The 274305-nt window shown below is 40.5% G+C and overlaps 6 protein-coding genes across 7 annotated transcripts; 4 read left to right on the plus strand and 2 right to left on the minus strand.

The window, feature by feature from the left end:
* The first annotated feature begins 21479 nt into the window (after positions 1-21479).
* LOC128742134 (protein naked cuticle homolog) lies at positions 21480-142955 on the plus strand. Of its 2 annotated transcripts, XM_053838369.1 has the most exons (7): positions 21480-23074; positions 120970-121322; positions 138653-138757; positions 138819-139241; positions 139308-139705; positions 139777-140094; positions 140157-142955. In XM_053838369.1, the coding sequence occupies exons 1-7, from the start codon at positions 23011-23013 to the stop codon at positions 140962-140964; spliced, it is 2469 nt and encodes an 822-aa protein (XP_053694344.1). In that variant the 5' UTR covers positions 21480-23010; the 3' UTR covers positions 140965-142955. The 2 variants fall into 2 exon arrangements, with proteins under 2 accessions (XP_053694344.1, XP_053694343.1); XM_053838368.1 differs by having other exon boundaries at positions 138819-139705.
* A 4909-nt stretch (positions 142956-147864) lies between these two features.
* On the plus strand, positions 147865-149044 carry LOC128743643 (uncharacterized). The gene is made up of 2 exons (XM_053840261.1): positions 147865-148125; positions 148191-149044. The coding sequence occupies exons 1-2, from the start codon at positions 147966-147968 to the stop codon at positions 148892-148894; spliced, it is 864 nt and encodes a 287-aa protein (XP_053696236.1). The 5' UTR covers positions 147865-147965; the 3' UTR covers positions 148895-149044.
* A 2980-nt stretch (positions 149045-152024) lies between these two features.
* On the plus strand, positions 152025-153181 carry LOC128743702 (uncharacterized). The gene is made up of 2 exons (XM_053840329.1): positions 152025-152287; positions 152347-153181. Exons 1-2 carry the CDS (start codon positions 152092-152094, stop codon positions 153057-153059), a joined length of 909 nt encoding a protein of 302 aa, XP_053696304.1. The 5' UTR covers positions 152025-152091; the 3' UTR covers positions 153060-153181.
* An 81-nt stretch (positions 153182-153262) lies between these two features.
* On the minus strand, positions 153263-154780 carry LOC128743054 (acyl-coenzyme A diphosphatase NUDT19-like). Its single transcript, XM_053839568.1, has 4 exons — positions 154573-154780; positions 154260-154471; positions 153856-154204; positions 153263-153801 (listed from the first exon to the last, which is right to left on the minus strand). Exons 1-4 carry the CDS (start codon positions 154669-154671, stop codon positions 153376-153378), a joined length of 1086 nt encoding a protein of 361 aa, XP_053695543.1. The 5' UTR covers positions 154672-154780; the 3' UTR covers positions 153263-153375.
* A 6356-nt stretch (positions 154781-161136) lies between these two features.
* Positions 161137-245703, plus strand: LOC128741136 (uncharacterized). Its single transcript, XM_053836731.1, has 8 exons — positions 161137-161699; positions 185813-185864; positions 235962-236020; positions 242478-242634; positions 242709-242889; positions 242960-243116; positions 243178-243329; positions 243388-245703. Exons 1-8 carry the CDS (start codon positions 161573-161575, stop codon positions 243394-243396), a joined length of 894 nt encoding a protein of 297 aa, XP_053692706.1. The 5' UTR covers positions 161137-161572; the 3' UTR covers positions 243397-245703.
* Positions 245704-263268: 17565 nt separating this feature from the next.
* Positions 263269-273677, minus strand: LOC128741661 (centrosome-associated protein 350-like). The gene is made up of 6 exons (XM_053837617.1): positions 273261-273677; positions 272846-273198; positions 270162-272771; positions 269871-270100; positions 269487-269807; positions 263269-266038 (listed from the first exon to the last, which is right to left on the minus strand). Exons 1-6 carry the CDS (start codon positions 273364-273366, stop codon positions 263539-263541), a joined length of 6120 nt encoding a protein of 2039 aa, XP_053693592.1. The 5' UTR covers positions 273367-273677; the 3' UTR covers positions 263269-263538.
* Between the last annotated feature and the right edge of the window lie 628 nt (positions 273678-274305).

Consider the following 274305-nt stretch of genomic DNA (forward strand, 5'->3'; position numbering starts at 1 on the left):
CGAACTCCTCTACCACTTCTAGTTCGTCGCCGTCAACGGTTACCGTCCGTGGGAGACGAGCGTTTGTTTCCTTTGAGCCTCTTCCTTTCATGTATTTGGTCTTCGACGCATTTATTTTTAGCCCAATTTTCTTAGACTCCGCTTTCAGTCTGGCGTAGATTGCCTCCGCCGTCGCAAAGTTCCTGGCAATGGTATCGAAGTCATCTGCAAAGCCTAGAAGTTGGCAACCCTTGGTATAAATCGTGCGATCATGCCTCTCGTTTCGATGCCCGCTCGTCGGATCACCCCCTCAAGAGCGATGTTGAACAGCATGCAGGATAAACCGTCACCTTGTCTCGTCTCGAAGGGACTCAAGACTATCCCAGTGATGCGTATGAAACACATCTCTCGATCCAATGTAGCTCTGATCAGTCGCGTCAGTTTGTCCAGAAAACGATGTTCGTGCATTATCTGCCAAAGCTTGTCTCGATCGGCTGTATCGTATGCTGCTTTGAAGTCAATAAAGATGTGATGCGTGGGTACGTTGCACTCCCAACATTGCTACAAGATCTGTCGGATAGTAAAAATTTGGTCCGTAGTTGCGCGAGTCCCCAGAAACCCGCCTGATAATACCCAGAATCCCACCTACGAAACCTTGTGCTATCGATGACAACTGGCGCAACAGGATCTGGGAGAGTACCTTGTAGGCGGCGTTTACCAGCGTAATACCACCGATCACCGTTTTTGTAGATGGGACAAACCACTCATTCCATCCATTCCTCCGGTAGCTTTTTCTCCTCCCAAATCCTCGAAATAACCCAGTGTAAAGCCGTTGCTAGCGTTTTTACGCCATGTTTATAAAGCTCTGCCAGTAGGCGGTCCTTCCCAGTGGCTTTATTGGTCTTCAGCAGCCCGATTTCTCAAAGCTCGGACTTCTTGGAGATCAGGTGCTAGGACATTACTATCTTCCGTGGGCGCTCCTAGGTTAATTTCCGTTCCGCCTCCTTCGGCGACTTCGCCATTGAGGTGTTCATCGAAGAACTGCTTCCATCTGTCGACCACCTCGCGCACGTTTTTGATTAGATTCCCTCCCTCGTCCCTGCACATGTCAGGTTTCGGTGTGTAGCCCTTCCGAGTTTGGTTCACCTTCTCATAAAACTTGCGCGTGTCATTAGCTCGGAATAGTTGTTCTAATTCTTCACGATCTCTGTCCTCATTTTGGCGCTTTTTCGTCCTTAGGATCGTGGTTAACTGGTTCCTAGCTCGTCCGTATTTGGCCAGGTTCTCTCTAGTGTCAATACTTAGATAATTTTTCCAAGCAGTTTTTCCCCTCCACCGCTTGTTGGCATTCCCCATCAAACCAATTATTTTGTGTACTCCGATGTTCAATATCTATTTCAGCGGTAGCGGCCTCTCCGATGGCCGAGCGTACCGTCTTCGAGGTTTGAGGCACCTAACTCCTCGGAAGAAGGTAGTGCCTCATTCAGTATTCGCGCGGAGTTCTCGGCAGCTTGCGGGTTATCTAGCTGCCTGGTGTTCAGCCGAGGAGGGCGGCTTTGACGTGTCCGGTATACGGTGGACAGCTTTGAGCGCACATGTACTGCTACTAGGTAATGGACAGAATCAATATCCGCATCCCGTCGGGAGCGTACGTTCGTGATGTTAGAGAAAAACCGGCCTTGTTGTAGAACCACATTTTTGAAATGACTTCGAGGACTAGCAGATGGCAGCTCTAATCCTAGTAACTTGGAGGTGTATACAGGACTTGGTGTTAGGCGTATAACCGGTTTAACCCTCTAGTGCCCAACCCCGCCAATTGGCGGGTTAGGAGTATTTCAGGAGGTGAATTGAGACCCTTCCCTCTTTAGGAGGGGAATAATGACCCCTCTCCCTTTTAAGAGGGGGGGGGGGGGCTTCCATACAAATGAAATACAAATTTCCTCATAGCTCGAAAACTAATTAAACAAATGGAACCATATTTGGCATGTAGGTGTTTTTGGAGGCGTGACTTTTTTCTATGATGAATTAGGACCCCTCTCCCTGTTTAGGGGGCTCCCATACAAATGAAATACAAATTTCCTCATAACTCGAGAACTAATCAAGCAAATGGAACCAAAATTGGCATGTGGGGGGGCTTTGAAGGCAGGATTTTTTTAATGATGGTTTGAGACCCCTCACCCCTGTGATAGCGGGATAAGGACTCTCATACAAATAAAACAGAAATTTTTGCGTAACTCAAAAACTAATCGAATTCGAGAAATTTTAGACTCTTTCATAAAACATTAATCAATAACAAGACCACCAAAAACTATCAATAGTAACATTAGATAATTCAGCGCGAGACGGCCACAGGTCGCGAGTGTTGCCGGCGACCTACCGTCGGAAGCGCCGGCCACTGCGGGGGGCAGCCCCTCATAGAGATCACCTCTATCTAGGTTTATTTATCTTCCTAGATCTACTGACCTCTATTACTTTCCTTCAGTTGGGTCACCCCTGCGAAATGGTACTTTCTACGAAAAGATTTTCCGTGAAATGGTACATCCCGCGTAAGGTTTTTCGCGAAATGGTATTCTGCGAAACTCTATATTCCGTGTTATGGCCAACCGAGAATTGGTGTTTCGCAAAATGGTATTCGGCGAAATGGTTTGTAATGATGGCGAATATTTAAATGCTATCCGCTTTATTTTATCAGGCTAAGTAATGGGGGGAGTTGTTTTCTACTTTACTGTGAGGAAAATTTGTATATTGAAACACCCATGAACTACCAAGAAACTTGCAAAACTCGAAATTGTGACCAGGTTTCATTCTCGGTTTGTTTGCTCAGTAGATGCTGATTTGACTGCAGCGCCTCAACTAAACAGAATTCGAAAAAGTAGTGTATACGGCAGTTGTAGAGCTAATTATTTTCTACATTATTGTTGAAGAAAGTATAGTTTTATCTTTTGTATTTACGGCGCTATGCGATTGCTACCCCGTTGGTAGCCAACTGAGCGCTCTTTTTGTTACCAACGGGGTAGCAGCCCCATAGCACCGTAAATACAAAAGATAGAACTATACTTTCTTCAACAATAATGTAGATAATAATTAACTCTACAATTGCTTTTTACACTACACTTTTGAATTCGGTTTCGTTGAGGCGCTGCAGTTAAATGAGCATCTGCTGAGCAAAAAAATGAAAATGAAGCCTGATTGTGACAAAGATCATCCGAGATTCACGATGTATGTACAACACAGTTTAATTTGTGGCAATACGAAGTTTGTCGGGTCAGCTAGTTGCCTATAAAAACACCCACTTGCTAAATTTGGTACCATTTGCTTGATTAGTTCTGGAGTTATGAGGAAATTTGTATTTCATTTGTATGGGAGCCCCCCCTTCTAAAAAGGTAAGGGGTCCTAATTCACCATAGAAAAAATTCTTGTCTCCAAAAACACCCACATGTCAAATTTTGTTCCATTTGCTTGATTAGTTCTCAAGTTATGCAGAAATTTGTGTTTCATTTGTATGGGAGCCTCCCCCCCTCTTAGTGGGGCGAGGGGTCTCTAACCATCATAAGAACCTTCCCTGTCCCCAAAAACCCCAATATGCAAATTTTCACGCCTATCGGTTCAGTAGTTTTCGATTCTACGAGGAACATACGGACAGACAGACAGACAGAAATCCATTTTTATAGATATAGAAGATATTTACTCATACCTTCTCACATGTGCATAGTATTTTTCGATATAAATTAACAAATTATGGTTGTTTATGAGTACCATTACCATTATGTAATATTTATAATAAAAAGTCGGCGTTGGTATTGATCAGCATGCAGGGACCTGATAAGGATGAACAATGAGGAATAGCATGCTGTCCCAAGTATGGTTTTTCCAGCCATCATTTTACAATTTTCATCGGTCCTGGTCAATAACAGAGTAGCAGCGCACGGGCGGTTTCCTATGCTTATGCTTCTGCTTATTAACCCTCTAGTGCCCAAATTTTTGATTTGCTTGAAAAAATTTTAAAATGCTCTTTTCGTGGCCAGAATAATGGAAAAAATATTCTTTAATTACTAAGTTCAGGAATAGTTTGATTATTTATAAAAATTCGCCAATTGGCGGGGTTGGGCACCTGGGCGCAAAAAAGTTGCAAAATCAAATTTTTCCATTTAATTCGGGACATCGATTTCAGAACATCTATAACAGTGCTAGTATTTATGGAACTAGTTTTAATGAGCTTCAACTGAAATTTTTGACCATATGGCCGATTCCAGGTCCCGGACAAGTTCCTTCGAAATCCGTTCCGTGCTTGAATCAGAAAAGAAACCCTCCCTGGGCCTGGAACCGGTCATACGGCTTCTGTGAGACATGAGATGATCACCAATCGCTATTTTGTCGAGTGCTGATGTTTTTTGATATGCGACACGACATAATTTACTGATGCTGAAATGTCCCTTTATGGGAGCCGGTTCCGGATTTATAATATCCCCCCGAATTCGGATGGCGCGCACCATGTCTCATAACTGCGGCTAAGTAAATGATATATCCACAGTCGATGATATGCTTACAAAAATCAACAGATTTTAAACAAGTTTTAAATATTTGGCAACTTTATCTAAAAATGCCATGTCACGGTCGCCCAAGGAACTCCGGAATAACTCCGGGACCATATTACATATAGCTATTATCTATAGATATTATGAAAATAGAAAATATTTCCGGAAAAATTCCCAAATTTGGTAAAAAAATATTGAAAGATAAAAAAGTTACGGCCATTTTAGTGAATTTTGCAGTGCTAAAAATGAAGTAGATCCTAGAGGGGTTAATCGAAGCGTCTTGAGGAGGAAAACTAGACTTGACTTCCAGCTTGAATGCGTCATTGAATCTCTTTACCCGTAATATTGTCGGCGGTGACCAGAGATCCCAAATATATGAACTCATCAACCACTTCCAGTTCATCGTTGTCTATAGTGCCCGTGGGAAGCAAATCCTTCCAAACAGACACAGAAACAGTTGTATTTTCAAATTTGGCAATGAATTCAGCAGCATCACCACGATCTTGCCTATTGATGTCCTTATCAGTAAACAGTTTGCTTTTGGGGATTCTATTACTCCGAATAGTTCCCAGTCGTATATTCCTCTCGTTCCTCTCGAGTGGAGATATAAAATCAATGGTAATGCCGTATAATAATAATCGAAAAATATGATTTTTAAAATCCGGCAAAATTTTAGAAAGGCGAACAACAATATTAGTAGCTGCTCCCAAGTCAGGATTGCCTACACCATAACATGCTTTGTAACTGTAACCTTTGAAAAACCTTTAGAGTCTGATAGAACATGAAACCTAAATCCTCATATATATGACTTGTTTGATAAATTGGGTTTTTCATTTTTGTAGTACACATTTGTTCACTATATTCTTTTATCGACTGGTAATTCATTCAATTTGTTCATTAACACAAACTTATTAAGCGGTATAGATTAAAATTTGCGGTTTTAAAATGGTCTATGATAGATCCCATTTTGAATAATATTGTCTTGCTTATCAAGATTTTGTCGTTAAGCAGTAAAATTCGCCGGATTTCAATGAATCTGTTTTTTGGTTATAGGGTTATGGTTTTTAAATACCATAAAATGCAAAAATGTTTTGTGATATAGCTATAAAGCGTTATATTGCAGCTCGTCAAAAAGGCGCACTGAAAATTAGGTGATAAGTGTTGGGATATTGGAATATAGGAAACGTGGGCGTTCTCGTGAAACGATAAAGGCGTGCGGTCTATAATAGTCGATAGAACGGAATGAATAAAGGTTGTATTTAATTATCTTTATAGAACAAAATATGAGTGGCAGTGTTGCCGATTTAATTGATTACAAAGTAGTTGTTATCGAACCCAGGTGTTCAACCGGTTCAACACTCCTCCTCAACGTTGATGGAATTAATGCCAATCGCCTTTCGCAACATCTGCAGCTTCACAGCAGAAAGCGGTTTTGTCAACAGGTCTGCTTCCATAAACTCGGTTGAACAGTATTGCAATTGTATGATGCCATCACGTACCATCTGCTTCACAAAACTGTATTTCGTGTCAATGTGCTTTGACCTTTTCTGTGCACGATCCTGCTGCGTCAGAACGATGCAACTCTGGTTGTCTTCCATCACCAGGGTTGGCAGCTTTAATTGCTCGCCGATATCGGCCAACAATTTGCGAATCCATTGAAGTTCTTGAAGACTTTCCGCGAGAGCGATGTATTCAGCTTCAGTACTCGATAAAGCAACACATTTCTGCTTTCGGCAACCCCATCCGATTACAGCTCCACCAAATTTGAATAGGTATCCAGAACTAGACTTTCGATCACATACGTCACCGGCCCAGTCGGCGTCCACCCAGCATACCAGTTCCCGATCGTCGTATCCAAGTTGCAGCTCCATATCTATTGTGCCTTTCAAATAGCGAAGCATGCGTTTCGCCTCATTCCAATCGGCTTGTGTTGGATCTTTCACTCGTCGACCTAGTATAGATGTAGCAATCGAGATGTCCGGCCGGCTGTTCACAGCAACGTATAATAGAGCACCGATAAGACTTTGATAGTGCTTCACAGTTTCCAGTCTCGTGCTCTCCTCCTCCTTACGTTGAAGAAAGCCGGGATCCATAGGAATTTTTGAAGTTTTCGCTGATAGCATTCCGAATCTTTCCAAAATTCGATTTAAATATGCTTTCTGATTTACACGGTATCGCCCATCTACCAAACGGACTTGAATTCCAAGAAACAGTTTTAAGTCGCCTAAGATGGTTATTTTAAACTTTGCACTCAAACCCTGAGCAATTTTCGCAAACTCCTCCTCGGTGTTGCAAATAACGATAACATCATCTACGTACAACAACAGAAATATGTAATGATTTCCAGTTGCTTTTATATATAAGCAGGGGTCAGCTTCTGACTGACGGAATCCTAACGATTTGAGAACTTCGTCGATTCGTTTATTCCAGACTCGTGCAGCCTGCTTGAGTCCGTATAAACTACGCCGCAAACGACAAACAAGCTTTCGGTCACCCTGTTCGTAGCCAGGAGGTTGGTGCATGAATATCTCCTCCTGTAATAGGCCATATAAATAGGCGGTTTTAATATCGATGTGTTTGGCTAGCATCTTCCTACGACTAGCGATTGTCAACATTATTCTAAACGTCGTCTGCCGTACAACGGGAGCAAAAACTTGATCATAGTCTGTCCCGTATTTTTGGCAAAATCCTTGCGCTACCAGCCGCGCTTTGTACCGGACTATATTTCCATTCTCATCCTCTTTGCATTTAAAAATCCACTTGCACCCTATTATTTTTCGATTTGATGGTGGTGCCACTAGCTGCCATGTTTTATTTTCTTCATGAGATTTCATCTCCTCGTCCATCGCAGATTTCCATTCCGCGCATCGCGAACTCAACATTGCTTGACGAAACGAACGAGGTTCTACTGCATCATGTTTCACGGAATTCACTTCCGCGTGATAACGTGTAGGTGGAACACCAGCCGTTGTTCTCTCAGATCGACGAACGGGCTCATCCATCGGCGTATGCTTCAATTCTTCTGCATCGTCATTAATCCGAATTTCAGCGTCGTTTTCATTCCAGCCGTAAAACTCTTCATCCGAATCCAAATCATCAGAATGTTTCGTATCAGAATTCGGTAGTTCATCCAACATCATCTCATTCTCGACAGGTGCGACAGTGCATTGCATATCCTCTTTCTTCTCCGGAATCTCCTCCTCAAGCTCCAAAAATCGAACATCTCTGCTGATCGTGATTTCGCCGCTTTTTGTATTTAACAACCGGTAGGCTTTGTGCTCGGGCGAGTAGCCGACAAATATCATTTTCACGGCCCTTGCATCTAGTTTCTTACGTTTTACCGATGGGATTAGCACATAAGCTTTGCAACCAAATGAACGAAAGTGTTTGAGGTCAGGCTTACGACCGAACCAGAGTTCGAAAGGAGTTTTTGATATCAACGATGTCGGCAATCGATTTTGAATATAACAGGCTGTGTTAACAGCCTCGGCCCAAAACCGTTTGTGCATTCCCGAATCCGACAACATGCACCGGGCCATTTCACTAAGCGTTCGGTTTTTCCTCTCAGATATCCCGTTTTGCTGGGGTGAATATGCTGCAGTATACTCTGCACGTATACCTTCTTCTTGGTAGAATTGTCGCAAGGCCTTGCCGGAGTATTCCCCTCCTTGGTCCGAACGTATAGCACGCGGTTTGCGTCCAAACTGATTCTGGACTAAGCGAACATATTCTCGGATTTTCATTTCCACCTCGGATTTCTCCTTCAAGAAAAACACATATGCATATCTGCTATGGTCGTCTATCATCGTCATATAATAACGGCATCCACCCGGTGTGATTTCCATAGGTCCACACACGTCGCTATGCACAATGTCGAGCACCTCTCGGGATGTTTTTTCGGCTACTTGCGGGAAAGGAGAACGAACCATTTTGCACTCGATACACCATTCGCACGTACATTCAATGCCGCAATTTTCTACATTTATTCCTGTAGCCAAACCGTTGCGTTTTATAACGTTCATCACGTTTGGATCGCGGTGTCCGAGCCGTCGGTGCCAAGTATGCTGGCAGTTTTTAGTATGCTGTCGCTGGTTCGTTTTTGCCACACGATCGACTATCGTTCGCAACCAATACATGTCGCCTTTCCGATCTCCGATTGCCACTGTTGTGTTGCCGTACATTAGCTTGCAACCAGCCTCGTCGAAAAACGCATGTACACCTTTCGATGCAAGTCTGCTGACTGATATCATATTACCTTCCAACGTGGGGACGTACAAAACCCCAGTTAGTGTTACATTCACTGGTTCGCCACTACTATCTTCGCAAACGATTAAGCAGTCGCCTACGCCTTCTACACGGTTCTCGCTACCGTCAGCGACAATGACATTCGATCGCCGACCGGTCTGCAATTCTGTGAACGCACTCCTGTCTCTGCACATATGCGAAGTTGCACCGGAGTCGATCAACCAGGAACACGAACCTATTTTATTCTTCGTCTCGCAACGTATCATGAACGTGAACGACTTTTTGTCGTCTTCGCGCACTTTTCTCACTTTCTGGTTTTTCTTCATTTTCCCTTTACTCAGCTCACCACTATTGTTGGCATTTAGTGCCAGAAACTCTCTGCAGTGTCTCTTTTTATGCCCCATTTTACCGCAGAAAAAGCACGATACTGCTGGTTTTACCTCGTTACCAGCTTTTAATACGCGCTCTTCCAGATGATTTCCGCCATACAACTTTTCGCTTTCTTCGATGAGTTTTGTCCGAACAAGATGCATCGTTAGTTCTTTATCGGAACGACTTTCCAAAGCAGTCGTGAGGCTGTCGAAACGAGTCGGAAGCGCACGCAATATCATCGCCACCTGCATATACTCCGAAAGCTTTTCACCAGCATTTTCCAATCGCGCGTACAGCTCCTCAATTCCAAAGAGAAAATCCTCCATATTATCGCCTTCCTTGTATTCGGCATTGCAGATTTCCTTCAGTAGGAAACTTTTCCCGTTAGCGTCGCTTGATGATGATGCAACTTCAATGCATCCCACATGGCTTTTGCAGAAGTCTTCGCCATGATGAGGTTATGTTGGTTATCTTCCACCAACAATGCAATAGTCGCCATCGCTTTGGAGTCCGCTTCTTTCCACTCGTTGGTAATCGGTGTTGGCGGCACTCCCGGGTCAACGTAGCTCCACGTACCCTCTCTCCGCAACAACATCTGAACCTTGAACGACCAGGCACGATAATTCCTGCTGTTCAGTCGAATCACACCAACTTTAGCAAAGTCCATTTTTACGCGTGAACGAAGCTATGCCGCATAAAAAGGAATAACTTCGCGAATTCGAATCCGTTTTCAGACCGCACTTTTCACTTTGGCCCAAAAGCTGTGCACATAACCTGTTGGGATATTGGAATATAGGAAACGTGGGCGTTCTCGTGAAACGATAAAGGCGTGCGGTCTACAATAGTCGATAGAACGGAATGAATAAAGGTTGTATTTAATTATCTTTATAGAACAAAATATGAGTGGCAGTGTTGCCGATTTAATTGATTACAAAGTAGTTGTTATCGAACCCAGGTGTTCAACCGGTTCAACAATAAGTCCTGTAAATTCCCCTTCCATATTAATGCCACTGCATGCTTGTGTATTTTTCAAGGCATATAAAAGAAGCTAACAAGGCCTATAACAATAATTTGTAGCTTAAACTCGAAAAAAATCAATAAATACAACGAAAACAACACGTTGTCAAATTACCAAAAAAAAGTTGACGTTAATGCCCAACCCCGCCAATTGGCGGGGTCAGTTCCTTGATAAAAATCGGCCAGTTTCTAAACTTTTTATTGCAAATTTCCATTTTTACCATGAAGTACAACTTATCAGCTACTCACCAATAATTTTTTTGTTCATTTATTCCAAGAAATAAGCAATTTACAACAATTTGAATTTCACTCTGCAGAGCAAAATAATTTTTTTCTCAGTTTTCTGGCATTTTACAAGTTTCGCACGAAATATCTGTTTCAAATTAACGTAATAAAACAAACAAACCACTCGAATAGTTAGATTAGACTATAATGAGAAGGTATGGGTGGATCTCAACATAAAACGAATAAGCATAGTAGATTTACAACGATTTTGCTAAAGCCCGCCAATTGGCAGGGTTGGGAACTAGAGGGTTAATATTTACTCATACCTTCTTATTAAAGTGTAATATGTATATAAGTAAATTGATAGGTTAAGTTGTTTTCTGCTTGAAACTTTGATCAAATGGCAATAGGACGGGTGATTCGCAGGGTCTATGAGGTGAGTATGGAGGATGATGTAAAACTTCCATTAATAATACAATAAAGTTAAATTGATAATAAACTTGAGAATTCTCTTAAGTCATATACGATAGTTAACTCTAAATAAAATGAGAAGAGAATCAATTTTCGAAGTTTTGCTAAAGTACGCTTGAATGATAATTTAGGTACGTTATTTGATTGACGGCAAACGGTAAGCAGCGCAAATAATAATGTATTTTTGGACACAAAGTTAAAAAGCTGCACAGCATATTAGCATGCTGGAAACTATGAATTAATCGTGTGTGAATAGAATAGCTGAAATAGTTTAAGTGCATACCTTCACTGAGGTAGAAAATAGTGCGAAAGATAATAAATTATTTTTTCACAGTCATTGATTTCATATTATGAAATAAATCCATTCTTTCGCTATCGCCAACACCAGTAGTACGCTATCGAATCACTACTGTAACGGTCCTTGTACATTCATTGGCGGCACATTCTACAAGTAAGCAGTACGCTTGACCTACGCCGCCTCTTTTAATTTTCCAGTCGATGAATTTTGCTCATTCTTTCATTAAATTAAACAGTGTCCAGGCTATTATTTAATTCATCACATTAGTTGCGTTGGCTGGCGAGCAAAAACCTCCCAACCACGCGTCAATCGCCTACCAACCGGCCTGCCTGCCAGCCAGCCAGCACGGCTCGAATGGAGCCCTTCTTTTCGAAGCGGTTCCGCCTCTGACTGCTGACTGCACGCGGGCGTTCTTTTCGTCGTTGTCGGAGAGCAGCAGCAGCAGCGGCCGCGGTGCCTTTAAGCGTCAAGCGATTGCATTCCTTTGAACTTTGCCGACCGACCGGGCTGCTGCTATCCGGTTCAGGATCGGCGGGTTTCGTTTATCTGAAAATGATAGGCAGTTGTAGGTACCGGGAGATGTTGCCGGCGCTTGATTGCGATGAGTATGAGCAGCATGTATGTATAATTCCTGTTTTACCCGTTGATTGTAGTGCACGTAGATCGCGTCCTGTTCTGAACAATGGACCCACCAGTGCGAAACTTGGCATGTTACTTTGGCCAGTGGCGATTGATTGCGATGTACCCAATGGCCTTTAACCATAGGCACAGTACAACAAATTTCGAACAACATGTAAGATTCGCGGAATTGTTATTGGAAAACTTTACACATTTCTGTACTTTGGGGTCTGTTTGTGTTTTTAATTTTTCTAGGATTAAGATTAATGAACCAAATAATGTTGTCGAACGGTCTGAAAAATGGACCGTATCTTTGGGAAAGATGATCCTTTATTTTAGTTTTATTATTATTTAATTATTTTAACTTTAGTGTATGGTTGAAACTAATTAAGCCTACAAATCAGAGGTGAAATACGTAAAAAAGGTCCGTCAAAAAAAGGTTAAAGAGTAGAAGGAAAAGATTTTAAGACACGATAAAAATAAAGATAAAAAAATAGAAAAATGGAAAAATAGCAAAAAGCGAGTAATAAAAAAGTTTGGCGATGTAAATTGGAAAAGTGTAAAGATGAGTTTAGGTTTCATGCAGATAGTGTATAAATTGATGATCCTTTGGCTATGTCCTCCTCACATCTGCCGGAAACGGCTGGCATACAAAAGGAAATATTCAATAATAATCGCTCGTCTCTTGGACAAGATTGAGCAGTAATGTCGGATAATTTCTATCTTTTTGCAGCACATACGTGTGGTAGCGAGCTCAGCCTATTGGTTGAGCTTTTGTAAAGGAAATACCGCCCGCCCGCCATCATCGTGAACGAATCGCCGTCTCTGGTGCTTTGCGGGCAGTACAGTCAACCGGCTAGGTGGCAAATGCTGACGACGGCGGCGGCTATTCTGCACCAATTGGCGGCAAACATCAAAGCGGTTCATGTAAGTATAGCCGTCAAAGAAGCAAGTAACAACAACAACAATAACAGTAGAAAAAAACGACGCGCTTAACTCTTAAATAAAAGAAAAAAACCGGTATTTATCTCCGGCACGTCGGGCGTGGATAATTTTTGAACGATCTCTGCCGCGGGCAGTTTTCGGGCTCTAATTTAACTGAGCTGTTTTTACTTCGCGCGGCGAACTCTCTCGTCGGTCCGGTCGGCAGAGGAGATTTGATTAAAAGCGCTTAGAATAATTTGGATAAATCGTACGATCTGAGTATTTTCAGTGGCGGCACTGCTTTTAGTGTTATTAGAAGAGCTTTGACCCTATAATCGCTCTCCGAGTGCGGTGCAGTAGAATTATTATTGAATTACGACTCAGTATATGGACATCCGAAAGGATCGGCTTCTGTGAGTCTCGAATTTTTATAGCGTGGTGTGGTATTCTTGACTGTGCCCCAAAATAATTCCTAATAATAATGATTGAAAATCGATATCTGAACAATAGAAGCGGAATCCTTCGAAAGAAATACACAAAAATGAATATTTTCACGCAAATTGCTGTACACAGATTATTTAGTTGATTGCATAAACTCAACACCGCAATTTTGTATAATTTTTTGCATGCATGTTGTTATTCGGAAAATGCAGCTCGTCAGTATGTTATCATACTTTACCGACTAAAGATTAGCAATGGACAGGTGTTAGACGAGCATGTAGTTATGCATATATTATTCGTTTGTTATTTTGCTGTTGCGTTTTTTCGTACTTTTCTCCATGGCGAATTTTCAGAAACGGTCGTTAGCCTTCTTCCAGAAGAGCAGAGTGGCAATTACTTTTTTTCCCTGTGATGTTAGGCATCTCCAGTAGTAACGACGACGACGGTGGAGCAAATTAGGGCTTTTTGATCACATACCCAGTCGTCCGCCAGCGTTGACGGTTTGGGAACAAAGTTTTGATGTTTTACTACCGATTTTTGCTTTGGCCGGAGCGAGCGGGTCATGGGAAAGGAGGTTGGTGGAAAGCAGAGCGGAGAAGTTTGATGTTTGTTCTACGTAGAGACATGATTAAAAATGATACGTTTCATGAATAGGATAGCAAAATTAAAACTTATGTTTTGTTGTTCTCGTATGAAACTCCTGTCATCTTATCACTTGAATTAATTTTTGAGTGGCGTATCGAACTAACTAGCTCTTTTTGAGTCATTACGGTAAAAAGCTGAAGTATTTTACTGCAAAAAATTAAAACTTTTATTGAGTTATGTCAAATAAATTATCCTGATAAAAATCAAACAGCAATTTATCAGAACAAAATATGATTCAAGCACCAGATCTGTAATGACATTTGTCGAGCCAGTATAGCCCAGCAAACCACAAATCGTACCACGGTATATCCTGCCAGGAGTAGGAAATCAGAGTGGTTATTGGGAAATTCAGCACATACCGATACCGACTTACGGATGAAAACTTTGACTAATCGACTTGCCCACTTTAAAAACCATGACCATACGAAGTGCCTACTTCGTAGGATAGTCTCTTATATCGGTGGAGATCATCGTAACAGACCGTATCGTTATTCGATCACGTTTTGATTGATGGAAGCAGGACAGGTGCTAGCCAGTTGGTCGCTCCACGCAAATTCTCAAAATAGCGCCTCCAGAATAAACGAAAAACATCCGGCGTTGCTGTATGCAGACATTTTACTACCTACACACTCGAAAACGCATAGTCTCGCAGCGTCTTTCTGCATAACCACTCAGGAGGCAAACAACTCGTGGGCAGCCAGCTGCCCGTGAGAGCTAGCGGCACACTGGGATACAGATTTTGCATTACTTTTTGTTTTCTTCTTCATCTTACGCCCTCGATTCTACACGCGGGTGGGAGTGCGATTCCTCGCGAGTGATCGGTATCAGTTGCTCAGGCTGCAATGACGTGCGAGAGCGACAACCGTGGCTGTTAGCTAAATACACACTCGCAAAAGTCGTTGCAGTGCATGAATAAACAAGAGCGGAAGTCCGAAAGGAACTCTTTATTAGAACGAGTACGCGTGTGTGATAAAATTAGCCCACACAAGTGTGGGCTTCGCAACACTGGTCACAGTCAACCGGCATTTTTTTGGAAAAATTGTCGGTTTCTTGAAACCTATTATTAGAATGATAAACCTTCAAAAACGAAAAAGTTCAGTTCATATTTCCTATTACTTCAGAAACTTCGTCCTCATACCTTGCTACTTCATCGAAGATGAATCTGTTGATTGCGGATTCTGAAGAGATTCAAAAATCTCTCCCAAATAATTTCTAAATAATTTCATATCATCAATGCCACTTTCGTTCTTTTAAGAACATTGTTTCCCGAGCTAGCTATCACCGCTATCCTTTCCGTGTACAGTACTGTGTACTGTGCACCGTGTACAGTACTGCGCCGAAGCAGTCTGCCGTGTCCGTTGCGCTGACCCTGTTCAGTTAGCAGCAAGCCAGTAAGCGGTTAGGAGGTATCGCACACCCACCCACCTCTATATGTTGGCAAAGGCGTCAACAGAAGGCAACCCGCCTAGTTAGCTTCCGAGTTCCTGGCCTAACAAGCCAGTCGTCGTATGCTCAAATCTCGGCTGGGAGGTGCTGCTATAGAGTCAGTAGGATCGTTGCAATAGCACCGTAATTATCACGTACTCTAATAATCGGCTGCGAAGTCCGTCGATAAAGAAGGGTCAAGGCACAAAACCTTCCTTTACGTATGACAAAGGATTGCACAGTGACAAAGGATCCAGTGAGTTAGAAACTCTTTTCAGGAAGTGCATGATTAACTCATATAACAAAATAACAATTGGAATTATGCATAACTAACAGATACGTTATTGTAGCCAACTGGTGCTTTCATAGGGTCTTGTGTGTCGACAGCTGACCGATGAACTTGGGCTACTGGGCTAGAGGGCGTAGTGGTCTACACGTTGCTGCCGATAAAAGACATTTCAGGGCAGGAAAATCCGAAATATCCACGTGTACTTGCCTGGAGATGCAGACTCAGAGAGCCGTGATGCGACTCCGACTACGGAACCGGAATGAGATTGATGGCTTGGGTTCGATGACCTTGGGCTAATGTACTTACGACACCGATCACAAGACAGGGATGATCATCGATGTTGATGACAGGATACAGTACGGCTACAGTGGTTCATTTTGAGGGTCACGGTGGGATCAGAGCTAACAGGGGTCTTGTTGTGTGCGTCTCGGTTGAAATCCGGTAGCTAACTTTGGATTACTGGACTCTAGCGGATTCGTAACCATGTCTCTGCGGGTCAGGGGCAGAACTATCTGGCATATTGATGCCGGCGTTTTTACAGGTAACCTTTACAGTAGACTGAGGGTACGGTAGAAGAAAGTAATAAAACGAAAACTTTCATGTCTGGTAATGCCTCCAAAGCGAGACAAGACGTGAAGGGGAAAGAGCGGAAAATTAGGCAAAAGAGGGCCATTGAAGGAACGCTTATTAAGTTTGTATAACGTTCCTCTTTACTCGAGCTGGAGTTCCGCGAATCGAGCCAAGCTATAATGGCAGCCAATTGTAAACGGATTCGGACCCAACTCTTATCCCAGGTCTTGTGGATTGCAGATTTACAACAGACTCACAGCAGATCTAGCGGATTGGACTCCGATTCTCCGGTGTTGTCAACTTTCGGTACCGTTGTTCGTCATGGATACAATATGCAACTATTTAAGCTACCCTAAGTCGTTACCAAGTAGCCGCAATACTATCGCTTGAGCCAGACCTATCCGAAGGTCCTTTTAAGGACTGTCTAAATAGTATTGAAACAGCGATCAGCAGCTCAGTGGAAAGCGCTATTGAGTTTATTGAAAGCAATTGACATAATGGCTCATCCGAAGAGGAATGTCGGACGACAAGAAAAGCGGAGCGCGTGTATGTTACTGAAGCAGGTCACTTGTTAAAACGCAACAAAGAAACGAAGACAGTGAAACCGATTCTAGCATAAGGACGAGAGGAAAGCACCAGCTGTTTGGTTGTCGAAAGTATAAGAAAATAAACGTTACTTGTAAAGGTTTTGCGCCGCGAGCCGAAACACATTGGAATAAAGATGGAGGAATCTTGTACGTGAGGTTTGCAGCAGCACTGGAACCAACACCTGCATGGCACACAGGCGAAATAACAAAGACAACAGGAGGAACGATTCCATCAGTACAACAGATAAATACGACGCTGATTACAAACGAGTGAAAGACGAGGAGAGCACGGATGCTGATTATCAACAGTGATGTATCAGAACAGAGGGAGATAGAGAGAAATAGAGAGCTGGCGCTAGAGAGATGGAGAAAGAGAGATGGGGTTACAGAGGTAGAGACAGAAAGATCGCGATCGAGAAATGGAAAAAGAGAAATGGAGATAGAGAACTGGGGATAGAAAACTAGAGATAGAGAATTGAAGGTAGAGAACTGGAAGATAGAGAACTGTAGATAGAGTAGAGAACTGGAGATAGAGAACTGTTGAACGTAGAAAACGTTAGCACTTATTGTAAAGATAGACGCGAATCCATCATCATCGACGGCCCATCGTTAATGCCGAACATGAACTGGAGGGTATGTGAGTGTTATACCCATAGAGGTCATCAAGCGATCAGGTATAGATAGCGTCGGCCAGCGGAATCTTACTTACTTAATCAGCTCCAGGCCGTAGTTTCCTCTGCTCTACGAAGAAATCGACTCCATTCCGCTCGGTCCATGGCCTCAATTCGCCAGCCACGTAGTCCGCGTAGGGTCCGCAGGTCGCCTTCCATCCCGTTCCAGTCGGATCGTTATTGAGAACTTTTTTAACCGGGCTGTCGTCCGACATCCTCACGACGTGCCCAGCCCATCGCAGGCGACCGATTTTGCGGTATGAGCGATGGGTGGTTCCCTAAGCAACTGATTCAATTCATGATTCGTTCGTCTCCTCTACGTTCCGTCTATCATCTGCACTTCGCCTTAGATGGTGCGGAACACCTTCCGTTCGAAAACTTTAAGGGCACGTTGGTCCTCCACGAGCATACCCAACAAACAGTTTTCTTGAATTGTAGCTTGTTCGACCATTGTACAGCTAATTACTGGGTAACATGCGCTTAATACGCTGTTATTCAACGAAAATGTTTGTTGGGTAGTCCATGCCTCATGTCCGTAAAGAACCACCGGTCTTCAGCGTCTTGTAGATTGGTAACTTCTTGCGGTGACGAGTTTTGTTCGATCGCAGCGTCCTACGGAGTCCTACGGAGTCCAAAATAGGCACGATTTTCTGCCATAACGCGTCTTTGTATTTCTCTGCTTGTGTCGTTGTCTGCGGTAACCAGTGAGCCCAGAAACACGAACTCTTCTACTACCTCGATTTCATCACCGTCTAAATGAATTCGGGGAGGGAGGTCAGTATTCATTTCTCTAGAACCTCTTCCTTACATATATTTTGTTTTCGATACATTAATGACAAGTTCAATCCGTTTGGCTTCAGCTTTCAGTGCGACGTACATTATCCTCTCAAAGGTTCGTGTAATGATGTGAACGTCGTCAGCAAAATCAAGAAGCTGGACGGACTTTGTGAATATCGTGCCACTCGTGTCTATCCCCGCTCTTCTTATCCCACCCTCCAAAGCGATGTTGAACAACAAACATGAAGGCCCATCACCATGTCGTAACCCTCTTCGAGATTCAAAGGGACTCGAGACTGCCCCTGATACTCGAACAACACACATTACTCGATCCATCGTCGCCTTCACCAATCGCGTTAGTTTATCCGGAAATCCGTAGTAGTGCATAATCTGCTATAGCAGATCTCGATCGATCGTGTCGTACGCCGATTTGAAGTCGATGAATAAATTATGCGTGGGCACGTTGTATTCGCGACATTTCTGCAACACTTGCCGAAGCGCGACCCAGTGCAGCGCTCTAGCCAGTGGGTCACCACCGTATTTCAGCAGCTCGCCGGGTAGCTGATCAGCCCCAGCCGCTTTATTGTTCTTCAGCCGACCAATCCCTTCTGCTACCTCCCTGGTCAGGGGCTGATATTCTGTCGTCTTCTGCACGTGCTCCATGATCTATTGCCATATCGTCACCTTCATGTTCAGCTACATCGCTGTTAAGGTGCTCGTCATAATAGTGCTTCCACCTCTCGATCACCTCACGTTCGTTCGTGAGAAAATTCCCGTCTGAGTCCCGACACATATCGGCCTGCGGCACATAGCCTTTGCGCGAACAGTTTAACTTCTCGTAGAACTTCCGTTTATCGTTAGCACAGTACAGTTCTTCAATCACCTCGCGATCTCGTTCTTCCTGTTGGCGCTATTTCCTCCGGAAGACCGAGTTTTGCCTGTTCCGTGCTTGTTTATAACGCTCCATATTCGCCCTCGTACGGTATTGCAGCATTTTCGCACGTGTTGCATTCTTCTCCTGCACTAATTGCTCGCATTCGCCGTCGAACCAATCGTTTTTTCGGTTTGGATTCATTGTACCTAGTGCCGCTAGAACAGTACTACCGATGGCGGTCTTAATGCCTTTCCAACCATCGTCAAGATCTGCTGCGCCTGCAATTCCGTTGGTAACGCTGCTTCCAGCCGCCGCGCGTATTCCTGGGCCATTCCGGTGTCTCGTAGCTGCTCGCCAGCGGAATCTGGAGTTGATGCACGTCTTGGCAAGGGCATGCGATGTACGATTTAGAAGAAGGTAGAATGCTGACGGTTAGTGGCAGTAGTTAGACGACGGAAGATCAAGAAGGCGTCTGGTCCAGATGGAAACCCTAATGTGGCTCTGAAGACAGCGACACAAGTGTACCCGGATATGTTTCGGACAGTGCTGCAGAAATACTTCACGGAGGTCTGGAAGATCCAGCAGTTAGTGCTATTGCCTAAACCAGGAAAATCTGAGGAGGATTCAGCATCATATATACCTGCTGGTTACATGCGGAGAACTCCTGGATAGGTTATCTAATTCTAATCTGAATCTAAAAGGTTGACGACGTACACGGAAGATAAACAGGGTCTGTCAAACTTGCAGTTCGGCTTCCGGAGAGTGAATTCCACTGCAGATGCCATTTGGATAGTAGACCAGCAAGCCGAAAAGTCGTGTAAACATTGGAGATCGTTTTTGAGCCGTTCGACTTAAAAAACGCCTTTCAGTGTCAGCTAGGAGTAGGAGGCCATCGCCGAATCGTTTCACAGAATGCTAATACAGGTCCTTGGATATCTGTGAGCAGTTCTGAGGAGTTACTTCCAAAACAGGGTGCTTCTTTGTGAGTCCACTGAGGAGCGGAAGACGACAAACATCCCGGCGGGAGTTCCGCAAGGCTCCATTTTCGGCCCAACGCTTTGGAACGGGATGTACAACGGCTTACTGACTTTTAAACTGCCCAGGGGTGTGCTTATCGTTAGCTTTGCCGATGATAGACGGACACTGGAGGACTGGAGGAAACCGAGGTGATAAGAATAATACGAAGCAGGGTGCGCAGCTGCAGTTGGTCAGTAATTGTAAAACCGTACAGACAGACAGACGTTTTCTTGTCTAATCGTTGATTACCAACGGAACGAAGTTTGAATTTTAGCAACTCCAATTGCATTGGTTTGGTGCTAAAATAATGTATACACTCAAGTCTTTCTTCACACGGGGGCGGGGATACGCGACGCGTAAAATAAACCCGTTAAAAAAAACGCGTTAATTCGAAAAATGTTGTAAAAATATCCGCGTTAATTCAAAAATCGTCATAAAATAAACCGTGTTAATGCAAAAATCGACGTAAAAAACTACGTTAATTCAAAATCATCGAAAAAACCGCTCGGATTTAAAAATCCCTGAAAAAACCGCGTTAGTTCAAAAATCGTTATTCAAAAATCGTCATAAAAATCCACATTAATGCAAAAATCGTAAAAAATAAACCGTGTAAAAAGAGAAATTCAACAAACTTCCGTCCATTGATAATCAATGATTAGATGAGAAAACGTAACAATATTTGCTTTGAAAAAGGCCAAAACTGAGGGCCGAAACGTCAGGCAACATAAACGGTAACAGCCGTTTATGATAGATAACCAACTGTACAACCGAAAATTCCAAATTTATGTTTACCATTAGCTCCAATATTAGTTGAAGAATAAATTCCTTTCAAATTTTGACAATGCCTAATGCTGAAAGTGGTCTGACCATATCATCGCCCTAATTTATTTCTGTCAAGATTGAAGCAAAATATCGCATCAATATCAGAGAGTGCTGTAAAATCACAACAAACCTTTCGAACAGTGCCATCGTTTCGCTTTCCAATCCGTTCCAGAGCGCTTCCGAGCAGCGTTTTCCTCCCACCAGCTCTCGGTCGGCAGAAGCACAAAACAAACATGGAAACTCTGCGTGCGTGCCGTCTATAGAGCGCTTCAGTTTCCACCCTCTCCCATTCATAGCAATAAGCGCGCTCACACAACCACTCTCCACACGACGACGTACCGTACCGTACAGCAACAGCAACAAAAATAACAACACCACCGACCGAGCGTGGTAGACACGACGAGCGCAGCATGACCGCCCGATTCACGTGTCTGCGTTCGGCGGAGGGATGCTATGTTGACTCATTCATACACGGTACGGCAGCATAAGGTTGCGAGCACCACCAGCAGCAGCAGCAGCAGCAGCATAGAATGTTGTTTGTCGTCGTGAAAACTCGGCGCCCATTGCGCCCGAAGTAGTGATGGTGTTGCAGATCTCGACTCGTTCCCGCAGCTCCAAAGCGGGATAGAAACGTTCGTGTCGTCGCTCGCCATCAGTACCAATTCAACTACCCACTTGTTCGGACTGTGCTTACTGTTTAGTGTGCGCGTGTACATTTTCTGTATATTCTGATTTGGACTGTGAGATGTTATTTAATTCCTTACTCAACCCAAGGATACCATCGACGAAATTGAACGAATTATAACATCCAGTTATTTCCCGAGTGGGCAGAGTGAAAACAAAACAATCTGCCCCGTTTAAACATTATTGGATCGAAGGCGGAACATCTTCAAGTGATTGAGAAATACTGATCGATTGATAGTGAAGTGTTTGGGGCGAGTTTTTGTGATGTTCTGCGTTTGATGGGTGGTAGCTCGAGATAGACACGGAAGGAACAGAAGAACAGAAACGGTATCTTGTTAAATTTGATGGACTGAACAATAAAGCACCGCCAATTGAACGCGCCTCCATTGGTGTTATGCTTGCACTATTTTGTGTGGAAATTGACAGCTACGTGAACCCGAGGTCTGCACACACCGAGACCATTTTTGTGGTGCTGCAAGGGAGTATGCGAACGTGTGTGTTTACAAAAACCTCTCCTCAAGTTCGTGTGTAACGTGGAACGAAAGAAACGACGAAGACGACTGTTATTGGCATTGTGTACGTTGTGGACTGTCGGAAAACGGAGACGACACAGTGCTGAGGAGGTGTCGTGGAGGCAACACAAACAAAAAGTTGTAAAAATTTCTCTGAATTAATAACAGACGCACGGGACCGAGAGGACAGTGTGGAAAGGAGCTTGGAACGCAAAGGGAAGAATAATATTTGTCGGTGTGGCTTTTTTGTCGGTGCCTGCCTGTACGGATAAGGGGTCAAAATATTTCACTTCTTTCCTGAGCGCGAAGATCTTTTCGAATTGCCTGTCTACAGATGGTGAGGAAGATCGGAACGAAAAATTCTTCATAGACAGCTATCCACCCGCGTGCGCTCGTTCCGCAGGTATCGCGCCCCTGGTCCACACCGTTGTTGGTAACGATAGCGGTCGGCCGAAACACGCGGAGAATCATAGTAAATAGTTTGGAGAATTCAAAACATACGTCGAAATTTTCGGTGTGTTGTTGAATTTTATACGGGTTTCCTACATTCTACGCATCGAAGGTAGCACGCTAAGGAGTGAAACGAAATAAATAATCTTTCAAATAAGTTACCTGCCTACAGAGAAACGAAAAAAAAACGGGAAAATAGGCGAAAGCGGAGAAGAAATAGTTGCGTCGGCCTGCGTGCGTAGCTCGAGGCGAAAAATGGTGTGTTTTGATGAAATCAAAGTGTCAGTGAAAAATGGTGGAAATGTGGGAAAAATCGAGTGAATCGGAGTGAATTGGAAGAAATCACACTTCGGGTACGGAAAATATGCAGCCAACACTAATGATCATGATCACCCGTTAGAGGTGACGTTATAGAGCAGAGTTTCGGGTTGTTCGGGGTGAGAAACGATTTGTGCGTGTCGGAAGATTGCGAGTAGAAACGGGTGAAAAGAAAAAGAAGCAAAAAAATTCCATTGGCTGATAAGTCGTCGGCCCAACGCAACATCGCCAACAAGAGACGATCATGGCCGGGAACATCGTCAAATGGTGGAAACATAAGATTCTCGGTGGATATAAGCAGTTTACAGGTAGGTTGGCTTGATTTATTGTCCAACGGCGGGTGGGGATATGATTCGTATAAGAAAAGTTTTAATATCTAGGTAGTTAGCAAGCTGCCGCAGCCTGGGCAATCAATTTTAACAATTAAGGTGATTCTTTTTATGGTTAGTGGTTACAACATTGAGATGTTAGTTGAAGTGTAATTAACTACAGTAATGTTCCGATTTTGTCAGCTCCCGATTTTTTCTACCCCCGATTTTACCAGCTTTTAATCCCGATTTTGTCAGCCTATAAATTTTGTTTAACTTTTGCGCTTTTAAACATAATTTATAAAAGTTTTCAGCCCACTTGAAACTATTTTCATTCTCTGGGGAGAGTTTTTGAATAAAATGATGCCTTCTTGCGAGTAATTCGGAGTCAAAATTAGAGTATTTTTATAGTAAAAGTTCTATAGTTCCTAAACAAGCAAAGATAGAGGTATACTATATTCAGCAATGTCGTGTATTTTTACTATTAGTACAACTTTGTAAAACAAGAAAAAGTCATACAACAACTATAAAACAGCTAAAATAGAAAAACTGATTTTAACGATTTTTCATTCATGAGAAATAGGATTTTTCTATCTTAGGTGAAGAGATAGAAGGTTACTGTCTTAAGCAAAATTTCTTGTAATAATATACTGTAAAACTTTGCAGAACATATCAATGTGTTATATGAGACTGAAGTAAAATAAATTTTTTATTTCATTTTTAGGGGGATTAATCAAAGTTTGAATTCCGCTGGACGATAGAACTTTTAATTTTAAGAAAGTCTTCCAAAGGTTCCATCAACCTAAAACCACGTTTTCCCGATCAAATCTAATGCGCACCAGAAAAGGTTCTGGACCAGTGTGCTGTGCCCGGTACATTGAGCTTTCGGTTAACCAATTGAGGGTTAAAATTTAATTTTTAGTAGAAGTCTTCGATATTGCAAGGTCTTAAGTCTTGAATTTTGAAAAAAAATTCGAAAAAAAACTTTATGATTTTGTCAGTTTCTCCATTTCGTCAGCCCAAAATTCAACATGGGGCTGACAAAATCGGAACATGACGGTATTCGCAAAGCTAATTGTAAAAATACATATAGGCTGTATTATATTAAAAATCAAAAACATATTATACATGTTATTATCGGCGGCAAAAGGGTGGAGCTTTTTATTCAATATGAATAAAACAATGCTAATATATAATTTCTTATGTTGACGAGCTTATCTGAAACTATTCTTCATCAAAGGTCACCGGAAGCAATTCAAATTCTTCGAAAAAGTAGTTAATGCTATCCTGTGTTTTATTTTCACTAATAAATTCATCTGTATTTTCCATCTGACCAATTATTTCATGTCAAATTAAATTCTATAAATTAGGCCATTACAAATATTTTATAAAGTTTTTGTCCTTCCGGTGTTTGGCAACTGAAGCGGGGGAGCAACGATTTTTTAAATGGCAAAAACTACAAAGTATACAGCCCTAAGGGTTGTACGAAAGGGTATAGATAAATGTGAATATCATCCATCACTCAGCCTTGGTGGCCTTCAGCATCGAGTAATAATTGAAGATAAAAATTGTATTTTCTTTCAGCCGAAAATATCTCCCGATATTGTATCGGCAACAGCAAAAATTGTTTTAGAGAATTTTACAGTGTTATAGCTTAGCGGTTTGAAGGGAACGCCACAAAAGTAGCATATAGTTAGCGTTACGGTACGTTAGGTACGATAAACTAAACATTTTTACAAAAAACTTAATTTGCAATTATAAATACGAATTGCAGATTACGAAAAATTTGATTCAACCTTCATTTAATTTGTTGGTGGCCCTTAAAAGGGCCATTGGTTACAAATAACATCAAAGCCAAAGCAAGTTCAGCGCAAATACCGGATGTCTTTCCCTTTTGGCATGCATGGCAACCAGAGGGGTGGTGTGGGTGTCAAACTACATACATTGACTATGCCCCATCCATTGGTTTTGGTACTTTTCGTTCTGGTACCTATTTACAGATTGATTCATCTTAAAAGAACTGAAACTAATCAGAAATCATTTAAACGCAGCCTATTATCTATAATAATTTAACTATTACTAGCTGTTATTTTCGATATGAAGGCTACTTCAGAGTTGTCGCCATCTATGGATATTTTTTCCGCCAAATTTTGACAATTTCACACCCCTGATGGCAACAGACACGTAGGTTATCGGCATTGATTCATTTTATCCTGCACCGAAAAGCTTTTACTTGCAGCCAGTAGACAAAAAGAATTTGCAATGGCCTAAGTAAGTAATTGCAATTTCCAGTTCGATTTCAAGTCTAGTTTCATGTTCAATTTAATGTCCCAGTCGAAGTCCAATTTCAAATCTAATTTAATGTTCCAATCGAAATCTAATTTCAAGTCTAATTTAATTCCGCTTTCACTTACAATTTTAAGTGCATTTTCAAACCCAATTGAACTCCGATTTAACCCTCAATTGATCAACTGGGTAAACTTGTACCCTTGCCGAGTTTTTCGAGTTCCAGTTTCGGACTGTTCCTTTTGAAATATCGTCAGAAGGCCCCAGATTCTTGTTATTTATATAATTTTACGTAAATTGAAACGTTCATAAAAAAAAATTATTTTTATAACCGGGTGTTCTGGCTGCTCGAATTTTGTCGGATTTCCGGTCAGTCAATCTAGGGTTAATGTCCCATTTTAGGTCCAATTCGAAGCTCAATTGAGTTCCAATTTCTGAGCTAATTTCATTTTCGCTTCCAAGCCTAATTTCAAAGTAAATTTTAAGTTCAACTTGAAGTACAGTGTCACGTCAAATTCAATGTCCCATTTTAAGTGCAATTTCAAATGAAATTGAATTTCATTTGAAATTGTACTTTCAAATTTGAATTTCATTTTCAATTTCAAGTTAATTTACTGTTCCTTTTTAGGGTTATTTACAGGTTTAATTTAATTCTGATTTCACCTTCCGAACTCATATTCAATTTAAGTCTAATTTCAAGTTCAATGTAAGTTCAATTGCGTCTTAGTAGAATACTTAGTAGAATACGAAACCTGGAAATTAAATAAAAAGAAAACTTATCCAATTTAAAGATTAGTTCAATTTCCTGGCGAATTTCAAGTAAATTTTCAAATTCAATTTTAAGTAAGACCGCTTTTGGCCAAGTGAGGCAACTTCTTCGCTCTTTGGGACCGTGCAATAATTACGTAAGGCCTTTTTCCTCATTTTTGAACCCCCCCTCCCCCCTATATAAGATTTTGTAAGATTTTGGCCAATCCCCCCTCCCCCCCGTACAAATTCTTAGTAAGATTTTTTGAAACATCAAAATTCAAGTTTTATTTAAAAAGATAGACATTGAAAGAATATTGAAACAGTCAACAAAGTTCAAACAAGTTCATAAAAACCAAAGTTCAAACAAATTCATAAAAAAACAAATAATATCAATTATCTATTGTAAATCCCTTGATGGCCCCGGCACGAACAGAACGTATTTCAGCATTGAGTTTGTCTATAAATGTTGGTGTATGCTCAGAAACTCACTAGCGTTCACTTAATTCGCATTGATCCAATCTAAATCGTCTGAAAACGTGTCCTCGTCAAGTAGTATACAAAGAACTTCTTTGCCTGTTCTAGATGACACGCGTCATGGTCTTATGTTGGAATTGGCACTGCGTTGCGTCTAATGTACAGATCTGTAATGACCGCAGTTTCCTTTGAAGCAAAATACTGACCCCACTCTGGCCACAAGATATTTGGGCAGGCAAGATATTTGAGAACAGAAGAACAATATATCCTAAGATTTCTCGTAATATCATAAGGGATTGCGGCTGCCTTGCGGGATTGAGATAGGAAATTGCAACGAAATATGTTGGAATGATCCCGGGCAATCTGTAGAAACGAATTTGGTGAATTTCACATCGTTCTGCATTAATAGTATGAGCGCCAAAGCGCAAGTGGATACAGTTTATACTGATTTGAAGGCCGCTTTTGATACCGTTAATCATACTATTATTTTAAGCAAGTTGGAGAAACTTGGGTGTACCACAAGTTTATGCAGATGGTTGGAAACTTACCTTACGGATAGGCAACTCTTCGTACAACTTGGCAACTGCCGGCCTGCCGCGTTTACAAATGGTGTGCCACAGGGTAGCAATTTGGGACCATTGCTATTCTGTATCTACATAAATGATGCAGCGTTACTACTCAATGAAGATGGAAGGCTTTTCTTCGCTGATGATCTGAAAATCTTTCTTGAAGTCAGAAGAATCGAGGACTGCAGAATGTTGCAGAAGCTTCTGGAGTTGTTAAGTGACTGGTGCGGAAGGAATCAATTGTTACTGAGTGTGGAGAAATGTTGCGTCATCAGTTTCCATCGCACTAGAAGCGCAATAGAGTTCGATTACGAAATTTCCGGATCAAAATTGAATAGGGTAGAACAGGCGAAGGACCTTGGAGTATTACTTGACGAGAAACTCACCATGAAGTCCCACATTTCTGCCATCGTTGACAAGTCCAATCGTAGTCTTGGGTTCATATTTAAGATTACTGGTGAATTCAATGACCCGATCTGCTTCAAAGCTCTCTATTGCTCTATTGTACGGTCAACGCTGGAACTTGCGAGCATCGTTTGGAACCCGCACGAGTTTGTCTGGTCCGCCAGACTGGAAAACATACAGCGAAAATTTGTTCGACATGCACTTCGTCACCTTCCATGGAGGGATCAGCAAAACTTAACACCGTACGAAGACCGCTGTCGTCTGTTGGGTTTAAGCACGCTAAGTCGACGTAGAAAGGTTTCGCAAAGGTTGTTCGGCTGCAAGCTTTTAACTGGCGAATATGATGCACCGGACATCCTATCGCAAATCGGACTCTACGCACCTTCAAGAGTCTTACGACCCAAAATGATTCTACAGGAAGACTTCTATTCAACGCAATATGCTGCCAACTCTCCCATCGCTTCCATGATCAGAAAATTCAACTGCTTTGCTGACCTTTTTATTTTTGACGAACCATCACGCATTTACCGCTAACGAATTCGTACACTTGACAATGTAAATACTAACAATTAAGTAACTTTTAAGAATTCATTTAGACCCAAATTGTCCTATGAATTATACGAATAAATTATAAATTATAAATAATAGCATAAACCGATGACATCAGAGACTCTGGAACAAGTAGGCCAACTGCTGTTTCCTTGAGTGGACAAGGCTAAAATACTCAGCAGGTTGCTATGCATTTCCTTGCAGCATGAAAGATTTCGACACTTCACAACTTACCTCATCAATTTAAAAAATTTTGTAACAAATAACATAAGTTGCTATTAAAAATATGACTATTTCATAATTTTTTCGTGTGTCAAAATCTTACGTAAGAAATGGTTAAGCCCCCCTCCCCCCCAAATAAGATTTTGTAAGATTTCGCGGAACCCCCCCTCCCCCCATAATGCCTTACGTAATTAGTGCACGGCCCCTTTGTAGTCTAACTTTTTGGTGCCTTTTGGAATTAGTAAGGCTTGACCTTGAGCTCATTTTTCAATATGCGTCGGATGCTGCGGTAGGATATTTTCAGTTCTTTAGCCATTTGATTGACACTTCGTCGTGGGTTTCTCCCAAATTGCTTCTTCACTCTTCGAACCAGGTGATGTTGCAGCCTTTTAATGACCACATCCATTCGCGGTATTAGAACGAGTTATCTATACCAATAAAAATGGATTTCTGTCTGTCTGTCTGTCTGGATGTCTTTCTGACTGTCCGTTTGTTCCTTATAGAATTGAAAACTACTGAACCGATCGGTGTAAAAATTTGCATGTATGGATTTTAGGGGTCAGGGAAGGTTCTTATGATGGTTGGAGACCCCTCTCCCCACTAAGAGAGGGGGCTCCCATACAAATCTATACCTATAAAAATGGATTTCTGTCTGTCTGCGCGTATGTTCCTCATAGAATCGAAAACTACTGAACCGATCGGCGTGAACATTTACATATAGGGGCTTTTGGGGCCGGGGAAGGTTCTTATGATGGTTAGAGACCTCTCCCGCACTAAGAAAAGGGGCTGCCATACAAATGAAACGCAAATTACTGTCTGTCTGTCCGTATATTCCTTTTAGAATCGAAAACTACTGAACCGATCGGCGTGAAAATTTGCATATGCACACAATTTTTTTTTCTATGATGCATTGAGACCCATCCCCTCTTTAGGAGGGGAATTATGACCCCTCCCTCTATTAGCGGGGACGCGCGTTTTGATATCCGCTCGCTTCGTAACACCTATGTTGAACAGCAAGCATGAGAGACCATCACCACGGACGAAGTCCTCTGTGTGATTCGAATGAACTTGACAATCCACCCAAAATCCGAAGACAGCACCGTGTACCATCCATCATAGATTGAATCAATTTCATGAGTCTCCTGGGGAAGCTGTTTTCATCCATGATTTTCCATAGCTCTTTCCGGTCGGTGCTAGCATACGCGGCTTTAAATTCAACGAATAAATGTGCAAACTCTGTATTCACGGCCTTTTCGGAGGCTATCAGTGCTATAGTGTGGGTGTTTTCACTCTATTTCCTTCGTGTTTTTACTGTGGTGTACCATGTCAATGTTGTTCCAGCAATCAGGAAGTAGAATATGTTATAATTTGCCCATGGACAAGAGGCTTAATTACGCTCCTCGGGCCAGTACTGCTCTTATAACTTGCCCTGACAGGAGGCTTCATTGTCGGCATCGTGGAAGTACAAACAAAGAATGTAGGGGGTCCGAGAATGTACCCATGATAATGTCACTTGCCAAATGTGCGGCAAAGACTCGGTAGCAGGGATGCCACATATAATTCTGTATTTTTGGTTGGAAAAATCTGACAATCTGTACGGTGAGGAAAAATATCTGTACAAAAATCTGTCCAATGCAAAACAATGAGAGTGAAAGAGATAGAGAGTTATTTTGCTGACTATTTCCGTCTCTTTTACACTCATGTAAAAGCTCGAAAATCTGTTTAATCTGTGTAATTTGGCGAAAATCTATATTCTATGCATACAGATTCTGTACAGGCGATTTCTTTCAAATATCTGTTAAACACAGAATAATCTGTGTATGTGGCAACCCTGCTCGGTAGCCTTGTGGCTACAGAGCTCATCAACAACCAAATACTTCCCAGTATACGAGCAATTTGAAGAGTAAACAAACATTGCAGTGTAATTTCTATAAGCAAACGTAAGGAACAGCCATGGTAAACCCAATTTCTGGGCATTTTTCAAAATTAGCATACAAGCGTCTCAGAATTTCATGAAATTTTGCTTCCTTATTTTCCTAGAAAATTTTAGGGAAATTGCCGAGTTTTTCAGATATCGCTTGTTTTAATTTCTTTAACCAAGCATCGTAGAACAATTTTATATAAAGATGCAAGCAAATTTTCTCAGCTTTCCAAGGTAATCAGTTGGAAAAAGTTTTTCATAAAATTTTCCACGATGAGCTTTCATAAGACTACCGCTGCTGATAGATAAATGACACTATTAACGTTAGGTGTACAAGACAAAAATTTGATCATCTTCAATGTTCAACAAATAGTCTTGCGAAATAGTTCAAACACCTATCGTCCTCAGGGCTAAATAGAAAAGGGATCGCAAATAGACTGTAGTACATGCATTGTGCCCACGTCGACTGCCTGTATATGATTGCTGCAGCTGAAGAGAAACCGGCAGTTTGTACTCTTCAAAAGCATGTTTGGCAAAAATAAATGTTTGTGTTATTAATTGGCATACAGCAAAACTCCGGTCGATTAGATTATATACTCCGGACTTCCGAGTTACATTATGAGGATTTTAACATTAAGTTTTTTAGAAAAAGCTCCGCACGTGCCTCAGCCTGGGCACACCAATGGACTAGAAATTGAATTACTGGATTGGAAATTTTGCGTGATTAGAATTTTTATTTGAATTTGATTTCAAACTTGATCTTGGGCTTAAAGTTTTGCTATAAGATCGCAAATATAAATTCACACATTATGCATGATGTTTGTATTCTAGCAGAAAGCGGATTGCAAGACATTGAATCATTGTTCATTGTTGTTGACCGGTGTAGGAAGAAAGAATCGGCCAAAGCCCTGCTCATCCTTATTTGAGTATTACTTTTGAGTATTAAATCTCACTAACAATTGTCCGTCAAACGTCGGGGCGATACAAGCGAGGCTTATGGCTTGAATTGGCGTGAAATCAGGCTGATAGTTTTTACTGGGATTATAACTTGGTTCGTGATTGTTATACAACTTTCTCATTTTCTACAAAGTAGTACAAATAATAAAAACATGATGTGTTTATTACGAGGGATTAGTTAGGTACCATTCTATTAGCGCATTATGGAGAATTGCTTCATGACATCTGTAAAATCTCTCAACTCAAGGATCAGATCAGAGTGCATTCAAAAACTCGTAGGTATCATAATCTGCGACCATTGAAATCAAGTAAGATAATTAAGCCCTGTTCCACCCATTCCATTCATTACAACCCCAACTCGAAAATAGTCGACCTTCTAGGAAAATTTTTGGTTTCGCAATCAATCAATCAAGCTCTGAAAGGTTCGGTTCGAATTTAAATCCACCGGCGAAAACTTCACGACAGAAGAAATACCGAAAACTGAAGCCCGAAAAGCTTTGCTGTTTTGTTTTTTTTTTACAAAATGCTCAGCACTGGTTTTCTGTCCAGCTTTCGACCAACCGAAAAAAAAGTAATCAACTACGACGGACTCTGACATGCTAATTTCGAACAGTTAGGCCCGGCTGCCTAAGGCCGGCCAGCTTTTGTTCGCCCTTTTCCTTTCGCAGTATTTTGGCAATAGTTTACGGCGAAGTTGAATGGCCAAACGATACAACAAAAGAACTGATAACAATAGCTGGACAATAGCAGCAGCTGAATGGAGATTATTAGCTAGAGCAGAATAACCGGTTTTTCCAAAAAAAAAAAAAAGAATTGCACTGCTCGAGTTTGACACAATCGAAAAACTCTATCGTACATTTCCAGTGGACTTGTAAGGATGCAATTTTTTCTTCTATTTTTCGTTATTAGCCTTACAGTCTATGAGCAGCGGGTTTCCCGATGAAGAAAAGAATCGAATGGTTTTATTAGGTTAGGAGTGTACAAGAACAGGTCACATTGACGTTATGTTGTGAATGAATGCGATTCATCAAATTGACAGTCAGGTTTGTTCACTACCTTCAAACTACAGAAAACATTCATTTTGATACTTTCTCGCCTGCCTTTGATAATATTCACATGATCGTATGAATTTTAATTCTAATTTTTTGTAAAAAAAAACACCGACAGTGCTATTAGCTCCCTTTGTACAATACTCTACTGAATTCCGACCAAACTTGTAACACATTAACACCATTCATTGAGAATTGTATATTTGCAATCGTCAACAAACTCATCACGAAGGGATGAGCTAAATTCGCAACACAATAATAATAACAAAGCGCTGAACCCTTCTAACCTTGAGCCAATTCCATCCGTGAAGCTTCTATTTTAGCTAAGGCATCGCTGATCAACAATTTTCCATGTACAACAACATGAGAAGAAACACTTGAACGTGCATCCAGCATCCAGCAACCAACATCACTTGCTCTCGCTCGCACAGCACACCAGCACTCGCAGTTGTGCGCTGCGGCGACCTGGCGGCGCGCGGCGGTGCATTCGTCGAGAACGGAACCACAAAGTAGAAATCATAAAGCAGAAGCGCGATGATGGCGGCTGCAGCGGCCGCGGCGGCGGCGGCGGCGTCCGTCGGCAATAAGAAACGAAACTTGGTCTCTGTCGAGATTTTCTTTTCCTCATTTTAACGGCAATCGAGCACACTTTTGTCTTGAAAGCGGGTGAAAACTGCCGCGATAGTTCGAGCCGTCTCGTCGTTGCGCTACACCATAGGGTTGGCTTGCTTGCCGTGCGCAAGACTTTTCAACGAGAACGTGGCACTGACTGGCACTGGCACTGGGTAGGAACACTACAGAGCGTTTGCCTCTTGCCAGGAAGATTGCTTCTAACGATTGCATACCGACTGCGGCCGTGGCCGACCGGTGGATGTAAGGTCGAGTACACATTTCGGTGCATTAAGCTGATGATGGTGACGGGGTTCTAGAGCAAGGAACGTCACCAGCGTTGTTTCCATTACCCCTTGAACAAAAAAGCTCATTGGTTGGTTCTTTCATTATTTTCTTAAGTTACTTAAATTAAAGTCAACTAGACAATTGGAAGTAAACCAAATTATAAATTTTATTTCAACCAGTCACTGACCTGTTTTAGGGAAGGAGTGAAAAGCGTGGAAAGGTGAGGAGGGGGATGGGTATTGGTAGTTACGCTTAACAAGTAGTCGTTTTGACTCCTACTTTTTGTCCAATGCTGGAAGGTGCATGGGTCGAACCAAGCTATAATCTGAGATTATAAAACGAAGACGCGAAAAACCTTACGCGGGATGTACCATTTCCGTCTCGCCCTGAATCATCTAATGTTACTACTGATAGTTTCTGATGGTCTTGTTATTGACTAATGTTTTATGAAAGAGTCTAAAATTTCTCGAGTTCAATTAGTTTTTGAGTTACGCAAAAATGTCTGTTTTATTTGTATGAGAGTCCTTAAGGGGAAACCGAAAGTGGCTCAAAAATGGCTGGATAAATGGCTACCATTCGAAGCATGTATTGTTTTGCGCCTTAAAAATGCATTTGTATTGGCAGAGCACGCTTTCGCCACGTAATCAGTGCTTCCAGTGCTGTTATAATTTCCTAAAACTTGTAGTTCAATTTATCGATCTGCTATGTGTCAATAAACGCTCAGCAAAACATAATTGCTCATGAAAATAAATTTTACTGATCATATCGATCGTTACGAGTTCATAAAAGCGACCAATGTATAATATGGAATTAGTTAATAGATATTTGGTTGCGCACATATTTCGTTGAACTAGCGATTTCCGAAAAAGCAGCAACACAGTATCAAACTTTCGTCACATCAATGAGCTTTTAAAGAGCTTTCAACTTTCGCCGCATCAATGAGCTTAGAGTGAAGTAAACAAACAAAACGCAAAAGCAGGAATCAAAAACGCAATCCGATGCAAGCGGATTAATTAAACATCCTAGTGATCCTACGCATTATTCAGTTGCTGCTGTTAATTTTGATTGAATCGGAAGGTCTTGATAAAGAAAACAAACCCTTTTTCGGGGTGTTTGTAGTCAGTGCGGTTGGCTGCGGATCAGCTGTTTATGTTTGCAAGCTCCGCTATTTGACATATATTACCAATACTAATGTAATATTCAAATAAACGTTTAGGTTTTTAACGAACACATGAGATGTACAGTACAGTGTTTGTCGCACTAACACAATAACGTTAGCCACTTTCGGTTCCGCCTTAACCCCCTACCACAGGGGTGAGGGGTCTCAAGCCATCATAAAAAAATCCTGCCTCCAAAACCCCCACATGTCAAATTTGGTTCCATTTGCTTGATTAGTTCTCCAGTAATGCAGAAATTTGTGTTTCATTTGTATGGGAGCCTATAAGGATAAGGAACATCCCGACAGACAGACAGACAGACAGACAGACAGACAGACAGACAGACAGACAGACAGACAGACAGACAGACAGACAGACAGACAGACAGACAGACAGACAGACAGACAGACAGACAGACAGACAGACAGACAGACAGACAGACAGACAGACAGACAGACAGACAGACAGACAGACAGACAGACAGACAGACAGACAGACAGACAGACAGACAGACAGACAGACAGACAGACAGACAGACAGACAGACAGACAGACAGACAGAAATCCATTTTTATAGATATAGAAGATGACCGCATTTCTAGGTCAAGAATAAAAACATGAGATTAGTGTATTCTGGGAGAAGTTCATAGGTATTTTTCTTCAAGTATTTTTCAAAATTGCCATTTTTGTATGAATATAGGTATATAAATAAAATGAAATAAAATAAAGATTGTTCAATACATTTCGGATCAAAGTAGGGTTTTTTCTAATTCCCGTCGTAATAAGTAAAGCCATTCTAATTTTCATCATTTGTTGGATGCATTTAATGAATACTCCAAAAGTTCTTGTGCTGATTTGACTAAAACACACTTACCTTCCGATCCGTGAACTTTGAAATCACTGAAAAGCGACTATTAAAGCATATTATTGAAATTACGTAACTGACTTTATTTCTAAAATTCGTCGTACCGTTTTAAAATCCGTCCATCAAAATTTTTCATCGTCCGAACTAAAAATCACAACAATGTTTACGAAGCTAACGCGCTTGTATTTGTGTAGGACGGAATGGAAAATGTTATTCTGCAAAATTTATGCAGGTCGGGCAAGTTTTCCTGGCTGTAGAATAACGACAATGCCTTGCGTGAGTTATTTTCATTTATGAATGACGGAAATTAAAACGATTAGTCGACATTTTCTTCTTCGTCGCTCGAAAAAATGTAGGAAATTTGGCTGGTAGGACTTCTTTAATGATAAAAAGCATTTAAATAGATCTCAGCTCACTTTGATTGATCGCGTATGATAGACATCTAACTAAAATATTAGGGAATAACTAGTTTTGCATTGTGTGTCATAAAATAGTGATGTTTTTAATAATTTGTGTTGGATAGGACGGGAATAGGCAATTACGACGATGTGGCAACATACCCAACACTTAATAGAGAACTTCTTAAGTACCGTTTTCCAGACAGTTTGAAAATTAGTTCGTTCAAATTTCTTTACAAATGTTAGTGTTCATGCTCCATCTACAGCAATTTATTTTTAAACTAGTAAGTTTGAAGCAATTTCCATTTATTTTTACTGTAATTTTCTGCGATCTTACAGATACGCGTTTTTCGGTTACGATTTGTACTACATGTTGCTGTATATTTGCTTTGTAAATTTGCACCCAAAATTCAATTCTAATTCTTCTTAACGGTAATCAACTTCTAATAAAGCGTTGTGAACATTATAAGAGGGTTAGCAGTAAAGTAGCTGTGTATTTTACCAAAGGAGCTTTTAATTAGCATATAAAGTGACTTAAATGCTTATTGGAATGCATTTAAGTTGCATTGGTAACGCTTATTTATCACCTGGAAAGTTATGGATTATTTTTTACCCTGTCGACTGTCAGATCTGTAATTTTTACTATACTTTTCTGGCCTTTTCAGTCTGTTGCGGAAATTAGAAATGTTTTTCACAATTCGCTCCAATGTTTCGACTAAAATAAATATTGAAAAAATTGAAGAAACTAGTTCTAATTTCCGTAACAGACTGAAAAGGTCAGAAAAAGTATAGTAAAAGTTATGGATTGCATTCTAACTTTTTCATTGTTTTGCAAAATTGTCAAAATTTTCTGCATAAACCGTTTTCTTGTAACGGGTAAGGTTTGATGATAGTTTTAAGAGTAAATAGAAAGGGCAACATGAGTAATTGTAATATAAAAGATGCTTGATTTTTTGCTAGGACAGCCGAACAAGTTTACACAAATGGGCAGCTACAGACATGAAAAATACTCCAAGCCTTCATATCGCCAATATATGATTTATAAATTTTAAAAGAGTTTACATGCTGAATTAACAAACTAGAAGGAATTTCTTCAATGGAAAAATGTTTCTTGAGTATTTTTTACATGCCCAGTTGTCTATTCTATTGCTTGACACAATCATATGTTCTTTGATTACGGTAGCAAATATTTTAAATCTATTTATTTTACAAAATGGTTCTCATATCTTTGGTTAAATTGGATACACATCACACATGAACGTGCAGCTATAACATGAAAAGCTGTTTGAGAAAAACCTAAAAAATTAACGGATGGTCTGACTATTTCATCGATTTTGCTTGTCTATCGATCTGTTTTACCATCGGTGCATCAGTATGTCTCGTCCATCAGTCTGGCTTGTCCATCGATCTGTCTTATACATCGGCGTATCTCGTCCACCGATCTGTCTTCTTCATCGGTTTACTTTGCCCCTCATTCAGTCTCATCCATCAGTCCGATCTGTCCATCCATCTGTCGTGTCCACCAGTCTGTTTGGTGCGTCGTTTTGTCTACTTCGTCGTTCTGTCCCTGTGTTCCCTTGTCCACCAGTCTGTCTTTTCCAATGATCTGTCTAGTTCATCGATCTCTCTTGTCCATTGGCCGTAAATAATCTTTAAGTTTCTCGAAAGCTTTTAAAAGATCGCACTAGATAGCGCTTTCTTCCGAAGGAGCAACACGATTATTTATTCCCAGATATCGGGTCGGGGTATGCTGCAGTTTCAATAATACTGATAAACAGGATAGAGATCTGTTCGATAATCCGTGTAAGAAGCATCCTTGCTCACCACTCACCAGTCTGTCCTATCCGTCGATCCGTCTTGGTAATCGATCTTTGTTGTCCATCGATCTGTTTTGCCATCGATACATCTTGTCCATCAGTAAGTCTTGTTCATCGATCTGTCTTATACATCGGCATCGGCATTGTCCTTCGGCTTGTTTTGCCCCTCAGTCAATCATGTCAATTGATCTCTTTTGTCCATCAGGGTGTTTTGTCCATCAGTCTGCTTCGTCGATCTGTCTTGTACGTCGGCATGACTTGTCCATCGATGTGTTTTGCCCATGAGTGTGTGTTGTCCATCGGTAAGTCTTCTCAACTGGATTGCCTTCTCAAAGAATTTTTTGATCCTAATCGTTTTTGTTGATTTTTTATGTGTTTGTGTTCTATTTTTTTGACGGACGAGGGACTACGTCTTACTTAAATAGGGTGGCATGCTGCGAAAAGAAAAATGATCGTGACACGAAAAAGTGATAGATTTTGAACGACAATAACTCAGTCAGTTCTGTACGGATTCTGCTGGTTTGCATACCAATCGATTCACAAAACGTGTGCCTATTCTGTGGTTTTTACAAAAAGATGAACTTTTACAGCTAACTCTGAAAGTTTTATATAAAGTTGAACAATGTGAAAGTGAAATCCATCGTATTTATAACCTTTTGGTCTAAATATTGCCATTTTATTTATTATTGGATATTTAAGATCTCCATTCCTCAGCTTTTCCTTTTAACCTTCAAGACAACCTGAAATGCAACACAAAACACTATCAGTTTCGTTGCTACGTGTTGCAAAAACAGTAACAGTTTCGCGTCATTGATAAAGTAAAACATTGCATGTTCGCGGCGTTTTTTAAGTATTTGTATACGGATGAGCATGCAACGGTTTTCATAGAGTATGGAACGGGAAACAAGGAGAAATCGTCCAACATAGCTGTGGCCATCCTAAGCTTCTACTTAGCACCTTCTCGCGTTGGATTGGCACGCACAGTTTGATTTGAGTTTGCTCTTTTGACTGATCATAATTGGCTGATTTTTGTAGGTTACAAAACTAATTTTATGAGTGACTCATGCGGAACTTTTAAGCTTGGCTCAGGCGGTACAGGTAAAGAGCAAAATCGAATCAAACTGTACGTGCCATCCTTGCCACGCGGCAAAACCTGGAAATACTCCCATTTGTAAGTGAGTAGTCAAACTAGGAGGTGCGGGATCGTGTGGTTTTCGGTTCCTGATCTTACAAATGTAGTTTTAGACAAACCATTGAGCCACATGACTTAATTTTCAATATTATCTGCATATTATTGGAACTAAAGTTTTTTGTGGTTGGCGTTTCTAATCTATTTTCAGAGAGCGAAATAAGGTGCTAGCCTATTGCATCCTGCCTCCTGGTATAAATGCCATTAGTTCATACCTAAGGGCCCATCTCTCGGCCAAAGTCAAGGCAGAAGGCTAAATGATCAAGCCAAAGTGAATTAATTCGTAATTTTTGGTTATTTTCACACATTCTGTACTTTAGAAATTCCAAACCTATAGAAGAGGTGAAAGCAGGTTTGCCCTTGTTCCACCTTATGTTTGTTTATAGAAATTACAATGGAAGGATTATTTGTTCTACTAATTGTTGTCCTTATACTGGGAAGTATTTGAAGTTTTCTAGCAGTTAAATCATTGTACCGTTCAAGAGAAAAGTTATCAATACTTAGCTTATGCAAAACGTTTTCTAACTGTCTAAAAGCAGACCAAAGTAAAGATGTTCATTTCTTAAATAAAAATACACAACGTACTGAAATTGCTACTAGACCTATGGGATATAGTCTATATCTAACTACAATCAGGAGCAAATCCTGTACCTAATTCAAGAAAACACAAGATGTTTTGAGAACAACGAAACGTGATTTTTTGCAGATTCCAACCGAATTATGAATAAATTTTCCAACACATGCGGCTGTCAAATATGAAAAGCTATTCGGAAAAAGTGCAAACCGAAAAAGCACACCACCGCACACAAACACACACGTAAATACAGACAACGAAAGCACACGCAGAAAGCGGCAAGATTGGCAGTACGTACATATATGTGCCCCCAGTTGTTAGCTATCTTCGGCAGCCGTAGCAACCACAGCATCAGCAGCAGCAGCAGCAGCAGCACATGCGAGTGAGGATGAATGATCATGCTGGATGATAATGATGATGATTATAGAGGCAGGGGTTATAACACCTTTTGTGAAATGTTTCGGTTTCTTTCGGTCTGCGTGGCCACGGTTAGCCGCAGCCGCAGCCGCTGCCGCTCATTTCCATAGTGCAGAATTGTACGTGTCTTTATGGCTGGGTACGACCGACACGGGACGGTTAGCCGTTGGAACCGATTCGAGACGGCTTTTGTGTGTCCGAAAACCGACCTGCTAAGTTCCAACGCAGCGCGAGATTGGAGCGGAAAAGCAAACCACATTTCATATGCCCGCCTGAGGTACGCCGCCGCCGATTACAAACGCCGCTCCGGAATGACGTTGTAACATTCGTATATCCTACCGTGCGGCAGCGTCGTGATGGGGTCCTAAACTTCTCCAGTGCACCAGCCGTCGGTCTTGATGTTCGGCCAGCACTATAATTATAGCTTCTTGCATTTAATTTTCTCGAGTTCTGTGAACCAATTAGTTTAATTTACAATGTTACAATGAAGTTGTTACTTTTTGTTTTGTAACGTTTACTCCGGAAATATGTCATATGATCTGCATCTGCATGGCTGGATCTGCACAAATCTTTCTTCACTCACAAATCAATCATTCTTGATAATAATTTCCATTTCCATCGGAAATTTGACCTTCGTCTCTATTCTTAATCGAAGTTTATTTTTAGTTTCTGTAAGCGTTAAAATTTTTCATTTTCCAAAATCTTTACAACGAAACAACCGTTTCAAAGTTTCAAAATCCGACCCGATCAATTTCATTTCTTCTTCGTTCGTGTGTCTAACAAGACATTAGTCTTGCCAACCATTTTCCTCTCTGGTCGATATCTCGCGTGCTAACCCTCGCAGGGACGACGGAGAAGGTAAACTGGAAGGGAAAAGCTGATTGTTGCCTCTACCGTTCGTACAACATCAAACAAAAATCGCTTCTGATTCACCTATCTGTGTGAAAAGGGTTTTCTGTTTAATTTTTTTTTCTAATTTATGTCTCTTGAGTCAAGAAGAAAAAACTCTTGAGAAAAGAGTCTTGACAGTTTAAAAAATATTCAAGGTGCTGAACATATATATTGGCTCGACAATTTTACGATCACTAAATCTGCATTTCATAGATCATTCATAAGAATACATGTTTTTTCAACGATTCTGAAGCTTTTCTTCCCGCGGGGAAACTACAAGGCGAACATCAGCCAGCGCATCGCAAAGGCGAAGCAGTATAACAACCGGCGGGTGAAGAAAAAAAAACCCCGACGACCAAGAGGAAGATGATCATTCTCGCTTCTTTTGCTTCATCGTCGTCGTCGTCGTCGTCGTCCTCTTCGCCGGTCGGGGTCTTAATATGTTGAGCCGACAAAAGCAGTTCGGCCCATCAAGACAACTATGACTACGGCTACAACCGGCACCGCAAAGCACGAGCAGCAGCAGCAGCAGAACCTTTTCCCGTTTGCCGTACGTATTGAAGAAGTTGATTTCCGAGCCGAATGGGAGGAGATTGACCTGCTAAGATCTATACAGCGAAGGGATAATAGATTGCCGTGCAGTGTGTAGTAATATATACGGAAAATCCATACAGATTTACTCGCAGGAGATAAAAGTACCAAAGCATAGTTTTGTACTTTAACTAGTTCAAAAATGCAGAACTAACTGATTGTACCATATTATTATCACTAGACCTTCACAGCACAGAATACTTTCGATTCGATGCTCGAGACAAAACTGCAGTACACATTCTATTGATTTTCGTATTCCGCCACTACTCTTTGAATGTACATTCGTTGTTTTTGTTTTGTTCCGAAAGGAACCCTGTTTGGCTTTACAGATTTTGTTCTGTGTCCGTCCGGTTCGGTGGTACCGAGACAAGGCTGCCAATGCCAGGCTTATTAATGTTTTTCGCTTCTCTTTCCTCTGCCTTTGACGGATCATTAGAGAACAGAAACGAGATCATCGGGAGAAGGACTCCGCCGCCGCCAGATGGAGGAGATCTTCCTTCTCAACTTCAGCGAATGTTAGCGCAATGAAGGTCGTAACAGCGAATGGTGAATGGAAAGCAGGAATAAAACGGGATATCTAGGCAGTTTTTTCTTTCTTTTTTTATCATTTATACTGGTGTACCTAGGCTGGGGCACACTAGGGTATGTGCCCCACCTTCTGTTTAAAGTTTTGTCTCGTACACAATGATTTGCGAAGGATGCCCTATGTTTCATTGAAACACAGTTCTATGTTCATAGGTTTTTAAACCAAAATATGTTTCTGGTGACTCGCTTTTCTTCAAAGTTTACGAACTGAACGTTTATGCACGGGTATAGTTTATGAATCTTTAAACGAAAATAGTTTTGAAAAACATTCGACGTCATCAATTTTTCCGAAAAAAAACTCCAATGGAAGTTGTCCAATATTCTCGAACATCGGTTATTTCAAAGATTCATAACTCCTGAACATCATCGTAAATAGTTTTATTGAAATGCATTATTGGTTTCTCAGTAAACCAGAAAAAAATATTATTCAAAAATCGAGAGAATGGTTCTAGGATGCTGAAAAGAAATACTTAAACTATTATTAAAAGCAGTATCTGTCGAAATAATGAATAAACAGTGGATTTAAAAATGAAAGATTCATCTTTAACAAACTATTTTTTCTGTAAGATAGTTATGAAAGGAACATAAAACAAAACAACATAATAATGATACAAAAATTATACAAAATAATGCAATAACACTAAGTGAATTGACACTAAAAATATACAAAAATGACATACAAGTAATAAACAATACATTCAAACAAGAATGGAATATAAACGGTAGAACAATGATATAAAAATGGCCACATAAAGATGTAAAAATTACAGAAAAATAATTCAAAATTTATATAAAAACTAGCTGACCCGACAAACTTCGTATTGTCATAAGTTAAACTGTGTTGTACATAAATCGTGAATCTTGGATGACCTTTGTCATAATCTCGAGTTTTGCAAGTTTCTAGGAAGTTTATGGGTGTTTTAATATACAAATTTTACAAATATACAATATACAAAACAACTCCCCCCATTGCTTAGCCTAATAAAATAAAGCGGATAGCATTTAAATATTCGCCATCATTACAAACCATTTCGCCGAATACCATTTTGTGGAACACCAATTCTCGGTTGACCATAACGCGGAATATAGAGTTTCGCAGAATAACATTTCGCGAAAACCCTTACGCGGGATGTACCATTTCACGGAAAATCTTTTCGTAGAAAGTACAATTTCGCAGGGGTGACCCAACTGAAGGAAAGTAAGGGGTCTCAAACCATCATAAAAAAATTCCTGCCTCCAAAACTCCCCATATGCCAAATATGGTTCCATTTGCTTGATTAGTTCTCCAGTTATGAGGATATTTGTATTTCATTTGTATAGGAGCCTCCCCCACTATTGAAGAGGGAGGGGATATAATTCCCTTCCTAAAGAGGGGAAGGGTCTCAATTCACCATAGAAAAAAATGCCTATAAAAACACCCACGTGCTAAATTCGGTTCCATTTGCTTGATTAGTTCTGGAGCTACTAAGAAATTTGTATTTCATTTGTATGGGACCCCCCTCCTAAAAAGGTAAGGGACCCTAATTCATCATAGAAAAAATTCATGCCTCCAAAAACATCCACATGCCAAATATGGTTACATTTGATTAATTAGTTCTCGAGTTATGAGGAAATTTGTATTTCATTTGTATAGGAGCCCCCCCCCCAAAGTGGGGAGGGGTCCTAATTCACCATAGGAAAAATTCGTGCCTCCAAAAACCTTCACCTGCCAAATTTGGTTCCATTTGCTTGATTAGTTCTCGAGTTATGCAGAAATTTGTGTTTCATTTGTATGGGAGCCCCCCTCTTAGTGGGTGTAGGGATCTCTAACCATCATAATAACCTTCCCTGGCCCCAAAACCCCCTATATGCAAATTTTCAGACCAATCGGTTCAGTAGTTTTCGATTCTATAAGTAACATACGGGCAGACAGGCAGAAATCCATTTTTCTAGGTATAGATTTGTATGGGAGCCCCCCTTCTTAGTGGGGTGAGGGATCTCTAACCTTCATAAGAACTTTCCCTGGCACCAAAATCCCCTTCATGCAAATTTTCACTCTGTTCGGTTCAGTAGTTTTCGATTCTATAAGGAACATACGGACAGACAGACAGACAGAAATCCATTTTTATAGGTATAGACAAGACAAGATGACAAGAAAAGATACAAAAATAACTTAATAAAAAATCAGAGAGAATATGGGTCTCAAACCACGATAAAAAATTCTGCCTCCAAAATCCCCACATGCCAAATTTGGTTCCATTTACTTGATTAGTTCTCGAGTTATGCAGAAATTTGAACTTCATTTGTATGGGAGCTCCCCCGTTCAGAAGGGGAAGAGGTGTTAAACCACCATAGAAAAGGATTCTGCTTCCAGAAACTCCCACATGCCAAATTTGGTTTCATTTGCTTGATTAGTTCTCGGGTTATGAGAAAATTTGTGTTTTATTTATAGAGGAGGGAGGGGTCTTCATTCACCATAGAAAAAAATCCTGCTTCAAAAAACCCCACATACCTAATTTGGTTCCATTTGCTTGATTAGTCCTCGAGTTATGCAGAAATTTGTGTTTTATTTGTATGGGAGCCCCTGCTTTTAGAGGGGGAGGGGTCTCTAACCATCATAAGAATCTTTCTCTGCCTCAAACCCCTGTATACAAATTTTCACACCGATCGGTTCAGTAGTTTCCGTGTCTGTAAGGTACATACAGGCAGACAGACAAACTGAAATTTAAATTTAATTTCAAGTAAAATTTTAAGTTTTATTACTAGTCCCATTTCATGTCCCAAGTTCAAGTTTTGTTGCAACTTAAATCCAGTTCTTAGTTCAGTTTTAAGTTTCGAATTCAATTTAAAGACAAATTTCTAATTCAATTTGAAGTAAAGCAAGTCCTAATTCAGGTTCAATAACATGTCGAATTTAAGTCCAATTCCACACACTTAAAAAAAGCACCGAAGTTGGCAAGATTTTGCCGAGATTTGGACAGCCGAGCGTTCGGTAATATTTTTTTTGATACCAAGCGTTAATAAAGATCCATTAACGTCGATATGAACCACCTAAATTTTCATCGAACGCTCGGCTGTCAAAAACTCGGCAAATTTTGCCGAGTTTTTTAAGTGTGCAAGTCTAATTTCAAGCTCAGTTTTAATTGGGTCCGATTTTAAGTTCTATTTAATTCCAATTTGAAGTCTGATTTGAATCAAATACATAAAACTTTTAGTTTCAACTCCAAATTCGAAGGTTGGTGCCCCACTTTTGATTTGGGTCTGGGCACGCTAGGGTAAAACTCAATGTTTCGAATTATGTGAGTGGTTTTGAACTACACTTTCTTAAAAAAAAGATATTTACATACCTTAAATGAAACAGACTCTAGATAAAATGATGGAAATCGACGCAATAATGACAGAAAAATGTCAAAAAATAACCTTAACTAACATGACTTATGATACAAATGTTATACAAAAATAACGCAAAAATATACACAAAAGTGATGCAAATATTGATACAAAAATTTAGAAAAATGATACACAAATGGTACAAAAATGTCATACAAATACATAACAGTGACATAAAAATACCCTTAAAATGAACAAGTGATAGACAAAAATTGCACAAAAAAGTAACAATAAATGGCATAAAAACTACACAAAAATGAAACAAGCTAGGAAAATAAATATGAAATTCAAAAAGTAACTAAAATTGATATAAAATGACATCAAATATTAAAAACAGCACAAAATGACGTAAAAGTGATACAACAAAGACTTAGATATAACACAAAAACAACACGGATGACAAACAGCAAAAGGTTTCATTAGATGATTGTATAACTGGTATAAAAATTATTGCAAATTGGTTCATAGATAATATAAAATGATCACACAAGTACCAGTATATGGTGAAAACACACAAAAATTATACCGAAAGGATACCAAAATGCCATGACACAAAATTAATACAAAAAAAGCCTTGGGCTTAAAGGTCCATCTAAGACTTGACCATTCTTTATCGGTAGACTGCACAGCCGGCTGTTAGAGTACAGAACAGTTACGGGGCTACTGACTCTATCTAGCTCTAGCTCTAGCAGCACCGTTCAGCCGAGATTCGAACATACGACGACTGGCTTGTTAGACCAGCATCGTACCTCGAAGCCAACTGATGCAGGGTTGCCACATGCGCAGATTATTCTGTGTTTTACAGATATTTGAGAGAAATCGCCTGTACAGAATCTGTTTGCATAGAATACAGATTTTCGCCAATTACACAGATTAAACAGATTTTTGAGCTTTTACAATGAGAGTGAAAGAGACAGAAATAGTCAGCAAAAGAACTCTCCGTCTCTTTCACTCTCATTGTTATGCATTGGACAGATTTTTACACAGATATTTTTCCTCGCTGTACAAATAGCCAGATTTTTCCAACAAAAAACATAGGATTATATGTGGCATCCCTGGATGGCACGGGCAAAATTAATGCAAGTATAACACAAAAATGATGTAAACTTGTGTTTTAACATTTTATACCTTAACTTGGTAATGCAATCGCTGATAACACACAGACGGTGAAACTATGCTATACTGATTGTACCTATTGGCTTTTGCATTACCCAGATAACTAAAGCATTAATATAAACAGTAAATCAACCATTTATTGGTATTTCTGGCATTTTTCACGGAACGTTGCACGTAAATACATTAGCTGTAGTAAATTAGCATCCAAATTACTATTCAATTCTTCTTGTCAGTAATCAACTGAAAATCAGCATTGTCAGCACTGTAAGAAGGTTAGTCGTAAAGTAGCCGTATATTTTAGCCAAATAATTTTTAAGTAGCATTTAAGGTTATTCAAATTGGTTTGCATTTAATTAGCATTGGTAGTGATTATTGGTTACGGGGGTATCCCCTATACCAGTGATTTGACCAGTTAGTGTATTTTTTTTGCAATTTGAATTTGATCTTATCTTAAGGGCATCTTCTATTATGCAAGTTTGGTTCAAATTGTTCGACCAAATAAAAAAACTCGAATTAATCCACCTAGCGGCGTGACCTAGCCTTTCTACTGCCACTATTTAATTTCTCAGGAACATCTATAATTAACTTGACTATATTTTTAAATATGCGTTCCGTATTCCTCAAAATCCTTATTTGCCAGTAAAATTCACAACGTATTGCGTAGAATAATTATATTTCTTTCCTTGGGTGCGTAAATACTTGTAAGCGTCATTTATGTTACTTGATGAACACCTTATTTAGTTATATAATATTTACGTGATTTGTCGAGAAATAATGTAAACACAAAAGATAATTTTTGCAGACTTGAATGAATATATATAGAAAATTAGAAATTAACCTTCTAACGGGTCTACGGACGGCCTTAACTTTCGGGCTTCAGAGCCATATACGAAACTTGAATTTTTTTGAATTGACAATATGAAACATGTGTTCATAGCAAATTTTTTGATATTTTGATATTAACACCATGCGTTCAAAAGTTAGCATCTTTGAAAAACAAGTGTTCAGAAAAATTATTATTATACTTCGCTTTTGAAGAAAAAGGATATCGACAACAAAATGATTAATCTCAAAATTTTACTATAAGTTTGCTTGGCCTCAATTTTGCAATATATCTGAATTTGAAAAAATAACTAAATAGAGCATTAGATATAAAAAAGAGAAATTGAACTTTTTCTTAGCTGGCGCTCTTTCACATAATTATTTTTGCATGAAAATCAAAACTTAAGCTTCTTTTGAATGCACCTTCATGAAAAGATAGTCATTAGCATGACCGCATCGTTTTTATAATGTTAGATGGTTAGGAAAACAAAATGAGGTCGAAAAATAGTGCAAAAGCTGCTCCATTAACATGCTTGAGAATGGGAAATATGATCGATATGATTTCCAGTGCTTGTCATTTTTGATTTATTTATTAAAACATGATACATGACATAAGACATCTGTCCTTTAAAATGTCACTAACGAAAATAAATCTTACAAAGTTACTACCGTGCAACGTTTACTTCCTATTTTTCATATAACATTTCTAAGCTCTAGTATCTATTGGTTGAAAAGAGCATCTATTGATGCGCAGAATTTGTTTGGAATTTGTACAAATTTATTTGGAAAAATCAACTCACTAGTATTTTTGATTCTATACACCACTATACCTACATGCTTAAATAAACTGCTTTTCTTCGCTTTTTGCTTTTCTTGTACAATTGTGAGTAACAGCAAGTGAAGAAAATGACAATTGAAATCTGAAATCAAAGAGAAGAAAAAACTTTTCGATTGAATATAATATTTATTTACAACAGATACGTAGTTCACCTACGACGTGCAGGCTTCATCAGTGTCTTATTTCAAAGCGTATACGTATCTGTCGCGAATAAATATTAAATAGTGGAATTTAGTCGGTAAAAGTTTTTTCTTTTCTTTAATTTTAGAGTTCGTATTCCACTAAGAGGCTTCAAAAACTTCAGACAATTGACATGATTCTCACTTTTCTTGAATTTCATTGCAAATTTTAAAATTGCAAATTGTCATCACATACATACACACATACATACACATACATACATACATACATACATACATACATACATACATGCATACATACATACATACATACATACATACATACATACATACATACATACATACATACATACATACATACATACATACATACATACATACATACATACATACATACATACATACATACATACATACATACATACATACATACATACATACATACATACATACATACATACATACATACACACATACATCACACATATCTCATACATTGAATACAATCAACATTTGATTGATATGTTTTGATTTCACACGTTTTAACGGTTTAATATACGGTGCTTAAGTGTTAAAGTTTGAATAACTTTTGAATGAAGCATCCGATTTTAAATAACTCGGTTTCATTTGATAGATCTCAGCAGTAATTTTCAAATAATCATAAAATGTGTGATGTTTTTCATTAAATTAATGCTTATATGTTACATAAACATGTTTTAAATACTATTTTTTCACATTTCTTTATGTAACTTTCAAACTACAAGTCCAATCGTCATGGAATTTGGAAGTTAAGGGTTTGCAAGGCTCCTCTTTCATATGCAATCAATTTTGTTCAATTCGGTTAAGAGACTTATAAGATAATGAAGTCCCATATTTTTCGTATTTTTATACATAACTTTTGAACTAAAAGTCCGATCAGTATGAAATTCAATAGCGACCAATGGGACACCTAGACCTTTCATTTGACACTAAGAACAATAAAATCGATCCAGCCATCTCCGAGAAAAGTGAGTGAGATTGAAAAGCGTTACATACACACACACACACACACACACACACACACACACACATACATACACACACACAGAAAATGCTCAGTTTTCGAAACTGAGTCGAATGGTATATAACATTCGGCCCGCAGGACCTTCTTTCCATTTCCGGTTTTCCAAGTGATTTCTATACCTTTATACTATATACTTATATAGTAGAAAGGCAAAACGTTGGCGGCTCGAAATCATATTCCATAGCGGAGCGAAGTGGCAATGTTTTTATATCTCGTATAATTTTTGATATCAATTTCTGTCTCAATATGGACCAACGAGACAGATTGTTTTAAATTTTGCAGGTGCGGTGGAGTGCCGTTTGACAACTGAAAACAATAACAAAAGACGCGTTTATAAATTCCGTTTCTCTCAAGTTAAAGTATAATATGCTACACTTACGATCCAATTATGTCCACTTAAGCTTTCAGAATCGCCTTAATTCTTTCCGGAAAAGCATCGCAAGCGGCACGTCCTTCATGTTCATGGATTTCGCTGTGAATTTTTGGCAAAGCTGTCTCACATATTTCACTATTCATTGCGGTTTGGGTTTCTTTAATTATTCCTCCATTATGCCCAAAATAGAAACATCCATTAATTTCACATCCAACTATAGAAAATATTGATACTTTAAACAGCCACAACTAACTCTTAGCTATTTTGGAGATTTATTCGAATAACAGTAGTGAGATCATTACCAAAAAATCCATGCGTGAACCCCGAATGGAATCCCGGCGAATATTACTTTAATTTACGAACGGTACACGGCAGTTTTCTTCGTCGTTTTCCCGAGAGGTTATTACCCTAACCAGACGAGGCTAAATCGCAGTCATTCCCCGGCGCGCCGTGTAAGCCGCCGTGTATCTGAGAAGTGGCCGGCCTTCGCCTTGTATGGCTGTGTTGATTGGACGTCACGCACTTTTTCTCTGTCTGTCGCTCTCTCTCTCGATCATGTTGCTGGTTGACGTGAACTTTTCGACCAGTTGATCGGTTGCTTGCTTGCTTGTTTTGGTTGGTTGGTTGCTTGGTATTTAATAATACCCACTACAAGCGGGAAAGGTCGCCGCAGATTCGGTTGAGCGTTTCCTTCACACTTCAAATTGAGGCTGATAGGTTTGGCCTCTACAGAGAAAAATGCGACAGCCATAGCTAATCCGGACAGAATTAAACCCAGTGTGTCGAATTTTGGACGGTGTGGTTGCGAGGCGCATCGAATCTTGCTAGCGAGATGTGATGCTGTGGTTGGTACTAGCTAGAATTGGGGCGTGGAAAAAGAGTGAAATTTAAAACGAAATTGTCTGCGCAAATGAGATATCCCATTAGCCGAGCCTTAGGGAATACCAAATTGCGTAAAATCGATGCTGCATGCGCTTGAAATTGGAGATTGTTGAATAACTCGAACGCAACGGTATCAATTTAACGTTCTGGGGTCTGCAACAATTGGAATCTTTTATTCGTTGCGCTGCTGCTTCCGAAGCTCATCAGTTAATTATCCTAGCTAATCATTCATCTCGAACGGAGGACCTGGCAAACCAACTGGCGAACGCACGCCGAAGAAAATCACCGTCCCAATGGGCCAAAGCCACATGATTCCGTTTTCATTCACGGCTTCGAAGCAGGACGGCATTCGGTGGGGAGTAAAAGCTGTTGCCGTAAGCTTCTGAATGACGAATCCGGCACTGTTGTAAAATTGGGCAGCTTCACGTGAGGCGTGCATCAAAAAGAACTGAAAACCTTTCGTGGTGGAGAGAATGCGGGCAGATTATACACGGTGCCAACAACAACAACAACAACAACACTAACAACAACAACAGCAACAAAACAACAATATCAGTAATAAGAACCTCGTCCGTCGGTCCGAAGAAGAGAATTAATGATTCTACGAAACCATTTATATGACCGCGCACGGCACCGACCGGGGTCTCATCCGGTAAAGGTTTTTATTTTATTTTATCTTGCAGACCGGCCGCGTGCACAACAACACATGTGCGCTCGTGGTACCGCGCAGAGGGCCCTTGGCGGCGGATCTTTGAAAGGCGAAACATCGAATAAGACGGATGTCTGATGATTTGACAGTTATGGAGGGATGCTGCCTACCCCCTTCGAAGTCGTCATTCCCGTATCGTTGTCAATCACGGAAAGTGGAGGAGGTAGGAGGCTACGGTTGTGTGGCGACGAAGGCGGCAGCAGCTGAATAGCAGTGCAATCATCATCGGATCGGAAGGACGGACGAACGGACGGATGGACGGACGACTGTGTTGACGAACATGTGCGGATCTGCCGTGCCGTGCCCGCCGCTACGCTCGCTAGCTGGCTGGCTGGTCTCATCAGACACCGGGACAGGACAATGAGACCGGTGGGAGTTTAGAATACCATCAGCAGATGCGCCTATGGAACGACGACAACGGGCGGTAAAATACAACACAGAGAGATGCTCATCAAATGCATTTGCCTTGCAGTGAACTTGGTCGGAACGGAAGAGATGCGATACTGACAGAAGACATCAACGATTTATGTGGACGGTTTCTGTGATTCATTCTGGGCAAACCGTGCCGCCCAACCAACCCGTGCCCGCGCTAAAGCTTGGTGTGTGCCTGGTGAGGCGCGCGCGGTGCGTTGCCAATGTTGATTGGCAGCGGCGGAACGGCGGGTTGCGATGCGGACACGTTATATTGCATTATTGTCGGATCCTTTCCGAGGCGATGCGATGGTGTTCGGGTGGGTTGCTTGGTAGGACGGCTGAAATTGCATTTTTTTCTGCGCTGGAAAGTCACGTACAGCAAGTGCAAGAGGTTTCATTCTTGCATTTTGGCGTTTGGTTCCGTTTTTTTTGTCGAAAATCACATTTTGTATTGTTTCGTATTTTTAGAACTTGATTGTTTTTTTTTATTCTAGTAGGTTGTTGAAATCATTGGAGTACTTTTAGGGACTATTGGCCATTATGATGAAAAAGAAGGAAGTTTGTTGAAATTTCAATACAGAGAAGACGTCATGAAACTACGATCAAATTACATTTATGTTACCAATTAATGGATTTATTCACTTGAGTAAAATTCTTTGAGATTAAGGGCCCTATCCTTACGGTCATCTCACCCAAATTTTTCAAGTAAGTAAATAATTCACAAACTTCCTGAATGCCGTTCGCATGGGTTTCTCGCTAACATCATCCATTTTTGCTAGCTTTCTTATAGCGAATTTGTTTATTCAATCTGGGTTGGAACTTGATGAATTTTATCTGCCAGATAGGAACAAATGAACACAAAAAATTCATCCAATTCCAACTCGGATTGTATAAACAAATGGCTTAGAATCTGCAAAGTACCTTCTTGGCTTAGTCCTGTCAAATGACCCCTTCACGGTCGTTTAAGAATTTTTAGCACAGTTCAGATGAGTAGTTGAGAAACATTTCCAAATGAAAAATCAACAGGAATAAAGCAATATTTTCTACAGAAGTTTTTTGTTGAAATTGTGATAGAAACGCACAAAATTGGGATGTTTTTCTAGGTGACAAGAACTTGAAGAGTGCGGTAATTAAAGAATCACACCGGCATAAACATCACGAAAAATGAGTTGCGCCTACTTTTTTTGAATTTCAATACGAGGAATCATCTTAGATCAACACTGGTCGTAATAAAAGGAATGCTTGCATTAAATAAAAATTTCAAAAGGCAACCTTACATCCCGACAATGCGTGCAGAGAGAGAGATAGAGAGACACAATATACGAAGCGTGGGCCCCCAACTTGATGGCACCGCACGGCAGGAGGATCATTTTTAATTAATAAAATTGCTACGATCGGTCGATCTTTCGGCCGTTTGACTGGTTATTGTTAGCTCGGGATGTCGGTGGATTGTGTGCCTTTATGATTCTGACTGCGAACCGACCGACGGACGGTTCCCACCCCACCGACCGCCACCGCCCCCCACTGGCCTGCGAAAGACGATCCTGTGCGATGATCACATCCCGTACCGGCAAGTATGTACGTACATACATAACACAGACATCATCTGTCGACGTGAGCGGCACGTAAGATTACGATCGACCGTTTTAATTACGGCCTTCTCAAAAGTGTGTTTGTCCGCAACCGGGGGAAAAATGCTTTTCAATTTAACCGGAGCGCGCGGTTCGGTGCGATCGTGATCTTGTCTCGGCAAGAAACTTACGGGACTATCTCACGATCTTTGTGTGGCTATACAGAACCGCTGCGCTGTGCTGTTTGCCTTACTGGCCTAACGACTAGACGGACGCGGCTTAATTTGGTCTCTTGGAAATATCTCTAGCAGCGGCGCGTTTCGCAAAGCTCCCTAAGAACTCCCCCTTGTTTTACGCGTAGTTGCGTATATCCCCATCAGCGCAGGACGGATTCTCGACGCAGAAGCAAAACAAACCCGACGTTCCGATGCTGGCTGGTGAAACAAAACGGCTGAAACCTACTTGAATAGCTTGCTCTCATAATATTATTCTACCATTATTTTATTTGTCGAAACTCAATTTGGAACCGATGCCGTCTTCATAAAAATAACCTCAAAACGTGAACACTTGAGAAGCACATATGCCTCGGATAGGGAGAGAAGTACATTGATCTCGGAAAAATGCGCAGTAATGGTTCTCAGTGCGCGGTTTTTGTTTTTCGGGCAGCTCCAGGGGAGGAAGCGTGCAATGTGGTACATACTACGGAACGGACCCGTTCTCGAAAGTCTCGAAAGTGCGGGAAAGCGAAAATCTTTTGATGTTCTTTTCTTCGCTCTGATCGGTGCGGCGGCGCGGCGGCGCGGTGCGGCACTCACGTTCACGTGCGAGCGAAGCGATCCTGCAGAGTGGTGAGTCTGCTCAACGTATCAACGTAGGTACGTGTCGGCAATTGTTTTGGGGCCGAAAGGAGAGGGTATTTCATTGTGAATTTCAACAGTTTCATGAAGACAAAAACGCGCTCAACCAGCAGCTCCGGTACACAGGTGGTTTGCGTCACGTCTTTAGTAGTAGGATTGTTTATTTTACCTGAAGTTCTACTTATTTACTCGCTCGCTTGTTGGTGGGATGTTATGAACTAGACGATTTGTAACCGATGATGGTGGTAGTACATTTCGCATGGTATCGCTGTATTGTTTTCCGTTGAAAATAAATGTTCTCATTTATCAGTTAGAATTGAATATGAATGGACGCTATGTAGAAGACCTTTATACGGACTTTAGGGTGCTTTTTAAATTGCAAATACAGTAATTTTCCGATTTTGTCTATCCCCGAATTATCAGCTTTTTATCCCGATTTTGTCAGCCTATAAATTTTGCTTAACTTTTGTGCTTTTGAACATGGTTTATAATACTTTTCTGCCTGCTTGAAACTATTCTGATTCTCTTGGGAGAGTATTTGAATAAAATGATGCCTTGTTGCGAGTTATTCGGGGTCAAAATTAGGGTATTTTTATAGTAAAAGTTCTACAGTTTCTAAACAAGCAAAGATAGAGGTTTATTATATTCAGCAATGTTGTGTATTTTCACTATTTGTACAACTTTGTAAAACAGGAAAAAGTCATATAACAACTACAAAAACAGCTAGAATAGAAAAACTGATTTTAACGATTTTTCATTTATGAGAAATAGGATTTTTATATCTTTGCTGAAGAGATAGAAGGTTACTGTCTTCAGCAAAATTTCTTGTAATAATATGCTGTAAAACTTTAGGGCCACCTAAAGCACTTTTAGGGGGATTAATCAAAATTTGAATTCCGCTAAACGATAGAATTTTTAATTTTAAGAAACTCTTCCAAAGGTTCCATAAACCTAAAACCAAGTTTTCCCGCGCAAAGCTAATGACACATTCCAGCGTTACGGGTCACATTAGCACCCATTTTTATCGTGTGAATAGTCACCTGTTTCACCAATTTTTTGGCAAATACCTTGTAAAATAGTTGTTTAAAGAGTACTTTATCTTCCATTAGAGCACCAGGGATTTACTATATACTGTATACATGCTTTAACAATAGGACAAAATATTTTTACATTGCATAGAGACTCACTGCTTTATGAAAAATTTTACTCTTGGTATTACATGAGAAATTGGGGGTTGCTTGCTTCAAAACGCCGTATCTTCAAACTTCCTCCAGAACATCAAACTTCTGCTAAGCGATGAAGTACAGTACCCCGGAAGCTGTCGAAAGTCCGCCTTGACGTAAGTCTCATCATCCATGATGAGAGACCCAGCAAACATTTTCGTACGTATATCAAAGTAACAAATATGATATATGTACCGATATATATCTAGATAAATCGCATTCGATGCATGAGACCAGCATATGCGTACTGTTTTGGAGGCGATATACGTACTGCAAATTATATGAAAACAATTCACATTCATAAGTATTTGTATACGATGAAATCCGACTCAACATGATTAGTTCCACAATGCTTTACTATTCCGTGACGAAAATCGTATGTGAATCAGTTACAATCATTTTGTACGAATAAATGTAAACTAGGGTGCGCTTTATTAAGCTTGATGTACGATTTAGAGTTTGTTTAGCGATATTTAAGATGATTTTCTCACATTATTATACGATTTGTGGTTTGCTGGGGAGTTGATGATTTTCCAGGTTTGCGCAAAATAAATTCGCGACGTTGCTTTTCGGGTGAAACCATTTTATCCAATTTTCGAAAAACTGACCGCGATAAAAAAGACAGTGTAAACAATACACTCTAAACTACTTCTACCCAAATCTTCGAGAGAAAATACCCAATGGGTAATTTTCAACAGCGTTTCTTCCGTGGTAAAATTTAAGGGGGGACCCTATTCTGGAAGACCAAAAAACAATAGATTTTCGTAAAAAAATTTCAGGTGCTAGAAGTATAGTTAAGTGTTGGGGTATTTTGGTTATTGGGTAAGGTATATCTGAAGATATATTTTATATTTTTTGGAAGCCAGAATAGTAATTATTATGCCGGTGGCAGGTGGGCGCGTGAATGCCCTCTAAAAAATAGTTCCTTGCTGGCGGTACGTACCAGGAACCAACGGAGTATCGTAGAACAGATTTCAATGGTGATTCTGAAGCTTTGGGTCATTACCTAAATTGTTACGTAGCGGTTTTTGAAAATTCGAAACCAAAAGAAAAGTGTTTTTTCATCAAAAATCGCCAGTTAAAAGCTCATAAAAAATTAAAAAACTTAGATATCAAAAAACGGCTACGTAACAATTTAGGTAATTCATTTTTACATGCAGAAAAACATTTTCAGCCAAATCGGTCCACTAGATTCTGAGATACACGTACCGCCAGCTAAAGAAACATAGTTTCAGGGAAAACGCGTTCAAAGTTTCGTACAGCAATTGATTTCCCTTGGGGTGACTCCACAATATTTGCCGTAAGTTTTAACGAGATCAGATTTCAAAAAATCCTTTTGACATGACTTTTCTGAAGGTATTAGCGTCTCGAAAATGCAAAAAAATGAAATTCGATTTTTCCGACTTTCCAGAGTAGGGTCTCCCCTTAATGTGGGTCACACTTTATGCACTTCGTATTATAGGTGTTAATGGTAAGTACGAATATCGCTGCTTACAATTTAAAAGGCTTAAAGGTCTATTCCACTGCTCTGCTCAAGAAGAATGTAAGATTTCGTAGTGGTAGTCACGTTTCTTTCCACGTTTGCCTTTCGTATTGAAACTTTTAAGGCAATGTTGAATAGCCGGTTAGGGAGGACTTCTCCTTGCTTCAGTCCATCCAACATACTGGTTACGAAAACGCCTGAGGTCTCTTGCGTTACTCTGCGGTATGATTTTGACCCATCCAGCCTCACACGAATCGGCTTTGCTAGTTTCGTATGGAAATTATGTTCTAACTCTATCTGCTCATTTCGCTTGACTGAATCTTACGCCGGCTTAAAATCTACAAACAGTTGATGAGTCTGCAAGTTGTACTCCCGGAACATGTCTGGTAACTGACGAACGGTATATATCTGGGGCCCTATACTCACAGTCACCTCATCCTATTTTTTTGGGTGACATCACAATTTGCGATTCTGTGTGTCACCTAGGTGACTTCGCTCACCTGGATGTGTGTACAAAGCAAATGGGGCCTGCAAGGTGAGAGGAGGGTGACTGTGAGAATAGGGTGCGCGGAGAGAAGTGAGGTGAGGTGAGATAACTGTGAGAATAGGGCCCCTGATTCGTCGTGAAGCGAACTTGGTACTCGCCAATGAAGGACTTCACTAACGGTTTCAGTCTCCAGAATTGGATTTAAGGAGCACCCAATAAGCAGAATTGACTAATATTATGCCTCGATAGCTTTTAGACTCGAGTTGATGTCTTTTTGGCAAATGAGATCATCCAAGTATTCCTCCAGCATTTCCTCCCAGATCGTAACAATGAGCCGGTGGATTGCTTCATACAGCCGCTCGTTTCGCATTTTTTAGACGGTGGTTTTTTTCTGGAGCTCTAGTCTTCTCTCGCTGTTCTGGCGTGTAGCCGCAATTATCATGCGACTCCAGGCCTGGTTTTTCTCATCTGTCCCTCTCTTGTATTCGGCTGTTACCCTACTAATACTGTTGTTAGAAAGTAGTTATGGCATTCGATATATGACTAATTCTGTCCATAGATAAGTTTTTCGAAGAATCGAAGATGATCATGAGAACCTAGAGCTTCTGTGTTTTAGTCTGCCGACAACGTTCGGTAAGCAAATCTGGATTGCACCGATTCCATCCTGTTTGGTACACCAATTCGTCGGATGTTGTGCACAACCACATGGCGAGCACCTTCTTCGCAGCCATTGGTGCCACTGATAAATTCTTCCCATACACTTTGTAACCACCCTGTTAACTACCAACTACTACGAAAAGTTTAACCACCAGAACTACGTCAACGATACGTAATTCCTCGCATTCGCGTGCAGTGCGCAAACGTCAGAAAACGCTGTCAAAGATGTAGGTATGACTACACGATCCCACAATCTCCAATTATGGCTGATCTCCCGGCGGAACGGTTAGCAGTTTACACACGGCCTTTCACGGGAGAATGATCGTCATTTGTTTCACGGTACGGACGATTCATTTAGAATTGATCATTTCGTTAAGCACCAACTCGTGCATCATTGCACTATGAAACTTCATCAGTCGGCGCGGTACTCCAACGAACGATCCGAAGCGACCGGGAAATCAAGTTTATTGGCGCTAGCCGAGAATTCAAGACGTTTCACGACGCAGTCAACTACGACCAGATTAGCAGCAGTTTTGTAACCGTTGGAGCTTTAACCCGTCTCTGGCTCCTCATATGGGCGGTAGCTGGGAGCGGATGATTCGAAACATGAAGAAAAATTCAATGGCAAATTGTCCCTTGAGAACCGCTTGGTTGGTTTCGAGGTAGCTGGTCTAACAGACCAGTCGTCGCATGTTCGAATCTCGGGCCTCGGCTATGCGGTGCTGCTAGATAGAGTCAGTAGGATTGTTACACTAGCCCCGTAACTGCTCTATACTCTAATAGCCGGCTGTGAAGTCTCTCGATAAGGACCAAATCTTAAGGGAGACGTTTAAAGCCAAGGTTTTTTTGTCCCTTGAGAAAACCATCGGTAGAGGTACTGAGGAGCATGGTCACGGAAGTGGATGCTTCGCTTAATTCCCGACCGTTCACACATGTACTCCTCGATAATGATTCATCACCAACACTGACACCAGATGACTTCCTAGTGAGGTCGTTCGAAGCTTCGAAACCCTTCACTTCGTAGGATGACAGCGGTGTCCTTCTGAAGCAAAACTAGCGTACATCCCAAACGTTGGCCAACCAGTTCTGGAAGCACTGGTTATCCGACTATCTTCCCGATATCACGAAACGGACGAAATGCTTTATCGATACGAAGCCAATTGCGTTACACGATGTGGTGGTCAACGTAGACTCCAACCTGCCCAGGAACTGTTGGCCGAAAGGTAAGGTCATCGCAACTCGTCTAAGCAAGGACGGTCGAGTCCGATCTGCGACAGTTAGGACTGCAAGTGCAAGTGGCGTCTACGATCGCCCCGTAGCAAAACTGGTGGTTCTGGACGTTCGACGCGGAGAAGAGCAAGACGAACAGGCGTTTACCCGGAGGGGTGTTGGTCATCCCTAGTTGGCCTTGCGTCTTCAATCTCCAATAATTCCCTCGGTTAATCGAACAACATCAACGCCATCGAGATCGATGTCATGCGCAGCTGACCACGGTAAAGTCTATGGGCTTCAGACCGTTATCAATGGTCGACAGATAAAGCCAATGTCTTCCAATGACAATACGGAGGAATTCCTCCCTCCCGATTTACGCATTTGCATCTTTGATGACGATTTTCACATCGTATTTTGGGTACGCTCCACAGGTCCTCTCGAGACTGTCGTAGAACTTATCTTTAGCATCATCGGATGTAGCATTATTATTGATTAGGCTGTATTTTTTTGTATGCCAGAGGTATTTGGTTAAAAAGCCACTGCTACAGTCTTAATGATCGTCTTTTGTGGCAGATAGGCTGTAGTTGAAGAATTTGCTGTTAATTGTCAACACACTTGGGGCCGTATACTCAACACTACGAAAACGACTCTATGTTCTGCCTTTCTACCGCCACTGTAGTAGTAATTGAATTGTAGTGGTAATAGAAAGTAGTGCGTCTAATAGGGTCTTCTCCACGGAACTTCCTTTTTGCGGATTTTTGCCACCGGACTTGCTGAATAGCAGCGAGCACCGGTTCACGGAGAGTTCGGACCTTGCAGGTGCCAATATTTTGTTTTGATTGTTGATATACAACTTTGTCAACAAATAAATGGAGGTGCATGGTGTTTTGTTTTCAACTGTAAAAAACAAATATTTCTGATAAAGAAATAGATATTTCTGGTTTCTCCTTCTTTAAATTCTATTTAGAGTGTCACAGTTTTGTTTGATCATGATGTGTTTCTAGAGGTCCTTTATCATCATTAAAAATAGATTAAAAAAATTTTTTTTTGTCAATTAAAATTACTCATTATTTAAGAGCTTAAAATGACTTAAGTTACTTCTAGATAAGAGGTCACAAACTATAATGTAACTATAACGTATTTTATTAGCACAAAATGACGAACATTTTTTAACTAATTAATATACGATAATATGAATTTTACTATCTCCACTTCTCTGGAATCATGTTTTTCTTGTGTAATAAAAACTTGCCAAAAGGGCCCTCAACTGCTCAACTTAAACTTTAAACAGGCATTAAAATTTTTAATACCCGGCTATGAGTAGTGTGAATACACCACTATACTATATCCCATTGTACCGGCAGGATCTTACTACTGCCGTACGTACCATACAGCGGCAAAGCAAACATCTTGTGCGCTCGCTATTCACTGTCTAAACGCCGTTCTCATGCGTTTACGAGCTGCTTTTGTGCCAACTCACGCAAGAGTTCATCACCTTGGAGCGCAAAAACAATCGCTGAATGACTCTCCACTTTTCCAACTAAATTCAAACTGTCAGCCCTCTTGAGTAGATACTTAAGGGAACCCCATCAGCCTCCGGTAGCATGGCCGGGAATACTGTCGTCGAGTACTGTCTCCTGCTGGCCCTGCTGGTTGCAGCAGAACAGTAGGTATAGTTACTTGTTCTGGCAAGCAGCTCGTAGACTGCCACATGAATAAGATATGAAAAACTTGCCAGTCCCTGTAGTGCGAAATCTCGCCGCACCGACCGATATACAATCTGCAGACAGGATACTCATCATCCCGGCAACAGGCCTCGACGTGCGCTTATACCTAGTACCTAAGCAGCAGTAAGTGGAAAGTGCTTGGGTGGTTTTCCTTTTGATCTTGCGCCACGGCTCTCCTTCGGGAGTCGTTGTTGTTGTTGCTCGCGGGCACGATGAAAGCAGTTTTCTTTACGGTCGAGAAAGGATTTTACGGGATGTGATTTTGAATGCATTCTCCGCGTTTGGTCCTGTTGGGTGGCAGCACCTCGCGCCTTACTGTGGCTTTGTGCGGGAAAATTGTGCGCTGCGGTTGTCGGTAGGGAGCCGCCTGCCGCGAGGTGCAAATTTAATGGGATTGCATTTAGATTTACGTTTTGGATACGGGATTTTACGTCGTAGTATGGACTTGGTGATTTTCGTCGTTTCGTCAAAGCGTAACAGTGTAGAAAATATAATTTTGTTGGTGAATCATTCTGTAAATACCTCTCGAAGTCATATGTAAATATTGACTATTCATGTTCAATTGGTTCAAACATTGTTGCTGTTTACCAACTGCTATGTAAGCTAACAGTAAGCTCTCGAACAAAGACCGCCTTGTAACATTGTAGTTGTTGGTGTTGTCCAGGTATTTCGAACAATTGTGCACACAATGCTTTGCAATGACAGGTGATACAAACTCACTATATAAATTGATCGTGCTATCGGTCAAAGGTTCACGATGGTCACTCCTTTGAACACGGTATTAAATAGAACAACACCTTCAATTGTGATATGCTTCAAAACCTCCTCATTAAGAGTATCGAGTTGGAGCATTACGACGACGGTTCATTGACACAACGTATAAAGGTGTGAACAGAAAATGCAAGAAGGTATTTTACATCGACAATTAGATTAAATTAAGAACGGAGAGCAAAAAGTCGTATCGCAATCAGCTGCGATAGGGTTTTGTTGTGGGCACTTACAATTACCTACCACCTTCGAAGCCACTGCTGCAGTTGATGCAGTGGCAGACGGCATGCAACCGGAGGTAATTCTCAGTCGCGTCTCTGTCATATCCATTAGCGCCACTCGAACCAGCAAGGGGTCCAGAGATGGAATGTTTGCTATCACAAATCGTTACAAACATTACAAGTCCCGAATCCGAATGAAATGATCTATATATCACTCTTGTACCGGAGGCAATTGGACGGAATGAGCGACCTTTATCTCTTCACTGTCGACCGCCGTTTGCACGTCAAACGGTGCGCGACGGCCTAATTAAGCATAATTTACCGCATACTGATATATATTATCTACTACTATCGCACCGGAGCGATCCCGTGATTGCGCGTGGCCACCGTCACCGTCTGTGCCCTGCTTCGCCCGACTTCCAAGTGGCGGGTAATTATAGGCTAAAACCCATGACCCTCTCCCTCGCCTCGGTGCTGGTGCCTGGTGGGCAGACATTCGCGCAGTCAATGTATCGCATCGCAGTGTCTAGCGAATACCTTTTGCGGCGGCACTCTTTTTTCCAGCTTTTGTTGTTTCAAGTTTGCACGCCACCGGTGCGATGCGATGTGCTGTGATTTGGTGCGGATCACCGCTCTTAATTACAAGGTAACACTCGGGATATTTTTCCGCAGAACACAGCACGATGGCGCCCTATAGAAGGGGTTCCGAGTACGATCGATTGCCGGGTCGCACTATCGCGCACCATACATCTTGATGTTACACTGAACTTGATTTTGAAGAAAAATATAGTAACCAAAACTTTTTTTCTCTTTTCAGGTAAAAATCAACTATTTCTAATGATGCATTTTTTATGAATCAGTATATTTTTAACATGTCTTATTTCTGTAAGTAATATTCATCCATCAAAAATATTCAATTTTACTGTTATATTCAGGATGTCTTGACTTGCATAATTTTTTAATAGTACACTCAAGTCTTTTTTACACGGGGGACACGTGCCGCAGACTTCAGGAAGTGGTCCATTTTACCCAAAAATCATGTTAAAAACTAATTAAACAGTATAAAAACTTATTTGCCGCCCGTGAAACGAACTCAAACAGCTTCCAAATTTTGTCAAATCATCAAAAGAATCAAATTCCATCCATTCTGTACTGTGCGAAATGCAAGAATAGTCCATTTTGCCCAATTGACCCCTCTATATATAGATAACCTAATTAAAGCGATTAAAACTAATTCAAAGGCAAAAACAGTCTTCAAAAAAATGTGTAGTTTATCATACTGAACAACTTTGGAGAACAGTTGAAAGCAATAAATTTATTGGATGCGGAGTTATTGAGCAAAATTGATTTGTATGTGTACTTTTTAAATAAATCACTATATCTCGCAACTAGCAAAAGATAGATAGTTACTATATTCAGCAAAGTTACTCATTTTAGTGTGCTCTATAATTTTTCTGAAGAAAAATTTTTTTTGGCCGTATTCAAAAAAAAAACAAAAGTTTGTATCACCCTGATAGATGAATATAAGATCACCTTGATAGTTTCAAAAGATGCGCTGTATTTTATTGATAAACTTCTCTAAAGACACTATCGTTGAAAAATTAGGCCATTGCAAATCATTTTCAAAGTTTTTGTCACCCCCCCCCCCCCTTGAAAATTGGCTTGAAAAATCGGGGGGCAAAAAATAATTTGTAGGATATGAGTTACTTTTTTTTATAAAATCAATTGTCTGTGAGCTCTACAGCCTGAAAAACTCGAATAATGAGTGTACGAGTTGATTTAACGCTTTTAGCACGAAATAGAAATGGAAGTTCATACAGTGGAATTTCCGAAACTCGACCAAAAAAAATTTCTTTCGTTTTTGTCTTTTTATTCGTAGATTTTTGCATGAAAAATAACAACGTATTTATTAAAAGCAAGAATAGATTTGGTTTTCACGTTTAAACTTTAAGTAAAATTGCCAAAAATCCATTTTTTTTTGCTCGATTAAAAAATTCTCTTCGTTTCGTTTTTTTTTCGCACACACCCCCCCCCCCCCCCCCCCCCTTCAGTGGCCCAACATCGGAGAGACAAAATTCCCCTGTCTTTGAATTACTTTTAAACGTTTTATTTAGGTTTTACTATGTATTTAGGGGTGAATTGGGCAAAATGGACTCTTCTTGTTGTCTTGAGATTTGTTTCTCTTGATGTTTTGACAACCTTTGAAAGCTTTTTGAGCACATTTCACTGGCGGCAAATAAGTTTTTATACTGTTTAATTAGCTTTTATCATGATTTTTGGGGATAATAGAGCAAAATGGACCACTTCCTGAAGTCTGCGCAGGATGAAACCATCACCAATCGATTTCCTGCGTTTTTTTGCATAGGAATAGGTATCTTGTAAGATTCTAAACCAGCGGCTTCTAATTCTTGGGATTTTACGAGCTCGTTTTTGCCCATTATGCAATGTTACATTGACACTGTAGCAGTTACATAGTGCTGACAAGTGTAATGTAATACAGGTTTTGTTTTGGGAATATAGGTGACAAGTGTAATGTAATACAGGTTTTGTTTTGGGAATATAGGTAAAAACTACTCAAATTTAATTTCGGTGTGAATGAATATTCCTGGGTTCATTTACAACTATTTCTCGTGTCTTAGAAATGTCAACATTGCTGTTCGATAATTTGTCTGTACGGCCCTAAAAGTCCTTAATTTTAATCGCAAAAATTGCCTTTCACGGCCCAGAAATAAATGTAAAAATGCAATGTGAGTAATTTTTCATAGTTCTGTCAATATTTAAGAAAAATTTGCAACTGTTCAGAATTAGGCACTGTTTTGAATATGGTGCTTGCACGGTAAACGGATATCGATAAAAATTACAGGTTGTACCTTTGGAAATAATCTTGAAAACCTTCTTTAGTGTGGGACTTCCTAGTTTTATAAGGGTTTTATGGCTGTTTTTTTCGCAGTTTTGTAAAATTACAAGTTTTATGATCGGTTTTAAGGAGCAAATGCTGGAAACCTCTTCAACTGCATCTTAAAGTAAGTTGCATCTGTTATTTGGGATGCCAGTTTGTTCGTTAAAACGAGAGCACGTGTTTGAGAAATTTATACTACATGAGTGCGGGCTTGCAACACTGGCCACCAAGACAACGCTTTTTACACAAAGACTAGGTTTTTACTTTTTGTATGACTTTCTAGTCCGAAATAATCAGAAAACTGTACTGATTTCCATAGCAAATTGAAAACATAGACAAAAATCTAAGGTAAACTAATCTCACGCAAACGCTTCGCATATAGATAATGATTAATTTACAGTCGTTGGGAGTATCTTTGCTAATAAAGGAGTGAGACTCCGGACCCTCGGGGTTGAACTAATGCCATTTAGACCAGAAGCCAGGCTGCAATTGGCCAAAGATTTAGCCCTTATTTCGCTCTTTGAAAATAAATTAGTCTACCAAAACTATCAGTTTAAATGACATAACACTTGGAAATAAAGTCGTGTGGTTCAATGGTTGCCTAAAACTACGGTTGAAAGGTTAGAAACTGAAAACCACACGATCCCGCACCTCCTAGCTTGGCTACTCAATCGTACAAATTGAAGTACTTCCAGGTATGGTCACGTGGAGGCACTAGGTAGGAGCTTGAGGCAAATTGAAAACATAAACAAAAAGTTAAAACAAAAGACTAAAAAGCTACCAGTCGATTTATATATTTTTTGCGTAATGGCGGACTAGGATGTAAATTTTCTATTAAACCGCATAAAAGCGTCTGTTTTGCACTCCTAGTGTTTATGGAAAATTGTTTTGAAATGTCTGGAACTCGTTTTGTTATGTTATTACGATATCCGATGGCCAAAATGCAGTTTTTAAAATTTTCTGTATCAACAGCTAAAAATTGATATTTTCTAGTAAAATTTACCTTAATAACTTTGATTACTTTGATTATGAAAGGGAAAATATGATCGTTTGAAATCAAGTCAATAATTTGCATAGTTTCCGAGTAACCGACAAAAATAAATTGCGTAAAAAAACCCGAGTAAAAAATGACTAATATTTTTTTCCATAACGAGTCCACAGTATTTACAATAAACGAAGGAAACGAAAGAAGCTAAAAAATAAAATATAGATATGGCTTTTTTTATAGTTATTGCTAAGTACATTGGTTAGTAGGTGTGAAATATAGGGATTTGCAACATAAATTGATATTTTCATAGGCTTATTCGGAAGTTACTAATATTGTAAGGGTCATCGGTTGGGTGTTTAGCGTTACCAGTTCAAAATAATTCATAGAAGAAAACAACTCAAGGATGGTTAATTTACCCCACTTGACCTTCTTTATCGACAGACTTCGCAGTCGTTTGTTGGGATACAGGACAATTACGGTGCTAATGCAACGATTCTACTGACTCTATAGCAGCACCGCCCAGCGGAGATTCGAACATACGACGACCGGCCTGTCTGGCCAGTATCGTATCCCGAAGCTAATTGGGTGGGTATTTTAGTGCCGTAATTTTTAATTTGACGTTTAGGGTGCCCCTTTTTAAGCTACGGTGAATTCGAAAATTATTATTTTGGCCTCAAGACTTTTTTAAATTCATAGCTTTGGAATCAATTTTAATCAAATTAAGGGCATATTAATAAGCTTTTCAGCTTAGTTCTCATGACCTTTCGGTGGAATTTCTGGTTCTTTTTTATCCAGTAAGTGATAGCAGTGGAACTTTCACAGTCAGGGATGATTCGATCACTTTTACTCAATTTTGATTCATTTGACAGTTCCGTCATAGCCGTCGTGTACCGTCACTGGACAAATCTTTTAGGATGAATGCCTCTAAAAGTGACACTTCCACCCTTCTTGACATTGTTTGCTTCTTATGATCGGCGGTTTCTTGACATGACATTGCTTTGGTCAGATTTTTCATCCAACCTCGACTCGTCTTAGACTTGTACAAAAAAAAGTTGTTTTCGTACAAAAAGAAGATAACATTCCAGCGCTTCATTTCCAGAAAATTTGAAGAGAATCTGACTTAAGGAGACCTGTTGTGTCTTGTGTGTTCAACTTTTGTTTTTTATACACTAAAACTCTGGATTACCCAGGAGAACCAGCTTTGGTTCAGAGCTCAAACTTCTTTAATTCGACACACCTCAGACCTCAAAACTCCTTAACACTTTATACTACTAGTTTCTTAGTAGTATGGAGTAATGTCGTTCCTTTTAGTCAACTGATCAGGCGGTTTGATGAAAAAGCACTCTCCATGTGGATCCATAATATTGCCTAGAAAAAAAAAAATAAAATTATTCTAGAACTTGCATGGCCATCCCACGTTTGCATATTCTAAAGCGTCGTGTGATTCAGTGAAACCAAACATGCTAATGCTTAAAAATAGTGTAGGTCAAGCAATGGGTCCATTCATAAGCGATGTCATTAACACTTAAAGCTGTAGAAAGACTTGTTGAACCCCTGTGCGAGAATCGTTTGAAGTAACGTACAACTTTATTTTCTTAATTGAAAATTTTTATGACAATCCGACAACGATTTGCCCTGTGCGAGTTGCATAAACTGCAACTCTTGTTCGAAGCTCTCGCTTTACTGGAAATTGTGTGTGGCACAGGCAAACTATAAACTGTGCGCAACAAACTAATATGCAAATATAGTCTGCAATTATCTTGAGCGCTAAGAACCGCTTGGATGTAGGTTTTAGTTCCCGCAAAATGTCTTACACAATTTTGTCAAAGCTTTAGACCGCTTCGACGTTCATCTTGTTCTACCTCTTCTTTGGCTCTTAAAGGCGATCAACCTGGATTAAAAAAAATCAATAAATAAATGTTAATGATCTTCATAAAATTGTAAAGATCTTCACTTCTTTGAGCCGAGATCAACGACCTTGGCGGGGAGGGAGCAACAGGTAGTCGCAACGGTGAAATTCGCTACAATGTTGAAACTGCAGCAGGCAGATCCGCACTGTAGCCAGCCAGCCGAGACCGAGATGGTAAAAGTGGCTGACGGTCATTGCACAGCCATTCGTCCGACAACGGCGACGACGGTGTTAATGAAAAAGAAAGCGCCTCGCAACGTGTAAAAGGATACGATGCAAGCAGAAAGCCGCCCCATCATCGGACCGTCGCGACACGGTCGTCTCGGGTCTCGGCAAACGGAACCACAGAACTACAAAAACGGAATAAATGGCGCACAGGACTGACGCCGCGCGACCTTCGTGGCTTGGTCGGCTCGTAAGTCGTCGAACCTGTCCATGCCGATTTTCATATGTGCGTTTATACACATATAATCAGCAATAAATACATTAATGACGATTATTGTCGCCATTGTTAATGGAAGCACAACCACGTTGCAAAGTACGCTGGCGACAGCATGAAGCATCAGCCAAATGCCACTCCCGGTGCCGCCACTACTCGATGCCGGCCATCGATCGGCGGACACTTTGATGCCGATCGGAGCACATCTGTATGCGGAGAAGAAGAATCTTAATTGATTACCGCTAATTAAAACCGCTCGCTTTGCGGATGAAAAGCGATGCGCACAACAGTGTCGGACCCCGGCCGACTCGGTCGGGGCCGTAAAAGTCAGAAGTCAGAAAACAGAAACGAGAGGAATACCATCATCTTCACTCTTTCAGCGAATTTAATTTTTTTCCTGGAAAATAACAGGTTGAATTCATCGCGGCCAAGTCTTCAGTACACGGAAGATGATGGTCCCCTTGCTTGCTGCTGCCATTGATGCTCGACCGACCCCAGGACGGTCGGCCGGGCCTGCTGGCTGGTAGGCGAGCGTAAAAAGTCATAAAAATAATTTTTACCATTAGGCTTTACTACTACTTTTTATCTGTCTCTACGGCGGAGCCTTTCGGCTTACCTTCTTTTCTTTGAATTAAAGTCGTCCTATAAGCGCGCAGATACCAACCGCACCGCCGCAGCAGCAGGCCGCCTGTGCCTGGCCTGTACTGCCTGGCCGTCCGGTACAATGATTTTTGTGATCCCCAGCAACGCCGACCGTCGACGGGAGCGTCTTTGCACTAGTGCAGTGTTTTAGGTTGGCAATAAAAACATTAACAAATTCGAAGGTTTTTGTGTGATAAAAAGTAAAACGTTTAGTGTTGGCAGTAAAATCATTGCGCAATTGCTAAATAGTCCTTTTTTGTTTTATTAAAAAATTAACAGCAATATATTTTCGAGAAAACCTGGTTGATCGTTTCTTCAAAAGGACGGTAAGCCAAAAGAGTCGGTCGCCTTATCTCAATGTCGAAAAGCAACGAGCTTATTGGACGACTGGGGCGCACCGACCACGGACCATAAGGGGGAGGGGGGTCAGGTGGGGAGAGATAATTCTAAACGAATTCTGAAAGCTATAAAGCTGGCCTATACGGAGTGCTTTGCTTGCGGTGCCGGTCTCTGTTCCTGCGTGCCTTCCAGCTGCGGATGCCGGAATGCCGTTTACGGTGTGGTGTTGGGGCGAGCGGCGGCGGCGGCGGCGACGGCGGCGCAAAGGTGTGGAAGGATTAAAGTGCATTGTAGAAGCCAGTTTTGGTCCATACCATACAACCTTCGAAGTAAAGCTGATGTTGTTGGTTAATGGTGCGGTATCGGCTTCAAAAGAAACCACAGCAAAACGATACTCATGTCGAAGCGCGCGGTGTGGTGCTTCTCGCCGCATCCCGCCCAAGTCGGTCGGCCATAAAACTGGATGCTCGAAGCTCTAATTCTAGAATACAAAGTACCGCAATCACACTGCAGAGGTCGCCTATCGTAACAGTTCCACCAACCTCAATCGCAGCGGGGGTCTCCTTTATAGAAAAGCAGCCAGGAGACCGAAACTTTAAAAGGAGAGTTTAGTCCCATAAATTAGATTAAAAGTGAGCAATAAATTTTCTACCTCCCTCTTAACTATCTATCGTGCAAGTCTGGTTGGGCCTAAAACACGAAAAAATCATTTCATGTGGTTCTTCTCCCATGAGATCTAGTTCAAAATCAGTGTGCGTTGCGTTGTCACTGCCGTCGGAACTACGCCACTAGAGAGACCCCGACAGATAGCCAGATAGAGAAGAAAAACTTCTTCAGACCACTTATCATGTATGCATAAAATGTAATCCTACTTTACATAAATACATATTTAGTTGCCTTCAACAATCCAAATATACGCGGTTCATGCTGCGGAATGGAAGGCCACCATCCGGCTAAAAGAAGGAACACATCCAGCCGGAGACAAACATATGATTTGAATATTGTTCAACTGTTGTGTTGAGGGAACTCGAACAAAACTGAAAGGCTTCGAGCTGCGTGGAAAAGCAATTGCGCTGTTATGAGGACGCGGTGCGGTGTAGGTTCGTTTTTTTCTTCTCTGAAGCCGAGCACAAAATGAGATTGGAATAAACTGAATATTTTCCATTTGTGCGCGGATGAGTCAGTTGGCTTTGCTGGATGGGAATGTGAGTAGGTATTTACTCTTTTTTGTTTTACTGCACAGGGGAGGAATCGATTTAGGTTGCAATTTTTACTAACTCCAATATGGCAATTGGAAAATCCTTTTAAAATATTCGATTCATCCTGGGATGATTTGAACGAAACGGATGCGTTTCGTCACACTTCATGCTTCCCATGTATGTTGGCTTGTTCGTAAATTCAGATCACCCTCTAATACCGAACATTCCATCAGCAAACCAAACCGATTCACATTTTCCTAGTATTTTTCTTTTACAGACCTTCTAATCCCTTTTCGGTTTGCTTTTTGAGCTCAACTTCGTGGCGATCAATAGAAGAGCAGCAGCGCTGCTATGGCCAATGGTTGAGACCTCCCACAAACTCATTTTCCTTTCGGTTTCCTTTCTTCCCGAGAATTGATTATGCTAACAAAAGGCTAGCATCCGTCTGTGTTACTGTGTGAGTGTGACTGTGTGGGTGAGTGAATGCGTAACTGAAGTCGGTTCGCTCAACTTCATTGGTTTCCAAAAAGTGCGAAGAGTACGTCATAAAGCAGCTGAGCCGTTCCTTTCTCACACGTAGAACCGCTCTCGGATCCAGATTGCAAACACTGGCACTGTCGTCCGGTCCGGTACTTGGAGTACGGTACGAACGGTCTTCATTATTCGTCGGTCCCTTACCGGGGGAATTGCCCGCTGGCTGGTAGGTAGCTAGTTAGCGTCAAAGATTTATACACCCACCATGCTAGTTCCCTGCAGCAGGTCGAAGCAAACACCGAGTCCGCAGTGTGTAGGTGAAAGGCACAGGTCACGTACTATCTCTCTATGAGGGAAAGCGTACATATCCTTTCGATGGTAGCAGCAGCAACGACGCAGCACAGTGAAAATATGCCACCGGCTTCTATTGCTCCGGGAACACAATAAATTTCCGTCCAATTTGGGGTCCAATTTGGACGTGATTTTCTGCGAAGTGGCACTACTTTGGGGCAGCCACTGCTAACAACAGGGAATTTCAATTAGTTTTCTTCTAGGGGGCAGTGCACCGGTTTTAGCAAACAGGAAGAGATTGCGCTCCAGGGGAGGCTTATTATTACTGCCGGATAGAGGGGCTCCATAATTGGCTGCACTGCTGGCAACACCTACTTTCAGTACGTTCCCGCTGATTGATTCACTTCAAACGTATGTTTATTGAATCGCGCTCATAGAAGGGATGAAAGCGTCTATAATTTAATTATTTCCCCATGAGGGGATAAATGATGGAGGAAAATTAAAGGGTGTGACCTGCAGCCTGTGTGACTGATAATAGATAATCGACTTCATGTTGATTACCTCTTGGGGGCAGCATATGTAGGGCGCACAATTACTCAGCGACAGCGCTTTCCGGTTGCAAGTTCAATAATTGCACTTATCCATGAGCGCCTCGGGCGCGTTGTGCTAAGAAATAAATTATTCTGTCCGCATAGGTTTGCATCATTAAGTTCAACACGAGTGTAATTACATCATGCCGACTTGTATTTCCCTGTCTTCAACAATTTTCGACGTGCCTAAATATTTTAGTTAAATTTGTAGTGAAGCACTTAAATTTTATTGAGATTTTGATTTTCACCCATAACCCATGAAGGAAAACGATGCTATCGTAAATTTCCTTTGAAGTTTTCTGACAAAATAGAAGACCTCAAATTATTTAAATATTGTTTTCGTTCATATACCAATTTCCTATGTTCGTTTCATGGAATTCTGGGAGCATTGACTTACATAGCTGTCCTAAACGAGCGTACTATGCGCTCCCAAGAGCCGCCCAAACGAGGTGTTGAGGGCAGATTAAAAAACCAGATTTTTGCTATTTCTAAAAGTTACAGCGATATCCTATATTTTATTTGCCAAAAGATTACTCACACCGTTTTCTTGATAGAAGGTTTACGGGGTGCATAATCAAACCACAAAGTATCTGATGGCCATTACACGCACGTCTGACTGGACAGATGGTCATGAGGCAGGTGACCAGCGCAACCCAATTTTTTATTAAGCTGCATCCTTCTTTGGCCGGTATTGGTCACACAGCTCCAGTGTGCATCTCTGTCACACGAACGACTGGTAGCGCTAAAGAGGCAGACCACACGCTGACTGCTTCATTATCTGACGAGTCAGCGTACGTATTCTGGGCATAAAAACCATTGACGCATTTCATTACAAACTACTTCTTCATCTTCGTGTAGAAACCTCATACAGAAGAAGGATCGCTAAATTCATCCTTGATAGAAAAATTGGAAATTCGTTATCATACGGTACAGACGATGTGGCGCAGATTTTTCCATTTTTCCCTCATCCAGGAATCCATAGAGACGATGATCAATGTTACCCTGTTTTACGGTACCTACATGGCGACCGTGGCGGGGCTAATAAGCGCAAGTGAAATTTTACGCAAAACCTGTTCTGTTTCGGGATGAAACACTGCGTTCAGATAGAGCTGAGAGAGAACAAAGACAAACACAGAGAAAATGTAGATAAAATCTGTGATTATCCTGGACAAAATAATGACTTAACACATTTTGAATGGTGGGGTGGGGTTCGATAACAACAAACAAAGCATATTTTCAGGACACAGTAAAAGCTCATTTGAAACCCAAAATATTAGCATCTACTTCTTCTTCTTTTTCAACCTCTTTTACTTATCATATCTTACTTAAATCTTACTCAAATCTTATTCAAATTCTACTTTAAAGACAGCAATGCGATGGGTTTAAACGTCCTTAAGAGCTTGACTCTACAGTTTCGCAGCTGGTTATTATAGTGCATAAAAATTACGGGGCTAGTGCAAAGATCCTATTGATTTTATAGCGACAACGCCCAGTCGAGATTCGAACATACGACGACTAGTTTGTTAGAGCAGCATCGTACCCTGTAACTAATTAGGAGGGCTTCAAATCATACTTGAATTCTGCTCAAATCTAACGCAAATATTACTCAAATCTTTCTTAAATCAAATTGAAATCTTACTTAAATTCAATTCAAATCGTATTCAACTCTAACTCTGCTTTTACTGTAATTTCAATCAATTAATATTAGAATCTTACTCAAAATCTTACTCAAATCGAGCTAAAATCTTATTCAAACCTCATTAAAATAATACTCATATCATATTCAAATCTTACTCAATTCTTCCTCAAGTCTAACTCAAGTTTTACTCAAACTTAAATCTTACTTAATTCTCCTTAGTTAAATCTTATTCAAAATTTACTCAAATCTTACTTGAATCCTACTCAAATTTCAAATCTTACAAATCCCTATGAACGGAAGACAATGCTTTGTCCACCCGTAAAATGGTTGTATTTAACTAAAACTTGGTTAAAACTACTCAAAATGCCCTTAAAGTGTACAAACTCAGATTTTGAGTAGTTTTTCAACCAAAAAATTAGTAGCAGGAACTTAAAAGTGCGTTATTTGTCACAGAGAATAGTTCAATTATCGGTAGCAAGTAGCCAAAATTGGTTAAATTTTTTACTCAAAATTTGAGATTGTACACTTTAAGGGTATTTTGAGTAGTAAGTGAGAATAAACAAAGTGATTTTGTTGCACGATAGCAAAATTGGTCACGGAAATGATTACGTCATTTGATTGGATAGTCCTTTCACATGAGGCTTACTCGCCAGAGTTGACTCCTCCCGACAAATGGATGGGAGACGCAGCATGTGCGCAGCGCTTTAATTCTCACGAAAATGCGGAAAAATGGCTTGATGAATGGTTTGCTTCTAAAGAGGAACAGTTCTTTCGGTATGGTATCCACAAATTGCCAAAAAATGGGAAAATGAATAACTTTCGATGGAAAAAACTACCCTTTTCGGGTATTGTGCTTTAATAAAGTTTGAGTCATACGTATTACCCAGAATTTACGACATAAAATTTTAGAAAGAAGATCTCACGAGGAGGGCACACGAGTTTTTACGATTAAAAACGCACAATAAAGAATTGAATACAATTTCAGATTACTTTCAGAAGGTCCAGCGATGACACTGAAGACTGTAGAAAAATATGAAAAATAAAAAAGCGACACAAAAATATTTTAGCCGACCAACTCATAAAGTAATTAGGAGAACTAGAGACAAAGTATAATTAAGGCCAAATAAATCGAGATAATTTCTAATCATAAGAACGAAATATTTCAATGAAATTATAAAAACAACAATCTCGTTAATATTCTAATAAAGCAAGTAATCTGATTTATTACCCATATCTAAACTCACGGCAACAGATCCCGTTTGCTTTTGCGCTGTTTAAGCTAAAGTTACATTCGCTGCGACGGGATTGCACAGTGGTCCAAAAGGGCGAAAATCGGAACTATTTTCCTAGTGTCTTTTTCTTTCATTTTATCATTTATGGTCTTCAGCACTTTTGTTCGTATAAATATCCCCCTTAATCTAAAACTGTCAAAAGTTAGGCATTGCTTACCATAATGAAAGTAAAAAAATAAAAAAACTTTTTGTGTTAGAAAATATAGACATAGTTTCTTCGGCAAAGTTGTAAATAACGTAAAAACAAGCAACTTTGCTGAAGAAATAAAATTTCTATCTTCATCCAGTGCTCAACTATAGGGCATATTTTTTAAAATTTCTTGAAAAAATAATTTCTCATTCTTAGCTTTTGTTAGTTGCATTTTACAAGAACAGATTGTTCTAGGCAATCATCGAAACACTCTAAATACACGTTTTTGCAGAAGACCGCAAGTCTCTGAAATTTTACTTTCTAAGTTATCGCAAATTCAAGCTTTAAATTTTCATAGCTTCACGAGCCCATGGGGTAAAATGGGGTAAGTGAATTTATGAAATCAGTGCTTCATCTTAAAGCTTAAGTCGAGTACTATAAAGTTATATGGGTTCCGCTTGTCCCCAACAAACCAAATGAGAGCACGGCAAGCATACGTTCTATGTGTTTCGCGTTCAATACAGGTTCGATACACGTCCATTTTTTTGTGTTAATAGATATACGCATGGTTTTTTCGGCAAAGTTATAAAAAATATAAAAGCAAACAACTTTGTTAAAGAAATGACATTTCTATCTCTATCGAGTGCAGAGCTATAGAGCATTTTCTTTGGAAATTCTTTAAATATAAGTTTTTCATACTTAGCGTATGTTGGTTGCATTTTATAAGAGTATATGGTTTTAGACGAAAAAAGTTCCGCTTTTCGCCCTTTTGGACTACTGTGGAAGGGGGGAAGAAATCCGGTTTCAATACTATGAATGAAATCATGAAATCATGAAGTCTGAATTGCTGTCAAATCATAACTGAACTGCCATGTCAGGCAGCACAAAATCATGAAAAATAGTTCATGATTTTGAGTTGTGCTGTACTGCAAAAAGCTGGTGATATCATGATTATTATTCATGGTGTCTTTTATAAATCATAAGCTAGAAACCTGAAATCATGAGTCATTTTGCTCATTTGGAGGTTAAAGTTCTATCCGTGTAGAATCCATTAAATAATTCAATCGCATTAGCAAACCGTACAAAATATGCCTGACACTCAACACTAATATTTGAGCAAATAATAAAATGTCTCGCAAATTTTACATTATGAATCAATGCGAAAACTTTCGCACATTTTGCCAACGTAGCCGAAAAGTGTTAATATGCGTTAAGTTTGAGCAACAGAAGAAAATATCAGAACAAACGGGTTCATTACTTTTAACTTTATTTGCAGTCAAGCATGTTTGACAGTCCGTGCAAACATTTGGCAATTAATAAAAGCCGGTCTTTCTTTGTCATCATCGTGCATGCACTCGTAATTCATTGTTTACCAATCGCAGTGCAATTTCGAAAAAAGCTCGCTCAATTGACACACAACGGAGCATAAAAATTGGTCGGTTCAACCTTTTCGGTTCGAAATAAAGGAAAAGCGATTAGCTAAAACTTGCAAATAACGGAAACCATTACTTTAGCAGTTTGATTTGGGTTCCTAAAATAGTACTGGCTACTGGGAAAAAAATTCACGCAAAAATTATTGCCTACGCTACCTGCATAATTTTGAACTAAATTTGCCTGCTCACTATCCTATTCCGGCAGATTATCGGAGCTTGCAAGCTGAGTGTGAGAAAAGAAAACTTTTACGGTTTATCTTTGCCGAACCTTCATAAATTGGAAGAATAAACGAAAAATCATTGTTTCTGCAACATGTTGACTCTAGCAAACATGCGTGCGAAAGCGAAACCCATCCGGCATCGGTCTCTGATTGGAAATGTGTGGCCGTCGTCGTCGTCATCGTCGTCGTACGTAGGTAGAGGAGTGCCCGGATAAACCCATTAGACGAGGATGGTGCTATGCTATGCTAGCCGACTGCAAGCAGCAAACAGCCGTTAGACTGTAACCGTGTGCTGTCGGAGCAATATGGGCACGCCGACAGCAGAAAGCAAAACTCATCAAAATGTGTCCCAAGCCGACAAACCAAAGCCAAAGCCAAAGGAGCCGAGAGTGGGAAGATTTAGACTTATTCTTCTTCGGCTTTTGATGGGGAAACCATTCGTTGGTTCGATGCTTTGTGCCGAACGAACGAATTTAGTGTGGTGTGACCTAGTTCCGTTGTTGGAACATATTATGGATGGAAGACGCATTATGGAAGATCTTGGTAAATACTGTCATCATCATTCCAGGGTGGAGAGCTCTTTCAGCGGATTACGATTGCGTTTATATTGCAAGCTGCGTTATACATCCTTGTAAAAAGTTTTATTTTTTCCAATTTATTAATTAAATATTAATTTATTTAACTTAACAAATTGCATTAAAAGGCCGCTATCTATCATCATCTGGTTGGAAAAGAACCGAAAACAACAACATTAACAGTAAATGACCAATATTGGTGCCTTGAAGCATGCCTTATTTGATAACGAATAAAGACGAATTTAGATCGATGTGAAATTCCACAAACCGTAGGGCCATTCATCTCGTGAAAAGAAGTCATTTTCATTGAGTATTGAAACTGGTTATTCAACCTGAATCAATTTAATTACTTCATTGAAATTTGAATTGAATGCTCCATTCAAACTAACAAAGCCATATCTTTTATATCCTTCTTCATGCAATCACTCGCAGTTGATTACTGGATTACGCTAATTAAAAGCAAGGTACGGATTTGTGTGTTCCGCTGATTAAATCTGGATTTTGTTTCACTCCTTATAACATTAGAACATCATGTGAAACATGAAACCCGACAAAAGGCAAACCACAGATTATCTTCATTAAAAAACACTAAACCGCCACATTATAATTGAATTAACATTTTGCTCATCCCTTTTCCTACTCGACGACGGACGCCGACAGCCAGCGACGCTGGCAATGGTTGATTTGCCCTTGGAAAAAAAATCAACTCTGCCTGCAGTTCTCATTTTCCTGTTCCACGCTTGGTATGGTTCGATTTTCAACAGCTTCAAATTTTAAGCTCTTCCAAAATTTCGTTCATTCGTTCCGGGGAAAAAGATCTGCTCTTGTCGTATTATTTCTAGTTCTCCTACTCCTGGCAATCCGATGTTTTGAGCAACTCCAGCCCGCTCACACTCATGGACTGGTTTGAGTCCGTTCGAATGACTTGCTGCTCTTTCTCATTCTGTATACAAAAGTAGGTCCGTCTATTGTGAATGAACGATATGACGGCAGAATTGAATGGTAGGGTGAAGATATTTTTTTTTACCCCGGAGAATTCCAACCACTTCGGTCACGGGACACGGTCTCAATTTCAGCTTAATCACTTTTCAAGATTTTCAAGAACAACCGAACAATATTTGGTTCAACCAGATCAACCGTTCCGCGGCAATCAACCCGTCCTTCGTTGCTGTGTTGCGTACAAAGTACTTAGTTGCGACGGGTGGCGATATGATATACATCCAGAAGACCGTAGCATACTTTACAAACTTGTACCTACATGCTTGTATAGACAGCATTGTTGGTGTAATTGGAAAAGGAAAATGAACGTCGGGAACTTAACATCAAATCTAATCATTTAATTCAAAAAGCTACTCGGTACTCCAATTGGCACGCTATTTAAAAAAATCGTTATGAAATGTTGTAAATTGTAAAGTACCTGCATTGGCGTAGCCAGGAAATTTTCCTATAGGGGACCTAGGGGGTGCACTGCGAAAAATTCATTATGATCCTGTTACACCGGCTGTCACCGATAACACAGAGTTTTAAGGGAACTATCAGACAGGCTTCACGGGGGCCCGCGCAATTACGGACCAGATGTTCCAGACCATCCGAAAGATCTTGCAGAAATACTTACCCTCGCATCACATCTTTATTGATTTCAAAGCAGCATACGATACAGTCGATCGGGACCGGCTATGGCAGATACTGTGCGAACATCGGCTTATCTGGCATGCTATTCAATATCGCTCTTGAGGGGGTGATCCGAGGAAAGCGGATTGGGCTAAATCTAAAAGCGTGGAAGACAAAATACATGAAAAAAGAGTCTCAAAGGAAACAAACACGTGCCTCCAACAGACTGTAATTATTGACGGCAACGAACTAGTAGTGGCATATGAATTCGTGTATTTAGGATCGGTGGTAACCGCGGACAATAACGCACGATCTTCTTCCTACGGCGCATTTAAGCGGGAAATCGGGCCTACTTTGCCCGTCGCAAAACGCTATTATCCAGAAGCATACGTCATCGTACAAAGAACAGTAGTTCTTTATGGACTTGAAACCGTGAGACTGTTCTCGGAGGAGCCCTTGGCGTATTCGAGCGGAAGGTACTGCAGATGATATTTGGCGGAGTATAAATTGAAAGCGGAGTGGCGGAGACGTATGAATCACGAGCTACAAGCACTGTATGGAGAGATTCCCATCGTCCTCTGGCGAAAATCAGTAGGCTAGAGTGGGCCAAACAGGTCGAAAGGATGCCAGACGACAGGCCAGGCTGGGAAATTCCCGACGAGTGGCCTCAGATAGAGTTGCATGGAGACGACTGTTTGAAACAGGATGAACCAGGGTGGCTACTAGGCTTCTGACGATGACGACAACTCCCAAGTAACAAATCTAAAGCCACTTGTTTTTACTTGAATTTTATAAAGGTTTCATTGCGGTATTAATCAAATGGTAATGTTACCTCTGGTTTTATTGTGGTATTGCGCAATACCAAGAGGATACGAGTCCAAACACACTTATAGCTAGGTAAAAAACCATAATAAAACTATTAATAAAGCAAATTTTTTTGTGGTTGCTTATATTACCACTTTAAAACTGGTTGGCTGCCACGTCTCTCATAAACTTATGGCGTAGTGACACAAAATGGCGCACCAATCAAAATTGATGTTATTGCGGTTGCTTGTCAAACCGCATAAACTCAGTTAGTTTTATAGAGCTATCAAAATGGTAACGATTCTATAACATTAGCCCGAATACCACTAGCCCGAAAACCACTAGTCCGAAAGTTACTAGTCCGAATGTAACACATGCCCGCATGTAACACTAGCCCGAAGGTAACACTAGCCCGAATGTAATACAAGCCCGAATGTAACACAAGCCCGAATGCAACACGAGCCCGAATGTAACACAAGCCCGAATGCAGCACTACCCCAATTTAATACCAGCACGAATGTAACACAAGCTCTAATGTAACATTAGGAGCTCCGTAACCGCAAGGTTGCAGAATCTATTTTGATGAGCGAAACTTAATCAAAACCATTCTACTTAAGGTTGGGATTATTCTCAGGTCACTCATGATCAATCCTTCGTGCAGAATTTTATACTATCCTAATTATGCTTCCTATAGAGGTCATATGCTGGTAGGTGGAGCTATGGAGAGCGCACCAACCAAGGATCATAACCTGATAAAGCCTCGCCAGAGTTATACAATTGCATATTGCTACAATCGTAATCATTCTTAATAAATAATACGAATAAGTATAGCAAAAATCTAAATAGAAACGATTCTTTTGGATGAATCAAATATTCGAAGCCTGCCCAGGGCTTCCTAATCGAGTTCGATTAGTTTTTGAGTTACGCAAAAATTTCTGTTTCATTTGTATTAGAGTCCTTATCCCCCTACCACAGGGGTGAAGGGTCTCAAACCATCATAAAAAAATCCTGCCTCCAAAACCGCCTACATGCTAATTTTTTCCATTTGCTTGTGTAGTGCTCTAGTTATGAAAATATTTGTATTTCTTTTTTATAGGAGCCCCCATCCACTATTAAAGGGGAGAGAGAGCCCCCCTCCTAAAGTAAGGAGGGGTCCTAATTCACCATAGAAAAAATTCTTGCCTCCGAAAACCTACACACGCCAAATTTGATTCCATTTGCTTGATTAGTTCTCGAGTTGTGAGGAAATTTCTATTTCGTTTGTATGGAAGCCACCCCCCCCCCCCCCCCCTTAAAGGGGAGATGAATCATAATTCCCCTTCTAAAGAGGGGAGGGGTTTCAATTCAACATAGAAAAAATTCTTGTTTTCAAAAACACCCACATGCCAAATTTTGTTCCATTTGCTAGATTAGTTCTCGAGTTGTGCAGAAATTTGTGTTTCATTTGTATGGGAGCCCTTCCCCTCTTAGTGAGTGAGGGGTCTCTAACCATCATAACAACCTTCCCTGGCCCCAAAAACCTCTACATGCAAATTTTCACGCCGATTGGTTCAGTAGTTTTCGATTCTATAAGGAACATCCCGACAGACAGAAATCCATTTTTATAGGTATAGATGTCTGATTTCGTGAATGTTACTATTAGACACGTAATTATCAACTTTGATCGGCTGGCTTTTGCAGCCTGTTGTATAAAAACAGAAAGTTAAGTTGCCCAGGTTTTGCTTTCGAATCAGTGTTGCGAAGCCCAAACTCGTGTGGTCTAATTTCCTCACACACGCGTACTCATTCTTTCGGACCCTCGCTCTTATTTATTCATGCACTGCAACGAGTTTTTGCGAGTGTGTGTTTAGTTAACAGTTACAGTCGTCGCTCTTGTTCGTCGTTGAAGCCCTAGCTGTTGCAACCGATGATGCTGATGCTGGCCCCGCCCATGAGTAGAATCGAGAGCGAAGATGACAAAAAAAAAAGAAAAAGCAATGCAAAATTTGTATCTCAGTGCCCCACTAGATTCACGGGCAGCTGATTGCTTATGAGTTTTTTTTGACTCGCGAATAAGCAATGCAGGAAGACAATGTGAGGGTGTGCATGCGCGAGTGTGTGCGTAGCAGAATGTCTGCACACAGCAACGGCGGCTATTTCTTTTACGAATGCGTGAGCGATGTAAGCGTTGAATACTATGCTTCTCATATTCTCGCGCGTGTGAGTGGGCATCGTTGACTTCTCGCTCGATTCGTAACATTGCTTTCGGTTTTATTGAATCCCAAGAATACTCAAAAATAAGATACACAACAATAGTAATTTAACTAGTGTTACTAATTGTTCTGTAAACTTTATTTGAAAACTAGCCCCGCTCTAACCTAACCTATAAATACTGAAACAAAAGACCATCGCTTATTCAGTTTGAAAGTAGCATATGCATATTTTTCTGAGAAAGGCTCAACTTTAATGATCAATTTTAGAATAAAGGAAATTCAAATCTGTCTAAATATTTTCCAGAGTAATTTTTTTCGAACTGCGAATTTTTTGGGTTTCGATTTTGTATTTACCCATTTAAAAAATTTGGCGTGATTGCAATGGTTAATGTTATGTTATTCACATTTCACAACGTATGAGAACGTTATATTCACGCTGAAATCACATGCCAAATGTTCATGGAAAATCTATTTTCGAACGCTTATGCTGATGGAATGTATTAGAACAAAATGGTACAGTAGAAAGCGGTAGTAATGGAATGGATTATAACATAATTTAAAATGGTTTCAATTTCGCGGTCATAGGGCGCCATTATGGCATTGTAAGGAAACAATCGGCTTGCATTCCTGCAGCAAGCGATGTCGAAGATCAACTATAATACTAACGTTGGTCGCCAAGCTTCAAACGTTTCTTTCTTCGTTCGTCCTATCCTAACTCGAGCTACAAGCAGGTCGTATATGGTCTTCACTGTGGTTTGCGGATAGACGTCGGTTGGTTTCATTCACTTGTCGAGAGACATGTCTTACATAATAATCACGTACCTACCCCCGTAGCATTGGCAATGCTTACACACGAAAGCATTGCGATCACAATAGAGACTTCTCCTCATCGTCAGCATTGCCGAGAGAGTCCTTCCGTACGGTGTTTTCATTGTATGCGACAACTGCAAACCACTCGACTTTACCACCCTGCACATTGTGTGAGCACCATGAACGGAGCGAGCCGGCCCGAGGGAATCACTGAAAGGAACCAACTTAAGGCTTGAATGGCTCTGGCTGGAGACCCAAGCAAACCGACGACGACGATCGGCTCACTCTTTGTCCGCACTTGCTTTCACCGCGCTGCTGTAAGTCATATGGAAGGAGCAGCAGCACCATCCATCCAGCGACAGCGGCTGCGGCAGAAATTGTATGTACGAACGACCTCCACATGATTAGTATTCATGACAATGCGGTAAGCACCCAGGAATTAGTATGTGCCTGTTATCTTCCAAAACAAGGAAATATATGCAAAACGCACTCCGGTTTCGTAATTCGCTGCGGACATTGTAATATGCTGCAACATTGCCGGTGGGATGCCCGATTGTCTGCCAGCTCTAGGACACCTAGCTAGGGTGGGCCAATCGCTAAATTTTTGACGTAGGACAGAATGGACTTCAAAAATTTAAATAAAATTACGCTATGAGTTACAAGGACTATTTAATAAGGTTAGAACTGCAACCATGTATAACTTTTCATTTCATTCCGCATAAGGACGTACTTCGAAATGTTCTAGATTCAACCAAGTGCAACATGGAGCATGTATACAGAGTGACACATTGACACCAATAGGATAGAACTGGAACTTTTTATTATAATGTATAAGTCCCCTTTCATTTCTTTTTAACACTTCATCACATTACGGTGTCCTCAAGTTGAGTTGTTTTACCTGGATTTGTCAAACGTAAATCTGAATGAAGCACGTTCTGCTTTAACAGGCGTTGAAATCAACTATTATTTACAGAAAAACAAAACAATGTTAAATGTGTGAAAATGCCAATCCCATTCAGTGTGGCGTAGTTGTTCAGGACACCCTACATTGAGCTAATGACAGCGGGCAAAGTACCGCGGGAGCTTTTGTGCCTACCAACGTATACCAACGAGCCGAGTGGAATGTAATTACTGGAATACCTACGAACGTTGGAGGCCTATTCAGTCCGCACGAACCACTTTATGTGCCTTTGCGGAAAATACTCAGATCCAATTTCCTCCAGTGTTTTTTGCTTTCCTTTCTTTCGTTAGATTTGTCCTACATATAGCACATTTCCACATTTCCGCATCCCATTACAGGGAGTTTTCCTTTTCCGCCGTTTCAATAGCCAAGTTTTTCTCGCCTGCTTAGGCTACTGCTGCTGCTGCTGCTGCTGCTACCATGACTACGAGAGTATGTCACTCCGACCGAGTGACAGTTATTGAATGAGGGTACCGAAAACTTTGCCAAAATGGATCACACGTGACCGTTGAGCACATCACGTACATGCAAAATTCTTCGTTCGTTCGCACTCTGGCTTTCGAAATATCCCAACACCATTGGATGTAGATCTGAGCTTGTGCAAAGTAGCGCCGCATCGAAAAAATAAAAACAATATTAGCCCGTCACTGTCAAGCCGAGCATTAGTAACCGTTTTTTTTTCTTATTTTTCTCTTCCTTACAGGTAAGACGACACCCCTTCAAAAATAAGCCGCTTAAAGTTCAGTGAGTCGTTAGAAGATTGAATTACAGCAAGAACTGAGGTATTCGACCAATAGTCTGAGGAATGCTGCTTGGATCTTGGAATTAGTTCATATGTTTAACATATAAATTGGATATGTTTAAAGCGTCACCAGAAAATTTGAGTATATCTAGATTTTTCTACTTTTACTATCGATATCGACTATTTGATTGGTTTTCTACTTCCCCCGAGTTGTATCTCATTCAATCGGAATCAATTTCAAGTCCGTAAAGGAAAGTAAACACACTTATTGTGTACAATCGACTGGCCGCTTGGGCTGGTGTGTGAATGACTGATAGATGAAACTTTCATTTCTATCCAATCTGCAGTTGTTGTTATATTATTACGGAGTGGCGGCTGCTGTTGTGGCTGACAGACTGAACGGAATCTCCACTACAACTCCAGCGGCCACAACACTGCGTTACGAATCACGCTGAAAGTGATCGCATGGAAAATGATTTTCCCCGACGACGACCGACGCAGCGAACAACTGATTGGCTTTCTCGGGGCGGCCCACTTGACGGCTGCTGGTGGCAAATTATTTTCTGTCTTTTACTTGTTCCCATTTTATCGTGTTCCATTCAGCATATCTCCTCCGCGGAATCATCGGACAGTGTTTAATATAGCCGAACCATTCACAAAATGTGTAATTGACTTCTTTTTTGTTTGTGCCCGCTAGTTTAACAACCTTCGCCGCGTTAACAGTCTGTCCGCGCCATCAACGCAATCAAACGTAACTGTCAAGTGTGCTGGGTGCTATTAGAGTTTATATCGGTACAATCTTTATCGACAGCCGTAAAAATCAGCGAAACCTGCAATGGGTCGAACCGTGCGAACCTACGAAACATAGGGTGGAATGCTTTTTTTTATTTTATTGCAACGTCTAATGTGACGACGGTACATCTTATGGTTTTTGGGTTAATTGGTTGAGCCTTTCCCGTTACCTGTGTTTGTCTCACATCAATGCCAGAGGCGTACGCGATCGGCAACATTATTTTGTTTCAAACAAACAAAATCGTACAATTGTCTATGCAGTGCAGTCAAGACCGTCCACTATTGTATTCATTTAAAAATATGATTTTTTCAATTCCTTTTCGCACTATAATTGACCTATTTTGACATTTTTAAGTAAAATTTGGTTCGATTTGATGCGGTTTTTCTACGTGAATTATAGAGTTGACGTGGTTATTTCACTCTAACTCTATCTATACTTCTACATATTCACCCTATATTCACTGCCGTATCAAGAATTCTTCTCCATTGTACTCGGTCCTAGCCTACTCGTCGTCAATTCGCTGCGCGTCTCGACACACGCAAGTCGGTTTCAACCTGGCCGTGTCATCTAGCACGTTGGGCCCTTCTATTCCTGGTGCCGGTGGGGTTCTTAAAGAGAACGGATTTCACTGCACAGTCGTCCGGCATACTTGCGATGTGGCCGGCCCACCGTAGTCTTCCAGCTGGTATTTTCTCATGTGTATTAAGGTTAAAAATGAGAATTGCGTAGCGATATGTATCCTACAAAATCGTATTCGATACGCAAACTCAGCTTATACGTGCCATTGTGGCGGCAGGTATATAACTTTGTGCTGAAAATCGTATGTTTGTCAGCTACTATCATTTTAAATGATGGTATGTCAACTTGTGCGCTCCTTATTAGGCTTTATTTACGATTCCGAATTTTTTAAGAGACATTTACGATAATTTTCGTACACTGATATACGAGTTAGTGCTGGCTGGGTCCTAACTTTCAGCAGGTGTGGGATAGGAATCTCTCCAAGTAGTGCATGTAGCTCGTGATTCATATGCCTCCGCCATTCTCCGCTTTCCGTTTGTACTCCGCCAAAAATAGTCCGCACTATCTTTCGTTCAAGTACGGGAAGTGCATGTAGGGGAAGGGCGGTAAAGACGGACACTGCGGGAAAGACGGACACTTGTCATATTTCATAAACAATAATTTTTTGAAGCAAATCAATGATGGGAAATGTTTCTATAGATTGAATTAACACTTTTGAAATGAACTGCCGATTTTTAGCAGCGTAGCTGACAAATTTATAAGCAAAACAAAGAAAAAATGCGTATATACGCTAACCGATGTAATTTTGTGCGTGAAGAAAATAGCTGGTAAATCGTTAAAAAACAACATATTCACGCTAAACCGACGACATTCCGTTAGTTTGATCTTTCACTGAATATCCATTGGGAACCTAGTGAATTTTTGAATATTCAGTAAAAAGTTATTGAAGTTTGAAAAAATGGTATCCAAGTCGGGAAAGACGGACACCCAACGGTAGGGAAAGACGGACGCACAGATTTTGAACAAAATGGGTCCACAACAACGCCCAACAACGATTTAACATTGCAAATACTTCCATATTATATATGTAAAAGTAACCAGAAGTCATATAACAGTTGGAATGAGCCAACTTTTAGAAACGATTAATTCGTCACCAATTAAAATATTGAAGGGAATCATTCTATTTTCTCGCTCAAAGGGGGGATCGGGAAGGGGGTTTCCCAAACCAATTCTTTCCTAAATACATTATGAAATATGTTAATTTTTCTTAATACTGATAATTCAACGACGCGTGATACCTTTTTGCGAGTGTCCGTCTTTCCCATATCAAGTGTCCGTCTTTCCCGCCCATGCGCAGAAACTCTGATTTATACATGATGTTTATAATATTAAAAAATGCATAAATTTTGGAAGAAATTTTCCAGCACACGTTGTAACTTTATTAGACAGAGACTTAAAGGTTCAGTTTATACGAAAATTGGGATCAATACAGTTATATTTGAGTAGATATTGAGTCTTTACCTTAAGGTGTCCGTCTTTACCGCCCTTCCCCTATATCTTCCGCAAGCAAAGTTGCTGTCTCAAGTCCGTAGAGGACTATCGGTTTGTACACGTAACAAAAATGAGATATATTTTTCCATTAAATAAAACGTAAATTGTTATTAAAATTATATTTTTACATCAATCCAAATGTAATAATTAAACCTATAAGTGAAACAACACGTTATTTTATATGATTTGCGATGTTTTATTTGTATGCTTGCCAAAAGACGTAGATTTACAAGAGTTTTGCGAAGTATGTGAGGTCTTTTATGTGAATTTTAAAATGTATGCGGTTTTTATGCTAATTCTGGAATTTACGCGGATTTTCTACGCAAATGTTGGAATTTTTGGAATTTATATGGTTTTACACGAGATTTTCAGAGTTTACGCGATTGTACTCTGCGCACTCTTTTTTTACGCGTAGTGTTTGAGGAATTTACGCAGTTTTTTACGCAAATTTTGGAGTTTACGCGGTGTTTATACGCGTATTTTGAAATTTACGTGGTTTTCTTACGCGAATTCTAGAACTTACGCGATTTTGTTCTGCGAATTTCGAAATTTACGCGGTTTTTACACGAATTGCCGAATTAAAGTGGTTTTTTACTCGAATTTCGGAATTTATGTGATTTTCTTTCGCAAATTTTGGAATTTATGCGATGTTTTAAGCGAACTTCGAAGTTTACGTGGTTTTTCTACGCGAATTTTTGTAAATGAGTCACAAGTCATAGCCAGGACTTGCAACTATTACTTGTGGCCACTGACAGATATGGTCTAATCTATACCTATAAAGAAGGATTTCTGTCTGTCTGTCTGTCTGTCTGTCTGTCTGTCTGTCTGTCTGTCTGTCTGTCTGTCCTGTGTTCCTTATAGAATCAAAAACTACTGAACCAATCGGCGTGAAAATTTGCATGTAGACGTTTTTGGGGCCAGGAAAGGTTTTAGTGATGGTTAGAGACCCCTCCCCCCACTAAGAGGGGGGGCTCCCATACAAATGAAACACAAATTTCTGCATAACTCGAGAACTAATCAAGCAAAGAGAACCAAATTTGGCATGTGGGTGTTTTCGGTGACAAGAATTTATTCTAGGGTAATTTGAGTCCCCTCCCCTCTTTATAAGGGGAATTATAACTCCTCTCCCCTTTAAGAGGGGGGGTTTCCATACAAATTTCCTCATAACTCGAGAACTAATCAAGCAAATGGAACCAAATTTGGCATGTGAAAGTTTTCGAGGGCAAGAAAATTTTCTATGTTGAATTAGGACCCCTCCTCACTTTAAGAGGGGGGGCTCCTGTACAAATGAAATACCAATTTCCTCATAACTCGAGAACTAATCAAGCAAATGGAACCAAATTTGGCATGTGTGTGTTTTTGGAGACAAAATTTTTTTCTATGATGAATTGGGACCCCTCCCCACTTTAAGTGGGGGGGGGGCTCCTATACAAACGAAATACAAATTTCCTTATAACTCGAGAGCTAATCCAGCAAATGGAACCAAATTTGGCATGTAGGTGTTTTTGGAGGCAAGAATTTTTTCTATGATGAATAAGAACCTCTCCCCACTTTAGGAGGGGGGCTCCTATACAAATGAAATACAAATTTCCTCATAACTCGAGAACTAATCAAGCAAATAGAACCAAATTTGGGATGTGGGTGTTTTCGGTGACAAGAATTTATTCTATGGCAAATTGAGACCCCTCCCTCTTTATAAGGGGAATTGTAACTCCTCTCCCCTTTAAGAGAGGGGGCTTCCATACAAATTTCCTCATAACTCGAGAACTAATCAAGCAAATGGAACCAAATTTGGCATGTGAAGGTTTTCGAGGGCAGGAAAATTTTCTACAGTGAATTAGGACCCCTCCCCACTCTAAGAGGGGGGGCTCCTGTACAAATGAAATACAAATTTCCTCCTAACTCGAGAACTAATCAAGCAAATAGAACAACATTTGGCATGTGGGTGTTTTTTTTGGTGACAAGAATTTTTTTTATGGTGAATTGAGACCCCTCCCCTCTTTATAAGAGGAATTATAACTCCTCTCCCCTTTAAGAGGGGGGGCTTCCATACAAATTTCCTCATAACTCGAGAACTAATCAAGCAAATGCAACCAAATTTGGCATGTGAAGGTTTTCGAGAGCAAGAAAATTTTCTATGGTGAATTAGGACCCTTCCCCACTTTAAGAGGAGGGGCTCCTGTACAAATGAAATACAAATTTCCTCATAACTCGAGAACTAATCAAGCGAATTGAACCAAATTTGGCATATGTGTGTTTTTGGAGACAATTTTTTTTTCAATGATGAATTGGGACCCCTCCCCACTTTAGGAGGGGGGTCCTATACAAACGAAATACAAATTTCCTCATAACTCGAGAACTAATCCAGCAAATGGAACCAAATTTGGCGTGTAGGTGTTTTTGGAGGCAAGAATTTTTTCTGTGATGAATTAGGACCTCTTCCCACATTAGGAGGGGGGGCTCCAATACAAATGAAATACAAATTTCCCCATAACTCGAGAACTAATCAAGCAAATAGAACCAAATTCGGCATGTGGAGGTTTTTGGAGGCAAAAATATTTTCTACGGTGAATTAGGATCCTTCCACACTTCAAGAGGGGGGGCTTCTACACAAATGAAATACAAATTTCCTCATAATTCGAGAACTAATCAAGCAAATGGAACCATATTTGGCATGTGGGTGTTTTTGGAGGCAACCATTTTTCCCATTATGAATTAGGACTTCTTACCTTTTTAGGAGGGGGGCGGGCTCCCATTCAAACGAAATACAAATTTGCTCATAACTTTAGAACTAATCAAGCAAATGGAACCAAATTTGGCATGTGAGAGTTTTAGATGGCAGAATTTTTTTTCTGTGGTGTATTACGACCCCTTTCCCTTTTAAGAGGGTGGGCTCCCATACAAATGAAATACAAATTTCCTTATAATTTGAGTACTAATCAAGCAAATGGAACCAAATTTAGCATGTAGGAGATTTTTGAGTCTTGAATTTATTTTATGATAGTTAGAGACCTCTCACCCCTGTGGTAGGGGGATATGGACTCTCATACAAATAAAACAGAAATTTTTGCGAAACTCAAAAACTAATCCAACTCGAGAAATTCGAGACTCTTCCATAAAACATTAATCAATAACAAGACCACAAAAACTATCTATAGTAACACTAGATCATTCAGGACGAGCCGGTCGCGAGTGTTGCCGGTGACCCGCCGTCGGAAGCGTCGCCCACTGGGGGGCTTGCAAAACCCGAGATAGTGACAAAGATCATCCGAGATTCATGATTTATGTACAACACAGGTTAATTTGTGGCAATACGAAGTTTGTCGGGTCAGCTAGTAATATATAAAAGTGAATGTATGTTTGTATGTGTTACAAGCACAGCCAAAACTCCAAAACGCCTGGACTGATTTTCATCAAACTTGACAGACATGTTCCTTAACATAAGGTAATCCGCGGGCGGAGATACCTCTTACCTTACGTAAATTTTCGGATCGTTATCAAAGGTATAAATTTCTGAGTGAACAGAGGGGATTCGGAAAAGGATGAATGTAGGGTGGTCATTGTCAATGGCGAAGGTTCAAATAAAGAAGAAAGGGCTTGTTTCTCTTTCTTTCCAGATGTACATTTGTCTGGGGGACAAAACTGGCAGTTGACCAGGGCAAGAGAAACGTTCAAATGAGGAAAGAGAATTTTGTTTTTGCCGTAAAAAGTTGCAGTCTTAAAAATCCCATGATTTTGAGATTTCTAGGTGGAATGTTGATGTCAATTTGGGAGAGCATGAAAGGAGAATCAATTTAGCCTGTCAGCAACTTTGGCACAAAAACTGCTCTGAGTATATTTCTTCTTTTAGCTGAAGTCATTATATCAATCAAGCGGCAGCGCTCAACATATGGTGGTAATTCCATTAGGTTTTTTCAAGACAGATACCTCAACACATACTGCACGAACCTTGCTTGAATAGCTTCGATCCTATTTGACTAAATAGCTATGTATGGGCTTCAAATGACAGTTTAAGCTTCTAGTACGTCACGAACAATCGGAAACAGTATGGGTCAGGGATTTCTTTGGCAAGTCTTATAATAAATCCCAAATTTCTATTTATCTTTGCAAGGACATGGCAATTTTTGAGGACATTTGATCATCTAGAAGTACACCTAGATGCTTAACTACCGTTAATTTGCTGAGTGTTTCTCTAGATATTAAATAGTTCCAATAAATTGGATACTTTTTGCGTTTCGAGAACACCACAATACAATAAGGTAAAGCTTTAGATCGTCAGCATAAATTAAATATCGGCCTGATGGCTAGAACCGACGAATAATAATAAAAAAAAATAACAATGGTCCCAGATTACTCCCTGGTGGTACGCTCGAGTAGTTCGTAAAGCATTGTGATTCATGATCGCCTGTCTTTACAAATAAGGTGCGACCAAGAATGTATGATTTCGGCGATTTAATGTTGGATGTTGGGTTTGGATGTTGGGAGACGCACCAAGCCGCTCGATTTTCGCCAATAGAATAAGGTGGTCTACGCGATCAAACGCTGCTTTTATATCGGCATACACAGCATCTACTTGAGCTACTTTTTTCATAACTGTAATGCAGTGCGAGGTAAACTGTGTTGAGTTTTTGGTAGCTGATCTGTCTGGAAAAAATCCATCTTTATCCATTGAGATGCTTTGTAATTTCTCGATAATCTGCTAATATAGCAGATTGTTATATTGTTTATCGCCTGATTTATAAAATAAATTTCTTAGAAAACCGTGATCTGATCATGTGGAAAATAGTAGTTGCAGTCATTTACAAAAAAAAAACAACTTTTCCGGATAAGTCTTTGATTGAAGCGTAATTTTTTTGTTATTTCAAAAACAAAAAAAATATTCGTATTTCGTTGTTCTCACGGTTTGAGGATCAGAAACTCCCATTTTCCTCCATTACTTCAATAAATCTAATTTTTTACATATCAAAAAGCAGCGATGTGCCATATTTTGTTTTTGAAATACGTTTTTCAAATAAGAAAGTTGTGATAATGGAATGGAGACGCTTGGCGTTTTGCTTTTAGTTGCATGGAAATGGGTATTTCTGGCATAGAAATGATTTATTACTGCCTTTATTCGCCTTTACCGAAAATAACCAATGCGTTGCATGCAGAAACAACGTACCATGCGTCTCAATTGTCTCTGTGCTGTGAAAATACCTTAGTTAACTAGAAAAAGTATAACAATGGGTTTCTCTTCTATTCTCAAACCATACAGACTCGAAAAGATGAATTTTTTCTAATTTTTATGTCTCAAAACATGTGTAGGAGAAATCCTAAGCGCTTTCGCACCAGAATATGTAAGCAACTATGTCACAAAACATCGACAAAATGACTGTGGAATGAATTTTTTTTCATTTTTGTGCTACAAAGTGGATGCTGGAATTTTATTTTCAATTTTCATTCTCATCTACTTTGAAAAAGTAAAATCTCTGGATACTTTTTTCGCTAATTAAATCTTTTACAGGCAAAGTGACCTGGTTAAGAAATATAGTCTGTAAAAAATTTGTAATGTCCTACAAGTGTTTTCTGAAAGGAGAACTATAAAACCATAAACACTTGCGATGGTTTTATTATAGTTTTAGGCGACTCTTAGTAGTCACTAATAAATAGATTTCGAAAAAAATTACAAGCTTTGAGAGGCTGTTCTTAAAAATCTTCTTTAGTGTGAGCTTCTCTAGTTTTAAAAGAGTTTTATGGCCGTTTTATCACAGTTTTATAGAATAACAAGTTTTATAATCGGTTTTAAGGAGCCAAACCTCTTTAGGTGCACCTTAAACTGAATTTATTACTTGAGTACTGCCCCCACCATGAAACACCCATTAACCATCGCGTCGGCTCCATACGATCAAATCCACTCCGATCAAAATCCCTGCTCTAAAGTCCGATCAATATGTGTTAATACATGCAGACTGCAGTCCAGGTAGAATCGAGGCGAAAACCAATGAGAGTTTCACAGTAAAAACAACTAGCAAATGGTCCTCAACATCGTGGATTTATTTGACCATAAACAAGGCGATTGTTCAATTCGTTAAAGATTTAAGCCGCCTGTACGATTTTTGTTTCATGTTAAGAAACGGATGTTAGTTAACGTTACGAAATTGAATGGGGTAGTAATGCCAAACGTTACCAATTCTTACATTGTTTGTGTTACGTAATTTGTGTACCATCAAATGCAAGTGACTGCAAACGTTTGAAAAGATCATGACATTAATGTAATATAATATCCTTTAGGAAATCAAAATATGGTGAGCGACACAAAAAAAAAAAGATTGTAGTCAGGTTAACTGAACAACAATGGTAAACTGAACCTAGAGTGTGTATAGTGTAAATAATTGGTTTTGAAAAGATTGGTATAAAGACTGTATATGCCAATATAACAGTGAAACTTCTAATAAAATGTTTCTTTATTGCAAATGGCACGAATAGTGAAAAACTATTATCTTGAAAGCGCAATCTCTGTTGCCAACCGAGTTTTCTTATTTTCAAATAATGAGCATTTTGATGGCACTTCGTGCCAACCAGAATGAATCCGATTAAAATACGAGCACCAGCTCCGCTAGCATTGAGTTTCGAACCGCTTCAAGATCAAGGAACTGCACGCGAGCGCGTACAATCGGTCGTAAACTAGCATAAATATTTCCCCCCGATGTTTGTTTACTCCAACCAGCCCGAACCCGGGAAATCATAAATTGAACCCACGTATTGACTACCAACAACTTTTTACAGATTCCGCTACGAACGCGCATTCAATCGGTTGCTCGCTGTTCAGTATTTTTTATGATATCTGAAAGCTGAATGAAACATTCCGATCGATTATCTTAAATTTACTGCCTCCGCGAGATGGATCCGGCTCTGGACATCACATGTCAATTACGTTGACTACCGCAGTATCCTCTTCCGGTTTTGTGTGCCGACTTCGGTGGAAACAATTATCTCGTAAATCTCGGCTTGTAAACAATCATTAACGGCGACGCCGTATCTTCGCCACAATTATCTAGGGGACCAATTTTCTATTCCGTCTTCCACGGGCTCTACCATCATTATTCATCAGAAATTGTTCCCTGTCTTGTTCGACGTCCTTTCAGTTACTCCAAGACCCGGTAACGAAAATGGTTGATTTGATAGTTTCACTGACACATGCCGTCATGTTCGAAACGGCTTGATAAATGATGCCGTCAGTCTACATATCTAAATTTTCTCCATTTTGCATTTACCGAGCTGTCCCCTGCCTGTACCATTTACTGCACGTCCGGCTTTTTGGTTTAATGGCGAAACAGCACATGAATAGCTGTTAGTCCAACACCGCTCTCCCTTCTTACAGCCGCGCATTGACATCATAAGCATAGAAAATATACCCAACCAACATATTATATAGCTCTAAAAGCAATCATCATCACACACGCCATTCGACCGCATTCCTCACAGGCACCGAAAGCTTTGTGTAAAACCATTGAAAGTCCGTAGATTAATAGTGAAGAATGTTACACCCTCTGGCAAGCAGTCCGGCATCAAAAGCCTTCCTGCAAGATACGCCAAACCATCGCTCCCTCCGGTTTTCAGTTGACGTTTCTGCCTGAACGATCTTTGCGAACCATTCAGTGCAAATTATATCAATGCACTTCGTCAAGCATAATAAAAACATAAAATTATCTCTTTCTCACTAAATTTCAAACCATTATACGCTAGACAGACGAAACTCGTGGAATATATGCCTAGAGAAGCTACCACTTCACTTGCCTGGCCGTCGTCGGTCGTCCTGTGGACCGAATCCCTGTCAGCAGTTGAGAGATTGCTTGTTTTATTTGCACTTGCCAGTGCCCGCCACCATCCGGTTCCTAGCTTTTCCCCACTGCGTCTGCCAGTAGCTAGGTTCTCTATGAAACCAGATGTAGGTAAAGTAGCAAACGGAGAATATATTTTTACTTCGGGAAAACTCAAGCATTAATTTTGCAAGCCGAACCACCCCCTAGTCTGGTTGGAATGTGTACATTGCAATTTTCTATCCTTCGCAATCGGTGTTTCCATGATGCGACGGGGGAGTATGTTGTAGGGGGTTCGTATGGGTGGGTGCCAGGAGGGGTGGCCCGGTTGTGTTCCAGTAATCTGCATAGATTTATCTGCACACCATCGCTGCCGCCTGCATCAGTATATGACGCAAAAGTGGGAAACAAGCTCGTCGAAGGGTGTGTGCTGCTCGATGTTTTGTGACACGGCATTGTGCACGTAGATCGGAGATCCATAAACCATACCATACAATGGCAATGGCAGATTGAATCGAAAATTTTGCATATCGATTTTGTTCCGGTTATTTATCTGCTGGTATGAGAGGCTGATAGCTGGGTGGAATTGGGAAAGCATCGGTGAAGGTATAGTGTCGTTTCGATATTCTAGTGCTATTGAAAAGTTCGATGGTAATGAATGGTGATTTTTTTTCTGCGATGCGAGTGTGTATGAAAATACCGTGCAGTTTCAATTATAAAATTGTTTTGTCAACTTGTACTACGAGTTAATATTTAGTTGCTACAATTGAAAGAGTTTCAATAATTTAATTTTATTCAATCGAAACAGTGATCAGCGTTCTCAATAGGGTGCAATCGAATCGTAAATAATTTTAATAACATCACAGAGCTATCTGTCAAATGCTGCAATTTTGATATATTCGTATTTGAAAAATCCACATCACGAAAACCGTTCAAAATTGGCATGTATTTTGCAACTTATTCCTGGTACTGATGGATGAGCATATAACAATGAATAAAAATACTGTAATTTAGCCATTTATGGGTTTTTCTTCGACACTCGAGTCCTGAGTTATAGATTGTTCTAGGCGTCCAAATTTACTTTTAGCCAGGCTTTAATCGTTTCCTTGATCGACTTTGCAGTGTGTGATGGAGCATTATCATGCAATGAAATCACTTTGTGTTGCCTTTTTTGGTATTTCTGTCGTTGCTCAGTCAATGCTCGATTCAAATAGGTCATTTCTTGTCGGTAGCGTTTTATATTAACGGTTTTACCAGGTTTGAGTAACTAATAGTACATATAGTTCAAGCCCTTCCGATCCCACCAAACACAAACCCTTGCTTTTCATCTATAGCGATTTGGGCGCACAACCGATGTTGATGGTTCCCATAGACTTACCCAAAATCTTTGGCACTTGGGATTCTCGAAATATATCCACTTTTCATTACCAGAGACAATTCGATGGAAAATGACTTTCTTTTGTACTTGACGAGCAGCATTTTGCATGTGATTTTTCGGTATTCCTAATGCTTTTCGTTCAGTTTAGGCGGAACCCATTTTCCGTTCTTATGGATTTTTCCCAGGACTTTCAAACGTATGGAGATGTCTTCTTCAGTCACGTTCCATTGATTCGCGAGTTGTTGTTGCATTTGAGTATCATCTTCATCCAAAAGTGCTTACAGTTCACTGTCGTATGGTATAAACCATTAGTGCAAAAGGGCGAAAAGTGGAACTTTTTTCCTAGTGTGTTTTGTTTCCATTTTATTGTTTATGGTTTTCAGCACTTTTGTTCGTATGAATATCCCCCTTAATCTAAAACTGTCAAAAGTTGGTCATCGCTTACTATAATGAAAATAAAAAAATAACTTTTTTGTGTTAAGAAAAATAGACATAGCTTCTTTGGAAAAGTTGTAAACAGTATAAAAACAAGCAACTTTGCTGAAGAAATAAAATTTCTATCTTTATCGAGTGCTGGACTATAGGGGATATTCTTCAAAACTTTTTTAAAAATTGGTTTTTCATACTTAGCTTTTGTTAGTTGCCTTTTACAAGAATACAGTGTTCTAGGCAATTATCGAAGCACTCAAAATAGACGTTTTTGCACAAGACCACAAATCTCCTGGACCTTTACTTGCTAAGTTATCGCATATTCAAGCTTTAAGTTTCCATAGCTTCACGAGCCCTTGGGGTAAAATGGGGCAAGCGGATTTATCAAATCAGCGCTTCATCTTAAAGCTAAAGTCAAGTAATATAAACTTGTATGGGTTCCGCTTGTCCCCAACTACCCAAATGAGAGTACGGCAAGCATACGTTTTATGTCTTTCGCGTTCGCTAAAGGCTCGATACACGTTCATTTTTTGTGTTAGTAGATAGAAACATAGTTTCTTCGGCAAAGTTATAGAAAATACAAAGGCAAACAACTTTGCTGAAGAAATAGCATTTCTATCTCTATCGAGTGCAGAGCTAAAGAGCATTTTCTTTGGAAGCTCTTTAAAAATAAGTTTTTCATACTTAGCGTATGTTGGTTGCATTTTACAAGAATATATGGTTCTAGGCGATTATTGAAGGACTCAAAACACATGTTTTTGCAGATGGTTTCAAATCTCTAGGACCTTTCCTTAAAAAGTTATCGCTAATTTAAGCTTTATTTTTTCTTAACGTCACGAGCCAAAAGCGATAACTGTGTAAGGAAAGGTCCTAGAGATTTGCAATCTTCTGCAAAAACGTGTATTTTGAGTCTTTCAATTATCGCCTAGAACCATATATTCTTGTAAAATGCAACTAACATGAGCTAAGAATGAAAAACTAATTTTTAAAGAGCTTCCAAAGAAAATGCTCTCATTTTCCAAGGAAAATGCCCTATATTTCTGCACTCAATAGAGATAGAAATGTCATTTTTTTAGTAAAGTTGTTTGCCTTTATATTTTTTATAACTTTCGCCAAAGAACCATGTGTGTATCTACTAACACAAAAGAATGGACGTGTATCGAGCCTTTAGCGAACGCGAAACACATAAAACGTATGCTTGCCGTACTCTCATTTGACTGGTTGGGGACCAGCGGAACCCATTCAAGTTTATAGTACTTGTCTTAAGCTTTAAGATGAAGCACTGAATTGATAAATCCGCTTGCCCCATTTCACCCCATAGGCTTGTGAAGCTATGGAAATTTAAAGCTTAAATAGATAACTTAGAAACTAACAAAAGCTAAGAATGCAAAACCAATCTTTAAATAAATTTCAAAGAATATGTCCTATAGTTCAGCACTCGATAAAGTTAGAAATTTTATTTCTTCAGCAAAATTGCTTGTTTTTACATTATTTACAACTTTGCCGAAAAAGCTATGTCTATATTTCCTAACACAAAAAAGTTATTTTTTTATTTTCATAATAGTAAGCAATAACTAACTTTTGACAGTTTTACATTAGGGGGGATATTCATACGAACAAAAGTGCTGAAGACCGTAAATAATAAAATGAAAGCAAAAGACGCTAGGAAAAAAGTTCAACTTTTCGCCCTTTTGGATCACTGTGGCATAGGCTTCCATAAGCATTCGATGCAATTCTGCAGTAGATTTTTTTAAATAGTAGCAAAAAATCAAAAATTAAAAACTTTCCAGGCAGAAAAGTCGATCTTCCAACCTATGCTAAAGAGTAAAACTTGTTTTGTTTTGAATTGAAAAACTTTTCTAGTTGTCAAATAAAAGCAATGTAGTAATAGTTATAGAGGACGACGCACGCTATGTCCGAAGGCAATTATTATTTAACTTTCATGCACCTCAGATTTTTCTTCACAGGATGTTAGTATTGGTCAAAACAATTAATTTAGAGAAGGTCTTAAAATATTCTATCTTGGGTTTTTTACAAAATTCAATTTTCAAGGTTATATAGGGGTCATTCCCTCTCAAGTGATCATATCCGTTGTAATGGACCACTTCCGATTTCAACAAAATTTGGAATAATTACTCATTCTAACCCCACATTCAATTTCCCATAGTTTTGTACGGATTGATCAATCCTCCTTGCAGTGACATGCAACGAAAAATGAGTTTTTTCGAAAATCTATGAAAAATGGAGAAGCGTCACTGCAAGGGGGATTGATCAATCTGTACAAAACTTTGGAAAATTGAATGTGGGGTCGGAATGAGCAATTATACCAAATTTTGTTGAAATCGGAGGTGGTCCATTACAACGGATATGATCATTTGGAAGGGAATGACCCCTATACAACCTTGAAAATTGAATTTTGTGAAAAACCCAAGATAGACTATTTTATGACCTTCTCTAAATTAATTGTTTTGACCAATGCTAACATCCTGTGAAGAAAAATCTGAGGTGCACGGAAGTTAAATAATAATTGCATTCGGACATAGCGTGCGACGCAGTGAGAATAGATGTTTAATGTAAGTTTGTGTTGACGATAGAAAAATGTTTGAAATTACTTTGTGTAAAATAGTAAAATAAACGTAATTATCTTTTAGGCGTAGTTAATGACTGAAGAATAGTAAGTCGAAACGTCCGCTGAAAGCATCATAGTTTTTATTTTCACCAAAAAAATGAACTAAAATGATATATAAAGGCCATGTTGCCAATAATGCATTATGATGGGGATTACATTGACAGTTAGAGCCTTCCGTTGGCTAGTTCCGGTTTCATTTATATACCTGATAAATTATTATTGGTATACAGAAAAAAATTCTGCAATATATAGCTTTTAGTAATAACTGTCACCTAAAATCATTCACCATTATATGAATATAAACAGCTTATCTGGTCTACCTTCTTTTTTTAACTGCTTATGCAAAGAATATTCATTATTGTTGAACTTTAAATTCTTTTCGGCTTTCGGACCTAAAACTATTTTCGTTCCGACATCTAAATTATGATGGAACAGAATCTATTTTGCTTTCATGTAACAAGGTGGTAGTAATTATTTCTTCTCCTCCTTCCAGCTAGTTTCCAGTAATGTAGTGCAGTGGACAAGGCGAAATATAAATTGCGCTTTAAAGGGTACGGCGGTTTATTGTCTGAGGGTCTGTTTTGCTTGGGTTTTATTATAACATACATACTGGTAGCTATCTGTGTGTACTGTATTTGCTGTGTTGGCATTAATCCGCACGCTGCGGCGCGGCAGCGGTCTGCGCTCATCCCTGCCAACCGGGCCAGACAGTCGGCGCGCCGGCGGTTGATGGTCGATTGCGCTGGCTGACGTGTTAGAGCGGCAACAGCAGCAGCAGCAGACTAGGTCGAGGATTGCGCGATCAGAATCAATAATCGCCGGTCCACCGGTCGGTTGGTCGGTCGGTCGGACGGCAAGATTCGGTTTGTTTGGTTCGCGCATTTTAATTGAACTTGCCGAACTTGTCGGCGCTCGAGACAGCAGAGATGAGAAGTGGAGAAGCGGTTCGACCATAATTGCTGCACCGCCCAAACAACAAACCAGTAATCCGTCGGCGAATTCGATCGGCGAGTAGGAATCCTTCGTCGCCGCGTGTATGTGCGAGTACGTCCGAACGAGTAGTCTCAGAATCTCCGGCTGTCGGTCAGTCAACAGCCGGTTAATATCAATTTGTTTGCGTGACAAAATCTGCGCCGAGCCAACAGGTGGGCAGGGGAGAAAGGGCAGCGTCATAAAGTATAATTGGCATTAATATAATCTGTGAATGCATTCAAAGATTAAATCAAAGTCAGGCATGGCTGGTTACACTGCAGTGGAATAATTCAATTTACTGCATATAATTTAGTTTACTGCATATGAGCGAGTAAACGCTCTACTAGGTTTGAAATGATTGGAAATCAGATGAACGACATGCAATGAATAATCGTGTACGGAAATTAAGGGATCCATAAAAATATTGCAGTAATATGAACGGTAATACAAATGATTACACTTATTATAATAATCAGTATAATTAAAGTGTAATAATAATTGTAATTTTCTCAGGTTAAATGGCCATTGACCTTCGTGGCACATTCCTAGTTTCTAACTAGGCGATTTCAGTAGGCAGTAGGAGACTGAACATTGAGCACTCTAATTACTGTACACGTAATTTCACATGTAGGTACCCCCGCGCGGCGAGATAAGACCGAATACCCAACTGTCATGTACAACAGCGGGAAAATTGAATACCGCTATGCTATCTCTATTTTCTGTATTCGTGCCAACAATACACGTGATTGTTATTCCACCGGTGGCTGACAGCCAGTTGACTGTGGCGCCCTCTCGTTCAGAATATTTTCCCCTCCCGAACAGAACAGCATTTGAATTTGCGCTGATTGCCAGTTTGCATACAACACCAACTATACTCATACGCGGGGCTGTCGGAGAACACGCGCAGGTTAGGATGGGTAAAAACCGCGGGGAGACTGCGCTGCGACTGGCCTCGGGTTTTGGGCGTCATCTGACAATGTAACAACAACCGGTCGTACATATAACAATCGGCGAGCGGCGCTGCAATGACTGGAAATCTGTCTGTCTATACGATCTATACATACACACATATATATTGGTCGTGACTGGGCGGCTTCGCTTTGATTTTCAACTTGCGAGCCTGGGTCACCTCCTTCCTCCCTTTCCACCCGAGTGACAACGAGCTATGAGGAAGGCAAACATCGCTCCGTACAACAACACAGGTGATTAATACACTCCTGGCGGTAGAAGGGCCCTCTTGAAAACGGCTATAAGCCAACTACCGAACCACCAATGTCGGAAGGGGAGTTCCAAGGTAGGTAGATTGAAAATAACCCTTTCAACATCACCCCCATCCGTCGCAGCGGCAGCAGCAGCAGCAGCGCGCCCGGGTAATACCGCCACAGCACGAAGGCAAATATTTGCTTACGCCGTTTCTGCGCCCCCCCGGGATCTTTGGCAACGAACGAACGAACGACCGACCGGCAGACAAGCCGTCAATGATCAGAATGTGCAAACAATCTATTGAGCGGCCGGGCTCGAAATCGATGTAATTATTCGAATTGGACGTGTAATAAACGGGCAGTATTGGTACGTCAATTGCAACTAAAATGGCACTTTTGCCGTGAAACAATCGGCATTTTAAGGTGCATATTAGTTATGTTTTGGAACAGATGAAAATCATAATGAAATTGTTTTATCGACTCTGAATGTTCTCTGTGTCTAATGACCGCAGTATACACGACGGTGGAGTATTGCTTGTACCGAATCTATTATTATCCAGTAAATGCATTCATTGCATGTTTATTTTTGATCTCGAACAGATTGTAAGGCTGTTGCGGCACGTATAATAGGCCACTTAACGACAACCGGATCACGGTGAATGTTTGTAAACTTCCGCCAAACGTAATTCAGAACCTGCGTATCGGGATATACGTTTGATTATTGGTTATTAACTTAAATTACTCGTGTTAATTTTCGTTCTAGAAATTAAGAAATAAACACTTCCTGGTTAAGGCAATAATTACGTGGGATATTTAATATCAAATTTATTGTCGTATGGAATACTTACAGCTTAAACTTTTTTTTAAACTGTTATTTCAACCATGCGGAAAATTTTTTTGGAAGATTTCATGAATTTATGCATAACAGAGAATATTTCTATGCAATTTCTATTTCTACACGAAATGGGTATAAAAATGGTGATTCAAATACGCAAAGTAACATGCAGTCCAGTCGCATATTTTTAATATTTCATAATGATCCTTTGTCAAATTTTTTGTATACCGTAACGCTAACGGGTACACCTCCTCTCCTGTGGAGGACCTCCTGGAACTGTGGTTTATCAACCTTTTTATCCTTACAAATTCATAACTTTTGAACCATTGAGCCGGTCTTCGTGATTTTCAAATATGTAAGAGATATTTTATTGAGCTTTTCAGCAAAAAAAACATTAAGCTTTTTATGATTGCCAAAACATTCTTGAGGAGCCTTGAACCAAGATTGCAGGGCCCAGTTACGCTCACTTATGCTCATTGAACTGTATTGCCTCTTAAAAGCAGAATCTGTAAATGTCAGATGGCAGAATGTAACTTTTGGAAAACTGAGTGTAATCTATAATCTTTCAAAACAGAGTGGTGCATTATTTTTTTCAATTTCTGCTGCTAAAGGTTTGTAATCTTTATTATTGATAAATGAGCGTTCGTTTGCCAATGAAAAAATACAGCCTTACTGAAGCGAAAATACAAAAAATAATACAGTACTCTATTCAAAAACTTGTTCAGTAGCTATACAAAACTTACATACATTACTTTTACAGATTTTGCTTCTATTGATCAGTATAGTCCTATTGGCGTAAGTGAGAGTAACTGATCGCTGCAACTTTGCCTTTAACCATTTAAAACCACTTAAAACATTTAAAGTATTCGTTTTTATGTTTTCATTAGATTTTAAATCAAATTCTAGTTATTTACATAAGATATCCGAAAAACAGGTAGGGTAACGACCCCAGAATTCGCCCCTTTTATCAGGTTTTTATGCTGTAAAATGAATAAATCGCCATATTATTATAAAATCAGCCCTGAACTCAGACAAGTAGGACTATATATTAATATTCTATCTAGTTTGGCTATTCGGAATCGCGAAAATTGAAATTTGATAGCAAAAAACCCAATTTTGTGCAGGAACCTCTAGTACCACATTTCGCCCATAGCGATCCAAAATTCGTCCCCCATGTGACCCAGATTTCGCCCACTTGTTATTTGTTGCAAATTTCCCAAATAACCTCAATTATTTTGTTAGAATTGTTGTTACTATTATTTAACTTTAAGATTATGTCTATCCAGTGCTTAATATGGCAATCAAATTGTATCAGGAATTCGTTAAATGTAAAGCTAAATTGAAATAAACTGATCATCATCACCTCCTGATACCTGATTCAGTAAAACTAAAAAACACAGAGAAGGTGGGTTTTTACTAAATGTTTATTTTCATTGCAGTAAAATAAGGCTTTTGCCACTCGTCAAAGATATTTAAAATGAATGGTCCTGTTGGTGCTTTTTCTGGTCCTTTGCTGAATTCATTTTCACTATTGATATGTGGGATATCAGTGCCTACAGAATGGTACAATGTTTATTTTAATAGTTTAAATAACCTTAATGATTACTTATATCATTGTTTAGTATTTTTTTGGGAAAGAGTAAATGTTTACTGTGAACAATAAAAAATTAGATGAACTGGAAAATCTTGATATTGGGCTATATGTATTGACTAATCGAAGGTGAGACTCGAATCCACAACCTAACTTCTTCCCCAAGAAATAACTAAGCTTAACTGCTATATAGTCAATAAAAAGTTGAAGAAAAACAATTGTTTAGTAAATTACTGTCTGTAAATGGGTATGCCGGTTTACTGTATTAAATATTCCTGGTAACTGGTAAGCATACCCATCTTACCTACTCAACTAGGATATTTTTGGACATAACTTGGAATTCTTAACTAGCATTTTTGGTTAGACCGGGTTTGTAATGCTAAGATATTAGAGTTTTCATGATATTATCGAAATATTCTATTTTATCACCACGATTATTTCTTTGTTGTCTGCATTCCACATTAAATACTTTTCATGACAACAATTTTATTGCGCTTATATGCTTTAAAATAGTAGACGGATTTTTCGTGTGATTTTTCAATAGTCAGATTTATTCTCATGACAAGAAAAATTGTGATTTTTAAGAATATTATGCGCGTCTTATTAATTCGTGCGGTTTTAATCTTATCATCAATTTCGATGCCGATTATTGCTAATTCAACATTTCGCTAAACCCCATTAGCCCATGTTTAGCAGGTAATTCGTTTGTTAGATGAATTTAAATGAATATGATGTGCTTTCTGCATCAAAAGATTATTTATTCGATACTTTTACACACCATTTTGATAAACATAAATCAGCGAACAAACTAATCGATTGTGACTTGCTTTTGCTTATGTGTGGCATATTTGCATATATTTGATAGATGAGGGCGAAAACTGGTTCACGCAGTAAGTTCGGCTAAGTATATACAGATTCGACCCGGGCGAATTTTGGAACTCATATGATTTACAATACCCAGTTTTCGCCCAGTGCATTTATGTTCTATTTTCAGCAGAATTGCGATAAAATATTAAAATAAAAGCACAATTATGAAATTTGAAACAGATATAACCAAATTGATGCGAAAAAAGTGCAAAGAGATACGATTTTCCATTACTTTTCCTCAATTTTATTTTTCGTGCTCGTTCTTGAAAATGGAAAAATCGCGTCTTAAATACAATACCTATTTTTCAAACCACATTAAATCATTAAAATACATAAAACAACACAACGAATTCTATTCAAATAACTGAAAACTGAGTTAAATTGAATATAAATTAAACTAACAACTTATATTTCAACTATATATTGAGTTTAATCACGGGAATACCAATGGGAGGGCGAATTCTGGGGTGGGGGCGAATTGTGGGGTTCTTACCCTATGTGAAAATTTTTAGTGTTTGAGAAGTATAATCAATAGAGGGTACGGGAGGGTATTTTCAGCCTATTAAGCGGTAGTCTAAACAATATTCAGGAATTACGTTGAAACTATATTCATTCGAGACAAGATTTTTATACCAGTTGATAGAATAATATTTACGGAATATGGGCGTGTATTTTGGTCTTAATGAAACGCTACCGAATTTCAGTTATAGTCGCGAGAAATGATGAAGTCGCTGTGGCTAAATTGGGCCCATTTTCTATAGTGGTGTCTGTGTTTTTTGAATCCGACCGGCCGAAATAGCCTGCACAGGGATTAGATGCTTTTCAAAAACATATCAAAAGAGAGACCGATGGATAACGTGTCGGTATTGCCTAGATACCGGCTCATTGAAGATAACTAGTTTTGCAGTGATAACAGTTTGCTACTGGCGCTATTGTCTCATTGAATCGTAGATATACATTAGCACCAAAAGCAAGTGGTTGTCACTCAAATACTAGCTATGTCAACACGATAGAAGAGTTTCAGGCGCAACTGCATCACATCTTAGTAGTAGTGTAAATGAAGAACCATATGCTGAAATTAAAAGCAAAATGCTGCAGATTGCTAGTAAATGAAAATTGATTTATATTTTCATATCACAGGGGAATTTTTGTGTTCTTCCGTGTTGAAAAGAAGTAGAATTGTTCTGTGACATCATATTCACCGCTGTTTAGTTGCTAGAATAAGTAAACGTGATCATAATTGTGTGTTTTCCAAACCATCATCAAGAGCGGATACTCGTAAGCGATGAATGGCACTCACAGATTCTTATAAACATACATATGCCAGAAATGCAGTTTACATTAGTCTTTGATCTGATGATCTGATATAGTCCGACACTCTTAAATGATTCTACCTGTAAATAGGTCGGATTTAGTTAAAGCTAGGTTGAAACTACTCAAAATGCCCTTAAGGTGTACAAACTCAAACTATGGGTAAAAATTGCAACCAATTTTGGCTACTTACAACCGATAATTGAATTATTCTCTATGACAAATAATGCACTTTTAAGTTCCTACTACCAATTTTTTGGTTGAAAATCTACTCAAAATCTAAGTTTGTACACTTTAAGGGCATTTTGAGTAGTTGTAACCTAGCTTTAACTAAATCCGACCTATTTACAGGTATAATCATTTAACAGTGTACATCACCCTTTCGTACAACCCTAAGGGCTGTAAACCTGTTATTTAGTTTAGACTAATTTTGAAGTATGCTACAGCACTTTCGGATTACGGAAGATGATGATGATAACATTGCGTCACGCTGTCTATAGGACTAACTTTTGATTGGTATTTTTGTCATACTAACGGATCACGACGAATTTTCTTATGTATATAGAAAGCAGAATAATCTTGTCGTACTCTTTTGAATTTATATGTTGAATGAATAAGGCCTTTGTTTTGATTTGATATACGTAATATTTTACATTGTCAAAGTAAAACTAGATTAGTTTCAACAAATGTGGATAAATTTCACGTTTGCGAAAAAATTCATCCGTTCTCGACACTTCAGGTTTGATTAGAAAATATAGATTAAAGGACATATAATAATAACTACAAGAATGTCATTTATCTGCAAGTTTTCATATCGTCCAATCGCTGGGGACACCGCTAAAATTAATCGAAACTTGAGAGGAAACTCTTCAACTAGAGAGCCTCAGAGAGTCGTCATCTGAAACAAATAATCTAGCAACAATGCAGCTGCGTATGTCAGTGTTGCCGCACGCTCAGATTATTCTGTGATCAACAGAATTTGAAATAAATAACTTTTATAAAATCTAGATATGTAATTCTTTTTCATGATAATTGTACTACTGTTAATGGTCGTACCGTAAATAGCTATGCTCCTGTTGTCTGTTCTTTTGAGAACCAGCGATTTAAATTAGAGATGTTCAATTTCACGATGCTACATATAATAATAACATACTCAAGGAACCTTTCTCTGAAGCTTTTATCTCGAATAATTCATTAAAAAGCTGCTAAAAATTTAGAAAAATCTGCCCGAAAAATGTTCTCTGTTTGAGATGGCGTCGCTCTATCTATAACAGGCTCTCTAGTCGTTACTCTTTTGGAGGCTTTCTAATCGGTGTTTTGACAAATCTCCTGTTCGATTTGACTTACTTTTGACAACTGATTTTGTTCGATTGGAATTTTCTGTTTAAGATGGCGACTCTCTAAGGCTTTCTATCTTCAACCAGCGCCGGTTTGTAGCGATAATCGCGAACGAAACTCAGGTTCACCGGCTGTGCGCGACTGCGACTGCGGCCGCGGCGGCGGCGGCTGAGCGAGCACATAATGTCTCTGATGTTGCCGGCCGAGGGGCGTGTTAATTTCAAAGCAAACATTTCCCACCGTGATCTTTTGATATTTTCCGCGGAGCGTAATATGGGGACAAATGGTGTTTGGCGAGATAGCCAAGTAGACGCGACGAAGCGCGGTAAGACAAACACTTTTTGGCGGTTTGCATTTCAGCGAAACGCCCATGTTTCCCTCGGCAGTAATTAGTGGGCCGCTTTGAACTTGGCGCTCGATATCGACCGAAATGGATTGTGCTGTCGTTTGCTTTGATCTTGTGCGCGATCTCTGAAAAGTGATCTTCGCAGGCCGTCTCCTCCGCCAAGGATTTTCTTCGCATGTCCGGTGTTCATTTCCATTGAACAGTTTTTCTGACGTAGCGAGCTAACATAACATACACCGGGAGAGGGCTCCGCAAAATGGGCGTGAAAAATAGCACAAATGGTGCGCCAAATATTTCCCTAACAAGAAGATCAAAGCCATACAAAGCTAGCTCGCTGCGTTTTCTATCGTTTGATGTTCTAACTCCGAGGGAAACCACGGTCCACACAGATACAGAACTCTCTCAGATACACCGCTACATATGTGGATAGCACTCGAGCAGTTGTTTGTACTGCCTATTTACTGCTGCAGTTCAGAATTCCTTTTGCAATCAAAGAGGAATGCTCACAACAAAGAGAAAATCGGATTTAAGTGGATCAAAGGCAGCAGCGTGTTCCGGCGGCACGGCGCGCGCGGCAAAGCGAGCCGAAATGCGATGCGGGAATCCGGATATTGGATACCATCGTCGTCGGCGTCGTCAACAACCTGAATACAGCCTGTCGTGGAGCTTATGTTTGGCTATCTTCCAGTCCAGACCAGACCAGACCAGACAGTTCTGAAATACCGGATACTTGATAGCTTACAGTCCATCGAGTGGTATTTTCACTTTAACTAATGGACGTGTATTTTTTCGGTTGTGCTTCCATTGAGATATATTCAACTGGACAGCAGCGCGAGCCAGTTTCAAAACTGGCCAGAACTGAAAAGCAGAGCATCTCATCGTCTTGAAACTTTTTATTTAAGCTCATTTAGATTTTTTCAGATGCTTGCTTCGAATGGAATACGAAACATTATTTTCATCCTTTTGCAAATGTATAAATTTGTGCTGTTGCAGCAGTTGTTTTCATACAAACTTCGATTTAGTGAAAAGTGATTAAAGTCTCACAACTGTTTTGTTCTCCAGCAGTTTTGTAAACTGTTAGATCTTTCAAAAAAGGTCAAAATCCTTTCATCGAAGCGACGCATCGTTTTTGAAATGCCAGTGTACTAGAACGTATATTTTATTATATTCACAGCACACGCTGACTGTATATCCATTGTGATCCGTGAGCTGCTGTAAATTAAATTAGAACATGGAACCATGGGAGTCGGTAAGCGGAAGGTTTGGAAAATTAATTAAAATGTATGTCACACAGTCTGTGACAGTCTCGCGAGATGAGACCGATGACAACGCCGGCAGTCAGGCGGGCTAAATCTATTATATAGACCCATTGGCACAGAGTCTGGCTTCTGAGACACTACCTAGCTACTACTCCTATCTAGGTGAACGATGATGATGGAGGAGGAACTGCATGTTCCCGTCCATCCATCTGTTTGTTGGACCGTTCCTTCCACGGGCGGTGATGAATGCCGAACTCTAAAACAGACACTCTCGGCTCAACGGAATCAATTAAATGCAACCATTCCCGGGTGGACCCTAGACCTACAAGAAACGATAGTTACCGTAAAACAGTGTGTTTGTTTTGTTGGATTCTTGTATTAAACTTCAAACGAAATTTATTTGTTCGAACATTTGTTTCCGCATAAATGTTGTTTAATGAATGCCAAATTGATTTAACAGTAAAACAATCCGGAAAATAAACACATTCCGTATGGCAATAGGTGGCTCCCAAAGCCACCCCACTAGCGGGTAAAGAGTGGATTTCTGTGCTGATGCCACTTCATCGTCGTCATTAAAACTAGCATGACATGCCAGCCAGCTAGCTAGCTACGCTTCACACAATGCCCCAGCTGGCGGGCCGTCGCCGTCGCCATCAGCCAACCAGCCAGTTGAAGCACATTGATTGAAGGCGGAATTCAAAACTCGCGGCGCGGCCGCGGCGCATTGTTTGGGGGTGTAGATTGCCTCCGCGGCCACCGAAACCACCCGGCTATGTTTCTAATTTAACACTTGAGCTGTAGTTGACAGCTTCAGTGACGGCTGCAACAAAACGGTTTCCCAACTGTAAACGACGTGCTATAATAGTGAAACGCGAGAAAAGGCTAAATTTTAATTGGATAAGTTTTTTTTCTATCTACATACATATATCCGCATTTCGTTAACCGCTGACGCGGTTGAAAATTTTCCTATTAAACGTGTGAAATAGGTGTGGTTCAATTTCTATTGAGTTTGGTAATGAATTCAAATTCGAATGGTGTTCACGAACAGGGTTGCCAGCTTTCACTATGAGATTTTTAGGAAACCATGTTGACTGCCTCTTAAAATTTTATCAATTCCTACTTTCGCAGACATGCAATAAAGTATACACAGGAAGAGAGTGTTTCTCAGACTATTCCCAGGTAACCAGTAAACATTACCAATGCAATTTGATTGCAAGCCCATAAGCATTTAAGTCAGCTTAAATGCTACTTTAAAACAATTTTGACAAAATATGCTGCTACTTTCCTGCTAACCCTCTTATAATGCTAACAACACTTATTTGCAGCTGGTTACCAACAAGAGGAATTTAAATAGAATTGATATGAATGATATGACCCGACGGCGGGTCACCGGCAACACTCGCGGCCGTCTCGCCCTGAATGATCTAGTGTTACTATTGATAACTTTTGTGGTCTTGTTATAGACTAATGGAAGAGTCTCGAATTTCTCGAATTCGATTAATTTTTGAGTTTCGCAAAAATTTCTGTTTCTGAGACTCCAAAATCTCCCACATGCCAAATTTGGTTCCATTTGCTTGATTAGTTCTCAAGTTATAAGAAAATTTGAATTTCATTTGTATGGGAGCCCCTTCTCCTAAACAGGGGAGGGGTCTTAATTCATCATAGAAAAAATTTCTGCCCCCTAAAAGCCCCACATGCCAAATTTGGTTCCATTTGCTTGATTAGTACTCAAATTATAAGGAAATTTGTATTTCATTTGTATGGAAGCCACCCTCTTAAAAGGAGAAGGGGTCGTAATTCACCATAGAAAAAATTTCTGCCATCTAAAACTCCCACATGCCAAATTTGGTTCCATTTGCTTGATTAGTTCTCGAGTTACGAGGAAATTTGTTTTTCATTTGTATAGGAGCCCCCCTCCCAAAGTGGGGAGGGGTCCTAATTCATCATAGAAAATATTCTCGCCTACAAAAACACCCACATGCTAAATTTGGTGCCATTTGCTTGATTAGCTCTAGAGTTATGAGGAAATTTGTATTTCGTTTGTATGGGAGCCCCCGCTCCTAAAAAGGTAAGGAGTCCTAATTCATCATAGAAAAAATGGTTGCCTCCAAAAACACTCACACGCCAAATTTGGTTCCATTTGCTTGATTAGTTCTCGAGTTATGAGAAAATTCGTATTTCGTTTGTATAGGAACCCCCCCTCTTAAAGTGGGGAGGGGTCCTAATTCACCATAGAAAATATTGTTGCCCTCGAAAACTTTCACATGCCAAATTTTGTTCCATTTGCTTGATTAGTACTCGAGTTATGAGGAAATTTGTGTTTCGTTTCTATAGGAGCCCCCCCTCTTAAAGTGAGGAGGGGTCCTAATTCACCATAGAAAATATTCTTGCCCTCGAAAACTTTCACATGCCAAATTTGGTTCCATTTGCTTGATTAGTTCTCGAGTTATGATGAAATTTGTATTTCATTTGTATGGAAGCTCCTCCTCTTAAAGGGGAGAGAGGAGGGGTCCCAATTTACCATAGAATAATTTCTTGTCACCAAAAACACCCACATGCCAAATTTTGTTCTATTTGCTTGATTAGTTCACGAGTTATGCAGAAATTTGTGTTTCATTTGTATGGGAGCCCCCACTCTTAGTGGGGGGAGGGGTTTCTAACCATCACTAAAACCTTTCATGGCCCCAAAAAACCTCTACATGCATATTTTCATGCCGGTTGGTTCAGTAGTTTTCGATTCTATAAGGAACATACGGACAGACAGACAGACAGAAATCCTTCTTTATAGGTAGGGTATTGTCGTTATCGTCGGGCCACTGTTATGGTCGGGCCATCAAGATTTTACAGTTTTAGTAACTCGTGATATCTATGATACAATCATTGTAAAACTTCTTACTGTAATAGCTAACTTTTCACAATATTGTGAGTTTCAATCGTGTATTCAAAACACCCGTACTGAATTCAGTGACTAAATCTTCCAAAAAAAGTTTTCCACGCGCAATGAACTTTTCTTCAGGAAATGATTCATGAAATGCAATTATCGAGATAAATTTTGAAAATGTATGAAGTGTGTTGTGCTGCACACGTAGACTATAGAATAATCCCCTCCAGTAAGGTGTTTGGGAAGGCTAAGGTGAAATACTAGAAAAGCGCTATTTGTACAGGTCGGGTCACTTGAGTAGTCATGGTTGGGCCACCATAATTTTAAGCGCAGAAGCGCAATAATCGCAAGAGAATGTCAGTCACGTAAAATGTAATGAAATGAAGCAAAATTAATACGATAAATACTTAGATTTTTGTTGTTATTTCATTATAGTTGTACAATTCGGAAAAGGCGATTGTAGCAATACTGATTTTACAACATCGCCAAAATTTCGCAAAAATGCAATTAAAAATAGGGTATTTGTACATATATGAGCCGTTGTTCACGGAATTCATTCTTTTCATGCCTCTATATAGAATTTCAATACGTATGTCTTAGATTTTCTGCGGTGGCCCAAGCTGCACAACATGGCCCGACTGTGACAACATTTTTTGTCTTCACGTAAATGCCTATAACTTTTTTATTTTTCAAGCAATCAGTTCAAAACTTTCCGGAAATATACCTTATTCTTAGACCTTTGCAACGACGTATTTAGATTTCCAAAATTCCTTTTGAAACGAAAGTTATGGGCGAATTCCAAAACGTGACCCAACCACGACGACACTCCCCTATAGATTTTGAAAATGGTTCAACTATTACCTACCCACAACATTGCTAATGATACCATTTCAACTGTTCTAAGCCGTTCTTTATATATGAGTTTTTAAATTGCAGTCTTCTAAATGCCAATTTTGCTAAAATGCCGTGCAAAAAAGTAGAGCAACCTTTTAAAATAGGAAACTGTCATCATAAAATGACATATTTAGTGAATCAGAATTAGAATAATTCGTAAATTTTTATCCGAATTGGGGAAGACTGATCCCCGATGGAATAACACAAATAGTTCAGTATAAGTTAATTGTCAGATCCGATGAAATAGTAGCTAGATTAAATCAAATCCCAGTTCTGCACATTTTTTTGCTGCATTTATTGTTGCAGAATGAAATGTCACTCAATCTGAAACCGACGAAAACATTTGCGCCAGTAGTCGAGTGAGACCAGCTCGCAAGGCACGGTGCGGCGCAACGGCGTGCCGATTGATCGGCAGCACTCGGTGGTCTATTTCAGCACACCGAATCGGTGAGTTTTAGCAAGTTAAATGAATCGTGGGACCTTAACAAACTATAAATTACCGAAATTAGCGCTACTATTAGGATTTTCAATCGCGTTCCGCCGCTGCCGCGCAGTATGCGAAGTTCGGTAGCGCTTTGAATTTTTTATTTAGCAACTCACGATTCCGCACTAAACTTGCAATAGACAGGAGGGAACAAAATACACATCGTGACCATTCAGCATAAAGACAATATGAAAAATTTTAAATGAACGAATTGATTTGCATCTTTTGTTTCTCTTTTTCCTTTTCATTATAGCTTTTATAGATTGATTGATTGATTTCGGAACCGAGCCGTGGCTCACCGCGCGGCGGCAGCTCCTTTTCGGGCGAGGTGTGAAGTGTCGAGCATTAATAACATGCTCACGTGCCCTCTGAAAGAAGGAAAAAACACAATCGATTCGCCATCGCTGAATGACCGACCACCGATTGTCTAACCGGATTTTGGCCAATTCTGGTAGACTGTACTTCTATGGTCGGTTAGTCGTTGCGACTATGAAGCTAGACTAAGCGACAAACGAGTAAACATTTATGCAAATTCAATTACCAACTTAACCGGTAACTGCAATATGAACGGATTGGCTGGTGGTCACACAATAATGGTGCAGAAGTAAACTTTAAATACTTTGATAATTGTCGTTATTGTTTATTATTGTAGTACAAAACAAAAACAAGTGAAACCTGATCCAATCTTCTAAAGGCCGAATAACAGACTTCATAATCTGCTGAAATTATAATTAGGGAGCTAATACTACGATTTATTAATCATTATCAACAATCTCATTTAGCCATGACATGACACAAAGAACTGGTTTGTTAGACTTGCGTCGAAACCTATAATTGAAAGACCTTTCAGTATAACACTAAATTAGACATTAGACGATGGAATTTAATATGCAAATACCACACGATCTTTCTGTGCTTTCACATCGTTTTTACCCTTCAATGAAGCTCAATTACTTTGAATTCAATCGCCAAGTTCATTTGTCACACTCCGATAAGTACTTTTGCCCCGAGTCATCGTCGTCATTATTGTCTGTCTGGCTGGTCTGGCCAAGTCTGAGTGTTTGACAACACATCAAAATAACAGCTTCGACTTTTGTCGGACGGATTTTTTTTTTGCATATTTACACGAAACTGTTGGCATTTTGCCGAAACAACGACTTCAAAGAGTTTTGCCATATTAGCTTCGTTATGTTTGCTGCTAGTAGTGTGAAAGGTTGACGTAAACTACCTAGAAGTGTTGAATTTTCTTTCTCTACTTGTAACACATTTGGACCGATTTAAGATGGTAAGGAATAGGAGCACAGAACAAATGAAAATTAATGTTCGTGATAGTTTCTAAAACTCGTTGAGAAGACAATCTAACCGTTAACATACGAGAAAAGCAAACAGACATCCACGCCGCTTCAGCAGACGTCGAATGTAGGGCAGAGACAGACAGATTCTCTCGCGTGTACCGTTCGTTGGTTGTCAGCGTCGCGTTGCCGTCCCAGTGTCGGTCGTCGACGACCCGATGACGGTGAAACGGTGAAAATACTACCAAATGTGAAATTGAAATCCCCATTTCAACATCTCATCCATTTAACCCCGTAAACGATTAACACTCGATGGATGAAAAAAGGGTGAGGCGATTGCGTTTTGGTTGCGACACCGGCATTTTTTTTACGAGTTTCAGTTAGAGCTGGTGTCGCCTAAGCGACTGTCACAAGGTTCCACCACAAAAAAATAATCATTCGGGAGAAAAAAGATGTTTTCGGGGTTAATTTGTGGTGGCTCAACATCGGGATGACGCCCACTTTTTTGTTCATAGAATATGTACATGGAGCCCAATATTTCTAACATACTTATTCGGGGATTGGTTTTGGGTTTATTAGACATCCGATTCAGCTCCGAATCTTGCCGGTTTCATAGGTTGTGGGAGTCAACAATGTCTAATAAGTTTATTATTTACAAACTGGAAGATGTGATGTTTGAAGCTTTGATGGCTAATTTGTCCGTGAACGCCAAGATTGTATGTAGGACAAAATTATGTATTATTGTGATTAAAACACTAAATGGAAAACCATTGGTATGGATTCAGAAAAATTTTAATGCGAAATCCCACGTCATGAACTAGCGAATTGGAAAAGCCTGTTTGGTTTAAGTTGTTTTTATCGCTCGATTGAATCGATTCGAATCGAAACTGAATCGATTGAAACATACAATGCTACATAGCTGCTACCCCGTTGATAACCAAATGAACGTTCATTTAGCTACCAATTGGGTCACCAATTGCCAAAACTTTATTCAGCAATATGTTTGATAATAACTAGTTCTACAAATGTCCCATACCTAACTTTTTAAAATCTTGCTTGGTTGAGACGATACTGACAAATGAAGCAAAATTGAGTCAAATCGATCGGAACATCTCTGCTTTTCAGCAAAAATAATGCTTTAAAAGCCTAGCTTTAAAAACGTGTGTTTGACAAACGACGTTTGATGAAGAACCGTACAACGGAATGGCGGAACATACATTCATACTTACGTTCGTCGTTTCACTCTCTGTAGGCTCCTTTTCAGTCAGCTCCCCCTTCTGTCACCTGCCAAATTATGCGCCGGTTGATGAAAATCCCTATAACGGAAATAAAACAAAGCTTTATTTTCTTATATCTCTCCTCGGTGGAACCCCCTCTTTTCTCACAGACACTTGCACAACTGCAATCGGTCTAAATGTGAGTGAAACGTAACCTTTTTTACCTATTTAGACTTCTTCTCGTTGTTGGGGACCTCCCTTTTATCAATCCTCTAGTGCTGATTCTCTTATGTCAAGGAACATTTATGCCAAGTTTGGTGGAGAACGGTCAAGACGTTTTGGAGTTATGGCGGAACATACAAACATACAAACATTCAAATATACAAACTCACGCTCACTTTTACCTATATATAACCGCCCTGACTGGTCTCCACCAAACTTGGGACACATGTTCCTTGATATAAGAGAATCAGCACTGCGAGGTTGATAAGAAGAGGGGCCGTAACAGGGGGGTGGGGAGGTCCATAACTCCGAAATGCCTGGACGGTTCTTCACCAAACTTGGCACACAGGGGGTTGACCAAAAGAGGGGGGCTCATAACAGGAAGGGGGCAAGCCATAATTAGCTACGTGACAGAAGGGGGACCTAACTGGGATGGAACCGACATGTAGGGGGACGAGGACCGTGAGTATGAATGTTTGTTCCGCCATAGCTCCGGAGCTTCTGGACTGTTTTCCATCAAACGTCGTTTGTCAAACGCATGTTTTTTGACATAAAAAAATCAGCATTGCGGGGTTGACAAAAGAGGGAAACGGTTTCTTTCAAGGGGAGAAAAAGGTTCAAATGGCTAAAGCGGTGCGTTTCTCTTGCATTTGGAACGATAGCAGTTGTAAAAATTATTTTATTTCTGAAAGGGAGAATAGGGTGGCCATTAAAACGGGGGAGGTTCAAAAACGTAAAAAGGCTTTTTGTCGATTTATAGAGATTACCGAGAAGATGACAAATTTACTAATGGTTGGGGGGGACAACGTGAGAGGAACTGACAAAGGGAGTAGACATATTCAAATGAAAAAAGGGTTTAGTTTCTTGCATTATGAGAGTTTTCGTTACAAAAACAGATGTACAAGTGACTGAGTGACAAGGGGCCCCGAGTGAGATCGGGAAATCAGCTAGTATATAGATATTGTTTGTTGCAGCTTTCGTTCTTGTTCCTGTTTTATTGTCTTTCATTTTTCATTTTTCGTTTTTGGCCGTTTGGTTTTGTCGTCTTTTGTTTTTTATTTTCCATCCTTTTCTATCCATATTGCTGTCGTATTCCTGTTGTTTTTATGTTGTCATTTGTCATTCGGTTCGTTTTTGTTAACTCTTGATGGCGGTTTTTTGTCATCAGTTGCTATCTTTTTAGGCATTTCTTGTCGCTATTTTGCCGTCTTCTTATCGTCGCTTCATCGCGTTTTTATATAAATGATGGGCGCCTTCTATGCATCTGTTTATAGTTTTTCCTTCGTTTATTATTGTATTTTTTATATATTTTGTGTCGCTTCCTCGGCGTCTTTTCAGTATATTTTTATTATCTTTCGTATTTTTTCATTGTCTTTTCGCATACTTCTTTAAACTTTTTCGTCATTTTTCCGTCGTCTTTTGACTGCCTTTTCTCCGTCTCTATGCCGTATGTTCGTCATCCTTTTGCCTTCTTTTCGTCATCATATAGTTGTGTTTTCGCCGCCTCTTCGACATCTCTTTGCTTTTTTTCTTCATATTCGTTATCTTTCTTTTGTCACTGTGTCATATTTTATTCGCCTTTTATTATTTTTTGCCATCTTTTATTGTATTTTTGTAATTTTTTGACTTTATTTTGTTATGTTTTCGGCGGCAATTTGTTGTTTTTCGTCTTTTTTGTTACTGTTTCGGCGTCATTGCGACGCTTTTTTTGTTGCCTTTTCGTCACTTTTTTTCATATTTTCGTTGTCCTTTTTATTGTTAAGAAAACAAACAATTTTGTAGTGCTTTTTCGATGTTTTCAAATGCCTTTTTGTCGTTTTTGGCGTGTTTTTTTGTCCCTGCTTTGACGTCTTTTCTTTGTATTTAATCGTATTTAAGTAACCGCTGTAATCTTGTTGTCATGTTGTACACTTCTCTTCGTATTTTTGCTGTATTTTATTGACTTTATCGCCAACTTTTTACCGCATTTTCGTCTTCTATACATTTTCGTCGTCTCTTCATTATCTTTTCTTCGTGTTTTTGCCTTCATCGTTGAAGGGGAAGCATGTGTTCGCCTGGTCGCTCGAATTCACGAAGTAGGAGAATGTTGATAAATAAATATGACAAATTTGAGTAAGCGGAGGCGTCTCCCGGGTCACCTAGCTTAGCTCTCGGGGCATGCAATACAACCCTTAGTCGCCGACTGCGTTTTCTCAATAGCGTGTTTAAGGTTCGCCAGCCACAAAGGTGTGCAAAATCAGTGTTTTGATGGCTTATGTTTAGTTTCAATTTTTAGAACGCGAAATGTGTGCGTTCTTGGCATTGTTTTTCACAATTATACTGGATTTTACCATTCTATACTCTCGGTTAAACTTGTATGTCGTAAATAAATAACAACAACAATAATAACAAATCTCGGTTAAACGCGGCTCGATGGCGTGGTTGGAATTATGTTTGAATATGGTCTGATTCTCCCGGAATTCCAGCATCCGGATCCAGGAAGCACTGGAATAAGGAAGAGTAACGGGCAGGGTCGCTACATCTCCCCCCGCCTATGAGCTGCGCAACGTCTGTGAAAGACAACCGGAGAATCGAACGGTGGTGACACTCGGCTGTGATCTCGGTAATGATTTGTTTCAAGGCGCTACATGTTCTTTTTACAGCTCCGTAATTGGTGTCACTGAATTTTCATGTAGTTTCACGCATCAATTTCCAATTCATCACTTTCGTAGTCATTGTCAACATTCTAAGTAGGGTCTTTAGTTCTGTAATTTGTTGTACCATCGTCTGTTATCTTCATACGTTTCGTTGTTGAGGTTCCGGGGGATGGTGAGAGCTTTGAGCGTTCAGACCAGCGAGTGGACATCCTTCCGTCGTGTTATAGTCGTCGTGGTAGCATATCCTCATGGAACCTCGGCTATCGTCTGCTCATACTCTCGTGGTTCTTCCCGCGGCTTATTGACTGCGCGTTAGTAATTGTTGTCAGGCGTAGTGTGGACCCCTTGGTTCACCGCACAATTGGCAAATGTTTCGTAGCGGATTTGGTTTGCTTTTGGATTTGGTTGGATGAAGGTTTAAATATTCAATAGTTTTTCAATTACCGCGTAAAAGAATAAAACTAATAAATGCAGTTAGGACAAGGATTCTAACGATACAGAGAATGGACAGAACACGTTCGGATGAAACAGAACAAAAACGAGCTTATTTTTTGATAATTTTGAGTGCCGACTATGCAAACTTGTTTAAATGTTGACCTGCTCAAGAATCGCGCAAAATACTTATATAACCTTACTTAGAAATATTTCAACTTGCTTAGAAAATATTTCATATTAGAAATTTAGCAGAAAATTCCAATTAATTTAATTACACCAACATTCATAATAATGAAAAATACCTACTTGTCTATTTCTGCTTTACTGTCGAAGTAACAAACCGATTCATTTTTGGCGAACTTAAATACTAAATTGGTCCCATTTTTTTGGAAACCAAATATAAAAATCAGCACAATTTGTGAAACAAATTTCTTTGTATCTAACTGAATTTATTGTTATTTTAGTTTGATACGAAATCGTGCAAATCTTCCTGTTTCCATGAACGACGAAACGGAATGCTTCCGTCCATACATGGCAGAGAAATGCATAACTAACCTTCTCGGCAGCAGCAGCGGCAAAAAGCGGATGAAACTCTTTGGTGCGATTTGTATGAATATTTTTTTCTGTTCTGCGTATAGATTCGAGTGTCCCGATGCCCGGCCTGGACGATGGGCCGGTGAACAGTAGTCGTCGGAATGGGATGCGAGATGGCAAGCGAGGGAACCAGAACATGCGAATTCACCTTGGAGAAGTCAAAACAGAAGCGCGAAATAATCGCGATCAAGCTTGGTCCAGAAAAGGCAGCTGTTTTTTTTGCTTTGCTTTGCCTTGCCTGCCGGGAAAAATCGCTCGCCGGAATACATAACACGGGTTGCAATGGGATAGCTATAGCCGAAGCCGCAGCCGCAGCCGCATAGCCAAAAGTCCGGTAGTCGTGTGAAATGCAAATTGGCTGTGCGATTTTGACCGCTCGGTTACTGTTGTTGTTGCTTTTATGATGAAGTTTTATGGGAACCGGTCGTTACGACGAGCAAATTTTTTTTTGTTACATCTTGAGGTACTTTTACTCTCGTTTTGTTTTCTTTTCGTTTCCATTATGATTCCATAATTTATTCAATTTGATTTATATGTCAGAGATTCGAAGAAGGATATTAAAATTACTATTTTTAAAACCTTCCTAACTATTAGGCGTTTTTTTTGCATCACCCGAGTGTCAATATCCTCTCCGTGATGAAGCGTCACATTTCGCAGGTGTTGGTGCTTGGCGGCTGAAGAAGAGTTTCTTTGCGGCCTCACTCTTTATAGCGGCACGTATAAGCAACACCGAACAAAATGCTGTTCCGTTTGATCCTTCAAAGCGAAGAAGCGCTTCCTAATGACCGTTTGTGTCGTTTCGACTGTCATGTACCGGCGGTATTCTGCTTTGATCTTTTGGCACGCCTTTCGACGACATCTGCCCTGCTTTATGGTGCGGTACAGTTGGTCGCTGCATAGTTTGGTTAAAATGTGTAGCGTTACTTTGTTTCGAGTTAAAAAAAATCCTTCTAACATGCCTAGCGTGAAAATTGTTCAAATATAGAAAGCGTGAAACAAAAACAAATCAAGCATACCATACTAAAACAGTTATGACAGTATAAAAGCATTTACCGACTATCATCGGTGATTTTTCTGCTAGACCTTCGAGAGCATATGCGCTTGATGTGTTTCGATTTTGGATTTTAATTATCGTTTTCACTTAAGATGCTCTCAGTTTAATGGAGATGCATCTGAGCGATATGTTTTTCAATCTACTTCATCGTCATGTTCCATGCTTGTATTTGAGACGTATGATGATGGCATATATTCGAATCTTCGGCAGTGGGGGCTTGCTGAACATTTCAAATAAATATTATTTAACACCTATTAATGCTTCGGAGCACAAAATTTGCACAACCACCAGTGTCGCTTTTTTACGCTACAAAAAGCACTAAAATCGGATCAGGTTGCAATTAATAGCCACATATGGAAACCGTTTTCAAAACATGCGACCTGTTGATTTGTTGAAAGTCAACCATTACAGCTGTTCCAAACCAATGCCATTACAAGAACTTAGCAGTATTTAACCCTTGTCATAAAAATCATTAGTTTGCTGTCTCGGCTCGATAAGGCATTGAGCTGTTAGTCACGACAAAGTCTATAATCTGTGCACCTTATACGTATAATCACAGTGAGTGATCACTGTTCGCGCCACTGTCCACGAAATGATCCGTAATTTATCAACCCTCTCTATGTCGTTCCTCGCGTGTAGATCATGATTTGACTAATCACTCATCTTTCACTTCTCCTCTCCGTCTCCTTTCCACAGTTCTCCAGGAATGCGCAACCGATTCGGAGGAACTAATCTACCCTGTCCGAGCGTCGTCCGCCTGTAGTGCCCCGCCGGATTTGTTACTGACCAGCGATCGGGAACAGATGATGAAAGTGAAAAGTTCCAAACAGCAGCACCAGCAACAACAACAACAATCACAGCAGACGCAATCATCACATCATCAATCATCGCAGCAGCAAAATGCTGGCCACCATCACCATAAAGGAGCTCCGACCACGGCGGCTTCCCACCAACAACAGCAACAGCAGCATTCCAAGGATAGCGCTTTTCGGAAAGGTTCCGGAAAAGCAACGACCGTCCGGAGCGACCCCGATAGGGTTCGGCTAGAGGTACGTACCTAGTGTTTGTGTGCCCTCAAATGAGTCCCACACTGTCCGTTCATTTGTCGACGATACGCAAAAACATCGGCATTTACTATTCAGTTTCCGTTATCAATGGCGGAGCGAGTAAAAGAACAATACCCCTACCCTACATGTTCGAATAAATAAATCAAAACAGCCGCCGCCGCCACCGACACTGCTGCCGGTTTGTCATCGTGCCGATTCTAAATACCGCCGGCCACGACTGCATAGATTGTGAAAAATACCGCGCGTGCTATTGTATGGTCACAGCACAATTTCTCTATCCTATCGTTTTTTTTTTGTTGACTTATGTATGATAAATCTCAGTGCCTAGAATGCAAAAACAGATAGTTCCAAATGTCGCATATAGTCGATTGAATTCTATCCGTAGGTTTGTCAAAATCACAATATTTGTCGTGTACTACGAATTGGAGGTGGCATTATCATACAGTTTACACGATGGCATAACTGTAAAACTGGGATTTTCTTATTGCAATCTAATCGGTGTGAACATGCTAAAGTCAATTCAACCAACTAAAAAAACGTCCATCCTACCGTCAAGTCTGATGAATATGGAGGGTGAAGCAAAACTTACTAACAACGATTTCCCAACTTTTTCAGTATTCTGTATTTTCATAACCAAGTAGAAATACAGACTTATGCTTAGATTTATATTCCGAATATTTTGATCATTAGTTCCACTACGACGCTTGCTGTGCTTCTGCCGATCGATAGTATACTGCTCACAAGAATGTTTGAGAACTTTGCACACGGTCTATTCGTCCAATTTCAACGACCTCGCGATTTCTGAACCTGATTTTGGATGTCTAACATTAATTTTCGGCTCGCGGCTTTCATCTAATATAACTTATTTGAAACAAAGTTAATCGTGACGAATTTTACAGCTCTGAAAACATTGCAGATAGGAGCGTAGCATTAAAATTAACAATGTGTCCAGATATTAAATGACTCGAGCTTTACATTAAATTTGAATGTACCTAACGTTAGATTATTATTAACTTACCAACGGTGAACAAAAGGTTAGGCACACAAAAATGGTCGATCCAATACCTTAGGTGTTTTACAAAGTATGGCGCTCATGACGATAAACCAAGACCTCTCAATCGGTTGAAATTCCGGCGATGCACGATACACGCAATGCTAGGATACCAAATCTAGCCAACATAACATCTCGCTTCCTTGAGACTGCAGATACAGGAAGGGGGCGTTTCCGCAAGCAACCGGAACGAGAGATTTGCATATTTGGTTGGGACCACGTACCCATCGTAATGTGCGGCTGGCTCATTTTGCCACACCCACAGATCACTTGCTAAACGAGAAACTTTTTGGCAAATTTGTCCACCATCTTCTTCCTTACCTTCTCTGGAACGGCTAACCGTGATGTGGCACTATAAATCTCCTGCCCCAGCAATGTTTCGCATCTCGTGGGATTCAGCAGCCGTTTTGAATACAGCTTTCCGGCTCGGGTTTTACCTGCCGTGTTTTGTTTGTCATTCCGGTTCGGTGCCTTCCGTACCTTGAAGACGGGGAAACCGACCCGTATCATCGTCTTTTCAACAAACTAGATGAAAACATCCGCTTTCTTTGTCGCATCACGAATCAAAAGTTGCGGCCGACGCTTGAGCAGGCTCAACATCTGCCTGATCTTCACCAGTTCAGCTGTCTTTGGCATTTTGTGGCTACCTGATCGCAGCTGGTTCATCCATGTCTCCCTGAATGACATCGGGATATTATCGAATGATGGATTCTCAAGTATTTGCCAATCCATCTGTGGGAGCGTGCAAGCTAATTCACCTTAAATACAATAAGCACACCAGCGCTAGTACTTGTCTAGAGGTTATGAGCAAGTTGCCATTATGACACATAAATCTGAATTTTTGATAGCGCGTTAGACAGATAAACAAAACTCAAAAATTTTCAGGCACTTGGCAATGTACTAGCCGTTCGTTCTTCCGTCTTGCGAAAAGGTCATCACTTCTAATTTCAGACAAAATTTTGCATCTGCGGTGAGCAAAACTTGGAAACTTTGAGGTTTGAACATTAGATAACTGGCTTGTTACAGCAGTGGCGTACCTTGCAGCCATCTGGGAGCGCTTTGAAATAGGACAGTGCTATGTAAATGTTTAAATTTTTAGATTCATAAATCCGAAAGCTGACTATTAGATAGTTGATATACTGGACACAGGCTTGGCATACACTTTTCGCTTCGGTTTTGCTCTTTTGATTACTGCTTCTCAGCCAAGCAAAATTTGAAAAAGTGATGTATGGGGTGTGTGTGGAATTTGTTATAATCTACAATATTGCTGAAGGAAGCATTACTGTGCAGTTTGTATTTATGGCGCTATAAGGCTGCTACCCTACAGCGCCGTAAATACTAAAGATAAAACTTCACTTTCCTCAGCAATATTATAGATAATTACTAGCTCTACAAATGCCCCATACACCACTTTTTCAAATTCTGTTTGGCTGAGGAGCAGTAATCAAAAGAGCAAAATCATAGCGAAAAGTGTATGCCAAACCTGACTGGACAGCAAAATCCATATTCTTCGTTGGATTCCAAAAACATTGACAGAAAACATCGGTACTGTGAGAACTAGCGTGCGATTCACCGTTCTCAATCGCACCTGAAAAGTGCTCTTCCGAATCGTTTTCCGCCAACTGTTACCAATTGTGATCAGATTTGTGGCAAGTTGTCAGACCCGTTTCGTTGAAGGACGGCACACGATGGACCAAATCTTTACGCTGGGGTAGATCCTTCGAAAAGGTCGTGAATACAGAATTCTCATGCACTATTTGTTTATCGATTTCAAAGCTGCATATGATACTATGGACCGCAAAAAGAGAGGTTTAAAATCATGAACTATCTAGAACGGCTTTTTGAGAAGTTAATCAGACCGATTAAGGTTACGGTAGATGGAACGCACTACTGGGTGCGAATTTCAGGTTCAAGATGGTCGCTCATGCCTGCTGTATAACAACCTATAACAGCGAAGCTTTGGATAACTGGCGACGGCGGACCATGAAGTAGTCGTGATTACTATGGGCTTCATAAGCAACTGCAGTCATTAATCACAAACGAACGCGAGGTCGTCGATAGGTGGAAGCAGTTCTTCGATGAAAACCATAATGGCGAAGTTACTGAAAGAGGCGAATTGGAAGTTAACCTAGGAGTGTCCGTGGAAGATAAGAATGTCCCAGCATCTGATCTCCAAGAGGTCAAACGAGAAATCGGGTTATGAAAGACCAACAAAGTCGCCTACCGGCGAAGGTTTATAGACATGGCTGAGAAATGCTGGCAACGGCTATACATTGGGTTATTTCCAAGATTGAGGAGGAATAGAAGCTATCGTAGGAATGGATGGTAGGAGTGGTTTGTGGATTACCTACGATTGGCGAAACACAAATGGCCAAATCACGAATGGCCGAAACACAAATGGCCGAATCACGAATGGTCGAAACACAAATGGCCGAAATAACAAATGGCATAATATACCTAATGGCCTAATCACGAATGGCCGAATCACAAAAGGCCGAAACACGAATGGCCGAACTTCATATTTGGCCGAAAATATTGACGGCCTTCAACCTGCAGAAACGTTGGGTATACGCTGTCATTACTCGCTGCCGCTCGTTCGGACTTAACTAAGGGATAATCCCTACTAGTCAGTAGACCTAGGAAAATGCATGCACCTAAACAGTAGAGGCCGCAGTGGCCGGCGCTTCCGACGGCGAATCACCGGCGCACACTCGCGGCCTGCGACCATCTCGCCCTGAATCATCTAGGAAACATTTGCTACTGACACGGTAAATAGGTCTCGCATTTGCGCTTAGGGGAAGAAAGAACTTTCAATCATCTATATCCTTGCTATAGGGTTGTGTTGCTTATTTTGTTTTTTGTTTGATTAAAGTTAGTAGTTAACTACTTGCCAATTCATGTTTTTATTGAATAGTTATTTAGGCATTCCGAAAAAATTCGGCCTTTCGTGATTAGACCATTCGTGATTCGGCCTTTCGTGATTCGGCCTTCTGTGACTGTTGTTAAAATTCGGCCATTCGTGATTCGGCCATTTGTGTTTCGGCCATTCGGTACCAGCCCTGGTTTGTTCCATCTACAAAAAGGATAGCATGGTATCCTCCCAGCTCCTGTTATGCCGGCTATCACCGATAGCACAGGTTTTCTCAGGAAATTACCAGGCGGGCTTCATGGAGAGCTCCCATAACTACGGACCAGATTTTTACCTCCCATAACTACGGACCAGATTTTTACCATCCGACAAATCTTCCAGATATGTTGGGAGTACAACGGGCCCACGCATCACATTTTTATCGATTTCAAAGCAGCGTACGATACGGTCGATGGAGATCTGCTGTAGCAGATAATGCATGAACACGGTTTCCCGGATAAATTGACGCGACTGGTCAGAGCTAAGTTGGATCGAGTGATGTGTTTCGTGCGCATGTCGAGTCACTGCATGCTTATCCTACAGGCTGTTCAACGTGGAGAGGCACGATTTTCATCAAGCGTTGCCAACTCCTAGGCTTTTATGACTTTGATATTATAGCCAGGAACTTTACGACTTTACGCCAGACTGAAAGCGAAGTCTAGGGGGATTGGGCTAAAAATAGACGCCTCCAAAACCATGCATTTGGTCCAAGGTCCAAAGGGAGGTCCAAGGGAAACAAACGCGTGCCTCCCACGGAAGGGACGGACAAGAAGTAGTAGATGATTTCGTGGCTTTGGGATCGCTGGAGACCGCGGACAACAACACTAGTAAGGAGATCTGACGGCGCATTCAAGTGGGAAGTCGTGTCTACTTTGCCCTTCGCAAAACGCTACGATCAAGAAGCATACCCACCGTACGAAGCTGACAATGTACAAAACCATCATTGGACGGGTAGTTCTTTATGGTCTTGAAGCAGAGACGCTGCTCACGGAGGACATATGCGCATTTGCCGTCTTCGAGCGGTAGGTACTGTGAACGGTATTTGGCGGAGTACAAACTGTAAGAGGAGAGTGACTGAGGCGTGTGAATCACGAGCTACTTGCACTGCTTGGAGAAATTCCCGTCGTACATCTGGCGAAAGTCGGAAGGCTACGATGGGCCGGACACGTCGTAAGGATGCCGGACGACAGTGCGACGAAAACAGTTCTCTCCAACAATCCCATAGGCACCATGAACAGGAGGGCTCAATGTGTAAGATGGCTCAACCAGGTCGAAAGTGATTTGCAACCTCTGAGACGCCTGGGAAATTGGTGACGAGTGGCCCAAGACCAAGTTGAATGGAGACGACTGCTTGAAACAGCATGAGCCACCCGGCTGACGACGACGAAGCAACTACCGTCGAACAGACCAACTTTCTGTAAATAGTGTACCTCTACGGGCATGAAACATCCTCGCGGAGAACAAGTGAGTGTTCGCAGTCTTCGAGAGATGAGTGCTAAGTACGGTCTTCGGTGCACACAGGAGGACGGAGTATGGATGCGAAGGATAAACCATGAACTCGTGCTTCGGCGAACCCAGTATTCAAATGGTGACTAAAGGTGGATGACTACGGTGGGCAGGACATGTTGCAAGAGTGTTGGACGATTAACCTCCGAAGATGATGTTTGCTTCAAAATCAAGTAGGAATAAGACGTCTAGGAGTACAGAGAGCAAGTTAAATAGACTAGGCGGAGTGAGATCTGGTGTCAATTCACGATGGCCAAAGAATTATAAAAAGCGCCAACCCACAACTTAGTTGATTGGAGAGATTTTTTCACCAGGCTATGTCTTATTGGGAAAACAATTCAATAAAAACATGTCGACTCTCAAAATAACAGATCAATTATACAATTCGTTCAAACTGGCTACGCCGAAATACTTATAGTTCTAACTCTGGCAAATATTCAATTGAACCCGAACAAGCATTCAGATAGCTTTCTCGTGTACAAGTATTTAAGAAACTGTTTTAGTTTAATCTATTGGTATTTATCAATACTACGACCAGCTTAATCTTCTACCCTCTCAAATAAAGGAAACACAAAACCAAAAACCACCACGTATGATGGGCAAAATACCGAAAAAGTGAATTTCATTTCTATTGACCAATCAAATATTGTTGCTAAACTAAAAGCAACCGTTTTTTTAGGTCAAAAGCTGTACTGTACTGCACGGCGCGGAGTGCGGGCAAGATAGATGGCCGGCCGATGGCGCTCCAACAACGGCGAGCAAACATTCAATCGCAACGTGCTTACGGTGGTGTGGTGCTTCCCCCGAGAGCCATAATTCATTTCTGCTATTCACCTTACCGCGCACTGATAATCTTATTTATGGAGATTGATTAGTGTTGAATGTGTATTCTACCTTTGACAGCAGTAATCCGCTGATTTTCGGTTTATTCCTCCGGCCATGTCGGTGCGTATGCGTGCACATACTTACCAGTCAGGCCGGCTTCCTGCGTTGGATTAGCGAACCGAACCCGGGGGCCGTCCGTCACGGCCAGGCGCGCGGAGCGAGCAGCGAGCAGCTGGTTGATATGGGGCTGGCTTGAAGTTTGTGAGCATGTGAGCTTGTTGAATTTACGATACCATACGCAACCCGCAACGGAGCAACCGGTAAGCGAGCAGAGAAATATTGAACTGATAACAGTGTCAGTGTGATAAACCGATAAACGAAAAGTAAGAAAAACCGTTGTCGAGAAAGCGCGCTTTCTTTTCGTTATCTGAAAGGCAAATATGCCGTACGGTTACGAAAACAGCGAGAATCCATTAAGGAATTCCTTCGTCCGGGCACGGGGGTACAGGTATAGGTATGCAAGTGAATGCGGCAGATGACGATGCCTTCCGATCCGGTGTCAGTGGCATATGATGGTAATGATGGAGTGCAAGGGCATTAGCGGCTCGATGGAGAGTTGATTTTTTTTATATGTGAGGGACTCACATTCGATCCATAGCAAAGGTGTTTATTTTAATGGAATGGTTCAAAGTTTCACTTAGTGCAAGCAAGATCAGTATTTTGCTAGGTGAAAGACATTATTTGACTTTAATAGCCAAGCCACAAATTATTCGACAGTGACATTCGGAGAAATCATAGCTTCTAGCAAAGTTTATAGTGAGTAAATTGAAGCACAATTTATAATTGGGATTCATTAAATCCATTCCGTCTGACCTCCTCAGTTTCGCCCTATGACAATTGCTGACGTTTTAGAGCACTGCTCTTATCAGAGGTGACTATTTTTGTTGTCTGTTTATGTAAAACTCAACAATTACGGCTGTCTCGAGGATTTGTATAAAATTGATTGGAAGCTTTAATACCTATCACTCTTTCCAATTCATAGATCATTTCTGTCAACTGGCCTATCAATTGTTTCGAGGTTATTCTAATCATCAATTATTATCTTCGTTTTCTAACACAATTAAAACAGTTGGTATACAATTCGAAGCGCCCATCAGCTTTACTGGTAGGCGGATTGCTCTCCCCCACCGGCAATTATCAGTGCGCCTTTCGAAACCATCATTGCGAAACTGATTACCTACTTGGCACGGATCGTGCGGTTATGCATCGCGTATGTTTGCTCTGCTGGGTAGGTTTTTATGAATGATTTCCCGGCTCTCCATTCATTCCAACTGATAGATGAACTCACCGATTACTAACTGACAGTCTGGCACAGACCTGCAAAGTGGCGATTATGTATATTGCTTTTGCTGCTTCATATTCTATAGTACAGAAGGATGGCCACTTTTTTTTGTACGTAAACACGCTATTGCGTGCGAAATCGCGCAACCAAAGCGACCATGGCGGCAACGGCGACGGCGGCCCGGCTTTGGCAGCAAGTCTTATCAGAGAATATTTCCGGATGGCGTTTCGCTTGCTTTGATGTGTGTTTTTTTATTGTTTATTTATTGTTTTGGGTTCGATTCACTTGGTATGTTTGGTCGGTCCGAAGCGGTGTTATTATATTTTGCGCGCTATCGCATCGTCAAGCCGTACCGGGGTATCATCGCTGCCGGCGAGGAACGGACGGGTAAGGGCACGGCATTTGTGACGCGTTACCGGAGCCAAAATAGAACACTATCAGCCGGCAAGCGGTTGGTCGTTATGGGGGCACACTTCAGCACTTCAGTGTGTCATCTGTGCAAGGTTGGAGAAGTGATAGCGGGTCCAGCATGTGATCTGAAGAGGCAGCAGCCTTTAATGATGGAATATTTAAACCTGATAATCGAAAATGATAAACACTTTTTGATAATACACCATCTGTTTGAAATTCGTTTCACCAATGATTCGACTAGCATTGCTAAAGTAAATTGTATGCTCGCTTTTCATATTGGACTTGTGAAAACCGTAGTTTGGAAATCAAAGAACCTGCACCCCATACCCTACAGGCTATTCCACGACCAACAAAATTACCCTGCTGCCGCTTTCCAATTCCTTAGAGTTCATGGTTCATCATCCGCCTCCATACACTGTTCTCCTGTGTACGCCACCAAAACCGTTCCTTACATTCGTCTCTAAAAGACTCTGAGCACTCGCAGGGCCAGTTTAGACATTATCCACGTTTCGTAGAGCACAGTCGGTCTAATTAGTATCTTCTACAGTATACACTTTTTACGGGAACTAAGCTTGTTTACACGCAATTGCATTTGCAATCCATAGTGAGACATAGTCTTTGTTCACCAGTCCACCAAGTTAGCCAAATCATCAATAACCTCGAACTCGTCACCGTCGATCGGTCTCGGTTTCGTTGACCAGCATGTATTTTGTTTTGGATGCATTTACTTTCAATGTTCAATCTTTTCTGCTTCGCACTTCAGTCTGGTGAACTGTTCGGCCAATATCCATGTCATCGACCAGATTGACGAATTGGCCAGATTTGCTGGAGATCGTGCCTCGAGTGTTGATTTCCGCTTAGTTCATCAATGCCCTGTTTGGAGTTTTGTCAACTAGAAACGCAAAAGTGCTTCTATATCTGCTAATGTTTATTTTGACGGCTCCGAGGCAAGCTCCGTTACGGACTTCTGTGAAATGTTCGCATCTTTCTTCTCCTCTGTGTCCTGCCAATGCGTTCGCTACCAATGCTGAAGCTAATCGGTTGCGGTAAACGTTCCCGAAGGACTAGTTGACCTCGATACCTTTGAAATTACTCTAATAATGGTTGTTGAAGCAGCACGTAAATTGAAGCGATCCCTCTCCGCTTGGCCCAAATTGAATTCCTGCTGCTATTTTTTGCCGCTGCGCATCAGAATTATCTATGCCACTGTGTTGCATTTTCAAGAAATCCTTTACCCAAGGCAAATTTGTTGGTATCTGGAAACAATCCTTCATGTTCCCCGTCCATAAATGTACGAAACTAAAGAGGTATCACAAGCTTGTCTGCTGGCTCCAAGCTGTTTGAAATTATCGTGAGCAGCGACGAAGAACTATATATCCTTCTACCAGCATGGGTTCATACCTATGCAATCGGTCTCAACTAACCTTCTCGATTTCGCCTTCACGTGCATTGTGCTACTCAAGGAAAAACACACTGCAGTATACACTGATCTGAAAGCTGCATTTGACCATATCGACCACCGCACTGCATACTTCTACGAACACTTCAGCGACAGGGGGCCTCACAACAGCTATTATCGTGGATTGGTTCAGGTTTATGCGACAGAGTCTTATAACAGGTCAAACTAGAATCTGCCGTCTCATCTGTGTTTTCCAGTAAATCTGGTATCCCCCAAGGAAGCAACATGGGACCTTTGGTCTTCATTCTATTTTTTAACGACGTGGCTACACTGCTTGAAACCAGATGCACACTTGTCTACGCTGGCGACCTTAAATTGTTTCTTGCCGTGCGTTCCATCGACGATTGCCACCAGCTGCAAGGATTACTAGACGTCATCGTGAACTGGTGCAAGTTGAACTACTTGATTGTGAAAACAGCAAAATGTGAGGCATCCAGAGCCCAATTATCTTCGACTACAACATAGACGGGAATACTGTCCGAAAGATAAATCAAGTTAGTGACCTCGGCATCGTACTCGACTAAAAAATTTACGTTTAACCTCCACTATTATGCTATTATTTCAAAAGCATCCCGACAGCTTGGATTTATTGCTAAAATTGAAAAAGATTCCAAGGATCCTCACTGCTTTAAATCGCTATACTGTGCGTTAGTTCGTCCTATGCTTGAAAATGCAAGTACAATTTCCCAGCTAGCACCAACTCGTATATCAATGTACGAAAATTATCGTAAATATCTCCTAACAAACTCGAAATCGTAACTAAAGCTGGATAAAGTGGGAATAAGTTGATTTTCTATCGTGTATAATGATAATAACTGACATACATACGATTTTCAGCACAAAATCGTATAGTAGTACGGAGCCACTCGCGCTTAATCAGATTTTATCGTATGTAAATAATTATATAGTCGTAACGCTCAAAATTATTCGTAATCACGTATATCGCCTCCAAAATAGTACGGATATGCTAATTTTGCGCATCAAATACGATTTATTAGCATGTATAGCTGTACGTAATGCCGATTTTTATCTGTTTTATACATATGAAAATGCTAGCTGGGTTGGCAGCTCTATCAGCTCACCTGGATCGAACGCATTCAAAGAAGATTCATCCGCATGGCCCTAAGGGATTTGCCCTGGATAGATCCTGATAATTTTCCCCCGTATCAAGAACGTTATCGCCTGCTACACTTAGACACTTTGGAACGGCGCCACAAAGTTCAACAGACAACGCTAGTGGCAAAAATACTGGAGAATGACATTGATTCACCGACCTTACTGACAAAATTAAACTTTCGTGCATCGGAAAGACATTTATGTTCCACGGCACTATTACATACCGCATTTCATCGAACCACGTTTGGGAACCATGAACCAATGCGATGGCTGCATGTATCCGGACATTCTCGCGGGCTGAAGGACTGCTCGAAATTACCGTGAAATTTGTGCAAAAATTGAGGAGAACTAACTGGATATAATTTTAATTTGTTGACTGTGCTAAAATATTCATTAAAACTTAGTCAGATGGATGTAACTAATAATCTATTTATATAATCTATTTATATAAGAGGCTTATGTCTGTACAGTGTACCGAAAACCACGTCTCTGATAGGACGTCATAAGAGGCTTATCGGTAACTAAAAACAGATTGCGTAACTGGTTGACTAGACTGCTCGACTGGACTGGTCGATTAGACTTCTCGATTTGATCGCTCGACTGAATTAAGCAGTCCAGTGCTCGACTGAACTGTTCGACTCAACTGTTTGATTGGACACTTGACTTGACTGCTTGACTGACCAGCTCGATTTAACTGCTCGAGTGGACTACACGACCTACCTACTCGATTCGACTACTTGACACATTTGCTTGACTTACTACGCGACCCGACTGCTCGACTTATCTGCACGATTGAACTGCTCGACTGGACTGTTCGATTCGACTGTTCGATTCGACGCTCGACTCAACTGCTCGATGCAACTGCTTGATTCCACTGCTCGACTGGACTACTCGACTCGACTGCTCGAATGAACTGCTTGACTCAACTACTCGATTGGCCTATTCGAATCGGCTGCTCGACTCAACTGCTTAACCCGATTGCTCGATTGAACTGCTCGATTAGACTACTCGATTTGATTGCTCGACTCAACTGACAGCTTGATTCAACAGCTCGACTAGACTGCTCGGCTTAACTGCTAGCAGGGATACCAGACTTGCAGATTTGTCTGCAAATTCCAGATTTTTGGAACGGTCTTGCAGATCATTATAAATTTGCAGATATTTGCAGTTTTTATGACTTTTATTGTTTTGGTGCAGATTTTTGTTCGAAGCACTTTAAACTTTCACAGACTTCCTAAAAAAGTGTGCAGATTTTCACAGATTATTTTCAAACCAAAAAATTCGAGTTGCCGGAAAACTGCTCGATTTTTTCGGTTTTCGAGCAGTTCCAGACATGTTTTTAGAAAATATGGCATCTCTGACTGCTAGACTTAGCCACTCAACCCAACTGCTCGACATAACTGCTCGACACAACTGCTCGACTTAACTGCTCGATTCAACTGCTCGACTGGACTACTCGACTGAACTGCTCGACTCAACTGTTCGACTGAGCCGCTTGACCCGACTGCTCGACTAGACTGCTCAACTCAACTGCTCGATTCAACTGCGCAACTAGACTACTCGATTCAACTGCTCGACTGGACTACTCGACTTAACTGCTCGATTAAGTTGCTCGACTGGCTGCTCGATTAAACTGCTCGACTGGACTGCTAGATTTAACTGCTCGACTCGACCACTCGATTCAACTGCTCGACTCGACTGCCCGACTCAACTGCGCGAACGGACTGTTTGACTGAACAGCTTGATTTAACTGCTCGACTAGACTGCTCGATTTGACTACTAGACTTGACTGTTCGACTCGACTGCTCGTCCCAACTGTTTGACTCGATTGCTTGATTCGACTGCTCGACTCGCCTGCTCGACTCGCATGCTCAACTCGATTGCTTGTCGCGATATCAAATGGTCGTTGTGAGATCAGACCGGACCAAGTCGCAAAATTTTAAAAAATGAATTAATGATAGCAAACGATCAAGAATTTTCTATGCAACATTTTACTCGAATCAGACTACATAAATGTTGCAAACAGCCAGAAGTTATAATAAGATGTGTTGTAGATTCATCTCGGTGAAAAAAAAATTTATTTATAAATTTATAGTCGTCCGGCATCCTTGTGACGTGGCCGGCCCACCGTAGTCTCCCAACTTTCGCCAGGTGTCCGATGGGAATCTCTCCAAGCAGTGCCTGTAGCTCGTGATTCGTCTCCGCCACTCTCCGTTTTCCGTTTATGCTCCGCCGCAACATCTTTCGTTCAAAAACGACAAGTGCACGTATGTCTTCCGTAAGCAAAGTAACTGTCTTAAGTCCGTAGAGGACTACCGGTCTGATTAGTGTTTTGTGCATCGTCAGCTTTGTGCGGCGGCATATGTTCCTTGATCGAATCGTCTTGCTGAGGGAAAAGTAGACTCGATTTCCAGCTTGAATACGTCGTTGGATCTCCTTTCTTACTCGTATTATTGTCGGCGATGACCAGAGATCCCAAATATACGAACTCATCAACCACTTCCAGTTCATCGCCGTCAATGGTCACTGTCCGTGAGAGATGGATGTTGCTTTCCCTGAAGCCTCTTCCTACCATATATTTCGACGCATTGATTTGTAACCAGGTCCAAGGTTTCTAGTATTGATGTCGAAGTCGCCTACGAAGGCTAGGAGTTGCGATATTGAATAACATACACGACAGTTCACCCCCTTGCCGCAACCCTCTGCACGATTCGAAAGGACTCGAGAGTGTCTTCGAAACGCGCGCGAAGCACATCACTCGCTCCAGAGTAGCTTTTGATCAGCCGCGCCAGTTTGTCCGGAAAACCGTACTCGTGCATTACCTGCCACAGCTATTCGCGTTCAACTGTATCGTATGCTGCTCTAAAATCCACGAAAATATGATACATGGGCACGTTGTACTCTCGACATTTCTGGAGGATTATAATCACTTTAACAGTTTGGGTCATTCGTGACTTCTGCGGGGTTGGGATTTGAACCCGGGTCCTTGGCAGGAGAGGCGTGAATGCTAACCACTTCACCGGGACTGACCCCTCGTTCTGGAGGATTTGTCGGAGAGTAGAAATTAGATCCGTAGTAGCACGGGCCCGCATAAAGGCCGCTTGATACTGACCTACGAATTCACTTTCTATTGGGAATAGACGACGCAACAAAATCTTGGAGAGCACCTTGTAGGCGGCGTTGAGTCGATAAGTCTTAGTGACCTTGCGTATTATCTTGTGACCATACCTCCCAAGTAACAATCCAATAGCAAATTGGTCTTATGCATTTCTTATAGTAGTTTTATCAGAGCATTGCCAAATCTATCAGGTTTTATAATGTATTTCCTCAAGTGAATGTTGTCTTATTTGATTAACATTTCTGAAGTATGATTGAAGGAGACTTGAAGAAACACGCATAAAACTGAAATATCAATAAGTGTAATTCACCTTATAAGTGGTTTTAAAGGATACTTGATTTCTGCTCAAAAACGACGCTCCTTAAAACCTAGCATCAGTTTTGACAAAAATTTATGACATTCTTCTACAAGATTGGTTTGTCTTAACATTACTACCATAAAACCGTCTTAAAACCGTATATTCTTGTAAGAAAAATCATACTCTGAAGAAAGAACATTCTAGCGTAAACAACTGATCTGTCAAAACGGGCTCTGAACCAGGAGAAAATTGAACAAATGTGGATCTTTTAATCGAAACAAACTTTCATATGAAATCATATGAAAGCATATGAAAAATCAACGAAATCAAAAAACAATGAAGATTTCCAAAGGAGCTGAGGAAGGACTATGCCGGTGATGATGCATCAATGGTAGATTTGTATGTTATTAGAAAATTTGATTCGATTGTATTTTGGCGGAGGCGGTGCGGGTTTGTAGAGTTGTTTGTATTTTTTAAACTGAATATAGAGGTCATTAGCCGGTGTTGGGAAAATGTTCGAAGGGGTTTAAGCAGTTGAAGCATATTTTTTTTAAAGACGGTTGTAACGACAAAGTATATAAAAAATTTTGCAGATCAAACTTTACTCATGGAACTGCCGTGCAGCCCTCTTTTAATTTTTAAAATCAATTTATATTGGTAATCATAATGACTGCTGTACTTAAAAAATATTAAACTCAATGTAAGTAGGTGAACCTCCAGCACAAAAAAACATCTTAAATTGACACTTCGTTGACGTTTTCTTTGTTTATACTGGAATGATTATCTTGCAAAAAACTTGGTCCCCTTAAGTAATTCAAACAATTCTTGTTCGAGCACAACTTGTCTTCTTGAAGAATACCATAAGTATAGATGAACTTATCGACCTCTTGGAAAATTTTTCTTTGTCTTGTGCAAGAAATGTTAGTCTAATAAGCGCTTTCAGGTTGATTGAGATAAAACCAGTGAAAAAATGGCGAACAGGACTGTTTTGATTACTTTTGAAATTTTAGCCAATTGCAAATGGGCGTTTATAAATATGTTGTTATGCAATACAGGTATACCTCGATATAAGACAGCCTCGTTATAAAACAATCTCGATATAAGACAATTCGATATAGGACAATTTTGTCTTATATCGAAACAAATCCCTTTGACATAGCTGATACCGATACCAGAGCTGATTTTCCATTCTGAAATCGGTGCCATGAAGATGTTCATTATTTCAAAATAACCCCAAAAATAGTAAAAAACTAATAGTTCAAACAATAATAAATAGTTCAAAAACCGTAAACACATAACACAGAGCAAAACTGGCGACCGCTAATGCAAATTTTTTTTGAAAAAACCATGTTTCGATATAAGACAATTTCGATATAAGACAACTTTTAGAAATTATAAATTGTCTTATATCGAGGTATCCCTGTACCATAAGTGATCTAATCTTTTTAAATAAATGTTCGGACACTTAAAAGACTTTTTGCCGCAATTTGTTAAAAATTTGGTAGCTATCAACTTCTTCAAGAAATTATTGAATTTTTTTTTATTAAATAAATTTTTTAATAATCTAGCGAAAATAACCGGCGCGTTAAAATTTTCTAACTATCATGTCACAAAACATCGACAAACTGAGCGTGACATGAAAAATTTCTCATTGATTGACAACAAAGCAGCTGCTTTTATTTTCGATTTTCATTTATATCCATTTTGGAAAAGCAATATCTATGAATGCTTCTTCTCTTATAGCTTCTAGTAAATTTAAAAAAATTAAGACTGTGAAAAGTATATGTTGTCTTGCAAGTGTTCTTTGAGAAGACAACCATAAAATCATCAACACTTGTGGTGGTTTTCTTTTAGTTTCAAGCGGCTCTTGGAAGTCACTATAAATACATATCGATAAGAATTACAAGTTTAAAAAGGACCTTGGGAAATATTCTTGAGAACCTTCTTTAGTGTGGGCCTCCCCAGATTTATAAGGGTTTCATGGCTGTTTTATCGCCGATTTGTAGAATTGCAAGTTTTATATTCGGTTTTATGGAGCAAATGCTGGAAACCTCTTCAAGTGCATCTTAAAATTGAATTTGTTACTTGGGCTGAGCGTACGTACCGTTGAGTTCTTTCGGCACAAGTTCTGCAGCGCTACGTCGTCGAACTTGCAGCTATTCAGTACGTCAGAAGGCACCCGAGTGATCTCTTGGAAGTTGAGAGAAGTAGGTACTTCTAAGTCACGAATTTCCGATTTATAGTCCGTTTTCGTCGTGTTGATCAATTCCCAATTCACCTGTCCAATTTATCCTACTTTTCATTCACTATTGGCATAAGGATGAAGATTGTCCACACCCATTATGCAGTTCAGATGCCCTTTTGAGCGCTTCTCACATGGGGGAAAACGCTTAGAAATTCGAAAGAGACTTCTTCCTTGTTAGCATATGGCTAAGCTACCCGCTGAGGCTGGTTACCCGATCTTGCATTGATCGTTCGTATCCCAACTGGTACTAACTACTGCTAGATAACTAAAGTAGACTTTTTTAATCTCTAAACTCTAGCATTTTCATAATAGTCGTTCTTCGCTAAGCGAATTTTGCAGTATTTAACGTGTTTGGCAGGAAAAAGTTTTTGAACCTCGCTTTTTATTCTGAGGTCAATCCTCATCTTTGCCAGTGCGTCTTTTTCCGGGTCAACCAGCCAACCAGCGTAAAGGTGCCGTTTATACTGCGTAACTATAACGTAAAGGCAAAGGAAAAAAAAGACAAAAGAATTTTTTGAATTCCTTTCACGCGATTTGTTTTTGTGTGTCCCGTGAATTCCGGCATGAAAGAGTTGAAATACTAGTTCCACTTCTTTCGGGGCGTTATTCTTTATGTTTTTTTTCTCTCACTGTCGAGCCGATGGCAGCGACGTCAGCCGCGGACGGCGGCAGACCGCGGTAAATCTTTTGCATGTTTAACATGCATATCGGTCGAATGGGTCTGGCCGCCACCGCCGCCGTCACCGGCACTACGCCGCCAGATAACCCGTATATGTATTGTTCTGTGTGTGTTCGATTTGGCTATTCAAAGGTCTTCCGATCGACACGAGAAAAAGAACGCCGTTGTTGCCTCGATTTCTGACCCGTACCTACAGTCAGTACGGTTTTATTTTGTAGCATTGTCTGACTATTGACCAAAGAACCGTCTGGGGATAGATTCGTGGGTGGCAAGAATAATATTTCCTAACCTTTCAATTAAGCTTTGATCTGAATTGTTCTCATAGACAACTTCAATTGTTCTATCTCTTTGTAGGAATTTACCTGCGATGTTTCGCTTGAAGGAGGCAAGAAGCCTCAGCCTCTACAGTTTTCCTTCACTCTATACGACCTGGATGGTCATGGCAAAATCACCAAAGACGTAAGTTTTTTTTACCCATTTTGCAAAAACAATGTAAATAACTTTTTACTCATTCACACAGGATATCGCTGGAATCGTGTCCACGATCTACGAGTCCATAGGCAAATCGGTAGTCGTTCCTCATTATGGCAGTAAGACCATCAACGTGAGGCTTACCGTGTCCCCGGATGGGAAGACAAAATCCAACGGTGCGGCAGCGAAGAAAGTTGCCATGACACCACGGCGACGCTATCGGCCGCGAAAACTCATCTCGGACGACGATGGTAGCGATACGTCGGAAAACTGTCCGCGAGTTATGCGCGGCCGGGCCAATACGGTAGCTGCGAACCCTACTAACAACAATAACAACATTAAGCAGAAGGAAAGCAACGTGAACAAGGGCGAAGATGTTATCGATGGGATGGCTAACGGGTTAATCAAGAGTGCAGAAACGGCGGAAGCAACCTTTCACAATAACTTGGGTGGGAAAGGAAAGAACTCAAATGTAAAGAATGATAACATCTACGAAAGTATCAATAACCTGAAATGTTGCAATATCCAAACGGCGCAGGTCACTAAACCGCTAAATCAAACTGCCCCGCCAATGATGCTGAACAATTCTACCGCTTCGACTGTAATCTGCCGAGACTGTTCGCTGGAGGGGTGTCCAATCGATGAGACGCTACCGCTAGGGACAGTAGTCATTCCAGCCGCTCCAGCTGCCATCAGCAGTCGCGCCAAACGGAAGGTAGTTCGTAAATCTAGATCGTCGCGTAAAACTTCCAGGATGGCAGAAGACTTTAGCCGCCCCCGGGCTCGAAGCTTATCGGTGGGCAATGAAAACTGCTACGAGAACATCATCGACACACCGCAGGACGAATGCTGGAAAAGCTCCCTTTGTCGACGGGAATTGATCGAAATAATCCGGGATAGCATGGTGAAAAATAGTCTGTGTTTTCAACCAAATAGGTTAGTGCCCCAGTTTTTAAGTTGATCAATCTTAGAAATTATTAAACGTGTTTTTTTTTTCTATCCAACAGAAAAGCTATGGATAATTCACCGAAGCATCGCCATCGGTCACATACGGTGTCGGCTCGAGTTGGAGGAAGTGGCGAACAATGCGGCGAAGCGGTTATCGCAACCCAGCAAGCCCTTATGGCGGCTCACGAGACGAACTTGTGCGGTTATGATTCCTATCTGCATCAAACTATTTGCGCAGCTGCCAGCGCAAAACATGCTGCACTGCATCTGAATGGTGGCGTAGTGGGAAACGGGGGCGTTTTCACGGCACTTCCCGTCCTAACGAGCACTCCCAACAGGCTGCTACAGCACCACAGTCATCACGCAAAAGCGAAAAGGTAGTACGGTTGTTTGATGATCGATTTCTAGCACGGTGTCTAATGATTTTCTATCTCCGCAGAAAGGAACATCGCTTAGCTATCGCTACGCGCAACCAATCGCATTTGGCGGCAGGTCAACCAGTCAAGCTGAGTACGGCAGTTCTCAATCAACAGTATCCTAATCTCTCGGCCGAGCAAAAGTTGACTCGTTCGATCAATCAGGTCGAAAAGTGGTTGGACCATCGCAGTCCGAAGTTAACTAATAAAGTAAAACTCGCAGAAGAGCTGGCAGAACGGAACCCTCGCACATCCGGAATGAAGTTGAAGCGATCGAAGAGCAAGGAGGAGATTGCTCACAAGTCTTCCAAAATAGATAACATTCTTACCACGGATTTACTGCTGGAAAATCTCAAAATAACCGAAGACATTGCGGAACTGAGTGTGGTGACACCGAAGAAGGCGTTCAACAAAGAATGTCTCATTAGCTCTGCCACGAAGAAAAACATCCGGACGCATCACACGACAAAAACCATCACCACGACGGCGCTGGGCTCGACCGTAAACGATAAGTCCTCGAAAGATCTGATCCAGCTGCAATACGCTTCCATTCCGGTTAATGCCCACCCGAGTGAGTGTGAAACCCTGATTCGCATTTCCGACGCGGAAGAAGAGCAGCCACCGCAAAGTCACGTTCATCAACAGCATCAGTCATCACCGAGTACGCCAACCCATCTTCCCAATCACCACGGAGGAGGAGGAGGAGGATTAGCCGGTGAAAACTCCGGGTCGTCGGCATCGGCTGCTTCGACGACGGCGGTGCATCGTTACGTTCACGAGCACATTCACCATCACTATCACCACTTTGAGAATGACGCGGATGAGTCCTGAGGTCGGTTAGGTATGGATGATGGTGGTGGCTTGCTGCCGACGTCTTCCGGGAATCGATGTCTAGAGCTGGAGTTGTTAGATTGATAAGTTGCTGGGGTTGGGTCTTTTGGTGGAATCATTGCCGGTTTTTGGAACTGAAAGGACGATTCAATTCGGCTTTACATCTTTAATATACGAATGCTGCCATTTGAAGGTAAGAAATTTTTGATAAAATTCAATATTGCATATTTATGGTGAACCATCGGAATTTCAACGACGGTTTTTTGATGTTTTAAACGAAATTTTTATACATAATCGCATTATTCCACCAAAACGTTATAAACTAAAAGCCATTCTGTCACACTGACTAGCATAAACCTTTGAAAACTGTATTTATGTCTGTATATTTAAGAAACTGAGCTTGAGTGTAAGTGTATGAACTTGTTCGCGAGATGGAATTGCTGAAAACTCTAGATTTAAACTTTGAACCATATGTACTTACAAAACTGACAAGTGTCGAACCACGTTTCCTCTAACTAATAGTGACTCTTATTGGGAATCTCAAAAAAGCATATAAACCCCTTTCGTTTCGACAACCGCCTAAAAGAGAAAACTGCCACAAAACCAACGCATATGTACCACTTTTGCAAACCTAAACAACCTAAAACAGTTACAGTAACTAGCATAAGTGTATTGTAAAAACAAAGTATAAATCTCATGTACTGCAGCAAAATGGTAATATTGTATCCTACGCGCTACACATCAACTTATCCCGCATCATAGAAGCTTCGCATACATAGAACAGTATTTTACTGTACGCCTTCAACAATCGGAATCTGCATTCCTTTAGAAAAAAAATCAGCTATTTGGTAAATAATTTAAACATTTATGAATATGCATCTTTACACTACAAATAACATGTAACCCCTGTCCCAAAAAAAACAGAAATCAAAGCAAAAATTCACCCACCTGATAGAAAAGCTTTTCTTTGCGAAAGCTAGTAGTTTGTTAATACATCGTTGTACATAATTATAATTCCCCCACGGTTATATAAAAGAAAATAAAACTAAACGTTGAAGGAACTGTTAGATTACGGAAAAAACACAAATCACATTGCAGATATATGTTAAGCAGAAACGGGAAAAAGGGAAGAAAATATTAACAGAAACTTACAAGACTGATTTCATGTTATTCTTATTATTGTAATTTATACCGTTACTGATCAGTAGATTTTTGTCACCACCATTGAATTTTACAACTGCTATATCTTTTTTAACCCCTTATTCAACAACGAACAAAATTTAGCTCCCTTCTCTAGTTTCCGGCGCGCATTGTTTCGTATCAAATCGTTTTTATCGTTTCATATTCGTATTCGTTGGGCGCAAAGCAAAATTATTTAACTATCTTACTGAAAAAAGATGCTATCTAAAATTTGCACATTCGATTAAAAATTAAAATCTAAGCTTAAGCTTTCAGCGGCCATGAAATTTCTATTTAAAAACAAACGTAGGTTAGAGCTTATATCTTAATAATGTTTAGAAGATGAACGTTTAAAATAACGAATAAAATTACATATAGATTAAATTTGGTCTACAGAAAATTAAAACAAATTGATCCAACAAAAATCGATCAATTGCTTGGGAATGATGTTTGGCTTAGCGAAATATAATAAAAAAATAAAACTACTGTTCAAAATAATGTATTCAAAAGTTAAGATTCTTCTTTAGTACACATCGAAATTGAGTTTTTTTGGAATCGTAAGAATATAAGCATCGGCAAGGACTAGTTTTCTTTCTTCACTTCTTGCTTTCATAGTGTGGGTAAAAATACTTCGAATCTTACTGAAATGAGTTTTTTTATATACTGTCTTGGTCAATAGTATTTAAGGTGCCTGATTTTTAGTTAGTGTCCTAAAAGTGGTTAAGACTAATTTATTCATTACACACACACATGTGCATGTAAAATTTTCCAATTCATCTTTTCCCACGGGAAGGACGTCGAAATAAAAATATACGCGAATGTTTGAAGTTTGAAAGGTAAAAAAACCTGTTTGCTTTTTTTTGAGAAGATATCCGAAACTTTCATCCTACTAAATGACCATCAAGTTCTGGAGATGTAAATCCTTCATCTTAAATTGATCTTGAAAGACTCAAAACATTGAATATACTCTCTCTCTTTCACAATTCCGCTTTGTGTTTTTAATGCTTGCTCTCAACTATCTTTGAACCTCGCTATCTGTTGTCTTTGAATATCTCACTCTCTCACTCTTTCTCTCCTCTTTCTCCGGTTCTTTCTTTTTCTCTCGTTCTTTCTCACGTTTTTTTTTCGTTTTCTCACATTCTTTCTCTTTCTCTTTTTTTTTCCCTTTCTCTCGTTCTTTCTTTTTCTCTCATTCTTTTTGTTTCTGTCTTTTGTCCCTTTCTCTCTCTCTTTATCTTTCTCACACTCTATCTCTTGCTCAATCCTTTTCGCTCTTTCTCTCTCACATTCTTACTCTCTCACATTCTTCTCTTACTCTCTTTGTTTCTCTCTCTTCCTCCTTCTCATGCTCTCTCTCTCTCTCTCTCTCTCTCTCTCTCTCTCTCTCTCTCTCTCTCTCTCTCTCTCTCTCTCTCTTGGTCTAGAAGTTTTGCAGTAAGTGAAAGAGCAGCGGAAACAGGAACAATGAATATATTGAAATAATCTTGAGGAGAGTTACCGCTGGAGTGGCGGGTTACTTCGATCTCGATTACGGTAATATTCCCTCTTAATCGTATAATCCAAGGAGCTTCCGAAGGTCTTGAAATTATGTTGTATCCGGAGCTTTAGTCAATATAACTGCCAGTTGTCTGTTGCTTACTTACTCTTACTTATGTGTCCATGTCCGCCAGTCCGGCAGAACAATGAAATGAAATCAGAGATCTCCACTGCTGTCGGTTACCCGCCATAGCTTTTACGTGTCGCCAGGACATGTTCTCGTCTACAGCCCGGATGTCGGTGGCTAAACTGCGTCGCCACGAGCCTCTGGGTCTGCCTCTTCTACGCTGTCGTTGCGGATTCCAGTCGAGTGCTTCTCTGGCAGATCTCGTTCGTTTCTTGTGGCTATATCAGCTTGGTATCTTTGCGCGTTGTCTGGCTACGAAGATATTGCAAGGTGTCTACCTGCTCAACTTATTGTCCCGCTACTGTGAAGTTGGTAGGATTATCCGTGTTCACTATCATAAAGTTAGTTTTTGCTGCATTGACTGTGAGACCTGCTGCCTGGGAGCTTTCGGAGAGGCCATCTAACTTGCTCTGCAAATCGTTTTGGCATTGTGCGAGCAAGACAATAGGCCGTATGAATAAAAGAGTTAGAGCAAACTCTCCCATAAGATTTACACGGTAAGAGCAAAGCAATCTGTTTTATTCAAACGGCCTAATGTCGTCGACTAGGTCGAGGTCATTTAGGTGTTCCGTCGTTAGACGATTCCAAGGTAATCGTCGATTTGGTCTATTGTCAATTACTCTAACTAATATCTCATCCATAATGATGAGGAACAGAAGCGGTAACCCTTATAGAGTCGGACATGACGCCGTTGTGCAAAACCTTGCACGAGAATGCCTCGTACTGAGCCTCGATGAGATGGAATAGCTTATCTGGAACTCCTCTACGCCTAAGTGCGTCCCAGATGTTTTCGTGGTTGAGACGATCGAACGCCATTTCGAAGTCAACGAACACCAGCAGAAGAGAATCCTGGAATTCGTTGATCTGTTCCAATACAATGCGGAGCGTTGTGATATCGTTGATCGGCCAGCACGGAATCCAGCTTGCTGTCGCCGGAGAGTAGCGTCGATCTTCTTCTGAAACCGGTTAAGGATTATCTTACAGAGTACTTTGAAAGTAATACAGAGCAACGTGAGGCCACGTCAGTTACCGCATTCAGTTAGGTCTCCTTTTTTAGGGACTTTGACCAATATGCCCTGCATCCAGTCCACCGAAAAAGTTGCGGTTTCCCATATGTTGCTGAAAAGCTGATGCATCATCTGGGCTGACAAAGATGGGTCAGCTTTGAGCATCTCGGCTGAAATGCAGTCCCTGGCGCGCTGTTGGATTTCATACTCTTGATGGCTTCTACAATTTCATCCAGCGATGGCGCCTCCGGGTTGACGCGATTAATTCGACGAACTGAAGGCGTCATACGCTTCTAGGTTTGTTGGTCTCTGACATTTGAAACTCGGAAGAGTTGTTCAGTCCATCGCTTAAGCTGTTCTGTACGGTTCGATGCGGTTTCCCCTTGTTCGGCTAGGGAATTAGTTCAGGCTCTCTCGTCCTGCCTACAGCTCGTTTATCAGCGCTCTCCAATTCAATGTATTTTTGACGGGTAGCTTTTTTAGCCGATCTAGTTCGCTCATCTCTCCTATAGGCCATGGCGTCGGCCATGGACGCGTTCCCCTTCGGGATTTTCTCAACCACGCTGTTCAGCTGGTTGTAAAAACTATCTTTCTCTTGCAGATCGGCAGCATCTGTTGGCGCATAGCACTGGATTACTGTAAGGTTCCTAACCCGTGTCCTGAATCTTGCAACGAATATTCTTTCGTTAATCGTTTCCCACTAGCACTTCATCTGGGCCGCATGTGCCCCTGGGCTCAGTAGAAATTCAACTCCTCTTTTTCGAGTAGCATTTTCACCTCCTGAACGGGTGGCATCTGCAGTTTTGGCATTTATTTCTCAAGCTGTCAAAAAAGACAAAAATATTTGAAGATCTGATTTACTGAAATAAAAGATGCATTGCCCATTCTTGAAAAAAAAAATTAGTGAACGTTTGAAAACGGTCCGTAATCGGCTGATCGGCAAACCCATCGTCGCCAGATACAGTCAACGGCACTTTCGGTAGCTTTCCCGTAGTAGCCAATGGAAAGGAAAATTCGCAAGAGGTCGGACACGCAGCACATAGTGCCGCGGCACTGCAGAGATATCAAGCGGCACACCTCTAAAGCCTTATACAAAAACATTTGTAGAGCTTTACACACCTCCGGTTCAATTTTACATATGAAATGGGAGCACTGCCAGTTGTCAAAATCATCTCGCACGGTTGCTTGATCTATCAGATTATAACGAATTTAACAAATCTTGCAGTTAGGCACTTTCGGTACAGCATCGGCACAGTTCGGCTCGTTTCAAGTCGCCTAACATAAATACGGCTGTGCCGAGTGACCGACCCCTTGAAAATTCGTCGAATTTAACGTCTCCTCTCAAGAGATGAACAATTGTTTCATTGCTGGATGCCATAAGCCCGATAGCCGTTTGGAATATGTCCTATCATCGAAATGTCTTGCAACCACATTCTCGACGTTTCGCCAGATCGTATTTCTCCTTCAATCAACGCTCTGCTGGAGTCTGTCGCGGCCATGATCAACGGCCAACGGGAAAGAGCGGAAGAATGAGGTAAGGGAGGGTCTTTGAAGCAACGCAGTTGTGTATCACTCCTTTTTATCCAAGCTTGGGAATCTGCGGATCAAACTAAGCTTGAATGGGTTCAAAAATTGTTTTACATACAAAACCTGTGCATAAAACGCATAAAGGTATCAGGTATGTCAGTTGCTTGGTTGATACTGATGCGGTGAAATGTTATTTCATTTTCACACATATAAGATGTTCGCGGCGAAAACGGGTTGTATGCTGATGGGGTGCAATTTTCCGAAAAATTGCGGAATTCGCGCCGTCGTTTAACAGGTTATTGGCAATTCATCAGAAGAATACAACCCAAGCTGCAAAGTATCTACCACAAATTATATAGTTTGTGGCACGAGGCTAATCACTTCAAATATATATTACATATATAATATTAAAAATATTTTATACATTTTAAATATTTTTACTCGGGTGCTAAATATATTAACCCGTATTAAATATTATACTGAAGTTTCCACCTCCTTCAAAGCAATATTGATGCTGTCAAATTCCATAACAGTATGTGACAAGAGTTGTTATGATGAGTTGAACACATTTAAAATAGTAAATATATTTGTTACTCACTTATCACAATATTTATGCAGGAAGTGATTTACCCCGTGCCTCACTCGGTTTGTTTATCCAGCTTTTTACGAGCCATAATGGCGGACCGGTTCGTAATATTTGAGCAGCATTTTTGACATTTCTCTAATACATCGCACGTTTTCTTTTCGTACATTCCTTTAGTTTTACCGTGAATGCGCGGAAAGAAAACGTGCGATGTATTAGGCATATGTCAAAAATGCTGTTCAAATATTACGAACCGGTCCGCCATTATGGCTCGTAAAAAGCTGGATACTGTTTATATGCTTGCGACATTCGCCCTTTTGTTAATTCTAGATAGAATTAACAAGAGGGCGAATGTCGCAAATGTAAACAAAACGGGTGAGAGTTACTTTTTGCTGGACCAGCATAGGAAAATCAACCCTCACTTGGTTTGTTTACGCTTGCGACATTCGCCCTTTTGTTAATTCTATCTTCAATTCTATAGATCATTTTGCGATGACGTCATTTTTCCGTCAAATGACACCACTTGGTGGTTTGTTTACATGTTTTTTGTCACATCCAGCAGTTTCGATTTGAAATTTCGTGAAGGATTACTGCATAAGTTTTTGTAAAATGCATGTACGCATGCATGTATGCATTTCTCTTAAATAAAAACTATAAATTTTTATCATTATCTGCCGGACAAAGATAGAAAACTCAATTCAAAATTTAACACCATGTAAACAAACCATCAAGTGCTGTCAAAAAAGTGTGGTTAGGAGCTCCCGTGTAATGATCTATCTTCAAATTGAAGCAATCTCTATGGATGGTATCGATATTATCGGAAAATATAATATCGATTTCTCAGATTTCTCATCCATATTTTTGACATGTAAATAATGTAAACAAAACAAAATCAGCTTCGCGAGTTCGCGATTCAGTTTTATCTCCGTGTCGTGTTTACTGTTTCTTATTGCAGTGTTTCAAATTAATAACGCTAAGTTTATCTAATTGCAATCGTCGTTGTACATATTTTGTTTTTCACGCATAAAACACTCACACGCCCATGTCGGTCAACACACCGGAAGATTCAACAGTGAATGAACAGTTCGTTCAGATGGTGCAGGATACTCCAGTTTTGTGGAATATCCATTTGCCTCAGTATCGAAATCGGGAGCTGAAAGATCATAAATGGAGAGAGATTGGAGCTTGTTTCAAACTTTCTGGTAAATATCTAGTTACATCCAGGCAATGATAAATGGACATTTTTGCATAAACAATTTCGTTTCAGGTTCCGATGCCTACAAGAAGTTCGTGTCCCTGCGGGAAAAGTACAAGCGGCAGCAGAAACTTGCTGAATCGAAAAACTTATCGCCTACCGATTGTTGGCGGCTATACGATAAGTTTAAATTTCTCGATCAGGTTTCCTTCTCGCGCCACAAGCGCTATGATACACGAAAACTTATAAGAATACCACATGTCACTCAATGGTCGTCGGCTGTGCCCAATCAGGTGATCAAAACAGAATTCTCCGATGGTGGCTCAATTTCGATACCAGCATCCCCTGTACAACAACTATCCGAGGAGCCTTCCGAAAACGAGTCCAGTGATGTTTTTCAGGATAATTCAGACTATTATAACGATTCCACTATGTATGGTTCACATTCCGAAGATCTTGACGGCACAGATTGCACACCAGAAGTTCGCCAGCCTTCAGGTACGACGGATGGAAATCTCAGTTCTTCACATACAAGCCAATTCCTAATGAGGCTGGAATCGAAAACTAATGCCATTCTTGATGATAATAGTCGACGGAACGCTAGCTGGGCAAGGTGCGAGACTCTGGGAAATCGCGTTGCTCAGACAATGTATGCACTGGAGCAGAACGATCCAGACTTGGCACTGAAGTTTGATATTATGTTAAGTGAAGCGATCACCAGTATTAAGAAAGATCAGCTGCAAAGGATACTGAGCAGGCCGAAACCAATGGAGTAACAACGGGAATGAAAGGAAAGTGAAAGCTAACTGTTATTTAAGTAGACGAAACCAGATGAAGAATTAGAGAGTTAGCCATCAGGAAACAGTGGATAAGGTATGTGTATTCGTTCTGTGCTTAATTGTGAAGAATTTATTGTTCTTAACTATTCGGTCGTCCTCAAATATTTTTTTATATATATTTATCATACATTTAGTTTCTATATGTTCAATATATACGGATACTATATTATATTCAATTTAAAAAACGAACAGAAAGCAAATCCGATTTGCCATGTACAGACTAGTTTTTAGTCGATTCTACGACATTTTCTATATAATATTACCATTTATATTGATTTCAACTAGGGTATGTTGCTGCTTCGTCGTAATTGCCTATTCCCGTCCTATCCAACACAAATTATTAAAAATATTAGCATTTTTATGACACACAATGCAAAACTAGTTATTCCCTAATATTTTAGTTTGTTGTCTATCAATCAAAGTGCAATCAATCAAAGTGAGCCGAGATCCTCTTATATGCTTTTTATCATTCAAGAAGTCCTACCAGCCAAATTTCCTGTGTATTTTCGTGCGACGAAGAAGAAAATGTCGACTAATCGTTTTAATTTCCGACATGCATAAATGAAACTAACTCACGCAAGGCATTGTCGTTATTCTACAGCCAGGAAAACTTGCCTAACCTGCAGAAATTTTGCAGAATAACATTTGTCATGCCGTCCGTCACAAATACATGCGCGTTAGCTTCGTAAACATTGTTTTGATTTTTAGTTCGGACGATGAAAAATTTTGATGGACGGATTTTAAAACGGTACGACGAATTTAAGACATAAAATCAGTCACGTAATTTCAATAATGTGCTAGAATAATAATCGCTTTTCAGTGATTTCAAAGTTCACGGATCGGAAGGCAAGTGTGTTTTAGTCAAATCAGCAAGAGAACTTTTGGAATATTCATTAAATCCATCCAACAAATGATGAAAATTAGAACGGCTTTACTTACTACGACGGGAATTGGAAATAAACCCTATATATGACCACATTAATGTGCTTGGTGGGATAAACCAACCACGCTTAGGCACGGATAACCAATATTTGATTAAAAAGACTTTAATAAAAACCATTCTGTCCATTCATTTCCCTGACAGCTTCGGGTACTTCAAAATATTGGAAATGATCCAGTGTATTTAGAGCCGTTGTCAATATCTCTCGGGCATGTTTACAAAGCTCTGCTGGTAAACCGTCCTTACTGGCGGCTACGTAGGTCTACAGAAACCCGAATTTTCGTTTGATTTCTTAAAGATCAGATGCTGGAACATTACTATCTTTCATAGTAAATTTCATAGAGTGAAAGGATGTTCGATGAGTACACGCATAGCGACCATCAAACTATACTATACGGTATACGGCCACCGTCGCGTGGGCTAAAATCGACCCGTCTGAGATGGAACCTGAAAGCCCTTCGATGAAGATCGATGATGCTCAGCGTAGAGAGCAATCGTTCGAACCTGAATGCTAATCAACTGGCAAACGTGGTTATGAGAGAATGTGATGTAACCATGCCTAGGAACGTGCAGCTAACGAATGGTCAAAATTTGGTATACTGATGTAACGAGACCATTGGTCTCCTTCGCTCCCGGGCGAGAAGGTTTATACAGAAGATCCGATCCGGCGATAATGTTGAAGCAAGTGAGGTTGAGCTCTAAACATATCCTGATATATTTAGAGAGACGTTTCAGAACTGTCTAAAAGTTTGTTAATTCCCAGATAAAAGGAAAATACAAAGATGATACTGTTACCAAAACCGGTCAACCACCCAGAGATCACTCATTGTACAAGCCTATCCGTCTACTCGACACGTTAGGGAAGTTACTAAAGGCGGTAATCTTTAACAGATAACGCCCGTTGTGGAAAGCCATACCGGGCTGGCAAAGACGCAGTTTGGATTCCACAAATAGGGAAGTTCACTGTCGATGCCATCCATTCAGTCATAGAGAGGGTCAAAAGCCAATGGGGTAAAGGAGGAGAGACCAATATTGTGCCATAGTCACGATTGATGCACAAAACGTTTTTAACCGCTTTAAGCGCGCTAGTTGGGGAGCGATCACCGCGCGCCCTGGAAAAGTTAGAGCGCACTGAACGATTATAATAAAAAATCTGTTTTTATTTATTTCTTCGATAGTTTATGCATTACTGGAGTACAAGTTATCGCATAATACTACTGGGTAGTGATTACGTAACTTATGTATCATAAAAATTTAAATAGTGCATTGTAAAACCATGGTGGGTGTTTTGCCCGGTGGGCGGTCTTGCCCCGTCTACCCTTCGATGTTTTACACTACCAGAAAGCGTTGGCGATATATTTAGCGATACATAAGTTAGACGCAAGCTAACAAAAAAGTTAACCGTCTTATAAATTTGCGAAAACGGAATATAACTAACGGAATAAGCGGAAATATTCCCATTCCCATTAACTCCGATTAACTCGATTCTAGAGAAGGCTAGGTTCGAGATATCAATTTGGACCCGAGGAAACAAAGAAAGATTGGGAAAAAATCTAATCGAACTGTTTTGCTCAAAGCTTAGATGTTACATTTAACAAAAGTACAGCCGTGTACACATAACAGGTCTTTTTAATTTTCAGTTAGCTCAAACTAGGAACTTTGCCCTCGGATAGAAAAAGCGAAACCAATGTAAGCGACAACGTCAATGACAGAATTTCTGGTTTCGAATCTAATGTTTTAACCTCTCTAGTATGACAAAGCTGTGTAAAAACTGCATACCACTCCCCCACCTCCTTGTAAGTCCATGCGTATGCATTTTTCAGCGTACCGTTGCGAAAAATAGGGACAAAATTAAAAATACATCTCTGTAGTTTTTTCTTAGTTGATCTAAAATAAAACTTTCCTGAAAATTTCAGCTTTTTATCTCTGCTGAAAAAAGTGTGGGGCTTAATGGGTTAAAGCGAATCATAAAAAAAAATCCAAAAATTTGGCATTCCTGTTTCAATAGCAGAGCACAAAGTTTGTGTAGAGTTTTTGCCATTCATAGACTCCATCATAACGGGAATTTGTGTTTCGATACAACTGTGACCATTCGGAGGTCGGAAAAGTCTGACAGAAGTTTTAGTTTGTTTTGAAATTGTTTCATGTCGTTTTCTTAGAAAAATCAGGGCTGAATGTGTATACTCTGAATCGAATGATAGTTTGCCTTACAGAAGCAACCAAAATGCGTATGTCTATTAACACCCCAGAGGATATAACAGTGAACGAACAATTCGTCCAACTGGTGCGGAAAACTCCAATCCTGTGGAATCTGCACTTACCTTATTACCGAAATAAACGGTTAAAAGAACAAAAATGGGTCGAAGTAGGAGCGCATTTTAATCTTACTGGTAAGTGAACGCCGTCTTTGCCTTAGTGACTATTGTTAATTCACAAAGCCTTATTATAGGTGCAGAGGCTTATAGAAAATTTGTCGGCCTCCGGGAGAAATACAAACGTGAGCAAAAGCTCGCCGAGTCGAGGAAATTAGCACCCGTGGATTGCTGGTGCCTATACGAAAAATTAAGATTCCTCGATTCAGTTTCGATTTCGCGAGAGCGACGGTGCGGAACGCCGAAAACAAATACTAAAGGACAACGTGTTTCTTCCATTATGTCGAATACGCAAGATTTTAATGGTTTAGTTAAAACCGAGTTTCCGAATGGTGGTTCAAGTTCCGAATCACACTCTGGTGCGTCACAAATTCCCGGGGAACCTTTCGATGACTCTTGCGAAACCTTCCAAGATAGTTGTAATGAAGTTGCGATGCACGGTATAGACTCAGACAGTGCTATTGGGACGGACTTTCGAACAGAGGAACACATTGAAAGTACACCCGATACCTATCCGCACGAAATGGAAACCCATTCAAGTTGTTCACGGACAGAACAATTCTTAACCAGGCTAGAAACAAAAACTAATGCCATTCTCAGTGATTGCACTCGACGGAGTGGCAGTTGGGCAAGATGTGAAACTCTGGGAAATCGAGTGGCTCAGACAATGTTTGCCTTGGAGGAAAACGATCCTGATTTGGCGTTGAAATTTGATATTATGTTAAGTGAAGCGATTACCAGTATTAAGAAAAGTCAACTCGAGAGGTTAACGAGTGGACAGACACAGTAGATAGTTATAGTTCGACGAATGACAACAAATGGATTAGCGGAAAGCACATTAATGTTTGTTTCTTAACAACGGATATACAAATCGATGCAACTTCAAATGTAGTTGAGCATGTTAGGTATAAGTTCTGCAATAATGATTGCCGTCAATAAATCACTGTTCAGTGGTAAGCTAATTTAAGCACACATATATTCCTGTTAGTTAAATTTTATTATTCACAAAACCATTTTAACAGTTCGAATTTTAACCAAAATAAGTTCACCATCTACCATTTCTTTTCAGTTTTTTTGTCTCATCGATAGTTTCTAAATGATGATATTCATAATTTAGACAAATGCTTGTTATCGCCATGTATACTCAAATGTCCATTAAATGGCATAATATTTGAATAATAAGATTGCAAATGCAATCCTCTGTGTTCGCATCTATGCAGCCTATTGGCGTGGCTTCGAAGCTCTTCTGCAGTTGACTCTTTGTATTGTTCTAATTCCCCATGTGGAGTGATATAATCGTAGTTTTTCGGGTACAAGTCATCTCCTGGTAAAACGAACACAGCTGCATCCGAACATATGTACTGAACCGGACAAAATAGGGTACTTCCTTTGCCACTACGGGCTTTAGCAAAACTTACAATTTCATCAATATCGTACATATGGCTCAACCGTGTAAGTTCGTAATGTTGAGGTGGAGCCAACCACAGTTTCTCATCTTTGTGCGCTTGCAACAAACCGGATGGAGTATCCCACTAAAGTTGTAACCCAGATTAGATCATAAAAAGTTCACATCGCGATTAACTTACGAAATATTCGGCTACTTCGTGTGGTTCCGATACAACCTCCGGCATTTCATTTAAAGCAACGAGATAGAAAACGGTTTCGAATCTTCGCTTTCGAAACATTGCCGGCGTCAACCAGGTGGACCATTCATACGTGTTGAATACATCGGGAATTATGTTCAGCTTCTCGCATAGTTCAGCAAAAGATTTTTCACTATCGTGTACAGCTTTTTGCCATGTCGGAACATCAAAGTTTTCTACTACGCTGCTGTAACCGTCACTACTTAGACCGGCTTGTTCCTTCTTTTGTCCGTGAAGCACACCCAACTCTTCGAACGCTTCTCTCAGTGCTGTTAGGCGAAGTGAAATGTTCCTAAGATATGAATATCAATCAGATCGGACTGGATTGCAATATCCACAGATCTTACCTATCTAAAGCATCAGGACTGCTATTTTCGAATATAAAAGGACGAGAACTGTCAACTTTGGAAAGATTCTCCAGCTCCAGTTGAACGCCTCCCAAGCGGGAAAAAATACCATTCCATTGAAGATTTTCATCCTGCTTGTCAACAGCTCCTCCAGGGAAGACAATGCTATTGGGCATGAATGAGGTCTTCTCAGTTCGCTTAAACACTAGCACCTGTAATAAAATATTACTTAGTTCTATTGGTTTCTCGATAAAGTGACGATGGCATTTAGATGGAATATGTGATAAGAAATGTTTAATAGAATTGTGGTTACCTTATAGTTATAACTGGTTCTACTCGGTTTCTTAACTCCATCGCGAGCCAGAATTAGTAAACTAGCTGAATCTCTCCAATATTTGGCAAATCTTCGCATTTTTTCCCCTCAGACTTTGTACAGACTTTTTTTTAGCAAAGATCCGTTTATCTCGCACTTAAATATGACTTTGATAACAGTGTTCGCATAACGTAATGTGTAATCGGGGCAATGTAACATAATCTTCATTAACTTCAGCAGCGCAGTGCTGTCAAATTTGTTCTTTTGTTTCACGTTGTTGGTTGGTTAAAAATATTTGTTAATTTATTTATTTGAATAAAACATTGCTCCGCCCAGGTAACCAATAAGCATTAACATAAGCAGTAAATTAGCCGTTTAGTAGCATATCTGGAATTTTATACTGCATGTTGCTGTTTATTAGCTTTTTGACTGCCTAACTGCATTAAATTGGCATTCAAAATTCGGTTTAAATTCTTTTTGTCGGCAATAAGCTGCAAATAATTGTTCGCACTATATAACGATTAACAGTAAAGTAGCCGTATAGTTTGCCAATATAGCTTTTAAGTAGCATTTAAGGTGACTTGAATGCTTATAGGCTTGCATTTGAATGGCATTGGTAATGCTTATTGGTTACCTGGGTGGTCATATTGCGACGACTGATGTTCAGGGGGTCAAGATGGTTGAGTCTACAGCGTTGTTGATTGCATGGCATCTGGAAGGGGTTGTTCCAAGGCAATCGCTGAGCAGCGAAATGGATGAATCTGGGCTCCACCGACTTGATTCAGTCAATTTAATTTTGATAGCAGGGACTCTACATTCAACCGCCAAGGTAGTTCGAGGTACGTAAAAAAGCAAAGCAAAGCCATGCTTTTTGGATGCACAGCGCAGTACTTAACATTGGAGCGGACTAGCCACAATAGGCTTCGTGACAATAGATCTGAAGGCCTTGTCGGTAGTAAGTGCGATGTGCTGTTGAGATTAATTTTAGTGCCGAATACTATCCTTAACACAGTTTTTGCGTCATAAAGGAACATCTGATAGAATGTAGTCGAAGACGAGAGGTTCTATTTTCCTGGAAAATGTAAAAAAAATTGTGATATTTTCAAAAATTTTAGTCGCTCATGTCCCCTAAACGAAATGAACTGTAGCGGATTATGGTTAAATCAATTTTCCGACGCCATCACGAAATCTCACATTTTCCTAGGGTTATCGGATCACATCGATAACCGTAGATCAACGGAAGAAGCATATCTTAAGGAGGAAGTTACGGGAATAGGGCTTATCATAAACTCTGCCAAAATCAAGCACTGCGATGATGATAGATGGAAATACTGTTGAAGTGGTCGATGAATTTGCCTATCTTGAGGCGGATTGTCACTGAAAGGGCGTTCTATGGATTACGTAACTAGCTGCTGCCTTGTAGCTTGCCACTCCGTACGAAGCTCGTGCTCTATCCAGCTTTTTACGAGCCATAATGGCGGACGTGTTCGTAATATTTGAACAGCATTTTTGACATTTCCCTAATACATCGCACGTTTGCTTTCCGCGCGTTCACGGTAAAACTAAAGGAATGTACGGAAAGAAAACGTGCAATGTACTAGGGAAATGTCAAAAATGCTGCTCAAATATGACGAACGCCGTCCGCCATTATGGCTCGTAAAAAGCTGGATACGACGCTAGTTCTCCCGGTTGTACTCTACGTCCTGGCCGTGGATGTTGAAGAAGGGCCCAGGCGCATGATTCTCAAACTATATCAAGAGTATAAAGAGGCGGATATTGTGAAGCGACCAAAAACCTGACAAGCTACAGTGGGCTAGCTACATAGTAAGGATACTGGGTGAGTGACCAACAAAATCAATATTCAGATTGCTGCTCTTGACGAAGACCCTAGAACAGTGGGTTATATGGGTGATTGGCGGAGACGCCATTTCGCCCATAGTAGCATAAAGCCGGGATGCCAAGTGGTGTAACTAGAGTTACTCTTTGCTGTATTGGGTCCTGGGCTATTTGTCGCCAATTCTTTGAGCATCTCGACACAAGCAAATCGGCTTCAAATTGGTCGAGCCTTCTAGTAAGTTGGGTTTCTCTTTTTCTAAAGGCCCTCATACGCGTACGAACATGTTGGTCGAAAATGTTGGTGAATTCATGTTCAGTCAATACTCACGCCCAATGTTGCGAATCGAGCGAGAATTCAGCCATGCCTACTCACACGCGAAAAAGTATGAGAAAAATAGCATTCAACACTTACACTGCACACGCACGCGTAAAAGAAATAGCCGCAGGTGCTGTGTGAGACATTTTGCTCTGCACACACTCGCGCACACTCATCCTTACATAGTCTTCCTGCATAGCTTATTCCCGAGGCAAAATACTCGTGAGGAATCAAATGCCAAATGCCAAAATCACGAGCCAAGCAGGCAAAAGAAGATGTTGGCACAGAACAGAAGTGGAAGTCCGAACGATTCGGCGATCAAAATTGGTGACGGAGTCTTTTTTGTTTTTATGTTTCTTTGGGAAGGTTTTCGTATAGAAGCGAATAACAGCAATATAAGCAGAACGCTCGCTGCTAATCGCATAGCAGCTTTCACATGATTTCGTGTGCATTCGTAAGCGTTCGTGTGTTTTCGTTAAAAAAAATGATTCGCTACCGCCAGGTTCGCTAGTATCTGTAGGAAGTAACATGTACGTTTTTAGATTTCTGCTTCCACTTCTGTTCTGTGATGTTGGGTTTATCGCTCGACCTGAATGACCGGCCACCATTTTATTTGTTTCCAGCCTAACATATGCGTACGTGTATGAGATTTTCGAATTTCTTCAGAATCCGCAATCAGCAGATTCATCTTCAATGAAGTAGCAAGATATGAGGACGAAGTTTCTGAAGCAACAGGAAATATGAACCGAACTTTTTCGTTTTTGAAGGTTTATCATTCTAATAATGGGTTTCAAGAAACCGACAATTATTCAAAAGAAAGGGGGCCCTGTAGCCGCAAGGTTACCGAGTCTGCCTTGACAAGCGAGTGGTCGTGGGTTCGAATCTTAGTAGAATCAGGCCATTCGATGCTAAGTGACTCTAACATGGGTTTATTCTCAGGCCCCTCCACATCCTTCCTACTGCATTCTGCATTTACTAACAATGAAAGCCTCTTGCCAGGGCAAGTTATAAGAGTGGTACTTGCTTGAGGTGCGAATGAAGCCTCTTGTCCTTATAGCTTGTTCCGCTTCCTGGTTCTAGGAACGAGATTGATAATGCATAAGTAGTAAGGAACACATACATACACACATACACACCCTCACTCTGTGCTGAACTCTGCTTTACCGACCATGAAGCCTTTAGCCGGGACTGGTTATAAGAATGATACTTGCTCGAGGTGCGAATGAAGCCTCTTGTCCAAGGCAAATTGTAACTAGTCTCCGCACTGGCTCTAGAGCTAGATTGGTTGAAAAGTAGTAAGAAGCGTAGAGAGAAAAAGGGGTGAAAACACACCGACACTTTAAGCACGGATACTGCAATAACAACGAAGTGCGGAACAACACCTGGATAAGATCACACAGCAATGCCGGATGTTTTTCGTTTGTTCTGGGTGCGCCATTTTGAGAATTTGCGTGGAGCGACAAAGTTTTTTACCAAACTAAGAAGATTTGCGAGTTGAACCAGATTACAATAGGAGCCAATTATAACCGGATTCAAACCCAGTTTTTTCTAGACCCTGATGATTTGCAGATATTGCGTAACCCTTGAACCACAGAGGACCGGCGTCTTTCATTAGTGTTACAACGTGAATAACGTAAAGAAAGAAAAATGGAAAAGTCGAAAAGAAGGATAAAATTGTGTTGTATAATGTTCATACAGGCTAGAGAGCCTCGACTGAAGCGGGTGTTACAATGACTGAAGGATAGCATTCCAAGACCTGCAGGTGAAATGGACTCAGCATGGAGTCGATAATTTAATGTATTAAATTATTAATATTTTTGCCAATAGGCATATATTAATATTTTTTTGAAACGATGATTCTACAATTGATGAAGGGACGGTAAGGGAAAGTAATGAAGGATTTTTTTTTCGGGAATGAATTACTTTCCCTTACCATCCCTTCATCAATTGTAGAATCATCGTTTCAAAAAAAATATTAATATATGCCTGACCGCATTTCAAGGGCATGACTAAAGTCACGAGTTTGGTCAATTTTCATAGGAACGGAGCCTTTCTCCGAAGAACCGCGCTGAGAAACGCGGATTAACACGCTTTCGGACGAACAGCGTCACACGCAGTACCTTGCAAGTCGTAAGGGCCTGCAAAGTGTCGTCGTCCTGAAAGTTAAAACACGTTAGATTAAAACTTCTCGGTCGGTGGTTTCTACAGTAGGTGGAGGAAGAGGCACAATTTGTGTCTAAACATAGACCAACCCATGTCGCTATGGTTAATAAGGGGGGTTGTGCAGACTTCTTTTGTCCAGCGCCTCTGTGGTTCAAAAGTACACGGGTACCAGTGAGCGACACGCCCTGGCAGGTGTTGTGGGTTCAAATCCGGTTATAATCTCTGATTACAGCTTGGTTCGACCCATGCACCTTCCAGCATTGGACAAAAGATAGGAGTCACAACGACAACTTGTTAAGCATAGTTACCTATTACTCCCCCCCCTTTCTTTCCACCCTTCCCCTTCATTCCCGAAAAAAAAATCCTTCATTACTTTCCCTTACCGTCCCTTCATCAATTGTAGAATCATCGTTTCAAAAAATATTAATATATGCCTGACCGCATTTCAAGGTCATGACTAAAGTCACGAGTTTGGTCAATTATGTTCTAATCCTTAAAAAATTTTCAAAATAGTTTTTTCTTATGCGCCAAATCATAGTTTTTCAGTTTAGTTTGTTTTGTTTCTGACTAAAAACCAAAAATCTATTGTTTTGCACATATAGTTATATTAATGTAACTTTAAAAGTGAACATTATGTGCATTCTTGAAATAGCTAATTTTTTTCGGTGCTTTTCTATCGTTCACAACTGGCAGCCATTCCCCTCTCTATGTGTAGACTTATTTTAAAAGCTTTAACTATTTTGACGTTTGAATTCTCTCTCTCTCATTAGCTTCTATCAACCAATGCTCTCCACAAAAGGGGCGGAGAAAAGCCTGCCTGACATGAAAGCACCGCGCTTGTTGTGTTTTTCAACATGTGGTTTTGTTTTTGCTACCTCCTTTTTCGCTTATGTTTCTCGTTTATATTGGCATGCACTGCCAGAGTTCATTCTCTTCGTTGTTGTCTCTCGCCATTTCATTGCTAATGTGTTAGTGTGAATTATTTGTTTCATTGATTCTTCTGGCACCTTTTGCATATCCTCCCACTCCCACCGGATCGGTCGTTATTTCGACTTTACGCGAGACTCGTATAGACTGCTTCACAAAATTTCCTATTCTAACAAACAATGAATCCGCAACGTTCAAAACGTTGTGTGACACACAGACAAACGTATGTGTGTCTGTCTACTTTTAGAAGCTGATGTCTGATGAGTAAGCAGCGCGTAGTAAATAAAACCGAAGAGCGGCGAGAAAATTGAAGGAGAGAATGATTTTTTCTTGCCGGTTTTTGTTTTGAAGCTCGTTCCGTTTTGCGACGGTGTTTTTGCAAGGTTATCATGTCAATGTATTAGAATGCGGCTCACTAGAGTTGGTCCATTTTCGTGAATATTGCGTATTTCGGTGCCGAATCATCCCAAACTTGATGGTATTTTTCAAGGAGATAATTTTTTATACTTTAAAAGCATTTTTATGTTCTAACCATAAATTTGATTTTTTGCTGGTTTTGTTTGTTATACAAGTAATTATGATTACATCTTGCTTTATACAAAGAAGAGATACCAATTTTGCAAACAACATTAATAGAATTGAATCCTTAAAACAGGCATAACATAATCACCACACGTACTCACTTTCTTCGACATATTTTCACATTCTGGAAAAAAATAATCAGTACTTTTCTGCCAATAAATGTTACTATGGTCGAAGATAAACTAGTTTTCTAGTTTGCAGGACACCAAAATAAGAAGTGTCGAAAAATCAATTAGATTCCTTACTGATTAATAAATTGTGCGGTGGTGTAATGGAGACGCAACCAACCGGCAATCGAGAGTCGTGGATTAAAGTCCCACATGCACAGTCAATTATTTTTCACAGTCATACAGTCATCATATTTTTTAGTTCATTCAATTTTTCGCTTCTTCACTCCAACAGAAAGATAAAATATAAATTGCATGACAATCGATATTTTGAAAATATACCGTTTGATGCAGCAACGACTTTTTATCCCTTGGCAAAGCCAAGGGACTAATTTTAATATTGTTTGTTTTATTATTGTGCTTAAATTGTTTGATACTAAATTATATTGCGTTGCTTTTGAGTTGGTAAAATAACCATTAAATACAATAATTTCTTTCGGGAATGACCTTTCACTAAACCTCACTAAGCAAAGTACCGGCGTGACAACCCTACTGCGACGGCAAGTGTTTTTTAGCAGGCTCGAGTGCGTTTTTTTAGTCGGTTCTCTCAGTTTGCTGCCATTGGTGAAACAGTGAAGTTGTGGTTCGTTCTCTACGGCCGTTGCCATACATACAACACATGCTCGCGGCGCACGCCGGAGCTGCTGTCGACCATCGATCCCGCTCCATTCCATCATCATTCTGTCCGGTGTTGTGCTCCAGTGCAGTAGTGCAGATACCGTTTCTGCTTTCCGCCCGTTGCTAGTGGATCAGTGGTAGGGTACCCACTGCGAGGATCAGCGCAGAGTGGCATTGAAAAAAAATCCAGTGTCTATCGCATATTGCTTCAACCAAAAGTGGATAAGTAGGCTCAAAACGCGGTGGAGTATTTGTCTTTTGTTTTGGCGTAACGTGAAGTAGTGAATGCTGACGGTTCCAGGGTGAATCTTAGGCAATCCGAAATTCGAGCGTGTGAGTTTAGAGGATCTTTTTCCCGCGGCGCGATCGTATAGTGAAAAACCAGGCGTATATGTGTGATCAGGCTAAACCACGAAAGAAAAAGGAAAAGTTCCAGTACAATAAATCGATTATGGCTGCTACCAGTGTTGTGGTTCTGGATCGTGGCAATAATACGACCTGTACTATCAATTTGCATGGTGAGTTGACATAGTCTTTTTGGGTGGTGCTCGAGCCACGCCAAATAACCCAGACATTAGAAAGCCGTTCCGGCGGAAAGCTCGAGCTTGCGGAGGTCAACAAAAAAAATCTGCAAAAGGGATGGTGGGTTGGCGGGGGGCGAAATGAGGCACAACCGCGTTGCTCTCCCAGAAAATAAAAATTTGCTATCGAGAGACGATTTTTTCGTTCTCTTATTGGACAGGCTGCAACCAGCTCTTTAATGTCGAATGGCACACAGGCGAACAGCATTTTTATTTACATACAACTCGACAATTCAGTTCTCTATATTTCTATACCTCAACCTATCTCTCGAACAAATAAAAAAAACGTTGACACAACGAGTAGCGTTGTATAGAACACCATTAGAGTGCCGCTTTGCAAAAACTTTTTTTTTTCTTCAAATATACAGACTGTGCGATTTTTAACTGCCTGAAAAAAAAATCATATGTGTATCTGCAATTGAGCTAGCACACAGTCGAACGCGTGTTTTGTACGTTTCCTGCGAAAAGATAGTCTCCAGTTTGGAATGCGCATTTTAGATGAAAATTTTTATTTAAACTATTAAACTCTATTCATTAAATGATTCAATTTCTGTAATTAACGCAAGATAACTCAATCAAATTTCTCTACCACAGGCGACGTGACATGGGGTTTTAGAATTCGGCGATGTTTGCCAGTCATTTATCTTGGTGTTCAACCCTCTTTGATGGTTTCTTCCGGGAGCCTTTCAATATTTTGCCTTGTTTGTATGCACTTTATTTGCATAATAAACAAGAACTGACCGTACATGATTATTTTCTGCTTACAATTACGTCTTTCTTTAGAAAGAGCCCATGCTGCGAAAACTGAAAAACTGTAATCTTGATTTAAAAGTTTTCTAACAAATTCCTCTTGCAAAATATTGTAGCAAACAATATGTCGGATGAATAAAATAGTTCGCTCATACCTATGTTTAGCAAGTATTAAACTATTGAGCAGTGAAAATTGATGATTTATATCTGTCAACGCATTAGTGAACAATTCTGGTACTAGTTTTGCACTAAACTATTACTTCATTTTGAACAGCTGGGAACCTATGATAATGTGAAACATATAGGCACTGTTCGCTGGTAACAACTCAAAAATTGATTAAATAACGTCAGCTATAATTCACCAAAGGCAGTAGCGTTTAGAAAAGTTCAATATATAATTCCTCATCTAATAACTTAGACCACCAACTCACTCAACCAAAGTCGATTATAATAACACTATTCGATAGAATTGCAGTGGGCTTTTAACCCAATGTCCTTCTGGCATACACAAAAAATACGATAGAATAGGATTTTCTACTGAATTGGATAACATTTTAAAAATCAATGAACATGATTTTCAAACAATTTCATCGTTTATTGATAGTTTAGCACTACAAGTTGAAAAATCACCTAGCGTCCCCTTTTTTGTTGGAATCGATGGAGGTGCTGTATTGTTCAGCTTTTATCTAAAATACATGCTTAACCTTCTAACAGGCAGCATTGTAAAAACGATGCGATGAAGCTAATGGATATTTTTTCATGAAAGTAAATTCTACAAATGGCTTAGATTTTGATTTTTATGCAAAAATAATTGTTTGAATGGGCGCAAGGTAAGAAATACTGTAAAAAAAATTTCGGTTTTTATGTCCAACGCTCTGTCCAAACTCTGAGGCTCTAAAAGCGAAGGCCGTCTATAAACGATTTTACCTGTTAGAGGGCTGAAGTTTCTATCTATTCGACATTCGATTCAATCAGTGGATTTATAAAAATTTACCGAAGGTGAAGCATGCTTGAACATTCACGTTTTTATTCGCTACCAAAAATTAAGGTCGATAGTTGAGGATTGGAAAAGTATTCTTTCAAATTAAAAACATAATTATAGAAATTTAATACGGCATCTTCAAGAGACGCTCGATTACGACAAATTTACTGGAATTCATAAATATAATGGATAACGAAATGGATGTAATGGACATTGGGACCCACTAGAAACACCTTACGCAGCCTTTAGCCAGACATTCACATAGGGGGAAGTCCTCTATAAAGGGGGAAGTATCTATCTAGGGGGAAGTGCGCTCCAACTGCGCGTTAGATTTTGGAAAATTGGCATTTTAGCAAATAATGCTTTAATTTTAAATGGTGTAGTCTAACTACCAATACTTCTAAAAACCTGTTTTATATAATGAATGTAATTGTGTTATTTAAAATGCTACGGTGAAAAAAATATGCATTAATAATGAATAGAAGCGCAACTATTGGTACTACCACAACTATTGGATCAACTACCCTACAAGTTGAAAAATCACCATGCGTCCTCTTTTTTGTTGGAATCGATGGAGATACTGTATTGTTCAGCTAGTTCAGCCATTCGAAATGCAACTAGGTGTAATAAATGTTGTAAGCTGCTGATGATCATTGAAGCATAGTAAACTAAAACGTTACTATTATCCGGAGAGAAATTAAGCCATGGAGGTGAGATTGTGCCAAAAATCAAAAATGTTTATTAGTGACAATCTATGGGTTATTCCATGTCAAGTGTCCTAAAAAATTGGCAACGCTGTTAAGAAAAAACTTTATTATGTACGGTTATACATGCTTCCACGATAACACAAAATTTATATTGATAACACAATTTTTATATTGCAAAAAGACTCAGTACTTCAAGAAAATGTTCAAATATCTAATCTGTTCAAATATCTGGCTTCAAATATCTGTAACTCTGGAACGGCATAGCGTTCAGACCTCATGGTGATGAGTGATTCTTATGTAAAAAATCTGAGAAATACAATGGAGTTGGAATTTTTGTGTCAAATTTTGGATTAAAAAATGGGAATTTTGGAATCAAATTGTACTCATTGAGAGAAAATTTTATTTTTTAAAAATATTTGGCAGCACTGCCGCTGAAAATTTATATTTTTCCAGATTCCCTGGGTAATTTCCTTTGGGAACAAGAAATTATTGTCTTTCTACACCTAATATTTCCAGAGATACAGTAATGTTCCGATTTTGTCAGCTCCCGATTTTGTCTACCCTCGATTTTATCAGCTTTTCATCCCGATTTTGTCAGCCTATAAATTTTGTTTAACTTTTGTGCTTTTAAACATGATTTATAATTTTTTTCAGCCTGCTTGAAACTATTCTGATTCTCTGGGGAAAGTTTTTGAATAAAATGATGCCTTCTTGCGAGTAATTCGGGGTCAAGATTAAGGTATTTTAATAGTAAAAGTTCTATAATTCCTAAACAAGCAAAGATATACTATATTCAGCAATGTTGTGTATTTTTACTATTTGCACAACTTTGTAAAACACGAAAAAATCATACAACGAACACAAAAGTAACTAGAATAGAAACACTGATTTTACCGATTTTTCATTTACGAGCAATAGGATTTTTCTATCTGTGCTGAAGAGATAGAAAGTTACTGTGTTCAGAAAAATTTCTTGTAATAATATGCTGTAAAACTTTGCAAAACACATCAATGTGTTATATTGAAACTGAAGAAAAATAATTTTTTATTGCACTTTTAGCGGGATTAATCAAAATTTGAGTTCCGCTGGACGATAGAACTTTTAATTTTAAGAAACTCTTCCAAAGGTTCCATAAACCTAAAACCACGTTTGCCCACTCAAAGCTAATGCGCACCAAAAAAAGTTCTGGACCAGTGTGCTGTGCCCGGTTAATTGAGCTTTCGGTTGACCAATTGAGGGTTAAAATTTAGATTTTAGTAGAAGTCTTCGATATTGCATGGACTTAAGTCTTGAACTTAATTTCGAAAAAAAAAAATTTCCCGATTTTGTCAGTTTCCCCATTTTGTCAGTCCAAAATTCAACATGGGACTGACTAAATCGGAACATTACTGTATAAGCAAAAGACAATAACAGAATATGACAAAAACGTAGGGGAAAAGTGTATAATGTGCCCCCCCCTAAGAATAAATGGATATATCTCCGTTATACTTCCCCAAATTAACGTTACAACTACGTGTATATGTTGGTACTTAAGCTGACAACCAATTGCAATTGTTTATTTCATTTAGTATTGTGGAATAAACATGCTAGGAATTATTTAATAAAAGCACCTAAATGTTGTGTTTCTCGTCTGCGCGGGGTAAAATGCCCCACCTGCGGTATAATATGCCCAATGCGGTAATTTGAGTATTTCTACCAGTGACAGACCAACTCTATTTTGTAGAAAGTAAAACTATTTCCTTTGTTTTGCAAAATATCGTTATTTTATGTAAAATAAACCTAGTTTCGGCCTTCTGGTGCACTTTTTCTTTTCTGCATGGGGCACATTATACGCAGCTGTGGCGTTTTGTACCGGGTAGTTGAATTACCTAGAATTTGGACGTTGGTAATAAATTATTCCCACCACGGTTACTCTACAATACTAATTGAATTAAATAATGGCAATCGACTTCAACTTAGATTTGTTTACATAGTTTTAAAGCCACATTTGCAAGGGGGGCAAATTGCACCACCGCAAGTGGGGCATTTTGGCCTGCTTTTACTTATTTGAAAAAATATTAAATGTTAAAGCAAGTCAAGCGTTTCATACCGTTATTTTTAGCTGGGATGTCATTTTGAAGTTCACTTTACGCAATCGAATCGCAACAACCGGTTATTTACAGATTTTGACAAGAAAATAGCTTATGGAAATGACGCCAAAAGTTACATCGGAAGCTGCTCAAAAACAAATTTATTTTTGTTTTGTTTTTACAGCATGTGACAACTGTCATACTTGCATAGTAGGCTAGTTCCATCAAATACTATGGTTTCTGGGTGGTTTTGCATTTTAATTTCGCTTGTTTAGCGAAAAACGAAGGGGGGGCACATTGGCCACGGGGGGCACGTTATACATAATTTCCCTATTTTCTTTAAGATAACGGGAAGTACTCCCGTTAATCGAAAGGACGTCCAATCGGCACCAAACATAAGATTTTTTCTTACTGACCTGAAATGAACAACCTGACAAAATTTGGTTCTAATGCGAGAAGGTCGATTACAAGTTTGTACTTTTTCTCGGTTTTTTGACGTGGAATGACCCATACGTGTTATATCTATGAAAACTGGGAGCTCAATTTCAAAATGATGTGGGACATTACATATTTACTCAGGTCCCGGACAAGTTCCTCCGAAATCCGTTCCGTGCTAGAATCAGAAAAGAAACACTCCCCGGGCCCGGAACCGGTCATACGGCCTCTGAGAGTCATGAGATGATCACTAATCGCTATTTTCTCGAATGCTGATGTTTTTTGATATGCGACACGACATACTTTACTGATGCTGAAATATCCCTTTATGGGAACCGGTTCCGGATTTATAGTGTCCCACCGGATCCGGATGGCGCGCACCTCGGCTCATAACTGCGACAAAGTAACTGATATGTCCACAGTCGATGATATGTTTACAAAAATCAACTGATTTCAAACAAATTTCTAATATTTGGCAACTTTATCTAAAAAAGCCATGTCTCGGTCCCCCATGGAACTCCGAAATAACTCCGGGACCATATGACATATGGCCTTGGCCATTATCTATAGATATTATGAAAATAGAAAATATTTTTGGCAAAATTCCCAAATTTGGTGAAAAAATATTGAAAGATAAAAATGTTATGGCCATTTTAGTGAATTTTGCGGTGCTAAAAATGATGTAGACCTTAGAGGGGTTATATATGGTTTCAAATTTCGCGATCAAAAATATTCAAAAAAAAAAACAAAACTTTCCAAAAATGTCTTTTGTAAACCAACCTAAACAAGAAATGGCATCAACTTTCTACTCTGAAAGTATATGCAGTAATATTTAAAAAAGTATTTGTCCTTCCGGTGTTGGGCAAAAAAACAAAGTGATTTTTTTAATCAAGCAAAAAAAAATACGTTTTTAGCATTTTTACTTAAAGTTTAAACGTGAAAACTGAATCTGTTCTTGCTTTTTATATATACGCTATTATTTTCCATGCAAAAACCTACGAAAAGAAAGACAAATACGAATGAAAAATTGTTTGCCGATTTTCAGAAATGCCATTGTTTGAAATTTCCATTTCTGTTTCGTGTTAGAAGCGTTAATACTCATTTTTAGAGTTTTTTAGGCTGTAGAGCCCACAGACAATGGATTTTATAAAAAAAAACGTTTGACTTGTATCCCACAAAATGACAAAAACTTTAAAAATAACTTGCAATGGCCTTATTTACAATGCATGGAAAGGTTGTTATGCGTTGTATGGCTTTTGATAGCGATATTTTTCTGACCCTTGACCCTTTACCGGAATGACATTCTGGCAAGGTATAATGATCGATCTAGTGTGTGGATTTCATATACCCAACAAGAATACGTTAATACATAGCATGTATGTATGAAAAATCGTATTATTAAATGCATGGACACATGCTACTATCGCTAACCAGAGACTTACGTAGTTCTGCGTCACCTATGCGATCGTGTCTTGTACACAACCCGTCTGATTTTTTCTCTAAAAACTTCAGATTGTTTGAATAAGCACTGTAATATACCGTGTATAAACTGACGGTTTTGAAGAGGTTACAACAAAACTTTATTTGACAAAATTATAGATTATAACTAGTTCTACAAATTTCCCATATATAGCTTTGTCATATTTTACTCGGCTAAGACGGTACTGTCAAATGAATCCAAATTGAGCCAAAGTGATCGGACCATCCCTCCCAAGTAGCACACGTTGTCACAATTGAGTCGCAACGGCTGATATGCGACAAATTTAAATGTAAAACTTCGGTTACAGTAACCTAAAATATAACAGTTGTGTAACCGAAATAGCGCAACTTATGTAACTAAATATGGTTACATTAATAGTTACTCAATAACCAATATGTAATATGTATAGTTACAAAATGGTTACTATTGAAGTTACACATAAACTGTAAATTGACTTTCAATTGGTGGCAAATTAGTTATCTTGAAACTTTTATTGCATAGCGAAAACAATGCAGCAGGTTTTTTATTCCAATCTATGGCTGTCAACGTCAAGCAGTAAATTTAACTGTAGAATATAGAAGACTATAAATTTCGCTAGTTATTTCAACACAAATTTTAATGCAGTTTCAAATTTATGGTGAAATGCATGATTCTAGCTTTGAAAAATTCACGCGCTCTTATTTAATCTAGCTTTTCGTTACTTACCTCTTTGAAAAATTGATTTTTTGTAAAACAAACATGTACAAATATTAAAATTTTAATTTTAATTTACTGATTTTTTAAATTTATTCTTAGCAATAATGAATTAGTGGAGCATTCACCTAGAAATCATTAAAAAACAAATTGTTTTCGCTATCACTTATTAAAATTCAGCAGTGTTAATTATAGAAGGTTACATTTCAGTTACATTCTAGTTGCACGTAACCTTAGCCTTCGACCAGGTTACGCTATCGGTTACGGTAACCAATATTAAATCTATTGTGGTCACTTATTTCTTATGTCGTCATTTCTAAGTTACACTGTAAATTTTCATTGCCGGTTTCGTTTCGATGTAACTTGATCGTTTTGACGTTTGAGAATAATTAAAATTTGTTTACTTAATACCAATATCTGTGCGGAGAAGATTCCAAGTACCATCAATTAAGTAAATAAACGCATTTACAAGAGCATTTTACAACCCGTGTACCAATTGTTTATCTTTACCATTAGTAAAATTGTTGAGATCTAGTTTTTGCTTAATCCGTTCCGTTGTGTTTACAAGGAACCAAGAACAAGTTGTGGCGAAAATGTTACTAGCCGACTTTTTTTGACTTCGTAACTGCTTATAATGTGATGTATATACTGGACACTATCACTTGTTGTTCTTACAAAATAAAATAAACATTTACCTTATTCGCCAACCGGTTTCGGGTAGATGTAACTGCTTGTAACGGAAAATTAACTGTTTTGCGACCAGTAAGTTGATGACAGTTTAAAAAAAGGTTTCATTTGTGTCACTTGATAACTATTTGGTTACTCGTAACTGAGAGGTGACTGTTTTGCGACGACCAAGTTGTTGACAGTTCGAAAAAAAGGTTTCAATTTGGTCATTTGGTAACTACCTGGTAACTTTTTGAGATTTTTGTCACTAGAAAACTAAAAAGTAACTATTTTTAATTTTATGTAACCTAACTCGTTACAAGTATCCTAAATGTAACTGCTGTGCAACCTTTTTGCATTTTTTATTTTTATGATTAGTTACAAGTGCTACTTGGGCTGCTTGCATCCAGTGCTGGAAATAAGTGACAGCCCTGCATGAAGGCGAATATAAAACGCATTCAGCGCCTACAGCTTTACCCCTGGTAGTATTCTTTTAACTGTCAGCCCATGTACATGACTACTGAGCTGCTGGCAGAGTTTATTTTTCTGTTTTCTACCCTTGAACACAATTCATTCATGAATTGCAGTACTGAATGATTGCTTGTTTAACCTCCAGCGCCTCTATGGTTCAAAGGTACAAGTACCAGCGAACCACATGCCCTGGCGGGTGTTGTGGGTTCGAATCCGGTTATAATCTCAGATTACAGCTTGGTTCGACTCATGCACCTTCCAGCATTGGACAAAAGGTAGGAGTCAAAATGACTACTTGTCAAGTATAGCTACCAATACCACCCCCCCCCCCCCCTTCCTTTCCGCTCTTCCCCTCCTTCAGCAAAAATTTTCATTTCTTTCCCCTACCGTCCCTTCATCAATTGTAGAACCATCGTTTCAAAAAAATATTGTTTAACCTGTCAGTCAATTTTCTTGCTCTTGACTGATATTTTAGGTCTCAAAGTTTAGTTTTTTAAACTACCTGCTTTTTAAAACCAACCGAAACCTGGTTGTAAAAAATTTAATTAAAACTTCGGAGAAATGTTTATTTTTATTGTAGTTTTGTTTGCCGTTGTCGGCAGTTCAAAATGAAAAAATGATTCACATTTGTCGAGAAATGAACCCGTGGTCTGTTTGAAGTATTTTCTTAACATGATTACAATATATTTTGTAGTAATCGATCAACAATTTTTCTGCAAACTAACACAAAGAGAAATTATTGAATCCCGATCAGATGATTCTAACAAAAATATTACAGAATTGTAGCTCCAGTTGATATTTCTATCACAGTTTGTTATAAATGTGATAGAAAACTTGCGACACGCAAAATGTTGTACAAAGATTCTATCTCATTCTGTTACTTCCAACATGCTTTGTTATATTTTAGTTATAAGGCAGGGCAGAATTCTGGTTTTTGTGATACATTTTGATATAAACTAGTTCAAATTATATCATAATTTGATATATTTGTGATATGCCTAGAGCGGATTTTGATACAATTTTTGTTATTTTCACTGCTAACGAGACCAAGTTCATAACAAAACGCAAAGGAGATTTTGTTATCAAAAAATTGTTATTTAGAACTCATCCTGTTATAAATTTGTAATTTAGGTACATTTGAACATTTGAACAATTTATTATTAATAGGTAAAATTTGATTGAGAATTCATTTTACTCCACAGGCATCTTAAATTTCATTCACCAAACTATTCGATTAATAATGAAAAGGCAAATAAATTAACGAGCAGAATGAAGCAAACCCATTATTATTTTAGGTGCAACACTGGCATTAAACATCAATACCCTGTTTGGAAACTACGATTAGAAGCCATACAAGTTATTTCAGTATTGCGCGGTTATGTAGAGAGGTGGTCTTTAGCTATCTCGTTGCCAGAAAAAATTTCGGGATTGGATTACTGAATAAGTGTTCAGTTGTCGAAATAAATAGAAATGTTGATTTTTTTTGTTCATGACAAAAAATGATACCGATTTTTTTTGCTGCAATCAGTAGTTCTTGGAGTCTGCAATATTTAGACTCTTGACTCAAAACTACGGGCGTTATTTGCGCTAGGCATTTGTTTTGGGAACAAAGTTCAGTCAAAACTTTTCCAAAAAAGTTCAGTCAGCTCATTCGTTGTGAGATTGGTCAACTTTCAGGCAATTCGTGGGCGTCGGAAACCAATCCTGCAAAAAAGTTAAAAATCTAGTTTTTTTTAACACAATCACAATATGTGTCAGACATATACCACCATATTCTCTCGCGCGAATCACTGCGTCTTCAGCACATGCTTCACGGATAGTTATAATTACCAAATTTAATCGACATGCTTCGGCCTGAAGTCTGCCAGGCCCGCAGAACCAAACCTAGAGACTGCCAATCAAGCGTACAAATCGCAGTAAAAAAAGAAACAAGCGCAAGTCGCAACCCGTTTCCAACGTAGGTACTACGTACCACTCGCCGGTGTAAGTGGCAGGTGAAGCCGAAAACTGGAAATCGCAAAAATTTTGCAAACAACGAAACTTGACCATCTCATGATTGATTATTTTTTGGCATACACTATTACCATCCAACCCGACCGACTGCGGGATGACCACACCAGCCAGCAAACGACTAACGGTTTCCTTTCTAAATTGAAGCTTTTATAGTTATAAAAAATAGAAGCCGCTGCGCTAGCCGCTAGCAGCGTGTGCACAGAGAAAGTTGCAACTCACCCAAACAATGGCACGGTCCGGACAAGACATGCTGCTTGTATAATTCGCGCAGGTCAGAAAAAAAATCCCCGAATTGGCTCTAATTGTAGGTTAGCTGCTTTGACTAATTCGATTCGGCGTAGAACCTGAGGCTCAAATTAAGCCCCCTCCTTCCTTTTGAGGCAGGAGAGCGTGCTGCCTTTCAGTACCAACAGCAGTAAGTCGTTCAGCTTGCTATCTATCATTAAAACCGCAGTTTTTGCTCATTTGACATGGCTTCCATTCATCATAGCAGTGTGAGTGAGAAGAACCCTGACTGAGAAGAAAAAAAATTGACTAGTAGTAGAAAAAAACCCGGCCAGTGTTACCAATTCGAGGTCAACCCACTTCGTTGCGAGGGTCTACTACATACTACCGAAAGAGACCCCTGGCGATGATGGAAAAAGACGCCATAAAGCATTATTACAGCAACCACGCATGCTAATTCGTAAGTGTTTCTCCAGCGGACAGAAAAACAACAAAAAATTAAATTATGCATAAAAATACCGTACTCCAGGCTCGTACTAATAGATAGATCATTACGCGGTACTTGCACTTAGCTTTGCTGGGTATTCGATTTACAGCGAAACTACATACAGCCGGAGTACATCTTGTTAATAGGTACGTCAAAATGGAAACATTTAAAAAAGCTGAGTCTTTTCATCCTTATCGTTTTTATGCAGAATAATTAGTCCAGATACAGTAATCCTGTAGATGTATGATTGTGACGATTTTATCATGATCGTGTAAAAGGGATTCGATTTTCAATGTTTCATTGTGACTGTTCGTATCGAACATTTTGCGGTTTGATTTAAAATCAAATAGCTTTTGCGCCGCCACATGTCTGCACCTAGTTGATGATATTTAATCCTAGCTTTTGGCATTTCGGTTTAAATTATGAAAACCTGTCAGTAGTTAAACCAGAAGTTGATCGTTTTGTCTCCCGTAATGATCTATGCAAATTAGGTTGTTGTTAGGGTAGGAGAAGTACACTTTAAAGCAGGTAATGAGCAAAATTACTTATCAAATTTCTCATAAAATGTCACACCGTTACAACTTGCGTTTAGTTTTATGTTGCAAACAATGGCTACTAATACTTTTAAAATTGTAATATTTTTTTCGTGTGATTAAAATATTGTCATGATATTTTAATTGCAATTTTTGTTGCTTATTTTTTGTTTGTTTTCTGACATTCAAACAAGTTCGAAAACTAGAATATCAAAACACCTTTATTTCATCTCAGTCCATCGCACAGCAGTACTACTTTAGCATTTGATTTACATCTTTATTCTTGTTTTCATTAGTATCATTTTCGGGCGAAATTCCTGTTTTCTGTATTCCCGTATTCTAATAATGAGAATGTTAATTTATAGCATATGGTTTAAACTATAAAGTAGGGATTAAATAGAATTTATACAGTAATTCCCTGATAAAGTACGACCGACATTTAATTAAAAAAATACAGTTCATGATTATTTGTTTGTGTTTATCAGGAGTCCGGCATCACTATCTTGGTGGTAACCATGCGTCCCCTTTTAAGCTGGAATCCATGGAGGCGCATTTATTGGTTGACGAGCCCAGTAACCTTCGAGATACAATGCTGGTCTCACAAGCCAATCGTCGTATGTTCGAATCTCGGTTCGGGCGGTACTGTTAGAGTCAGTAGGATCGTTGCACAAATCCCATAATTGGTCTGTACTGTAATAACAGGCTGCGAAGTCTATCGATAAAAAAGGGTAAAGTCTTAAGGACGCGAAGCTTTGTTTTGCTTTACATTTATTGATTTTGATATGAAATTTTTTCGTGTAATAGGTACATAAAAATATTACAATAGAAATAAAACCTCTCAGAACTCACGCAGTTATTAGGATTTTAAAGCAGTCTTCGATGATTTCGCGTTCATCACGTATTTAGGGATTTCAAGTCGATTTTGAATTTGGTTCAATTGAAACTTACAAAAAGGTAATATTAGAGAAGTCAATTGTAATTCGTCTTGCAACCCCAGTCATAAAATTTATTTTCGAATCTGCTCTCTTATAACTTAACATTAACAACTCTTAAGATTTTCAGATTCGTAAGTCTTCATGGTTTCCTTTCAGTAATACAGTAATGTTCCGTTTTTGTCAGCCCAATGTTGAATTTTGGGCTGACAAAATGGGGAAACTGACAAAATCGGGATTTTTTTTTTCAAATTTTTTTTCAACATTCAAGACTTGAGACCTTACAATATCGAAGACGTCAACTAAAAATTAAATTTTAACCTTCAATTGGTCAACCGAAAGTTCAATGAATCGGGCACAGCCCACTGGTCCAGAACCTTTTTTGGTGCGCATTAGCTTTGAGCGGGAAAACTTGGTTTTTGGCTTATGGAACCTTCAGAAGAGTTTCTTAAAATTAAAAGTTCTATCGTCCAGCGGAATTCAAATCTTGATTAATTTCCCTAAAAGTGAAATATTTCTCTATTTCTCATAAATGAAAAATCGTTAAAATCAGTTTTTCTATTTTAGCTATTTTTGTAGTTCTTGTATGACTTTTTCCTGTTTACAAAGTTGTATAAATAGTAAAAATACACAACATTGCTGAATATAGCATACCTCTATCTGTGCTTGTTTAGGAACTATAGAACTTTTACTACAAAAATACCCTAATTTTGACCCCGAAATACTTGCAAGAAGGCATCATTTTATTCAAAAACTCTCTCTAGAGAATAGTTCCAAGCAGGCTGAAAAGCTTTATAAATCATGTTTGTTGATTTCAGATAATCGCCGCCACCGCAATGTTTGTTCGATTTAATCGATGTTTTTCGGCGATATAAGTATGAAGATTTTTAAATACCAGTTAGTCCGAACGTTTCGAGCTACTGCTGGTCTTCGCTCATCATCTGCGGACAACATTTTCGTCCAGTAGGTTCTACTTGGTTTGGACGACGTTAAAAAAGTAACTAGAGAGCTGCAAACGGCAAAGTAGTCGGAAAGGACGGCATCCTCGCCGAACTTTTGAAAGTCTAGAGCTACCTAGCTTGTATTGTGCAATTCATCAGGTTATACAAAAGGTATGGACTGAAAAAGAACCACCTACGAACTGATTTGAAGGTCTCATGCTGCTCATGATGCTCTATTTACAAAATGAACCATCGACTCGTATATAGCAATTATCAGGGAATGACTCTTCTCAATTCTGCATACAGAATTCTTTCCCGCATCCTATTTCATAGATTGAGGCCGTCGCAAGAAACTTTTGTTGGTGTAGGTAACAGCACGGTTTTGAGATGGACGCTCCACGAAATCCTCGAAAAATGCCGGGGATTTAACTTGCAAGTTTACCGTTTGTTTATAAACTTCTAGGCGGCGTACGATTCAGTTAAACGAAGTGAGCTGTGGCGGATTATGCTTGAACATGATTTTCCAACAAATCTGATCAGGCTAACACGTACTACCCTTGATGTTTCAAGTACAATATCAAGCGTCACAATAGCGGATGAGACATCGAATTGGTTGGCGATGTTGGATGGTTTGACGCAAGGTGATAAGCTATCAAATTTACTGTTCAATGTCGTGTTGATGTGAATGTGTTGATCCAAGGTCAAACGTGCAGAGAAGCGGTACCATCATCACGAACACTGACATGCTCCTATGGTTCCCAGATGGCATCGATATCTTCCGTGTTAACCGTAGAGTTGTGGAAAAGGTTTACACGCATCTTATGAAGAAAGAAGCTACGAGTATAGAGCTAATCAAAAACAAAGTAGGTATATGGCGGCTGGTAGACAGCGTGGTAGTCCTTCGGGTATTGGAACTGGTGGTGATAGATGGAAATGCTTTTGAAATGGTCGACGAATTTGTTTATGTCTTTATCTTCATCATCATGATCACTTCGGTACGTATGACAACAATGTGAGCCGTGAAGTAAAAAGGCGAATAGCGACTGCCAACAGGGCCTTCTACATATTACGTAGCCAGCTGAGGTCCCGTAGTCTGTAACTTTGTACGAAACTCGCGCTCTATAATTCTTCCTCTGCTAATCCTTCCTCTACTCTACGGTCATAAGGTGTAAACATTGAAGAAGTGCGACCGACGAACTCTTGGCGTTTTGCGCCTAAGACCCTGCGATCAGTTCTTGGCAGCATATTAGAAAATTGTGAAAATTGCGGATATTGTGAGGTGACTGAAACACGGCAGGCTACAGTGGGTTGGCCACGTGACAAGAATAGACCAGCAAAAATAATATTCAGCAAAGAACTTGACAGAGTCCGACGACTTCGAGGTAGAACCTGTATCCGTTGGATGAGCGCTGATGCCGAGGATGCTAGAACAGCGAACCGTCAAACGTGGAGACGGCTCCTTAACTCGGTGTTCTGCACGTATCTTTCTGTACGTACCATTGCTCGTAAAATAAAAATGTCGCCAACATTCGTGCACACTTCTAAGTAACTACAAGGCATGAAGTCTTTCAAGGTGAGGACTATGCCAAACAGTAATAATAAACGAAATACGACGGCCAAAACACGCGCTCGTAAACTTTATCGCGAATATTTAACGAAATTTCCGTGCGTTATAATGGACGATGAAACGTATGTCCTAGAAGACTTTAAACAGCTTCCTGGTATGTCTTTTTACACTGCCATGAAACGGAATGGCGTTGCAGAGCATTTTAGGACAAAGAAGAAAGCCAAGTTCCCCAAAAAATATTTAGTATGGCAGGCCATATGCAGGTGTGGTCGAGCAAGCAAAAGTTACATCACTACGGGAACGGTTAACAAGGAAATATACCGTGAGAAATGCCTGCAGAAACGATTGTTACCGTTCCTACACAGCCATGATGTACCCTCGCTGTTTTGGCCTGATTTGGCATCCTGTCACTACGCCAAAGATGTTTTGGAATGGTATGATGCTAATGGAGCCCATATTGTACCGAAGGAGGCGAATCCACCTAACTGTCCAAAGTTACGCCCCATCGAGCGGTATTGGGCTTTGGTGAAGAGAGAGAGAGCTGTCCCAGCACAAACAACAAGCAACAACTATAGATACATTTCGAAAATCTTGGACAAACGCAGCTAAATTGGTTGCCAACAAGTCTGCACTGACCCTCATGGCAAGGGTACACTCCAAAGTTCGCCAATTTTTCATGCAGACCGAATAAGTAATGTTAATTTGTTTGATAATTATTAACTATACACACATAAATAATATAAAATTGTTTCATGGATTAAACTTCTAGCACATTTGTTTTATTGCAAAATTGAGGTGTCCAGATTTTGTGTCGAACAAGTCTTATTATCTGGGAACCAGTTATGCTTGCAGGTTTTACTTGCTCCACTTACGAAACTATTTAACAGGTCACTGCAAAAGAGTAAATTTGCTGAACTGTGGAAATCCTCATTTATGTTCTCTGTTCACAAGAAAGGTGATAAGAGAGACGTTCGAAATTACAGAGGCATCACCTCCTTATGCTGCTGTTCAAAAGTTTTCGAGATCATTATCAATGAAGCAATTTTCTGCTCATCTAAGAATTACATTTCAACTGCGCAGCATGGATTATATCCCAAGTGGTCTGTTGCACCGCTGCACCACTGATCTCATGGCAGCATTTGATCGAGTGGATCACGAAATTCTGTTAAGCAAACTAGAGAAACTTGGAGTCTACAGATCCTTAATCGCCTGGTTCAGATTCTATTTGATAAATCGTTCGCTTTTCGTTAAGATTGGAGCTTCTTGCTCTGAAGTCTGAAATTAAATAAAAGAAAACTTTTCCAAAGTAAATTCTACTATTTTTGCTCTGAAGTATTTACGGATGTTTTGGGCGTCTCCCAGAGTAGTAATCTTGGGCCTCGTTTGTTCTCGCTTATTTATCAACCAACTTTCTGTCATTCTTCCATCTGGATGTCGCCGTGTTTTACGCCGACGAGATGAATTTTATACAAAAAATAATAATAAATAATATTTTTCAAATTTTTCTCGAAATATGGCAAATTAGCTGTCAATTAACGTAATAGAAAAATTATGGGATTTGCAAGAGAAGTTCGTGGACAAACATTTTAATGCATTTTTGGTTAATCTGGACACTTCGGAATATCAGATATTGGTTCCGAAGATCCGAAGTTCGACGTTTTCGTTTTATTCGTGAAAATTGTATTACCAATAGGATACCATACGAACCGTTGCTTTTCAAGAGATGGCGCTTTTCTAGTGGTAGTAAAATCAAAATTTCTCATTTATTTATGTTTACCTACCTGGAAAACCAACTATTTATTGGTTCAGGTGTCAAACGTTATATTGCGATTAGCGTTAGACACAAAAGAAACTGAGATGCATGAGTGAGTAAGGGCTTTGTGTTCAGTAAATTTATTGTGGCGCAAAATTCAGCTGTTACGGAAATGCACACTATGCGCTACGAAGTAACGACATCTGTTGTATTCAACAGGGAAACATTGATAGTTTCAAGTATACTCTCACGCATGGCGCATGATGAAACACTTGCGCCAACCTCTATTATTTATTATCAAAAGTTAGAGGCAGTGTCCTATTATGTATCAAATCACGTGTGTTTAAGATGAGTTAATAGAGGGGCTATTGAACGCCCACTTTAAAATACAGATTTAAGGTGAAATTAGCAGTCATCTATTCTGCCAAATTCAAAAGCAATTTTTTTGTTTGAAACAAAAATTCTATTCATGAAAATATATTCGATGCGTTCAGATTGGCAAGAAGAATGCAGTATTTACACTTTTATAAACAGAATCCCGCTTTTGGGCCCAAAAACTGCTTCCGAAATTGGGCTCTCCGACTGCTGTTTCTGTTAATGACTGACTGTTCTGACTGCTAATTTCCCGATAAATGGCAAGTAATATTGACCGCAAAAGAAACATAGATTTTAAGATTACTTTACCTTATTTCCTTTTTTGTTTCGTCTCAACCGTCTGCAATCGCCTTCTGTTGCATATTAATTTGGGGATTTGTAAATTTACAAAAATTTAATTAATCTAAAGTATCTGTAAAATATATTTTTATTAATACTCTCGTACTACGGGCCATTAAAAACCATTATTTAGTTCTTACAGTTGATTGAGAGAGATATAAACCACCTGCACACGCAGGTTTCCAAAGCTGTATCTGAGAACCTGTGCTTCACGTAGAAGACAATTGACATAAGTCAAAAGTTAATTGTTTAGTAATCTCTAAATAATATTTCTGAGCCACAAATTTGTGCGAACATGCAAAAAACAGAACTTCAGACATCATTTACAGTTTCACAAATGCTCTCTAGTTTTACCACAAACATAAAATAATCAATCATTCGAAAAAATGTCAAAATGTCAATAAAAAAATTGCTGTGAGAGACATATGACATAAATTTCATCGCAAATCATAAATATAGCATTTTTAACATTCACATGAAAAATTGGGAAGCATACGTTTGGAGCTATATTTAGGTAAAATAATAGCATGTCAATAGTATTTACGTGCCTACATTTATTGAACATCTGATGAAGCTAAAAATATCAAAGATTGTGGAGCTTATCTCGCGCGGTAAGAGCGCAAAGGTTATCACTGAATACAAAGGTTATTATTTATAAATATACTAAATTTTTCGAAACAAACAGCCATGATCTTAGGCATTCGAATGTCGTAAAAATAATAAAAATATAATTGTAATTCTATCAGTATATACAGGACGCAATGTTTAGGTATTTGTCAACTTCGTTTCACGAATTTGAAGAAATGAAAGTCGCGCAAAAACGTGACCCATTGCGTCATTTTCTTTTCGCAAATAGTGAGATAGCGCTGTTTTATACTATACTGGAAGGAAACCTGATAATTCGACCGCCTCGAACTGGAATAGGGTACCCAATTGCCCAATGTTTGTCGTTCTATACAAAGTGGCTGCAAACGGCGGCGGTCGCGCTTTATTGCCCGCCCGACCAGTCCAGCGTCCGTCCAGTTCTAATCGATGAAAAATCCAGTACAGTCGGTTGCCTTGAACTTTGGAAAAAAATTACCACTACCGAAAGATGGACATGACGAAGATCAAAATAAATGGCAAATTTTAACGAGCCATAAATAAAAGCACATGCGCGTGCGCGTTTCGGTACCATGGCTCTGTCTGTCTCGCACTCCCGATTAGTTGTTTTGTGATTTTTATTTCGACACTGGGGCACTTTGGTTTTAGCACTATTGGGGCTTGAATAGATTTTTATTACGATTTAAATGGACTTGCGGTCCATTAGATTCAATCAAAATTTCAATACGAGCAGCATGCAACGTTCTACAAATTGGGAATTATAAATAGTGATGAATAAATTCATATTATTTAGTCAAAATACTGAATCCCAGTGTTCACTCACTGGACTGAATCACAACACATGTTCGGCTTCTATAACGTAGGTACGTTTGTAGCACATCGAACTAATGAATTCGCGACTGCTGCTGCTGCTGTGTTTTTCGAGTGTGTATTGTAGTGGTTATGCTAAATTACGGTGTTCTGATCGTGAAGGTCCGTGTAGGTTGCGCTCAGTGCTGCTAGGTTAACGCGTTGTTATATTCACTGCCGCATAGAGCAAAATCCTGCCTCTCTAATGTGTCCAATGTGACGTGTCTATGCAGCTCAAGTTCGGCCGAGTTGTGTATGTACACTGTAGTTGTGCCAATTTTTGACTAATCCTTCTATTTGACGGAAAATAGTAAACCGAATATGACGCTTCTATCATTTTAATATTCTACTGAAATGCTAATGCAGTCAAATTAAGTAAATTATCGACATGACATGAAATTAAGCGTGATACCCTAGATTATTAATTTACGCGGTGAACGGTTAATTTCAATGTCACTGTCTGCTTGCCGATCGGTGCTTCATATTCTGACTAGACTGAAGTCAGACAGAAATTTTGCAATGACAGGCGGTGTGCAATTTACAATGGACTTTCGTTTGAATTTTGACCTACTTCAAGGTACGAAAGGTTAGGAATTATAACTAAAAGAACTGTAAAATAATTCTTTTCAAATCTTAGAATTTATTAACATAACATAAAAAGACATAACAAACAAGAGCTTTTGACTCTATCTCCAATGATTTTTGTCCGATATTTAAGGAACTAGTAAGAACCACATTAAATTAGTCTTTTATAATAAAAATATATTTACAAAATTCGCTTTCGAACCAACACGATCCCGCGAATACAACGCATATTCACAGTGAGTCAGGTAACACAGTAGCGAATTTCTTCAAGCAATGCCTACAGCTCGTGGTTCATATCCCTCCGCCACTCACGGCTTTGTATTTGTACTCCTTCAAAAATGGTCCGCAATAACATTTGTTGAAATACGGCAAGTGAACGTACATCTATCTTCCGTAAGCAAAGTTACTGTCTCAAGTCCGTAGAGGACTACCGGTCGGACTAGTGCACAGGGTGTTCAATAAGTTCGAAAACACTTTAAAAATATATTTAAAAAATGAAAATACAAGATATCCTTTTCTGAGTCAATTTTTATTGAAGCAGTGTTTATTGAGAACCTTTACGACATATTTGGTGGAAGCACCCTTCCTTTGTGCTTTATGACGAGCGTGAGACGTTTCTCAAAAGAATCACACGCGGCACGCACCTGGTCCTTGGGCATCTCGTCCCAGATCTTAGAAATGAGGTTCTTAAATTGGTCCATAGTGCTCACTTTATGTTCGCTCTGCTTGGCCAGCATGTACGACCATACATAAAAGTCTAGGGGATTAAGATCCGGGGAGCTGGGAGACCACAAAGTCTAATCGAGAAAATCAGTCAAATTCTCCCTACACCACGCTTGAACGATATTCGCCGTGTGGGCCGGTGAGTCGTCCTGTTGAAAGACGTAATGATCTTTCCCGTAGAGGTCACGAAGTACCGGGGCCACAACCTTTTCCAGAACCTCGGTTTTATAGTACCCAGCGTTGATTTTCGTGTTTTTCTCGATAAACACCAGTGGAAGCTTCCCACGCTAGGATACGGCTCCCTAAACCATCACCGACGCGGCGCTCTCGAACCGCGGGATGTTTATGTGGGACGGGGGGATGCTGGCCAACGTCGGCGCCCACAGCGGATCATTTTGGACATTGTGCGGCTGTTGCAAGATGAAGTTTCTCATCAGAAAACACGAACTCCTGACCAGCGTGCCGCGAAAGTATCAGTTTTGATCTGTCCAGCCTCTTCTTCGTTGTAGCCTCCGTTACCCCGTGAACCTTGGGTTTTCTTATACGGCTTGCACCCCAGATCTTTCGCCATGATCGTGTGGGTAGTCCCGATTGACACATCCAGGTCAACAGCGATCTTCCGGATCAAGCGGTTTATTTTTCGACGAACTTGCTCTCTCATCACCTTGATGGCTGCTGGCGTCCTCGCTGAACGCGGCCGCTCGGATCTAGCACCGTCCTTGGCCGAGTTCGTCTCCCGGTACCGACGGATGGTGTTATAGATGAAATTCCGCTTCACCCCGTGGGATTTCAACCGCTGAAATATGTCGCCGGGTCGCTCACCTCTCGCAAACAACTTTACTACGACGTTGCGGTACTCCTTCATCGCGCGCGGTAAACAAATAACAAATGACATCAAGTCGACACCTTGCGCGTCGGTTAGCCTATATATAACGCTAAAGCTGACACCAATACCAATACACAGAATGCACATGATGCGCACTTACACAACGATGAAAAGTTGTATTCGAACTTATTGAACACCCTGTATTGTACGTCATTAGCTTTGAGCGACTGCGTATGCTCCTGGATCGCAGCGTCTTGCGAAGGGAAAAGTAGGCTCGATTTCCAGCTTGAATACGTCGTTAAATCTCCTTACTCGTATTATTTTCGGCGGTGATCAGAGATCCCAAATATACCAACTCATCAACCACTTCCCCGTTCTTCGCCGTCAATAGTCACTGTTTGTGGGAGGCGAGGGTTGTTTTTTTTTCTAAAATCTCTTCCTACCGTATATTTGGTTTTCGATGCAGTGATTTGTAATACAATCCTCCTAGACTCCGTTTTTAGCCTGGCGCAGATGGCCTCCGCCGTCCCAAAATCTCTAGAATGATGTCGAGGTCGTCTGCAAAGGCTAGGAGTGGGCGCTCTTCCTGAATACCGTTGTCTCGTTTCGATGCTCGCTCACCGGATCGCACCTTCATACGCGATGTTCAATAACATACAGGACAATCTATCCCCTTTTCACAACTCTTTGTGCGATTCGAAAGAGTGCCTCCAAAACACGCACGTAGCGTATCACTCGCTCCAGAGTAGCTTTAATCATCCGCGTCTGTGTGTCCGAAAACCGTACCCTTGTATTATCTGCCATAGTTTTTCGCGCTCGACTGTATCGCATGTTGCCCTGAAATCCACGAATATATAATGTGTGGGCACGTTGTGCTTCAGAAATTTCCGGAGGATTTGTCGAAGAGTTAAAATTTGATTCATAGTAGCACGGGTCCCCAAGAGCCCGCCTGATACAGCCCTGTGATATCTTTTGCTATTGGGGATAGACGACGTAATAAAATGTAGGTTTGTAGGCGGCGTTGATTAGCGTAATGCCGCGGTAATTACAGCAATCGAGCCGATTACCCTTTTTGTAGATGTGAAAATCCACACCTTCCATCGCGTCATCCGGTAATTTCTCCTCTTCCAAATCCTTGAAATCATACGGTGAAGTGGTTAGTGGTTCTTTGCCATTTCCGATGGCTGTATTATTCTTCACCGATTTCTCACTAGATCTCTTCGAACCGAGACGATGTTATCGTTTGTGGGCACTCCTAGACAGGGATGGCAGGATCACTTTGACTCAATTCACATTCATTCGACGGTACTTTCAAATGAATCAAAATTGAGTCAAAGTGATCGAACCAGCCCTGTCCCTGCTCCTAGATGAATTTATATCGCCATTCTGAAGCCCATCGAAGAAGCGTGCAGTCATAGGATATGACTGGTGATAATGGTACATAGGATTTGAGTTTCTCTATCTTTGCTTTTCTTGCTTTTTACTGCTTGCAAATGGCCATGTTGCTAGGAAAGACTCATAACGTTTCAGCCGTTAAAGCTTTGATTCACAAAAGTGTTACGACTACGGTTGTGGGAGTACTGTAAAAATTTAACTCGTCGTGATCATAGATCTTGTCAAGCAAAATTTCAGGCGAAAACAGCCACAATACGAGCAGAGGCTCGAGAAAATGATTCTACAACATGACTACGCTCGGCCTCACTTTACTAAACCCGTTAAAACCTTCTTAGAAACACTGAAATGTGATGTTCTTAGATATTACAGCGTCCGATTACAGCAGTTCCGTGCATATGAAAGTGTCGAAAATGCCTTTCAATGTCCCGATAGCCTTTAGAAGATGAATATTTTACCGCAACGGTATTTAAGCTGTGTTAAAAAGATGCCAAAAGCGCTAGCGATGGGCAATATTTTTAATGATTTATTTGTAACCTTTGCACGATTGAGTTGCCTGTTCATAAAACAACAGCGACTTTTTTGTTGGGAGATTTGACTATTACTGACTAGCGGAAGCTTAGTTGCGCATCTAATAAGAACTGGTAATGCAGCTTCCAGATTACTGCACTGCCGAAAAGTTTAAAGTATGCGTTCTTCAACCATAACTGGTATAGTCTGTTTTCTATCACTGAGTTATAACGTGTTGATAATCCATTCATTCTATTCAGTTTGCCACCAGTGGCAAAGTGTAAATTTAGTTATCGTCTAATACCTCCATCCAAGCAGAAACCATCTGTTGCGCTTTCTATTCACATATGCACAACAAACACTTGAAGATTCCCTCCTCGAAACCGTATATCCCCGACCGGCCGCTTTGCTCACTCAATTGTGGTAGAATCTTATAGGTTGCGTTCCTCGCTGAATCCCGTGGGGCGACCGACAGCCAGCGGCTCACATGGTCCATGAGAATCTGCACATGTGCTCACGATTTCACACTTCATCTTTTTGTTGTGTTTTTCTCTCGTAGGATAGCCAGTGTTCCCTCCGGATTTTTTTTCTTCTTATTTTTCCAATTCTTTCGCATGCTGCGCGGACTGGATTTGTCTTCACTCTTGTCAATTTCAAACTCCAAATAAGAGACGCGCAGAATTTTGTGGTAATGAATTAATTATGACAACACATCTTTGTGCTTTCTGGCTACCGTTTTGGCTGGTAGATACTATACTAAACTGTACCGACACCGACAAAGTTATTATTTCGCTATGATAAAATTAGTTCATCATTTCTTCGTATTTCCATTTCTTGTTTGATGGTTATCTTCGACATATTTCATTGCGTTTATATAGTCCATTAATCACACATGTTGGTTGAAAAGAAATGGAAAATATTGTTCTCGTTTATGCGCTCGAACGTTGAGTTGTATATTTGCTCTTTCTATTTCATTTAAAAGTAGCCTATTTTTCATCAAGCTTCACTGGACCTTCACAATGCTGTTTTGATATTAAAATAATATATAAATGTATTTGTATTTCGATCAGTTAAACCAAAGCTGAAAATTCTTTTTGTAATAATTTCTTACCTATACCGTTTCTAATGATTTTATCTTTTTTAGGTGCAACAGTAGTGTCCTGGCGAGTCAACAACCAGGAGCAGCTGTTCGTGAGGTATGTTCTAGTTGATTAAAATCTTGCAAATTCGATGATTCAATGGAAAGTTTTCGAAGATTTCTAAATAACAACCAAAATTTAAATTCCACCTAAAACCTTGAATCTTTTTGTGATGCTGACAAATATTGATCGCCGATCATCATTATCTTATCTTCGAGTGTGTCGAAATGTTAATGTTGATTTGTGCGCTACACTAGTCAAACGCGTACTATTTTATAACCGCATCATCATCTCGCCATTGAAGGCCCTATTCTGCATATTATTGAAAGGCTTTGGTCCTGGGCATTTTTTGTGCTTCATCACAACAAATAACTGGCCATCATTTTCTAGGCCTGTGCGACGACTATCGAAATTACGTGCAATGGCACGAGGAGAACAATTTGGCGTGTAATGGTGACAGACCGTACGATGGATGGCTAGTGCTCGTCCGTCAGCTCCCAGCCAAAGTCTGGCCGGAGCAGGTGTAAATACTTGACGTACATCACCGTATTTCGCTTTCAATGATGGTGATGGGTGTGCTGCTGTCCATAGCTCTGTTAATTACCTGTGGAGTACAATGTCCGTGCCAAAGCCCTATGCCTATGATGTTGCTGTTGTCGTTGTTGCTGCTGCTGGTGATGATTGCGATGGGCTCAGCTAGCGAAAAAAGATTAAATACTTATGAGTTTCCCCGTGAATAAAGGCTTCACCAATAATGGGTTTGAACAGCATCGAATTAGCTATTTTTTGTTACCTTCACTATTCGTGTTTGCTGCACTATGCGGGAACATAGACGGTCTGAAGTGAAAATTTATTCATGACAATTATTTATCAAGGTTTAAGGTTTACTCAGGCGTATTGCTGTCGAACGTTGCACAGTTGACATTGACATAATGTTCAAGTTGGTCACCTACCGCGAAGTAGTAAACTCATTGTATGTAATTTACTATTTTTTTGATTTTCTAAAGTCTTTACAAAAAAAAATTAATAAATTTTGCACAACTGCAAAAAACATTGAACCACACAAAAAAAAATTAACGGCGACATTTTTTGTTGTTGTCAACAACTGCGTTTGCAGTGGCAAATAATAAACATAAACGGTAACACTTGACATTATTGTGTCCAGCCGTTCCAGGTGGCCCTCGCAATTAAAACATTTCGTTTCCCTGGCTCAACAAATAAGTTATTCGATTTTGACGGTTTTGGAAAATTAAACAAAAACGAGTGATTTTTTTGCTGTCCATTTCGTTGCTATGGAACAATGTTCTAAAGTTTTCCATGTGTTTAACATAACGGCCTGGAATATAGAAGACGTTTTACCACGATAGAACGGTTCTAAAATAAGTTTGTCAGTTAGACAAGATAAAACAACCACTATATGTACGTCCTTTCAATGGCATGTTTCTATAAAATATCCACAATCAAGGGTCACACACAATTATGGGTCATTTTAACTTTATCTGCTGATTAATGTGTAGGGTTTTTTCTAATTCCCGTCGTAATAAGTAAAGCCATTCTAATTTTCATCATTTATTGGACGGATTTAATGAATACTCCAAAGGTTCTTGTCCTGATTTGACTAAAACACAGTTACCTTCCGATCCGTGAACTTTGAAATCACTGAAAAGCGCCTATTAAAGTATATTATTGAAATTACGCAACTGACTTAATTTCTAAAATCCGTCGTACCGTTTTAAAATCCGTCCATCAAAATTTTTCATCGTCCGAACTAAAAATCACAACAATGTTTACGAAGCTAACGCGCATGTATCTGTGTAGGACGGCATGACAAATGTTATTCTACAAAATTTCTGCAGGTCAGGCAAGTTTTCCTGGCTGTAGAATAACGACAATGCCTTGCGTGAGTTATTTTCATTTATGAATGACGGAAATTAAAACGATTAGTCGACAATGTCTCCTTCGTCGCGCGAAAAAACGTAGGAAATTTGGCTGGTAGGACTTCTTTAATGATAAAAAGCATTTAAATAGATCTCAGCTCACTTTGATTGATCGCGTATGATAGACAACTAACTAAAATATTAGGGAATAACTAGTTTTGCATTGTGTGTCATAAAAATACTAATATTTTTAATAATTTGTGTTGGATAGGACGGAAATAGGCAATTACGACGATGTAGCAACATACCCTACCTAAATATTAAACTAATTGATTGTTAAAATTAGCAACTAAAGCTATAATGACTCACAATTATGTGTGACCCATAATCGTGGACTAACTATAGTTCGAATTGGCGTACACCAGGAATATGTTGAAAGTAGAATATTTTTAGACCAATAGTTATTTGTTTATTTATAGTTAAGACCTTTTAACCATATTTGGTCATTCAGGTCTGTTTTTAGAGCAATGGCTTTCAAATTAAACAAAGCGCATTTCATATATTTTGCATATAATTTACATACACCAAATTTTGGTGGCTAACGGCACATATTCTACCGTAATTAAACAAAAAAAATCAGGGTTGTGTTCCACACACGACCGCGTAGTTGGCGTAGAACAACGTTGCATGTTTTTTTTGCGATGAAACGTTTAATATTTACGAAAACTTTTTACACCTATTGTTAGTATTAGTATTATTAGTTAGTAATAGTATTATCTTTCAAAACTATCGACACTACCATCCTTTGTATTACATAATAAGTTTTTATATGTTTAGAAACACATGCTATAAATACGTTTTGTCGTATTTTTAACAAGTGAGCCATTTTGTGATGCCAATAACAAATATTTTACCAGTGTCAATATCCGAGTATTCTTAGCATTCTTCTCCACGCACACAGCTTATTTAGAAAAACTTTAGATGTAAATTCATATCCTCAAAATGATACCTACTTTATTGACAACAGTAAGAACTGTTTCTTGATCTGCATTCTCCAAAATTCAAATCATTCTAAATTGAGCATACATTTGTCCGCACTCATCCTGATCAAAAAGCAAGATTGTCGTTCAGAATTCAGATGCCAATTAATTCTGTTCCGTGCCGTCCGAGGATGTTCTCTTTTGTCTGCTTTCTTATTCTTGACGCAACCGTCAGGCACGATAATTCATTCACATTAGCTGGTCCCTGAGCGCATATGCCGTCTGTTTGCAGTGTTACGTAGCAAGCAAAAAACACGATCAAAAGCGAAATTTATGCAATAAATTTACAAAGGACGAGTAGGACTTTACAGCGCGGAAATTGAGCAGCGAATGAATGATGATAATGACTCGTTTATTCTTTTTATATAGCTTTTCAGTTGCTTTTACAGATACACGTCAAGAAGGCGGGGCTACGTAAGCGCCGTAAGTTTCTACTTTTTTTTCTTGCCGCAGAGCCACACACTTGCTGTATGTAATCGTCGTCCGTGTCTGGAGAGCTGGACTATTGTCACGGTAAATGTTTAAGGAAATTTGGCCTTGAAAGTTTTCGTTAATTTGCACTAACTAGCGATTGGAAAACAATCTTTTCATAAATATCACACAACCTCCGTAGGACTATGTCTCTGTTTGCTATATTGGATTGTTACGTTTTGTGCACTCAAACTCGCACCCAGTATTTTACCGGTGTTCACAAATAAGTTTGGAGTTCCTCAAGGCAGCAATATAGGAACATTGCTTTACTTGTTGTTTTTGACGATGTTTTGTTAATCTGAAATTGTTTGCCGCAATAGATAATGTAGGGGAACTGTGGGTAAGACGAACAAGTTAAGAACTTCTAATATAATACGGAGAGCTTATCTATATTTATAAAAATGGATTTCTGTCTGTCTGTCGGGATGTTCCTTATAGAATCGAAAACTTCTAAACCAATCGGCGTAAAAATTTGCAGCGGTTTCTGGAGCCAGGGAAGGTTCTTATGATGGTTAGAGACCCCTCCCCCCACGAAAAGGAGGGGGGGCAAACAAATGAAACACAAATTTCTGCGTAACTCGAGAACTAATCAAGGAAATGGAACCAAATTTAGCATGTGGGTGTTTTTGCAGGCTTTTTTTTCTATGATGAATTGAGACCCCTCTCCTCTTTAGGAGGGGAACTATGACCCTTTCCCCCTTCAATAGTGGGGGGCTCCTATACAAATGAAATACAAATATCCTCATAACTAGAGAACTAATCAAGCAAATGGAACCAAATTTGGCATGTGGGGGGTTTTGAAGGCAGGAATTTTTTTTATGATGATTTGACCCCTCACCCCTGTGGTAGGGGGACAAGGACTCTCATACAAATAAAACAGAAATTTTTGCGTAACTCAAAAACTAATTGAACTCGAGAAATTTTAGACTGTTTCATAAAACATTAGTCAATAACAAGAACACCAGGAACTATCAATGGTAACATTAGATGATTGAGGGCGAGACGGACACAGGCTGTGAGTGTTGCCGTCGGAAGCGCCGGCCACTGCGGGGGAGGGGAGCCTTCAGTTGGGTCACCCCTGCGAAATGGTACTTTCTACAAAAAGATTTCCCGTGAAATGGAAAATTCTGCGTAAGGTTTTTCGCGAAATGGTACTCTGTGAAACTCTATAGTCCGCGTTATGGTCAGCCGAGAATTGGTGGTCCGCAAAATGGTATTTGGCGAAATGGTTTGTAATGATGGCGAATATTTAAATGCTATCCGCTTTATTTTATCAGGCTAAGCAATGGGGGGAGTTGTTTTCTACTTTACTGTGAGGAAAATTTGTATATTAAAATACCCATGAACTCCCCAGAAACTTGCTAAACTCAAGATTGTGACACAGGTCATCCGAGATTCACGATTTATGTACAACACAGTTTAATTTGTGGCAATACGAAGTTTGTCGGGTCAACTAGTTATCTATAAAATTAGAACTAACCTAACCATCAATTATACCGAAAAAATAGTCACCGCTTGGGTAAAGAGTAACGGTACAAATACTTAATAAGCGTTGCTTCAATGATCCTTCCTTTCCTAATTTTTCGCTTTTCCCTCTTCACGCCTTGTCTCGCCCTGGAGATTTTTTTTTTGTATGGGCTTATCACTTTGACCACAACATTATTGATCTATTGTAATGTTGCCCGGGTGTATGCTGTATTCTGCACTGCATTTCTGTGCTTTATCGTTATTGAGTAAACGATAAGCTTATTTTTTTTTATGCGTGCTTATGTGTTGAGGGTTTTACCCATGCTTCGATGCATGTCCTACTATACCAAACCTGTTTCGCCTCGTTATAGTTAGCACTGGTGAGTCCTCCTGAGGTTCAAAACCATTACCTCATTAGGTCCTCATACCAGTATACTAACCATAAGAAGCGTCTTCAGGATAATGTAGAACTCAGCATGAAGGAAGGGTGATGAGGGGCCAGAGAATAAACCCATGCTAAAAGTCACTTTGACATCGAATGGCCTGATTCTACTAAGATTCGAACCCACGACTATTCGCTTGTCAAAGCAGACTCGGTAACCTTGCGGTTACAGAGCCCCCCAAGCCCTGGAGATACTATAAACACTTGTGTTCAACACGATCAACACCTCATAACTTCCTACTACCATTTCCTCCCTCGATTGAAAAAGCTACTATTATAAAAAAAATGCTTTCAAGTTATCAAAACTGACTGACTGATTTAGCTTTTTATCAGAGCAATCTTTATACACTTTATAACTTTATACTTTAGAACAAAGCGAAAATCTTTATTAAATTATGGCGGTGGCTCTTAGGCAGCGAAAGTATAAACGGTTTTATAGCTGCTTTCAGCAGAGCGTAATAAGACTACTTGAGCATATGACCGGATTCTTAAAGAGATTATAAAAACCTTCTAAAGAGTGGGTCACTTTGTCCGAAGACAGTTTTAAAGTGGTCATCAGAAAGTGGAGCGCATAGTTATGAAACTTTCGAAAATGGTATACGAGATCTAGGGTCATCGGTTGTGCGTTGTGTATTTAGATTTCAATTCTTGAGCAACCGAATGTTGATATACAACAGGTAGCAGTTAAGAAAAAACGTAATTATCTCAAAAAAAACTATTTTTTGTTAAACAACGCATGTTGTTGGAATCGTATTTGACTGCATACTATCAAATTACTTATTTAAAATTGTTATTCATAGAAATACCTTAAAACCACATAAAACTCAAATCATTAGAACTGTTATCTCTCTTCCTCCTACACCGAGGTGTTTAAATTTTGAAATCTGCATTCATTTCGATCGAATTAACCGCACAGTCCCCCTCGGACTCATTCTAATATCCTTGTGTCCAGTTCAGCAAAACTTCTCTTCATCAGCATGTCTGTCTATCTGTCCGCCCCTTCCACCCACACCACCTTGCTGCGTGTCAACCGTCTTCCTCCACTCATTATTCGCTGCAGAATGGTGAAAATATTTTTTCTCCCACAATTCTCGCGAAACGTTCTTTTCCCCATGACAACGATGATGACGACAACGACGACGACGACGACGATGAGGACGGCTTCCACTTTTATTGCACTATACGGCCGGGCCGCAGAAAGGATCAACCAACGAACGAAACGCGAAATGTTCGGAAAAAATTGGATGAAGTTTCCAACAAAGGAACAAAGAGGAACCGTATACATACAACGCACATAGCGTGCAGCCCGGGCGGAGGCTCTTGCCGTTCCCATAGCCATACAGAGCAAAGCGGTTTCCGGAGGTGGCGAGGCATCAACGAGGAGGTTACCGTCGACGACGACGACGACGATGACTACGACGACGCCGTTACCGCGCCGAACCGACCAAAGTGAGAGCCTAGTTTTTATGAGTTCCGTTAGCAGCGAAGGCAGCCGCAGCCTAAAAAAATGTACACGAAACTTTAAATGAAATGAGTTTTCATGGGTACATAATTGGGGTTGGAAGGGACTGTGTGAAAGGAGAATCGCCGGGTGAAGGGGTTGCTGCTAGCTTTTTTTCGCAGAAAGTTAGATAGAGTCCACCGAAAAATGCGACTAACGGCATTGCTTCGAGAATGATACACACCGTATCTGTTTAGTCCTATTATATCGCATTTTAACGTCGGGTCTGCATCTGCGATGTCAGCCGAGTTTGAAATGCTTCGAACCACCCTAGATTCAAACACGCACACAACGTTAGGGAGATGGAAAACTGTAGCAGTACTTTTTCAGAATAGTTTTAGGTGATTTTTTCATCATTTACCGTTTTGACTCTCTTCTTGGAAACGATCACCGTATGGACTGGTATGGAGGATGCTTGTGCATCTTACCTATATCATAAAGTGAAGTTGCTAACTCAGGTGCTGTTCCATTCGGTTGCACATAAACGGTTTACTTTCGACAGTGTAATTCCTAAAAAAATGTATGGTTCCGTAGAAGTACGGTGAATACTGTTTCATCCAATCGATGCATCGGTCACTGAATGTCATTTTGAATCTGAGTAAAATCGAAAATAAGTGCACTGCATGAATTGGAAAGAACATTCGCTTTTTCGGTCGATATTATAGTCAATCCTCAGCTGAAATTGCATCTTGAACAATGACGCTATGATGTTATAAAAATTGTAACTCAAGTCGCTAAATTAGTGTAAAAATGTAGATCTCTGTATATCTCTGTTCATTGCTTTTAACAATTTAACATTACGGATTTAGGCTGATCGATAGTAGAATATGAGTTTCATCAAATTGTAACTACTATTGATAAGCTTTTGCACTATCTAAAGAATTTTTTTTGCTTGATTTTTTGGTTAAGTTTATGACAGAAAACAATTAGCTTGTTTTGAAAATCTCAAATTATTCACGATCCTTCATGATCTACCGTTGGCTCCGAACAAATTTTATCATCATTTAATTCGCGAGTCATCTTGATTCGGGTCCAGCCACGTTGCTTGATGAGCCTATCCGTTTCTGATGCTGCTGGGGTTACAGGACAAAACGCATTACATTATATTGTCCTGCAACAGCATCATAACGTGTTCGGCCCACACTAAAATTCTCATTCAAGTTTTGTTTCAATTGAATTTAATTAAAAAGCGTTGCAATCAAACACTAATTTTGACTACCCCTGCAGCGAATCCAATTGGAAGGTTGTGCTTCCACATTGTATAGCCTTGGTTATGCATAGAATCATCGAAAACAGAATTCAAAACAAACTCATGGTGGTAGCATTTTTTCTAATAAAAAAACTGACGGGCAGCATACCGAGCGGAAAATATGTTTTACTTTTGCATTCCTCTTTGTTTTTGAAGATGCTCCTGCGAGAATGGATATTTTCATGAAACGTTACCGTTAGAATGATTTGATAAAGCATTCTAGAGTGTTCATTTTGGTCAACATGGTAAAATTGCTCGGCCTCTATGATGGCAGCATTGATTTAGCAATTAACTAATATAACTACAACTCAGAGGTCTGCATAGTGAAAAAGGCTACTTTACAAAAACGATACCAAAATTTTGTTTTCTTTCCCGTTTGGTACAGACCGATCGATGTGATTTTCCGTTAGTTAAGGTTAAGGGAGTACCTTTTGCACCGCATTTTTTTGCCACATTTCAAATATTTTTTTCTCTATAACTCGAAGCACCAATTGATTCGGTTTTTTTTGCATTCTAAACATTGCATTTTGGACTAATATAGCAATTTTGATTTCATATGGAAACCTCATCTCCCATCCCCTACGTCTCCTTGAACATGATCATTAAAAAAACATCAAATGCGGTACCATAGTTTGGCGCTCGAGGGAATATCAGAAATGAAAAGTTCCAAAACGGCATGAAAGTATATTCAATTATCTTGTGTTTGACCCACCCTTTTGTTAAAATTCAACCGCATAACAAAATGGCGGATATTCAAACATAAAAGTCGGTTTTTTAGTCAAAAAAATTGACTTTAAACTTTTCTAAAACATACAAAAATTGCAATATCCATAAAAGGATGGGTCAAACTTTCAAAACCTGGTTTCGAGAAAAACGGCTTCGAAGTTTTTATTCACTGTGTAACATTGGCTCCAATGCTTGCATTTTGAGCATGAAAAGTCCATTTTGATCTATCGAAGGCGGGATCTATTGACAGTAACGTGGCCACCAGCTTACTTTTTCAACTTGTCTTTGTAGGTTTCCACCACCGATAAAAAATTAATGGAAAACTTTTTCAGCTAAAGCTTTTTCCAGATAATGGATTGCTGAAAAAATGTTCTTGCGTTTTCTATTGGAAATTTTTGTTCTATGAGGTTCGTTGATGATGATGATAATGTTAGTTCGAGACGCATGAATTTTTGAAACAAGTAATGTTCGCGAAATTGGAAAAATTTATATTAAAGTTTTCAGAGAAAATTGATGAAAATTGGTAGGCTTGGTATTTCTCACTCATTTAGTCGTATGAGCTTTTTTAGCTTTACTTCGTCCATAAGATTTACACGGAAAAAGCAAAGCAAACTGTTAGATTCATACGGCCTATTGTGCACAAAATACAACGTTTCACTTCATCACTAAACTGCTGCAATAGTTGTGAAATCCTTTTACACAAAGAGAAAAAGATCAAAAACCAAAGACATGCACTTTTCTCATATTTTTGCTTTCTTTATTGTGCATTTTAAATGAGAAACTTTTGATTTTGGTCTTGGCAGTTGCAGTAGGGATAAAAGCGAAACAAAAAGATCTGTGTCAAGGAGCAATGAGACGGAAATCGAATGTTGCCATATTCATCATTCGTCGTTGTCGTCAGCAGCATAGAGCCGGGGTGACTCGTACTGTTTCAAGCAGTTGTCTCCATTTAACTCGATCTTGGGCCACTCGTTCCCAATTTCCCAGTCGTCTCAGAAGTCGCAAATCACTTTCGACCTGGTTGAGCTATCTTGCACGTTGCAGAGGGGCTCTGTTCCTAATGCCGGTCTGGTTGTTGAAGAGAACTGTTTTGTCGCACTGTCATCTGGCATTCTTACGACGCGTCTGACCTACCGTAGCCTACCGATGTACGATGGGAATTTCTCCAAACAGTGCATGTAGCTCTTGATTCATACGCCTCCACCACTCTCCGCTTTCAGTTTGTACTCCACCAAATATCGTCTGCAGCATCTTCCGCGCGAAGACGGTGAGGGCGCGTATATCCTCCATTAAATTTAATTTCACTTTATTCATTTCATTCAAATCCATAAAGAACTACCGGTCTGATAAGGGTTTTGTACATCGTCAGCTTCGTATGGTGACGTATGCTTCTTGATCGTAACGTTTTGCGAAGCGCAAAGTAGGCCCACCTTCCCGCTTGAATGCGCCGTAGGATTCCCTTGCTATTGTTGTCCGCGGTCACAAGTTATCCCAAATACTCGAATTCATCTACCACTTCTAGGTACCGTCAACAGTTACCGTCCGTGGGAGACGCGCATTTGTTCTCTTTGAGTCTCTTCCTTTCATATATTTGGTCTTTGACGTATTTATTTTTATCCCAATCCTCCTAAACTCCGCTTTCAGTCTGGTGTAGACTGTACTCCTCAAATATCCTGGCTAATGATATCAAGGCTACCCTTGGAGAAATCGTGCCTCTCGTTTCGATGCCCGCTCATCGGATCACCCCCTCAAGAGAGTTGTTGAACAGCATGCAGGATAAGCCATCACCTTGTCCTAACCCTCGCCGCGTCTTAAAGGGACTCGCGAGGTTCCCCGAGATATGTACGAAACACATCACTCGAACCAATGTAGCTCTGATCAGTCGCGTCAGTTTGTCCGGAAAACCGTGTTCGTGCATTATCTGCCATAGCTGGTCTCGATCGACTGTATCGTATGCTGCTTTGAAATCAGTAAAGATGTGATGCGTAGTGCACGTTGTACTCGCGACATTTCTGCAAGATCTAAGGTAAAAATTTAATCCGTAGTGGCGCAAGCCTCCATGAAGCTTGTAGATGGGAAGAACTACTCCTTCCATACATTGCTTTGGTAGCTTCTTCTCTCTAATCTTGGAAATTACCTAGTGTAGGATTGTTGTCTGCGCTTCTCGGCCATGTTTATAAATAACCGCTGCCGGCAGGCGGTCCTTACCAGCTATTGTTACCAGCTATAGCTTACCAGGCTCCGTTGGTGTTCAGCAACCCCATTTATCGTTTGATTTATTGGAGATCAGGTACTAGGCTATTACTATAGACCATGGTCACTCCTAGGTTAACTTCCGTTCCGCCTCCTTCTGCTATATCGCCATTGAGGTGTTCATCGAAGAACTGCTTCCACCTGTCGACCACCTTACGCTCGTTTGTGATTACATTCCCTCCCTCGTTCTTGTACATATCAGGTTTTGGCGTGTAGCCCTTACGAGATTGGTGTACCTTCTCGTAAAATTTGTGCGTGCCATAAGTTCGAAACAGTTTTTCTAATTCTTCACGATCTCTGTGCCCTCTTAGGCACTTTTTATTTCTCAGGATCGTGGTCTACAGGTTTCTTGCTCGTCGGCATTTGGCCAAGTTCCCCTTAGTTACAATGCTCAGATAATTTTTCCAAGTAATTTTCTTTCTATCCACCGTTTGTTGGTATTTCCCGTCAAGCCAATCATTTTGTATTCTCCAGGGGTTTTCACCTAGTGCCACGTTAGCGGCCTCTTCGATCGCTGAGTGTATTCTTCTCCAACCGTCTCCGAGGTTTGAAGTAGTTTAAATTCGCACGTAGTTCTCCGCAAATTACAGGTTATCTAGCTACCGGATGAGGACCTAAGGTGTAAGAGTCCTAAAAGGATAGCTTTGACGTGTCTGGTATGCGGATGACAGTTTTAAGCGCACATATACTGCTATTAGGTGTCAGAGGTGTTAGGTCAGAGTCGATATCAGCACCCTGTAGGGAAACTAAACATTTCTTCTCTTCCGACCTAGGCATTCATACCCCCGCGGCAAGCAGCTGCCGTACGTTGCCTCCAGCCTCGCGTAAAAGGCTTTTTTCGTTATCGGGTCTACCTTCGTGCGGACAGTGCACGTTGATGACGCTGTGATCTTTAATCGGCGACTTTTTATCCTCAATAGATACATTCTATCACGCGATCCTGCTTTCTGCCCAACACTACAAAACCCGTTCCCAATTCGTTGGTGCCACCGCTCTGGCCCTTACCACCGCGGATCTTCTAAACCTTCTTTCCTTTGCGACAGATTTCCTACAGAGCTACGACGCTGAGTTTACGGGCTTCAAGCTGTTTCAGCATCCGGACGCCACCTGCGAAATTTAACGATCTGCCGTTCAAAGTACTGACTGAGTATCCGTTCGTCTTCCTTGTTTCGTCACCTAGTCGGTGTAGAATATTCCGATCCGTATTTACTTGAATGTTTGTAGTAAGGTGGGCTTAGGTAGGTTGACTTAGTAGGGCCTCGCTACCAAGTCTCGTGGTGGAGCTGGCATCTTGTAGTAGCAAGACAACACAGTGCCTACTTCTCTATTGTTATACGAGCTTAGTTTTTACCGGAGTCTTTTTCTACCGTCGCGAAGATAGACTGTTATCTCGGTCAATACTACGGTCATCACACTATTCGCACTTTTAAATATTATCATCGCATGGGAGTGTGTGGTACGTCTACAGAAATGATAGAATTGGGAGAATAAAACAAAACTAGGTATTGGACTACCTAATATAACGGGCGGTAGTAGTGTAGTGAGTAGAACATTCGGGTACCAACCAAAAGTGCGTGGGTGCGAGCCTCATCTTTCATTGCACAAGATCATTCAGTTAGATAGCTCTAAAAGTGACCAATTCCGCGTTCTTTGTAACGTCACACAGTTGTGGGATCGGATTATAATGATTGAAAGTAATAAATGTTGCGTTGAAATTTGAGATATGATAGTTCAGGTCGTATATTTTACATTTTGTTGAGCAGTATTGGACAAAAATTATTCCAGCCCGCGGCTTTCATAGGGATAAGTGGTTTCAGGTGCACCATTTTATATTCGGGCACCATTTCTCTATGGCTTAAGATGCTTTATCGCTTTATCAATCCTTGAAATTGATTTCGTTTAGTGCCCATTTCACGCTAATTAGTCCAATAAAATTTCACGCTAATCTTCACCTATAGAAATGGATCTCTGTCTGTCTGTTTGTCTGTCCCTATGTTCCTTATAGAATCGAAAACTACTGAACCGATCGGCGTGAAAATTTGCATGTAGGAGTTTTTGGGGCCAGGGAAGGTTCTCTCGATGACAAAAGACCCCTCCCCCCACTAAGAGGGGAGCTTTCATACAAATCTATAGCTATAAAAATGGATTTCTGTCTGTCTGTCCGTAAGTTCCTTATAGAACCGAAAATTATTGAACCGATCGGCGTGAAAATTTGCATGTAGGGGTTTTTGGGGCTAGGGAAGGTTCTCTCGATGGCAAAAGACCCCTCCCCCCACTAAGAGGGGGGCTCCCATACAAATCTATGCCAATAAAAATGGATTTCTGTTTGCTCTATGTTCCTTATAGAATCGAAAACTACTGAACCGATCGGAGTGAAAACTTAAATATAGGGGTTTTTGGTGCCAGGGAAGGTTCTTATGATGGTTAGAGATCCCTCCCCCCACTAAGAGGGGGGCTCCCATACAAATGAAACACACATTTTTGCATAACTCGAGAACTAATCAAGCAAATGAAACAAAATTTTACATGTGGGTGTTTTTGGAGACAAGAATTTATTCTATGGTGAATTGAGACCCCTCCCCACTTTAGGAGGGGGGCCGCTCCTATACAAATGAAATACAAATTTCCTCAACTCGAAAACTAATTAATCAAATGGAACCCTATTTGGCATGTGGTTGTTTTTGGAGGCATGATTTTTTTCTATGATGAATTGAGACCCCTTACCTTTTTAGGAGGGGGGCTCCCATACAAATAAAATACAAATTTGCTCATAACTCGAGAACTAATCAAGCAAATGGAACAAAATTTGGCGTGTGGGGGGTTTTGGAAGCAGGAATTTTTTTAATGATGGTTTGAGATCCCTCATCCCTGTGGTAGGGGGATAAGGACTCTCCTACAAATAAGACAGAAGTTTTTGTGTAACTCAAAAACTAATCGAACTCAAGAAATTTTAGACTCTTTCATAAAACATTCAAAAACTATCAATAGTAACATTAGATATTTCAGCGCGAGACCGCGCCACAGGCCGCGAGTGTTGCCGGCGACCTGCCGTCGGAAACGCCGGTCACTGCGGGGGGCAGCCCCCCGTAGAGATCACCTCTATCTAGGTTTATTTATTTTCCTATATCTACTGACCTCTATTACTTTCCTTCAGTTGGGTCACCCCTGCGAAATGGTACTTTCTACGAAAGGATTTTCCGTGAAATGGTACATCCCGCGTAAGGTTTTTCGTAAAATGGTATTCTGCGAAACTCTATATTCCGCGTTATGGGCAACCAAGAATTGGTGTTCCGCAAAATGGTATTCGGCGAAATGGTTTGTAATAATGGCGAATATTTAAATGCCATCCGCTTTATTTTATCAGGCTAAGCAACGGGGGGAGTTGTTTTCTACTTTACTGTGAGGAAAATTTATATAATAAAACTCCCATGAACTCCCCAGAAACTTTCAAAACTCGAGATTGTGTCAAAGGTCATTCGAGATTCACGATTTATGTACAACACAGTTTAATTTGTGGCAATACGAAGTTTGTCGGATCAGCTAGTTAGTCCAATAAAATAGAAATCTGCCTTGGAGAGTTCCGCTAAGTCAACCAAAATACGAAGACCGCTAGTTTCTCTTTGGTATTAGGCTTTGCAGTTGAGACAACGAATCGCTCAAGCTATTTTCGCTGCGAAACTACTATCCAACCTGCTCGACCATCATGTTAAAGAAATTATTTGTACCTAGAGCTGCGGAACCACTTATTTAAAACTCTTGAACCAATTGGAATTACGCACCATCATTTCCATTAACTACCTTCAGCTTTAATGTGCCAATCCTTGTTTTTCGTGAGCGACTAGTTAATCTTTTGACCAAACTCGTTACCATCGTTTCAAAAAAATATTAATAGTTAGCCTTTTGTCTATCGACTTCACTTCACAGCAGCACAATGCCGAATGCATTGAATGACGTTCAAATCAAAATTGCCGACCCAGCTTTTAATGTGCATATAAAATGGAGCCAGCCAGTATTGCTACGTCAATCTTTCTGCGTGGTACGAGAATGGCTGCAGATCTACGATGTATTTGATTTATTAAATTTAAATTCTTCAAGCTTACAGAGCTCAGTACAATATAGTATATGGGTCATTTCACGACAAGTGACCGAATAAAAGCTCAAACGTGTAATTTTTCTCTGATTTACACCAAATTTTGGCAGATTGTTTATTTCAGGTCAGCTTGTAAAAACCCTAGTGCCGGTGTCGGTTCGTGTTAGTTCGGTGTTAGTGCCGAATTAGAAAAAAAATCTTCTGACATTTCGAAAAAAATTGCTTAAGAAATCCGAAAAAAATTAGTGTCAGCGGCAGTGCTGCCAAATATTTTACATTTTCACACTTTCTTGAAGCAGTCAGTCTAGATGCAATGTAAAATACTTTGCGCTATCGTGGAAGCATGTAGCAATGCAGTATAAAATGAAGTTTCTTTCAACGGTGTTGCCAATTTTGCAATTTATTGATTTTGACGGTTTGTTTGATCACACTACTTCCTCTGTAAATTACCTCTTAGAAGGATTTTTAAATAGTGGAGCTTGCTTGAATTAATAAATTATTTGATTTAATTCGAGAAGTTGTCAAACTATAAGAAATAATGCTAATAATAACTTTGGTAAATTGAAAGCAAAATCGATTTTTTTAATATTTGTCCTTGTATTTTATGCTTGTATAAATAACACATACATTCAACCATAATATCTAAAATTTCGTTACGGACTTATCATCTTCATACGATGCACACGACCTCACATGATGCATCACAAGTTCACAGTCCAGTCACTCCATTTACTTTTTCCGCATCCATCCGAGTTCCAAGATAGCGCAAAGAAACGCCCGACGCTTAAGTTTGCCGTTTGGTCAGATAATCCTTTGCGCACAATGTCGATAAAAACACACACGTGCAAGAACAAAAACCTAAACCTTGAGCAAAATTTATGATTTGCAGAAGCGAAAGCACTGCTGCTGCTGCTGCCGCTGCAACAACCAGCAAAGAACGGTAGCAGTCAGTAGTGGAGCAAAACACTTCCAACCGAGGCGGGCAGAAGACATATAGTTGATGCGTTTTTAAAACTTGGATCCTGCTGTCCGTAGCCGCTTGGTGCAGTGTTTAGACTGACTTCACCGTTTTAGTCACCCTTTGAAAATGGGCTATTTTAAGTTTCGTCATTTTTTAAACATTATTTCTGTTGCTTAAAAAAAACTTTTTCGTATCTTTTGAGTCTAGTCGAAAATATTGTAGTCTACCCTATACATAACCACGATCCTACGGTTAAGGTTTTTAACGCGCCATACCTTTGTGCTTGATTCGCATCCTATTCCTTTATGCTTTTTTTTCCAAAATCTTTCCGCCACCCACTTCTCTACTCAATCGCGTTTGTTACATCAAGAGCCTTTATATGAAACTCCCTTAGCGGTGCTCTCTAGCAGTATTCACAGTTAGTTATTTGATCGTTTTTTGTGCTCTTTGTCGAGTCTTCTGTACTAACGGTTATCCATTTTCTGAGGAAGGGAAAGTGCACTCACTGTACGATATTCAAAAATGCAAAAATTCTGCACATTCCGCCTGAGCACTTTTTTCCATTGTTTGTAATTGACACTCACACACACTCAGTTGGCTTTGCATCATTATTCTGTTCTGCAACATCTAGTCCGAACCGAAATCTTCGATCCAATCGGTCTCTATTGCATCATTTCGCTTTTTTCTCCGCTATCATCCCAATAGTGCTCGGCGCATTTTTCAGCAAGTATCGCTCAAAAACTGCACGAAATGAGGTTTTCGAACAGAAACAAAAACAGTCCCATCGGTCTCCTTTTGTTCCGTAACTTGCTGTTTGTTCCATATATTCGTTGGAGGGAATACCGTCCCCCGAGCGAATCCTTCTGCTGTACTACAGCGTGCTCGTGTGTTTCTGCGGGCTTTCGAAGCTGCCCAAGCCCCATCGTACCCTTCGAAGCCTTGCGCAAAAGTTTTTGCTTCACCATCATCATCAGAATACGGCAGTGTCGTTTTCGTTTGCCATCCTTTCCATGCTGGCCGGTATCGTTCTTAAGTTTTTGCATCATCCGGGTTGGGCCACTAGACGTATATGTAGCTCGCAGTGGAAAGATTAAATTTTCCTCACATGCTCATGACTGAGCAGACACACACTGATGAACCTGACGTCCCGAACCACTCGCTCTCCTCGGACATCGACATCGAACTCTCTGTTTTTATCGAACTTTGTTTTGCTCACATTATCCCCTGGATTTTCGCTTTCGGGAGGTCAACGCTGCTGTGCTTTCCCGGCGGCTATCAGAAGGGGAACCCGGACACGACCACTTGCCTACCTACCTGTCTAGCTTTCCATAACAGATACGCATGGTTTTCCTCAGGGCCACTGCCGTTTTTTATCAGTCGTTTATGTAAAATTACTGGTCTAAACCTTTTTTATATTAAACAAAAATTACGTCGTTGTTACGTTTGACGGAAAGTTTAAAAAAGTTTAGCCCTCATACCGCGTCATACAAATGAAAAAGAATATTAAATGTTGGTTTAACAACGGTCACGCTTCGTAACCCAATTCAGGGGTCTGGGCCTGAATTTAAATTGGGCATTGAATTAGACTTGAATTTGGACTAATTTGAACTTGTTGCTTTATTTAAATTAAACAGAAAATTGTACTTAAATCTGGAAAAATTTGGACTGAAAGTTTTACTTTGAATTTGACATGAAATCGAACTTAAAACATAATTTAAAGGGTTTATCGAAATTGAACTTAACATTGGAATTGGAACTGGACGTAAATTGGAATTGAATTTTACTTGAGACTTGACTTGGGATTACATTTGAAACTAGACTTGAAATTGGCATTCATGTTGTGCTAGAAATTGGACTTGAAATCCGAGTTTAAATTTGAGTTAAAATCAAATTTCAAATTGGAAATAAATTAGGCTTGAAAGTGGACAGGTATCTTCTACACGAAAGTAGATACGGAGTTTTACTTAAAATTAGGATTGACATTTTTTGCCTTATTCTTCCACACGATTTACCTCTTTTCTATTCCTTCTTTTCACTTTTGTTTTTTTTTCTCCTTTTCAACTGTTTTTGGTTTTTGCTCTCACTTTTCTTCCTTTCTCTTCCGTTTTTCCTGTCTTTTATCATTTTTCCTTTTACTGTCCCGTATTTCCTGTTTCATTATTCCGTTTTACTTCGTTTTCTATTCCATCTTTTCTTATTTCCAATCCTGTTTTCCTCTTGTTTTCACTCGTTTTTATTTGTTACTAGCTGACCCGACAAACTTCGTATTGCCACAAATTAACCTGTGTTGTACATAAATCATGAATCTCGGATGATCTTTGTCACTATCTCGAGTTTTGCAAGCCCCCCAGTGGGCGGCGCTTCCGACGGCGGGTCACCGGCAACACTCGCGACCGGCTCGTCCTGAATGATCTAGTGTTACTATAGATAGTTTTTGTGGTCTTGTTATTGATTAATGTTTTATGGAAGAGTCTCGAATTTCTCGAGTTGGATTAGTTTTTGAGTTTCGCAAAAATTTCTGTTTTATTTGTATGAGAGTCCATATCCCCCTACCACAGGGGTGAGAGGTCTCTAACTATCATAAAATAAATTCAAGACTCAAAAATCTCCTACATGCTAAATTTGGTTCCATTTGCTTGATTAGTACTCAAATTATAAGGAAATTTGTATTTCATTTGTATGGGAGCCCACCCTCTTAAAAGGGAAAGGGGTCGTAATACACCACAGAAAAAAAATTCTACCATCTAAAACTCTCACATGCCAAATTTGGTTCCATTTGCTTGATTAGTTCTAAAGTTATGAGCAAATTTGTATTTCGTTTGAATGGGAGCCCCCCCCCCTCCTAAAAAGGTAAGAAGTCCTAATTCATAATGGGAAAAATGGTTGCCTCCAAAAACACCCACATGCCAAATATGGTTCCATTTGCTTGATTAGTTCTCGAATTATGAGGAAATTTGTGTTTCATTTGTGTAGAAGCACTCCCTCTTGAAGTGTGGAAGGATCCTAATTCACCGTAGAAAATATTTTTGCCTCCAAAAACCTCCACATGCCGAATTTGGTTCTATTTGCTTGATTAGTTCTCGAGTTATGGGGAAATTTGTATTTCATTTGTATTGGAGCTCCCCCTCCTAATGTGGGAAGAGGTCCTAATTCATCACAGAAAAAATTCTTGCCTCCAAAAACATCTACACGCCAAATTTGGTTCCATTTGCTGGATTAGTTCTCGAGTTATGAGGAAATTTGTATTTCGTTTGTATAGGACCCCCCCTCCTAAAGTGGGGAGGGGGCCCCAATTCATCATTGAAAAAAAATTGTCTCCAAAAACACACATATGCCAAATTTGGTTCAATTCGCTTGATTAGTTCTCGAGTTATGAGGAAATTTGTATTTCATTTGTACAGGAGCCCCTCCTCTTAAAGTGGGGAGGGGTCCTAATTCACCATAGAAAATTTTCTTGCTCTCGAAAACCTTCACATGCCAAATTTGGTTGCATTTGCTTGATTAGTTCTCGAGTTATGAGGAAATTTGTATGGAAGCCCCCCCTCTTAAAGGGGAGAGGAGTTATAATTCCTCTTATAAAGAGGGGAGGGGTCTCAATTCACCATAGAATAAATTCTTGTCACCAAAACAAACACCCACATGCCAAATGTTGTTCTATTTGCTTGATTAGTTCTCGAGTTAGGAGGAAATTTGTATTTCATTTGTACAGGAGCCCCCCCTCTTAGAGTGGGGAGGGGTCTTAATTCACCGTAGAAAATTTTCCTGCCCTCGAAAACCTTCACATGCCAAATTTGGTTCCATTTGCTTGATTAGTTCTCGAGTTATGAGAAAATTGGTATTTCATTTGTACAGGAGCCCCCCCTCTTAAAGTGAGGAGGGGTCCTAATTCAACATAGAAAATTTTCTTGCCCTCGAAAACTTTCACATGCCAAATTTGGTTCCATTTGCTTGATTAGTTCTCGAGTTATGAGGAAATTTGTATGGAAACCCCCCCTCTTAAAGGGGAGAGGAGTTATAATTCCCCTTATAAAGAGGGGAGGGGTCTCAAATTACCCTAGAATAAATTCTTGTCACCGAATACACCCACATACCAAATTTGGTTCTATTTGCTTGATTAGTTCTCGAGTTATGCAGAAATTTGTGTTTCATTTGTATGGGAGCCCCCCCTCTTAGTGGGGGGAGGGGTCTCTAATCATTACTAAAACCTTTCCTGGCCCCAAAAACCTCTACATGCAAATTTTCACGCCGATTGGTTCAGTAGTTTTTGATTCTATAAGGAACACAGGACAGACAGACAGACAGACAGAAATCCTTCTTTATAGGTATAGATTTTCTTACCCGTTATCCGTCTTTTCACTTCCCTTTTTCTTTCTGTTTTTTCTGTTATCTTCTTTCCTTCTCGTTTTTCCTCTTCGTCTGTTCCATTTTTCTGCTTTTAGATGCCCCGTTTTTCTGTCACGTTTGTTCTTTGTTTGGTTCCTTTTTATTCCTTTGCTCTCTGGTTTTCCCTTGCTATCTCCCGCTTTTCTTGTCTCGTCTTTCTCGTTTTATATCACGTTTGACCTCTTTTCTCCATTTTGCTCGTTTCCTCTATCTGATTTCTTTTATTTCGCTCGCCGTTCTTTTCTCTTTTGTTTTCACTAGCTTTCGGTTTTACATTTCCATACTGGTTTCGTTTGCCGTCCTTTTTCTGTTGTTTTTCCTTTTTCTGTCCCCTGTTTTCTCTTTCTCTCTTTCGATTCTTTTTCTATTCCGATTTTCTCATTGATTTGTTCTTTCCTTTTCGTTTTTTGATATTTTTTATTCGCTTTTGTCTCTTTTCCCTTTTCAACTCATTTTTTTATTTCCGTCGGTTCCGTTCTTCCTCTTATTATGTTCTGCTTTTCTGTCACGTTTTTTTCTTTTTTGTTTTCTTTTGTCGTCTGATTGAATTTTTTCTGTTCTCGTTCTGTTCTTGTTTGTCTGTTCTCGTTTCCTCTGCTCTCGTATTTTCTTCTTTTCTCCTTTTCTACCCATTTCATTCTCATTTTCTTTCTCGTTTACTTTGTATTTTTTATCGTTTTTCTTTCTTTTCTTTAATTTTTCTTCTGTTCCGGCTTTTTTCCTGTCCAGTGTCCTCTTTTTCTCCTTTTTTCTGCTTTTTTCTTTTATTATGTCATCTTTTTCCTCCCATTCTGTCACGTTTTTTCTTTCGTTCTTTTTCTTTTTATTCCAGTTTTCTTCTTTTTCTGTCCTCGCGTTTTCCTCTTTTCCTGTCCTGTCTTGTCCATGAAATCGAACTTGAAATTGTACTTAAAGTTATTGGACTTAAAATTAGATTTGGGCATAAAATTAAACTCAAAGTAGGAACTGAAATTGTATTTGGAATTTTACTTAAAACTAGACGTAAAATTGGACTTGAAATCAGTACAGTGGGATTTCGAATTTGGCAACAAATGCGTGTCGCCTATGTTGCCAAAATCGAAACCGTGCCAAAATCGAGACCCTTTTTCGATGTGAAAAAATTGAATGTAAATGCTTTAGAAATTGACTAAATATCATTAATCAACGATTGCAACCATTTTATGTTTTATGAAAAGTCCGCCAAGAGCTATCCGTCCGGTACAAATAAGTTATTGACACCCTGTGGTAAGACGTAGTCCTACGGCAATAAAAATTTTATTGTTCGAAATCACATAACTTTTTTCATGAACATGCCGAGAGCATCATTTTTTCGTCATTTAAGGGATGTATGCAGAAACGGATTGATATTTAGGCATATTTTTGGAAGTGAAATATCTTGTGTTGCCAAAAACGAATACTTTTGTTGCCAAAATCGAGGCATGCCAAAATCGAACCATGCCAAATCGAACCATGCCAAAATCGAAATCCAACTGTATTTAAATCGGGCATGAAATGTAAATTGAATTTTTTAAGTTGACTTGAAATTGGACTTGATAATGGAACTATTTTTATGCAAATAATTTACTTTGGGCTTCGGGATTACAGAAATTATTTTGTTTTATATTAAATTTTACCTCAGCCTGAGCACGCCAGTGATGGATAATATTTTCTGAGTCGAAAAATAGCATCAGCACTAATTACCCCCAGTGGAATCATTCGCTGGCGATCAAGATTAGCACTACACGTTGCAGAGAACAATGAATGAAATGAATCCAGTTGTTTTTAAAGTATGGAAGCAAAAATACTAAAATATTATGTATTATTTTCTATTGATTTTTATTGCCAACAACTTTCACCTCCCATCGTTCCTCCATCACCTCGTCGATGTTGATTCGATCCACCGGATCCGGATCCAGTAGGCTATGCACCATTCGTACAGCGTCGAACGAAATGATTTTTTCCACCTCCGGTCGGAACTGGAACTGACGTCCAATCTGGCAGCGTAACAGCTTCTTTAGGTTCTTCTCGTCGAACGGCATGGTTCCGTTCAGCATGATGAATAAAACCACACCGAGGGACCACAAATCGGTTGCTTTCGGTTCGTATGGTTTATTACTTACGATTTCCGGAGCCGCGTAGGCCGCCGATCCGCAAAATGTGCTCGACATGATGTTGATTCCAATTTCATCTTTGCACTCACGTGCAAACCCGAAATCCGACAACTTGATATTCATGTTCTTCGAGATAAGGATATTTTCGCATTTCAGATCTCGATGAGCAATGTCCATTTGGTGTAGATATCGAATGGCATCAGCCATTTGAAAGAACCAAAATTTGCTTCGTTCTTCCGTCAGGGCTCCGTGTCGTCGGATGTAACACAGCAGATCCCCTAGTTCGGCAAGACGCATAAAGATGAATACTCGGCTACCTCTACGCATAATGCTATGCGTTTGAATAATGTTGGGGTGATCTATTCGGCCAAGAACCTGCAGCTCCCGAGGTAGGAACTTGTCCAAAAAATCGGAGTCCTTGGATTTGCTTTCATCGACTATCTTACATGCCAGGTCTATTGATTTCTGCGGCCCATCCCCTGTTTTTGGTTCGTAATACTTGGCACGCATCACAGTTGCGAACGCTCCCGTTGCCATACGGCGTCCTAGAAGATACCCACGGGACCTGAGAGCTTCAGCGTCAGGAATCTGTTCCATTTTTTGCTGCCGAAGTACCAACCGTGAGCTTCGCCTAACCGGACAAAATTTCGATGGAACACTTTTGTCCTGTGAATTTCTTCCCGGTCCCGTCTCCTCTGAAGACATGATTCGGTCGGTGGCAGTTGTGCGTTAAATTTTTTCGGTTTATGAGTGAAAATTTTCTGAGAAATTTGATCTTGTTTCGTCGGAATGATGAAAAATGTTCGATCCAAAAACTGGAATTCTTCTGCTTCCTCCGAACGGTTTGCAGTACGAAACTGACAGACAAAATAATGCTTCTTGAAAGCTGCTAGGCTGCTGAGATTGATGTAATATTGTACACTCAAGCAAAACTGTTAATTGATATACAAAAATGAACAATTGAATATTGTGCGTGTTGTTCATGAGTCTGTAAAATTGAAAACATCATTTGCGCAATGTATGAACGTTCAACAATTGAATAAAAATCAAAACAAAACAGGTCAATTTAGTATTGCTACCATTGTAGCGCCTGCCGTTGTAACTTGTCTGAAGATTTTAAAGGATTTTTTTTTTAACTCAAACGTGTGCATATTTAGCCAACGATCATGGATCGTAACTGCGTGTTCCATCCTTCCAGTCCGAGCAGAAGCTTTTTGTAAACCCATTACAAAAATGCATCCAATCTTTGTGCCAATTTCCTCTTTCATACTTTCGAGAGTGCATACATTTTATGCAGTCAGTGTAACGATGATCGTATCAAGGGCTGGTTTGCGATAACGATCGCTAATCCGTATATGCTACAATGTAAGAGTTAATTTATCTCAACGTAGCAGCAACAGTGGTCCACCTTCGATATGTATACAAGTAAGCAGCGATTGCAAAAATAAAGAAAAAATGAGCATTTTATCGGCGGCGGAAATACTTTCTTAGCATACAACACTTGAGTCAAACGGCTTATTATGCAATAGAACCTATTTTCCTTTGTTTCACTCGATTTACTCAAATCATTTAAATTCTACAATTTTGTCAACTGTCTTTTCATTTATAATTTTTATAATATATATTTTTCATTACATATTTTGAAACAACAACAACACATAAAAAGTGGTCAAAAATAAAAAATAAAAAAGACGAAGTGTGGCTGTTCCTCCAAATCCAAAATTCAAAACCATTGTTATGTCGTAAACGTCATAATAAAGGGTGTCCACGGTAAAATTGCAACTCACATAATTAATTCGCAAAACTTGAGTTTTTATCCGATTGTCACCAAATTTTCAGGATATCAAATGAAATAATTAAACTTAGTTTTAGCGTTTTTATTTTAATTATTTTCAAAAATGTATCATTGATTAAATTATGTTCGATCTTGGTCCATTTTAAAGACTCATCTATGCGGAAAATGTTGCTCAGAGGGCCTGGCCGATTTAATATTTATTTTGTATAAACATATAATTGATATACTGATATACGTTTGAGATTAGCTCTTACAAACACCAGGATCAAACTGGCTGGGTATACATTGGATTGGTTGGTTTCGTCTCCATAACCGAATGACCGTACTTTGGCCTTAACCATGTGGTGGTAGTAGTAGTAGTAGGGGAAAGCCACCATCAGTTCAAGGACTTGCCAATGTATGTGGGTAGAATGACAGTAGATCCAAATTTGATTATCAAATGAATTTCACACTAATGTTGTTACCGAAGGGCCAAAAGGGATTGGGCGGACCCACAAGAAGAGGCACTTCTGCGCATTCCGGGGTTATAAGAGTCGCCTTCCAGCATAAGGATCCTTCCATGTAATAATCAATTTCGCTGTACCAACTATAACCCAAGTGATGATTTGTTTGTTTTGAATTGAGAAGTGTCATATTTGCTTCAGACCTTAAGGATTTAGGTTGGCAATCTACTCCACAATATGACATTAAGATGAAATGCGGTATATATGGTAAAAATAGAACAATTTCGCCAGCAGTCCTTCGTATGGAATAGAGCAGCGTCCTTTGAGGTTCCATAAGTACTTCTAATAGTTAATTTAATTTTTCATTCTGGTATCCATGTGCAGTATTAAGACTCGTTTTGGCCAAAGTTTTTACTATATAGCAGGAGATGCTTGATAAGCTAAAACGAAAAAATAATTAAAATAACTTATTAGGCTTACCTATTAGCTGGGCCGTGTGGCTCCGTCGTCTGCCCAAAACCGCGGTTTTGAGACTAGGCAGCCGGGAAACACTCAGCATCGCACCTCCTAGCTTGGCTACTCAATTGAGCATTACCAGGTATGGCCACGTGGAGGCGCTAGGTAGGGGCTTGGGATGGCTAGAGCTATATTGGACGCTCCTCATTTGCCTTCTCCTTTTCATACCGCATGACGATAGCCTCAGATATGCGGCACAAACTGAGCATAAAGCCAGTGATGTATTTGCCATGTTTGGAGATAAAATTTTAAAGATAAGTACATCAAATATTTGAACGAGCTCGCAATTTCTTTAAAAACTCGAATAACTCAGCTCTGACACGGATTTTTGAAGCAAAATTTTGCACGACGATAGCCATAGATATGCGGCACCAACTGAGCATAAAGCCAGTTATGTATTTGCCATGTTTGGAGACAAAATGTTAAAGATAAGTACATCAAATATTGTTTGGCCTTAACCATGTGGTGGTGCACTAAAACAGATTGCTTCACCTACAAGATCAACTGGGACAGACTGGAAAGGGACCTGCTGGAGGGAGCCCGTTGTCCCACGAAGCGAGAAGTGCTCCGCAGCACGATGACCATCTACGATCCACTAGGTTTGATTGCACAGTACCTCGTGTATCTCAAGGTACACGATGGAGGGCCAGATCTTCTATCTGGAACTATCTGTTTTTTTACAGATGGTTCAAAAATGGGGGCCTGCACAGGCTCCGGAGTCTACGGACCCGGCATCAGGGAAACTATCTCATTTGGAAAGTGGCCCACCGTTTTTCAAGCAGAAGTATATGCCATATACATCTGTGCGACAATATGCTTGAAACGAAAGTACAGGCATGCGAAAATCGGTATCTTCACGGACAGCCAAGCAGCACTACTGGCTCTCAAGTCCGCCAAATGCGAGTCCAAATTAGTTTGGGAGTGCAGCACAGCATTGAGGGAACTCTCCCGCCAAAACAAAGTTTTATTACTTTCGGTGCCCGGTCACTGCGGAATCGAGGGCAATGAATTTGCTGACAACCTGGCAAGACAAGGATCAGCTCAGCAATTTATTGGTCCTGAACCGTTTCTGGGCACCGCCACATCCGCCGTAAAAGGCGAATTGATGACATGGGAAAAGCTAGAAATAGCATCCCGTTGGAATCAAACACAGGGTTGTAGACAAGCTTAACAGTTTATCTACCCAAACTCTGCAGTAGCTAAAAAACTACTCCATTTAACTCGTAGTGAACTACGCACGATCACGGGACTCCTAACAGGACACAGCCCCGCTCTTTATCATTTAAAGAATATCGGCAAGGTATCATCTGACACCTGCCGCTTTTGTAACTCTGAATCTGAAAGTTCAGCGCATCTGCTCTGCTACTGCGGAGCTCTTGCATTATCAAGGCACAACTTCTTAGGAAGTTTCCTTCTTACTCCATATCAGGTATGGAGCCTAAATCCCAAAACGGTCATTGACTTTATAAACCATGTAGTACCGAATTGGGGCACAGGATTACAACTATTCCGCTCAACTCCATCAATGGGTATGAGCGATCTGTAAACTGTGTACAGCAATCGGGGCCTGCCACAAAAGACGATCATTAATACTGTCGCAGTGGCCTTTTAACCCAATGCCCTTCTGGCATACAAAAAAAAAATCTCAAGGTACTGATGCAGGAGATCAGGAGGAGATGCGAACGGGTGCAGGTTGGGATGACAACGTCGATCAACAATGCTACGAAAAGTGGCTAACGTGGCTGAAATTCCTTCCAGAGATCGAACACTTGAAGATCCCACGCTGCTACAGACTTCAAACGAGAATCTTACATCATAGACGGTGATACAGTCGCATACCTTCTTAGATGCAATTGTAGACGCATTGGTGCTAGACTATCCGTTTCTGTTCTTCAAGGATTATCCATACTATGGATTCCATAATGATCTCCAAGCGTGTCTACTGGTCAGACTCCAGGAATGTACTCTCCTGGATACGAACTGATCATCGCAAGTACAGCGCATTCGTAGCAGCAAGGGTCAGCGATATACTGGATCTGACAAACGTTGTCGAATGGAGGTGGGTTCCAACGAAGTGGAATGTCGCGGACGAGGGTGCGAAATGGCTCTGTCGTCCATCGCTAACTAGTGACAGCAGATGGTTCAAAGAACCTGATTTCCTTTGGCAGGGTGAAGAGGAGTGGCCGGTGATACTTGTCAAGATGTGTAGCGTAGAAATTGCCTTTGCCACAAAAAACGAAAAGCCATTTGCGCTCAGTGCGTAAATCGCCGCAGGACTACCCCCCGATTAAAATCCTGCACACACACTACGGCGCATAATGCAAATCGCCGAAAGAAGAACGTCAAAAAACCCATCGTGGTTGGTAGTCGGCACCATTGAAGTAAAAAACTTGGAACGTGTTCGAACGTGAAAAAGATAAGGGATGTACTTCGGCTTACAAAAGGGACGCGAATGTACCGTGCGGTCCCGCTCGTTCGACTCTTCTTTCGTGCGAACTTTCGAATTGTGCGAATTGGTTAGGTCGGTCGGTCGTCAACGTCGAACGGTTGAGTAATCCTCGCGGTTCATTCGAAGTGCGAAAGAGTGCCGTTTGTGCGTGCAAAACTGTTCAGTTTTCTTTGTCGGTTGGTTCCGGTTGCCCTGATTGCCATACAAAAGTTCTCAGTTCGATGATTAGTGATCGCTAATACCAGCTAATAGACAGAAGAATTACCTGCTTGGCCAAGTAAAGGCGTATCTCTGTACATTGTGACCGTAAAGGAAAAAGGAGTTAAAATAAACGTTAAAAGCCATCTGGGTGCTACATTGTAACCGACGTCACTACACGCCATTCCTGTGAAGGAAAGCTGCTGTTATTAGGCCCAAGGTTCAAGGACAAATCGTCGAACAGTAAGTGGCAAACTCAAGATAAGGTAAGAGTTTCAACCTACCCCGTAACAAAGTGACAGTTATTAACAGTTTCCCATAACACCCGCCAGTGTCAAAAATGTCGTGACGATCGTTTTTACGTGCCGGTCAAAATTGACCCACCTTCGATTTTCAAAGGAAATGTTAATTTTTGTTACGTTAAATGTGAACGCAAAATGCTGTCTGGACAACGATTTGAAAAGTGCGTATTGATTATTTCAGCTTTATTTCATGTTTTCGGTAAAACTGTTTAAATTCTTGGTGGGTTGTTTGATTGATTTGTTTACAAGATAAAAAGCGGTATTTATTACAAGATTGTCAATCTTGTGTACGAGTTGTCTGTTCTAAAGTATTTAAATATTGCGTGTTTCATTAAAAGTTATCCGCTGCGCAATTCAAAATGAAATGCTCTTTCATGATTGCTGGATCGATTTTGTCGTTAACAGAACAAGTTAAGCAAAATTCATGAGTAAATCCAAGCAATAGAGATAGTTGCAGTTGTACAAAAAACACTCTGTTGCATGACAGAACCAAATAGAGCATGTTATTATGACAGAAGAACCAGTTATGCTGCTATTGTCATTACCACGGAAACGTTTTGGTACTAGACATAATATTGTCAGTTCGTAAAATACTCTTTTGAAATAATAAACCAATTCAGATCTTATATGCACGAGGGATTTTTTGCCAAAACAAATGATTATAAACTCTTTCTTCGATATTTACGCCGCTTTCAAACATCTGTCGTGAACCATGAACCAGCAGTTTTAGGTACGTTTGATTAGTATGGGAGCTGTCACATTGTTACCGGGTTGGTTTCAACAGACGGCGGAACGTGCAGAGGAGCTGCGCGCAAGTGTAAATGTGCACATTGAAACGATGAGCGGAACAATACCTACGACAAATTTTCGTACCTGGAGGAGATTAGTTCGTGCTACAGTATACGTTTTCTGCTTTACTAAAAACACACGTCCAGAGAAGTTCGCCAACATCACTGGATGCTTCACTAGCGAAGAAATCCGCCATGCAGAAGAATTTCACATTCGTAGCTCGCGGCAAAATGAGTTCCCGCAGGAATTATCGATTCTCCAACGCAACGATAACGTAGCACTTCTCAAACGATACCCACCCTACAAACTTAGCCCATACCTCGACGACAGACGTCTACTGCGTATGCACGGTAGAACAGAAATGTGTAAATTTCTAATACCAGATACTGTCAACCCTATCATTCTTCCACACGACCACCCAATTACGCTCCTCATCGTAGAAAGCTACCATCAAAGGTTTCATCATCGCAATTACGAGTCGAATTAACGAAGTTCGTCAGAAGTTCTGCATCGGCCGACTGCGCAGAGTATGCGCTAAGATCAGATCCGACTGTGAACGCTGTAAGTTGCGAGAAGCTCGTCCGCGGCCCCCGCGTTGGCAAATCTTCCGGTATGCAGGCTTACAGCGTTCGTTCATCCTTTCACGCACACCGGTATTGATTATTTTGGTCCCATGGAAGTGGCTATAGGCAGACGGGTGTAGAAACGTTCTTCTGACTTGTCTTACGATCCGTGCGGTTTACATAGATAGCTAGCTATCTAGCTCACTATCAACAAGCTCATGCGTAATGGCGATACGCAACTTCATGGTGCGACGAGGCACAACGCACCGACTGTTTTCTACAGAGACAGAGGAACCAACTTCATTGGCTCCGAGCAGAAGCAGACATTACTGAAGCCAGATCAACACAAGATGACGCAGGAGCTCGTGCCTTCGACAACCACCTGGCGCTTTAATCCACCGGCATCTCCTCACATGGGGGGAGCTAGGAACGGCTTGTTCATTCAGTGAAGCGTGCCCTGGCAGAATTTCGGTTACCACGTCACCCGACAGAGGAAGAGCTAAGGATTGCGTTGGTCGAGGTTGAAGGCATCCTAAATGCGAGACCTCTTACACACGTGCCAATTGAGGATGAGGCAGATCCCATTCTTACCCCAAATCACTGGTTGCTGGGCAATTCCGACGGCTCTAAACCCTGGACTGAGCTGGACGATAATTCAATCGCTTTGAGTCGTGGCTGGCACTTTTCTCAGCAAATGGAGAACACCTTCTGGAAGAGGTGGGTGCGAGAGTACTTACCAGAAATCACTCAGCGATCTAAGTGGCATGAGAAGGTCCCGCCGATCAAGAGAAATGATATTGTGCTGATCGTGAACCCGGATCTGCCGAGGAATTGCTGGCCGAAAGGGCGCGTCATTGGGATGGTAAACCGAGACTTTCAAGTACGCACGGTTACGATCAAAACAGCGAAGGGCGTGTACGAGAGACCGGCAGTTAAGGTTACGGTGCTTGACGTTAGAGGAAAGGAGAAGTTAGCAGACTCAGAAGCGGAGTCAGCAAACTGGGAGGGGGTGTCAATTGACCATCCCTTGGATCCGATCGCACCCCAGTTTTAGCAGCCCTGCGATTGAGCGTATACTAATCGTGTGACTGCTGTCACTGTCATGCAGGAGGGAGTTCTGATAAAACATAAACAAAAGATATGAGAAGACGTGCGCGTGATTAAATTATTTCTTTATATCTTACATCTAGCTTAAAATTATTCTGGTTGTAGAAATTCTACTTATACTGTGAAAATTCATACTCTAAAATTAAACAGACGGTAAAATAGTACGTTATTGTTAAAGCTATGCTTAAAATTAATTAAAAATTGCCTTAATATAGTGGTATATTTACTTAGCCTACAGGGTGTCGATTTCCTGGAAAAACCTGGAAAATCAGGGAATATCAGGGAATTTATTTTTGGATCAGGGAAATCAATGAATATCAGGGAATTTCGAAATTCAATCAGGGAAATTTTGTTTACCCGGCAATATTGTTGATCAACTTTGGAATCAAATAAATTTTCGTGTAAAATATACGCAGATTGATCGGTTAAATTAAAACTTGTTACATGTCTAGTGGCGATTCGATCTTTCTGTTTGCCGTAAATTTTTTATTTGTTTTGCGCCCAACGGGGTAACAAACTGACAGCTCCCATATATAAAAAACGTACCTCGAAATGCTGGTTCCTGGTTCCGCTACTAACCTTTGAGTGTGGTGAATAACTCGAAATGATAATATTGCATGAATTTTCATGCAATACGCGTGCAAATTTTGTTTTTCAGTATACTATTTAGAAACTATTGTTTCACTCAAGACCGTGAAAAAATGTCGACATGGACCGACAATTCCAAAATCATCGTCGTAAATGCTTATTGCAACAAAGTTGATCTACCTTTTCGTTCTACTTTTTTCGTTGAAATCTGCGTAAAGTTTGAAGCATGAACCTACAAAAAGGCATTTGAGCAAACGAAAACCAAAACAAGTAAAAGATTATTTTTCTACGTATGCTGGTTGGTACCGCAAGAAATTTCCACTCGGTTTGTTTACGTTTGTATATTTGCCGTGTGATGGATTAAATAAATCTTATTTGCTTACGATTTTCATCTTAGTTACATAATTATAAACAAATACAACAAAGAATAAAAGCTATCGATTTACAATCAGTAAGATAAATGTGCAATTTTGTAATACGCGCATTTCAAATGTAATGCAAGATGAGCTTTTGCTTCCATAATTGATGCTACAAAAGTGAACGTTTTCCTATAAAAATAATGCATCACTTATTATGGACGACCCGAAAATGCGATTGCAGCGCCGCTCACAACACTGGTAGCAGTTACGGGAAACATGCTCTGAACTGTCATTATAATAGGGGGTAGTTTGCGCCGTACAATTGTCAGACTTCACTCACTGTAGTGCTCGAAATCGGCAATGGCAGGCCTCACGCACTTCACGATGCAGACATCAAGAGCACAAAGCGGGATACAGACTGTTATTTACACGCGATCTACAGCGTTTTCACCAATTGCAGAATTTTACACTCAGAAGCCCCAAGCATTGATCATCTTTCTTCAGTGTCCATGATTCATGTCCGTTAAGGGTTACCGGGAGAATTAACGTTCTGTAGAATTTGCGTTTATGCCAGTTGCCAACCTTCGGGACTGGTTCAGCTGGTTACGTAATACGCAGAAAGCTTACATGTTTCTCTGTTCGGACGTGATCCGCAGTGAGCATGCGACTCTTGGCCTGGATCTTCTCATCTGTCATTTTCTGGCATTCGACATCAAACAAGCTGTTACACTCACCCTTATTCTGCGAGGCGAGTGACGTAACTAATTTGGAGTCATCGCGAATGAGGTGACAATTGTCACCTAGGTGACTCGCTTTGTCACCTAGGTGACACGGTTTGTCACTTAGGTGACACGGGGTTGTTACCTAGGTGACACGGTTGTCACCTAGGTGACAGCACTCAATTCGACTCGCCGTGGCGACGTGACGAGTGACAGTTGTCGTATTGAGTCACGTGACTCGCAGAATAAGAGTGATTGTCTTCCTCACGTCGTGCCTATCACTTCCCTCGTAGTTGTTGGCGCCATGGCGGATCCTCCACAGCCTACTTCCGTCTTATTCCCTTTCGTCCTGCTGTTCTGCGATTCGTTGATCAAGCTTTCTGGTGTACTCCACTGCAACGTCATATGCCGTAAACCGCTAGATGTTGAAATGCAACATCCTCTCAGTGCGGGCCTTCGCCGATTTCGATAACCTTGCGCGAATCTTACGACGAGATCAAAGTCGCTAAGAAAAGACTGTATATTGTGACTTCCAAAAAGTATTGACCGTTAAACAGGATCGATCTGGGAGTGGGAGCTAGAGTCTTGAATTTTCAAGTCGTGCGCACCCCATAAATCCTTTCGAACCTGTCATAGACTTCGTCCCTAGCAAAGCAAAGTAAAGTCTTGAGCATTAACCGTCACTAGACATTATCCTTCTTTATCGACAGACTTCGCAGCCGGCTGTTAGAGTACAGGAAAATTACGGGGTCAGTGCAACGATCCTACTGATTCTATCTAACAAAAACCGGCTAGCCGAGATTCGAACACAACTGGCTTGTTAGATCAGCATCGTACCTCGAAGCTAACTGGGCGGTTCAATTCGTCTCTAGTATCATCGAATTTATGATTTGTTGGTGACTATACGTTGATTAAGCTGTAGTTGAAGAATTTGCCTTAATTCTCAACACCCATATACGGTCATCGGACCGAACGGCCGGCCACCGAACTACCTTCGAGTCAATGTTGCTCTCAAGCCTCGATAGTTGCAATCCGAAATCATGACACACAGCTTTAGTCTTAACTTCACATACTGTCCACCATTGAGGGTTAAAATATATGCATTTTGGACATTTCTAACAATATATCTAGCAACCAAAGATATCCACACACATAAACAGTAATTGTAGATCCAGGTGACTCTTAGACCGATAGTGCAGAAACAGAATAAAACTCAAAAATAATAGTGACGAAAGATACTAAAAATCCACAACAAATGACAAACTACAGGTTAGCAATAGACGACTAAAACAACAAAATCTACAATCAAATTCATCATATACAGGAACCTAAGATGGAAACATAAGACAGCAGCGACAATTTTAGACATTTTCAGACAAAATCATTCAGACAACGGACAGACTAGTTAGTGAGTAACAAACAAATACTAAAAATTGTCATATAGTTAAAATACCAATGTTTATAGCGATTCCTTGAAAAAGCTTTAAAAATAAAAGCGAAACGACGGAGAGTAACTAAAAATTTGTTACGATTTTGGTTTGACTACATACGCCATTTCCCAAAAAAAGCTATCTAGCAAAAGTTTTGCCGTACAACCGTAGAAATCGCCCAAATAAGCTTGATATTCGAGTTTTGAGGGTCAGGGAAAAATATTTGAAGCATCAGGGAAAATCAGGGAAAGTCAGGGAATTTTATTTTTGGATTTGAGTCGACACCCTGAGCCTATAGTTAGTACGTAAGGACAAATGGTTGGTATTAAGTCAGACTGAACCAAGTAGCATAATTCTGATTTCGAGAAAAACGACGTTAAGAATATGGAAAGGTCAAATCACTCTCTTTGTTACTCGTGTTCCGTAATAATGGGGTATAAACATCCTGTTGAGAACTTGACCCTTCTTTATTGACAGACTTCGCAGCCGGATATTAGAGTACAGGACAATTACGGGGCAACGATCCTACTGGCTCTATAGCAGCACCTCCAAGCCGAGATTCGAACATACGACGACTGGCTTGTTAGGCCATACTATAATAAACCCGTAGTTGATCAAGAATACCGCTTTAAAACATTTATAAATTTCGAATAAAACCAAACGGTTTAGAATACTACTTAGGTATAGGACTTTATTTTGTAAAATCAATTGGGATCTATTTTTTTGGCCTACGAACGATCAAGTGCTAAAAAAACAAGTTAGCCCGACAACGATTGTATAGAAAACCGTATCCTGATTTTATTTCGATTTATGATCGAGAAAAAGCTTAAATTTCCTTTTAAATTTTGGATTGCCTGACAAATAATTTTTTACAATATTTTTGAAAAAGACAAGAATCATTATGTGGGTGTGTTGTTTTACTCGCCCCTCCATATACTGAAGATGTGATTAGCGAAATAATGTCAAATCAAACGCTGAGGTCATCGTTGCTGATCCTGATGGTAAAGATTGTCCATCGCAGAATTGATCAGCATTTATTAACTTCTATTGTATTATACTTACGTGACGAACACGAAACTACGCACCTTTATTTAGGCATTATGATCATTTTAGTATTTTAGTTAGCAACTTTCCGTTCCGTTGACTGACGTTTCATCTGCATCTAGCCAGGCACGGAAGTGAAAGTCAGTAAAATTAGCTATCACCCGTATCGATTGAAAATTCACCAAACTAACATCATTTAATCACTATTGAAGTTTATGATTTCAAGGAAAAAAATCTATTCATCGCAAAAAATAACGAACATCACGAATGGGTTTCGGCTTTAAATTACCCTTCACCCGTGCCTAGGCCATCCGCCGGGGCCGGCAGCCTGCTGTCCCCTTCCACAACGCGCGCCAAATCACACACATTCCAACTGTACCCCAAATCCGGACTGTGGTGGTACCATTAAAAACTGCTCAAAAGTCTCTTGTTGCTGACTATACCATGCTCCATGGTGGATCTCCTACATAGGTCTAGAATTTCGATGGTGTGTGAGAGCGTTTGAAATGTTCACATTCTGCTACTGCCTGTTTTTTGAGCTGCACTTTCTGCCTAGATCATGATAAAATTTTGCCATCCCTCCGCCCCACGTCCGGCACCACCTTGCACTCTCCTCCTATCAGGCAGTGGAGCTTTTGCAGGTCCTGCTATTTGGTGTATTCGCCGCTGCTGTATACATTAGTCGTCGTCGTCGTCGTCGTCGACGTCGTCGTTGGCGTCGTCATCGTCTATGTTGTTTTTTTGGGATGCGTTTTTTCTCGCCTTGTTTCTTGTGTTCGAGCGAGCAGCATTTTGTACACAACACTTCGCCTTCCATTCAGCAGCAGTGCCCGCCATGGAGTGATCGTATTTCTCCGTATGTAACAGCAGCATGTACATAGATTCGTTTTTTTGTTTATGTGCCAGCACGATGTTCTGTTGCTGCTGGTCGTGTGCTTTTTGGGGCCGTGCGAATGAATTAGAGAGGCCAAAGTGGCATTCGGTTGTCGGTGGGGTTAGATGAAGGTGAAGTCTGAAGAGGAAGTAAGTTTTTTGTCCATTCGCTATGTGTACTACATTCTAGGTTCACAATGAGAATTTTGTAGCAAGTAGGTACTCGGTGGTGCGGCAGGAAGCTCAGCTTTGGTTAAATTAGTTCCAAGAAATTTCTTTCGCAATAAATCAATTCATACTAATTAATTTAATGAAAATAAAGTATCACTTACTACGCTCGCCAGTAATGATTACTCTTTAGAGTTAATTTAATTGCTATTTAATTTTATTGTTATTGTTAACGATTAATAATATAAACTTTATTGGCCAACTGCGAAAGCGAATAACTTCACTGTGGAAGCTTTTTCATTCAGCACACATCAACCTGCAGCGGTTCGGTTTGCCGTATTCGCCAGCTGCTTGGCCATTAGGTATATGCGGTTTTAGCGAGAAGCTTGTAAACCTATGTGTATGTGCGAAACAGGGTTGAAGTTTTTTCTCAACGGGTATCTCTTGCACAACGTTCGCCTCTCTCATCGATACCACCCATCCACCCCCCAAGTATCGACTATATAAACGCTACCCACCAACATCCGTCCGTCGGCAGCCCGCACTGCACAAATGTGTGTGTGCTGTCAGTTCGCCTTTCGTCCTGAGACTCTGTCTGCCGTCGAACTAACTCCGCCGCGTGTTTCTATAACCGCTCTTGCACGCGTGCAGAAAAACACTTTCTGCCAATTTTGCTTCTCTCTGTTTTTATGCACGTGTTTCTATGCTTCTCTCATAAATAATGTTTTTTACATGCCCAACGCTCTCTCTTCCTTTCTCTCTGTCTCTCGTTGGCCCACTGGCCGTTCGACTCGGTCCGATCTGTGTCTTGTAGGCCATGTGGTACAGCCGTCGGTTACTTCCATCCTGCCCGTCTCCTTTCGCTAATCGCCACTTGGCAACGGGACTGCAGAACGTCTGAGCAAACGGATTGTTCACAATATTCCCGGTTTTCGATTGTGAATGCCATTAATTTTTTCATTTCTTACTTTTTCTATACACTTTCTATACAAACTTACCAACACCGGTAAGAATCCTCCGTGCCAGGGTTTTCGCTCTTGCCTGCACCACGCGGAGGCCTGGCGGATGGCGGGAAGTAACGGACCGCATGTTTCTTCCTGTCGGCTCAATTTATAGCCCGAGACGATCGTTGATGTGCCTCCCAACATGATGTTCGTTGCTGCAGTTCATTCGGGCGGGTGTTGCTATAGCACATTACTTCCTCCGTTTTGATAACACATGTGATGATACTGCTACTGCTGCTGGGGGGTGTTTTGCCGCTACCCTGATGCAGCAAACCCGCCCGCCGATCGGTGGGTGGATGGATTTTGTTTTTACCCTGAGTTTTCGGTTCACACGGAATTGCGTGAGGCCGACAACAATCGCTCGAACGCATTCGGTTTCAGTTCTCGTTTAACATGATGTTTAGCTAATTAATTTGGCGTGTCCAGCAGAGGCGTTGTTTTTCCTATTTTTACTTATTTAATATGAATTTTTATGTTGCATTGAGTAAAAACTATTTTAAAGCATAACCTACAGTTTTAAATTAAAAACCTCTTTTGTTTTATCACTTTTACGCAACGTCATTAAGTGGATCCAAATCGTAAAAAATTCAAATAAAGGGTGTCCCACATCAAATTGCATCACAGAAGAAACGCTGTAGAAAATTACCCATTGGGTATTTTTTCTTTAAAATTTGGGCAGAAGTAGTTTAGAGTGTATTGCTTACACTGTATTTTATCGCGGTCAATTTTTCGCAAATTTTACAAAATGGCGGCACCCGAAAAGCAACGTCGCAAATTTATTTTGCGCAAGCACCTGGAAAATTCTCAATCTCATTATCTTATCAGGGAAGATGAGACTTGCGTCAAGGCGGACTTCCAGCAGCTTCCGGCTACTGTACTTCACCGCCCAGCACATGTTTGATGTTCTGGAGGAAGTAAGGAAGCAGAAACTTTCAATGTTTGCCAAGAAATACATGATTTGGCAAGCGATCTGCTCATGTGGCAAACGGAGTGCGCCGTTCGTGACTACCATGACTGTAAACGGGCAGATCTACTTCAAGGAGTCTCTACAGAATCGTCTGCTTCCTCTGTTAAAGCAACACGAGGGCCCTACGATCTTATGGCCGGATCTAGCATCGTGCCACTATTCAAAGGATGTCCTGAAGTGGAACGACGCCAACGGGGTTACTTTCGTACCCAAGGACATGAACCCTCCTCAACACACCGGAACTAAGGCCCATCGAAAAATACTGGCCTATTATGAAGCAGGCACTACAGAAGCATCCCAAGGAGGTCAAATCTGAGGAAGACATCAAGAAAAGGTGTGTTTCCGTACAGAGGAAGCTGATGTTATACAAAACCTTATGAGTGGATTTAAGTGTAAGATGCGAGCATACGGTTTTGGTATTGAAGTTGAATGAAATAAATATGCCAAAAGCTTACTAATGGGTTATATTTTATTGTCTGAAAGTTTGAAAAGGATCGGTCAATTAGGTAATATTCTACAGCGTTTCTTTCGTGATGCAATCTGATGTAGGATACCCTTTAGGACTATGAATATCCTTTTCTATGGCTGTTTTTACGCTTGAATCAAAAATAAATTAGGATTGATTACTTCTTTCAGCAAATACTGATACAGGGATACCTCGATATAAGACAGCCTCGTTGTAAAACAACCTCGATATAAGACAATTCGATATAAGACCATTTTTGTCTTATATCGAAACAAATCCCTTTGATCTGGCTAGTAACGATACCAGAGCTGATTTTCCATTTTGAAATCGGCGTCATGAAGATGTTCATTATTTCAAAATAACCCCAAAAATAGTAAAAACTAATAGTTCAAACAATAATGAATAGTTCAAAAACCGTAAACACATAACATAAAGCAAAACTGGCGACCGCTGATGCAATTTTTTTTTTTTGAAAAAACCATGTTTCGATATAAGATAATTTCGATATAAGACAACTTTTAGAAATTATAAATTGTCTTATATCGAGGTATCCCTGTAATAGGTATTGATATTTTCACTTTAATTTTACGATCTACGTTCTACGAGGTTCCATTGCAGGCACTGCTTGGAGAGACTCCCATCATACTTATTTTACTTTAGTGGCAACGGTCCGTTACCGATCCTGCGCCGAACGAATTATGGTCCTCCAGTAGCGTCGGTCCTGGGCTGCCGTTCTCCAATCCCCACGAACACCAGCTGAACGTGCATCGTCTTCGACAGCACACACCCACCGGGTGCGGGGGTCTGTGGCCTCTTCCTGGTTCTACTGAAAATATTTTTGGCTACTCTTTCGTCGGGCATTCTGGCCACGTGTCCAGCCCACCGCAGCCTGCCACATTGCCCTACCTTCACTATATCAGCATATTTGTATACTTGGTACAGCTCGTGATTCATGCGTCTGCGCACACTCCATTTTCCATTTTGCCACCAAGTATAGATCGCAGAATTTTACGCTCAAAAATCCCAAGCACTCGCGTCCATGATTCGTGTCCGTAAAGGGCCACTGGGAGGATTAGTGTTCTGTAGAGCGCCAATTTTGTGCGAATTTGCAAACTACGGGACTTCAGCTGGCTACGTAATCCGTAGAAAGCCCGATTTGCGGCTACAACTCGTCGTTTCACTTCGCGGCTTACATCGTTGTCACATGTCACGAGTGTACCAAGGTATATAAATTCCTCCACTACTTCATATTGTTCCCCATCTAACTCCACCTCGGCATCAACACCACTTGGGCTTCCACGTTCCCTACCAGCAACCATGTACTTCGTTTTGGCGGTATTAATGGTAAGTCTCAATCTCGCCGCTTCCCTTTTAAAGGGCCTGAAGGCCTCTTCCACTGCTCTACGGTTGATTCCGATGATATCGACGTCATCCGCAAAACCAAGAAGCATGTGAGATTTCGTGATTCCATTCCTTTCCACGTTTGCCCTTCGTAATGCACCTTCCAAGGCAATGTTGAATAGCAGGTTAGAGAGTGCATCCCCTTGCTTCAGTCCATCCAACGTCACGAAAGCGACTGAGGTCTCACCCGCTATTCTAACGCATGATTTGGATTCGACCACCGTCGCACGAATCACCGTAACTAGTTTCGTTGAAAAACCATGTTCTAGCATTATCTGCCACAGCTCATTTCGTTTAACTGAATCGTGCGCCGCTTTAAAATCCACAAACAGATGGTGTGTCTGCAAGTTGTACTCCCGGAACTTGTCTAGCAACTGACGCAGGGTAAACATCTGATCCGTCGTGGAGCGACCCTCACGAAAACCAGCTTGGTACTGGCCGACGAAGGACTCCGCTAACGATCTCAGTCTACAGAACAGGACACGGGAAGGCACCTTGTAGGCAGAATTGAGCAATGTAATTCCTCGATAGTTTTTACACTCCATTCGATGTCCCTTTTTGAAAATTGGGCAAATGAGGCCATCCAACCACTCCTCTGGCATTTGTTCTTCCTCCCAGATCCTGACAATGATCCGGTGAATTACTTCGTACAGCCGCTCGCTCCTCGCTTTTAGTAGTTCAGCCGGGATACCGTCCTTCCCAGCAGCCTTACCGTTTTTCAGCTCACTGATTGCCTTCTTAACCTCCTCCTGTGTTGGTGGCTCCACAGCTTGACCATCGCTTACAATTCCTATCCTGTCCCTGCTGATCTACGCATTTACCTCTTCATTCAACAGTGTCTGAAAGTGCTCCTTCCACCTGGCTGCTACCGCCGTTTTGTCGGTAAGCAGGTTGTCAGCACTATCATTGCACATCACAAGCATGGCAAAATTCCTGCATCTCACCGTTTTATAGAAACTCCGTGTGTCGTTGCTGGCGTATCGCTCCTCTGCGCCGGCGAGCACGTGCTCCTCGTACTCGCGTTTCTTTAGACGATGGATTCTTTTTTCCGCAGCTCTAGTCTCTCTGTATCTCTCTCTGTTTTGACGCGTTGCCGCAGTGAGCATGCGACCTCTCTCGCTGCTGTTTGGATGGCACCATAGATGTTCCTCCACAGCCCATTTATATCTTCTTCGTATACCTGTTATTCTGCGATTCGCTGGTCAAGCTTCCTGGCGTACTCTACTGCTACGCCGTCTGCCGTTAACCGCTGGATGTTGAAACCCAGCGTCCTCTCAGTGCGAGCTTTCGCCGTGTTCGACAGCCTTGCGCGAATCTTACTCGCTACGAGATAGTGGTCTGAGTCGATATTTGGTGCACGAAAAGACCGTACATCGATAACATCCAAAAGGTTTGGCCGTCTATCAAGACTTGATCGATCTGAGAGCTAGAGTCTCCATTTGGATGCCTCCAGGTGTGTTTCCGAATATTCAAACGTGGAAAGTAGGTGCTACAGCTGGCCATTCCTCTGGCCGCGGCAAAATTTACGAGCCTCAGACCGTTATCATTGGTCGACAGATGCAGGCTATGTCTTCCAATAACTGGACGGAAGAATTCCTCCCTCCCGATCTGCGCGTTTGCATCTCCGATGATGATTTTCACGTCGTGTTTTGGGCACTCAAGCCTGTCGTAAAACTCGTCTTTAGCATCATCGGATTTATCATTTGTCGGTGCGTATAAGTTGATTAGGCTATAGTTGAAGAATTTGCCCTTATCCTCAATACGCATATACGGTCATCTACGGGCCTCCACGGGATAACTCGTTGCTTTTGTTTTCCGAACACTACGAAACCGACTCCATGTTCAGCTTTCTTACCGCCACTGTAGTAGATGTGGTACTTGAAAGAAGTGCCTGCAATAGGGTCTACTGCACGGAACTCCCTTTCTCCGGACTCCCATCATACATGTGGCGAAAGTCAGTAGGCTACGGTGCGGTGGGCCGGACATATCATTAGGATGCGGGACGCATGTGCGACGAAAACAGTTCTCTTCAGCAACTCCACCGGTACAAAGAACAAGGGTGTTGCAAGATGGCTCGACCAGATCGAAAAAGATTTACGACTTCTCATAGGACTGGGAAATTGGCGACGAGTGGCCCAAGATCGAGTTGAATGGAGACGACTGCTTGAAACAACATAAGCCATCCCGGCTTTAGGCTGCTGACGACGGCGACCATGTTCAAGCATATTACGCCTCAGCTCATTTCGTTCAACTGAGTCGTACACCGCTTTGAAGTCCATAAACAAATGGCGAGTTAGCACGTGCAATTATCGGAATTAATCGAGGATCTGTTCGACAACTACCTGTAAAAACCTGGCACTATCAGAGAATTTGAAATGACCTTGAAAAACAGTGAATTTTGAACAAAAGCTGGGAGTTTTTCAAACAACCGCAATGATCGATTAATCGAGTAGCCAAGCACACCTCGAAATCGATAAAGAAGTACGACGCACAAGCAATAGATTGGATAATCGATAATTAGCTCCGTGATTTACAAAGATATGGCTAATTTAAATTTACTGCCACTCAAGTCGACTTAAACTGGCTGATGAAGGTTACAAGTTGTAACCGAAATATTTCCACGTTACGAATTGTCGGATCTGGTTTGGACCCGAAGGAGTAAAAGTCAATCAATCGATGTAAAGTAAAATAAGGCGCGTTGGTCAAAAAGTAGAACGGACAACGGCGATATTAAGTAACGAAAATATTTCTTAGAATGCGCGGCCCAGTTTGCCAAGAGCGCGGCGAAATTATAATTAAACACAAGCTCGATTAAACAGCTTTTTCCGCATGACTTGTGGCTTAGAGAACGTAGATCAAGAGTTTAAGAGTTAGCCGCAATGGGCGCTAAAGAGTTCGGTGCTGCGAGTTGATAAGATTGCGAGCGACACTTTCCGCCAAATCAATTTTATTTATCAATTTTTCACCCTTCGCTTGGGCATGAGCTTGCGAGGGAAAAAGAACGAATAAGGAACTCATGGGCGGAGTGTAATTTTCCGGTCAGCAGTATAGAAGAAAGCGATTGGGGAACCCGCCTAGGGAAATAGAATAAGTGGGGAACTTTCTCCATTTCCCAGCATAGCGTAAGCCTTAGCGGTAGTAACTGCAACATGCTGAGCAAAACATAATTTGCTGTCCAAGAGAATGCCCAAGTCTAACAGATTTGACTCGGATAATACTGGCAGTTTCCATTTATAATCAAACAAGATTATACGTCTATTTCTGCAAAATGAGATGACGTTGCATTTTTGAACATTCACTTCCATCCCGTTCAGTGAGCATCAATTTAACAGCAAGTCGATGTCGGATTGTATGGCACTACAGTCAACTACCGTTGTAACTACTCGAAAAAACTTCAGGTCGTCGGTAAACATATACTTAAGAGCATAAATCGTTTACAAAAAGAACAAATAACAGCGGCCCCAGGTGGCTTCCTTGAGGTAGTCCAGAGAGTATTTCAAATGGAATAGTGCTAGTTCCATTTATACCGCCCAGCCTAGCTTCGAGGTACGATGCTGGTCTAACAAGCCAGTCGTCGTATGTTCGAATCTCGGCTAGGCGGTGCTTGCTAGTTAGTGTCAGTAGGATTGTTGCACTGGCCCCGTAATTTTCCTGTACTCTAACAGCCGGCTGCGAAGTCTGTCGATAAAGAAGGGTAATGTCTAAAGACGGTATAAACCCATGGCTTTGCCCTTTTTTTGCTAGTTCCATTTACGCAAACAAATGCACTACGACCGGTAAGGTATGATAGCATCCATCGTGTCAGCCATTCAGGAAATCCGATTTTGTCAAGCTTCGCTATCATCAAATTGTGCGGTACCCTATCGAAGGCTTTAGCAAAATCAAAATACACGGCGTCGACTTGTTGAGTGCGCTTTTCAGTGAAGAGACATATGCCATCATATTGGTGATCGTCGAGCGTCTTTTCACGAAGCCATGTTGACATTCAGAAATGATGTGATGAACCTTCGGGTAGAGTTAGTCGTGGATAAGGATTTCCAATACTTTGAGCAGGAAGCTTAGGATCGAAATGAATTGATGACCAGCCAATAAAAACCTTTGACCAGAAAATGGCATTCGATCGTCACCGTGCAATGATAATATCAAATCAATGCAACCCCCCAATTGGAATTTATTGCCAAAATAACACGAGACTTTAACGATCTACAATGTTCGCTGGAGTCCAGCGCCTCTATGGTTCAAAGGTACATTAGAACCAGCAAACCCAAGCCCTGGCGGGTGTTGTTGGTTCGAATCCGGTTATAATCTCAGATAATAGCTTGGTTCGACCCATGCACCTTCCAGCATTGGACAAAAGGTAGGAGTCACAACGACTATTTGTTAAGCGTAGCTACTAATAGCCCCCCCAGTGAAAGTATACAATAATTTACTTTTGTTCTCTCGTAGTTTATATTTTGATAATGTTCTGACGCATTTTCCTTCCCTTCTGGCTCCTTTCTTTTTCATTTAAGTTCAATCTGACTTTGAGACTTTTCAAAATGCTTCTAAAATTTCTGAAATAATTATATACCTGTACAGTTTCTTATCTGAATGAAAAAGTAATTCATTGTCAAGGATTTAAGACTTTCCTTTATTTAGAAACAGCTGACCCGACAAACTTCGGATTGCCATAAATTAAACTGTGTTGTTTTGTACATACATCATGAATCTCCGATGTTCTTTGTCACAATCTCGAGTTTTGCAAGTTTCTGAGGAGTTCAGCCTTAGTTGATTCCTTTTAGTAGTTACGTAACTATGGATGCATGGGTAGTTTAATATACAAATTAGCCATTTTTCCGCACAGTAAAGTAGAAAACAAGTCCCTCCATTGCTTAGCCTGAAAGCGGATAATAAAATGGATAGCAATATTCAATTCAATATTCATATTGATTGTATAACATTTCAACAAAAAACACGAAAAACATTTCACGGACAACTTTTTCGGGGAAAATACCATTTCGCAGGGGTGAATCTCTCCTTACTCGCTGTCGTTCGTTCGGACCCAAAAAAAAGTAATAGAGGTCAGTAGACCTAGGAAAACAAATAAACATAGATAGAGGTTGCCGACGCTTCCGACGGTGGGTCGCCGACAAGACTCGCGGCCTACGACCGTCTCGCTCTGAATCATCTAGTGTTACTATAGATAGTTTTTGGTGGTCTTATTAGGCCGTTGCAAACTATATTTTTAAAGTTTTTGAAATTGGCTTGAAAAATCGGAGTGCAAAACATAATTTGTGGGATGCAAGTAGAATTTTTTTTAAATAAAATCGATTGTCTGTGGGCTCTACAGAACTCGAAAAATGAGTGTACTGAGTGTTACCGCATCTAACACCAAACAGAAATGAAAATTCAAACAATAGAATTTGCAAAAATCGCCATTTTTTCTGTCTTTTCGTAGGTTTTTGTATGGAAAACAATAACATATATATGCAAAGCAAGAATAGATTTGGTTTTCACGTTTAAACTTTAGGTAAAAATGCATTATTTTTGCTCGATTAAAAAGTTCTCTTTCCCTTCAGTTGCCCACCACTGGAAGGACAAATACTTTATGAAATATTTGTATTAACATTATTGACCAATGTTTTATGGAAGAGTCTAAAATTTCTCGAGTTCGATTAGATATTGAGTTACACAAAAATTTCTGTTTTATTCGTATGAGAGTCCTTATCCCTCTACCACGGGGGTGAAGGGTCTCAAACCATCAGGAAATTTGTATTTATTTTGTATGGGAGCCTCCCCCCCTCTTAAAGAGGGAGATATCACTATTCACCATAGAAACAATTCCTCCCTCCTAAAACCGCCACATGCCAAATTTAGATCCATTTGCATCATTAGTTCTCGAGTTATGAGGAAATTTGTATTTCATTTGAATGGGAGTCCCCCCTCCTAAACGGGAAAAAAATTCGTACCTCCGAAGACCCCCACATGCCAAATTTGGTTCCATTTGCTTGATTAGTTCTCGAGTTATGAGGAAATTTGTATTTCATTTGTATGGTAACCCCCTCTTAGAAGTGGGAGGGGTTCACAGTTTCCCTCCTAAAGAGGGGAGGGGTTTTAATTCACCATAGAAAAAAATCTTGCCTCCAAAAACACCCACTTGCCAAATTTGGTTCCATCTGCTTGATTAGTTTTCTAGTTATGCAGAAATTTGTGTTTCATTTGTAAGAGAGCCCCCCCCCTCTATTAGAGAGGGGAGGCCTCTAACTATCATCAGAACCTTCCATGTCCCAAAAAACTCCTGCATGCGAATTTTCACGCAGATCGGTTCAGTAGTTTCCGAGTCTATAAGGAACATACGGACAGACAGACAGACAGAAATCCATCTTTATAGGTATAGATAAGAATTACTATAAGATGATTACCGCGTCAGTTCGCCCATCGATCTGGAAAGATCTGCTCCGATTTGAGCTTAAAATTAGGTTTATAATATGGAACAATATCATGATTTTTATGAAATTCAGTACAGTGTCTTATCAACATATACACTGATAATAAAACTTGGTTTATAGTACAAAAACGAGCGTTTGCTTTACGAATTCTTTCGTTGTTTTCTACCACGAACTAGATTCGTAAAATCAATCCTGAATGTTTTGTACATAGTAACAAAGCTATATTCGTACGAATCATTGCATTTTACAAAATGGTTTGTAGATTTTACGAATGCACGAAAAGGCTGTCGATAAAAATAATACTAGATTTCACTATTTTCCGATAGGTCAGCGGTTCCCAACCTTTTTTCGGTTCGCGTACCCCCTGACGGATTTCCCTATACTATTCTGAAGCGAACTAAAGTTTTGGCGTACCCCTGGGGGTTCGCGAACCCCCATTTGGGAACCGCTGCGATAGGTGACAGTATGCTACATTACCGACACCTATCGAAAAATATGAAATCTTTATTATCTCTGAAAAAAAGCTGATATTATCGGGAATCGAACTGAGCTCGTTTTTGTCATACTTCTTTACGAACAGCCGACGACGCCGCAAACCACAGAACCACAGCTACTGCGTACCAAGAAGGACATAATTGCAAAAGTCTATTTTCTCTTCATACAATATTCGCATCCCGTTTTCGTCGATAATGATGCCAGACAACAACCGTGCATCAAATGGGTCTTAATGCAAGACAGCTACGAATGTGCTCTCGTAAAAAATACGAACCATTCGTAATAACAACATTTGCGGTAAACAATAAGCCTACGAAAGTTTTTAAATGGTATGAAATTATTTGTACCAGCTACGAATATAGTTTTACGAATGTTTTTTCAAACAAAATACGAAATTATATTCTCAGTGTAGGCTGCTCTTCCGAACGGTAGAAATACCGATGGTGATCAACTCAAGTTTAACTATTAAATATCTTTATGCATTCAATGTCTTAAAATTGATCATTCATTATTATCAAGCCAAGCTTGTTTTGACTATGGAAGTTTCTTTCATTTGCATATTACCTTCTGCTGCAGAAGGAAAGTTAGAACATGCAATTTACTTTGAAAGTGTCAAGTTAATGAGTCCTCGAAACTTTAGAAATGTCGCGCTACAGGCAATGGCATATGGCATTGAGGTTTTGGTTTAAATGAATATGAAAATAGTTCTACATTCAGCCTAAAAATCTCGTGCATTGCAACATTGGCTGAGATTTCTTTTGTTCTCTTGCAACAAAAAATGTTTATGCGAAAATCATTGGAACAACGTGAAGGGGTTTAGTTCTATTATATTTGGGCCGGATAACGAGATTTTAGCGTTAGGGTTTTTAATTGCATCGTGACGGCCTTGCTGATTAAAAATTTGGCTTTCCATCATGCGACTGGAAGCGCTATTTCTGTATTTTATAGACCAATTTATTCTAACCCATCACGTCGTAGTATGCAAATTAAACGAATTTTGATTACTGGCGCTGGCCGAAGAGGAAGGGAACAAAAACAGACTATGGCATATTGATTATGCCCTATTTAGACCGCTGCAGAAACGCTGCTTGCGCCTAAAAATGAGAAAAAGAGTTATTTGGCTGTTTTATAAATACCCTGCAGTACCCTTTCTATTTTAATACGGTTTCGTCACAGAATTGTTGAATTTGAACATTTTGATTAAAACTACCAGATTGCTTTTTCAAAGTAATAAAAAAATATTAAATTATTCTTTTTTAATGGTTGACTTTCTTTACAAATATTTTTTGGTCCCATTATCAGAAATGAAAGGACACTGTATTGTTTATCTCCACACTCAAGATTTACTTGCACACAGATGGGGCCATAGCGTTTGCGGTTTCTAATGAACATCTTCATATATCTGTTTTATATTATATAACTGGCTAGCTTAGCACAGCTGCTACAGCATAAAACATTCTCGTGGTCGACTTACTTCAATTCATCACTTTGTTCGGTTCCGAACGTTCACCTCTCCTCGTATGGGACAGTGCCGTCATACTGGCGGTTGCCGTGGACACAAAAAAAATGCGTTTCCCTATTGAGGCAGCCTCCGCTGGCCATTCCGTGCGTCGTTCAAACACATACGACGAGTTACCTAGAAAATATTCATTCCCTTATGTCGCTATTAGATTCACACAAAAACGCTCGAAATGAATTAACAGTTAATGAGAATTAAAGAGAAACTCATCATTATTACCGTTGGGATTCAGGGCGAAGAAATCAGCGGAGACAGTAACTAGTCGGGGGAGAGGGGAAACGTTGTACCATCATTTGAATCATTATTGGGTGGAGACGACCTATCGCAATCATTAAGGTGACCATTTCCCCGTATAGCCACTAAAACCATATAGCCATTAAACTGCGTTCCATTCCTTAAAGTAAGTTCGCATTGAGGAGCTCAGAGTTTGTTTTTTCTTAGAATGTGACAAGTAAGTATTCCATAGGAATTCAACAACCTCACCTAAATTTGTAAAGAACTCAAAGCAAATTTTTAGCAACATTTCTTGCCTATATTATCAACACTCATTTTTACAATTTTTGGCTTTGGTAATATTTGTTCGGAAAGCTGATATAAATTTTACTAAATACGTTGTATGTTTCGGTTATATTTTTATACAAATATTTTGATGTTTTTGTGTTTCCGTTATGACACGCATTATGTTTCTTCTATCCAAAATTTCGCCGACAGTTTGTTGTTTTCGAATAAACGGCTGATGTTTGTTGCGCTAGGAAGCGTAAATGTCTGTAAAACATCAACACACCTTCGTTTTACAACGTAAACAGGTTTACACAGAAGTGCACGGTATTCATTTCTGACGATGGAATTTTTTTTTCGGCACGAACGCATTAGTTTTGAGACCCGTAAACGGACACGATGGTTGTCGTTGCAGTTGTTGATGCCGAAGGCTAGATGGTTGGTGTGGGTGCAGGGCGGTTAATTTTGCCGTGTTCGTTTAATTTATTTATTGCCTCATCATTAAGCATCCAGGGTCATTAAGGTCAAGCAATTACTCGACAAAAGTCAATAATTCACCTGATGAGCTGCAATACATACGGTCTCATTGAGGCCCCCGATACGATTTGCAGTAAAGCTACGCAATGTGGCAAGGCAATCTTGGCAATGACTTGAAATTATGAGTGCACGTGTTTGTGTATACGAAAAAAATCATCAAGAATCATGTTTTCACATTATTGTTTTTTGGCATATGTGAATTTTGCGCTATTCATATTAAGATATAATTTTGTGAAACATACGCATCTTGAAAAGCAATCCTGGTAGGGAATAATCTCTTTTGAATATTCGATATCTGAGATGAGAAATTTTAACAACCTGTATTTTTCTTAAACAGGTTTTTTTTCAGTTTCAAACAGCTGAATTATCTAAAACGAAAGCCAAAGTCATGTAAAACCAAATTCACATTAGACCCAACGATCTAGAACGGTATCCATTTAGTGCCAGCGGGAAATAAAATTGATCAGAGCATTACTTCTCGCTACGACCGATCCACTGCTTTCAATTAGCTGTGCCGCAAATGGTACTGACCGGATTCGGGTGGGTGTATAAGAAACCGCCGGCGTCTTACGTATGTATGCTACCAAATTTTGGAATTGGCGAACGTGTGCTATTGATTGCTATCAGCGATGCACACAGCAACTCTACCACTTTATGATGACGTTTAAGAATCAATCATATCACAAGATTGATTCTATTATTCGATTGTCAAGTTTCCACATGGTGATTACAGTCGAAGCCGCTTGCTCAATCTGAACTAAGTTCTAATAGCAATTTGAATGGAAAATCTTGCAGAATACAATAAAAATGGCGCCACTAAGAGGAAAAGGTTATAATAATCTGTGTTATTCTTATTCTCAAGAAATATTTAATTACCGTTAGAAGTAACAATAATGGTATTATTTTCTTTTATTTATATTTTCAGCAAATTGGCAGTGTTCGATGGGAAGAAGGCGATACGAGGAGGCATACCGTTCGTTTTTCGTAAGTACAACGGCGTTTTTTTGATAATTTATCACTAAACGTAGTGATTTGAAAAGTGTGTGTGTTCGCTTACATTTGGTTTCCGATTCTTTGGAAAGAGAAAATGATTAATTTGAAAAGTTAAAATTTGTTTAAACTGTAAAAAAATAATAACATACATAAAATATTGAGTTCGCGAAGGTGAGATCCGAATCCGCAACTCTCAGATCGAGTGTGTTCTCCATTTACACCATCTTCTATTTTAATATTTTCCGCGGTAATATCGTTTGTTTGAATATTTTTGTTTCTGCTCAGAAGATAGATTAGGAATAGGACGCAATAGGACACCACACGAACCGTTGCTTTTCAATAGATGGCGCTTTTCTAGTGGCAGTAAAATCAAAATTTCTCACTTATCTATGTTTGCCTGCCTAATAAAACACAACCACTAATCACATTTTATTGGTGATACAGTTACTCTGTTATGCTTAATTTTCATAACTTCTGCCTAATTTGGATAAAAAACAAACTTTTCCTATACCTCCCCATAGCATCTTACTACCATTCTTCCCAGAGCCCGGTAAAGTGATTTTGATACCGTACGAGAGCCGGGAGCTGAATATGTTTGCGACAATTCCACTTCGACATTTCAATTCTAAAAAACAAAATTTCGCAACATGAACGCGACAAATAAAAACAATGTTTACCAACTAGTTATTGGTTCAGATGTCAAACGTTATATTGCGATTAGCGATAAACACAAAAGAAACTGACAAGCATGAGAGAGTACTGTTGCGACAGAGAACAGATTAACAGGCTCGAAGGAAGTAATCGATTTTTTGTGTGTAAAATCTGTTGGTAGCGCCCTCCAGAAATAGTTTGCCAAACGCATCAAAAAATATTCGTGTACCTTTATCAATATTTGTTTGTGCTGCAGCGACATCAAGATTTAGTTTGCTACTTACTACTCGAGGTGTGCTCTATTGAAGAATTACTCGTAGATTACATAAAAACCTTTTACACACTTTTTGTCAATTACCTGGTAGTCTGTTCTCTGGGCTGTTGCTGCGTCGAGTAAATTTATTGTTGCGCGAAATTGGGCTGTTTTCGAAATGTACAATATGCGTTATAAAGTAATGACATCTGTTGTATTTAACAGGGAAACATTGATAGTTTCAAGCATACTCTCACGCATGGTGCAAGATGAAACACCAACAGTGCCAACTTCTGTTCTTTATTATCAGAAACTGGAGGCGGTGTCCTATTGCTTATGTTACTGATTACGATTGCGCAACCACGCAACTTTATTGGGACTGTAAAGCGATACTTATTTTAAAGTAAAAATTTTCAGTCAGCAAACTTTCGCCGTGAAGTTGTTTAAAACTTCACATACTGATCAATATTCACTAAGGCCTAGGGAATCATTTGCTCCTATACAAGTATTACATGACACGAATTGTTAATAGAGAAGAAGATCGAAGTAATCACACAAGACAAGGCTTACGGATTCTCTTGTTGATATGAATGAAACAATGGCCAACTTTGAAACATCTCATAAGTCTGTATTGCAAATATATTATCAAAACGTACGTGGTTTTAGATATAAAATTAACAACTTTTTCCTTGCTGTTACAAAATCTAACCATAACATTTGCGGCATTACTTAACAATAATTTGTATGGTGGAGAATTCAAAAAATGCTCTTGCTAGTTATAGAAATAACTGTAGTTGGAAGAAAAGCAGCTAATCTCGTGTCGTTGGTAACTTTTCGGCTATTTTCAACAGACGCACTCCCCAACTGATCCCACGTAGAGCATCGGTGCGACAACTATTGTGGCTCGGTTTACATATTTTCCATTCAAGAATGTTTACTTACTTACTTAATCAGCTCCAGGCCGTAGTTTCCTCTGCTGTACGAAGAAGTCGTCTCCATTCCATTCGGTCCATGGCCGTAATTCGCCAGCCACGTAGTCTGCCTTCCACTTGATCGATCCATCTTGCCTGCTGCACGCCTCGCCGTCTCGTTACAGTTGGATCATTATTGAGAGCTTTTTTAACCGGCCTGTCGTCCGACATCCTCACGACGTGCCCAGCCCATCGCAGGCGACCGATTTTTGCGGTGTGAGCGATAGATGCTTTCCTAAGTAGCTAATGCAATTCATGGTTCGTTCGCCTCCTCCACGTTCCGTCTTCCATCTGCACTCCACCGTAGATGGTGCGCAACACCTTCCGTTCGAAAACACTAAGGGCGCGTTGATCCTCCACGAGCATAGTCCATGCCTCATGGCTGTAAAGGACTACCGGTCTAATCAGCATCTTGCAGATTGTTAACTTCGTGCGATGGCGAATTTTGTTCGATCGCAGCGTCCTACGGAGTCCATAGTAGGTACGATTTCCTGCCATAATGCGTCTTTATATTTCTCTGCTGGTGTCGTTGTCTGCGGTAACCAGTGAGCCCAGATACACGAACTCTTCTACCACCTCGATTTCATCACCGTCTAAATGAATCCGGAGAGGGAGGTCAGCATTCACTTCTCTAGAACCTCTTCCGATGTTTTCTACCAAGCCAGAAAATATGTGTCTATGTGCATCGTTTGTGTGGTTCAGCTCTTTATGCGAAATTCTGCTTCAACTGAGGCTGAAGACGTGAGCGGCTAGCCTAGTTATCTGCTTCTACCGTACATATCGTTGCACCTAGTAGGCTCCCTAATGCAGCAATCATTGTACGAAAGTTTTTATCTGTAATCAGTGAAACTGCGAATCTGAGGCAAAATCCTTACTCGTGCTTACTTCTAGCAGTGGAGCACCGGAGTGGCCCTTGCCGTATCAAGAATTCCTCTCCACTGTACTCGCCCAAGTAATAATTCTAAAGCCAGTAGGTTTTACTTGCATTTTATAAAGGTTTTATTGCGGTATTAATCATTACCTCTGGGTTTATTCTGGTATTGCGCAATTCCAAGAGGATACGAGTCCAAACACACTTATAGCGAGCTAGAAAACCATAATAAAACTGTTAATAAAGCATATTTACTCTGGTAGCTTATATCATCACGTTAAAACTTGTAAACACCTCCTATAAACTTACCATAAGTGTGACGTAGCAATACAAAATGGCGCACCAAACAAAATTGATCCTATCACGGTTACTTGTCAAACCGCAATAAATCTGTTAGTTTTATAGAGCTATTAAAACGGTAACACCCTGAGCAAACAGTTTTTTTGCTGCTATTATGAAGAATACCAAAGTTCAACACCAAAATCATTTTTTATGCGAAGCCAGATTGCCATATTCTAGTATTTTGTTTTAGCTCGCAAACAACAATTCACCAAACCAAAGTATTTTGCAGAAAGAAAGTTATTATCAATCGGTTTTCCTGTCAGAGGAAGTAACTAAAATGATTTTACTAGAAAATGAGATTGACTAACTGAATATTTTCAATTTGTTAAAACAACCAGTTTTCGAAAATTGCTAAATTTTTGAGGATGATCTGTCAGTAAAACTAAAACTTTTCTGCTCACGGATATATTTTCAAGTTAGCGTTAGCGTTAGCGTGCTCCTTGATCGAAGCGTGTTGCGGTGGAAAAAGTTGGCTCTTCTTCCAACTTGAATGCGTCGTTGAATCTCATTACTGGTATTATTAAATTGGCGATGACCAGAGACCCAAAAATATACGAACTCATCAACCACTTCCAGCTCATCGCCGTCAATAGTTACTGTCCGTGGAAGGTAAACGTTGTTTTCGCTGGAGCCTTTTGCTAACATATATTTGGTTTTCGACGCATTGATTTGTTACCCAATCCTCTTAGCCTCTATTCATTTTTAATCTGGCGTAGATTGCCTCCGCCGTCGCAAGGTTTCTAGTAATGATGTCGAGGTCGTCTGCGAAGGCCTGAAGTTGGCTACTCTTGTTGAAGTTCGTTCTTGACGTTTCGTTGCCCGCTCGTCGGATCATGACTTCAATAGCGATGTTGAATAACACACAGAATAGTGCATTCCTATGCCGCAACCTTCTGCGCGATTCGATAGGACTCGAGAGCGTCCTCGAAACGCGTAGGTAATACATCACTCACTCCAGGGTAGGTTTGATCATCCGCGTCAGTTTGCCCGGAAAACCATACTTGTGCATTATCTGCCATAGCTATTCGTGCTCGACTGTATCATATGCCGACATTTCTGGGAGAGCATCTTGTAGGCGGCGTTGACCATTGTAATGCCGCGATAGTTACAGCAATCTAGCCGATCGCCCTTTTTGTAGAAGTAGAAGCACACCTAGTTGTTCGTGGCCATTTTTTGTAGAGTTGCCGGGAGTCGGTCTTTTCCGGCGGCTCTATTATTCTTCGTCTGACCGATTTCTCGCCGTATCTATTCGAAATCGGGAGCCGGCACGCTGTTATCTGCTAGATTAACTTCCATTGCGTCTCCATCTGTTATATCGCCGCTGAGATGCTCATCGAAGAACTGCTTCCACTTCACGTTCGTTGGTGATGTTCGAGAAAAATCAACCATCGATGATAATATGGCCGATTTGGCCCAAGGATCGTTGGTCAGGTGATTTCCAGGTGGCTTTGTGGTATCTTTGCGGATAAAGAAAGTGCTTCTGATCAGCAGGCCTCGGGAAGCTGCAAAGTAGATGCATCGCTGGCCGTTATCGCTCGTGTCGGTATGTAGGCTATGGCGCCCGTTCACTGGTCTATATATGATTTCCCCGACCTGTGATTTCACATCCATGATAAAGATTATGGTGTCCCGTGGCGAGTAGCTGTCGTACATCACCTCCAGCTGCACATAGAACGCTCCCTTCTCGTCATCGGGTCCACCTTCTTGTGGACAATGCACCTTTATGATGGTATAGTGGAAGAAACTGCCTTTTATCCCTAACATACATATCCTCTCGTTGATCGCGTATCTGTCCATTACGCAATCCTGCCTTCTACACATCACCATGAAGCTCGTTTCCAGTTCGCAGGTCGCTCCACCGCTCTTGTAAAATTGGGCCTTGCGGTCAATGATCCTCCAAACCTTCTCGCTTTTGCGACAGATCTCTTGCAGTGTCACGATGCCGAACTTTCGGAGTACTAACTGATCGAGCAGCACCCTGTCGCAGTTTGCAGTTACAGATACCAAGTTTCCATTTTATGTCCTATTTCATCGTCTTTGTCCACGCCGAATGTTGCGTGTCGAATTTCCTTGATTGTTCATTGTGTGTTAGCTTGGAGTAGGTTGCCCTACTAGAGCACCCTACTGAATCTCGTGATGGGGCAGGGGGCTGCCATCTTATACTGCCGAGACAATACAGTACCTCCTTCTCTACTGGTGTACGACCTTAGTTTCTATCGAGGTTGGTTACCCGATCACCGCTAAGGTTACTCTGGCTATTCCGGCTGGAACCACGAGGAGGACTACCATGGGATCTGTATTACGCATTATCCAGCCATTCACCAACCACCAACCTATTGGTTGGTGAAGAATTCATAATCTAACGTGATTCATCATGACATGATTAGATGTTACCAACCAAAATTTTGTGATTAAAAACTCTGAGCAACCTAATCATCGCAAATTTACTCTAAAACTGTTAAGCCAACAAACAGAAAAATTTGCTTACAGAATGAACAATTGGTGCTACTAGTGAGCTTTGGAATTCGTCGTCGGTCTCTTGTATATTTCAGATAAATATGTTGAGCTACAACATGTTGCGGCAAGAGCCAACTAGTTCAAGGCATAGAGCCACAAAATCATAAATTGCACCGATTATGCCATTGTTTCCCTGAAAAATAGTTTTCAGAAATAATTGACAAGCAAAGTTTCCGCAATTATAGTGGAGACAACCGACAAACATAATTTATGATTTTATTTTCTTTCAAATGACGTAGAAGCCAATGTTCGGGGTTAATCCCGGTACAGTGACTAGCATGCACGTCCCTCACGCCGAGGACCCGGGCTCAACTCCCAACCCCGCAGAAAGTCACGAATGACCCAAGCTGTTAAAGTGACTTTAATCATACAAAGAAAAAGCACTGTTAAAAGTGCTATCGGACATCAGCGATCATATTTTCAACGTGGATTCATGCATTATGGGCAAATGTTTGGTGTGACGCAATTCATGGTTTCCCTTATGTGGTGGAGCATTGTCGTGGAAAAAGAAAATGATTATGTGTTGGCTCTTTGACATCATAAAAAAATAACGTCCATCATTAGGGATGGAGAAGGGGGGTGTTAATTTTGTGACAAGCCTTGACAAAACAGGGGGTAGACAAAATTAAACTATGTGAATGCCGAAAGAATGGCTAGAGATTTTTGAAAGGATTTTTTGTCATATGTTTTTGCACCTCCCACTGTTCAACTTATTGTTCGCAAAGCGGTACTACACAAAGAGGTTTTTGACTTATTCAATTTTCACTGTCACTATGCCTTGGATATTTCATTTGTTAAAGATTGTGGTTTCAATTCAAAATATCAAATCTACTTTTCCCCCAGCCCAATTCGGACCGTGGAACTTTGGACCCCAGCATGGTTTCGCGCGGGTAGTACGATGGACGCTGGAACGAGCACCCGATCGATTGCCAAGCGGAGACGTGGAAGCCGTGTTCAGTTTGATGGATAACGAAATCACGCGATCCATGTGGAATTATCCGTAAGTAACCCAAACAAAAAAAAAAAAAGAAATAAAACAAGATGTTGTACTGAGTTTCGATTTTCTTCGAGCAGATTTCGCATAACATACCGGCTCATTCTGCGGGAAAAAGAACTTCACTTTCACATCGGTGTGTACAATCCCAGCAAAGACCTGACGTTCTCCTTCAATCTGCTTCTACACACTTACCTGAAGGTCCCGGACGTTCGAAGGTGTCAAATCACCGGACTGCACGGGTGTACTTTCATAGATAAGGTACGTGGTTTAACCAGCTGGTCACTATAACAATTCGACCAATGTTTTCTGCTGTACTTTGATTTTCTAGACTAGAGATGGTGCTATTTACCAAGAGGGTCGGGACGTAGTGACAATCAACGAATGGACAGATCGTATCTACCAACATACGCCACAAGAGCATATAATCACCAACGTAGTATCCGGTAGGAAAATGCGGTTGCAAAAGTACAATTTTCCTGATACTGGTAAGTAGAAAAATACCGGATTATTCGGATGTTTTAAATTAACTTTCACTCATATCAACAGTTGTGTGGAACCCATGGATGGATAAGGCTCGAGAATGCCAAGATTTCGGTGATGATGAATACCCTAACATGATATGCGTTGAGGCAGGACACGTGTCCACCCCAGTAATTCTTCTACCCGGTACCGCATTTGAGGCGAGTCAAATTCTTCAGGTTAGTTTACATGGAATTGTGCAGAACATTTCTCTACAGTAACGATTTTATTCGACAGGTCATGTGAGTAGAAACCCAGGGAGGTACTGTGACCCGCAGTAAAGGTTCCTCCCGAGCAAAATCCAAGAAAAATCAACAACAGCAGCAGCAACAGCAACAGCAAAGTCAAGCAACTAGCCAGCAACAAAATCAAAATCAGAACAATCAAAATAATCCACAGTCCCAAACCACGCAGCATCAGCAGAGCCAGCAACAACAGCAACAGCAACAGCAGCAGCAGCAACAACAACAACAGCAACAGCAGCAGCAACAACAGCAACAGGTAACGTTACAGCAACATCAGCAGCAGCTAGCATCGAATGCCGCCGCCCTATGGCAAGTACCTGCCGCAGCAGCAGCGGCGGCTGCCTGCTGGAATAACTATGCCAACTTCCAGTCAGCTGGTGTCTTAGCATTCAAAATGCCACCGTCCTGCGGGGGTCTCTGTGGACCCCAGAACAACTGTGAACTGTGTTCGCTCAACTCCAACTGAGTAAAACTGGAGGGCGACGATCTGCTAGCTGAGTTATGCGATAATCTAGACAAATGTGAATACAAAGGATGGTGATATTCACATTATCAACAATATGGATTTTGCTCAAAGAAAATTCAAAAAGGGTTTTATGTTTAAGCGAATATGCGCGCTAATTTCACGGTAATTGGTGCGTCTAGAAGAAAAAAAAATTATTAAAACATAAGTTATATATAGTTCGGAAGGCTTTTTTACTCAACAAACTAGGGAGGGATACTGACTCACACTCAAAATATGGTGTATTTTTATATATGTGGCTTTTATCTCCGAATACAACAATTTTTTTGCTTAGAAAACAGATTACCATAGCCGCAAATTATGGGTGTACAAAACTGTCATTTACAGCAAACAGATCCATTCTGTTTATTTCAACGATTGTTTGCTATCATATCGCCTTGTATTGTACCTGGTTTTAATTTACAATGTGTATTTTGATCTTGAGCCACATAAACTTGAATACAACCGTATGATGTTGATTGGTCCGCATGTTCTGGGCGGGATGCTTTCGGGGACCCAAATAAAGCATTTCGACATCGCGCACTTTCTTGAACTTTTACAGTGTGATGAATAACTAACTGATCAAGGAGCATTTTAACCTACCATTTCTGAATAGAGGGGGCCTAGTAACTTACTTTTAGATAAAGCTAGTAAAGAAAATTTAGCGGCTAAGCAAAGGAAGAAAGAAACAAAGATGTTGAGTGTGGCGCGAAAGTAATCGCACTTCCCATTGTTGCAACACGATGGTGAAAATAGTAAATGAATCAATTATTCGAATTTGAATGCGACGAATCGTACTTCCGAATTTGGCCCTGCAAATCGAAAGTACGATCCGATACTTACAAATAATAAGGGGTCAGAATAATTATGATTTTTTATATTGTACTACTTAAGAATTGACAACAGACAGCAACCGTCTGTTGTACAGCTATAATATTAACCTGATTTGCACCAGCAACCTGGGATACAGAGAGTGGTGTTAAATAAAGCTACCAAGTAGATAGTTTGTCTTAAAATTTTAAGTGAGATTTTTATGCAAACGCTTTCAGTAAACGATTTTTGCTGAAAAATGACACGTGTCAGGGAAAGCAACAGCAGTTAGTAGGGTTACTGGATTTTGAATCATGAATCATGAAGTTTCATTGTGTTTTTTTTCGTTCATTCATTTATTTAATTCGTTTCTTTTTTTTTCACACCAACATACAACATGGTGGCATGGTGAAAAGGGATAAACTGCAAGGTACAGACCCGCAAAGCTAAATTAATTTAGAAGATTAATAAAATAAATTATGGAAAACAGGACTGTAGGTAGAGTTCTATCGATATTATTCATACAACTTGCGCAATTTTAGCTAAACACGATTAAGGACACTGTCTGCAGCATTCGGCCATTTGTAGGGTTAAGACGTAAAACAATTTCAAAAAAGAAAAAATCATTGTGGCAATGAGATAGAGAAAGTATAAAACAAATAAAGGCTTAGAGTGAAAGCTGGGATAAAACGGAATCCACAGCCAAATTGAATGAATTGTGATTGAATGAGCATATTTTATCTGTATGTAGAACAAACATATGAGTTGAGTTCAGATTTCGTGACTGCCATATTGGTTATTTTGAAATGAGACAATATTTTCTCTGCAGAAATGCGTTAATTTTATTCGTTGAACAATATCGATTTTTTACTGTAAATGGTCTACTGTTAATTGCTTATGGGACGTACACTAAATTAAAAGTAAAACAACTTGTATACGATATCTTTCATTGACTGTAAATACAAATTCGCGTTAGGGCGCATGGCACAAAGGATAGGAAGTGTAAAACTATTTTTTTGGCAACTTATTTTATAAAATAAAATTTTAAATATCACAGCTAGACCGTTTATTATACAAGAAAATCCTCTAGTTGCATATAAATCATTCCGATATATTTCCGGGGTTCTTCGAGGGTTTAGGCTATCGAACATTTCTTCGTGCCAATAAATATTCGAAGGAAATCTGGTACAGTACTAGATTGAATAAATAATGCCCCTTCTTTAGCAGCTTGTAACCGGAGCGGCTCGTACTCTGTCAAGCACTCGTCTCCACTTCTCTCGGTCCTGGGTTACTCATTGCCAATTCCCTGGGCGTCTCTATACCCGCAAATCGGCCTCAATCTGGTTGATCTATCCAAGAAGTTGTTGCAACTTCTGGTTTATAAGCTTGCGCCAGTCTCCACATTCCGTTTATACTCTGCCAAAAAGGGTCCATAACACCTTTCGTTCGAATAATGCAAATGCACCAAAGTTAAGTTAAACACCCTTATTCGGCGAGGCGAGTGGAGTGACAACGCCAAGGTGTTGATACACTGTTTCAGCAGAAAAGATGGAATACCATCCGGTCCGGAAAAACGAGAGGATTTTAATTTCGCGTCGGCTGATATGATCATCGCTTCGTCGATGGGAAGGTGAATTGAACAGTTGCTAAGTACAGGAACGCACTGGACAGCTACAGAAATTTCTTCTCTTGTCAAGCTTTCATCAATAAATACACTGGAGAATTTTCGTGCGAATAGTTGAGTAATCTATAATCTACGTTGCCAACAGTTTCACTACCCAGGAACATTACCGAAGGAATGCTGTTGTCCTTCCGCTATTCGTTAACGTGCTTCCAAAAGAATTTTGGATTCCTTTTCAGTCTGCGCTCGATGTTACTCAGGTAGTCCCGGAAGCAGGAGCGACTCAGTCGTTTGTAACGCGTGTTGATCGACAGGGAGTGGCCACGTTCCATATTTTGAGAATTTCTTGAGAGCGGCCTTCCTCTGGGTTTTCAGACGTCGTAACGTAGCGTTTACCCAGAGTATCTGCTTCTGAGTGGGCATGGTTCTTTTTGGGAAATGTCGATCGATAGTGTAGTTCAGGGTATTAGAGAATGTCATTGCGGCAGAATTAACATCTTCGTGGCCCAAGACTGCATCCCAATTGATGCTAGTCAAGGTTCTTTGTATTTCCTTGAAGTCCGCACGAGCGAAATCATTTAGTAGACGATCGGTGGTGCAGTAGTCATGACACGACGTGACTACCCGTCAACTTTGGTGACGCCATTGAAGCTATTACCACCTATTACAACTGAGTTCATATGAGCATTCATGATTACGGGATCACGGATACGATCAGGCGGTAAATACAACACACAAGAACAACCTCCGGTCTGAAAGCTGAAGGCAACGGTAATCGCCCATGCTTGCTCGACGGGTAGCTGGACTGCTATCAAGATGCCACCTCCTGTACTTTTGCAGCTACTGTGTAGGCTGCGGTCGCAGCAAAACACCTCATAATTTGGCCCAAATATCTGCCGAGACTGTCGGCGCATGCGAGCAGATAACCGACGTGTCCATCCCACCCACATTTTGGTAGTAGCAGTGAATATGTTGGAGTTCAGTGCGGTTATACCGTTCCTGGCTGTGAAGCGATGGACTGGAAGCAGAGTATGGATCACCAGTGGGGAGAGAATCAATAACTTCGAACTTGCCAGGCAGGAGATTTTGGACGCCCCGTCCACTGCTCCCACACGCAGGACCGGGACGGTTGCTGGTCACTGGCTGGAATAACTCGACTGCCTCAGGGAGGTCGGGGGCGTCCATGATACCAACAACAGTGCATCCCGGTGTCCCAGTGTATGTTAAAATGAGTGGTTGACTAAGACTGGCAGAAGCGTCGGGCAGACTCGATGCATCACGGTATCGTATGCATTTCAGCAACTAAACTTTTGAAGTTGGGGGCTCTAAAGGGGCTGGAGAGACAGGCGCCATCGAAGTCGCGGATAAGGCGTCGACAGCAGGGTTTCAGGGTGGTCTAACTGCTGGAGTAACAGGCGCAGCGGTGGTGACAAGGGGAAGCCATACCGCTGGATTCGATCGGACGTCGTTGAATTCCCTAAAAGCCAGGCTTGGCATACACTTTTCGCTTTGATTTTGCTCTTTTGATTAGTGCTCCTCAACCAAACAGAATTTGAAAAAGTGGTGTATGGGGCATTTATAGAGCTAGTAATTATCTATAATATTGCTGAAGAAAGTGAAGCTTTATCTTTAGTATTTACGGCGCTGTACCGTTGCAACGCCGTTGGTAGCAAAAAGAGCGGGTAGCAGCCATAAATACAAAATGCACAATAATGCTTCCTTCAGTAATATTGTAGATTATAACAAATTCTACACACACCCCATACATCACTTTTTAAAATTTTGCTTGGCTGAGAAGCAGTAATCATAAGAGCAAAATCGAAGCGAAAAGTGTATGCCAAGCCTGCTAAAAGCGATTCCTTGTGGCCAACTGTTGGGGGTTATAGCCGCAGTTTTGTATTTCAAGGGAATGTCAACCTTGAAGGACACGAAATTTAACGACTGGAGGTCATCAGCACCCTTTTTTTACTAGGGGAACAGCTCGTATTGCATCCCGAATTTATAAGCCATCTCGAACTAGTCTTTCGACGACGTCAGTAGTCACGGTAGGGTGGAATCACGACAAGTACACCCAAAATAAATTGGGTGGGGGACTGACCACAAGCTTGTCATGATTCTCGACGGGTCTCGTACCGGTGGCCAGTTTATTCGAAGTCACCGAGTCACCTCGGCGCTGTTTTGAAGGACGATCGCGGTCACGTGTCCGTATTGGGGATGCAGTATTGACCTTGTCGGTGAGTTTTGCAACCTGTTGGTTATTCCTCCCTGACAATTTCGTCTTTGGAATCAGAGTTTCCATGCCTTTGACTCTCGCAGACGGTGGAAATGACATTTCCGAGAGACGAAACCACATTTTTAAAGTGAGCGAACTTAATTAGATTAGAGCACCCCCTTGGCAAAATATATGTTCATAAAAAGTTCAAATTAACAGCAAGGCAGAAATCGAGCAGAAACTCATTTCTAGGTATGGTAATTTTAATTCGCGACTACGAAGTTGCTGATATTTGTTTGGTTTTATGTGAGAAAAAAGAAGAGAGAAGTATTTTTGCTTTTGTCATCATTCATACAATGACAGTTCGGCATGGGATTTCGTATAAGTGCGAACAGGCTTAAAAATCTTTTTCAGCTTCGTAGTCGCGAATAATACCGTTTTTGTTTTTGCTTAGGTCCAATCTAGCTTCTCTCTAGTTCCAATCGAACGGCTGTCAAAACGTTTGTTTTTTCACTCAGGTTGAACTTAGTTTCGCTCTGGGTTGCACTTTTTAGACGACGGGTTCGCACTGAGTTTTTTCACAGTTTGAACCTCGTAATAAGCAATACACTCAAGTATTTTTTTACACGGTTTAGTTTTTTGAGTATTAAGAACGGGGTAACTTAGAGACCATTCATTTATTTCTCAATACATTTGGGAGTAGCTCGACATTCCTCACGTAGATTGTAAATAGTTCCTTAGCTGCACCATTTTCGAGTAATCGAAAAAAACAAACCGTGTAAAAAAAGACTTGAGTGTACACTGACAACCCGAAAACGTTTGTTTATGCTCGCGAAAATGTTTGTTTATTTAGTGGTCGGTTAGAATAAACCCAGGTTAAAAAACAAAAACGCTATAAGTCTATTCGTGAGCTGAGATGGAAAATCGATGATTTTGACCAAATCTATGAGTTATCGTCACATGTACAGATTACGATTCATACAGATCATGATAAACAGTGAATCTTTAGCTCTAAAGATCTTGTTCTCTTAACAACTCTTAGCAGGCTTAGCAGTTGATCAGAGTATTAACACAGACTAACAGATATAACACGCCGCGACTCGTCGTTCGCCTGCGCTGGCGCTGCTATCAGAAAAAATACAAGTAAATTTAAATCTGTACTTCAATTGACGGAGTAAACCTAGGAGTAAACGTGTTTTTTGTGAAGAACGAACATTGGAAGAACTGGGAAAAATTATATGCAAACATTGAAAAATAATTGTCTGTCCACGGTGGGACTTGGACTCACAACTCTCAATCTCGCGTCGAGTGCGTTATTCAATTACACTACCGGCCAGTTGATTCAATCGCCAATAAAGTGGCTCCTGAGGGCAAGAGGGTTTACTAATCTGTCATAGTGTTTGTAAATCGTTTTCATAAGCATACGTTTGTTTAATAATCGAAGCTTTTAAATGAGTTTGACTGTGAATAGATTGGTTTCAGCTTGGTGAAAACTACTCAAAATACTCCTAAAACCTAAACTACTCAAAATAGTGTACAAACTCAGATTTTGAGTAGAAAATTTAATCAATTTTAGCTACTTGCTATCAATAACTGAATTATTCGCTGTGACAAATAGCACAATTTTGTGTTTCTACTATCCACTTTTTGGCTGCAAAAACTACTCACTTTACACTTTAAGGACATTTAGTGTTCGTGTAGAGCTTTCTGACAGCTCAAGCACCCACACTAGCGAACACGAAATACGCGTGTATATACATGATATTTGCCTCATTTTGGGAAAGGGCTGTTGCTTGTTTGCCTCATTTTCAAGCACCAACACCCGCTTAGGCGCGTCCGGCAGAAATCGAACAAAATTCTAGCAGCGAAAAACTTTTTCTGCCAGACATTCTGCCGGATTTCTGGCCGCCGTCACCCATGAAAACTTGCAGAAATGACACATCCGATTCGGGCAGAAATTTCGCCTTGGTTTTTCTGCCGGCTTTTTGTTCGATTTCTGCCAGAGGTTTCGAATAAAAACCGTTTTTGTTATAATTCAGCTTTCCCTCCTTTTTGGAGGGTAGCAGCAGCGGACTGTAGCAGCACGAAGCGTGCAATAAACAGGTTAACAATTAAATTATACCTGCTTTGTCGTGTTCCATATTATTCTCTTACCTTTTGCCCGAAACTGCAAAACTGATGAACCGCTTTTCTCCTGCCTCAAAGTGTCACATTTGACATAAAGAGAATCGGGCGAAAAATGAAGACTGGTTCTGTTCGATTTCTGCCAGGCATCCGAAATTTTCGTAAGCGGGTAAAAGGGAAGGTCTATAGTACAGACGGTAGATAATCTACAGACGCGCAAAGAGAAAAATTACCAATTCGGCAACACTTTTTTTTTGTTTATTTTATTTAAACAGTTTTGGCAACCAGTCAGAATTGGATCAATCTCCCTATAATCAGCAGCAAGTTGCGTGAATCGCGAGGTATGTTCCATGGAACTTCGCGAATTACGACGCATGTTTTGCAAATTGAACAAGCCAATTGAATTTTTCAAAGCATTATATGATATATCGAGTGTAACTAATCCATATGTTGTTAGTAAATCAATAGTTAAAGTTTTAATATTTCAGGTAGATTACAAAACTTAGTCTTCCCTGCCTATACGAAACACAAGTTTCTTTACTTTGCTCATTTGGTGTCTCGATTTGACGGTTCGATTGGTGTTTTATGCCACGCTCTTTGCGCGTCTGTAGATTATCTACCGTCTGTAGTCTATAGTAGAGTGACTATATACAGAGTGGCGACAATGTCAAAATTGGAATGATAATTATCTGTCAGTGTCATTCCAATCGAGCAGACAACCTATCCAACGCGTATGCATGAAAGAGAAAGAAAAACCTAGGATAAACCGCATTGCATACATTTGGGATGACTTGTCGCCACTCTGTATATAGTCACTCTAGTCTATAGTTGCGAAAAGCACCGATCGTTAATGTTGCTCTCATTGGCATTCGGCATCTGCTCGGACTCGGAGTCCGCTATCGATATTTAGTATCGATAAGTAAAGTACCGATAGTTTAGCTCTTGGTTTTGTTGTTCCAGAGCTACCAAATTTGTAGAATTTTGTGGCAATTTAAAGGTCGCTGTGATTCCAAATTTCCCAAATTTCAACATGCACGTTTTTTTGTATTTTCTCTATTTTCAATAGTTTCTTAAAGGGAAACTAGCAGTCATTAACTTTTCGTCGGAGAGCCCAATTCCGCAGGCAGTTTTTGGGCCCAGCGGGATTTTGTTCATGAAAATGTAAATACTGCATTCTTCTTGCCAATTTGAACACAGCAAATATATTTTCATGGACAGAATTTTTGGTTCAAACAAAAAAACTGCTTTTGGAATTGACAGAATCGATAACGACTAATTTCACAATTTTCTCAGTTTTCAGCTCTTCAGCTCAGGCCAGAAGTGTATCCTCATAAAAAATCTGGCATCTCTGCAGCTAGCATCATTCATTCATCATCCATCATCATTCATTAGCTAAAACGTCGGCAGCCATCACCCTAGCAAATAGGTAATCGTCGTTAGCCAGCTCGACGATTTTTCTTTACCTAAAAAGCAATTTAAATAGAAGTATAAATCAACTCTAGACAATAAATAAATCTGCCGAAAAACCAAGTGTTCAAGTCAGCCGTTTCAAAAGCTACACGTTGGCAGCAGTAGATAGTACAAAAAACAGTCTAGTGGGCGGAAGTGCTCAGGAAAGAATTTTCTGCTTGGCGTGAAATTTTTCTTCAAAATGACTCGTAAGTAAAATATTCCTCGTTATTATGTGGTATTACTTTTTCTTTCTACGAAACTAAGTCCGCTGGGTAATAGGCGGTATGGGAAAAGATCTGTTAAATTTCAGTTGCAAACTGCATTTACTGTAGTTGATATATCAAAGATGGTCGTTCTGTGTAAATGTGGGCCAACATGCATTCCATCGCCATTTCTTTTCTGTTCCATTACGTAGCACAATAAATTATGCATCGGAAATTGACTTGCTAGTGCTAGAAGTTCTGACTCGAAGGTGTTATTTTTCAGTTTTATCGCCAGACAAGCAATTTAATAGGTGATCATACAAAATTGATTGAGTAATATGTCCTAGTTTAGCGGAACTTTACCAAACCGAAGAAGGAGCTTCTATTAATAGCTTCAATAGAAGTTAAAGCTACTTAATTTGGTAGTATTATATAGAAAATCTCTTTTTCTTAATTCCCGATTTCTTTACCGGCAATCTAAAGCGGTGTTAAAATAATATTAATCTCTTCATAGGATTGCCGGGTAAGCATAGGATTTCATATTTCTAAACTTAGATTTATTTGATTTAAAAAAATCCAAATAAACGCTAGGGAATGGCTTAAAAACAGTACAAGTCTTCAACCGGTTTGATTGTTGAGCGTCCCGTACTTATCTCTTGTTTTTTTTTATTTATGCTTATCTAGGAGGCAATCAGCGAGAATTGGCCCGTGAGAGAAACATGAAAAAGCAACAGACTCAAAAAGCAAAAAATAAGGACGATGGATTGACACACGAGCAGCGAAAACAACGGTAAGTTCGATCAATGATTGAAAAAAGCATTCGGAATTGGAATCTTTTAGGCATAGTGAAATGCCTGTTTGGCTGTACCTACCTACATTAGAATCACTTAGTTAACCCTCTCTGTCCCATGGTAGCACAGGTGCTCCATGATTTCCGATGCTAAAATTGACCGGGAAAATTTTTGAGGCATTCAAATATGGATATTTTGGTTTTATAACGTAGTAAAAACATTGTTTAACAAGCTGTATAGTTGCGTTTGACCAATTGCTAATTTATAGCTTTTTTACATGATCAAAAACTGTAAACCAACAAAACACCCCTGGGACAGAGAGGGTTAAGATTGATTAAGATGATTTTCGGGTTTTGTAAAGCATATTATTTGTTAGCTCGAAACATCATAAAAACAATATCCAATGACCATAACATTAGCCATGATCGTCGTGATCCGTAAACGTCGATTCGCACGGTTCGCACCACCAACATTTTAACCGAACGTTCGGCTGCTCAGAGTTCGATAAAATTTTACCGAACTTTTTAAGTGTGCACAAATAGCCCCCTGGTATGAAATACTTACCTGCAGCACCACAGCGTATGGGAGAACCGGATAGCAAGCTAAACAAAAATTGAAACAGACGAAACAACGCGGAAATTATACATAATTATTCAGGAACTATTTACCTACCTGGCCTAATAAGCCAGTATGTCGTATGTTCGGATCTCGGCTGGGAGAGGCGGTTAGAGTCAAGAGGTTCGTAGCAACTGGCCCTGCCATTGTCCTGTACTCTAACAGCTGGTTGTTAGGCTCCGATAATGGAATGTAGCACCTAGGCTTTGCTTTAATTTTTCGGGTTTTCCACCACCGGTGAAAATTTGAGAAAATTGTTTCCCGATATTTTTCTGGATTACGGTAAAATTTGCATGCAATTTCTTCATTTTTTTGTTTTACAAATTCGAGAGTAATGTACCGTCGATTCGGGCGAAATTGATCAGTCGGGTGAAATTGATCAGCTTGGACTAACGAGTAAAAAACTCTTTATTCTACGTTTATAGTGATTCATAAAGCTGAATATGCACCCATCCATATAAAGATTGAGTTACAGGTCGAAGTCACTTGGCTTTCAGCAAGATTGATCTTGTAAATGGCTTGATTTTTTAAAATTTACTATTTTGATCGAATCGCAATTTTCAACATGCCCGATAAAACTCCTTGCTGTTAACACAAATTTCGTTGCAGAAGGAAATTTTGATAGAACTAATTCGATTCTCTAATTATCTGGCTGTGCTTTGATAATTTCCATGAATAAAATTATGCGATAGACATTGTTTGATTTGATCTTTTACGAAATAAAACGATTGATAACATCATGAACTGAGGCAACATAGATTTCTAGATCGCTATGGGTGCGAAATGGAGCTGCCACCTGCGAAAGTTTATTCTTTCTGTAAAGCAGAATGGAGATTTATAAAAGGGTGCAAAAGACAGACAATACTTTGCACAAATTTTACAAACGCTCCATATGGCAGTTGCATGAGAGTGCAAGAGATCGGTTTGTGCTTACATAGCGAAATGCAACTACACATTCAAAGAGACAGTCAAGCTCCCGTATATGAGGAGAATTAAATTATTTGTTTCACTAGATTGGTGAAGATTGTATACGAAAATCGTACATTTACACATATATACAGCAATGTTTAAACAAAAACAAACGATTACGATGCTAAAATTGGCTTAATATCTTTTCTATCGTTCATATTTATTTAGCAGATGCATCAACCATGCTAATGTAGAGCTGACTGTTTGATTTTTGTGCTAGTTGCTGTACGTGACATTGTTGCCTACATACAGGCAATAGCTCGATTACGCCAGATTTTATACTGCACGATAGGTTATTGCTGTCAGAGCGTATGGTTTAGTAGCAATATCGTCTTGATTTCTACGTGATCAATTTCACCCGTTATTTGTAAATTTTCAATTTCACGATTACATTAAGTTTTATCTAAAATAAAACTATTTATATAAGATATAGATGATACTGTCGTGTAGCCAGCACTACAGTACTTATTTTAAAATTGAATCATCTTCCTAAATATGTTTCTATTCAAAGATATTTAAAAAATATTCGAAAAAGTGATCAATTTCACCCGAATTCACGGTATCTTCTATTTTCAATATATTTGAATAATTTGGGATATTTCATTCGAAGTTTTCTACAAAAATGGATTAAGAATCCATTGAATATGCATTTTGCAAAATTTAAACCTTTTAAGTCTTTCGGAGCTTTTGAAAAATCCCTATGTTCAATTTCATTATTTCCTGCACTGCCGCTGGAAGCAAGTCTTTCCTAAAACATCTGCTACAAAACAGGAAAAAGAGTAAATCTCACTCAAATTTAAAAAGAGTAAATCTCACTCAAACTGATTTTGCTACAATTATTTAGTTTTGATGTCATTATTTGTCTCCCTTTGAGAAAATGATGAAAAACTTACATCAATTTTGTATACAACTTGAAAATATAAGAAATGATATAGGTAGTGAGACTAATATGCGTTCATTTTTTCAGTGGGACAAATGGTCGGTATTAGGTCAGACCGAACCAAGTGACAAATCCCTAATTTCGAGAAAAACTAAGTCAAAGTTTGCTACTCTGTTGTTTAAGCTGTCAACCGTCGGAAATCATTTCATATCTCTGGCTTTTTGTAACATTTACGTAATCTGATGAAAGTAAAGTGCACTTTACGAAATTCTTGATCGTTTGCTGTTCTTAACTATTTTTTTAAATTTTGCGACTTGGTTCGGTCTGATTTAACACCGACCAAATTATCTTCAAATTTTTTATGGTATAAACTAATGTTATCATTTCATATTGAATCATAACGACAACAAAACATCGAAAATGATAAAAAGGGATACTTATGTTTTCACCGGCAGTACATTTATCTCACTACGCATATTCGTCATAAGTAACTAAAGTATTATACGTTTTATATGGAGTTAAAAGCACTCAAAATATCCTCTGCCTTTCTGGTAAAATTACAAAAAAAATAAGCCTTAGTGGTTTTGCGCAGCAAATAGCATCCCTATATTGTTAGCTAGAAGACTTAGCCTCATAGCATTGTTACTTATCAGAACATTTTTATTTTATTTGTTTATTATAGATTCAACCCACCGTAGCTATGCAAACGATGTGTGCCATTGCCAACGAGTGAACATCGTTGTGTTGAGCTACATTTTTGCATATCGACATGACGAGCATGATGCGCCCAGCTTCCTGCACTGTATTCTATTAAGACAAAAATAACTTAGAATAAAATTATACTAACTTCTTATCTGCTAATATTAAGATTTTTTCAAAATCAATTTCCGATAGATTCCAATTTCGAAAATTGTACATCCTACTTCTAAGCGTCTAACTAATAAAAATAAATGTTCTGCAAAACAGCGATGCTGATATCATGCGACAAAAGCAACAGAAGAAAGAACAGGCGGCCCAAGGTTCGGCTCAATCTGCCAAAAGTTAATGTTTGCTACCTCGTCAGCTGGCAGTATTAGTCACTTTTTGCCAGCTTGAGTCCGAAAAACCAACAACAACAACAACAAGAATCCAACTGAATTCGCTATCTTTTTCCTTTTTTAATACTACCGCTCGACCAAGCTATTCGACCTGCCGAAAGGTATATTACAGTGAAATATAGGTAAAAATAATCCGATCTACAATACGCACCAATTTACCATTTGCCTCCGAAATAAAGAAGATCAGAAAAATGTCGTGTACCCACGGTAAATACAACAGCACATGTACCACGCTGGTAGGGTGAAGTGAATATATTTTAATTTTATTTGCTGCGACGGTTTTTTTTTAAATCAACAGATTGTGTTTCCAATAAAACTGATATTGATGGCGAGCCCCGTTTTATGCAATTAGGTTTGTAATTATCAGCCAATGTTTTCTAGGTTTAAGTACTTGAGGTTAAATTCTCACTTCTCAACATTATTTCGTTGCACACCTTATGCGAGAGCTGTAGGGTTTTCTTTTTGCTCGAGTTTACTAAATGATTCTCGCACCACAACACTACTAACTCGACAGGTATTAAACAGCAATTGAACAACTTAACGAAGCATCAAGTTATCATACACACTCTCAGTCAGATATAATATTTAAACAAGCAGGTATTACGATTAATAGTGAAAATAATCAAGTTTGATACAATAAAATAGCTGATTGAAACAAAACAAAAAAAGCGGTCATTGGTGCGAAGACTTGACTAAACTAAACGAACAATTATTGTTTGGTTCCGGAAAGGGGAACCGAATGTCGCCAGGTGTGTTGTCAGCGGAAGTTGGCATGAGGAAACAACATGTATGTTTACTCCTAGATTGAACAAAAGAAAAGTTTCGGAAACGAACGATGTATAAACAGATAATAGTAATGATAAGTAAAAAAAATGGATTGAGTTTATAATTCGTAGAACGGAAAAGAATGGTGATTGATAATCTGCGTTGCGTTGAATGGGACTTTCTTTTACATTTGAAGGAGAGTTATTTAGAATGAAGCTGCTTTGAAACGTGGCTAAAACCGAACCTGTAAATGCGGCTGAATAGCTGAGTTCCAATGTGCGGGGAGTATTTTTGCGATGGTAACTTTCTATTCGATTGTGAGGGTGACGTGAAGGTTGTAATTACACTCGCTCCAGCATATTGACACCCTTTGGACCTAGAGTCAGTAGGATCGTTACACCTACTTACTTATGTGTCCATGTCCGCCGGTCCGGCAGAACAAAGGGATGAAATTGGAGATCTCCACTGCTGACGGTTACCCGCCATGGCTTTTACCTGTCGCCAGGACAGGTTCTCGGCTACATCCCGGATGTCGTTGGCTAGGCTGCGTCGCCATGAGCCTCTGGGTCTGCCTCTTCTACGCTGTCCTTGTGGATTCCAGTCGAGTTCTTCTCTGCAAACCTCATTCGCTCCTTTCCTCAAGGTGTGTCCGATCAACTTGCACCTACGTTCACGAATTTCTGTGGCTCTCGGCTGTTGATGACACCGACGATGGAGTTCCTCATTGGATATCCAGTTATCAGACCACCAGGCACGAATGATGGCGATCGCAGGCACCGGTTAATGAATACCTGCAGTTTTTGCGTTGTCTTCGCTGATACGCACCACCTTTTGCAGGCATACAGCAGTACGGAGGTAACGTTTGAATTAAAGATTCGGGTTTACGTACGTAGAGAGATCTGGTTTGAGCGCCAAATGTTTCGCAGACCTGCAAAGGCACCCCTGGCTTTCCTGATCCGTGTGGCTATATCGGTCTCGGTACCACCATCGCGCGTTATCGGGCTACCAAGATATTGAAAGGCGTCTACCTGCTCAACCTGTTGTCTCGCTACTGTGAAGTTGATGGAATTGTCAGTGTTCACTACCGTAGACTTAGTTTTCGCTACATTGACTGTGAGACCTGCTGCCTGGGAGCCCTCGGAGAGGTCATCTAACTTGCTCTGTATATCGTTTCGGCGTTGTGCGAGCAAGACAATTGTCGTCGGGTAGGTCGAGGTCATTTAGCTGGTCCATCGTTAGAGGATTCCAAGGCAATCTTCGATTTGGTCTACTGCCAATTGCTCTAACTAATATCTCATCCATAACGATGAGAAACAGAAGCGGCGATGAAATGCAACCCTGTCTAACGCCAGCAGTAACCCTTATGGGATCGGACAAGATGCCGTCGTGCAAAACCTTGCACGAGAACGCCTTGTACTGAGCCTCGATGAGATGGACCAGCTTATCTGGAACTCCCCTACGCCTAAGTGCGCCCCAGATGTTTTCGTGGTTGAGTCGGTCGAACGCCTTTTCGAAGTCAACGAACACCAGCTGAAGAGAGTCCTGGAATTCGTTGATCTGCTCCAATATAATGCGGAGCGTTGTGATATGGTCTACACATGATCGGCCAGTACGGAATCCAGCTTGCTGCCGCCGGAGAGTAGCGTCGATCTTCTCCTGGGTCCGATTGAGGATTACCTTACACTTACAGAGTACTTTGAGAGTAATACAGAGCAACGTGATGCCACGCCAGTTATCGCGTTAGAGACTTTGACTAATCTGCTCTGCATTCAGTCCACTGGAAAAATTGCAGTTTCCCATATGGGTATTGCTGAAAAACTGATGCATCATCTGGGCTGACGGAGATGGGTCAGCTTTGAGCATCTCGGCTGAAATACAGTCTATCCCTGGCCATCTATTGAATTTTATACCCTTGATGGCGGCTTCAATTTCATCCAACGATGGCGTCTCCGAGTTGACGCGCCTAATTCTACGAAATCATATGCTGCCGGGTTTGTTAGTCACTGACATTTGAAACTCGGAAGAGTTTTTCAAAATGTTCAGTCCATCACTTAAGCTGTTCTGTACGGTCAGTCAATAGCTGATCAGCTCTGTCCTTTAGCGGCATCTTTGTATTCATCCTGGCACCACTAAAGCGGCTGGAAATATCGTTCAACAAACGGATATCACCATTGGCGGCGGCGGTTTCTCCTTGTTCGGCTAGGGAGTTAGTCCAGGCTCTCTTGTCCCGCCTACAAGCACGTTTAACAGCCCTCTCCAGTTCGGTGTATCGTTGACGGGCAGCTGTCTTAGCCGATCTGGTCCGCGCTCGCTCAATGCCGGCTTTCGCCTCTCCGCTCGTCGATCTTCCTCCAAGTTTCATCCGAAATCCACTGCCTCCGCCCGCTGTGCGCTTTGCCAAGGGTTTCATCACTGGTAGTGATGAAGGCGTTCTTGATGCCGATCCATTGCTTTTCGACGGTTTCACCAGGTGGCAACTCCGAGGCTCAAGATTCAAGTTGTTCGACAGACCCTGTTCACCTCAGGATTCTCCAATCGGCGGACGTCGTAGCGGCACCCAACTTTCTCCTCCCGTCGTTGGACACGTGCGACGCGCAGACGTATCTCAGCGATAACAAGATGATGGTCGGATGCAATATCAGCGCTGCCTTTGTTGCGTACATCAAGAAGGCTCCTTCGCCATTTCGGGCTGATACAGATGTGGTCGATTTGGTTTTCTGTTCAGCCGTCGCGGGAAAGCCACGTGACTTTATGTACTACTCTATGGGGGAAGAGCGATCCACCAATGACCATGTTGTTATTACCACAGAATTCTGTAAACAGCTCCCCATTTTCACTCATCTCTCCTAGGCCATGGCGTCCCATGACGCGTTCAAGGTCCGCGTTGTTTGAGCTAATCTTCGCGTTGAAGTCGCCCATGTGCTTTTGGATGTCCCCCTTCGGGATTTTCTCAACCACGCTGTTCAGCTGGCTGCAAAAACTCTTTCTCCTACAGGTCGGCAGCATCTGTTGGAACATAGCACTGGATTGCTGTAAGGTTCCTAACCCGTATTCTGAATCTGGCAACGATTATTCGCTCATTTATAGGTTCCCACTTCATCAGGGCCGCATGTGCCCCTGGGCTCAGTAGGAATCCAACTCCTCTTTCTCGAGTAGCATTTTCACCTCGTATGCCAGAGTAGAGCAAGACTTGCCCGGATGATGTCCTGTGTTCGCCAGTACCCGGCCAGCGGACCTCGCTCAGCCCCTGGATTTCAAGCTTCAGGCGGCTAGCTTCCCTTGCAAGTTGAGCCAGCTTGCCCTGCTGGGCAAGGGTCAGTATATTCCATGTTCCGATTTGTGTCCGTGTTTTCATGCTAAAGGTCGTTGCCAATAATCCGGAGAGATTTCTTCTTTCATTTTCGGTAACTTTTTGTATGTTCTGGTACAGTAGGCTGTTAACCTAAGGTCCTTATCCCGCTGATGGGGCTGCCATCTTAATGTGGGCGGGAGCCACAGTGCCCCCTTTCCTGTTAGCATACGACAACCGAAGTTGCGTACCCCAGCCGGCACCTCGTGGAGGTAGGAATAGGAGTTAATTAACAGAGGTTATGGAATGCACATGTTCACCCTTTGCCAGCCTTGAAGTATGAAGAATGGCAACCTTAAATTCAATTCACAAGTTCGGATGCTATAATTCAATTATTGCCCGTTTCTTTGGTAACAAAACGCGTTGCTCACATTTTTGATAGCTTGAAATCGTCGCAGAAAGAATCTGCTTGGCTGTATGTAAGTTATAAGTATATATTATGCTTGTCTAGCACGTAAGCTATTGATTTACTTGACAAAATAAACGATATTTGCCACCGCGACGATTCCGGCGATGGTTTCGCCCGCGACGGTTATAACTCATCGCGTACGATAGGGTGGGAAATTGATAATACCTACTATCGGAGTATATCCATACTTTACTGCTTTAATAAATTATTTGTAAAACTGATCCACAGAATTTTGTACAGAGCAGTGGTACCAATTATCTCTACCAGCAGTCAGCGTGGCTTCATAAAGCATCTTTCTACTATATCGAATCTAATGTGACAGCGATATCACGTGAGATTAAATTTAAGCGCCAAAAGGACTTGATTTATTCTGATTTTGCCAAAGCCTGTTTGGTGCTGGGTCTTATTCTGCGAGGCGAGTGACGTGATACGTCAAATTTTATTTTTGCTGCCACTCGCGTTCCGTTCGGCGTTAGTCGAGTCGAATCGAATGATATTGCAGTTCAAAGATGGAGCTTTCACGGCATGGGATCATATTCGCAGAACACCTAAGTAATTATAGACGCTTTAACCCTACACGTCTACACCTAGTAAATGAAAGTAACATCGCAGCTAAATTTGGCTTTCTCACGTCACGCGTCTTGCAGAATAAAGAATGCTGTGCCACATAATCTGTCATCGACAAATTGAATCACATGAGATTTCCATCATGGTTCACTGAATGGCAATACTCAAATTTGTCCGAGCGCAGAAGTTTCTTTAAAATCGTCTGGGGTACCCTAAGGCAGTGTGCTTGGTTCTTTTATCTTTATTGTCTATATTAACGACTTGTTGGAGCAGTTTTTATATCATCGAAACTACTCCTGCCGACTACGTCGCATTACAAACATATATGGGCACCTTTCCACGCAAGGCAAATCTTTGCGATTGAGCGAATCCAGAAGACTTACTTACTTACTTAATCAGCTCCAGGTCGTGATTTCCTCTGCTGTACGAAGAAGCCGTCTCCATTCCACTCGGTCCATGGTCGCAATTCGCCAGCCACGTAGTCTACGTAGGGTCCGCAGGTCGCCTTCCACTTGATCGATCTATCTTGCTCGCTGCGCGCTTCGCCGTCTTGTTCCAGACGGATCGTTATTGAAAACTTTATTAACCGGGCCCAGCCCATCGCAGGCGACCGATTTTTGCGGTGTGAGCGATGGGTGGTTCCCTAAGCAGCTGATGCAATTCATGGTTCGTTCGCCTCCTCCACGTTCCGTCTTCCATCTGCACTCCGCCGTAGATGGCGCGCAACACTTTCCGTTCGAAAACACTAAGGGCGCGTTGGTCTTCCACGAGCATAGTCCATGTCTCATGGCCGTTAAGGACAACCGGTCTAATCAGCGTCTTGTAGATTGTTATCTTCGTGCGGTGGCGAATTTTGTTCGATCGCAGCGTCCTACTGAGTTCAAAGTGGGCATGATTTCCCGCCATAATGCGTCTTTGTATTTCTCTGCTGGTGTCGTTGCCTGCAGTAACCAGTGAGTCCAGATACACGAACTTTTCTACCACCTCGATTTCATCACCGTCTAAATGAATCCGGGGGGGGAGGTCAACATTCACTTCTCTAGCACCTTTTCCTTTCATGTATTTTGGTTTCGATGATCTAGTTAATCTTCTAACTTCCAAGTTACCCAGACTGTTGTCAGTTGAATAACCTTGAGACACTCTCAGCCAAGCGAGTTAAACAGCAGCGTTTATTTTCTTTGACCTCATAATAGAAAACGTTTAATGCTCTGAGCTTCTAGATCAGATGCGATGGAATGCATTTCCTCGGCGTCAACCGTTGCACGTCCAAAATCCACTGTTATTTGCTAATCCGTTTCACCAAACAAACTACGGCTAAAATGAAATAAAAAGGTAGCAGGACCGGCCAAGAAGCTTTGAAGAACAGTGTTTAGAAAAGTCGGTACCATTACAAATCTACACTTTCTCTAGATTAATTATACAACCATGGGGTTATTTTAGATCAGTACCTCTATATTTTTTCAGTGAGCTATAAAACAAGTAAAATTACTAAGATAACTTACGTATATTGGCTGTTGAATACACAGTAAAATACGTTACTGTTCGCCGGCCTATAAAAAGTGTGTAAAATTGAGCAAACTAAAAAAGTAACAACATTCACGTACGAGTGAATGCATAGTAATACTTAGAGTGTGTTCGTAAGACGCAGCCTTAACGAAATTAGTGGTCTAATCTAAAAAAAATCTTAACTACACCATTTTTTTTTCTCAAAGTAGGTATAAAATTGAAATGCACTTTCAAACATCACAAATGATTTACAATCAGAGCTATATTAGTGTCACAGATCGAATTCCTCCTCCGTTCGTTGCAACGGTTTCTCTTCGACAGTAGTAACGTCAGCAGTCTGTACGGCAAGCTGGTCGTCATGCTTCTCCAGCCAGGCCGCTTCCATGTCCCGGACGGCTTCCGCGACCAGCATCTTCGTCAGCTCACCGACAATGCGTTCCTTAACTTCGATCTCTTCGCGATCGAAATTCGTCCAACGGGCTTCTTCGTCGAACATTTCCTGTGCCAAAATTTCGTCCACCTGATCGCGTTTTCGCTTGGCGGACCCACCACCGATACCGCCAACATGGGGACCCCCGTTACCGCCGTTGAACATCAGAAATGGCATCGGGCAGTGGTGCAGGTTTTGCTGTTGCTGCTGGTGCTGCAGGAGGCTTTCTTCGTTCAGGATGCGCTTTACCTTTCGTTTCATGTGGTCCTGCATGCAACGGAGACTATTGGGTGGGTTGTAAAATGCCAGCGGTCGTTTGTCGTGTTGAACCGTGCGGAAGGAGACATCCGGCGACGGTGGACGCAGGTCGGTGTAGAGTTCTTTGCACATGTCCAACACGAGCTTTTCGTAGATGTTCGTTACGTGATCGGAGCGGAGTTTTTCCAGTGGAGCGTCGTTCTGGTAGAGTTCGTTAGTGCGGCTTTCTATTAGTTCATCGATTCGGGTTTCGGACGGAAATATAAGAGCTAGCGGGCTGCCGTTGGCAGGTGGAATGTACGGTGGAGGAGGTTTGTTGGGTATTTCTCTGAAGAGGACCACTTGCTGTTCCAATTGTTTGATTTCCTGTTCGATTTGTAACTGTTGGCGGCGAAGCACTTCGGCTTCGTTGATTATGTCAGGCATCCGGTTTGGAACAATTGACGATGCTGTTGTTGTTGTTATCGGCAACGTTGCATTGGTCGCGTTGTGTAAGGTTTGTGGAGCTAGATATGATAGGATGGAGGTCCCCGCCACTGGCGAAACAGAACTGCTGGAAGCAGTGTGTGGAAAGTTTTCATTTACATTTTTGTTCCGAATTTTTACATCCACTCGGTGGGCATCCCCGCCGCCGGGTGCTTCTCCCGTCGTAGCAGCCTTCGATGCAGACCTCATGGTCTGCGACTCATCCGGAAAGGGCTTTTCGATGGTTTCGTTAGTGGATTCCTTATCCGTGGAATAATCTTCTCTTTCGACAAACGAACAGTTACCTCGTTCACTTTCGGAAGAACTTTGCCTGGCAGCTTCCGGAGATCTCATAGCCGAAACTCTTTCCAAACTATCGCTGAAATCCTCCAGATCAACATGAAGACTGATGAGCCTCTTCTCCAGCTCTACAGCGAGAGGTGATTTGGGTAACGAATTTTCTTCCTTCAACTGTGCTGCTTCGCCAGGATCCTCTGAAGTCGTGAACGTCGACGCTGCCGAGCTGGTTGAGCTGGCTTCCTCCAAAGAAGTTTCATCTTGAATATCTTCAGTTAACTTGTTTGTTGAATCCGTCTCAGATTGTGCAATTGTTTCATCAGCAATAGAAGCACAAAACTGTGGCAGTGAAGTGTCCTCGATCAGTTGACCTTCCTCCTCTACAGGAGGAACGTGTTCTTGCTCTTCTATTGTTGGTGCATCAAATGTACTGGAGTACCCTTCGGGGGATGATTTTTCACGTTTGCCAGAGTCTGACTCCTCTTCAATAGTATGGAATTCAACGGAACATGAGCCTTGCTTCTCCTGCTCGTTGCGAAGAAGTTCATCGATATTGGTCGTTGACGAAAGAAAACCGTTGATATTTTCAGTAATATCACTGACCCTAGATATAATCTCATCAACGTCCAGGAGACTGCTCTTTTCTTCGATTTTTTCGTCAACTTCCCCGGAGTTTTTCGACAAAGCAATCGATTCGGGTTCTTTTTCGGTAATAGAATTGATAGTGGTACGGAAAGAACTGCTATCGCCACTGGTGTTAGCACCCATTTCCTGTTCTTCTCCTGAATTTTTATATACCAACACGTTTGAATCTTTCGTTGTTGCGCTTGTTCCGCTGCTGTTCAAACCACCGAAGGATTGTTCCAGCAAAGTTTTCATTTCTCTATCATTACTGAATCTTTCCAGAACCCTAGTTTTTGCCTGCTCGTACAGCATTTCCAAATTAGCCCTGGTTAAAGTATAACTGCGCTGGGGTTCATATCTATTTTCCTTGAACCCAGTCAGTCGATACCACAGGCGGTTTAGTTTGCTGCCTGTGGCTTCAACTTGCTCTTCTTCACCGTTTCCACTGCCCTCAACGCCGATTTGCTGTAGTGTCTGCAGACTTTGTTCGATGCTTCGTATGCGACCCAGGGCAACCCTCTGTTCGGCTGCCGGTGCGGTCGATTTCTGATTCGTTTTAGTTCTGTTGTACTGCAAAAGGTTTCGTTCGATTTCCAGAATTTTCTGTTCCTCTCGTTCGAGCTTTTGGTGCCACTCGAGCAGAGCTTGAACATGTTGCCGACGATTCTTTAGCTCCTGCTCGCGTCTCGCCAGCATACTGTGAAATCAAAACAGAAGTTGAATAGATTTGTTAACGAAGCACACACACAAACGCACACACACAAACGCAAATCACACACTAGACGGATCATGGAGCTGTTTCAGATGCAGATGCTGGATACACTGACCGAGTAGCTCATCGGGCGAATACCAATCATCATTGGATGAAATTTTAATGCTTGGGCTGTAGAGTGGGGTAGTAGATGCACTAACCCCAGAGGGTACCGCTTGTTGGAGGCTCTGAATAAACTACATGTACTGATAAATGAAGGTAACGTGAGCATTTTTCGTAAAAATGGACGCAATCCATCATCGACAAAACCTGTACCAGCCCGTCGCTAATGCCGAACATGAACTAGAGAACTATCTGCGGGTTATACCCATAGTGATCGGTTGGCTGAACTGGTAGTATACTGAGAAAGAAGGAGAGTTTTTTCGAGCTTCGATGGACATCCGGAAAGATAGGGAGTTGGTGCCGCAGGCCTTGCAAGCCACCACCATGAAAAACTACTGAGCAATGGAATGGGGAACAACAAAATTCGTACTGGAACAATCGGAATAGACCCATGCGTCGAAAAATTACTATGGATTGGAAACTCGCGACGTAAAACTGCCGATCTCTCAACTTTCAAGGAAGCACTCGAGTACTCTTCGACGTATTGAAGAACCGCAAGTTCGGCGTCGTTAGTTGCTAGTTAGAGTCAATAGGATCGTTGCACTGGCCCCGTAATTTTCCTGGACTCTAACAGCCGGCTGCGAAGTCTGTCGATAAAGAAGGGTAATGTATAAAGACGGTATAAACCCATGGCTTTGGCTTTTTAAGTTCGGCGTCGTAGCGCTGCAGGGGGGTACAGAAAGGGCCTAACCAGCCCCGTCACCAGAGCTGCGGCAACATGCATGAGGTGGGTACGGCTTTCATAGTGACACACAAGATGTGGAAACGGGCGATTGGGTGGTGGCCAATCAATCGTCGGTCACTACCTAGAGATGGTTAAGACGCGCCCAATGTTCTTCGTTATGAACAACATTCAGTACCGACGCCAGCCTCGGTTAAATACCGCGTGGCTGAAGCAGCCAGAAGTCGCTGTAAACCACGCGCATTCACTCGAAGCTGGGTTGCTGGAAAAGATGAGCTGGACGAGGTTCCTCTCGAGGACTGTTGGAATATCATCAAAATAGCAATTAGCAGTATAATAGCAGAGAACATCATCGGGCACGGAATCAGCGAAACGACTGATATGACGATGAATGCAAGAGCATAATGGATGAGGAGAGCGCTGTGCGGGCGACAAACATACGCAGTGTCACTTGTTAGAACGTGGAAAGAAAAAAACAGATCTTCTTCCTCTGGCATAAAAAGCGCTTCTACCAGAAACCAGAATATGTCGGGATAAGAATGGCAGTATTTTGACGGACGATCGTGAGGTTTCCGAAAATTGGAAGCCCAACTTCGACGAACATATGAATGGTGCCTAACCGGAGAATCATGGTGACGGGGACAGAAATTTCTGCGGTGCGATAAACGAGGAAGACGTGTAGCCCCAATGACAGGATTCAGAACAGCTGCCGGAGGAGTGAAAAGAAAAGAGGAGGTTATCTACCCTATCTAAAAGAAGGGCTACCTACAAGGTGCAGTCAGTCCCAAACGGTCAACAATGGATTAAATATTTACACTGCGGCAGATCCTTCAAAAAGGCCGTGAATACAGAATTCCCACGCACCATTTGTTTGTTGACTTCAAAGCTGCATATGATATCGACCGAAAAGAGTTATGGAATCATGGAAGAGAACAGTTTTCCCGGGAAACTAATCCAATTGATTCAATCTACGATGAATGGTACGATGCTGTATTCGGATTTCGAGCGGATTGTCGAGTTCAATCGAATCACACAGAGGGCTCCGTCAAGGTGACGGTCTCTTATGCCTACTGTTCAACATGACGCTACAAGTTGTTATGAACCGAATGGATAGCAACACGCGGGGTGTGATCTGCAACCAATCTAGTCAATTCGACTGCTTCATCGATGACATATATATTATCGCCAGAAAAAAATCGGGTTAAAGATAAATCCGTCTAAACAAAGCATATGCTGGCGAAAATGAAATTCGGAGAAGTATTATCAGCGGAAGTCGTGCTTATTATGGGCTGCACAAGGTATTGCGATAGAACAGAATAAGTTCTTGTACGAAGTGCACCATACAAAACGCTCATTAGACCGGTTGTTCTCTACGGGCATGAAACGTGAACTATGCTCGAGGAGGACTGCAAGTGCTCGGAGTTTTGGAAAGACGATTGCTAAGAACAATCTTCAGTGGTGCACAGAAGAAACGGAGTATGGAGGCGGAGGATCAAACCATAAGCTCGCACAGCCCTATGGCGATCCCAATATATAAAAGTTGGCTAAAGCTGGACGGTTACGATGGGCATGGTATGTTGCAAGAATGCAAAACAACTACCCTGCAAAGATGATGTTTGCTTCGACCCCGGTACGAACGAGAGGACCAGGAGCGCAGCAAACAAGATAGTTAGACCAGGTGAAGCGGGATCTGGCAGAGAGTACATGGTGTCAAAGGAATTGGAAAGCAGTAGCCGACAACCGAGTAAGCTGGAGAAATTTTGTTCTTCAGGTTATGTCTTAGGACGGAAAGCAATTGGCTTAAACCCATTATGACCTGGGCTCCATTGAAAACTCGTGCGCTAGGACATAATGGGTTAAGTAAGTAAGTAACTAAGCAACAAAGTTAGAGCTTACGAACGGAGATAGAAGACGACGACTTTCGACAAGAATCTCTTTGTCCAGGCATTCTGGCACTGGGTACTGAAATACCGATCCTAACTGTGGGCGAGTTGATAGGTATTTAGTGAGGGCATGCGATGCTACCATGGCGAGAAAACTGGAGCCGAGAAATTACCGGCGCCCAGCCTATTGGCGGAGCGAGACACTTAGTAACTTCCGCGCTAGTCGACTCAGAGCCTGAAGAAGCGTCCAGAGAGCCAACTTTGCAGCAAACCATGAAACGCAACTACTACAAGGAGTTGATACCAACCCCTGGGGTGACAAGTACTACATCGTGATGGTGAAAGTCAAAGGTGCTGAGGCTGACTGGTGCTGAGACTTTTCCCGACGCACCACCGTGAGCAAACACTTAGGACACCTAGACAGACGTATTGGAAGCGAATAACAACGGCACTGTGGTTTGTTAGAAACCATGCGAGGGTGGCCGTGAAAATATGGAAGTCATGTAAGGCACCATCCCTAGTTCGGTACACGCCTCAACAGTAGTTCCGTGGGCTTTAGAACAGGTGACCGCGAGCTTTCTAGTGGATTAGACTCCCACACCATGCCACGTTACGTAAACATACATCATTAATGGCCATGCTTTGAACGTTTCCTTACGAGAAAAACACACACATACACATACACACACAACTATTGGTTACTTACTCTTCCAAACTCTCGTTCGGTTCCAGCTCCACACCACGTACGGCTGCCGTCGACAGTTGAAGGTGCGACGAATTTGATATTACCGAAGTCGTCACCAGAGTGGTCATCTTCCGCTGATGCTGCTGAAGTGATGCCAGAATACTGCTCGGATTGGACGCTGGACTAATTTCGGTCAGACCGGACCCACCTCCGCCAGATTTTCGCAGCGAGATAGTACGACTGTTCGATGAAAACGAATTTAACTTATCCATTGACTTCGGTGTAATCGGAGATCGTGCACTGTTTCTTGTTCTAGACGTGTCCAAAGAGTGTTTATGAAATCTGTAAAAAATACGTTCTATTAGTTAAATCTACGAAGTATTTAACTTCAAATGATGCCATTACTTGTTTAGTCCAGCCCGTTCCCTCTCGAGCCGTACGAGAATTGCCCTCTGTTTCTTCTTAATTGCGGAAATCTGCTCCGACATACCGCCCTTCTCCCGATAGCGCTGTTTCTGAAGCTCCAACCAAGCCAACTGGCCTTTTGTTCGATCCAATAAGGCTTTTTCCTTCAAACGAACACGAGTAGCCAACTGTTCGCTTTTTGATTTTTCACTCTGAATTAGCTGATCGTACTGAAAGTATGGTTAATTACGGATTAAATCAACTTTAAACTATCGCACAGTCGTTACTTACCAGTCCGATGGAAGAGTAGCTGAGGTTTGTCTCCGAAACCGTCGTAGACAAAACGGAAATCTCCAAATCAGTCCGATTAAACATTGCCAAAATATCGCTTCCCATCGTGGTATCATTAAGGGGAGCTTCAGCAACCGAACTAGAGGAGCCGCCGGTGCTGGCGCCGGTGCTTGATGGAGCTTTTAGGAACTCAATTTTACTTTCCTTCGCGTCATCGGAAAAGGCTGCAATTCCATTTTGCTTTTCACTGCCTTCTTCCAATATATTTATATTGATAGAAAGCAGACTTTTAGATGCGTCGAGAGTATGCCGCAGAGTTTGCTGTTTATCTATGGTTTCATCGCTAATCTGAGTCTCAATACTGGAGGTGTCTTCTGCGGTAGTTTTCGGCGTTGATCCTTGATCTTGAGCAGCATGGTCTTTAGAGTGACGGTGCAAACTTTCCTCAAATGATGGTAAATATTCCTCCGGCGGAGGAGCATTAGTGTGGTGACTATCGGAATAGTTGAGCGATCTGGTTTCCAGTGAGGTATGAGAATCACTGTTTCCCGTTTTGCTGGGGCTACTTTCGGCGGTGTTCGATGTTGTTGAATTGCTACTGGTGGTAGTGCTTCTGTTCGATGAACTGGGACTAATCTCTTCTGAAGTACCTTTCGCCGATGTAGATACGTTGGTAAGGGTTTTCTGAACTTCGGATCGCTCGAAATCTTCACTGTAGTTTGAATTGATAGTTGATGCATTGGGTACTGACGGAACTGGGGTTGTTTGAGTCATTTCATCTCGGATTTTAATGCGATCACCAACAGTTATTGGTGCTGGAGGTTTTTGAAGCGCAGAGTAGAGTTTTTGATTAACTTGAATGACTTGAGCTAAGCTTCGATTAAAGGCTTCTAGCGCTTTTTCGCAAGATTGCAATTCCCGTGGAGATTTATCGCGTTTTCTGGCAGAATCACGCACAAAGTTTCGCTGCTTCTCGGAAGTATTTGCACTAAGTTTGCTTTGTTCCAGATCCTCTTGGACATAGCGGGAAGTAAAAGACATTCGATCAGGAATCAAATCAGCATCTGGCATATCAGTGCCACGGTGAAAGTTTATGCTACGTTCTAAAGGCTGCAGGTTGTCACCCGTTATTTTAAGATTTGAGATTCTATCAACGGATAAAGGACTTATGGGAGCAATATTGGGTTTATGGTGGCATTTATCGACGTTTTGTGCAGCTGCAATTGATGGTTCAGGAAGGTCAAGTTTTGTACTGCTTAGCGGCGGCAGTGGTAAGACAAAATCCGACTTTATTGAACTTATTTCTGATGTAGTATTCGACTCTGACTGTTGATAAACAGAAGAGATATGCTGATCGCTTTTGCTACCTTCCACGGAGAGTTTGTGAATATAAGGCACTGATTTTAGAGACTCCAGGTAAGCAAGGCACTTTTGACTGTTGGTGGAGTTGCTTTGTTTGCATGGAATAGGCACTTTCGTTTGCTGTTTAGGAATTACGGACTCTTCAAGTTGAATATACGGCTCGCGATTCAAATTTCGAATCGCCTCCAACTTTTTGCGAACGGCTATTATGAATGGATACGGATCTGGTTGAAGCAACGTATGTTTCAACCATGCCGGAGTTACTTTGCTCTCCTTCTTTTCATTCGTAATCTTTGTTGGTGGTTGCAAAGACAAATCTGACCGTAGCGTCACGGCGGGTACTTCTAATTTCAATTGTTGTTCAACAGTATCAATAGTGATTTCGTGATTTGATCTATCGATAGCTATTTCATTTTCTTTTTCAGGGGATTTCCTTTCTACATTCACTGGCGGTGTTTTACTTCTTAGTGGGCTAGTCAGCACATCCAGCAAAGCTACTTCGTCCGGCTTCCGCATGATCCCCATTTTCTCCGACAAATTTGGTTTCAAAAGTAGCGATGACCTTTTGCCGGTTTTATTACTTTCAGAAACATCCGACTTTTTGCATTGAGTCGCAGACCCCTGCGACGAAGAGGGCACTTGTAAGGAAGAGACAGATGAACTTTTGCGTAATGGTTTAGTTGGCGGGGTCTTTAGTGGTCCTCTTGAAATTGAACCTAGCGGTTGCTTACTACCAGCAGACGAAGGTGGTGCTTCCGAGAGGGAACGTTTTCTTCCTTTCTGAACATTTTTACTGACCAACATTCGGCTGTTTTTCCGAAGTTCTTCGAGTCGTTTTCGGATGATATCCTTCTCGGCCGTTTGTGGAGCGCTAGATTTCTTTTCTTGCTTTCTTTTTGCCTGTTGTTTCTCGATGAATTCCCGAGCTTTTTGCGGATCGTATGATTTTTCTTTTTTGGGCTCTTCCGTTGGGGGTCTTTTGCTATCCATTGATTTTGGACGCGGCGCCGGTTTTCGAATGTTTCCTGTTGGCGGTGGAGCCGGCATCTTATCCGTTGACTGTTCAGTTGAAGCTGAACTACTTTTTTCAACAGATTCCTTTCTTGATTTCAGTTCGCTTGTAGAAGAAGAAACGGCTCCAGAGTGTGGATCACTGTTGCTGGTGACAATAACATCAGAATTGATTTCTACAAGTTTCTTGGAATTATCAGATCCACTATTGATTGATTTGGGAGTTTCTATATTGTTCTGAAAAAGTAAGCAACATTTGAATTCAAAACTTCTGGTAGTTAGTGAGGCTACGTTTTTTTTATAAAACTTACCCTATTCTGAACATTTAAGTTTTCCAGTAGAAAGTTTTGAAATTCGCTGCTTACTTGGTTTCGTTCGTTCTTCTTGTCTTCAAACTCAGCAATTAATCGCTCGGCTTTAGGCAGTGGTTTTATTGTGTACTCTTCTTGTGGTTGATTAATATTTCTATCATAGGTTTTCTCTTCGTTACCCGTTAACGCTGAGCTTGTAAATGTTGTAATAGACTTAATAACCATCGGTGTAATTTTTCTTCTTGGGCTCGTTGGGCGATCTTTAAGCACAAGTTTTGTGATCTGCACGGTGTTTTTCTTTCTAGGGGAACCTAATTGAAGATGTTCCGAACTGCGTTCGCGAATTATCTGAACTGAAGTGAGTAAATTGGTATCTTCAGGGTCAGTCATGTACCTATAATGTATGTATACCTACCAGCACTTTTCCTTATAGGAACATCTTCCAAAGAATGAATCGAGTAGGTAGCTGAATTGTGACTGTGCTTTTCAGCACCTGAACGACTTTCCGAATCGGTAGACATTCTTTTTCTAATTTTATCTTACTTTTCAGAATGGAATCAAATAGCCATACTTTTTCAATTACTGAGACAAATTTAAAACAAAGACACTTTTTGCTTCAAAAACACCAATATTCTAACAAATTATAATGTGCACCCTTGTAGCCACAAAACCAAAGCTACAAAATGGAACAAATTTCGCGGAGGTTTTAAACCGAATGTGCTACTTTTATCGTGAATATTTCTCTGCCGGTCACAAACGCGCTGTGCTTCGCCATTTCTTGAAGTTTAAAATGTTTGTGTTCTGTAGTAACCCGACAACGGTCTTCCTGCGATTTAAGGATATGCAACGAAACGCGAAACTAGCAAAACAAGTTTTTCTCTGACATTTTTCTTTGCTGCTGCCTTCGTTGGCGTTACGAAAACCGTTACCGACCTGCGTTACCGGTTGCGCTCTTCTGAATGATGCACGCAGCCATACACTGGTAAATATTTCAATCTATAAGATGGTTGAATCAATTTACAGGTGAATTTAAAAATTAACTTGGGCACGAGCTATCAGTCGAAGTTTGAAATATCGACCCGTAAACTACAATGTTACTCAGACGCTAGGGGCTTCTCACTAGATTTATATTAAATATATTCACTGCAAATGCTGCAATCACTGCAAATATCGCTTTGCATCCACTGTTGCCGCCAATAAAAAAAATTTGCAGCAAAAAAATCTCGCTTGCATTTTTGCAATGAATGCAAATGATGTAAAAAGTTAATGCAAAATTGCGAAGTGAGACACCCCTTGCTCAGACGCTTTAAAATGGGTCACCAGCCGCCAACTTGTCAACACGGAAAAATTGTGGTTTCAACCAACGCATAGTGTAGTGACCGAAAAAACGGAACTTTTTGTTGCCGCTGTTCTAAGGGGTAAAAAGTGACTTTTCTTATGTAAAAAATCACGAGAAATCG

This window comes from Sabethes cyaneus, chromosome 3 (assembly GCF_943734655.1).
Source record: "Sabethes cyaneus chromosome 3, idSabCyanKW18_F2, whole genome shotgun sequence".
Taxonomy (NCBI): domain Eukaryota; kingdom Metazoa; phylum Arthropoda; class Insecta; order Diptera; family Culicidae; genus Sabethes; species Sabethes cyaneus.

Excerpts from the sequence above, each read along its gene's own strand:
- LOC128742134 (XM_053838368.1), top strand. The coding sequence starts at position 23,011 with ATGGCCGGGAACATCGTCAAATGGTGGAAACATAAGATTCTCGGTGGA. Across the intron at positions 121,323-138,652 it reads CCGATAGGGTTCGGCTAGAG|GAATTTACCTGCGATGTTTC; the intron begins GTACGTACCTAG and ends ATCTCTTTGTAG. Across the intron at positions 139,706-139,776 it reads CTGTGTTTTCAACCAAATAG|AAAAGCTATGGATAATTCAC; the intron begins GTTAGTGCCCCA and ends TCTATCCAACAG.
- LOC128743643 (XM_053840261.1), top strand. The coding sequence starts at position 147,966 with ATGTCGGTCAACACACCGGAAGATTCAACAGTGAATGAACAGTTCGTT. Across the intron at positions 148,126-148,190 it reads AGCTTGTTTCAAACTTTCTG|GTTCCGATGCCTACAAGAAG; the intron begins GTAAATATCTAG and ends ATTTCGTTTCAG.
- LOC128743054 (XM_053839568.1), bottom strand. The coding sequence starts at position 154,671 with ATGCGAAGATTTGCCAAATATTGGAGAGATTCAGCTAGTTTACTAATT. Across the intron at positions 154,472-154,572 it reads GAACCAGTTATAACTATAAG|GTGCTAGTGTTTAAGCGAAC; the intron begins GTAACCACAATT and ends ATTTTATTACAG. Across the intron at positions 153,802-153,855 it reads ACGAAGTAGCCGAATATTTC|TGGGATACTCCATCCGGTTT; the intron begins GTAAGTTAATCG and ends TTACAACTTTAG.
- LOC128741136 (XM_053836731.1), top strand. The coding sequence starts at position 161,573 with ATGTGTGATCAGGCTAAACCACGAAAGAAAAAGGAAAAGTTCCAGTAC. Across the intron at positions 242,635-242,708 it reads CGATCCATGTGGAATTATCC|ATTTCGCATAACATACCGGC; the intron begins GTAAGTAACCCA and ends TTCTTCGAGCAG. Across the intron at positions 243,117-243,177 it reads GTACAATTTTCCTGATACTG|TTGTGTGGAACCCATGGATG; the intron begins GTAAGTAGAAAA and ends TCATATCAACAG.
- LOC128741661 (XM_053837617.1), bottom strand. The coding sequence starts at position 273,366 with ATGTCTACCGATTCGGAAAGTCGTTCAGGTGCTGAAAAGCACAGTCAC. Across the intron at positions 272,772-272,845 it reads ACTTAAATGTTCAGAATAGG|AACAATATAGAAACTCCCAA; the intron begins GTAAGTTTTATA and ends TTACTTTTTCAG. Across the intron at positions 269,808-269,870 it reads GAACGGGCTGGACTAAACAA|ATTTCATAAACACTCTTTGG; the intron begins GTAATGGCATCA and ends TATTTTTTACAG.
- LOC128743702 (XM_053840329.1), top strand. The coding sequence starts at position 152,092 with ATGATAGTTTGCCTTACAGAAGCAACCAAAATGCGTATGTCTATTAAC. Across the intron at positions 152,288-152,346 it reads AGCGCATTTTAATCTTACTG|GTGCAGAGGCTTATAGAAAA; the intron begins GTAAGTGAACGC and ends GCCTTATTATAG.